This window comes from Equus caballus, chromosome 8 (assembly GCF_041296265.1).
Source record: "Equus caballus isolate H_3958 breed thoroughbred chromosome 8, TB-T2T, whole genome shotgun sequence".
NCBI classification, from domain to species: Eukaryota; Metazoa; Chordata; class Mammalia; order Perissodactyla; family Equidae; genus Equus; species Equus caballus.
Window position 1 is genome coordinate 6,379,684 of NC_091691.1, and position 218,856 is coordinate 6,598,539.

At 42.3% G+C, this 218,856-nt stretch overlaps 2 protein-coding genes and 1 pseudogene across 35 annotated transcripts; 1 reads left to right on the forward strand and 2 right to left on the reverse strand.

The window, feature by feature from the left end:
* Positions 1 to 3,365: 3,365 nt before the first annotated feature.
* DEPDC5 (DEP domain containing 5, GATOR1 subcomplex subunit) lies at positions 3,366 to 119,149 on the reverse strand. Of its 16 annotated transcripts, none has more exons than XM_023646822.2 (43): positions 119,089 to 119,149; positions 118,107 to 118,230; positions 115,856 to 115,943; positions 115,416 to 115,462; positions 114,151 to 114,236; positions 112,914 to 112,997; positions 111,872 to 111,921; positions 105,708 to 105,777; positions 101,845 to 101,923; positions 100,860 to 100,921; positions 96,741 to 96,810; positions 96,344 to 96,416; positions 88,222 to 88,325; positions 87,873 to 87,947; positions 86,121 to 86,255; positions 85,213 to 85,274; positions 84,996 to 85,069; positions 80,626 to 80,695; positions 78,596 to 78,632; positions 77,950 to 78,070; positions 75,277 to 75,497; positions 71,886 to 72,089; positions 70,106 to 70,241; positions 69,030 to 69,127; positions 58,230 to 58,295; positions 54,917 to 55,100; positions 54,298 to 54,458; positions 51,240 to 51,357; positions 50,647 to 50,814; positions 49,932 to 50,151; positions 48,426 to 48,559; positions 42,882 to 42,990; positions 40,000 to 40,065; positions 30,195 to 30,349; positions 27,700 to 27,777; positions 27,053 to 27,185; positions 25,293 to 25,401; positions 23,810 to 24,034; positions 14,610 to 14,779; positions 11,636 to 11,807; positions 9,002 to 9,062; positions 5,893 to 5,975; positions 3,366 to 5,738 (listed from the first exon to the last, which is right to left on the reverse strand). In XM_023646822.2, exons 2-43 carry the CDS (start codon positions 118,162 to 118,164, stop codon positions 5,446 to 5,448), a joined length of 4,809 nt encoding a protein of 1,602 aa, XP_023502590.2. In that variant the 5' UTR covers positions 118,165 to 118,230; positions 119,089 to 119,149; the 3' UTR covers positions 3,366 to 5,445. The 16 variants fall into 16 exon arrangements, 14 of the variants coding, with proteins under 14 accessions (XP_023502590.2, XP_070131372.1, XP_023502589.2 ...); XM_070275271.1 differs by having other exon boundaries at positions 54,917 to 55,073; positions 119,089 to 119,145; XM_023646821.2 differs by having other exon boundaries at positions 118,921 to 119,145.
* A 3,765-nt stretch (positions 119,150 to 122,914) lies between these two features.
* On the forward strand, positions 122,915 to 185,997 carry PRR14L (proline rich 14 like). 19 transcript variants are annotated; one of them, XR_011441711.1, is made up of 12 exons: positions 122,919 to 123,143; positions 130,323 to 130,847; positions 143,138 to 143,210; positions 156,129 to 161,286; positions 164,407 to 164,478; positions 165,098 to 165,269; positions 165,852 to 165,958; positions 179,965 to 180,036; positions 181,564 to 183,467; positions 183,581 to 183,682; positions 183,963 to 184,086; positions 184,439 to 185,997. XR_011441711.1 is itself a non-coding variant. In XM_001496455.5 (9 exons), exons 2-9 carry the CDS (start codon positions 130,374 to 130,376, stop codon positions 181,838 to 181,840), a joined length of 6,405 nt encoding a protein of 2,134 aa, XP_001496505.2. In that variant the 5' UTR covers positions 122,919 to 123,143; positions 130,323 to 130,373; the 3' UTR covers positions 181,841 to 185,997. The 19 variants fall into 19 exon arrangements, 10 of the variants coding, with proteins under 10 accessions (XP_005612468.2, XP_001496505.2, XP_005612467.2 ...); XR_011441714.1 differs by lacking the exon at positions 130,323 to 130,847 and having other exon boundaries at positions 122,915 to 123,143; XR_002809623.2 differs by having other exon boundaries at positions 181,564 to 183,682.
* Positions 185,998 to 188,334: 2,337 nt separating this feature from the next.
* LOC100063052 (heterogeneous nuclear ribonucleoprotein A1-like) lies at positions 188,335 to 190,805 on the reverse strand (annotated as a pseudogene).
* Positions 190,806 to 218,856: the final 28,051 nt, after the last annotated feature.

The window sequence follows — 218,856 nt, forward strand, 5'->3', positions numbered from 1 at the left end:
TATAGGCCAGAAGGGAAGGAGCACACAGTGCCTTCCAGATAGGTGCCTGGGGGAGAGGAAAGGCCACCAGCCCCCACTTAAAGTCACTGCTGCTCCTTACTAGAGAGGCCACGTCCACATGTTACACAGCATCTGCACCCCAGCAGGGCTGCTCCATACATGGAATACTGTCAGCTGCAAAGAAGAGAGGGTTCCCAGCCAGGGTCCCATGACAGAGTAGTGGGTGGCGCCTCACTGACCCAACACCACCGGGAGGTGAGGGGGACAGCACAGTGGGTGGCAGCTTGGCTCTGGGGTCCCACAGACCTGATTCCCAGCCCTGCTGTTAGCTGTGTGGCCTTGGTCTCCACCTCCTGGGGCCTTCTGCCCCTCATCTGGTTACAACAGTTGATAAGATTACATGATGAAAAGGCACGTAAAGTAGGCTTCATTGCCCAGAACACAGGAAACACTCAAGAAAGGGAGCGACCATTATTATTTCATGGATCTGAAATTTTCTGGGTAACTGAGGTGGCCTGTAAACTGGCTTCTATTCAGGTTTGTCTCCCACTATTTCCTATGCACTTTAGCAAAGCCTCACCGATTTCCTTAGTGCCTCACGCATATATATCACATACTTCTTCCTTCCAATACCCAAAGTTTCCATTTTGATGGGTCTCTTGCCACAAATGGGATATGGGCTTCTGGGCCTATCCAATGTAGCACTTAGCAGTTCCTGGCCCAGCTGCGCAACCTCTGGCAGTCCCGTACCTCTTGTGTTCCTGTGCCTTGGGAGGTCCTTGTAGCTGTCTGCCATCGTGCTGTTAGCTGTCATCTCACCTTCTGTTAAGTTCTCTGCCTCTACCCTGTTGCCTTCCAGTGTGCGGCTTCTAATCTGCTTGGTCTGAGAATCAGATTTCCAGGCTGGTTAGAGCTGCATGTAAAGTAAGCAGGAAGAAGCCTAGAAAAGGAATCTGGGGCAGGGTTTATCAAAGGGACCACTGAGGCAGAATCACTCCGAGTGTCTGTTTACAGTGCAGAGCTCCAGCCCTCCTAAATCAGAATCTTCAGGAGGCTCTGGCATCTGTGATTTATATGATCTCTTAGGCAAAGGAGCACTGGAGAACCACAGGTAGGGACTAAGACAGCTACTTCTGCCTTGAAGCCTTTTTGGCTTATTTCCAGTTTATTTTCCTGTCACGTTTTCTGCATCCCACATTTTGTGTGGATCCTCACCCTAAACTCATTTCTAACTCCAGTAGGCCAACTGGTGCTGCCCCAGGTGTTCCGCGGCCTGTGTGCACACATGCCCCCCCCCCCTTCCTCCCCCCAGCACAACCATGAAGCTAAGAAATGTCTGCAGAGCTGCCCCACCTCAGGCAACATTATTCACAACAGGCGGGAGCCAGGGCAGCGTGGTCAGGGGGCCCTCTTCCTCTTGGCAACTCGTGGCACCTCTGCCAACAGAAAAAACTTCTCAGCAGAGGTTCCTGGGACCCAAATAAGGCAGAATGGTCAAAGCAGCTAGTTAGAGGAGTGTGGCCCTCTGGCACAAGTGGGGACACTGGGTTCCACCTCTTGACCACTCTGATTCCTACACATCCTACAAGGCCCAAGGCTACTTCCTTTTTAAAGACTACCCTGTCCACTCTGGCCCCTGTGGTTGTTCCCTTCTCTAAATTCTTGGGGCTCACAGAGTCTGCGGCAATAATCATCATCATAACAGCTGATGTTTAGGGAGGAGATCACAATCTCCCAGGCACTGTCTTAGCTCTTTACCCACATTCTCTCACGCGATTTTCATGACCCTATAAGGTGGTATTATCGTCTCATTTTACAGATGAAAAAACCAAGTCTCTGAAAGGTGCAGTAACTTAGTCAGGGTGACATGCTGGCAAGCAACCCTGCAGGACTCTGAACACAGCCACCTGCCTCCCAAGCCTACCTTCTTAACCACCACGCTGACTGCAACCAAATGCCCAGAAAGGCACTGGGCTGGGAGTCAGAAGACCTGCATCCTGTTTGCTTATCTGGGAGAAAATGTAGGCATTGGAGCAATCTCTAAGAATTCCTCTGTTCTAAGGCTCTTGTCTTACCAGACCATCCTCATCTCTACCTGCACTGGGGTGACCCCAGGCATGTCAGGCAAGTGTCTGGGCCTTAATGGCCTTATTTCTCAATATGAATTAAGTGCCTTCCATGACTCAGTTTAGGGGCCCAGGCTGGTGATCCCATCGAGGTCTTTCTTACAGTTTGTGTGTCCCTCTTACATGCTGGGCTCTGTGAGGGGCCCTGCCACCTGCACCTGCTCCCTTGATCTCAATGGCTCACTCATGCAACTCTCAATGACTGAAGAGTGTGCCAGGAGAAATTCTCAGCCTAATGAGCTGAAACGGGTCAGCAAATAATTACGAAGTCACAAGCACAGAAGAGCAATACTCAGACAGGTAGGGGAGTGTGTGTGTATGGCGGTTGGGTAGAAAGGTGAGGCCATGTCATCTCTATTTAACAGGTGAGGAACTAGGCTCAGGAGACAGAACATTCCTAGATCTCACAGCTGAGAAATGGCAGAGCTAGAATTTGAACCCAGGTCTTCTTGGCCCCAAGCTTCCTGCCTTTCTCTCTCCAACAAGGAATGGTGATTGACATCTATACACCTGGTGGGGGGCTTCCAACCTGCACACACACGTCCTTTATATCCAACCAAACCACACGCTCCCTGCGGGCCGGGCTCTGCACATGGACAGCAGGGATGGAGGGAGGTGTGCAGGTGGGAGGGACAGGTGGGAGGACTGGATGATGATGCAGTTGGGGGAGGACTGAGTCCCACTCCCGGATTCTGGTTGGACAAGTGGGTGGAAGGATGTGCTGGTCAGAGACAGGAAGCATGAGGGGGAGCAACTGGTGGGGGAACTGGGGCTCAAGGGCACATGTGTTTCATGCCCAGCTCTGAAGGGTGAGCGACCCAGCGTTCTAACTTGTCAGCACCTCTTCTTTCACCAAATCATTCTCTGGGCCTTCTTCTCCCGGGTCATCTTCGGAAGAGATATGAGGGCAAAAAGCAGGGGCGACTGCTAGCCTTACACGAAGGATACTAAAGATCACAAAAGACTGTGTTACATGATCTGACCTGAACAGGCCAGCACCTGCTATGTCCAGCACAATCGCTCGGGAAGCTGGCTCAGCAGCACAGTGAAGAGCACTCCCACCCGGGGAGGTAAGAGCAGCCTAGATGTATTTGCTGCCTGCTCGTTAGTAAGTTCTTTCACATACATCTGTCTTTTGATCCTCCAACCACCCTGGGAGACAGCCTCCCATTTTATAAATGAAGGACGCTGATGCCTAGAAGGAGCAAAGGTTTGTGCGAAGGAAGAGAACGTGAAAAATGAAAAGAAAATGGATTTTTATCAAGGACCTGCTCCACACCAGCAATCAATCAGTGCGCTTTCACATATATCAACAGACCTTTTCCCTCAAAATCTCTACATGCTGCATTTACAGATGAGGAAACTGGCTCCATTAGGTAACTTAGGAACTCAGTGAGGGGGAGACTCAGATGCCAACGCCCAGTGCTCGGCTCTTGAGTCCAGAGCTCATTCATTCAATCCACACATTCAACCAACAACCATTTCTCCATCATCTACTATTATGCTGCACATTTAAGAACAAAGAGATGAACAAAATAAGCAAGCTTCCGCCATGCTGGAGTGTAAAGGTGCCAGGTGCTGTTGTTGAAGTACAAGGTGCTATGTGAAAATCTACAGGGAATCCTGCTGCGGTTCCCTGGAGAAGCGACACACGAGCAAGGAGCTGACGGATAATGCCCAGGAGTTGGCAAGGCAGAGAGGGCGTGGAGAGGAGGAGTATTCTAGGCAGATGGAACAGTGAATGCAAAGGATCTGAGCTGCAAGAGTTTGTGATATTCCAGGTGGCTGGAGAAATGGCTTGGGGCCAGATCGTGCAGGACCACATGGGCTGTGTCCAGAATTTGAGAAGTTCAAGTCACCAGACGTCTAAAGAGTGGTAGGCACAATCAGAGTGGTTTTTTAAAAAGACTCTAGCAGGGGCTGGCCCATTGTGGTTAATTTCACACACTCCATTTCAGTGGCCCAGGGTTCATGGGTTCAGATCCCAGGCATGGACCTACACACCACTCAAAACCATGCTCTGGCAGTGTCCCACATACAAAATACAAGAAGACTGGCATGGATGTTAGCTCAGGGCTAATCTTCCTCAAGCAAAAAGAAGACTGGCATCAGATGTTAGCCCAGGACCAATCTTCCTCACCAAAAAACCCAAAAACAAAAAAACAAAACCCTGCCAAGTGGTGAATGGCCTAGAGTGAAAGCATAGACGAGTTAGGAGGCCCTCCTAGCCATGCAAGAGGAAGACAAGATGAAGGAGGGCTGGGCTGACAGTGGCAGCAGAGGGCCTAGGAAGAAGTTGGTGGATTCGCAAACTACTGAGGAAGTAAATCACCAGGGCTTGTGATTAACTCCATGTGGAGAGATGGAGGGGGAAGTGGCAGTACCTGTCAGGTCCCCACTCTGGTCCATAGCCCCTCACCCCCCACCAGCAGGTTAGTGCAGGGCACTGAGGTTAAGGCACCATGCTAAGTCTTATCCTATTGAGCGATGGTTGCTAAGCCTCAATTAGAGGGGTCAACAGAGGCTTTCCTTTGACTTTTTTCAGAACGCCATGACATCTGCGTGCCACAGCTTGGCTCACCCACTTACCAAGATTCACCTCCAACAGCACAAGCCTGCAAGTTCCTGGTATGCTGTACCGTCTGCTCACTAGGCCTGACCGAAACTATCCTTGCTCCTGCCCAAGGGCCTTGAAAAGACATCTTTCTCACAGCCAGACTCTCCAAGACAGTGAATTCTAAAGTCCTCCTCACTGTCTGTGGTTGCCTCATTGGCCACTGAGGCCCCCGTGATGGGGCACGATTGCCCAGCCGAGGACAGGACTGCTGCTGCTGGGAACCAGGCTGGGGACGGAGATGCTGCACGTGGCACTTTATTCCTGCTTCTGATATGTACAGGTATATACAGTTGGTGTGAGCCTATGGTACACTATTTCACAAAATTATCTTACATCCTCTGCACACTTCTGGGCAGGGAGCGGCAGATTCTGCTCCGAATGGCCCACGGATGGTGGAGGAAAAGGACGCTTACAGGAGCCACCCCCTCTCTGAGGACATTCTTGGGGGCTGCCTGCCCCTTTCCCCAGCACTGAAGCCCTCCCTCGGACCATCTGGGCCTCCCACCTGCTCTCAGCACTAGCTGCTTCCAAAGACTTTCTCTTTGAGTGGAAGAACACTTGTGGGGGAAAGAAGCACTGGCCATGGCCCCCACCCACCCACAGTGGCAAACTGACCTCTGGTGCCCAGAGCCTGACTGATCCTATTGAATATCAATAGCAAGACCAGATCGCCCTATCCTCTGACCCCAGCGCAGCCTGGCCTCATGGGGCGCTAGCATGCATCTTCTCCAGGCAACCCGTCCAGAATGTGACCAGGCGGTTGTCGCGGTTGATGCAGAAGTCCGTGAAGTCCTTCAGGAGCCGATCAGCAAACTTCTCGTCCCCCGTGGCGCTGGAGCGCCACGTCTTGGTCAGCATGGTGTTGTAGGCCCAGTTGTAGCCCACCCGCTCCTCGCAGAACATGTTCTGGTTGGTGGAGCTAGTGGAGTTCCGCCGCCGCCGCTGCTGCCCTGAGAACTTGCGCTTGGAGTAGGGCAGCTGTAGGAACACCGTTCCTGAAGAGAAAGAGGACTGGTTCGCAACCACCAGGTTCTGCCACCATAGGCTCAGTGCACAGGCAGAACCCCTGTGCACAGGCTAGGCCCCTCTCAGGGTTCACGTTCCTGCCCCAGGGGCCCACCTGGCCGTGTTTTGCCCCGAGCACCTCACCTGTAACGTGGATGTATTGAGGCTTGTTCTCAGCGGGGAAATTAAAAGCAGAGGCAGAATATTTATCTTGCACAAACCCAAACCTAAGGTAAGGACAGGAAGACACACTGATTAGGGCCTCCCTAGCTAAAGCAACAGGGGAACGTGGCTAACCGGACTCTCTGAAGGCCTGGGCTAAAGGGATCTGGAAAGCTCTCTTTCAAGATGGAACAAGCAGGCTGCTTATTTTCACCCTCACCACTTCCAGCCACCCCTTTAATGGCTCATCAGATCTCCACCCCCACCACCTCCCAGCCCCGCAGCCTCCGTTCATCTCCACAGTGGCCAACAGCCCTCTCACCTGCTGTCCCCTTCCTTATCTAGCCTTCATCTCTGCCTCACCACCCCCTCCCTCCTGCGCCCCCCTAGCCATCCCATCAGACCCTCCCACCGTGCCCACCCCCATACTTGAGGCTGTCAACTCCTCCAGGGAAGGGTCCTCATCTTAATTCACCTTGGCCACCCCTCTCCCTCCTCACTGTTCTCCCACACTAATCACAAAGTAGATTCTCAATAAAGGCTTTGAATTGAAATGGAATGTATCTTAATTGAAATCCTTTTCTTAAAAGTGAGGAACACCAGTCTGGGGCTCTCCGCTTCACCGTGTTCTGGAAATGGGCAGGAGGAGCCATTTTTCATCTATGGCTTGTTCCATTCCACTTCTCGTCTACGGCTTGTTCTATTCCTGGTTTTTCTATTTCCATAAGGCACATTTATTACAGCTCTACCTGCTAAGTGCTGCAAAGGACGTGTTAACAGATGTGGCTCCTGCCCTGAGTCTGAGGGGCTTATGTAATGAAGGCAGGGATGGAGGCAGAACTAAAGGAGGTAAAATGCCTGTCTCCTTTCCTGGACTGAGTTCCTCAGGGAGGTGCTGTGTGGCATCCTCTATAAAAGCTGCTGGCTTTACACTGGCATTCGATAATTATTTACTGGAGAAGACATGAAGTCAGATATGCAAATTAAATGGAAGGCTAAGAGGCACTACAAGCTCCGTCATCTATAGACTGATTCTATCATGTGTGGGAACGGCTCTGGATTTTGCCTTTCTTCCCCTCTACCTTCCAGTCAAGGCTATTTATGTACTCAGCATGGATTAGCCTGGCCAGATTCTTGCTTCCTTCCTTCCTGAAGTCACCAGGAAAGGCTTTTATTCTTAAAAAGGCAATTTAACCACATGGTTCTTGGCCCCCTCACTGTCCACTCAGGGAGCACATGAGCCAGGATTGCAGTGGGGGTAGGGGGGCTCCAGTCCCCGGGATGGGATGTACTAATCTCATGCCAACTGCCCAAAGATGGAGGAGGAGCTGGGAAGCCATGGCAGAGGGGTCCAGGGAAGCTGCATACTTTTCTAACTCTTTCCTAGATGGATCTTATGGGCAGCCTAATGTTTCATTTCAGAGTCACATTCCCACCTGGAGTCCACTCTATGCAAAAGCTACATATTGAACAACTCTTCCAGACAAGGCACTTTACTAGGCCTTGTGGAAGGAAACAAAAATGAGAAAAACGCATACCCTTGTCCTCCAGGAGCCCCTAAACTAGTGTAACAGATGGACAGAGTGCAGTGGGAAAAAAGGAAGGAGGGATTCAGACTGGAGGGACCTGGGAATCCCAGTGGAGCAAGACTGACAGGTGTAGAAGGGAGTGGGCGCTTAGGGGGAAGGTGGGGGAAGGGGTTTAAGTGGGGAAGTGGGAGGGGGCTGGGTGGGGAGGCAGGAGCAGGTTTAAGCGAAGGGACACACAGCAGAGCCCTGTGCAGTGATCCATGGGGACTGGACAGAAGACGCGAGGAAATCAAAGGTGGAAAAGCAGGCTGAAGAGGAAAGGGCAATATTTTAGAGAAGACATGACTGGGATCTGGACTGAGGTGGATCAGGAAGAGGATGCTGTGAAGAAAAAAGCAGATTTGACAACTACAGGTCATGTTCTGAGTGATATCCAGCCAGCAAGGTACAAGAACTGCTCAATGGCGTATGAGGTAAGCAGTGTCAGACCCGCCTACGAACTCGTCAGTTGGCTGGGGTCTTCCTAATAATTACTGTCTACTGAGGGCTTACAAGGTGCCAGGAACATCAGAGAACCCTCCCAAAACCCCTACAAGAGGTGAGAAAACAAAGGTGGAGCAGTTCCAGGACTTACTGATGCGTCCCCAGCCAGACGCTGGTGGAGGCAGAGGCGAATCAGGCCTCTCTGCTGCCCACATCATTGCCCGTTTCTGCCAACCACTACACTCCCCATCTTCTGCCCTGAATCAGCACCTTCTCCTACTGGAAGGAGGAAACTAGCAGCCCTGGCATTCACCCCACAGCTTTTACTAAGCATGGAAGCTAGGTCGTAGCTTTCTATGAAGAAAAGGGCAGAATAAGGTCTAAGGCAGGGTGGGGATCACTTGCGTGAGGGGAGGCTGAAGAGTCTGGACTTCATCCTGAGGCTGTGTGGGATGGTGGGGGTGCTAACAGTTGAAGACACTTGAATGAGATGATATGACACTCAAGAAGGTGCAGGAGAGGAGGTGAAGCCAGAACAAAGGCTTTGTTTTCACCATGGTTCACGAGAAGCAGCAAGTGGACGCTGAGTTAGTGATGTTCTGGAGACCAAGCTGTACTGGCCTGAAGGGTAGGGAGCTAAGCCTTGGAAAGGTTTTCCCTGGCGCACACACTAGGTGCCAGTGGGTATCTACTGACTCATCTATTGCTTTTTAAGTATTTATTGTCTTTTCAACATTTGTCAAGGGGCTCTTGACAAATTTTACAGTTTTTTGTCTCATGTCATCTGCGGGATAGCTTGGCTCAGGGTCTTGGAAGCTAAGGAGGGAGCTCTATGCTCTCTCCTCAACTGGACAAAGAAGGAATTGAGGTTTGAAAAACAACAGCTACAGGAAATGGAGAGGTAGTGCTTATCTTTGAAACCAAGGCAAAGGGTCTCATCAGAGATAAGCAGTTTATGTGTCATTGGTGGACTAGATCCATTTCTCCAGAGATGAAACAAACCGGGTTTTGCTTTGGTAACTGCTATTCAAGACAAATACTGATGCCTTCCCACCATTCCCTTTTGCTAAGGGACAAACCTGTGTGCAATGGCTTCCTGGAAAAGGTGCATTCGATCCCAGTATGTTTCTGGTTCAAAGCCTGAAGGGAAAAAAAGAATAAATGCCGAGTTATGATCCCAAGCTTTGTAATTCTCCCTAGGTCTGGCTCTCTGTACCCTTCACTGCTCTTGGCAGTTCTTCCCCCTTGAACTCAGCTCAGCTTTTCCACACCACCTGCTTTTGGAAAGAGCAGCCTCCACCCCAAGGAGGGACATCCTAAAGAAAGTGAAAGCCATGTGTTCCCACCATCCCTTCCCCCAAGCTCTATCAGGATCTAGACAGGGGATGAATGAGTCCTTGAGAACCAGTGTGAGGTACCAAAACTTGAAGTAAGACTCATTTTAGTGACTTCCTATTGCAAAGGTGGAAAGGAGCATGACATTAAAGTACAAACAGAAAACAGGCTTTAAATGCATGTTACCTGCTTCTAAGGAGCAAGAAAAAATATTTTTTTTATTACTAATACTCCATTTCCCTTCAAGGAAAGGCAACATTACAAGCTCCATTTTAGGGGTGAGGAAATTTAAGCAAATATAAAATGAGTTTTGGAAATGTGGCTGGCTGGGGAGGGGAGCCAAGTAGACAAGTGTCCTCCCCCATCGCCCACTTCATTGCTCTAGCTTCGCTGCTTATGCAGGGCTGGTGTGAGGATCAAGAGCTGAGTGAGGAGGTGGGAGGGCTGAGGCAGCCTGTCACAGCTACAGGCAACAAGCCAGGGCTGCTCTCAGGGCTGAGGGGCTGAGGGTTGGGCAGCAACTGCACAAGACACCCCCCAGACCAGGGGTGCCTGTGATGGTTCATTACTCCCTCCACATTTGCAATTTTCTATCAAGGATAGAGTCGAGGATTCTGGGCAACTAAAGAACAAGAAAGGAAAAAAGACTTCGACTTTAATAGGAAAAAGCACACAGACACAGCAGATTCTTGTCAAATTTTTAAGATTTTGAATTTACTGTTATCAGAACGGGAGATAACAGGAAGAGAAGTGATACAGGGGCAAGAAAATCGATTTTTAGATTCAAGTCCTTATTCCTTTAAACTAGGACTCTGTTCTTTCAGCTGTAACCATGGCAACCAACAGAGGATGCTGGTCGTGAAGACTGGGTTACAACTGGCAGGGAAAACCATCAGCTCACACAAAAATGTCCTCCGATGCCAGCCCTGCCAGCAATCCTGTGCTGTTATAGTGAAGGTGGAAAACCTCGCAAGAGTCTTTGGATGGTGTGCCGTCCCCTCAACATACTAAAAATAGCAGCATGAGGCAGTGCCCGGCCTAGAGTCGTCAGATATGAACACAATCATCTGAAATTTCAGGACTGCAAAAATGGTTGTCTCTCAGCCACAGTGAGGTTGAATGAGAATGTGTGTGCGTGTGAAGAGCATGCTGTAAACTCCAAGGATCACGGACTCTATGGCCTCCAGTGGCTCTGTGGGGCTCACCTAGAACCCCAACTCTCACTTAAAAGATTGTGTCTATACAAAAATGTCTTCCACGATGTAAACAAACGAAGAACACACAGACGGGCCCCTTGGAACAAAGCTGTTTAAACCATGGAGGCAGCCTGTCATAGGGAAAGCTCAGGAACACTCAGCTTGACCCCCTACCCCAACCTGGCGAGACCTCTCACTCCCAGCTGGTTCTCTGCCAACAACCATGACACAGACTTACAAGGGCACCAGGAGAAAGCATCTCCTGTGCATCAGAAGTTTTTTCTTTCACATTTATAATTCCTATATCTGAGAACTCAAGAGTTCCTGATGTATTATCGGTAGCAACTCTAGCTTTTCGTTTTAAAAAAGATCATCTGTGAGCTCATGGAAAGCTTTGTAGCAGCTATTTATAGGCTCATCGCAGCGAGCACTTGGTGATAGAAAGTTACATGCTGTGTGAAGTAAGCTCATCCTTCCATCTGTCCTAAACCTGCCCTCAGAGTTCTGGTGGACTAGGGTGGAGCAGCAGGGCGGGGTCGGTCCCTGTGTGCTTCTGTTCCACGGACAGCCCTGTTCCAGGGGCAGGGCTCTGATCAGGGTCCTGCTGTTCTCCTCTGAGCCTCCTCCTGCTCTGTCTTCTTGAGATGTGGGACTCGAGCCACATGCAGTGTTCCAGGTGCTGACATGCCACAGCTTTGCACAATAGGACACTGTTTCCTGTTTTGCTTTCAATGCCTCCCTTTTTTGGCCTTTTTGCATGAACAGCAGATTCAAGCCTCCTGTGAGGCTCACATTCCTGCAGGCCAAACCAGTTAGGCAGGAGCACAGAAGGGAGAGTGTGGGGACAGTACCAGGCTGCTTGTTATTTAAAGAGTAGAGCGTCTTCTCCCATCCACCATTCCACCCCAGGTCTTATGAGGGTCTTCCTGAATTGGCAAGGCAGCTCTAGCCACTCCCATTTTAAGACTAAGGAATTTGAGGCTCAGAGACATTAGGTGACTTGTCCAGGGTGCCAGCCACTAAGTGAAGAACCAGGATTAAAACCCAAATCCTTTCGGCCCCTTTTCCAAAGATTCCTGTTTTTCACTAGCTTGTGTGGATTAGATACCTAGAGAGGTGTCCTTGGGGGAGGGAGTCTTACTCTCTTTGCAGACAGAACCTCCAGAGGGGAGTATCTCTTACTGTCAAACAGGTGCTCACTGCCCTCCTTCAGCAGGCAGCTGATGTTGAGCGGGATGAAGAGCTGGGCTCGAAGTGGATCTCCATACAGGTAACTGGGCAGCGCAAAGGGACCCTCCAAAACCGGGACCAACAAAAAGCCACAGGAGGTGGCTTTTCGATGCCAACCCTGGACCTGGTGGAAAGCACAGAAACAATGTCATCTCCAGGTTCATTTAGACAAGAGAAAATACTTCCCACGGAGTGAACATGCCAGAATGGAAGCATGCATAATGATTGGCATGTTCATTTATTAATGTTCACTGGCACCAACCAGTCCTGGGCAGGAAAAAGTGCAGTGTAACCTTCCGATGAATTCTCAAGAAACTGTGAGTTAGCACACAGTTCCTTTTCACAGCTCAAGCTTCTGCAACCTCAGTGTTTCTTCGGGGAAGAGACTGGAGAGAGCTATTTCTTGCCTCTTCAAACCCCTTCTCATTCTATAGGATGTTGGAGGAAGGTCACGGGATATAGGTTAAGTTCTTCTAATTTTGTCCTTTATCAAAAATTTACTAAGTCGAAAGTATCAAATAGGAAAACAATCCACTGAGAGGGACGTGACTCAGGGAGGAAGATGACTGTGGTGGCCTCTGGCCAAAAGCGATAAGCCCTGACCTCGCGGAAGGAGAGCCGCTCTCCGGCAAACTCCCAAAAGCTGTCTGTCCAAAGACTGACCAAGAATGAAAGTTACTGGGGTATAAAGACAAACCTCCCTACCAATAATATTTTCTTAGGGAACCGTGGCAATTTTCCAGGTCTTAAGATACATTTTTAATCATAAAACTAATGTGTATATATATTTTAAAAGCTAATGCATATGGCTCTGGCACACAGATGATATTTGTGACAAATATTATTCCAAAAAAATACAGTTTGGGCCATACGTCAACTTAAACAGGTATGATTATGTTAAAAGTCGAAAGGGACCACTCTTAGCTTTTCTCCCAGGAAGACTCATAACAACCACCAAATCACTAAGATCTCTGTTTGACCAAAATAACTTCTAAGACCTAGTCAACCACTTTTTTATTTTATGTAATATTTATCTTAATAAAATGTGATTTATAACAAACTTAGACATTGTCTTAATAACTAACCTCCACTGGAGATTTCCAAAAACTTAACAAAAAAACGATAAAGAGATTAGCAGCTTTCAGTGGGTTTTACATGAATTGATGCAAAGAGTGTGTTTTTAAAAGATAGCTGCTAATTCTTCTGAGGAAATAAATACTCCTTTCCCCGCCAAACTGTAACTATATGTGTCAGAGGGTTAGCTCTGGCTGGAGGGAGTGGTCATCTCGGTGTCGACCAGCTGGGGAAGAGCTGGTGTCCTCTGCAAGCTGAGCAGGACGGGCAGTTGGGCATCTTTTTTGTTTTGGACCTTAAGAATCTTCTCCTGCTGAGAGTCTCTGCAAGGGAAGGGTCCTCAAAGATACGAATGTCTTGTGGAGGCAGACTGGGGCTAGGCAGACAGAGACCTGCATAAATCTCTTCCCCAAGATACCACGTCTTGTGGGACAAAACTTGGCCTACGAGCCCTGGACTAAAAGGTCCTCTATGTTGCCAGCTAGCACTGCACTCATTTCTCTTTGGTCATCTCCCAACTTTTCGTGTACTCTTTTTGAACTTTCCAGCTGCTCTCAGCTGTGCGATGAGATGTTTGGGCCAGTGTTGGAGGGAAGCAGGACTCAGCTGAAGCCACAGAAAAATATTATTTTGGCTGAAGGCGAGAGTGTATAAAAAAAGTAGTAGACTGTAAAGATGGTTAAAGGGGGCTCCTGGAAGATATTGACAGCTTGGCTGAGGCGTGTTTATTCTATAGACACTGGGACTGGGGATGGGGGTAGCCAGGCTTCTTAGGGCAGGAGCAATGAATGACCTGATCAGACAGAAGAGCCAGGGCAGACTAGGAGGAAAGACAGGCAGAAGACCAATTAAAACAGGGCTTTTCAACTTCGGCACTTGTGACATTTCAGGCTAGTTAATTCTCTGTTGTAGAGGCTGTCCTATGCTATGCATTGTAGGATGATGAGAAGCACTCCTGGTCTCTATCCACCAGGTGCCAGTAGCCCTTCCCCACCATTTGCCACAAGTAAAATGTTTCCAGATATTGCTAAATGCCTCTCTGGGGGTAAAATCACCCCTCTCACCCGGTTCAGAACCAGAGCTATAAGTAGTGACATTCATTAACAAGGGATTGGTTAAGTAAACGATGATAAAAACAAATAGAATATTCTGCAGCCCTTAAAAACAAGGCAAAATGAAAACAAAAAACCCACCACCAACAAGGCAGACTTATTTAAACTGATATGGAAGATACATAGGTAATAGGAAAAACACAATGTAAATAGTATGTATCCCACGCTACTATATCTGTTTGGAAAAAAAAAAAGGCAACAAGGTTTGGCATGTGGAGCAAGTCTCTCTGGAAGCACACTCAGCAAAGTGGTAGGGTGGGTGCTTTTAGATGCAAGTCCCAGGGAACAGGGTGAGGGTGGGAGAGAGACTGACTTTCTACTCTAAACCAGTTGATGCTCAACCAGGGGCAATACTCCCCCCTCCCTGGGGACATGTGGCAATATCTGGAGACATTTTTTGGTTGTCACAAGGAGGATGTCCTACTGGCATTTAGTGGGTAGAGGTCAGGGATGTTGCTCAACATCCTAGAATGCTCAGGACAGCCCCCCACAACAGAGAATTACCTGGCCCTAGAGGTCAGCAGTGTCAAGGCTCAGAAACCCTGACCTATATCCTTTCTGACTGTTTCAAATTTTTATAAGGTTTAATTTTTTTTAAGAGGCTATTTCAATAGTCCAGGTGAAAGGTAATAGGAGCCTGAGCTGAACAAAAAAAACGTGACATGAATCTCTACTAAGCATCAACCGGGCCCCTCTGCAAGGTGAGCCAAGGCCCCTTCACAACACGAGGAGGTTCTCACCATCTCAAAGAGGACGGCAGCGGTCACCGCCATCCAGTGGAGCTTGATCTCGAAGGCCGCATTCAGGGAGAAGTTGCCATGGTAATAACAGCTGCACCACTCCAGCCGGTCTGTGCGGTTGTTCACGTCCACATCCAGGGTCACAGTCCTCTGCTCTGGGACAGTGGCAGCTAAGTCAGCATGTAGGAGGGGCCACAAGAGAGAGGGAAAAGGAGGAGTGGGATGAGAGAGGAAGAAGAGACAATTAAGTATCCAGATATGAAACTGCAGAATCACCTAACAGAAAATCACAGATTCTAGAAGCTTCCTGGAAATCATCCACTCCAGGGGTTGGCAAACTTTTCTATAAATGTCCAGATGATAAATATTTTAGGTTTTGCAGGTTTATGGTCTCTGTTTCCACAACTCAACTCTGCCATGATGGTACAAAAGCAGCCATAGCCATTACCCTAAAGAATGAGCTGGCTGTGTTCCAATAAAACTACCTAAAAAAACAGACGAATTTTCAGGGCAGTGAAACTACTGTGTATGATATTACAACGGTGGACACACGTCAGTATACATTTGTCAACACCCATAAAATGTACACCAAGAGAGAACTCTAATGTAAACCATGGACTTTGGGTGATGATGTGTCCATGTGGGCTTATCGATTGTAACAAACGTCCCATTCTGGTGTGGGATGTTAATACTGGGGGAGGCTGTGCATACGTTGGGACAGAGAATATATAGAAACTGTACTTTCTGCTCAATTTTGCTGTGAACCTACAAGTGCTCTAAAAATAAAGTTTATTATCAAACAAACAAATGCAGATGGTAGGCCAGATTTGGCTGGTGAAACCATAGTTTGCCTCCCCCTAACCTAATGCAACCCCTTCATTTACAGATAAGGAAATAGCAGCCCATGGAGGATAAATGCCTTGGCCAAGATCACAGAGTCAGAACCTCAGCCAGGCTGAACACCAGAACTTCCAATTCCCATGAAGGTACACAATGGGACAAGCAGCCTAGACTACAGTGACGAGGAAGTCTTGATTTTCTGGTTTCAACCCAGGAAGGCAATAGTTCTATAATCTTTTCCCAAGAAATGAAACCCCATAAAGAAGCTAAATGCCCTCTTCCATCAACTATGTGTTGTTCAAAGATTGCAGGATAGTATCAAACCAGCTCATCCTACCTGGGACTCCTGCTCAGAAATCCTACTCAACTAAGACAGGGATGTTCTAGAGACGGGTCAGAGAATCAAGTTCCTGACCAGACTAAAGGCCTGAAATAGGCTCAGAAGTAAAGGAAAGGGGCCGGCCCAGTGGCCAAGTGGTTAAGTTTGTGTGCTCTGTTTTGGTGGCCCAGGGTTCTGCTGGTTTGGATCCAGGGCGCAGACCTGGCACCGCTCATCAAGCCATGCTGAGGTGGCGTCCCACATAGCAGAGCTAGAAGGACCTGCAAGTAGAATATACAACTTTGTACTGGGGGAGCTTTGAGGAGAAGAAGAAGAAAAAAAAAAGATTGGCCATAGATGTTAGCTCAGGGCCAATCTTAAAAAAAAAAAAAAAAAAAGAAGTAAAGAAAAGATCAGAGCTCTGCTCTGCCTGGCTGGGCAAAGGGCGTCTATAAACTATTATCGGCCCCTCTTTCTCCCCTGCCCCCATGAACTCAATGGTATTTCTTTATCTAAAGCAGTCAGCTTAGTTCTGGGTTTTGCAGGTAAAAGCCATGCATGGCTTTTATCACTGACAAGGACAAAACGGCTCTTGAGTCAGCAATTTTAACAAACTTCTGTTGGGAGGTAGTGGAGCTCCAGCTAGGACACTGAATGGCACCTAGGTAGACTGATACTCAGCTGCTAGGTATACAGCTTATCATCCTCTCAAAACCAGAACATGCAAAATGGAAAGCATTCTTGACCTGGAGTCAGGAGATCTAAGCTCTGCCATTTATTAGCCATGTGCCCCTGAGAGCGTTGCTTTATCCCTCCTGGTTTAGTTCCTGGTCTGCAAACAGATAGTGCCCACCCAGCCGCTTCACAGAGGAAGGGTGAGGATCAAGTGAAAAACAGATGAGAAGGGGTCACGGATTCCCCCCACCTTCTTCTCTGGCCACCCTCACTTGTAACTCCTCTTTTCCTCCTGCTCCTGTTATTCCTGCCTCCTGGTTTAAGCCATGAGCTCACCAAGGCTCAATCTGAGGCCTGTCCATGACACTCATGGACCCTGCTTAGCTGTCTGACACTTAAGGCCGAAGAACTTGGTGGCTCTGATGCTAAAAGTCTCATCAAAACTAGTTTCTGTCTCTGCCTTGTGTTCCTGATTCATGACACAACCAGAGCAACTCTTTACTTAACAGCCTAAATGAAAGGAAGAAAGCTTTGCTCTCTGATCTTGGACACTGTGTATTCTGCTCCCCGCCCCCCCCTCACCGAGCTGAAAACACCAGCAGTGACCTCTGCTAAGCATCAACCGGGCCCCTCTGCAAGGTGAGCCAAGGCACATCTTTTCTTTCCCATTTGGCATATCAAGTTCTGAACTGGCTGGTCTGAGGAAGCTCAAGGAAGTGCACTGTTCAGCCAAATAAGTTATAGGCTCAAGATATCACTGTCTTCCAACTCCAGGGGTTCGATTTGACAGTACGGATGCTGCCAGCAGGCTTATGATGTCGACAAAGCTGTAGGCCCAGCTGAGTCACAGCTTTCAGTGAGTTCTCTGAATCGCTACTTGAGCTCCATGAGAAATGACTTATTCACCTTGGGACAGGGAGATATGGCGAGTCAGTAAATATGTGCAATCCAGAGGAGAGCAAGCTGAGCATTCTTCACCTGGGTCACAGTGAGGGGGCTATTAATGACCCAGAGAGGATATCACTGTCAGTAGAGAAAAGAACGAAATCTCAGGGAGGGGACTGAAGCTCAACACAACCACCAGAGCTGCCCAACGACAGAATGAGCCGTCTCAGGAATTAGTGCCATGTTGGTGGGAATTTTCAAAGAGCACTTGGCTCCCCACTTATCAGGAGTGCTATAGAAAACATTCAAGCATCAAGGTTTGGATCAAGGCGCTCTACAGCCCCTTCTGAATCCAAGATCCAGTTGGTTGCCAGGAAAAAGCTCAAAAGCAAAAGGTGTGTGAGTGGGCTTAAAGGATGCGGTGTTGCTTCTTCCAGGGTCCTAGATGCCCCAGCAGCTTTATAGCTCAGTGACACTGGATGACAGGGGTGGGGGAGTGGGAGCTACCACGGGCCAAGTCAGAGAGGACCATGTGCCATCGTCAAGCATTTCAGTACAGCTTTCTGCTGCTAAACTCCAATTGAGAGTTAGAAAAGTTTAAAAAGGAATACATCAAAAACAAAAAAAAGGGAGCAGGTTATAAATGATAGAATAGGCCTTCTTCCCCCTATAAACCACGTTAATTTTTTTTTCTGAGAAAAAACTCAACACTGAAGATAGTTCAATTTAAAGACAACAACTCTTTCTCACTTAAGTAAATGACAAAGTGAAAGTCTATATTCCATCCTGAAAAAATGCTGGGAAGAAGTATCTTGTATCCTAACACAAAGGTCTGAGGGATGCTACCGGATAGAATTAGTTGTAATAATCCCATATCAGGTTTAAAAGGAAAAGAAACCCACTTCCATGGGAGGGGTGATGGGATAGGAAACGGATAGAGTGACATTCCACCGTAACAATTATGGGAGCCATTGAAAAACTAATAAAAGGGTGTTTTCCCAGAAAACATGCAAGATTCTGCCTAGTTTCAGAATCACTGACCCCTTAACGCCCATGCGCAGACCCCAGGTGAAGAACGTCTGCTTAATAAACTACCTGCTGTAGATGTAAATCGTCTCTTTTCCCCCACTCTCCCTCTTTTGAAGTATGTGACATATTTTTCCACATGCTGCTCCTCTTTAAGAAGAATTTTCTTCTTAAAGCAACTGAGAACCAAAGCTAAAGTGAAATGATCTGGATCTCATCTTGAGCTTAGGACTAGGGCAGTCAAGAGAGTCCTACCAGCCTGAAGGGAAAGACTTTGAAAATGAGGATGTTCACATAGAAACTGTCAAAATAGCCTCCAGAACCAAAACGATGATGCAAAGGGACAGTTCCTGAAGCATCTGCCAGAATCAGTGACTCTAACCAAGGCAGAAGTCAGCAAACAGGCTTGACTATACACACACCTCCGTGACACCCAGCTGTCTGTGCCCTGGCTGGTAGCATTCTCAACAGAATGAACAGTAGAACCACTGTCTTTCCGACAATTTGACAGTTAATTGCTTAGTGTCAGAAGGTTTGCTGACTCCAGACCTAATGTTCCAAATTCAACTTTCCCCAGTTCTGCCAAACTACATTCATTCATTATAGGTGCTGGGACAGCCAGTGAATGAAACAAAGTTCATCCCCCAGCTTAAGTCCTTGTGGAAGAAGAAAAAGATACTAACTGTGCAAATACAGACACAACAGCAGGCAGGCGGTGTGATAAGAGTAAAGGAGACTGAGACGCAGCATTAGGGGCCCAGAGAGCGCAGGGTCGGGTAGTCAAGGAAGGCCTCAGGGCAGCGGTGGGGGGAGGCAGCGGGCAGGAACAGTGCCGCAGGCAGAAGGAAAGAGCCCAAAGCAGCATGGTGCTTGGCATGTTCACAGACACATGGAAGCCAGCGTGAAGCAGAGTGAGCAGGAGGCAGGCGACAGGAGATGAGGCAGAGAGTGAGGGGCCACATCGTGGAGACTGTGCGCTGCTAAGAGTCTGGCTTTTATTCCAGGTGAGCTGGGAGCCTGGAGAGGATCCTGCCCAGAGGAGGAAAGTGATTAGACTTACATGTGAAAGGGGTTCTCTGGTTCCTGCGTGGAAAGTGGATTATGGGGAGCAAGGGTGGAAGTCAGGAGGCCCATTGTGAGGTGACTGCAATAATGCAGGCAGGAGATGATGGTGGCTTGGACCAGGGGTCATAGAGGAGACAGTAAGAAGTAGCCAATTCTGGCTCTATACTGAAGGTAGACATAAGGAAGAGAATTTGCTGATGAATTGGATGAAGGGCGGGAGAGCAAGAGAGAACGAAGCCAACTGAGTTTTCTGTCCTATGTCACTAGACTGAGAAGGGAAGACTAAGAGAGAAGCAGGTGTGTGGGGGGAGGGGCGCAGCAGGAGCTCTGTCTGAACACCTTACATTCAGTCAACTAAGTGAAGATGTCAAGTCAGTAGATGAATGAGTGTCAAACTGGAGGGCATGGTCCGGGGATAGAGACAGATTTGGGATGACCAGGTCCAGGGGTAATGAAGGCCAGCAGACTGGATAAGATGCCGTGGGAAATAGAGATGAGGGTCCAGGCAGAGGCCTAGGTGCTGCAATGTTGAAAGATCAGGAAGCTGAGGAGAAACTAGCAAAGGAGACTGATAAAAGAGGAGAGCTGTGGGGTCCCAAGAGCCATGGAGAAGAAGCGTTCAAAGAAGGAGTCAGGGGTTATCTGACAAATGCTGCCAATAGGGCAAGAGGACCTGGACTGAGGATCACCCACCAGACTGAGCTCTTGGAGGTCCGCGGGAATCTTGGGAAGAGCTGTTCCAGTGGAGCAGAGGGACAGAAACCCGATTTGAACTTTTTTGCTTTGGTTTGGTTTTGCTTTGCTTTTGCCAACAGGAGAGGGTGTGTGCCTGCAGACAGATGGGATGCTTTAGTAGAGAAGAGAGTTCAGAGAGAGGAGACAACTGTTGGAGTACTATCCCAAGAACTGCGGGGGTGGAGTCTTGTGCACAAGTGGAGACACTGGCCTTGGGTGGAGCAGGGGTGGCTTATCCACGGTGGGGACAGACATGGCTATGGCAAGGGCAGATGGCAGGCGGGAGTCTGGAGTTGACTTACGATTGCTTCAGTTTGCTCAGTGACACAGGACGCTGAGGGTGGGGAAGGGGAGCAGGGGTTAGAGGTTTGATGGCTCTGAGCTGTGAAACGAGGGAAACGAAGCTGTGAAATGAGGTGGATGGGGAGACTGGAAAGATGGCAAGATCAATTGGTGGTAGTTCTGGGTGGGAGTGGAGTTGCTGGAGTCGGGCCTGGAGGGAGCATGCTAGGCCCCATGGCACAGCGGTTGAGTTTGCACGTTCCACTTCAGCGGCCTGGGGTTTGCTGGTTCAGATTCCAGGTGTGGGCATGGCACGAATTGGCATGCCATGCTGTGGCATGTATCTCTCATATAAAGTAGAGGAGGATGCCCATGGATGTTAGCTCAGAGCCAGTCTTCCTCAGCAAAAAGAGGAGGATTGGCAGTGGACGTTAGCTCAGGGCTAATCTTCCTCAAAAAAAAAAAATAAAAAAAATAAAAATAAAAAAATAAAAAATAAAAATAAATAAATAAATAAAAATAAATAAAAATAGAAAGACCAAGGGGTTGGCAGAGAAGGGAACAAAAGCCACACTCAGAGAGCTGCAGTTTTGTAGCAAGGAACTGGGACCTGAGCGTCCTTCATCACTCAGGGCAACCACAGCCCCTGGACCTGGGCCATCACGCAAATCATCTAAAGTCCTGACAGGCTCTGCCTTTTATCTTCCTGAGGCGCAGTATGGTACCATTAGAGCTCAGGCTCCATGGTCAGGCAGTCCCGAGAAGAAACTCCAGTTCTAGCCCTTAGGAGACGCAGAGCCTTGGGCAGATAACTTTACCTCTCTGAGCCACAAACAAACCATAGTATCTATCACAGGACTGCGATGAAGATTAAATGAGATATTTTCTGCCTGGTACAGTGCCCAACAGAAATGTTCTAGAAATCACCAGCCTTAATGTTGTCACCACTGCAGCACATCAGGCGGGGCTAAAGCAACCACAAATGCCCCCCTGAAAGCACAAGAGCCCAGGGCCAGGGCAGAGAAGAACTCTTCCTTCTACCATCCCAGCTCCATCTCGAACCATTCATTCTACCCTCAAGCTCTGAAAACGCCCGCTTTCTCAACCTGACAGCTGCTTAGGGAAGTTACAGATTAGCTTCAAGGCCTTTCAGGTTTTGCTGAGCTTTCTGATTTTGGCTCCCTATTGGAATGCTTCAATTCCCTCTAAAGCAGTGGTTCTCATTTGGGGTCAATTTTGCACTCCCCTGGGACATCTGGCAAGGTTGGGAGATGTTCTGTCACACTGGGTAGTGGTGGGGATGCTTCTGGCACTAGTGGGTAGAGGTCCGTGATGCTGCTGGGCATGCTACAATCCACAGGACAGTCCCCCACAACAGAGAATGATGTGATCCAAAATATCCGTAGTGCCAAGGTTGAGAAATACTGCTCTAAGGTTTTAGAGCTCCACGGGAGAAGATCCACATTAGAATAAGCCCTTTTATTGAACATTTTTAAGAAAAGGAAGTTCTTAAAAGGGCCAAAGTCTAACAGATTTGTTTTGCAAAATATTTTTCTAAAACATGTTAGTACACTTGCTGCCATCAGGTACCCCTAATTCTCTGCCTCTAACCTGGGGTGTCACTAAGTGACTTGTAACCGAACTTGTAAAAACGCAGTAAGAGCAAACAGCTCTATGTTCTAGTTCAAGGGACTCTCCTGACAAGCAGGTGGCACTTGGATTTGTGGTATTTATGTGGGTTCTTCGGAAATCTTTTTTGCTTTCTTCAGCCCCCAGGTAAAAAGGGTTACCACACATGATCCAATATTTATTTAAAGTAACTTGCTGTGTCTTTGTCTCAGACAGTAACCTTGAAGAGAGCAGGATGCTGACTTTTCTTTCAACTCTCTCTTCAGACTTATCTCCTTGCTCCCTGGAGACGATAAAAATCCTTAACTTTTATTTGTAAGGAAAAAGCAAGTTTTAAAACCTGGCTACCAAAAATAAGCTCAATTTAGGGGGAAAAATCGCGCAAAACTTAGTTTCTCGAGAAGCTTCTCATATGTGAACCAGCACTATAAATGAATAACGCTGTACTTACGAGTTCTTGAGCTTGTTATATCTGTAATAGGTTTTCCTGACTCCACCTTCGGTGTTGGACTATTGGCTTTGCTTCCCACTGGCATCAGGGTACCTGCCCTTTTATTTGCTGCTGTTATGGGCTGCTAGGCCTTTCTGTGGCATAACCCACACAAGATGGCTGCTTGCTCTTTCAGGTGCCCAAAGGCCTTTGGTGTTAAGCCCTGGTGGTGCTCCCGGAGGTTTAGGTTGCTGAAAGTGAGCATCCCCAGATAACAGGGAGTAGTATGTGGCCTCTTTGTACCAAAAGACTTCAAGGAGGTGGAGAGTCAGAAATGCAGCACAAGGGAGAAGGGAAAGTCATGACTGCCTGTGGGAAAGGAGGAGGAGCAGCTCTTCAGCGGCCCTCTCTACGCCCCTTCACTTCTCACACACGGCAGAAGGCAGGCTGGGCTGAGTGTGTAAGGAAAGGCCAAAGCCACACCAAGATCCAAGTGAACCTGAGGATCTGGAAATGTTTCCACTCTACCAGCCAGGTAAGAATTCCAATTAGCTGGGCAATTCTAGGCTAACTAAGTGGAAGATGGAATTTCACTGGAATTTGGTCTGTGTTAACATTTGCTTCCTTCCTTCCAGAGAGTTTTTAGGATCTCTCCAACCTGCCTTGGAGATAAATCTCATGATGTCTTGCCTAGAGCATGCATTTTCTAAAGATGCTCACATCTCAAACCAGCTTGAGAGTAGAGACTTTGAGAATAGGGGTCCCGTTTCCTACCAGAGGTCACCACCATTCAATAAGCAGGTGTCCACCCCATCTTAGGGCTGCAGGAACCAAGGAAAGGAGGGAAGAACATCCCTCACTGTGGTAAGCACATTGGGGAGGAAGGGCAGAAGGAAGATTCATGCTCAGCATGAGGGTCTGGAATGGAGGACCTTTGAGGTCCATTCCCCTTGAGATCCTAGGATGCTGTAGTCCTAAGGCAGGCCTCTGGCAGACTGGCCAGCAGTGAGGAGCAGCCGTATTGTGAGAGCCTCTTGGGAAGAGTGGCCACACTGTCTATTCTCTCCTATCTGTGCAGGTTTAGCACCGTGCCCTGATTTGAGAGCTGCTGAACACAGCCAGTTGGTTGATGATCTCAACCCACTCAGCCAGCACAGGCTAGTGCAGGAGCCCACAGTGCCAACAGAGCCCCCAGTGTGACAGCCACGGCAGCTCTGATCCTGGTTCACGTGGCATCATTCCCTTGGCTGCCTGCCACTCTCCCGCAGCCACCCGCCAGCGCATCCCCAGGCCCCATCTGGGTCGGGCATCTACCTAAAAGCGCAGCTGCCTGGCTCCGTCCTCCAAAGCTGCGGCTGAAGGAGCTATGCCTGCTTGCATAGGAGGCTGGCCGGCTGGGCAGCCAGGGCAGGAGGAAGGCAGGAATCTCGGAGTGCAAGAGCTCTTCAGCCACAAAGGCCACCTCAAACCACTTGCGCTGGAAGCTGGCGAAGTCATCCACCGCCGTCGTGTGCCAGGTGGTGGGCTGCTGCATGGCCACTGGGAAAAGCAGAGGGGAGAAAAGCAAGCCCTCAGCACAAATGCTTATTTTCATTCATGCTACAACCTCAATGAACCCTGAAAACAAGCTAAGTAAAAGAAGCCAGATGCAAAAGGCCACATATTGTATGATGCTACTTAAATGAAGCGTCCAGAATAGGCCAATCTTTACAGACAGAAAGCAGATTGCTGGTGGCCAGGGGATAGGAGACAGGAGGAGTTCTGGAGTGACTGCTAACAGGTATGGGGTTTCCTTTCAGGGTGATGAGAATAGTGGGGAACTCGGTAGAGGTGGTGGTTGCACAACACTGTGAATATACTGCCTGCCACTGAATTGTTCACTCAAAAATGGTTAATTCTATGTTATGTGAACTTTACTTCAATTAAAAAAAATATTTTATGCTCAGTTTCAGACCTTTAATTTCAGAGCATATAATGGTAACTGGGTTTTCTTTTCAACTTGAAGGTAAATAGGTATCTACCCGTCAAACTTAGAATTTAAGAGAAGACGTAGAAATGGACACACTAGCGGCTACAAGGAAAAAAACCCTGCAGAGATCCACTTCAGACATGTCCTGGGATAAGAGCACAGTGTGTGCTTCATCTGAGGTATTCTTTAACCGGAGGCTGAGGAGCCCTTTGTGTGTAGAATGGGAGTCACTTCCAGCCAAGGTCCCCATGTGCTCTGTGTGGACTGGAGATGCTGGTCTGAACCGTGGGTGCCTCCAGAGCTACACGAGCAGCTCCGACCATGCTGGAAATTGCTCCCCTTTGGGGGATTACTTTTTCTCATTACAAAAAATAATACTTAAAATATATCTTGGGAAACTGCTAGGACTTGATAGTCTTCCTGGGGGAAGAAATGGAGTCTGAAGGCCCAGCAAGTAAAAAGTGCGGTAAGTTACAGATCAGAGCCCATCGTGTTACACTCAGAATCACCTTGCACCAGGTAGGGGGCACCATCATCAAATACAGCTCCCAAAATGATCATGGGAACTTCCTCACGCCAGGTCCCTTGGCCTCTTTTAGGTTTTATCTTCCATCCACACCATTCTCACCAAGAATATACTGTAGCTTTATGAAACCCTTGTCACTGGGTACGCTTAAATTAAGTACAAATGCTCAAGGAAGTTGACAGATCCGTCAACCTAGCATACAAAGTCACACAAGGAGCTCAAGAAGCACTGTCATGTGAAAGAGCAAGTCACCAAGAAAAACACCTGCCCCTGTGGGCAACAGCATTCGCCTCATCTCTGACCTCGATCGGGCTCTCTGTCCATTACTATCTTGTAGAAATAGAAGCCATAAATGAAGGTCCGCCAGACTTCACCAGATGCGTGCGTGATGAGCTGCTCTTCCAGCATTTTCTAGAAGGAGAGACACAGAAACACTGAAATTCCACAGAGGGACATCTTAGCTGTGCAGCCCTCAGTTATGCACTGGACTCAAGGGAATGACAGGAGCACTGAGCCCTACCCTCCACTCCCACCAGCCAGAACAAGTGCACTACATGAAATGTTGTGCCTAGTGTAAATTAAGTTAGAAAGTACGAACGCGTATTAGAATATCATCAACTATTTCAAACATACAGAAAACTATAAAGGAAATTCAGATGTACTACTATCCAACTTCAACAAATTAAACATTTTGATATACTGACTTTGGACCTTTTGTTTAAAAGAAAGTCTCAGGGGCCGGCCCCATGGCATAGTGGTTAAGTTCAGCATGCTCCACTTCAGCAGCCAGGGTTCACAGGTTCAGATCACAGGCACAGACCTACACCACTCGTCAGCCATGCTGTGGTGGCAACCCACATATAAAGTGGAGGAAGACTGGCAACAGATGTTAGCTCAGGGCTAATCTTCCCCAGCAAAAAAAACGAAACAACAAACCCTATGTCCCTCCCATGTCCCATTCTTCTTCCTCTCTCTTCAGAAATAAATGGTATTAACATTATTCTTGTGCATGCTTTTACTAATTTATACATAGACACTTACTGATAAAAAATATGAGGTATTTTCATGGGATTTAAAATTTTAAATACAGGATGTAATACTATAATCACTTTGTAAATTGGATATTCACTCAATATTGTGCTGCTGTCATTTATCCCTGTTGATAAGTGTACCTCCAGCTCCTTCATTTTAACTGCTGCTGTAGCATTCCACTGTATGAACAATGAGATACTATTCTGAAGGGGATGGGAGCCTAATCAACGAAGGCTGTGCAAAACAGCCCATCAAAACCGTCAAGGGTCTTCCGAGGATCTCATGCTAATTCAAATCAGTTACTGATTTCAGTGATAACAACCTAGCTGGTCACCAAATGGTACTGATTTCCAGTGGGGGCCTCTGTGTGGACAGGATGGTCTGAACTGCCTAGCCAACTCGACCTTTCCCATTCCTCTCCTCTTGAGTTTAATTCCAGTTCTGAACAGTGTAATTAAGTTCATCAAGTGTTGCTAAGTGCCTACCATATGCCAAGCAATGTGCTGGGCACTCGTTATACAGCAATGGACAGTAATAGGTGGCCCTGCCCTGAAGGAACCTAGTTGAGGTGGGAGAGAAGTGAGATACAGACAGAATCTTCACTGTTGTGCTAAGTGCTCTGAGAAAGTACAGGGCGCCAGAAAGTCCCTGAGGCACAGCCTTGAATGCAGCCTCCGGTCCAGAATGAACAGGAGTTGAGCAGGGGAAAACAGGGGCTTGAGGTCAAAGCGAGGGCATTCCCTGGGCATCTTTCACAGAGATTCCTCCAAGGTTCAAAAGTACAGATTATGTCCACAACACTTCAGTTCAGATGATAAATTCTGCCAGATTTTAAAGTCAAGATATAGTGTCTTTCAAAGCAAAACCCGCTCTTTCATGTATTCCAGACGGGCCTCACACTTATTAAAAACAGATCCACACCCCAACCTGCAGATCTCGTTAATGGAAAGGGCAGCTGCTTCAGAGACAGGCTCCGATGTCATGCGGGCCTGGGCAAATGGTTCAGTGGGCCCTGCCCTTGCTGTCTCACCTGCATGATGTCAATGGCCATCGCCTGCGTCTGGACCCCCTCCACATTGTTCACCAGCCAGTGCACCACCTCTGCACTTATGAAGCAGCACGGCGAGAGGCCCTTCTGTTCAGAGAGCAGCTGGACTCCTGTCCTGAGTTCCAACGCAGCGGGCAGGGAGCAGGGCAGGTGTGTGCATGGTGGCAACAAGCAGAAAGAGCAGATGAAAAAGAAGGGACTCCCACTAAAGCATTTAATATCTGAAGTGAGGATCCCCACAGCAGTTTCTCTACACTATTCCCAGAGCCAGAGAAATCTCTATGATAGGACAAAAGAAAGTGTTACAGGGGAAATAGGAGAAGGGGAAGAAAAAAGGATCTGACATATAGAGAGAGTACTTACATGTCAGGCATTATGCTACGTAATTTATATAATTATTTCATTTAATCCTTATATCAACCCTGTGACTTAACCACTATTATCCCATTCTACAAACAAGGTAATAGAGGCTCAGAGAGGTCAAGTAACTTGCCCAAGGTCTCACAGCCGGTGAGCAGTAGAGTCAGGGATGAATCCACCAAACCATACTGCCTGAGCTAGCCCCGGCCCTGGCTCAGGCCTGCAGCATCCTCCCACACGTGCACTTGTGCACACGATGAGCTACTTACGAGGGGTGCTTCATGGCTTCCAGGATCTCCGTGAGGGTGGAGGATGATGTCAAGGAGCTTACTGCCAGCTGCTGAGAGCTGGAACACAGAGAGTCCGGTCAGCAAAGCTAGGGGGCACACACATGGTTGATGGAATGAATCTTAGAACACTCTCTTCTTCTCACAGAGCCGGAGACCAGGATGACACTGACACTGAAGGTGTTCAAGCAAATTCTGGACAGTTATATCCCGGGGATATGTCATAGGGGGTTTCCTACTTCCAGAGTGTATATGTTTAAAAAAAAGAAAAGAATTCAACACGTTTTTGTGCCCAAACATGCTTACCTTCAATAAGCATCTCCCCTTTTAATAAACTGTATCAGGCCCAACCACTTCCAAAAAATCTCCCTGGACTACTACAGTTTTGTCCCAGAGGCCCTTCACACATCACCTCACTTAATCTCACCAGAGAGCACTAGGTAACGTGGTAAGAGCACAGGAGACTGAATCCTGGCATCATTGCTTACCAGCTCTAGGGCTTCTAGACTGTCCTCATCTGAAAAACAGGGTTGACACTATTCCTGTCTTTTGGTGGTGTTGTGGGGTTAGTGTATGTAAATACCAAGCATAGGACTGATACTCACAAAGTCCAAAATGGTAAACGATACTAAGCACAATAACAATAACATCAACTCTTTGAAACTCAGAGAGGTTAAAGGAGCTGGTGAAGGTCAAAGAGCTAGGAAGCATCAGGGCCCAGATTTGAATCCAGGTCTGCCTGAGCCCAGAGCCCAGATTTCTCCAATACCCACTGCCCAAGTTCTTCCTCAAGGGTATGATGGCCCCTCAGACATGCTTAATACTCAGCAACCGAGCCCAGATCACTGGGCATGGGACACATACGGCCACCCTCCATGCCAAATCTGGGGCTTATCCAGAAGCACCTCAAGCTCCTTAAAACCTCTCCCTTTCGGCAGTCCTGGACTCCTCTTCCCAACTATCTGGAGGGTCTAGGGCCCACCGGAGCATTTCAGAATCTCAGGATTAAAAAAAAGCCTTTAAAAACCCTTGAAGTGAGGGGGCTGGCCTGGTGGCATAGTGGTTAAGTTCATACATTCCGCTTTGGCAGTCCAGAGTCTGTGGGTTCGGATCCCAGGCACTGACCCAGCACTGCTTGTCAAGCCACGCTGTGGCAGCATCCCACATAAAACAGAGGAGGATTGGCACAGATGTTAGCTCAGGGCCAATCTTCCTCACAAAAAAAACAAAAAAACCCTTTAAGTGAACTTCCTTCTAATGCCTGAGTCCCTCTACAAGAGCCTGGACGAAACGCTGGCCGATCCGTGTGAACATCTCCAATGGCAGAGAACCTAGCTCCTCTAATACAGCCCATTTCCCTGCAGCAGTACCAATTGCTAGTACGTTCTATCATGAAATGCAATCTGTTCTCTGTAATTTTCGGTCATTGGTCCAGATTCATGTCATTTTTGTTCTTCTCATCTCCAATCTAAACATCTCCAGTTCTTCTTTTCTCCCAAAAGCAAAAGAAAACCTGCTGCCCTGGCCTTATAAGCACTGAGGAAGCAGAGAAGTGCACTCCCTTCCTATGCAGGCAGCCGCTCTAATCTCCTCCATGGCCAGAGCTAAAGTCAGCCAGGCTTGATGGGGATATATGTGTGGGGAGACAGGAGAGACGAGAGAAGCCCAGGCCTGGTGCCTCTGAACTGATCGTCATCTCTACTGGCCAGAGTGAAGAAGCTGCAGTGCAGGAGACACAGGTAAAACCAGCACAGAATGTACGACACAAAGGAAACTGAGTGACTGCTGACAGGGGCCAGCCAGGCGAGCTGCCCAGAGGATCTTCTGCTCTCAGATGAAGGGCTGTAAAAATCAAGATTCTCAGCCATTTGGCTGAGGACCGCTCAGTCAGTACAGTGAGGCAACAAGAACAGACTGAGCAGAATTATTCTGAAGCTAACACACCTGGGGAAGGAAATGAAAAAGAAGTTTCTCAGATTTGACAACAGCATTAAAAGCTGGGGCACTTCCTCAAGCAAATGAGGTCCAAACAGCTTCTTCTTCCTCTGGATATTCAGGAATAGGAAAAGAATGGCCATGTTTGGCCACAGTTAGCAATTCATTCACTTTTCGTTCATGTCCTCAAGTGGCACATACTGACTGCACGCTATCACGTGCAAGGCATAACGCCACAGGTGCCACACCAGACAGGATGAACTCATTCTGAGCCCCCCTCCCAAAGCCCACTCCTGCACAATGCCTGACGCTTTTCCATGTCTCTGTGGGAACCTCTTAGCTAGTCTGTGAGGAAGGCAGGGCACAGATCATTAGCCCTATTGAACCGGTGCTGGTAGGACTGTCCGGCCTGGGCTCTCAGATATAACTCACGGCAGAGTCAGAATGTGGGCCTGGGACTCTGGACTCCCAGCCTCCGCAGCCTCTGAGGTTAGACCATCCCAACCACCCAGGAGCACGAGTTCAGCCGTTCTGAATCTCACCTGTTGTCACTGAGGTTTGCAGAGGGGAAGCCCTGTTCCCCTGAGTTCTGGGAGTTCCCAAAAGTCTGGCTGTTGCCTCTGTCCACGGATTGGCCTGTGCTTACCCCCAAACTGGTGCTGTCCAACACCGGGGCAGCCGTCTGGTCCACAGACACCTGTAGGAGATTTATAAATTAATAATACCCCTCCCAAAAATTTTTTGAAGGCTATTTAAATACACACGCCTTTCCATTCTTCTCTCATTCCCAGTCCCCACTGGTCCCTGCTGGAACAGCTAAAGGAGTCTAGGGACCATACTCAGTCTCCTGGGCACTGCCTTCTATTAGAGCAATGGGAATTCCTATGCTCCAAACCAAGGCCGACAGGAGGCCATCGTCCACAGTAAATCCCCAGGACCAAAGAAGTGGCTCCAGCACCTGACTCTAACCACGAGACTTACACTAAAGAAAAATCCCCATAGGAAGATTTACTCAAAATCATTCCTTATGAGACCAGGAAGAAGAAGAAAGGTAGCACAATTAGACACAAACGGGTGAATACGGCAGCAGGCACCCTCCATTTACTACCACTCACCCTTTCCCCCCCAATCCTCCTTTCCTGGGTCTGTCAGTGGTAGAGTCAGTCTTCCAACCGCCCAGGTTCAAACCTAAGGGGCATCTGATAGCTCCCTTCTCCAGCTTCACCTCTAAAGAGAGAGGCCTCGTCCTCTGCCCTCTTCCTGTGACTCACAGGCATCTCCAAGTCACACCCTTTCCACCACCTTCGCTCAGGTCTCTGCTTCCTCCCACCAGGGAGGGCTGTAACAGTCTCCTAACTGACTCTCCTACCTGCAGCCTCTCCCCAAAAACCCCACTTGTGAGCCACTTCCATTTTCATGTTCCTAAACAACATTTCCAATCCCTTCACTCTGTCATTCTGAAATCTTTCAAGTCTTCCCACAAGCTACCAACTCACAGAGAACTGAGGGTCCTGCACAACACAGCCCTGACCTGTGAGCCTGCCACACTGCCCACCATGCACCCATGCATGCGTCTCCAGCCAAATCCAACCTTGCATGTCTAACCCTGTCCATGTGTTCCCCCACCCTGGGATGCCCTTCCCCACAGCCACAGGCTAAAAACTCATCATCCTTGAAGGGCGATTTCAAGTGCCGCTCCCTTAGTAACAAATGTTTCCTGAGTCACTCTGCCCCAGCCCCCAAATGGAAACCATCTTTCTCTCTGCTTTGGACCTCTACGACCCTCTCCTGGTAGCTGCCGGGTTTTGCTTCGTGTCATGGTGTTTTATCTGTCTCATTCTCTTTTAATCCTGGAGCAGGATTATGACCTGCTCACCTGGAAGGTTTGCACCCCACAGCAAATATATGGACAGAATAGCAAGCCTTGCAGAGTACTTCTGGAAAAATATGACTCCTAGTCCCACTTACATGGGGTTCTTGAGTACCTCCAGAAGGGAGCCTTATATTACCAGGTATTTTGTTAGATGATGTAAAACTCACTCCTTCTAAAATAGGACGTCTCAACCTTGACACTGTTGTCATTTGGGGACAGACAAGGCTTTGTTGTGGGAGGCTGTCCTGTGCATTGTAGGATGTTGAGTAGCATCCCTGACTTCTATCCACTAGATGCCAATAACACTCGTTTGTCTCCCCCCTGCTCGGCTGTGACAAATAAAAATGTCTCCAGACATAAGCAAATGTCACTTGGGAGACAAAATTGCTCCCAGTTCTGAAAGAACCATTTTGCTCTCCCACACCAGGCTCAATAATTTGCAAAAAAGGACCACACAGACTTTGCTGACACCATAAACACACAGAGAAACACAGCAAGTGGCAGCTTGCAATTACCACCCACCCCTAACCAGCAAGATTTACGAACAAGTACTACACCATAAATTAAATTAGAAGAAGCTAATTGAGAAGGACTAGTCCCAGCTCTTACGCACATAAGAGTAGCTCTTACGTGCTGCTTTCTAGACTCCTGTAGTGGGGTTATCTCTCATCTACCGCATTCTGAGAATTGCCCCACCAGCCTAAACTGCGGGATGTTACCAGAAATCTACATGATTCGTGCAGTTTTATTTTAGTAGGGATGTGGTTAAGGAGTTAGTCTTTAAATCAGAAATTGGCAAACATTTTCTGTAAAGGACCAGACAGTAAATATTTTAGGCTTTGTGAGCTATACGGCCTGTCACAACTACTCAACTGCATGAATAAGCACAAAAGCAGCCACAGACACTGTAAACAAATGGGCACGGATCTGTTCCAATAAAGCTTTATTTACAACAGCAGATGGTGGGCCAGATTTGCCCCAGTTTCCTGACCCCTGTTCTATATCACACAATGTCCATCTTTCAAGAAGCTACACAGAAAGGCATTTTGCTCAGATCTCAACACCAAGAAAAGTTATGCTTCTCCCAAACAACTGGTTCATCTTATCTTATGACCACTCTGAGTCCTGGAACAGATGTTTCCAACATTTCTTTGGCTGCCAGGAAGTTCAGAGCTGAATTTAGCACCCAACTCTAGCTACTTTATAAGACTTCATATTATGTCCTATCTTAATTTTTCTTTTCCTGAATTTCCCCATCTAGTCACATTTTTACTCTGGAGGTTACACTTATTTCTATAATCCGCTGGAATTAACTTTTTGGAATAAGATCAGTGATGAACAAAGACAAAGAAGGCTAGACGGACAGAATGGCAGTCGTCTCACAGAGGCCTGGAAAGAGCCAAGTGGAGGGAGATGCTTGGTCTAGGATGCATTTCATTTTAAGAACCTCATCCAAAATCTTCCTTACAGAAGGATTCCATTTAACCTACGTAGATACTCCCCCTTCCAAGAGCTGCAGTTTAATCTCCCCTTCTCTTTTGAGTAGGCTACATTTAGTGACTTGCTTCCAAAGAATAGAGTATAGAAAGGGAAAAATACTAACTTCATAGGGAAGACAGCTGGCAAATACTATATCACCAAGTGATGAAGGTTCATGTCACCAGTGATGTTGTGTGGATCCCATGTACCCCCTGACATGAAGTGATGAGAAGCACACTTCATCTCTCAGGTATTCTTTTCAAAAACCCATAACTCCATTCTAACCATAAGAAGAACATCAGACCAAGCCAGATTCAGAGACATTCTACAGGATGTCTAGCAGGGACTCCTAACAACAGTCAAGGTCATAAAAAACAAGGAAAGACTGAGAAACTGTCACGGACCAGAGGAGACCAGGGAGACATGACAACTAAATGCAATGTGGTGCTCTGGATTGGATCCTGGAACAGAAAGAGGACATTAATAGAAAAACTGGTGAAATCCAAATAAAGTTTGGCATTTAATTAATTAAATGAACAAACCCTCATCAGCAACGCCAATCCCCAGGTGTCTCCCACTCTCGCACTCACCCAAAGCTGTGGGAGAAGATGAGGGAGAGAGCGCTGCCAGGGATGCCTCTGAGATTAGCACCAACCACACTAGGCATCCCCAAGGGCCCTCCAACATATGTGAGTGTCAGAGCCCCACTCTCTCTTGCAGGACGACAATCAGCAACCAGATCTGCCAGCCCTGCTCTCCAACCGTGCCTTGAGGCTGGTAGAGATAAAACACTACTTTGTCTGACCTGGAGACAAAGTGGGCTAAGCAGTGCTCCTGATTTCAGTGTCACCTAGCTCCTTCATGGCACTTAGAGGCATCATAAAGGGACCATGACAGAATCCCATATACCTTCTAGAGCTGGAAAGCTTGGGAATAATACTGGCAAGGAAGAAATATGATCCCAATTCAAACCCCCCCACCACCCCCTGCCCATGAAGCTTACCATCCAGGGTGGGGGAGGGGAAAACACACATTAAATGAATAATGTCCATAAGGTGTTGTATCATCCCTGGATCTCGCACGGCACTTGGCACACCTCTACACCCAGCAGGTGCTCAGGATCTGCGATCTTAATTAAACTGAATTTTCTCACAGGTAAAGCCTCCCTCCTCCATGTCCATCCTAAGCCCTTATTCTGAATGGCTATTTATATTTTTATATGTCACATCACTCCAAAAAAGATGAAGCTACCAATTAATAGACATATAATAAGATAAAATAAACAGAAGAAAATCCAGTAGACAAGGGTAGAAAAAGTATGAGAAAATAGAGAAAACAAAGGTAAGAAAAGTGAAATTCCAGAGTCTAAATAAGGACTTTAATGATATATATATATATTTTTTTTTTTTTGAGGAAGATTAGCCCTGAGCTAACATCTGCCAATCCTCCTCTTTTTGCTGAGGAAGTCTGGCCCTGAGCTAACATCCGTGCCCATCTTCCTCTACTTTATATGTGGGACGCCAAGCAGTGCCACGTCGGCACCCGGGATCTGAACCAGCAAACCGCCAGCTGCCAAAGTGGAACCGCTGTGTGACCAGGCCAGCCCCTAACAATAACATTTTAAATGCTTAGAGCTGTGCCATGCAATACAGTAGCTACTAGCTACATGTCACTATTTAAATATAAATTAATTAAAATAAAATGTAAAATTCAGTTCCTCAGTCGTATCAGCTACTTTTCAAATGCTCAGTAGCCAGAGGTGACTAGTGGATACAGAACATTTCCATCACGGCAGAAAATTCTACGGGGCAACACTGTTCTAGAGCAAAGATTGCAAACAAAAAATGTCTATAGGGGCTGTAGAAATATACTAGCCTGCGTATTAACAAAAAAAAAAAAGGAAAGGCCACAGGCTGCACCATGGCCATGGGACTACTGCTAGGCAGGAACCCAGGCCCAGTGTTTAGCTTATTTTACAAGACAAGACAGAAACTTGGATTTTTGTATGAAATCTGATTTTTAAATATTTCCAACCAATTCAAAAATTTTAAAAACTTAGCAAGGCCAAACATGTTTTCAGGAGCTGGGAAGGGATGGAACGTCTGTCAGGTGAACTGACGTGCTCCTTGCAGAAGTCTTGCATGTGGAGGGTTTAGTTAGGGCACAGGTTGATTAGCATGTCTCTGGGGTCCTCTAGAGGGACTGAGCCCCTGGGAATATGGGGCTTTTGTTGATTCACATCTCCAAAGAGAGAAAACAAATAAAAGGGCAAAAAGTCCATTTTCCGTCATATCGCCTCTGACTGCCACGGAAACTCCCTCCATGTTCCAGGAACTCACTGAAAACTACAGCCCTAACAGCTGCGGCCCCAAAGTGCACTCTGCAGAACGCTGTGGGTCTGTGGTGGCACCTCTGGGGCCATCACAGGGTGAACTGCCTGGGGCTGGGAGCCTTCTCCCCACCTGCCCCCAAATACTTAAGCCAGAACGGTTCCAAGTTTGCTATAAATTATCACTGGGAAAAACAGGATCCACTTTTTAAATAAACTTCTTTCTGTCTGTCTCCCTCACCAGTATCTCCAAGGCAGTATTTACTCAGCATCACCTAAGTGCCAGGCTAGGTGCTAAAGAACCAACAGTGAGCAAACAGACATGGCAGCTGCCCTCTTGAAGCTTACAGTCTCGTGGGGAAAACGGACACGAACTGAATCACAGTCATACAAACACAAAAGTAGAACCATGAGAAGTGATGAAAGGAGAGGCACTGGAACTATGCAAATCGATGACATGGGATTTGACTAGATGAGCAGGAATTAACCAGGCACAATCAGAGGGAACAGTGTGTGTCAAGGCACGGCAGCAGGAAACCTGGTGCCTACAGAGGTCTGGAAAAAGGCCCTTGTGGATGCAGTACAAGAGTGAGGAAGAGGATGGCAAAAGATGAAACTGGAAAGAGAGGCAGGGCCTCAATCATGTGGGGCCCTTCAGGTCATCATAAGGAGTTTGGTCTTTATCCTAAAGGACAGAAAACCATGTGTTATGGACTGAATGTGCCTCCCCACCCCAATTCTTATGTTGAAGTCTTAACTCCAAGAGTGATGGTATTTGGAGGTGGGGCCTTTGGGAGATAGTTAGGTTTAGATGAGCTCATGAGGGTAAAGCCCCCATGATGGGATTAGTGCCCTTGTATGAAGAGGAGGAGAGACCAGAGCTCTCTTTCTCTGTCGTGTCAGGACACAGTGAGAATACGGGCAGCTGAAAGCCAGGAAGAGAGCCCTTACCAGGAATCGACTGTGTGTGGCACCTTGATCTTGGACTTCTCAGCCTCCAGAACCATGAGAAGTAAATGTGGTGTTTAAGCCACCCCACCTATGGCATTTTGTTCTAACAGCCCGAGCTAATACACCACAGAAAGGTTTAATCAGATTTTCATTTCAAAAGATAAACCCTAGATGCAGGCTGGGGAAACAGACTGGAGAGGGCAACGATGGAAGCAGGGAGACCACGCCAGAGGCTACTGCATGATCAAGGTGAGGAACGGCTGCTTGGACTGTGGGGTGTGGCGGTGATTACGAAAGTGAGTGAGAGAAGCAGATGACTGTAGACACATTTACCACACAAATCCAAGGAAACATGCAGGGCTGAGCTGCTGAGAGCCAAGGTTTCTTGTGAGAGTAACTGCTGAGGGGTCAGGGGGAGGGAAGAGACCCTAACACTGGCTCAGGCCTCAGGTGGCAGGAGCCTGTCTCCCTGACCTGAATGTTCCTTCAGGCTCCAAACTGCAGACAAAAGATAAGGTGAGGCTGACTTCTGAGGAAAATCCCATTTCCAAGTGTTTCTCATGCTCTTCAAATTCTTACGTAGGTTTGTGATGATAAAAATCGATTTCCAGAGAGCAAGATACAGAGAGGAAAACTGTGTAACTCTGTTCAGGTTATCAGACAGATAGTGACACATTCATTATCATTAGAATGATGAATGACATAAAGAACCATTTTCCAAGACTGGTGCACAGCCCTGTTACCTGGAACCCTCTGTGCACTGCTATCTGTTTTAATTTTACAGGAACTTCCTTCCCTTAGCGGCATCAGAGTCTGGGGTGATACCTCCCTCCCCTCTGGCCAACCGGAACCCCTTCTCAGCAGGGAGCTGTTCTGAGGGGCTAAAACCACAAGCAACACCTCTGCAACTCGGTCAGAGCTGGAGAGCTTACTTTTCAAGGTCCAACAGGGTCATCCCAGAATTTCAGAGATAAAAGGTGTAGGAGAAGTCACCTAGTCGAAGCCCATTTTTACACACACACTCAAGAGAAAAGAGCTGACTGGCCCAATCAAGCTTGTTCACTAGGGTGTACCCCCACCCCATGACTTCCCCTCCCCCCTCTTCTCTCCCTCTTCCACACACAGATACACGTATGAAGAATTCACTATGTGCCAGGGTCTGAGCTAACCACAAAGATGCTTAGTCTCATTCTGTTCTCACAGCAACCCTATAAGGAGAACACAATTACTAGTCCCATCCTACAGATGAAAAACCCAAGGTTCAGAAAGGTTAGTACAGTTGCCAAAAGACTCACAACCAGTCATGGAGTGGCAGGCAGCCTGACACCAGAGCCTACACTCTGACAGTCTTTTAACAAGTAGTCCCCTTCTCTTAAGGAGTTCGTTGTTTGTGCTTTTTGGTCCTGGAAGTAGGGTGGAGAGAAGAGGCGGCAGGAACAGGGAGTAGGCGCTCATAAACAGATGTGCAAAACTGACATTGAAGCCTGGCATCAGAGTAATCCTAGTCACAGCTAGCATTTACTGTGTGGCCACCAGACACCAAGTACCACGCTAGTTGCTTTACAGACACGATTCCTGCCTCATGCATTATGAGATGTGTGTTACTTCATCTCCAAATATGGAGGAGCTCTTCTAGTTATCATTGTGTCACTGACATGTAACTTAATGGCACATATGCACTATACGATTTCTTTCCCTTGAAATTTGTTGAAAAACGTTCTATTATTTCTAATCCTCAAAACAATCCTACAAGGAAGTTATTTTTATTTCCTTTTACAAACAAGGAAACTGAGGTTCCTCATTTCCTTACAAATGAGGAGGTCAATTAATGTGCCTACAGTAGCTCTCTGGTGCGATGCCGAGGCCAAGCTCTGAAAGGAGCCATCTGACTCCACTGGCCCCCTCTACTCTCCATGTTGTGTGTTGGAAAACAAAGCAACTTTTATGTTATATATGTTTTAACACAATACAGAATTTTAAAAAGTGCAATTTAATTTTGCTTAACTATAGAGAGCTCCCTTACTATATCTGAGTAGAGATCATTTTTTTAAATTTATGCATCTTTTTACAACACACCTGGTGGTTAATATAACCTTTCTTCATGTGCTCCTCCTAATGTCTCATCTCTATTTGCTATTTCCAATTGTGGGGAACTCGTCCACTGTTGTTCTACCAGCGAAGTCTACCACATGAAGTTTGTGGACTACCAGAGGATTTATAAAACAATTTCCTCCTTCTGGTTCTGTTGATTTTTCTTACGTTAAATTATAATCTAAATCCAAAACTTTTCACAAGAGGGTCTCTTGTTAGAATGTAAAAGGTTAAAAAATCTCACCCGAGTTTGTTTTAAACCAAAAATGCAGTGTGCCTCTCACTCTTAGAGATCAGAGATTCTTGGATTAGGACTCAGAGGCTCTGTCAGGATTTGCCCAGGTTCACGCAGCTCACTGGGAAGAGGGAGGTGCGGACCTCTCAAGACCTGCACAGACAGGCATGGCACCATCCAGCCTCCTAAGAAAGGGAAGATTCCAGTGTTAACTAATCCCTTTTCCTCCCAGCACAGGTGGGCAGGACGGTGCAGGGGCTTGGCCACTCACTAGTTGTGTACTCTGTGACCAGGTAACATCTTTAAGCCTCAGTTTCCTCATCTGGAAAATGGCGTGATAACACCTGTACCTCACAGCCTGTTGTGAAGATTATGTTTGCAAAAGTCTGTTGCACGGCAGCTGTCAGAGTAGGTACTCAGTCAATGTTGGTTTTCTGACTTCTACTAAATGAGGATTCCTTAACCTTTGCCCTTAAACCACCCCCCAATCCCATCCTCCTTAGCCTGCCCCGCTCTGCATAAATGCTCTCAACTCTTTCCAATCTCTATAACTTAGTCAATTTCACATACTTAGGGGCCTTGATAAAGGTCAGGGAACCCAGTTTCCCCTCATCTAAGACCTGTCAGAACAGTAATTATGCCAATTACTGAGCAGGGGTCATGAGTCAAGTCTGCTGGTCCTGGATTTAAATGCCAGCTTAACCCCATACTGTGTAAAGCACAACTTCTTTGTCCCTCGATTTCTCCATTTGTAAAATTGGGATAAAACTTCTACTTAATTTATAGGTGACACTGTGAGGATGAAATAACATAACACTATGTGCATGGCACACAGCAATTCAAGAATTTTAAGGCTCGGAAGGCCCATGGAGATCTGGTCCAAACTCTTTATTTGACAAATGAGTTAAGGGAAGTCCAGAGCTGGACAAGCTGCCTGGGGTCACAGACCATTAGCCTGTGACAAAGTACATGCCTATTAATAAATGTCTGCTCTGTTTTCACCACTTCCTGCCACACTGTTATAAATTTATCTGGTTGCACTGGAAGGAAAAAAAGTAAGTGTTCAGTCCTTAAGTAAGAATATTTCATGGTGCTTATATGGACAAAAATGGCTAACAAGGAAGATACTGCAATGCGGCAGGGAACCAGTGGCAGCTATGTGAGACAGGAAACACGTGAGTTAACACTGAGGTGATCATTTGTTCTCTTAATCTCTTCCACTCCCCCTTTGCCACCGCCAACACCACAGATGAGAATGCACACCAAATTCAATTTCACCTGCCCCTCAAACTCAGTTTCAGCCCAATTCCATCTGTTCAGAGCCGAGCAGAAGGCTTCTGCTGACAGAACAGGCATGCATGAGCGGCAGAGCCCTGGAGTTTGACTGACCTGCGGGTAGAAGGTGGATGATGCTGTGCGTGGGCTGCGGACAAACTCCATAAAGAAGGCCCCATCCTGAAGTCAGAGGAGGAAGCAGCAGCAGCAGGTGCAAGGGAGCGAAGGAATGGAATTGGACCAGTGGAAAATCACCAGGGGAAAGAGAGGGGCATAAAAGAAAAAAATAAAAATAAAAACAAGGAGGGAAGGAAAGAAACAAGGGCACATGAGGAGAATGGAAAAAAAGAGAGAGAGAGAGAGAGAGAGAGAGAACCACCCAGGAAGACAATATCCAAATGCAAAGCATTAGCAGGAACTCGCACCTTCTTGGGCAGAATATCCTGTCCATGTGGGAGCAAGCACCTGGGTTAGAAAGTGTGTCCAAGCTCCCTCAGGTCTCATCAGAGTCTGGCTTGGAAGCTCACACTCTCCCACATAGCTCTGAATTTCCTTCAGACCTATGTCAAGGGAGAGGAAAAGGCCACAGAGCAGCTTGGTGGGGGTAGGGAGCAGACTTCTGGGGAGCATCCTGGCCTCCCACCTGGCTGGGTGACCAGCAGCCCTCTTGCAGAAATACATAGAGGCTTGAGGTTTTCATTTATGCCTGTTACTAAACACGGCAGCCAGAAGAGAGAAGAGGATTCAATGCAGGGAAAGTTCTTGCTTAATTTTCTGAGCAAAGAGGGGATACAGAAGCAGCAACACCTTCTCCTCCATGGGCTGTATAACAAAATCACCAAGAAGCTGAGACACATACAACATCAAATAGATATGCATTAATTGGGGGTGGGGGGGGAGGCGGCCTTCCTGAAGCTGTCTCCCCTCCCCACCCTATTCTTGTGGGTTTTAAGTTGCCATGTATTCGAAACAAAAATTTCATCTTTCTTAAGGGCAAGAAGTATCCTCTTGCCTCTTCAAAATCTTTTTACTTTTTAGGCTTTATTATCACTGAAATTCAGAAATGGCACTTGATACAGCTGAACATCCCTGCTTTCCTACAACTTTTTAATTCTGAAAGTAAAATCACTGAAATATTTGGGTTTCTATTTTATCAATACTGCTGCCACTTCCCATATGGCACTGCAAACTCAAGTAACAAGCCATGGAAACGTGAGGCCGTGGAGATGCAAATTCAGGTACCCCCTCCACACAACCCAAGACAGATGCTAACTGGAGACACTGTCAGGCATTTTTAAGTCTGTCCACCAGGGCCCTTCACTTTGGCCATCTTGTAACACTTTGCTTCTCCTTGATCACTTGGGAATCCACATCCAGCACAACTGATGGCCATCCATGTGGACTTTAGTGTTCAGCTGGAAGATCAGGAGAGTGTTCTAAATAGTAATCTAGAATTTGGCTCTTGGCGCATTTCAACCTTAATCCTTGTGGCTCTGTAATTTCTCTACTTCTCAGTCCTGTCCCTGGTGCTGTTTCTAATCCTCAAAGATGGCAATGAGTCAAGGCAACAGCAAGTGGACAGTGCACAGGGTACTTATGATTCTCATTGTTCCATTTGTGTCCCTTCTCTGCCAGATCACAAAGAAGCAGAGATGCTAATGCTGCTGAGATTTGTGAACATGTAAGTGAGGACAGGGGAAAAGACTCTTCTTTGACCAACAGATCATTCCTTACGCATAGACTACCCTTGGGATTGTACCTAAAGTCACTGCCTAGAGGTGGGTCAGCAAACTACAGCCTACAGGCTATATTCAGCCACTGGTTTATTAGCCTGTGAGTTAAGAGTGGTTTTTAAAATTTTAAATGGTTATGGAACTATCTACACAATAGCCTTGATCTTGCCTCTTGGCCCACAAAGCATAAAATATTTATTTAGGTTTGCCGACCTCTGGTCTACAGATTATACAGCCTCAGCTGATACTTTTTCTCAGATTTTAATCCCTCCATCCTAGTTGTCTAATTCTAGTAATTTATCCTAAAGAGATACTCAGAGATGTGGTCAAATGATTATGAGCAAGGATGTTGTTTGCAGTATTATTTATAATTGTGATACACTGTAGGATAATTATAAAAATTTATGGAATAATTACCAAAAGTTATTTTTAAAAATCAGACACCATCTACATTTTTAATAAAAAAGTAAGTTATAAATGAAGGTCTATCCGCATGATGAAATATTATATAGTTATTTTCAAAAATCATGCTTCTGAAAAACATTTAATGATATGGGGAAATTTTCATGATATGGAAGTAAAATAAAGAAATACATAGATAGATATATGTTGACCACAATTCTGAAAAATAAAATACGTGAATCTCCTTCATCTCTTAGATAAGAGACCAGATAAAAGAATGTACAGTCAGCTCATCCTACCACATCAGAATGGTTTCAGTGTCTGAATTTCCCAGGAGATGGAGTGGACAAAGCCAAGTCTACTGGTCTTAAAAGACAGAAAAAGCCTGATGTATGGGGTTTCCTACCCCTCTACTGCACTTGCTATTCTGTATAGAGGCCCAGAGCATCAGGTTTTGGTTTTTCCCCCCAGGATGCTCCCATTTGACTGCATTTCTCAGGAGCGTAAGAAAATTGATGGGAATTTCATTATCAGAGTGAGCTCTCACGGCAGTTGCTTCAGTAACTTCCTCTCTCCAGGAGAGCCAAAGATGTGGCTGAAGGAAGACCAGATGGCCAATTTCAAAGCTCAAGACAATCTTGGGCATTGACCAATACAGTTTAACTTGACTGTTTTATATCTTCTGCATTGATCTAGCAGTTAGCTTCTTTAGAACTATGAGCAGGAAAGTTCCTCAAAAAAACAAGTAACACTTAAGAGGGTTCGGGGTAGAAATCATCCAAATGCTCAGCACATTCAGTCCTGGATTCAAATGACTATTCATTTTACCCTCAGCATTGGGTCTCTGCTGGCCTCCTTTACCTTTCGTGGGCTGTCCACGTAGGTGGGAGTCATGGCAACGCTGCTGCTCTCGGCTGGTTGGGCGGAGCTCTTGCCACCATGCACAGCTGCCTGCTGTTCTCCTAGGGACCTGAAAGGAGGAAAGACACATGACTGTAGCTTGCTCACAGCACCCAGGTGAAGGACGCTCGTTAGCCAAGACGAAATGAAGACAGCTCTGTTGTTATCTTTGAAACACACACTTATGCTTTGTTTCTCCTTCAGGCCCTACATGATACCCTTAATCTCACTCATTGTCCTGAATAATCACCAGTCCTCCATGGTACATCAGAAAACAGCCCAATTTAAGAAGCATCTTGGCAGCACCTGGTGCTTAGAGAAAAGTCAAGTGATGTGGTCTGAGAGACTCCAGCCATGAACACCATTTTTTTAATCCTTAAAGATTTTTTCTCAGTTTTTATTAAATGCACCAGCAGAAGCACATTCTAAAAATTAAGGCTGAGTTAATGTGCAGCATAAACTAAACAGGGTGAAACATGTTGACTCTACACATTTTAAGGTTTATATGTTAATCTTTCAAATGTACATCCTTACATCCCTCTCCTCACTCAAAAAAAATCCCCACACAAATCTAACAGACATTATCTTGTAACACAAGACAACTATGGTTTTCTTATGACCTCCCATTCCATCTTGATTCTGATGTACATAAAAGCATATTTTCATGTTTATATTTTCTTTTTCCATACTAAAAATAACTATGAACTATTATAACTTAAAAGCTCCCTCAAATTAGATTGTTTTAATATATCATTGAGTTTTTCTTTGGTAAGTTTCAGAAGGCTCACCTTATAGACTTAAATGCTTCATTGTTATTGTAACATACTTCTTGCAGTGGACACTGCGAGGTGCCACCCAGAGCCCTCTGCCGTGGTCTTGTTGCCACAGCAGCTGGGCATATTGTCCAGCCAGCTCCGCTGTCAGCCCCTTCAGGGACAGCTGGAGCTGCAGAGCAGCCGTGTTTAAGCTCTCGCCCCTCCCCAGGCTGCCCACAAACAAGTAATCAATTACGAGGTGTAAAGGTCTGGCCATGTTGGTCCAATCAGCTCATCTCTGAAGGCTGTTCTAGTTCCAGAGCTTGAGTGAAGGGGCCTGAGGCTGTCACTGGGCCTGCACTGTATCTCAGCTTCTCCCCGTCCACTCCTGCTTCTTCCTCCTCCCCCTAACAGGTGTTTAGCCCAAGGACTCTCCTTAATAAACATCCAGCATGTTAAACTCTGTCTCAGTCTGATTCCCCAGGAACCCAATCTGTGACATTTCTCTAGTCTTAAATTCTGACATGTTTGCTATGGATTGTGAAGTAATCTCATACCAGAGATTAAAAACCAGTTTCCATAGTAACCTGTTACATTCTCTTTTTTCAGTTTTTATTTTGGAAAAATTTCAAACATATAGAAAAGTGAAGAGGATAATATAATAAACCTCTATATACCCAGCCCCCAAAATTATATACTTAGAGCCAATCTTGTTTCATCTATACCCCTTACCTACTCACCCCAATTTTTTGATGCAAAACACACACAGGATATTATTTCATCCATAAAAACTTCAGCATATACTGTATCTCTAAAAGAAAATCACTTAAAAAAAACATAACCACAATTTCATCACAGAAATTATTTTTTAAACTTTCTAATATCAAATATTTCTCCAGTTGTCTTCAAACATTTTTTTTACAGTTTGTTCAAACAGAATTCAATTGAAGTCCCTACATTGCAATAAGTTATGCTTCTTAAGTCTCTTTTAAGCTATCGGCTCCTTTTTGTCTCTCCTTATCCTTGCAATTTATTTTATTAAGAAAGTAGCTCATTAACCTGTAAATTTAGAGTCTGGATGTGCTAGTCATATCCCTTTATGGTTTATCATGTTCCCCTAGGCTGTGTACTTCCTGAGAACTACAAGTCCTATCTAAAGCTTTGAGCAGATTTAGGTTCGGTTTGGGGCAAGAATTCTTCCTACATGTGTTATGTACTCCTGTCTGGAGGCCCATAACATCTGGCAGACTCTCTCTGGCGATGTTTGCTGCCACTGATGATCTTTGCTAGAGCCATTACTAGCTCATTAGAGAGCACACATGGTAATATTCTAGCATTCCTTCTGCAGCTATTAGCTGGAATGTTGAAAAAAGAGACACTTCCCCCACACCAATTACTTGATTGTTCTGAGGTATAATTCATATAGGAAAAGCAGAATAAATGCTTGCTTCTTCCCTTATCCACTTATACCAGACACTCTCTTTCTCTACCACATCACAGTGTTTTCCTCAGAGCCTCCTCCACAAACACACAGTGACTCCCTTGCACTTCCTGAAGGCTGCAGCGGCAGGCCATGACAAGGACAGCAGTGACAGGAAGCCTTGGGTACCCTCCAGTGTCCCTGCAGATGCATCGTCCGATGCACACGTTAATCCCCGTTTCCTGAGCCGCTTTCCACGTGCTGACGCATGGACTAGGAATCAGGGATTCAGAGACGAGTGAGACCCTGTCCTTGCCTTGGAGGCTCCTGGGTTAATGGCTTGGGGGAGGGGACTGACACAAAATGACCAGTTATACTGTATACATGTATAAGTGGGAACATGTATACATGAGGGCACATTGCCTTCTGCAAAGAGGTGGTCGCCAGCCAATGTTCCTATATAGAGGCAGTGACAATTGCTATTTGGGGTCTCTGTCTGCTCTGACTCAGCTGTCATCAGGTCATCCTCATCTAAGAGGAGCAACAAAGCCGGTTGATTGGCACCTGCTGCCCAAACTGCTCAGAGCCACGCTGTTAACCAGAATAAAGCCGAGATTCCAGGGGCCTCTATCTTCCATGAGAGCCTGACTAAACGTACAGGCCTACAGATAAAGACTGGAAGGGAACCGGAAGAAATAAACACGGTTATGGTGGGATGGCAGGACTATAGGTAAAATTTTTAAAATTCTTTTTCATATTGCTATAATATTGTTTTTCATGATAAATAAAACTAGATCTGCTTGGTGCAGCAAAAGAAAAAGAAAAACACATGAATAAAAAATGCTGTGTGAGCAAACATTATGTAAAGGCCTGGCTCCCTCTGCTCTACCTTCAGCATGGAGAAAAGATCCCATGTCACCCAGGAGCAGTCATCCAGGGAGAGAATAAATCTCAGGTCTCTCTGTCCTGCCTCATGCTGTGGGGCTAGCTGAGTCTCACCCCTCGCCCTGGAGGACACTTCCACCCAAAGCTATCCTTCCTCATCCAGCCTGAGCAGAAAGAGGCTCCTTGGAGAACACTAAACAATGACTCACTGACAAATTAAAATAAGATTCTCCTACCCCCAGCTTCACACCCCTCCCAGCAACATATGTCCCTTGTTCTTTTTTCCAGTGGGAAAGGTTTGTGATTAATTACAGGGAGAACCTGCCAGGCAGAGTTCTGGGGTCTTTCTTTGGTCTGGTGAAGACAGTTCTGAAGAGGACCCAGTGCCCTCAGTAACAAGCCCAACCTATCTCAGCTTCCTCCTCTCATTTGCCCCCAAGTCACCCCACTATGTTCTTCACTTCTCTCCCTGCATCCCTTCCTTTCTACGTCATCATCACCCTCCATCCAGCTTCTGTTGCCTCTTGCCTGAATTGGCGAGAGCCTGCCAACAGCTCTCTGCCTCCTGGGGCCCACCCACCAGGCCTTCCTATACATGGTTCTCATCTCTGAAAACACCACTTCTGCCAAAGACACTGAATGGACAGTTCATGATATTAAGAAATTGCTATAACTTTTTAGGTAAATGATGGTATTACAGTTTTGGGGATTTTTTTCTTTAAAAAGAGAGTACTCATCTTTCAGAAATACATACTGAAATATTATAGATGAAATGATATGATGTCAGAGATTTAATAAAAAATAAAAAGGAAGGTGAGAGCAAGTGGGATATAAATGAAACACCATCAGCCATGAGTTGATAATCACTGAAGCTGAGTGAAGGGTCCACAGGGATTTATTATACCAGTCTACATTTTTATCTGTTTGAAAATTTCCATTAAAATAAAAAAAACTTTCAAAGGATCACTCCTCTTATGAGAACATGTAAGGACAGCTTGGAATCCACTTCCCACACTGTCTTTGCAATGGCATCTCCAGCCATGCCTCTGGCTCACTTGATGTTACTTTCTGAAAGCCTAATACATGTACGTTCCCACTGGGCCCAACGCGTACCCTCACATCAGACAGACAAGGTCTAGCCTCGCCTAACATGTGTTCAGGGACCCTCAGCATCCCTTCCTCCAGCGTTTACAGCTATTGAGCACCTACTATGTGCCAGGCACAACCCACAGCCTCTGCCTGACAAGCATAGGCAAGTCAGGGAGAAGATGAGTAAACCACTGGTGTGGCCCCTCAGCAGAGTGATGGGCACAGGCCTAGGATGCTGGGGAGCATGGGGTACCTGATCTGGCTGGGACGACGAAATTGGCAGCGAAGGCTCGCTAGAGCCAGTCCCAACTGCACATAGCTCTGTTTCTCCTCTTTCCCACTTCCTCCTTGCCTAAATGCTTCCCTTCCCACAAGGCCAACTTAAATCCTACCTCCCGTGACTGTCCCTGACCTCTCAAGCAAGATGTGTCCTGAGAACGTAGCACTTACTGTTTATGGAGGAACCACACACTCAAATGTTAGAGAAGCTGGTCAGGTAGGTGACTGACGTGCAAGACAAGTCCCAGACCGGAGGGTGTGCTGGTTCTACAGTAAACCAGAGGGCACACGGCCACCATGGGTGGGTATGAATGTGGACCCAATGTTAACTGAGCCTCTGATATTTTAAGCAAAGCTGGATTTTATATATTATCTAAAATACATCATTTTATATATTTAATACAATCACATATCATGTTATGTATATTATATATTTTTTCCTATAAGAATTCATACATCTTCAAACTGAAAAAATTTGGCTCAAATATTTTTAAAATATTTTATTTTTTAGGGCAGAGAAACTACTCTGTAATGATGGCTACATGTCATTATAAATTTGTCTAAATCCACAGAATGTACAATACCAAGAGTGTATCTTGATGTAAATTAACTATGGACTCTGGGTGATTAGGATGTGTCAACATAAGTTCACCAGTTGTAACAAATGTACCACTCTGGTGGGGGATGTTGGTAATGGGGGAAGCTATGCATGTGTGGGGACAGGAGGTATACAGGAAATCTCTGTATCTTCCACTCAATTTTGCTTTGAATCTAAAACTGCTCTAAAAAATAAAGTCTATTAAAAACACAAAATAAACAAAAAACCTACTTTGTGGGCCAAACCAAATGTATCTGTAGTTTAAGCCCCAGACTGCAAGTTTATAACTTCTGGCCTATGTCACATTATTCAAGACTTACGACTTTATTAACCTAGTTTTCTTCTCATGTATGTGTATTTTGTAAATTACAGGCTTCCCACAGATAGAAATCATATTTCATCCCACTCACAAGAGTGGGGCACTGAAAACCCTCGGGGCCTGTAGGGTGGGGCCAGTCTCTCTCTAGCCAGGTACTTACTTCTGACTGGCCTCCATCTCCAACAGGGCAGACAGAGCTGAGGTTCCCTTCTTGCCAACTGGGGGGCCGGTCGACTCAAGGGAGTGCGTGGAAATGGGCCCAGTCATCTGCAAGCCTTTCATGGTGGTCCCTTTCTGAAGCAGAGAAGAGGAGACAAGGCCATCAGCCCGAGTCGGTTCCCTCGGCAGACGCGACTCATGCCCCAAGCGTGCTGCTCCATCTGCTGCCTTCAGGCCCTGGGAATCCAATTAACAAGGTCCAGGAACACAGGTTCTCGGTATTCAGTAAATGCCAGAAAACTGCTTTTCACTTGAACTGAAGGTCCCAAATGCCTGTTGGACTCAAACTGCCTCTTTGAGGTGGTTTATGCATATCATCCCATTCTACTCCCACAACTGCTCTAGGAAGTAAATAATGTTGTACCTGATTTACAGAAGAAGAAACTGAATCTCCAACAACTTAAGTATGTTATCTGAAATCCCAGTGGAGCTGGAATTCAAATTCCAGTTGCCTGACTTCAAAACCAAGGTTCCTTTCACTATACAAGCTCCCCTGGAAATGCTTCTAATCATAAGTGATGCTGTGCACAAAACGCAGCTGGTGTGGCTTAAAGAACACTGAACTTGACGTTAAAAACAAAAAATAAAAACACAGCTGATGATGGAGCACTACTCAGCAATTAAAAGGACTGAACTATTGATCCAAGTGACAAGTTGGATGAATCCCAAAGGCATTAAGCTGAGTGTATAAGGCAGCCTCAAAAAGTTACACATTGTATGGTTCCATTTATGGGATATTTGGAAAAGACAAAAGTATAGTGATGGAGAATAGACCAGTGGCTGCCAGGGGTTAGAGAAAGGGGAGAGAGTGACTACAAAGGGTAGCATGAGGGAGTTTTTTTGGAGTGTTGGAAACTATTCCATATACTGATGGTGGTGGTGGTGGTGTGACATGAATCTATACATTTGTTAAAATTCATAGAGCTGTATACACATACATACATCCATACTGAATCCAAGACCTGTCCTTTATAAACTGGGTGTCCTCAGACATATCCCATAACCCCCATGAGCCTCGGTGTCCTCACTGGGCAGTGTGTGGTTGAATGAATGCCCAAGGGTGCTGGAAACTCTACAAGTGACATAAGGGTAAGCAAGTATTGCTGCTGTTACTCTCTTGTGGCAGTTTCTCCTCAGCAATCCAGCAGCACATCACACAAGCTGCTGCACTCAACACCGGGTCCCACTTCGGAAGCACATGAAGGAGCTGTGTCCTCAGGTAGAGAGGGGTGGCCCTATGCCAAAGAACACTGCCCAGTCACTCTCTGTACTTTATCCCTCCCTCCTTCTCCCTGCAGTGGAAGAGAACAGACTGTTTGGGATTTAAAATAAATGCTGGACAGTTGTGGAGTAAATAAACCGGCCAGCAAGAGGCCTCTGAGATAGGAGGAGAAAGTTCCTGCATCCAAGACCAAGCACAGCCCCAAGGGGCCCACGGAGCCCTCACCCGCATCATGCGATCTGAACGATGCCGCCTGCGGATCCGGTTCAAGCCCTCCACAAAGCGGATAAAGCCATCCAGGAGCTGCCACTCTTCCTCATCTGCCCGGGGCCTGTCCCCATAGATGTCACAGTGGGCCTCCCCCTCCGTGATGCGCTTGGTGGCAGTGACACAGGCTGGCAGGAGCAGAAAGCGGGTCCTCCAGAACTTGAGAGACTCGATTAAGCTATGAAGGACCAAAGGGAAAAAAGGCAGTGGTGGTGAGAAAAAGTAGATGATAAAGGCACTCCCAAAGAACATACCATCCCAACCCTCTCTCTGGAGTTGGGGGTGGTCCATCTCCCCATGAGCATGTGTTCACCAGAAGCTACATCTCATAGCTTCATTTAAAACACAAGCTCTGAAGAAGGAATTTGAAGGCTGCTTTCCCTTTATATCCCAGAGACATCAGAATGCTTCTGTGCACCCAGGCCCAATGAAGAGGTGGCTTTTTATCACCACAATCATAAATCACACATAAAAATTAAAAATGAGACACCACAAGTAGTCAGGAAAACGCTAAGAACATGATCTGCACTGATAGTCCATCACCAAGGGGGTTTTTCGGTTTTTGTTTTCTTGTGGTAAAACATACATAACACAAAGTTTACCACTTTAATGATTTTTAAAACGCAGATAAACCCAAGGCAGCAGGATGCAAAGGCAAAGCACGCCCTCTGACCTGAAGTCCTCGGAGCCAGCAGAACAGATATACTGGTCCAAGTAATTCCACTTGTACTCCTCCAGCCGCTCGTGGGAGAACTCCACCCAACAGGATACGAACTCTGAGTCTGAGTGGGAAGGGCAGAGGCTGTAGGTGTAGTGGATCTGGGCAGATTCATAAGGGTACCTGAAAAATAAAGAGCATGTCCAGAAGTCCCAAAGAGAACTCCTTCAATTCTCCTGCACCTTTTCTGTGTCAATGCACCTAGCACCATCCTTGGCATTTAACCCTTGACCACAGTAACCAACCCATCCCAGGGACTGGTAATGAGATTTCTCAGATCTTCTTAAACTTTCTTATTCTTCTATCCTCACATTCCTTATTTTCAATTGGTGTGTTATGAATCAGGCTAAACATTATAAGCTGAATCAAATCCCTTTTGGAAGTAGGTGAGCTATAACCCTAAATAACCCTAGAAAGAGAAACAGTAACTCCAAAAGGAAAACCAACCACTCAACCTCCTCAGTTTGAAGTATGTGTTATAAACATAATTTAGTATGCGGATGCAATTCAGGACAGTAGCTGAAAACCTTAAATATCCAAGGACTCACTTGGGAAGGTACCGCGTCACTGTGATCATCTTATCCTTCAGTGTCACTTTGTGGAAAGTTCTGCCCATACTCAGCCAGTACTGGTCCTCCTCCTCGGGGCAGTTTCGGGACACAAGGCCTAATAGAGAAAAAAATCATTTTCTCCACCCAGTTGAGAGTCATTCCTTTAACAGGCAATTGTTTCTCTTCCATATAGATTCAGAAAAGGAGAAATAAAAGAGACAACACATTCCTCTGAAGGGCAGTTTCAGGGAACAGAGTTGTTCTTGGTTAAAGGAAAAAAATGTCCTAAAGTTGGCAGATTTTCCTGTTACTGAACCAACCAGCAGCTGATTAGAGCCTGGGGGTGCTGATAGCACCCAGATGACACCCTCACAGCTAAACAGCCTGATTCCTTGTCCTCTGAGAAGGAAAGTTCTGGAGTAGATGTAAACAGACTGAGAGACAACTGTGGGAATAAAAGGGAACTCGGCTCCACCCAAGCACAGGCTGCTCACCCTGGCATTTGAGGTCCTCACCCCAGGGTGGCAGCCAACCTAGCTTTCTGGCCTGAGCTCCCGACACCCACAATGCTATACCATGTTTCAGTCTTAAAGGAACATTTATTTATTTGCTGTAATTTCCTTCTCCAAATTTGTTCCTGTTGCATCTTATGCCTTCTCTGCCTGGGCCACAATTAAAATACTGCAGATCATTCAAGGTCAGTATCAAATGCCACTTCCTCCAGAAAGCTATCAGACCCCAACAGCAGTCTCAATTCTACATACAGGTATGTAGCCCCTTATGTGCATGTCTCAAACTCTTAAAAGTTCCTGGAGGCCAGGGCCCAAATCTTGTCTGTCTTTATATTTTCAGTAGCACCTGACAAAGGGCCATGCCCACAGTCGGTATTCTAAAAATATTTGTTGAATTGAGTTGAACATAGGAAAGAAGAAAATAATGAGGAATTAAGAAAATAACAAGCTGCCAAGAGAGTAAAAATAGTGCCTTGGTGAACAACCAAGCCAAGACAAGATCCCCTGGATCTAGAGATGAAACACAGTCCCCTCGTTCAGCTGGTCACACAGCGGCAGGCAGCGTGGGAGTAGTCAGGAGAAGAGCAGACAGCAGAGGCTGAAAGGATCATCACTGTGAATGTGGAAATTTCCCAGATGATGCCGAGGGAGTGGCAGGCAGGTTGCATATGAGAGGCCAGGCTTTGACTCCAGGGACCCCGGGTTAAACCCTAGCACTTTCATCTGTCAGCTGTGCGATTTTGGGGACCAAATCTCTTTGAGTCTTGCTTTCTGCAACTAGAAAGAGGGCTCACCTCCATCCCAGCATTCCTTCATTCATGCAACAAACATACTGCGGGCAGTCAGGAAGACAATGTCATAAGGTAACGCTCATGAGCATCTTGCACAGTACCCAGATACATCATTCTAAATCAGGTGCGCTGCAGTTTTTCCTGTTTTCACCCAGCATAGCACTCTTCACAATCTGTGATCAAATATATACTTGTGTTTCATTAGTTTAACAGCTGTCTCCCCGAGTAGACCGTAAACTCCGAGGACAGGGCCCATGCTGTTCTACTCACAAGTGAAACAGGGTCCCGCTGACAATCACTAGTCAAAAAATCTGGGATCATTGAGTAGCACAGGCTCACTTATAACGGCCACTTGTCCAGTAATCTATACCAGCATCCTTTTTGGTGCCCAGAAAGTGTCACAATGCCTCCTGCCACAGGGCTTTATACCTGTGGCATAACAATCCCTCTGCCTGGCATGCTCTTCCCTCCTCCTCCTGCCTTCCACTCCCAACCTGCTTCTCCTAATAACTCATGCACATACTTAAGGTCTCAGCGCAAACATCACCTTCTCAAGGAAGCTGTCCCTGATCCTCTAGACCAGATTATGTCCTGTATTAAATACTCTCACAGCCCCTGGACTTTTATCTTACAGTCTTTTTCACAACATGGAATTACATTTCATAGTTTGACTGTTATTTTTCCCCCACTAGGCTATAAATCCCCCACAGAGTAGGAGCTTCAAAAATACCGTTGAATGAGTGAATGAATGAATTCATATATTTCTTGAACAATATTATAAGCCAGGCACAGTGGTTTCCATTGTGGAGGATAAAAAGATGAACCTGAAATAGTCCTGGCACTCAGAACGGTTACTATTTAGTAGAGTCTAGAATATAAAAAGAAGGCGACGTGATAAATTTCACTAGGGGCTTTCAAAGAAAATCCAGAGGGAATCCAGAGCTTCCTCATAAACCATGGGCCTGGACCAGATGGCCATTAAGCTCCCTCTAACAGGTCCACAGTTCTATGATCCTCTGGCCAAAGGAGCTTTAATGGAGCCAAAGGCAATCTCAGGTTTTGAGCTGGGTGATTAGGGGAGCTGGGGGTCTCGTTAGCTACAAGGAGGAAGCAAGAGACTGAGAGTTGCTCATTGATTGTTCCAGGAAGCGATCGCTGATTTCTGATTCCAGGCACCCACACTTAATGCTCTCTGCCTGACTTATTTGAGAAGAGCTCTCCAGAGCCTGGCTCTAACTAAATCAGCATCACTGAGTCTTTGTCACTTCCTACTCTCTGCCACTCATAGTTGACCTATTCTTGCTTCAAGTCACTAAGCTTCTGTGACAAACGAGATGAATCCAGAATAGAAAAAAAGAAATACAAACTTCAGGTTTAGCTAACAGCTGAGAACCTAGTGTGTGTCAGGGACTTTGCTAGAAATAAACACAAGTTTCTGGGACTAGAATATTCACTAAGGACTTTCACAGCTCAGTACTGGCACAGCTGCCTGCTACTCTGAGGTGTTGCCCAAGACAGGCTGTAACATTCCTCATGTCCTCTTCCTTAAAAGGAGAGCTGGGGATTAAAGAGAGTTTTAAGAAATCTGCACCTAGTGGAGACTTTATTCTTCATATAAAGTAAAATTTAGAAAGAAAAATTTTGTGTTAAAAAACAATTACTCCTAAATTTATCTATTCCGTACCATCTTGAGAACCCACTTGCACAAACTTAGCAGAAAAGAAAAAATTTAAGTCCAAGGAAAAAACTCACCTCGGCTATAGAGCGGGCTGCTGCTCAGCGGGGGTGGGACGGCGGGGTTGGGTTTCTGTGCCTTGGGCTGCACTATGATTTGGTAGCCCTGCATGAGACGCTGGCAAATGAACTCTTCAAACACCTGCTGGGCCGTCATCTGCACACCTTCCTCATCCCTCCTGAAAAAACAGATGATTGTTCACGGATAGGCTTGGCCCAGACACTCAGAGTCCACAGCCCCATCCTCTCCTTTGCTTCAGCCCAAGCCAACCCTGATAACCATTCTATAGTGGTTCATAAAACTAATATTTGTAAACCAGTTTTGGGAGAAATGATCAGTTCAAAGAGATGGAAAAAGAAGGTAGGTCATTTGATACCGAAATGGGTAATCTTAGAAAAGATCAGATTTAGTGTGCCCAGAACAACTACATTAGGAAATATGAGAAAGGACCAATGAGGACAAATGATTAAAGAAGGCAGGTCAATAGAACTCTAAAGAAAAAATTAACAGTTCTTGCATCATAAAATTTCCTCAACACAAAAGGAGGACACAGGTTTGAAAATCCAGTGTTTCGAGACACACCTGGACATACCCGGACCCGCAAACAAAGCCGGGCGCCTCTCTTCTGACACCAACCTGTCCATGTCCGCTTCTGGGAGGAGATCGTAGCAGCCCTCCGTGTAGTCGTTCTGCAGGCCCTGGCGGTCGGGGAAGTAGTCGGTAGTAAGGGGGAGGCACGCCGGAGTAGTGAGAGACTTCCAGTCCACTCCAACTGTGCAACAGAAGCCTGGCACTACAGGGGGAGCAGACAGTGTCAGAACTGCCTCGTGTAACAGGGCACAAAGATGTGTGTGGTCACCAGGGCAGGGGTGGGATGTTGGGGGGAGGGGGGAGTAGTTCACGGTGAAAGGTGATAAAATTGCCAGGAAAGGGAGGGAGAAGAGGAGAGGAGGTTGGGGGAGGGAGAAAGAGAAAGAGAAACAGAGATTGTTAGATAATGCAGTGCACGTGCTTCTCCAATCCCATCATACAAATGGGATTCACAGCTGATACCTTTCATTTTCTGCTGATTACGTGAGCTACAGCCGCAATGTCAGTGAGGTTACCACAGGGCAGGGCAGGCAGAGTTACATTTCGAAGCAAATCAACATTCCAAAAGCAGATGGGAGGCTGGAGCCCTAGCCTCTCCTGAGGACTGCAGAGAGGCTAGGTGGGGAAAGGAGGAGAGCTCAGCCCGATTTGGGGGCGAACAGCACACCGTAGCAGAAATCAGAATACTTTCAGAATTGCAAAAATAAGTCACAGATCCAAAAGGGTAGGAGGAGAAATCAAGGAAAGATGTCTGGGAAAGTTATGAGGCCAGAACTTTCAGGGACAGAGTTTAACAATCCAGAAATAAAAGCTGCCATCCGCAGAGCAGGCCCGACCACATGGATCTGTTCAAAATTGCCCACTCTTTGGTTAAAGCAGTTCTCCATCTCAGCACTACTGATATTTTAGACCAGATAATTCTTCGCTGTAGGGGGCTGTCCTATGCCTTGAGAATCTTCAGCAGCATCCTTGGATGCTACTCTCTAGATGCCAGGAGCATCCCCTGGTTGTGAAAACCAAAAATGTCTGCAAATACTGCCACATGTCCCCGGGGGAACAAAATCACCCCTGGTTGAGAATCACTGAGAGAAAGTAAGAGGGCAGTTCTCTCTAAGTGAAGGTTATCTTTCAAATCTCTATACAAGGGAGCAATATGAAGCAGAAACACTCCATGCCTTTGCCTCTGAGTCCTGAGGTGGATCCTCATACACCTTATTTCTGCACAGTGCTATACAGCTTACAGTATGACAACCTGATCTCTCATCAGCCCTCACATTGCCTGGTCCACGGAGGAGGTATGGTGGCATCATCGACCCCTTTAAACACCTGGCCAAGCCAAACCTCCCAGGGGTTACACGACCAAAAGCTTCTCTGCTGAGGGATCTTTCCACATGTAGTAACAGACACACACTGCTCAGTACAACAGAGTCCCAGTGAACTCAGAGTCAGAGTTAAAGGAGAAGAAGAAAACTTGTGTGCTAAGTCACAGTGGGAAATACGCCCCATGCAGCACCATTGCCCTGAGGAAGATGATTTGACCTGCAACAGCCCGAATCCCATGGTCTACACAGGTCTTGGGGATTTTCTTCGTTTGAATTTTACTTTATTGTGGTAAGAACACTTAACGAGCTCCATCCTCTGAAATTTTTAAGTGTACAATACAGTACTCTTAACTTAGGCACAATGTTGTACAGCAGATCTCTAGAATTTACTCTTCTTGCATAATTGAAACTTTATGCCCACTGATTAGCAAGTCCCCATTTCCCCTTCCCCCTCAAGACCCCGGCAACCACTATTCTACTCTCTGATTCTATGAGTTTGACTATACGCAGATACTTCAAGAATTCAAAACATAGCCCAGAATAGCCTAATTAATCACCCCAATTTCCCTATATGGCAGACAAGGGAATGAGCTTGTTCCTATGTCCTGATTAGAATCAGGAGCAGAAGGAAGAGACCTGGTCGAAGGCACTGTGGGGGAGAAAAAAGCAGAAGACAGCTATATCTTTATGCCCTCTTAGATTGTCCTGACCCTCAGGATTATAAAAATCTTTTAGAAACGTTTTCTGCTAGGCATTCACCAAGATACAGAGAATTCAAATGCCTAGTCCAAAATCCTATGGGGAGAAAAGTTCCCAATTCTTGGTTTAACGATTTCTTTTCCTGGAAAAAGAGTAGCCTCTTTTCCAGTATCTTCAGGCTCTGCAAAGAAGGCCTCTGAAGAGGTCCTACTTCAGAAGCATTAACAACAGTAAACAGAGGTAACAAAATTCAGTGCTGGGATTGTAAAGAAGAAAGAGGCTCATCTATTCATTCCTGGAGGCTTTCTAGAAAATAATCAATCTGCCAACTGTACTTTGGGATATATATTCCAAGGATGTGAACCAAAAGAAAAAATATACCCACTGCACCATGCATTATATCTGCATATACATGCTGTCACTAAAAAACTAGAAACCACCCAAATGGCCACCAATAAGAAATGATTATTCAAACCAGGATAAAGTAATGTGTTTGATATTGCCATTAAAAATGACCAATATGAGGGACCTGAAAAAGTAGTGAAAGGATTATTAAGTTAATCATAGGTGGGGACAAAAAGACTTGGTGATGTATATTCACTGGTCACAGCTAAGTAAAACCAAGTCTATCAGGCAAGAGGACTTTTTGCTGATATTTTACTATTGTAGATATTTAGATGTTCTCTTACTGTACAGCTCTTTCAATAGAAAAGTTGATCAAACAAATGCAATCCAGCCAAACATTTTAAACTACAGGTATGTAAACAGTTCCAATTCTTTTTTTTTTTTCTGCTTTTTCTCCCCAAGTCCCCCCAGTACACAGTTGTATATTTTAGTTGTGGGTCATTCTAGTTGTGCTATGTGGGACACCACCTCAGTGTGGCCTGACGAGGGGTGCCATGTCCATGCCCAGGATCCGAACCAGCAAAACCCTGGGCCGCCAAAGCGGAACAAGCGAACTTAACCACTCAGCCACTGGGCCGGACCCCTAAATTCTTCTTAGTACTTTTTTCCAACTTCTCCCAAGAGCCATCATTAGGCATATAAGGTCAAAGGCCAGCTCTGGACTGGCAGGAGGGTCTTGTGGGAATTCCGTTATTCTTCCCATGTGCCCCTGAATCACATTCCAGAACAGGTCACTTGGCCAATCCCCTCTCACTTTCCATTGGAGAGGCTGAAGAGTCTTCCCTCACCACTTCACCTTCTAGTACCTCAGAGACGTGGACTTCCGGACCTTTCTCTTCCCACAGGGCTCCCTCTTGCTTCCTCATGCTCTGACCACCCCCACCCCCCTCCACCCCCACCCTCACCTTCACCAGTCAGCCACCCCCGCTTACTCGGGTCTGGAGAGGTAGAAACACTGTCCTCTAGAGAATCCTTATTTTGGGTCCTAGGATTCATACCTATGGAAAGACGAAAACACCTTGTTTTAATGAGGCTCATTCTGCAAAAAAAGTTATGATTGAAAAAGCCAAAATTTATAGCTAAAAATAAAAATATGAACCAAGTACAAATTCTGTGCTGAGCATTTCAAACAGCACAAAAGAATCAATCAAAGAAAAATGAGCAATCTAAAATTTGAGGATGAGCCAGAACTCTACTCCGAGGTTATCAATAACATTCTTTGCCAACGAGATCTTCAGTGCACGCACACGCACACGCACATGCACACACACACACACAAAAGAAAAAGCAACCTGCCACTTATTTTAAAGAAATGGACATATTTCAAAGTCATTTCAACTAATTAGAGCAATCTTTAGCAAATATAAAGTGACCTATTTAAATTTAGTTCACTCAACAGTCATCTTTATCTGGAATTTTCTGGCTTTCTCGAATACGACATAGCACATCAAAACTCACTACTTTAAGAGAAAAACAATGATTTTACCTACAACTGAGCTGAAAGAAAAAACAGAAATATCCTTTTAAATGCAACTTATTGACTGAAAAGTAGTAGAACTAATTTTAAAACACACATATCAATATTTAAATGTCCCTTTCAAAAAATATATTTACTAGAAAATTATGATACTAAAAAAAGGATTGGAAAGATCCTCATCAAACTGTCAATAATGTCTATCTCTAAGAAGAAAGCCAGAGGAGGTAAAAGAGAACTTGTGCTTTTTACTCTAAATACTTTTGTATCATCTGAATCTTTTATAATAAGAACAAATATTTATAAATCCCTTGTGACATCTTTCAAAAGACAAGTTACAACCAGGGAGAAAGCATTTTCAAATCACATATCTAACAAAGGTCTCTAGAATATATAAAAAACTCTCAAAACTCAAGAGCAAGAAAACAAAAACCCAATGGGAAAATGGGCAGAAGATGTGAACAGACATCTCACCAAACAATATATACAGAAGGCAAATAGGCACATGAAAAGATGCTGAGCATCATCAGTCATTAGGGAAATGGCAGCTTAAAAGCACCGCGAGATACCTCTACACACCTCTTTGAATGGCTAAAATGGCTGGTCACACAAAGTGCTGACAAGGATGTGGAGCAATTGACACCCTAATCCATTGATGGTAGGAATGCAAAATGGTGCACCACTTTGGAAAACAGTTTTACAGTTTCTTTAAAAGTTAAATATAGGGCTAGCTTGGTGGTGCAGAGGTTAAGTTTGCACGTTCCGCTTTGGCGGCCCAGGGTTCACTGGTTCAGATCCCGGGTGAGGACCTACACACTGCTTGTCAAGCCATGCTGTGGCAGGTGTCTCACATAAAACAGAGGATGATGGGCACGCATGTTAGCTCAGGGCCAGTCTTCCTCAGAAAAAAAGAGGAGGATTGGCAGTGGATGTTAGCTCAGGGCTAATCTTCCTAAAAAAAAAAGTTAAATATATATTATTATTTGACCCAACAGTCCCACTCCTAGAAATTTACCCAAGAGAAATGAGAACTTATGTTCACACATAAGTTTACGTAAATGTTTACAGTGGCTTTATTCACAGTTACCAAAACCTGGAAACAACCCAAATGTCCTTCAGCTGGTGATGGGATAGACAAACTAGTACATCCATACAACGGAATCCAACTCAGAAATAAAAAGTAATGAACGTTACTACTGTTGCATGCAACAACTTGGACGAATCACAAATGCATTATGCTGAGGGAAACAAGTCAGACTCAAAAGGTTGCATATGGTGTAACTCTGTATGTATGATATGCTGGGAAAGGCAAACCCAGAGGGACAGAGAAGAGATCAGTGATTGCCAGAAGATAGGGATAGGGGTTGAGTACAAAGCGGCAATACAAAAAAAAAATGTACACTAAAAGAATGAATTTTGATAATCTCAACAGACACAGAGAAAGTATTTGACAAGATCCAACATCCAGTCATGATAAAAGTTCTCAATAAAACGGGTATAGAAGGAAACTACCTCAACATAATAAAGGCCACATATAACAAACCCACAGCCAACATCATACTCAATGGGAAAAAACTGAAAGCCATCCCTCCGAGAACAGGAACAAAACAAGGGTACCCACTCTCACCACTCTTATTCAACATAGTACTGGAGGTTTTGGCCAGAGCAATTAGGCAAGAGAAAGAAATAAAAGAGATCCAAATAGGCAATGAAGAAGTAAAACTCTCACTGTTTGCAGACAACATGATTTTATGTACAGAAAACCCTAAAGAATCCATCGTAAAACTATTAGAAATAATCAACAACTACAGCAAAGTTGCAGGGTACAAAGTCAACTTAGAAAAGTCAGTGGCATTTCTATACTCCAATAACGAACCAACAGAACGAGAACTCAAGAATATAATCCCACTTACAATCACAACAAAAAGAATAAAATATCTGGGAATAAATTTAACCAAGGAGGTGAAAGACCTATACAAAGAAAACTACAAGACATTACTGAAAGAAATTGATAATGACATAAAGAAACGGAAAGATATTCCATGCACATGGACTGGAAGAATAAACATAGTTAAAATGTCCATGCTACCTAAAGCAATCTACAGATTCAATGCAAACTCAATCAGAATCCCAACGACATTCTTCATAGAAGTAGAACAAAGAATTTTAAAATTCATACGGGGCAACAAAAGACCCTGAATAGCCAAAGCAATCCTGAGAAACAAGAACAAGCACAAAGCTGGTGGCATCACAATCCCTGACTTCAAAATATGTTACAAAGCTACAGTAATCAAAACAGCATGGTACTGGTACAAAAACAGGCACACAGATCAATGGAACAGAGTTGAAAGCCCAGAAATAAAACCATGCATCTATGGACAGCTAATCTTCGACAAAGGAGCCAAGAACACATAATGGAGAAAGGGAAGCCTCTTCAATAAATGGTGCTGGGAAAACTGGACTGCCACATGCAAAAGAATGAAAGTAGACCATTATCTTTCTCCATACACAAAAAACAGACTCAAAATGGACCAAAGACTTGAAAGTAAGACCTGAAACCATAAAGAAACTTCTGGAAGAAAATATAGGCAGTACACTCTTTGACATCAGCCTTAAAAGGATCTTTTCGAATACCATGTCTACTCAGACAAGAGAAACAAAAGAAAAAAATAAACAAGTGGGACTTCAGCACGCTAAAGAGCTTCTCGGAAGTCAAAGGAAACCAGGATCAAAGTGAAAAAACAGCCCACCAACTGGGAGAAAATATTTGCAAATCATATATCCAACAAGGGGTTAATCTCCATAATACATAAAGAACTCACACAACTGAACTACAAAAAAACAAACAATCCAATCAAAAAGTGGGCAGAGGATATGAACAGACATTTTTCTAAAGAAGATACACAGGTGGCCAATAGGCACATGAAAAGATGCTCAACATCACTAATCATCAGGGAAACGCAAATCAAAACTACACTTAGATATCACCTTACACCCGTTAGAATGGCTATAATCACCAAGACAAAAAATAAATGTTGGAGAGGTTGTGGAGAAAAGGGCACCCTCATACATTGCTGGTGGGAATGCAAACTGGTGCAGCTACTATGGAAAACAGTATGGAGATTTCTCAAAAAATTAAAAATAGAAATACCATATGACCCAGCTATCCCACTACTGGCTATTTATCCAAAGAACTTAAAATCAACAATACAAAGATACTTATGCACCCCTACATTCATTGCAGCATTATTCACAAGAGCCAAGATGTGGAAGCAACCCAAATGCCCATCAACTGGTGATTGGATAAAGAAGATGTGGTACACATATATACACACACAATGGAATACTACTCAGCCATAAAAAAGATTAAATTGTCCCATTTGCCCTGAGGGTATTATGCTAAGTGAAATAAGCCAGATGGAGAAAGACAAATACCATATGATTTCACTCATTTGTGGAAGATAAACTTATGGACAAAGAGAACGGTTTAGCGGTTACCAGGGGGAAGGAGGTGGGCACAAGGGGTGAAGGGGTGCATTTATACATTGTCTGACAGATAATAATGTACAACTGAAATTTCACAAAGTTATAAACTATTATGACCACAATAAAAAAATTAACCATCACACATACACACAGAGTTAATTTTACTACATGTAAACTTAAAAATTAATAAATTTTTTAAAATTTAAAAAGATGATGTCACTTGGCCAAAACAATTTTAGAACTTCTTTTTTTGGAACTGCCTTCAGAAGATTTTTAAAAATCACTAGTCATCATAAGAAGAAAATATAACTTATTAAGTCAGACAAATACAGTGCTTCAGTTTATTCAAACCCACACTATGAGGCAGATATGAGGTATGTACTATCCCTTTTCCACAGATGAAGAAACTGAGACTCAGAGAAGTTAAGTAACTTACTAAAGATCTCACAGTAAGTAGGTGAAACTGGCGTTTAGACTCTTCCTACTCAACTCTATGGATGCTCTCTTTCCTGACGATCCATCTGGGGTACTAGTTTTCAGCTATTGAAAATGTTATCTGTTCTTTGTTAACAGTCAAAAGCCATTTGGAGCTAAATTTTCCGAAAAAGCTATCTTGGCTGACAACATCTCTTCTCATGCAAACACAAAGCCTAACTATAAAGAAGCAGTGAGGTGGATTTTCTTGCTCAGCCTGAGAACTGGTATGAAGGCAATTACAAAATTGGCATTCTCAAAGCATTCTGAGCAATAGGAGAATAATTAAATACATCACCTCACAGGTTTAACATCTAAACCTGTGATGCTACATTTAATCATTAGATCACTTTTTTTTTTTTTTTTTGAAGAAAACCCAATACACACTCGGCCTATAAAAACTGAAATGCTTATACTAATAAAGAAAGAGTTCAACTTATAATTGTGTGAACAACTGTTTGAGTTCAAAGAGGCAACCAATAAAAGGGTTCTCAGAGCAGCTTTTGCTCCTAGGGCAAAGGTGGACTTGGGCCATCTCTAATGGATACAAGCACATTCAAGGCCACATACTTTTATGCTACACACACACACACACACACAGACATATACACACACACCCTTCACAAATTTTATTTTAAAGAAACAGCAATGAAAAACATTTAAAGAAATAAGTATTTCAAGGGCTTCCATGAAGCTACTTACACAGTTTCTTTGAGTTCAAACTTAACACACTCTCTCTCCCATCAGCTCTGCCTTTGAGGCTTATTTCAGTGAAACAGACTTGCTGTTGGCACATGAAGAGCCCCAACAACCTGATATGAGGGAGGTGGGAGCTCATGGTCAGTCAGCTCTGCTCCAACCCAACATTTGGGAATCAACTTCACTCTCCAAGTTCAAAGCTAGACACACAACACAACTTGGGGAACCAATGCTGAGAAGAGAGACCTAAGTTTTGTCTTTTGACATCTGTTCAGATTCAAGAAGTCTGATCATAGTCTTCTACGGTTGTTAACCTCAGGTCCAAAAGGGTAACAGTGTGTGGGGTCTTTGGAACTGGTCCCAGGTGACATCTAGAAGCCTGTGCCTAGGGCAAGTCATTTCTCCTCTTTGGGCTACAGAGATGGCACTTACCCATAAAGAACCCAGACTGGCCTGGATGAGTGACTCTGAGGCCCTTCTTCTAGCCTCAAGGTGCTGACCTCCTTTTTACTTTAGCTCTCACGCCCAATCTGTTGCACATACCTAACACTCAACACAAACACCATGTTGATGTCCCATAGTCCCAATACTAAAGAGAAAGAAAACACAGCATCCACTTATTTTCTTTTTCAAAATTATCTAGAGCACTTATCCCCCAGTGAAGGGAACGACACTGACTAACAAGTCTTATAAACTGGTGCCCAATTAAAGAAACACAGGGATAAAAATGATGTGCCCAATCCTACCAACTACATGGTCCCTACTGGGCACCACGGTGAAAAACAAGGGAACAGTGCAGGTCTGAGGCCCCAGCCAACAATGCTCAAAATGACATTCTATGGGGCCAGGAGGGAAACCCACAGAGATGCCACTCCTGTGAATCCTGACTCACATATGAATCATGTCCAAATGCAGGAGAAAATCTGAGTCACGCTTGAGTGCCTGCAGATGGTACAAACTGTCAAACCTGGGTGTTGAGGGTAGGGTCACAGATGAGGTTTTCCTGTTACTTTTCTATTTTTTAACAAAGGAAATGTTAACTAGTTGTTTGTTTAGGACCCCACTTTATCCTAAAACAGGAACCCAATGTGACGATTTTGCTCTTAAGGAACTCGATCTACTTTTGATCCTTACGACTCAGTGAGGCGGGCAGGCAGGTGAAGGTCTTCATGCCCTTTTTATACAGATGAAGAACCTGAGGCTCAGCAGAGGCTGAGGGCCAAACTCCCAAGGCCAGGAGGAGCAGGAGTGGGATTTGGTCCCAGGTTGTTTTCATCGTAGCACGCTCCCTCATCTATCATATCATAATGTAGCAGAGATCCTATGTTCAAACCACACAGTGCCACCGGAACCACTCACAGTCCAGCTCCCCAAGAAAGGGCTTCCTCTCACTGTTGTCACCCCACATGGAACTGCTTCAACTAGAATCCCAAGTGGATGATGAGCCAGAGCTCCCCGAGGTGAGGCAAATCATTGTCTTAATTGTTTCGTTTCTTCACAGGCCTTAGCACAGCGCCTAGAGTTCCATAAACATTTCTGGAATGGGTAAGAGTTTAGTGAGTCTGAAGACAGCAAACCATATTACGTGAGTATTGAGGACGGCTTGAAAGGAAAGTCGCTTCAAAACCAAGCAAGGTAGAAAAAGAATGCCCGAGTCTTTGAGGAAAGGAACCCTGTTAACTGGTCAAGAATCTAAGAAAGAGAAGAAAAGCATTCTCCAGTAGAGAGAAAGCCATCCTCAGACAGCTCTTCGCACTCATTCAACTACCTGATATGTGTCAGGAACTGTTTTAAGCTCTGGAGATACAGCCATGAACAAAACCCAAAACTCCTTGCCCTCATGAAGCTTATAATTAAAAAAATAATCAAATTAAAATATTTAGTATGTCAGGGAGTACTAGGCAAGGAATATGGGTGGGGAGTGCCAGGGTAGAGAGTGGCAGTTAAGACTTGAAGAAAGGAAGAGAGCAAGCTGTGGGCAGCCATATAATTTATCATCTAATCCAGGACACCTTTGAGAGAGAGAGACGACACTATTAGTAATTATGTAGAACAATGAATTCAAACCAGGACTGTCCTGGGCAAACTCAGACAGACAGATCTTAGCCATGAAGCTCTCTGGTGTAAGGGCAGAGCAAAAGAAAAGGCCTGAGACTCAGAGTGTGCCTGGTGTATTTGGGGAACCACTAGAGTGAATGAAAGGGGACAGCAGAAGACGAGGTCTGAGAGTAACAAGGGGCCACATGACCAAGGGGGCTCTGTCGGCTACCACAACACCTTTTGCTTTTACTCTAATTGCACTGGGAAGCCCTTGGAGGGGGAGGGTTTTGTGCAGAGAAGGTTCATGATCTGACTTCTATTTTCGAAGAGTCATTCTGAATTGCTGTGCTGAAAATAAGCTATATGGAAGGGCAAAGAGAGGAAGCTGAGAGACCAGAGAGCAGGCTACTATGACAATCCAGGAGAAAGATGAAGGCACCTGGGACCAGGTTAGGTTAGTAGAGGTGATGTGATGTGGTAAGATTCTGGATATATCCTAAAGATAGAGCTGATATTGTTTATTGCACATGGTAATAAAAATTAGGACAATTTTATCTACTTTCTTTCTGTGGCTAACATAATTGATCAGGAAGCACAAGATCAAAGATGGGGAGCTCAATTCCCATGTGAGCCCAATACTACAGACCACCTCCTGATGACCCCTGCCCCCGCTGAAAACACACACTACTGGTCATAAGAGGACTGAGCAAGGGTAAGGATGACCTTGCTTAGCTATATCACCCTGACTAGAAAAAGAATCTGAGGAGCCCACATCTTCTCTAAGAAGCTAAACATTCCAGAACATATTTATGTAATTGAACATTCACATACCAATTAAACAGAATAATTTTGTGTGTCATTCAAACGCTTCTCACATATGGCAGTTTGGTCTTGGAAGTATAAATTCATTTGTCAATAAATGTACTAAACACTGCGAGGAGATGAATAAAGATAAGCTCTTTCAGTCTAGTGAAAAAGACGTGGAAACAACCAGTGAGATCATGATGCGCCAAGTTGTACAATTCGGTTATGCATACAGGACTATGTGGAAACATGCCTAACATCTCCTAGGAGGGCGTGGGGAGGGGCGAGAATCACCAGGGAGGGCTTGAGAGAGGAGGTATTGTTGGAGCTGATTCATAGACTGAGTTGACATTTGCTAGGCAGAATCTGGGGTTGAAGATAGGGAAAAAAACATATTCCATACAGAGTGACTAGTCTATGCAAAGAAATATGAGGACAAAGATCTTCTGAGAAGCCACAAGCAATGGCCAGAATATTTTAAAAATATGCTTATCTAATAATACTAATAACAACAGCTCTCATTTGTGGAATGCTCACTATGTGTGTCAGGGACTGTTCTAAGCACTTTATATGTATTATCACATTTAATATTCACAACAATCCTCCTCACAGTTGAAGAAACTGAGATACAGAGGTTAAGTAACTGACTCGAGGGCCTCACTGCTCATTAGAGTGGAGTCAGGACTCATGTCCTAAGATTCTGGAGCCTGCACCATTTCCACATGCACTGATATGTGGACAGAGAGGCAGATGAAGATACAAAGGTAGGCAGGTGCCAGGTGACTAAGTGTCACAAGCCATGAAGAATCACTAAGGGGTTTTATAGTGGGAAGGAGTGGCTGATCAGATTTGCATTTGATCAGGAGACAGGAACAAAGCAGGCAGATCATTTAGAAGGCTACTGCAATAATCCTGGCCAGAAATGATAGAGGTCTAACCAAAGCAATGGCAATGAGAATGGAGATGAGGGGCCAGAGTCAGAAGAGGAAGGGTGGATTGGGGAACAGCAAGACATGAGTTCAGTTGTCAATATATTAAGAATGAAGCATTTGGGGGACATTCAAGCAGAGAGGTCCACCAGGTAGATGGATCTACAGCTCAAGAGCCCAGAGGGAGAAGGCTGAGCCAGAGATCTAGATTGCAGCAAATCCTTTTCCAATCGGTGTGTGTCAGGGAACCATTACCTCAGAGGCTCCATGATCTTCCACAACCATCCTGAATTAAGGATTCTTTGAAACTTCCCTCTCCTCCCCAGAATAGACTGCACAATTCCAAAAGACTCATCTACCAGAGCTACCCCAGGCACATAACCTCTTCAGGACTACCCTGGGTAGATCCTGGTGCTGTTACCAGTGAAAATAGCTCAAGATGTAGTCCAGTGAGCCCCAGAGCAGCCCTCCTTGGTGCAACTCTACCCTAAATAGCCTGGGAAGCTCAAACTCTGGGTTCCTAAAAAAAAAAAAAAATGGCTTCTTGGTTTAGCAAAATAATAGAAACACTGCCTTTATAACATTCTGAAGGCACTTTAAAAGAGTCTGGCAGCCAAGTAACATTTTCAGCACCCTGAATGCAGGGACAATAAGTATCTTACATCCAAACTTTTACTCAATTTGTTTTCTCATTTAAAATGAATGAATAAATAAAATTAATTGACTCATTAATTAATTATAATCCCCTTTAGGGATTCTCTTACTGCCAGCCCAGTCTCCAAGCCTTGGCCATAGGCATCTAGAACTATGACTGGTTGTTAAGCTACCAATGAATGGAGGAAAACTTCATTAACCAATTTTATACAATTTTACTACACCTTCCTTAAAGCAAGTTTTAGAAACGCAAGTTAACTTGTAGAAAACTAAGACATGAAGCAGCCCCATTTTTTTTCAGTTTTAATGTTTTTCACATTCATTTTGTACAATAAAAATATCTGTCCTTTGAGGCTTTCCAAAATCTGCTCCCACCCATCCAAACTCATGTTCCCCTACACCTGTAAAGGCACTCTGAACAATGCTGTTGAAATTAGAAATAGCAGTCTAAGTCAGGACAGCTGGCCACCAGCTTGAGAAATTAGTTTAATATCTCTACATCTCTGGGCATTAAGTTGCCCCAGGTGTAAAATACATTTAATAACTTAGCCCTACTGGGATGATTGGATGAGATAATAGATACATAATGTCTCCGGAAAGCATAAAAACTTTTATTAATATAAGTTCATACTCATCCTCCCTTCCCAACGCTAATTAGAATCCTTACCTTCTAAACCCTCCACCTAACCAAATTCTACCCCTTCAAGTCCGAGGTGCATGCCCACTTCTAACCCACCCTTCTCTTTTCTGATCTCATAGCTGGAACCACACCGTTCCCCTCCAGGTCTCTCCTGATTGTTTTTATGGGGGTGGTTTGCCACACACATACACACACACACACAAACAACTGAAAGTTCTTCTAGAACAGAGATCACTCCTGCTTTGGCCCTGGTGTTGCCCTCAACACCAAGCTTATAAGAAGCCCGCAATCATGACTCACTGACAGAATGATGATAAATGTGGCTTGACCAACATGTTCTCAGCTAAAAACGTAATGTGCAGCCCATTTATAATTCCATGCATTATACAGCACTGCTTCTAAATAGGTCACCCAAAATTGTGGCTCAAATGATCCCAAAATAGACACGGCCCTGCTTTTCTGGCCCCCGTGTCATTTCTAGACGTGGGTTTGCTCTGAGCATCCCAGCTCTGTTACCTCTTGGATTGGTTACCTGCACCACTGTTGCTAAGCAGGCTGACAGAAAGCTCTTCTGTTCCGCTGAAGTTCAAGAAGGACATGCCGTCACCAGGCTGGCGGGAAGTGCTGTGCCTGCAGAGAACAGAGCCCAGCCACCTGGCTTAATGCAGATGATCACCTCTTTTATCCCGCTCACCCTGTATCCCCGGGTTTTTCATCAAAAACAGGCCTGAGTATTTGGCCACACAGCTGGCAGCCACTGGGATCCATCTCACAGGCCACCAGGCTGTGGTGCTTGGGGCGTGTGCCAGCTCTGGCCTCCTGTGGCCTGCTTCTGCAACCCTGGCACCCCACCTTCTTTCCCACTGCCACACCAGACCGCCTGCCCTTTCTGTCCTCTGCCTGCTCTGGCTAACACTGACAAGAGGACATGAGGTGTCTGAATAGAGGTACTAAGTTTATCTGGTAAAGAGAGTCATGCCCGGCCCGTATCCCTCATCCACCCCATAGGATGTCAAGGTGACTAAAAAAGGGGCCAAAGACTGCTCTTTGCAAAGTGTTTCCTGAAGCATCACGGTGAGTCCCGGTGTAGCCCAGGCTCATGCCAGTCAAGGCTTAAATGACTTTCTTTCTACACTGACTCTTTTTGGATGCCTTATAACACATTCGGAACTCTGCTTCAAAAAGAGTTGTTTCTATAAACACAGGCCTTGATTTCCATTGCTTTTAGCATTAACTTCTTTTAAACTCAACAATGGAATTTCTCAGTGACCAAAATGACAAAATTCATGGACAGACTGCCCAAAACACGCAGCATGTGTCACCCGTCTCAGCACTCATTTTCACCCTCGACTGAGGTTTACAAAGTGTGCCTTGAATTAAAGCTAAAGAAGGGTCTAGGTAACACCTCTGGAAAAAACATCAGGCTGTTTGCTTTGCACTTGGCCCAGGGAAGGGAATGATGGTGATTGACAGAGGAAGGGCCTGATCTCATGCTGTCTCTTCAAATCTTAAAACCATGACATTTTGTCAGCAGTCTGTTCTGCACATGATCCTGGGTGCTAGGGAGTGTTCTCAAGGTACCTCCCAGAGCCCTGTGCATGTCCTCACCTTCCAGCAGCTTCATGATAGGCTAACTCCAGCAGCTCTGCAGAGGAGTGGGTTGGGTCCCTCTGCCCGCTACCCTGCAGCTCCACCATATTCTGTCGGGTCTGATGATGGATCTGGATGGCCTCTCCGGATGGTCCTACCCAGACAAAGATCCACTGAGCATCATTCCCACCCAACAACTAGTGCTGTGCACTTAACTACCATCTTCCTTCTTTCCAGCTGTTGGGACACAGGAAAGAGGAACTTGCTACACGTGACCCTCCGGCTCCCACACAGGGCATCTCCTCTTCCAAGCAGGACTCAGCCTCCTGTGGGGCTTTTTGTCATCTTGTTCAGCCTAAGGATGTCTTAGAAGCCTCTGTCTCACGCATGTCAGCTGAGACACCCTAGAGACATATGGGAAGTATAGGAGGCAAGGGCACCTCCCAGGAGGGTAACACAAACTAAATCAGAAAGACCACATGAGTGAAACACCAATGTCTCTCTTAATACATAAGACAGTACAACAACTGTGACTCTAAGAAGCAGAGGATGCACAGTGCAAAAAAGACATCGAGTAGGAGACAAATCAGCATTAGTCGAGGCTATTAAAACATGCTTCCTGGAGAAAGAGAAGTTTTAGAGCTGAATGTTAAACAAGGTTAGCAGGGGTTGAAGGAGAGGGCATCTGGGGAGAAGAAATGATATGTGTGAAACCCCCAATGTGAAAGAGGCAAAACATGTGCAGGACAAACCACAGGGTTAGCTTGGGAAAGAAAAGAACCTCTGAGGATGGGAGTGAGGTGATGGAAAGTTAGGGAGCCTGGCAAGGGAAGGCCTCAGCTAGCAGAGGGCCAGGTGGACAGGAGGGTGACACAAAGGCAGCAGTGTTCGGAGAATGTTGTTTGAGGAAAGCACGTGTTATAGCGAGGAAGAGGCAAAGCACAGCAGCAAGAAGAGCTGAAGGCCACGGAAGAAAAGGCAATAGTTATCGGAAGAGACCACAAAGGGAGCCAGTGGGGATAACCATGGAGAGAAAGAGACGCCAGAAAGAAAAAACTTATGTGGCTGATTATGGCAGAGATCAGGGGGACAAAGAGTGATTTGGGAATGACCCCCAATAACAGCCAAAAGCACCAGATTCATTTCTCACTTATTTAATTTTTAACACTAAAAGTAAGTTCAAAAGAAAATAACTAGACATTTCCAGGCATTCAGTAGGATGGCTTCCATGAGAAAACCCTGGAGTTTAACACATCGGTTCCTTCCCAGTCCAGTAAGAGCCCATTAAGCTGAAGTTTAATTTTAGCCGCTGCTTTATAAAATCTTACTGTCATCTTTAGGACAGGATACAGATCAAAAAGGACGGGCTAGGAGAAACAGTGAACTTGGGGGAAAAAACTTTTTTTTCGGTTGTCACAGACCCCTGAGAGACAAGAGAGTAACCTAACTCTGTGTAATATCAATATGCAGAAAGAGCCCAGAGAGGAAGGAATGAACAAGAATGAGGGACACTAGTCTTAGGAAAGAAAGCAGGTGGCAAAGCACAGTCTCTTATAAATAGAAAAAAGGAGCCCTTGGTCAAGACAGCTAGTTACAGTTACAAAGCCCATTTCCAAGTGTGTCCTCAAGGATCCTCACAAGAACCCCTGAGGCAGGGAAAGCAGGCGTGATTAACCCCCTCTTATGGGTGGGGTGCAGAGAAGCTGAGATCCTTGACCAAGGCCACACAGTTGACAGGTGCTGAGGACCAGGACTAGGAGCTCCCAGTTCAGGGTTCTTTCCTGAACAACTAACTTACCCACAGGAAAAGTGTGCATCCAGCGCCTTCTGTTGGAGGTAAGCTTCATGGGCATTCGCGAGGGGGCAAAGGGGTTAATCAGTGCCCGCTGGGGCGTGTAGCCCCCAGGTCGAACGTGTAGCATGGATTCCGCACTGCCCACGTGGAACCTCCCCGGCGCGCTAGAGTCTCGCTGCGGTGGCTCCATCATGTTCTCCAGGACATCTGCCAGTTATTGTGGAGTAGAGGCACAAAGAGAAAGCACAGAGCCACAATGAAACCAGAACTAGGCAGGCTGATCAGCCCTGGCTGACAAGAATCTGGGACATCATACATGTTAGGGAGTGAGAGGAATGAGTAAAATTGCCAAACTACAAAAAAAAGGAAATATCGGGTCTGTTTACTTTTTAAACACTTGGGAGTACTTTTAAAATATTTTACTTTTTTAAATAAAGGGGGTTCTGGTTCCTAAATTACTGGCCCAACGAAGCCACACCCAAACCTGAATGGGAGGACCACACATCGCCTGGAGACCCTGGACTATGAGCTGAATGCAAGGACTGAATGATGGGACTTGAGTTGTCTCCCCTGGAGACAAGGTGGGAATATTCTCTATGTGGGAGGAACAATAAAAATAGATATTTGGTGACCAGAAGGGCAGATCCTGGCAGAGATAATTAATGTGTTCACTAAACCTGTTTGATTTTCTTCTTATGCACAAAACAAGACTATAGTTTCCAGCCCCTTTGCACTGGAGCCAAATAACTTAGTTCTAGCCAACAGAAGACAGGTAGAAATGACATGCTCCAACTGAAGGCCTGGACCAAAAATATCTCCACGCACGATATCCATTCTCTTTCCCCTGCTGTGGCAACTTTGGAGACCAGTGTTGATGATCGTGGCATCCCAGGAAGGAAGGAGCCTAGGGACTTGAACAACTGGATGGATCAGAATCCCTTCCCATTGACTCAGTGGCCTGGGACATGAGTAAGCAATCAAATATTATTGTGTTGGAAAAAAATTCTTGGGAGAAAAGAATGAAGAAATGGATGCATCCAGCCTTAGTAGGCAAAAAGATAATATGATATTTAGACTGGACTTGGCCCATCCAATGGCAGACAGGTCTCTATTATGGAGATGGAAGCAGCAAGCTATATAACCTGAATAGATCAAAGAGCTGAAACTCACAACCAACTCCCCTTGTGAGCATCCCATGTTCACTAAGCAACTACTCAGGTTAGAAAGTGGGTCCAGCAGATGCCAATTCCATGCCATCAAGGAATCCGTCTTGTCCACCATTATCTACCCAATAAGAACCTGGTATATAGTAACATTTAACTTCTCAAGCCAATTTACATGTAAGAGAACATTCAGATCTCTATGAAAGCTAGATTTTTTCATTGTAAATTAATGAATTGATGCTCTGATTTACCAAATAAAAAAGAATATGGGATAGTCAGTTATCATGGAAATAAAAGGAGAAACCCGCTGGCCCCCCTCCAGAAAAAGGTGAGTACATGCTTTGAAAAGGTTGAGAAATAGGACTAACATATAAAGTGGGTCAAAAATACATAGAGAGGACAGGTGAAATGTTTCCTATGTTACACTGGGTGGGTAGATGGGCGATAATCCCTAAACAGGGCCAGCCCTGATGGCCTAGTGGTTAAAGTGCCACACACTCCACTTAGGCAGCCCAGGTTTGGTTCCTAGGTATGGAACCAAACCACTTGTCTGTCAGTAGCCATGCTGTGACAGCAGCTCACACAGAAGAACTAGAAGGACTTACAACTAGAATATACAACTATGTACTGGGGCTTTGGGAAGAAAAAGAAGAAGGAATCCCTAAACATAACAGAGAAACAGGAATCTAAGGGTCTCAAGATTGTACTGCCTTACAATATTCCAGTGAATTACTTTTTGGCTTTTCCAATAAACTCCAAAATATCACTAAAGGACTGTTAAAATCAATTTTACTACTCAGATAATTTTTAAGACAACTGTTTGCAAAGCTATTTGGATTAAGAGCAATGTTATCTCCTCAGAGGAGATCTAAAAACAAAGGGTTTTAAGGATTCACTTTCAGTTTAATTTAGCTTTTGTTACAGACCTTTCTAAGAATATTTTCAGCAAAATGGTAGTATAACTGTCATACAAACTTAGAAATTTCCAGAAAATTGGAAAGAGCTAACCTAGAAATTTTCAAATATATTAAAATTCCTTTGAATACTAAACCTACTTAATGTAGGTGACATAGGTTATATTCTACAGTTGTGTAATTAAATATCTGCTCATTTCACTTTCAGAATTTCCTTTTTATACCTCGAACCAGTGAAAGAAAAAAAACACTGTTCTTAGCAGTCAAACATTTTCCTAGGCCCTTGGCACAGTGTGTATGATAGCTAATGGATATAAGTGCCCTGCTCCACAGTCCTGAGGCCCCTGGAGCTGATGGCTTCTCCTTCCATCTGCCGGGTCATGGAAAACACTCCTTGCCCTTTGGGAATCCTTCCAGGGCAACAGGAGGCAGCTACGTGTACAACCTTCCGAAGTCAGTGATCAAAAGTCAGGAGGGCTATGCTTCCATTAATATAACATTCTTGAAATAAGAAAATTATGGAAAAGGAGAATGATTAGCAGGAGGGTGTGGCTATAAAAGGGTAGCATGAGAGAGCCTTGTGGTGATGGAATAGTTCTGTATATTGATTGTGGTAGTGGTTACATACATCTACACATGATAAAACTGCATAGAAACACATACACACATGAGTGCATGTAAAACCAGTGAAATCTGAATAAGCTCTGAGGACTGTACCAATGTCAGTTTCCTGGTTTTGACATTGTACTGTAATTATGCAAAACGTCACCATCGGGAAAATGAGTGAAACGTGGACCTCCCTGTATACTTTTTGCAATTTTCCATGAATCCATAATTATCTCAAAATAAAAAGTTTTAAAAAAGTCAGGAGGAACCAGTATACTTTAGTTGCAGCTGCTGCAGGATAGGGAAGATAAGATACAGAAAAGCAGTACCCGTGCTCCTAGCGCAAGCCAGGTTAGCAGGTAACTGAGGAGACATCTTAAAGCAGAATAGAGGACAGAGGTGCAAATGGAAATGACAAGGAAATAAGTAAAGCCCTTTAACCCCAGGCCTAAGAAAAGCTCTACATTAACATGGAAGCTCTACATTTAACATGGAAAGGTTTACAGTTACAGTGACAGAGGAAGGAAGACAGAAATAGTGCTGTACAATAGATACACACACAGCTCATGCAATTGTCCTCACTGCACTGGCGCGGAAATAATTAGGATATGGGACTTATACCCCATGCCTGGCCACACCCTCCATCCCCTACGATAGGAAGGAAGCTGTCCTCAGCTCTGTCCAGCTCTGCCCATGCCTCAGCTCTCTGACCTCGAGTGCTGGTGTAGCCCAAGGAGCTGCTGACTTCATACTGGTGCAGGTGGGGGTGTGGGATCATCAGGATGTTGGCGCTCCTGCCCAGGGAGCTGTCGTCAGAAGCCTGGCTCCTCACTTCCTCAGTGGGGAGCACACGGCTGGGCAGGGAAGGGCTGGATGAGACATCACAGGAGCTGGCACTCTTTCGATTGTGACTCTCCCGCTCTCGCACAGACCTGACCAGTGAGAGACAACAAGTTACCATCAAGCAAGGGATACTGCACCACCTAGGGTTAAAATCCCCAAACCCGTCACCAGTCCAAGCTCCCTGGGAAACCAATAACAAAAATCCCCAATGTGATCTATGAGTGGGAAAGAGTGTAGAAGGTGCTTTGCCCTGAGCAGCTTGAGATGTTGTGTAAGAAATGGGGGAGACGAATGTCAGTTTTCAAAAGGCTCAAGTCCTCGGATCATAGCTGTACAGAAGTAATCACTCTGGTGTGACTCTACCTGATCCCACGGATCAATGTCATATCGCTGAAAATAGGGGAACCAGATATGATACGATGTGATCCAAGAGAAAGTACACAGCGCCACGTGGGAAGGCTTCTTGCATCCAAAAATTGAACCTAAATCTAATCAAGCCTCTAGAGATAATTGCCAATTTACAGGAAATTCAGAGAATAGAGGACAAGTTTAACATTATAAGGAAATAATCAGCCAAATGAAGAAAGCAAGACACTCTATAGTCACAGAAAAAAAGACATTACAATAAAATGCAACATGCGCATCTTCTTTAGATGCCAATTCAAACAAATCAGTTATAAAAAGACATGTTTTTTGGGGCCCGGGCCCCGTGGCCAAGTGGTTGAGTTCACGCGCTCTGCTTCCTCGGCTCAGGGTTTCACCCGTTCGGATCCTGGGCGCGGACACGGCACTGCTCATCGAGCCATGCTGATGCAGTGTCCCACATGCCACAGCTGGAAGGGCCCACAACTAAAAATAAGCAACTATGTACCCGGGGGCTTTGGGAGAAAAAGGAAAAATAAAATCTTAAAAAAAAAAAAGACACGTTTTGAGACAATTGGGAAATCTGGATCTGAAGTGGCTACCAGAGGATATTAATTTTGTTACCAGTGATAAGGGTGTACTATGATAATTTTTTTAAAATTCTTATTTGTTAGAGACATATACTGAAATATTTACAGGTAAAAAAAAAACAGGACACCTGGGATTTGTTTTAGAATACTCAAGCACAATTTAAAATGTGTGGGAAGTAATGAAACAAGACTGACAACATGCTGATAGCTATTCATTACACTAGTCTATCTGAACATGTTTGAACATTTCCTTAATAAAAATTTTAAAAACAGTATACCCTTATTAAAACATAAAACTCTCTAAGGAGAAAACCTCTGGAAGTAGTAGGAAGAAGGATCAAAAGGAGAAAAGCCCAACGGGAAGGCAAAAATTCAGAAAGGAAGAGTCAGCAATTGCCGATAGAGCTGCCCCTCTGGCATCAGAGCTGCTCTCTTTCCACCTGGAAGGATTTTGTTTTAAGTAAGAGCTTAAACAGAGCCTGAAAATAGATCCCAAGGGCTGACTACACAGTCATTATTTCAAGAGTAAATATTTGAGAACCAGCAGATGCTCCACCCAGCATAGGGGATTTAGGATAGAGCACTGATTAAGATGTGGTCTGTGCCCTCAAGGAACACACAGCATGAGTCTCGGAAATACTGGGTCTTGCCATCTTTGATTAGAAAAAAGAAAACCAAGGATCTTGGGCTGTGAAAGCATTTTTAAATATTCAGAAGAAAAGCACTACCGAGTCCCTAAGCAGCATCTATGTGCAGGGGGGCTGCTGCTAACAGCACTTATTCTGAGCTCCAGTCTCAGATGAGACATTAAAATGGGATGAGGGAAAAGGACAGATGACAATCATGTGGCCTCTATAAGCTCATTTGCCACAATGTGAAGAGATGAAATGTTCTTCCAATCAGCTGTGCTTAGATCAACTTGAACATTTAAGAAATCTGGAAAATGGACTCATGGTATTTAGTAAACTAGGGGGAAAAATACGCTAGAGCTTTGTTTCACACATTCATAACAAACTTCTACATAATGAATTAAGTCTAAATCAAGACTATAAAGTGATAGAAGAAAATATAAAATATATATCTCTAACCTTGGGACAGGGACATCTTTCTTATACAAGACCCAGAAATGAATATATTGGTAAATCTAACTACATCACTATTACAAACTATTATATGACCAAAACACCATGGAGCAAATTTTAAAAGCAGTAATTAAAGAAAGAAAAGTCTCTTGCCTTCTGGGAATAAAAAACCTAAAAGAAACTCTGGGCCCTAAGATCTATCCATACATTAGTGGCAGCCCAGTGAGGAGAAGATTCCAGAATTTGTGAACTGCTTCTCTTGGCTAGAAAAAGCAGAAAAATGCTCTCCTTATTTGGGGACAATAGCTCACAGCAAATATAGCTAACAAAATGGCTGGGCCAGAGAACCCGAAAACAGAATCCCTAGTGATCTACACGTTATGGCTTCCATTTGGCTAGTTTTAATGTAAAATATTTTTAAGGTTGTTCTCATGAAGGTCCCTAGTGGACCTCAGGTTTTCCTAAGCAAGTTTTACAACCACCCCAAAGTGAATCTGGCAGAAAACCTGTAGGTGGCGAGGCGCTGAGCCCGGGATGGGCCGGGCAGCCTGAACACTTGAGCATCATAGGCATCATAATCTACTTGGATGGGAAGGGCATTCTCAGATTCTTTCGGAGTCCCAAGAGCTGAAATACACAAATAATACGAATTTTCATCAAAACACATTTCAACCAGATGCCTTCAGAGGGTCTTCGTCAAAATCTGCAAGGCACAGGTGATCATCACCATCTCCCCATGAAAAAAATGGGATAATAACCCATTCATCACGTTGTTGAGATTAAATGACTTATATGTCAAAGTGGTACATAAATAGCACAGCACTAAATAAAGGCAAGGTGATGGCAGTATTTCATTCTTTTGTGATCCCACTTTAAAAATATCATCTTAATAAGTAGGTTTAGTATTTTAAAACTTTCTAGCTGATCCCTCCAAGTGACCTAAGGAAAAGCAAAACAAGATTTTGTCATCATCCATTTTGCAGTTGACAGGAAAAAAATATACAAAGTGGATAAGGACATTCCCAAGGTCACACAAGGGGAAATCAGGTCTCCCAGCTTGGCTGTGAACTTTTTATGGGACCGCATATAATCTTGTTGCCATGGATTAGCTGACTCTCAAAGTGACGAAAGGAGATCTCGAAAAATACTCACATGTATCACGGCCATTTTTTGCTTTCTCAGAGGCAGGCTGTAAAATTAAATAGATAATTAGTCACTCCCTCCTCTGATAGAATAGAACTTTTATCACAAGGCACAGTATGGAAGTGGCTGCTTCCCAGGGCAGAGACCAAGTCTTGCCCCTCACTAACTGATGGAAAGGCAGGAGCTAACACCTGACACCCACCTACCATGGTGTCAAACCCCACTAGGCCCTTTACTTCCCACCTCACACCTTGTTCACTCTCACAACTCTATCCAACGGCAGCATGGACCCCACCTTACAGGTGAGGATATTCAATTCCAGACAGAATAAGGGACTTGCTCAAAGTCACACAGTTAGCAGGTGGCAAAGCCAAAATCCAAGCCCACCTCTTCAGACTCTTGGTCAATCCACTGGTACGTTTGTCCTACTATAGCTAGGTTCCACCTGACCCCAAACTCTGCATGCTTCCCCGTTCACCATGGCTCTCTCACCTATCTGTAAGCACTCAGTAGATCACCCAATTTGCTAAAATGGAGTACAAAGATAGAGAGGAAACTGAAAGAATTATCACTTTTTTTTTAAATAAATCTTTTTCAGGATCCTTAAACCTTCTGTAACAATACTGATTCTTTCTCCTTTAAAACAATCGTGTTGCAGAGAGGTTCCTCCATGTTCCACTTTGCCGAGAATGGTTGTGGTAAAGACATAAAACCTCAGAAGGTAGGAGAAGGCCCTTCTGGGCAGAGTCCCAGCACTTCACCACTGGACAGGGCATTTTAGGAGTCCTCAAATTCCTCCAAATTAATATTCGCCCTATTAAAAGAGTAACATTAACCCCCTTCTCCCTCCCAAAATGGAAGTGGCCCTGATACTACTAATGCAACACAGGCACAATGGGGCAACTTTCAAAAGGTTCAGCTCTGCTAGAAATAGGCAGATAAGCAAGAGCACCCTAGTGTGGGGCCCACATACATAATAGCCTGGTTTTCTCTTTGTATTACATTAAAAACGCTTTCTCAGGTTCTTTTTTTTTTTTTTGAGGAAGATTAGCCCTGAGCTGACTGCGGCCAATCCTCCTCTTTTCGCAGAGGAAGACTAGCCCTGAGTCTAACATCCATGCCCATCTTCCTCTACTTTATATGTGGGATGCCTACCACAGTATGGCGTGCCACGCAGTGCCATGGCCACACCCGGGATCCCAACTGGCAAACCCCTGGTCGCTGAAGCGGAACGTGCGCACTTAACAACTGTGCCACCAGGCCGGCCCCTCTCAGGTTCTTAATAGTAGCATTTTTATTTGCTACAAATATATTCCACTGAGTGGATATTTCATGGTTTATTTAGTCATTTCTCTATTATTTTCAACTTCTCACTATTACATATAGAACTAGACCAAGAGCTATTTGCATACAATATCCTCAATTGTTTCCTTAGATCACATAGTAAAAAATGGAACTATCTGGCCAAATGGCATGAACATTTGCACTACTCTTAACACATATGGCTGAACTGCTTTCCCTAAGTATCGTACACCAACCAGATATGCAAGCAGCAAATTCACCACACTTTTGGCAGCATTTGGTATAATTAGTGTTTTAAACCTATTTGGTAAGCCAAAAGAAAAAAATCCCCATTCCTGTTTGAATTTGCATTTCTTTACTGCTAAGATGTGATCTTTTTAACATATTTCCCTTTTGCTGCAATACGTGTCTGTATCTTTGTCCCCACCAGTATGTGAGAGGTCTCAGTATCTGAATAAACCAGTCATATCATAATAAAAATAGTTCTTTTATTATTAAAGATCTACAAATAGTCCTTTGTCATATTTTTGCCAAAGATATTTCTTGCACCCTGAGCGTTTGCCTTGCTACTTATTTATTTAATGTAGAAAATTGTGAAGTTCTAAGACAAATTTCTTAAACTCTACTCATGACCGTGGTGGGGAGGGGTTATCTCAGGACAATGAGAACAAAATAACCACATCAGTGTGTGACAGTCCCTGAAGGCTCTGCTGGTCCTGCTGGTTGGTGACTCCTACCTTTTTTCCTGCCAGTTTTATCCGTGGGGTGAAACTGTTACAAAAGAGCTGGCTTTTGGACGTGTAGAAACTGTGAAAGAAACAAACAGGATCATGAATCTAAACCCCCTTCATTTTAAACCTCAAGACACAGGTGACATCCTAGCCATGGATCAGCCCTCTCATGAATGCTTTTGTCTCAGGCTTCTCTGATCTTCCCAATTCTAACTTCTTTTGTAAGTACTACAAAACATTAATTATGTTTTTAATTATTTTTCTATTCTTCTTTTCCTCAAAAATCGTCTCATGCTAGTCCTGATTCCTAACTGGATTAGAATCTCCACTTTATGGCAGGGAATAAAACTATGTACACCACAATACTTTTTCACCTAGATTCTTGGCTCGATGCTGGGCCCAAGGGAGGTCCTTCTCACTCACTGATTGATCAGCACTTAATAAGCAAGAATAACCCAGGTAAGAAAAGAAACTATGGCACTCAAGAAAAGATGACAAAACCACCAAATGCTCTGAAAATCATATCTTAATGTAGTCATGTCAGGCACACAAGAAAACTGGAGACCCAACCATGCCCTAGGAATCTTGAACGAATGAGTGAACAGAGGCTGTGAAGACTTTTCTATTCCTCAGGCATCTCTCTGTATTCTCCTTTATCTACAAGTAATTTGTGGTAAAGATGTTTTGAATATTGACCAATCCCCACCTTCCATCATAACTCTGATCATAAAAACATAAAAAGGGACAGTATCAATAGATAACCAATGGATAGTGGGGCAATCCTAGTGGCACATTAAGTGGATAAGAACATAAGGAAACCAGCTGTAGTCAGACCTAGAGTCCAGCCCCTGGGACTTGACCTCTCGCAGTGGTAGCAAAGAAAGTACTAAGCAGAGGATGCTACTCGCTTTCCAGTCATTAATTATGAAAGATCTGAGTGGTGAAGTGACATCAGCCAGAAGAATGGGTTTTTACTTGATGAAACCATATGAAATCACTGTGTTTGAATAAAAAACAATCTAATATCACAATTTCAAATGGTTCAAAGTCAATTGCAGCTTTGCCATGAACTTGCTGTTCAGCCCTAGGCAAGCCACTTAACCTCTCCGGAACTTGGGTTCCTTACCTATATACAATGTGACTGGACGGTCTCTATGATCTCCAAGATAGATTCCAGTCACATGCTGTGATATCTCCAAAAATTCTAGTATTATAACTCTTACGTATTTGATTAATGTACTTTTTAGATCAATTTTCATTATTAGCCAATAATACTTCGGGAGTAATAAGTTCTCACTGCAGAGAATTTGACTATACTTAGGAGGCCTTGTGGGAGCACTTTGCCGCTTCTGAAGAAGCCTGCTGACAGGATGAGAACAATGGCCCTGTGAGCAGCTATCCTCTCAGGCCCTCTTGTTCCTGTCCCTGCGTGGCTCAAGCAAACAAGGCTCACAATGACATGAAAAGTAGGCTCGGGCCCTCCCAGCTCTCAGAGTCTGAAGCCCCTGAAGTGTGAATCCATGCTACATCTTAAATGGCACCAGAGAGCCAATGCAGGATGAAAAATAGTGACAAAGGAAGAAACTTTCAAGTTATTATAAAGTAAAATTTGAGGAAAGTGACATGCTTAAACTCATATACAATTTCATGTGTGCTATAGCTACTTTTTCCCTTAATTATTTCCTAAACTAAACTTAAAACAATGAAATATGGTGAATAATTAGTAGCTATTTTCTTATTAGCAAAAGATTCTGAATGTCTTAGTCAAAGATTACAAATCCAAAAATAATTAGAGGGCTGACAAAAAAGAAGATACATTGGTCTCTGAAATAAGTGAAAAAGAAATAAGCTCAAAATACTATTTTAGGGGGCTGGCCTGGTGGCGTAGTGGTTAAGTTGGCGTGCTCCACTTCAGTGGCCCAGGCTCAAGGGTGCAGACCTGGATGCAGACCTACACACTCACCAAACCATGCTATGGCAGTGTCCCACACACAAAACAGAGGAAGACTGGCACAGATGCTAGCTCAGGGACAATGTTCCTCACCAAAAACAAAAAAAGAAGGAAAATCCCCTTTTACCTGAACAAGTTTTTCAAATAACAGTAACATAAACACAAGATGAGGAAGATTCTGAAGGCATCTTATTATGAAGCAATCACTTTTTCTTAATGTGATTTCGTCAGGAAATACAACAACCCATAAGATTGAGCATCATTAAACAGTCACATATACACACATGTAAAGGAATAATACAGGTGACCAGCCAGAGAGTATCTCACTGGGCTACCTGAGAAGAGAGAAGCACACGGGAACAGGATAATCACAATGTGACCACACCATCCTTACAGAGAAGGCCAACCACTCTTCCCTGCTCATGAAACTGGCTCTTCATCTATGAATGATCACAACTAACCAGCAGTAACCCTCATACAAGGGTAATATGACTCATGACAAAGATAAAGGAAATACTATGAGGCTGAAGTCAACATTTGTGATGAATTTACAAGCTGGACTCCAACAAAGATTTGCAAGTACACAGAAGCCAAAATTGAAGGTCCTATTGAGCTTAAGGCATGAACCAAGTGGTCTTCTGCCCCTCATGAGTTCTGGCTTAACACAGACAATCCAGAAGGGTAGAATGCTCTGGAAGCTGAACAGAAAGCAGCCATTAGCTATTGGGGACAGCACAGGAAGAACTCACAGAAAAGAGATGTTGAGCTGGGTCTTAGAGGATAAATAGGCATTTGTGAGGGAAAGGGCAGTAAAGAGGCCTTCTAGGCAGAAAAGCTCAGCTGTGAGAATGAGATGTGGGTGTCTGCCATGCAGAATGAAAGAGGGCAAATGGTGGGAGAGGGGGCCTCAGATGTCAAACGCTTTAGTCTTTATTTAGTCGGCATGAGGAATCAGAGGAAAAGAGCAGTAGGATTTAGTTTTCACAAAAATGACTCTGGCAACCATGTACAGCAATGATTGACAGATGCCAGTCCTCAGACCCCCAAGGTTCCTTAGTGCTAGATCAGGACCTGCTATGAGGATAGAGAGGAACACTAATACTTTTTCACTGTTATATATTGGGATTCCAAGAAAGACTTTTACTTGAAGAAAGGGCCTTGTTGCTTAAGAAAAAAAATGAAAAAGGAAAGAAGAAAACCACTTGTCTAAAGGAGTAATTCTCAATGACAGGGGTGGGGGGATTTTGCCATTCAGGGCACATGTGGCAATGTCTGCAGACATTTTTAGTTGTCACAACTGGGGGCGCATGCTATTGGCATCTAGTGGGTAGAGGCTATGGATGCTGCTTGACATCCGACAACACACAAGACAAGCCCCCAACAACAAAGAATGATCCAGCTGAAAATGTCAGTAGTGTCAAGGTTGAAAATCCCTGGTCTAAAGGATGGACTGAAGGAGAAAGACTAGAAATAGACACACTAATAAGATTATTGCAGTATTTCAAAAGGATGAGGACCAGGATAAGGCAGTGGCACTGGCCAAGGGATAAGAGACACCATTCTTTTTTTTTTTTTTTTCCTTTTTCTCCCCAAAGCCCCCCAGTACATAGTTGTATATTCTTCGTTGTGGGTCCTTCTAGTTGTGGCATGCGGGACGCTGCCTCAGCGTGGTTTGATGAGCAGTGCCATGTCCGCGCCCAGGATTCGAACCAACGAAACACTGGGCCGCCTGCAGCGGAGCGCGCAAACTTAACCACTCGGCCACGGGGCCAGCCCCAAGAGACACCATTCTTGAACTGGAATTAGCAGGAACACTGAGGCCTCATCTCATGTGAAGAAGAGACATGGAGATTTTTCTACAAACAGAGAAGGCCAGGCACAATGTTGGTCTGCTATGGTCTGTGGGAATTGGGAACAGTAGGAGTTGGCAACAGTAGTGGAAACAAGTCCTTCAAAATTTGTTTTTATTGTTTTCACTGTAGACTGTTCTTATGTTGCCACCACTGCTTTGTATGTAGAGAAGCTTTAAGCAAAAGTGAAAACTGAGGTTTCCACATTTTCTTAAAGATTTTATAAAAGATTTCTTAAAAGATTTTATAGGGGCTGGCCCCGTGGCCGAGTGGTTAAGTTCACGTGCTCCGCTGCAGGAGGCCCAGTGTTTCATTGGTTCGAATCCTGGGCGCGGACATGGCACTGCTCATCAAACCACGCTGAGGCAGCATCCCACATGTCACAACTAAAAGGACCCACAATGAAGAATATACAACTATGTACCGGGCGGCTTTGGGGAGAAAAAGGAAAAAAAATAAAATCTTAAAAAAAAAAAAAAAAGATTTTATAGTGATAACTTAATAATTTGAAGAGAAAATGGCAAGGAAGTTATCTGAAAACCTTATCATCTACTATGAATCAAGATCACACCCACCTGTGGTTTATCCAGTGAGGAATATTGTAGTCATCACCCAGACGAGAATCGCATGGTGCACTCCGATTATGAAGCTGAAAGGGAAAGAGCCAGTGCACACATCAGCCAGAAAACAAGCAGGATGTGGACCTACTCCAACTCTTCTGTTTTGAACTATTCTCGAGATCATCCTGGTGCTGGAAACTGACCTTTAATAAGCAATCCAAAATCTAATTACCTTGAACAATGGGACAGCATGTAAAGGTTGCTCCCCCATGCACACCAAGTCCACGCCAATTCCTACAAAAGAAAAGACAAAAAGAGTTTGAGGGTGGGGAGGAAAGAGGTAGAGATAAGTGTTCCAATCTATAATTGATTTTATTTAACTGGATCAGGGTATGAGGCAAAGCAGACTTAACATCCTACAATTTATAACCTCATCAGTGCAGCCTACGCAGCAAAGAAGTAAATAGAGGCATTTTGTCTGTTTCTTCTTTACTAAGTCCCATCATATCTGCCACTATTCAATGCTTGACAATTAGCCTCTGACTGCTTTGCAGATCACGATTTGTCAAAAAGAAAACCAGGCCTCCATTACTCAAGTTTCAAGGCCAGAAAGGAAAAGGAACCTTGTCATTTTAGGAAAAAGCAAAACAATCCACACCACTCCAAAGAGCTTCTTTACTGGAATCAGGATTTACTTTCTGAACTCCATCTTGCTGTTGAAACACAAACCAAATTCGGGGTGTGGGGTATGGGCTGGGGAAGCATGGCCCATCACAGAGGGAGGACTAGACCAGATGGTCTGACGGTATCCCCCCAGATGGGCTGATGACACACCGGTTCCTTAAAACAATCCCCAAAAAGGGTTCTCCAGTGTCAAATATGCTTGGGAAACTCAGAGTCCCGGTTATACTCTTTAGAGATAAACAAAGTACACTAACACATTAAAACCTGCAATTAGGGAATCTGCCCAACTGTGATGACCCAGCATTTCCCAGACTGATTAGTTCATGGAACTCTTTTTGTCACCTGACCTTATTCACATCCCCCGATCTCTGATGCACAGGGCCAGGGAAAGCTCAGAGCGCCAAGGGTAAGGCAGTCTATACACACTCAGAGACGGCACAGACTGGCAAGCATTACCGTTATCTATCATCCGCTGCTTGGTGAGGATCATGAGCAGACGGTCCACTTCAAACACGCCCACCCCAGGCGTGATCACCACAGACATCTGCCCCGTTCGGTCAAAGTTACGGTTGATGTAATGCTTGTCAAACACTTGAAACAAAGCAAAAAGTCCTCCAATGAAAATGTTACAGCTTTCTAGAAACCAGTCACTGGCAAGCAACTCTGTGCTGTCACAGCATCTTGTCCATATATCTTTTATAGCAATTGCCACATTCTGACCTGAATTCTAGCTGTGTGCATGTCTATCTTTCCCCTTCTACACTAAGAATGACTTGAACACAAGACTAAGTCACCGTTGCCTTTGTTAATTCTCATCGATGCCTAATATCTGCCTTGTGCAGTCTTAAATGCTCAAATTTCATGTTATTAATTTAAACCATCCACAAATTAGTCTGTATGAAAACTTATAATAATCAAATATTAACTTAAGACAATATTTAAGACAGTGACTAGAAACTTGGGGTGACTTTGTAAATTTGGCAACTTAATTTTTATTTTTGGCCTGTGCAATTCTTACTATGGAAAATCAGTGATATTCATGGGCCAGCCTGGTAGCGTAGTGGTTAAGTTCCCACGCTCCACTTCAGTGGCCCGGGGTTGGCAGGTTCAGATCCTGGGCATAGACCTACGCACTGCTTATCAAGCCATACTGTGGCAGGCATGCCACATATAAAGTTGAGGAAGATGGGGATGGATGTTAGTTCAGGGCTAATCTTCCTCAAAATGAATAAATAAATAAATAAATAAATAAATAAAAGAAAATCAGTGATATTCAACTATGACAAAAAGACTTACTAATAAAAGACCCTGTGTTCCAGAATCCCTAGTACCTGGGTACAGACACATGGGAAGGCAATAGACATAGTGAAGTGACCACGCATCATCACTCCCACCACTGGCCAGTGCCAGACACACACCTAACCGGAGCTGGGCCAATCTGACTTGCCCTGCTGGAATGTGGTATTCTGAACAGAGAGCACAGACAGGGTTGCTGGGAGCTGAACATGGTTCCAGGAATTCCTGCTGCTCCATTTCCCAGAGCCACCCTTGGCCCCACCTTCTTCAGCATGGTGTTCAAGACTTTCCTGGCCACCCCACCAAGCCCCTTTATCCTTAGAGGACATTTCTTTTTGTTTAAATGAATTCAGTAGGTTTCTGTTATTTGCAAACAAAATCTCTCAACTAACACAGAAATGCAGGGACAAACATTCGGAAGAAATCACATCACACTGTTAACAATGGTCCCTCTTGAAAGGAGACTGATAGTGGAGGGAGGGGGTAGACCTTCATTTTCACTTAATATACCTCTCTGTTACTTGAATTCTAGACACATGGGTCACTTTTGTAATTTAAAAAAATGTAGATTTTAAAAAAAATTACTTAGAAGCAGTTGAAGGATGGGGTGGAATATAATAAGAACACAGTTTTTAGTAAAACAAAGAGCCCAAGGAAGATTCCCTCCAGCTCCTTCCTCTTAGGTTACCATGAGAAGCAGATAAGAATAGCAAGCTAATTTCCCAGCAGAAGACCTAAGCGCTAAATGTTGGCCATTAAAACCATCCAATCAAAAGTTATTGCTTTCAATTAATCTCAGAGGTAGATGCAGCATCATCAACTAGGTCTGGGTCTTTGGATATTAGTAAAGAGAAGTTCATAGCCATGTGGTAAGCAAGATGCCTGCTCACTGTGGCCAGCATCGTTACTCACCATTGAATGACAGATTGATGGCCTCTAGGTAGTTTCCTTGTGCTGAGGTAGAATTGTCTCCTAGAGGAAAGCCCTCTGAAGCAAAAAAACGCAAGAGAAGGAAAAACATCTCATGAAGGATGAAGTCTTAAAAAACAAGTGCAAAGCGTCTGGCTGCATAGGGTCCCCCCAACCCAGCAGCAGAGACATTATCAAACTTACTGCAGATATAATGAACAATTGCACCCAACCGGAAATAGAGAAACTATATACAACACAGGAAGGGAAACAAGCATGAACCTCTTCACCTCCCAGCCTCCATCCTACACCTCCGTTCCCTGATGCACCTTCTATTACCCGGATGCAGTACCTGCCTGTTCCAGTCGCACCAACACTGGATACTGGATGAAGAGTTTTTTAATGGTCACGAGGAGTGAAGTCCACTCTTCTCTCCTCTCATTCTGCACCACCACTCTGAAAGTAGTATTATCATAAAATAGATATTGAGCAGCTATTACATGTAGGACATCATGTCCCTTACAGGGTTTCAAGGAAAGGAGAAGATAGAAACCCCAGAGTTAGGGGAATTTATCATATAATAATAAGCAATAACGTCAAGTGCATTTAACAAACATTATCAAAGAAATGTAATCACATCAATAGTTACATAGATTGAAAAAAAAATTTAAAAATTGCCTTGAGATTATATTAATGCCCAATGTTGAGCAGAGATATGAACGTTCTCACATACTGAATTACAATTACATGGTATATATAAAAAGCATTAAAAGAAAACATCCATATATATGTTTTACATATATATCCAATAAATATATCTAGGTCAGGGAATTAGATTAGGAGAAAGGGATGGATGAGAATCTGTTTATTATATGCCTTCTGAACCTTTAAAACTTTGAACTATGTGAATGTAGTCCAAAAAATAAATAAAATTTAAATTAAAAAATTATATACATTTCCATTAACCTAGTAATTTTTATTCATTTTATTTATTTATTTATTTTGGTGAGGAAGATTGGCCCTGAGCTAACATCTGTTGCCAATCTTCCTCTTTATGCTTGAAGAAGATTGTTTCTGGGCTAACATCTGTGCCAACCTTGCTCTATTTTACGTGGATGCTGCCACAGTGTGGCTTGATGAGCAATGCTAGGTCTGTACCCGGGATCCGAACCTATGAAGCCCAGGTCACTGGAGCAGAATGGAGCAGAGAATGTGAACTTAACCACTATACCACCAGGCCAGCCCCAACCTAGTAATTTTAATGCTGGGAATTTATCCTAAAGAAACACATGGGACCCAGAATAGCCAACACAATATTGAAGGAAAAGAACAAAGTTGGAGAACTGACACTAGCCAACTTCGAGACTTACTATAAAGCTACATAACCAAGTCAGAGTGGTATTGGTGAAAGAAGAGACAAATAAATCAGTGGAACAGAATAGAGAGCCCAGAAATAGACCCACATAAATACAGTCACCTGATTTTTGACAAAGGAGCAAAGATAAAACAATGAAGCAAAATAGTCTTTTCAACAAATGGTGCTGGAACAACTAGACATCCACATGCAAAAAAACCTCAAACAAACATGAATCTAAACTTACAGGACTTACAGCCTTCATAAAAATTTACAAAAACTGGATCACAGACCTAAATATAAAACTCAAAAGTATAAAACTCCTAGATATGAAAACCTAGATGACCCTGGGTATGGTGATGCCTTTTTAGATACACAACCAAATGTACAACTCATGAAAGAAAAAACTGGTAAGCTGGACTTCATTAAAATTAAAAACTTCTGCTCTGCGAATAACAATGTCAAGAGAATGAGAAGATAAGCCACAGACTAGGAGAAAACATTTGCAAAAGACGCATCTCATAAAGGACCATCATCCAAAAATACACAACTCTTAAAATTCAGCAATACACAAAGAACTCAATTAAAAAATGGGCAAAAGCCCTGAACAGACATCTCACCAAAGAAGACATACAGACGGCAAATAAGCAGATGAAAAAATGCTCCACATCATATGTCATCAGGGAAATGCAAATTAAAGCAACAATGAGATACCACTACAGACCTATTAGAATGGCCAACTTCTAGAACACTGACAACACCAAGTGCTGACGAGGATGTGGCAACAGTAACTTTCATTCATTGCTGGTGGGAATGCAAAATGGTACGGCCACTTTGGAAGACAGTTTGGCAGTTTCTTAAAAAACTAAACATACTCTTATCATATGATCCAACAGTAATGCTCCTTGGTATTTACCCAAATGAGTTGAAAACTTACGTCTACACAAAAACCTGCATATGGATGTTTATAGCAACTTTATTTATAATTGGCAAAATCTGGAAGCAACCAAGATGTCCTTCAGTAGGTGAATGGACAAACTGTGGTACATTCAGACAATAGAATATTATTCAGCACTAAAAAGAAATGAGCTATCAAGCCATGAAAAGACACAGAGGGACCTTAAATGCATATTTTTAAGTGAAAGAAGCCAATATTAAAAGGTTACATATTGTATGATTCCAACTATAGAACATTTTGGAAAAGGTAAATCTATGGAGACTCAAAAAATCAGTGATTGTCAGGGGTTGGGTATGGGAGAAGGGATGAATAATCAGAGCACAGAGGATTTTTAGGGCAGAGAACATATTGTATGATACTATAATCATACAGACATGTCATTATACATTTGTCCAAACCTACAGAACATACAACACCAAGAGTGAATTGTAAGGTAAACTATGGACTTTGGGTGATTGATTATGATGTGTTAACGTAGGTTTCTCAATTGTAAAAAATGCACCACTCTGATGAGAGATGTTGATAATGGGAGGGGGGCATCATGCATGTGTTGGAGAAGGAGGTATATGAGAAATTTCTGTACCTCCCTCTCAATTTTGCTGTGAACCTAAAACTGCTCTAAAAAAATTCTCTTAAAAAATATTCAGGTATACATAACTATGTATCTCCCTATCACAGTGGTGTTATTTTTAAAATTAGAAAAAAATTAAATATGTAACAATAAGGAATAGTGAAAATTATGATAAATTTCAGCTTATGACAAAATATTATACAGCCATCAAACATGATGTGATCCTTTTTGATCATTGTTGAATATAGGTAATGGGTATATGGCAGTTCAAAATGCTATCCTCTTTACCTACGTATATTTGACTTTACTAAAAACAAAAAAAGATCACCCAATTTTAAAACACGCTACACAGAAAAAGATCTGGAGAAACATGCACCACAGTGTTAAAAATACTTCCCTTTGGATTTCAAAGTCAGACTGGAGTAACACAAAAAACATGAAAAAATGAGCTAAGAAGATGAATACACACCTCACAAAAGAGAAATACAAAGGCCAATAAACATGAGAAAACGTTCACTCTCAGAAATGAAAGAAATGAATATTAAGACTCAATGAAATAACTTTTCCTCCAATCCAGTTGGGAAAAAGCTGAAAAAGGAAAGAGTATTCAGTGTTGGTGGGAAGAGAGAAATAACACTACTGTTATGAAACCAGGATTTTCTCCTTCAACGTTTTTGGAGGGCAATTTGGCTGTACAAATGAAAAGCCTTAACAAAAATAGATACCCCTTGACCCAATAACTCCATTTCTGGGAATTTATCCTAAGGATAACTAAAGATATGCTTAAAAACTTAACCATAAGAACACTCATTGGTAAAACTATTGACAAAAGTGAAAAGTTGAAAGTCATCTCAGTGTTCAACAGTAGTTGGCAATGCAATGGAATTTCTATACAGCAATAAAAATGATGCTGTGGAGCAGAGTATTTCACATGGAATGGCATTCGTGATAGTGGAAAACACCAGTTTGAAACATCGAGCAGAAAAATCACAGGAGTGTGTGATCATATCTCTGTGAAAACTAATTTTGTCTCTATAAACAAAGAATAGGATTTGATGCACTCAGGCGATGATGACTATATCTAGGAGGTGGAATTGAGAATGTTCTGAATTACTCTTAACTGTATTTTGTGATTTTCCTAAAATGAATCTGTACTGTTTTTTTAAAGATTTTATTTTTCCTTTTTCTCCCCAAAGCCCCTCAGTACACAGTTGTATATTTTTAGTTGTGGGTCATTCTAGTTGTGGCATGTGGGATGCCGCCTCAGCATGGCTTGATGAGTGGTCCATGTCTGCGCCCAGGATCCGAACCGGCGAAACCCTGGGCCGCCGAAGCGCAGTGCGCAAACTCAACCACTCGGCCACGGGGCTGGCCCCAATACCATTTTTGTAGTTAAGAAAAACACAGTCAAAGCTTCTTTCAATCTAAAAAACGTTCAGGATGACTTTTTAATGACATGGGGAAATTTTAACATATTAATGATATAGTTATATGTATATACAAATCTACATTCATAATTCATATATTCTTGCTTTATATAACGTTTTAATATATTCATAATTATGCTCAAATGAATTCATACTCATTACGTAGATATAATTTCATATACTGTTAAGTCAAGAGAGTTCTCAGAATTCCAGGAATCCACTGAAATGGTATTAAGGGATGAACAGTGGTGTCAGGGAAGGAGATGGCCCATCACTTTCATGAAATTCTCACAGGGATATAGGACCCAATAGGAGATCAACAAATAATTTAAAGTATAGTCAGTATGGGGTTGAAGAACACAGTGATCAAAAGCACAGACGCTGAACTAGATTGCTTGAGTCAAGCACATACTCCACCACTTAATTTTTCATGGACTTTGGGTAAATTACTTAAACTCTGTGTCCAAGTTTCCACTTCTGTAAAATAGGATAACAGTGACCCTCTCATAAGGATGTTGTGATATTTAAATGAATCAAGATATGTAAAGTTTTAGAATAGTGCCCTGTACATGGTAAGTCCTAAATAATAAATGATAATTATTTATTATTATCTTATTATCTCAGTAGGACAGTAGAGCCACTATTATTTTCTACCTTATGCTCTTCTATATTTTTCCAAATTTCTACAATGAACATGCACTATTTATTTTTTGGTGAGCAAGATTGGCCTTAGCCAGCATCTGTTGCCAATCCTCCTCTTTTTGCTTGAGGAAGATTGGCCCTGAGCTAACATCTGTGCCAGTCTTCCTCTATTTTGTATGTGGGACACCGCCACAGCATGGCTTGATGAGCAGTGTCTAGGTCTGTGCCCAGGATCCAAACCCACGAACCCTGGGCTGCCAAAGCAGAACACGCAAACTACCATGCCACCAGGCCAGCCCCAAAGAACATGCACTTATCTTTTAAATGATATGAAAGGGTAACCTGAAAAGTGATAAAGCAAATATAGCAAAATGTTAATTGTGGAACCCAGGTGGTGGGTATACGGGTGTTCACTGTACAATTCTCTCAACTTTTCTGTATGTTTGAAATTTTCCACAATAAAATATTGTAAAAAACACAAACACAAAAGATTATCTAAGCTAAAAACAATGTACAAATCTAGAGAAAATTCTGAGAAATTCTGGAGAGAAATCTGGATCAGGAAAAACATTTCAATAAGGAATGTCAGGACAATTGGTGAAATCTGAATATGAACTGTATGTTAGATAATGGCATTTATATCAATGTTAAATGTCCTGAACATCACTATATTTTGGTTATATAAGAGAATGCTCTTGTTCTTAGGAGATGTATGATGAAGTATAAGATAATTATGTATCTATTAAATGTTAATAATTGGTAAATCTAGGTGAAAAGTACACAGATATTCATTATAGTCTTCTTTCAAATTTCCTATATGTTTTAAAATTTTTAAATAAAATGTTATCCAAAAAACTGTCTTAGGGGCCAGCCCAGTGGCATAGTGGTTAAGTTCGTGCGTTCAGCTTCAGCGGCTTGGGGTTCAGAGGTTCAGATCCCAGGTGCGGACCTACACACCACTCATCAAGCCATGCTATGGCGGCATCCCATATACAAAGTAGAGGAAGACTGGCACAGACGCCAATTCCTATTCTTTAGGAATGCTATTACAAAGTTGAAAAGGGAAAAATACTCTACAAGTTGGCATTTGGTGCTAGCTTGATACTTAGGAAGGAACCAGCTACAAAGAAATATGTTTAAGGCTCCAGATTGGGGGTTTGAGGGAGATTGGCCATTTGAGACAAAAACTAAGCCCACCTAGTAGAGTGTTACTGGCAAAATAGAGAGACATTGTATTTTCAAGTCTGAGGTAGGAGGGGAAACTAACAAGGAGCTCCTCCTCTCAGTTACAGAAGTAAAGAGTGGGAGGAAGCAAGACTGAATCAGTAGCAGCATACTGAGTTAGAGAGAGCAGTCTCTAAGCACTTTAACAAGTGTAGTCAGATGATGAAATGCGCCTATTACCAAAGGGGTTGGTTTTGACTTAAACACAAAATCTTTGTACCTTAGGCAAGAATAAAACGCCTTCTGAAAAGCAAAAGACTTCCTAAAGTCCATTTTGATGTCTACTCTATCCTCTACCTGAAGTGCCAATAATCATGTGGTAGATTTCTCCACATAGCTGAGAATTTTTTTTTTTTTTTTTTTTAAAGATTTTATTTTTTCCTTTTTCTCCCCAAAGCCCCCCGGTACATAGTTGTGTATTCTTCGTTGTGGGTTCTTCTAGTTGTGGCATGTGGGACGCCGCCTCAGCGTGGTCTGATGAGCAGTGCCATGTCCGCGCCCAGGATTCGAACTAACGAAACACTGGGCCGCCTGCAGCGGAGCGCGCGAACTTAACCACTCGGCCACGGGGCCAGCCCCCACATAGCTTAGAATTTTAAAGGTCAAAGTCCTACAGCTCCACGCCATCAAGTAACCCAATCCAATTGCATCTGGTATGCTTCCATCATCTCATAAAGTATCTCCTTATTCAGTGGCACTGTTGGGAGAACCGAACTGATACGCATCCTGTGGTGATGCAATGTAAAGTACAAGGCATCAGAATGAGGTCAGTCTTACTAAAAAGGTTCAACCTAAATCCAATCAAGTCTTAGAGCAGGACTTCTCAACCTCCGCACTACTGACATTTTGGACCAAATAACTCTTTGTTTTGGGGGAAGGGGGGCTCTCCTGTGCACTGCAGGATGTTTAGCAGCATGCCTGGTCTCCACCCACTAGATATCAGTTGCATAACTTCCCCTTCCCACACACTCACTCCCACCATTTTGACAAATAAAAAAATGTCTCTAAACATTGCCAAATTGCTGTCCTGGGGCACAGAGAAATCACCCCACTTGTAACCTCTAGCTTACAGAAAATAAACAAAGACCACCAGAAGAATGCAATCAGACAAATCCAGAAAGGGTCTTCTACTGTCTCCCTACTCAAAATGTGGTGCAAAAACAAGCAAACTGTGCAAACACAGGAGCTAGTTAGACAAGCAGAGCCAGGCCCACCCCCAGAACTCTGATTGGAATCAGCACTGTAACATGATCCCCAGGGGGTGGTTCATAAGCACACTAAAGTTTGAGAGGCACAGTTCTCCAGGACTACTGACCTAGATTCTTCAATAAGTCAACAGTTGGGAAGTGAAAAAGAAGGGGAAATTGTTTCAAATTTAGACTTAAGAAGCAGACCAAACATAAGAACTTTTTTGGAGACATTAAGGAAATCTGAATATGTACTGGATATTGGACAATATTATAGAATTATTAATTTTGTGAAATGTGGTTGTGGTTATATATCATGGTTATATATGAAAATGCCCTTATTTTTTAGATATGCATAGGAATGAAATGTTATAATATCTATAATTTACACTAAAATAAAATTTAGCCAAAAAACAGATAAGGCAAATATGGCACAATAACTGTTAAATCCAGGTGTTAGGGATATGAGTTCATTACATTATTCATTTTTCTTTTCTTCAAGTTTGAAATTTTTCACAGTACAAAGTTTGGCAAGTCTAGGGGGCCAGCCTGGTGGCATAGTGGTTGGGTTTGCAAACTCTGCTTCAGCAGCCTGGGGTTTGCAGGTTTGGATTACGGGCGTGGACCTACACATTGCTCATCAAGCCATGCTGTGGCGGTGTCCTACATACAAAATAGAGGAAGACTGGCACAGATGTTAGCTCAGCGACAATCTTCCTCAAGCAAAAAGAGGAGGATTGGCAACAGATGTTAGTGTGGGGCCAATCTTCCTTACAAAAAAAAAAAAGTTTGGATTGTCTAAATGCAATGTGGTATCCTGGATCGGATCCTGGAACAAATAAAAGTACCTAAGTGGAAAAACTGGTGAAATTTGAGAAAAGTCTGAAATTTAGTTAACAGTAATGTACCACTGCTAATCTTGTAGTTTTGATAAATGTACCTTGGTTATGAAATGTTAACAGAGGAAACTGGGGGCAGGGCATATGGAAACTGTACTATCTTTGCAACTTCTCTCTATATCTAAAATTACTCCAAAATAAAAAGGCTAATTTTTTTTCTAAAGTTAGGAAAGAAACAACCAAAAAAAGGCACAGCAAACACCCAAACATACTTATAAAAGTCTTCATAGAATCGCCCCTTGTGATCCTGTCGAATTGAGGCTCGGTTTATTTCAGGAAATTCATCTGAAATAGAGAAAAGCATATATGTAGATCAGATTGAAAGGGAAATTCAGTTTTTCTGCTCCCCCTTCTGGGTTGAAGATTTGCATCACCAAAAAAAATAAAGATAATTATACTTCTATTAAGTTGGTTTTAAGATGAATCACAGCCCACAGACTTCTTGCATCCACTAATGGACTTTGCTATTTTCTATTTTACCCCGTCCTCACAACAGAAATGGTGAGAAAAATGGAGCAGTGCAAAGGGAAAGAGGATGGTAAGGAATGGATGGGGATGGGGGTGGGGGAAGCTTAATAAAAAATAACTGTAGGAGAAAGACTTACTCACCAAGAGATTTCGCATCATAGAAAGTTCTAGAAAATAGGACCACTGTCACTTCATGACTACAGTTCTTCTCCTAGGTATGAGTAGAGAAAAAGAGGGCTCAAGTTTATTTCATTTACTTCACTATGAAGCATAAAAATAATATTCTCAATTCTAGTAGGCTCAGCAGCAGTGCACAGTATTGGAAAACTTCATGTAATTGTAGGTTGCATAATACAGTGGACAGAAAACTGCTGGGAGTCAGAAGCCCTGGCTCTGAAACTTACCACTACATGACCTTGGGCAAGTTACCTAAAGTCCCAGGAATGTGCAAAGAGCTTTGAAAACTGCAAATCACCAATAAGTATGGGTCGCTGTCTCTCATCTGTTGACTTGGCATGAAACAGATCAGCCCAGTGTCAGAGGATCATGGTATTTGTACCTGCTTCACAGTGTTTTTTAATTTCTTCAGAACTGTAGTGTAGGGAACAAGAACAGAACCCATGGTGGTGGATGTAAGAATCAAACACACTCCCATATCCTACCACTATCATAAGATAAGGACTGGGGGCTGCTCGAGATGCAGGGGTCGAACCCCAGGCAATGAATTACCTTTGGACTGGGATGAGGACAAGTGAGAATAAACATTTCCATGGAGTCTGGAGATCAAGGTTCTGGAAGCAGGGTGTTTACAGATGGTATGAAATTTGGCTTGCACCAGTGAGCCAGCAAGCTCAGTTTCAGTTCCTCCTGGGTATTTGAAAACAACCCCTACATTGACTAACCCTATCTCTAACCCAAGCGTACTTACTGACAACACAATTCAGCATGTGCCATATAAGGTATATATATAACATAATGCACATTACATGCCACCTTACATTCTTCCATGGATATATACTAAAGTGGACAGAAATTCCTAAATACAAGCCACAGTACCAAGAGCAGAGTGCTAGGAAAGAGTAGACCTTCATTAGCCACCAACTAATTTACTGGACTCCCAGAGCTCCACACTTAGCTCCAAACTTCTCTGATTTTGGTATACCTGACATACCGAAAAAATGCCTTACAGTGGGCTGGTGTGGGCATATGGGCCTCTCAACTCATACATGACAGAGGAGATAACACAGAACAGTGGTGACATGGCCTGGGATTACAGAAACATAGACAGGGGAGCACGAGGTGATGATCTCAGGCCAACTCTGGAAGAAAGGATGGAACTGGATTAGAATCATCACTCTGCTTACAGGCTATTGATCATAGGCAAGTTCTCCAACCTCTTTGAGCTGTACTTTCCCTACCTGTGAAATATGGACAAAAGGATTAAGTGAGATAATGTGGGTAAAACACCATGATACCTGGGATGTCAAAATACTCAATAAATGTTAACTAAGACTACTACTATTACCCCTGCTATGTCTATATTTAGGGCTCAGAAAAGAATTCATAAACTCCCATGCTCGATCCTGCTGTCCACAGCGTTAGCTTTATGTTATTCAACAGGCTCTATGAAGAATAAACAACCTTCACCAAACTTCATTAAATAAATATGGAATGGTTACAGAAAGTTATTTTAATTCAAGTTCTTGCTTTAATACCAAGTTCTTAATTTTAAAAAACAAATTCTAAGAGCGAAGTCCTGTAAACTAATGACTGGGCCTATGCCAAATCTTGTCCTTACATCTCATTGTATATACACTCACAGAAACTTGGGTTAGGGGATATCTAAAGGGCAATCGAACCAGACTTGAAATGGAGGTTTTCATAAACACAATATTGAAATGGCCACTATGTGGCCCAAGGTGACCATTATTCAGCCCACTCCCAAGGCCTGGCTTCCTGCTGTCCCTGCTGTTTGTGCTCCCCTTTAGGCCCCATACTCAGGCAGACACGAAGGCCTGATTACCCTTAAGCCACATGACCACAGAAGCTTCCTAGCTGGTCTGCTTAATTCCTGTCTGTCCCTTTACCAAATTGCTCCTGGCCACTGGACTACTCTTCCTCAAATTCTCTCCAGCGCTGATCACACTGATCCCCTATTCAAGAATTTTAATAGCTACTGCAGGCCTAGCATGACCTGACCCTATCCTTCTAATCCAATCTTATTAATTGATTATTCCCCACAAATCTTCTGTGGAGTAGCATAAGACCACACCCCACTCTCATGCCCATTTTCATCCTTTTGCTCATACGGTTCTCTTCATTTGAAACATCCTCTCTGTTTTCCTTTCCAACCATCCAAACCTTCCTCAGCCTTCCAAGTCCATAAATAAATAAAATTCTAACCCTAAAACATACGGTTTGCTGTTGTTTCAAATACATAGATCCAAGCTCCCCAGCAGGTTTGCAAGTTCTCTGAGGGCAAGCATCATACTTCTGTATCTCTAGCCTTCACAGCTGAAGGATACTGCTGCCATATTGCTGAGGAAGGAGAATGGAACTTAGATTCCAGTGAGACCTAGATCCTACTGAGACCCTGCCATGTGCAGAGACTTTAAAACACCTTGTGAGAAGGCACTATTATTATCTCCATTTTGCAAACAAGGAAACAGAAACTACTTCTCCAAAGTGAAAAAGCTAATCAAAGTTAAAGCATAATTTTAAACCCAGTCTGTTTTAATCCAAACTCCATGCTCTTTTCTACTATATAATACGACCTCAAATAGCTCTCATATTTAGGTCTTTGATCCATTTTGAGTTAATTTTTGTATATGATGTAAGGTAAGGGTCCAAATTCATTCCTTTGCAGATGGATATTCTGTTGTCTCAGAACCATTTCTTTCTCTTTTTTTTAAAGATTTTTTCTTTTTCTCCCCAAGGCCCCCCCCCGCCCTGGTACATAGTTGTGTATTTTTTTTTCAGTTGTTGGTCCTTCCAGTTGTGGCATGTGGGATGCCGCCTCAGCGTGGCCTGATGAGCAGTGCCATGTCCACGCCCAGGATTCGAACCGGCAAAACCCTGTCCCTTCACCAAATTGCTCCTGGCCACTGGACTACCGAAGTGGAGCACGCGAACTTAACCACTCGGCCACAGGGCCGGCCCCTCAGAACTATTTCTTGAAGAGACTATTCTTTCCCTCATTGAATGGACTTGACATACCTGTCTAAAATCAACTGACCATAAATGTATGGGTTGATTTCTATACTCTCAATTCTATTCCATTGGTCTATATATCTATCTTCATGCCAGTACCATACTGTTTTGACTACTTTGACTTTGTGGTAAGTTTTGAAATTAGGAAGTGAGAGTCCTCCAACTTTGTTCTTCTTTTTCAAGACTGTTTTGGCTATTCAGAATCCCTTGCAATTCCACGTAAATTTTAGAATCAGCTTTTCCATTTCCACAAAAAAAGCCATTGGGATTCTGATAGGGACTGTACTGAACTATAGTTTGCTCTGGGGAGTACTGCCATTTTAACAATATCAAGTCTTCCAATCTATGAACATAGGTTGTTTTTCATTTATTTAGGTCTTTGTTAATTTCTTTCAGCCACGTTTTGTAGATTTTAGTGTACAAGTCTTACACCTCCTGAGATAAATTATTCCGAGGTATTTTATTCTCTGTGATGCTCTTGTAAATGAAATCATTTTTAAGTTTAATTTCCTTTTTAAATTTTGATTGTTTTTTAATTTCCTGTTTGAATTATTTATTGCTGATGAAACATAACTGATTTTTTGTGTTAATTTTGTATCCTGCAACTTTATTAGCTCTATATTATATTATTAGCTCTAATAGTTTTTTGTGTGTGGATTTTTTTAGGATTTTCTGCATAGAAGATGTCATCTGTAAATAGAGATAATTTTACTTCTTTGATGACATGGATGCCTTCTATTTCTTTTTCTTGCCTAAGTGCTCTGGCTAGAACTTCCAGAACAATGTTGAATACCAGTGGTGACAGCAGTTATCCTTATCTTGCTCCTCATCCTAAGGGGCAAAGTTTTTAGTCTTTTACCATTGAGTTTAATGTTAGCTATGGCCTTTATCATGTTGAAGTGATTAAGGCAATTTAAATCTAGAGCCTTATCAATTTAGGCTTTAGGTAAGATACCTCCATTAAAGGCAGCCTAATGGAAACAGTGTGTTTTAAAATCTGCACTGAGTAACGTTTACTCGATGAGATTCAGTGCATAAGAAGAAACATACCTTCCACTTGGTAAAAAGATCAGCAAGGAAACCATTCACAGCTTTCTCAAAATACAGATCCCCTGAAAAGAAATGAGAAGAGGGTAAGGATTATCTTTATTTCTTGCTTACAATTTCTTCTCTCAGTAAAGTAACAGGAATGGGACCAGTTAAAGAGAGGGTGGGTTCTGCTATATCATAAAACAAGATCATAAAAACCAGATGTATAAAAGTGGTTTCAACCTAGACTTTCTAATGAGCCAAATTTAATATTTGCCTCACCCAGCAAGAGACCATGGCTCCAAGGTAAAATTCAAGATTGAAAAAGCTTTGGTGATTGAAAAAATACAGGTGTATCTTCAGAATGAGAGAACCACCTAACCTATAAATATGGTTATTCTTATAACGATGCTCAAAGTTTGTTAGAAGATGATCTGGGAGATCCTGAGCCTTCACTGAATTATCATTTGCAGTTCCTGCTGTTCTCAAGTGACTTTGATGACCAACAGCAAAAATTAACTTGTAATTTTACTAAACAAATTTGAATTGCATGCACCATGAGGCTGGTGTGCTGGACACAGTATCCACCACATCTCATAGCAGCTTTACTGTTCTCTACTTATTATGTGGTAATTCTAATAAAATGAGACAAACATGGAGAGTTCTGTGAGTGACAGGAAATGAAAAATATCAAAGAAAGTGTTGGTTTCTAGACATAGAGTCACTCTCCCTGTGATTTTTCATCCTGTACTTATAGAATAGTTAAAGATCTGAGAAGTCAGATTTTTTCATTAATACTTTACTACATTTATGGGATTCACTATGTATATATAAAATATATAAAAATATTAAATTACTTTTAATTAATTTATCATTTGAGAATTTGTAAAGATCTCATGACACATCTTTAGAGAATGTCAAGAGCTTACTGTAAAATGATACCAACTTGGGGGAAACCAGAAAATTCTCCCCAGTGGCAGTTACAATCAGCACTTAGGAACAGTACCATAAATATCAAAATCCCACATTTCACAGCTCATCTGAATAAATATGTAAACCATAGCCGACGTAGAACGGAACACCACCTGAAATAAACAAACAAAATTGCATTAAAAAGCAATTATATAGAGAGTTTCAGTTCTGCAAGATGAAAAAGTTCCGGAAATCTGTTTCACAACAATGTAAATATACTTCACACTACTGAACTGTTTGCTTAAAAATGGCTAGGATGATAAATTTTATCTTTTTTAAAATAAAGATAAAGCAATGGTGGAAGATTTCTCTTTAGTGTGACATGAGACTTCTAAAAGCAAGCTTCATCCCTGGCATCATAGGTCATAAGAAGAAGATATTGTCCTTTGCCTCTTGGATCTTATAGTAGAGGATAAAGACATGCAAAATATTGCAACATATATAAACATTCCATGAACGTTCCTACAAGAAACGTAGAAGGGGCAGTGAATCTACCTGGGAAAGTCAAGGAAAGCTCATCATGGAGGCAGAACTTGGGCTAAGACATGCCAGTTATGAGCTGCCAGTCTAACAAATTATAATTCATATCATACCCCTCACCCCCTCGCAGAACCCAGACTGCCTCCAGGAAAAACGTTAAGTGGTTGTCTGGGCCTACGCGTTTTACCATAAAATCCCTTAGGCAGGCGTTCCCCTCCTCCAAAAGGCTCTAAAGAGGTTTGGCAGGAAAGCAAAATGTCTGACTCTCCATTAGTACATTAGAGAACTTGCTCCTTAAAGACAGAAGAATGTTCACCATTCACTTGCCAGGGCTTTTTGTAGTCTCTGGGGCATAACAGACACTTGATAAATTTGCTGACCCTCTCTGATACATGGAAAGACAAAGACTCAGAGAAAATGTACCTTTCAAAATGTCAACTGTTATTATCTCTGGGGACTGGCATTATGAGTGATTTAGCTTCTTTTTTAATCTTTTTGTTTACCTTTTTTTTTAAAGATTGGCACCTGAGCTAACAACTGTTGCCAATCTTCTTTTTTTTTTTTGCTTTTTCTCCCCAAATCCCCCCATTGGCACGTGGGATGCCACCTCAATATGGCCTGATGAGTGGTGCCATGTCTGTGCCCAGGATCAGAACTGGCGAAACCCCGGGCCACTGAGGCGCAGCATGCGAACTTAACCACTCGGTCACAGGGCTGACCCCATATTTACCAGGCCAGCCCCACATGCAGTTCTTTTATAGGAAAGGAAAAAGTTGACCTTTAAGCATCAATTTATTACTTTGGGGTTTTTGTTCAACCAAATCCAACTGAATGAATAAGTGATCTTTTAAAAGCATAATTCAGGTATCACTGCCCCACTTAAAATCCTTCAAGGGATTCTAATTGTCCTTAGAATAAACTCTACACTGGTTACAATGGTCCTCAAGGCCCTGCATGAACTGGCTGAAACCTGTCTACCTCCTCATCAACATCATTCTCCCTACTTGTCTCCTATGCATCTGCCGCACTAGCCTCACACTTGTTTCCTCTGCCTGGAATACTCTTTGCCTCAACCTCCATAAGCTGGCTAAGTCTCACCTTTCCAGCACTTCTCAAAGAGGCCCTCCCTGTCCAGCTTTATAAAGAAGGGTCTTCTGTTATTCTCTATCTCAATGCCTTGTTTCCCTCAGAAATTTTAATGTATCTCATTTGTTTGCTAAGGAAGCCACCCTCAGTTAGTCCTTCTCATTAGCCAATTAATTTCCTTTGGAATACTCATCATATCTGTAATTATCACATTTATGGACAGAGTGTCTAGCTGCATCTGTCTTCCCAGTAGGGTAAGGTCCTTACCAGAAGAGATCTCGTCTGTGCTGTTCAACCATGGATCCCCAGTGAATGGGGATTCCCCCTCTGAATTCCCCTCTAGAACGAAGGTTGTTCACTGATAATGTTCCGCACCACATTTTAAAAAAGATTAAGTGGGGGCTGGCCTAGTGGTATAGTGTTTGGGTTTGAGCACTCCGCTTTGGTGGCCTGGGGTTTGCAGGTTCAGATCCTGGGTGCAGACCTACGCACCACTTGTCAAGGCATGCTGTGGCAGCCTCCCACATACAAAATAGAGGAAGATGGACACAGATGTTAGCTCAGGGTCAGTCTTCCTCAGCAAAAAGAGGAAGATTGGCAACAGATGTTAGCTCAAGGCTAATCTTCCTCACAAAATAAAAAGATTAAGTGTATAAAAAAAAAGCATAGTAGCTGACACACAGGAACTGCTTCCATATTATTTGTGAAATAAATAAATAAACGAGGTTTAAGAGGTAACATATGCCAAATTATCATGGTCTTTGTAAGTCATGCCTAAGAGCAAATTTCTACAAAACTGGGGAAAAGCAAATTAAGATCATTATAAAATACCAATTTATGGCTACTAGAGTTGCAAAAGCCTTAAAAATCTATCACCAGGTGCTGGAAAAAGTGAAAAACAACAGATTTTATATACTGCTACTAGAAGTACAAACTGTTCCAAAGAATTTGAAAAATAATTTGGCATTATCTTACAGACTGAAACCTATGACCTGGCAAATACACTCCTAATTATAGACTAAAAATGTAGTATTGAGAGGCCAGCCTGGTGGTGCAGAGGTTAAGTTCACACGTTCCGCTTCTTGGCAGCCCAGGGTTCGCCAGTTTGGATCCCGGGTGCAGACATGGCACCGCTTGGCACGCCATGCTGTGGTAGGCGTACCACATGTAAAGTAGAGGAAGATGGGCATGGATGTTAGCTCAGGGCCAGTCTTCCTCCGCAAAAAGAGGGGGATTGGCAGTAGTTAGCTCAGGGCTAATCTTCCTCAAAAAAAAAAAAAAGAACAAAAAAATAAAATAAAATAAATAAAAATATAGTATTAAGTACAAAAAAGCTAGGTGAAAAAAAAAGACTATGTACATTTTTATTCCACTTTAATAAAGTTGAAAAATAAGCAAAACAAATATACTGCTTAGGGTAAAATATATGTGAATTAATACTATATAAACAAGGAAATTATGAAAATAAAATTCAGATAGCAGTTACCTCTAAAAGTACTGGTTCTCAACTAGGGGCAATTGTACTCTCCCAGGGGATACCTGGTAATGTCTGGAGACATTTCTGGTTGTCATGACTTGTAGGGTGCTATTGGCATCTAATGAGTAGAAGCCAAGGATGCTGCTAAATATCCCAAAATGCACAAAATAGCCCCCACAACATCCTTGCCATTTAGACCAGGTAATTCTTTGTTCTGGAGAGCTGCCTTATACACTGTAGCATGTTTAGCAGCATTCTCCCCACAGTCTAGTTGTGACAACCAAAACTGTCTCCAGACATTGCTGAAAGACACCCAGGGAAGCAATATTGCCCCTGGTTGAGAACCACTGCTCTCAAAGGAGGCAGGGGGATGAGAACAAGGAAGAGCAAACAGGTGGTTTCAACAGCACAGGTAATGTTTACAGCTGTTCAATTTGGATGTTTCCAACCAGAATAAAGGGTCAAAGAAGAAGACTCCTTTGCAAAGGTCCCTCTTTGTGTTGACCAATGCAATCTTCCAGACCTTTGTGTTTACCAACGCAATCTTCCCCTGAATTTAACTTTTGCTGTGTACTAGTGGGCATAGAAGCCTGCAAGCTAGATATTCATCTCTATATCTGATATTAAATAGACCTTCTTCAGATGAAGATCAACCCCAAACTGGAGAGATCCAACGGTACAAAATTAGAATTGCAGGAGTCCCTGACAACATCACAATATTGTCCACCTGGGCAGACAGCAGCTATCAGGAGATTATCAAGTTTTTGCTTGTTTCTTTGTTTTGTTTTTGATTTCAGGACTTACATACAATGGTATGGGGAAACAGAACCAAAAAAGCATTTTATCAATCTTACCCTGGTATCTTCACTGATATAGCCACACATGACCTTCTCATTTTTGACCCACAGCTCACCAGCCTGTGCCCTAAAAGGAGAAACACACACAGGTCTTACATAAACCAAGAAGAAACAGGGGTGACTTCAGGGCAGCTCGCTCTACTACCCAAATGACCTGGCCGGTTACAGATTTCTAGAGAGAGTGCCATGAACAGATTACACAGCATAAAGAATTCTCAGAGCATATTGAATTTGTACAACAGGAGCTCTTAATCTGGGAGTCCTTAGACAACACGCGAGTCTAAGGAAGGGCTTCAGGGAACCCAAGAGCCCTCTGAAATGATCCAAAATTTTCTGGGCAGGGAATTATAACTTTTGTCAAATCTCAAAAGGGCCCATGTCACAAAAACAGTTAAGAAGCACTGATGAACAATTTTGCTAATCCCAGCTTTGACACAATGAGTTTCAACAGAAACAAAATCCATCTTAATATCAGGATTAGAAGACAAGCAGTCCAGAGTCACGAAGGGACAGGATCCCTAGTCAAGGGAGGTCATTCTACTGAAAAATCTTCACAGCAACTTGGTATTGCATATTGCATTTTAGGGGTGTGATGTTTACTCCTCTGCAACTTTTTAAGGGCATGAAATGGATAGTACAGTTCAAAGATCATGGCCTTCAGAGCTGACCAGCCTGCTGCGAAACTGGTCTAGGCAGGAATCTCAGGTCTTAGCATCACCTGCTAGTTGAATGGCCATGAAGAAATAACTCTGTGAGGCTCAGTGTCCTTATCTATAAAAATGAGATGACACCTACTTTACAGAGCTGTTTTGAGAATTAAACCAGCTAATGTGGGGAAACTGTTCAGGATAGCGCTGGGATTGGAGGTGCTCAGTTAAGAGTACTAGTGGTGGGGCCGGCCCCATGGCCAAATGGTTAACTTCACGCGCTCCACTTCAACGGCCCAGGGTTTCGCCAGTTCAGATCCTGGGCACAGACATGGCACCACTCATCTAGCCACGCTGAGATGGCATCCCACATGCTACAACTAGAAGGACCCACAACTCAAAATATACAACTATGTACCGGGGGGCTTTGGGGAGAAAAAGGAAAAATAAAATCTTTGAAAAAAAAAAAGAGTACTAGTGGCTATTTGTATTAGCAAGAACTATAACAATGGTAAATATTAACACAAAAGACTATCCTGGAGAGGAAGTGGTAGCTGTTACTGAGGACCTTATAATCACTCCTCAGCCAACCACTCAAGCCCTTCTCTTTTACCAACCCCAGTGCAGTTGCCTGCCTGGCCCTAAGCAATCAATCAGTCCTCATAAAAATAAATAAATAAATAAGAGGAAAAGAGAAAATAAAAGCAAGGAAAATGCTGTGTGCCAGGAGTCACAGCTCAGGCTACCTGGGAAACACTGCACAATCAGTCAGCCTCCCTGGGCCTCTCCTCCATCTGTAAAATGAAGAAGGCTGGACCAACCCCACATTTTTCAAATACACTTCTCGGGGTCGCAGCTCTGCTTTCACCAAGAGGGGTGCCTCTTGGTATTCCTTTGCCCAAATATGTCTGTGAGTGGACAATTGCAGCAAGCCTGACCTGAGAAGGGATTTCTGTTTCTTTAACATTATAAGAGATTCCACATTCCCATGATCTATAAGTTCTATTAGCAAGAAGTACTCTGCATACAAGCTACCGCACATCAAATGAACTAGACCTCTAAAACGAGCTTACTCTTAGTACAGTAACTCACCAACTTCTACTAGTATGTATAGACAAAGTGGTGTTATACAACTTGGTCTTAGATTCCTGTGCCTCCACTCCCTGTGGAGGTCAAGCCATAATCTTTCTGAGTCTGTTTTTAAAAAATCAGTAAATGTGGTTAGTGAGAATCCTGCCCCATCCATCTACTAGAGCTCTTGGGAATATCCAATGAGATACTGTAAATGAGAGGACTTGGTAAACTACAAAACAGTTATTATTATTCCTACAGAAATGGTTCTTTATAAAACAAACACACACACACGCACATGCACGTGTGCACACAGAGAAAATACAATCTTGACTTTTGCTCCTAAACCTGTGATTTGCCCTTACCCAAACAGAAAATGAGAATGGCCCTGAGGCAGCATTTCTTCTCTTTTCTACTGGTTCAAGGGAGAAAGAAATGCCACTGACAGATGCCAAGTGCAAAATCCATAACCCCCAGGACACAACCCAAGAGTACACACAGCTTCCTACAAAATAGGAGGCAGACAGACAGGGAAAGACAAACACCATATGATTTCACTCATATGTGGAAGATAAACAAATACATGGACAAAAACAACAGATTAGTGATTACCAGAGGGGAAGGGGTTGGGAGGTGGACATAAGGAGTAAAGGGGCACATACATATGGTGACTGACAAACAATAACGTAGAACTGAAATTTCACCATGTTATAAACTACTACGACTTCAATGAAATAAAATAAAATAAAAATAGGAGCCAGAACGGCACACTGCCAAGCCTTAGACCAGGATAAGGTGCTTCGGGCAGGTACCAGTCCCTGATTGATGTAGCTACTTAGGCAGGTCACTTTCCCTGCCTTTTCTATCAAATGAGCTGTGGGAGGTCAGTGATCTCCGCTATCCTTTACAACTAAGTGTCCTCATTCTGTGAACAAATAGTTAAAATAGGTGCAAAGTATGGTATTGGAGTGTCATTTGCATCACACACCTTTGAACAACCGAAATGGCCAGCAATGGTGGCCCAGTTAAGTAAATTACGGTGCTTCGAAACAGAGTATCATGGAACCATTAAAATGTTTACAAGGAGTTTTAACTTTACCAGCAATGTTTACATGCTTTTAAGTGGGAAAAAGCATACAGAATAGTACACACAGCATCATCGCCTAAGTAAAGGTACATGTATGTGCACGTATATATGAAAATAAAACATTGGAAGATCACACCAAAATTTTATAGTAGTTACCTGTAGGTAGTTAGCTTATATACCATCGTAAATTTTCTTCTTTATACTCTCTATATTACCCAAATTTTCTAAAATAAATATGCATTTTTTAAATTATGAAAACAGAGTTTTGGGTTTTTTTTTTAACAGTATATAAAATTGCACATATTATATGGTCTCAAGCTAAAAGGGGGAAAAAAAAGAATATTTTGACAGAACTATGGTCAAAATGTTGACAGTGGCTGCTTCTAAGTAGTACTATTATGGTTTTTTTCCTGTTCTTTGATTCTATGTTTCAGATTGTTGACAATGTGCAAGCATTATATGTAAAAATACTTAGCCTATGCCTGGTATACAGCATGTGCTGAACAAGTGGTACTCAACAGTATTAACTCTATAATTAGGAGAGACATTTTAAGAGAATGGCCACCATAGACTCAGAGCTCAAGTCAGAGATCCCAGAAGATCCTCTGCAGAGGGATGGATCTAGCAGGAAAACACCCGAACTGGATGTTCCAAGGGGCTTTAGGCATGATTCTCCTGACAGGTCTGTCTGCTCCTGGACAGCTGAGAAGTCAGGGCCAGAAATTATTCAGTGTTGCTCCCTCTGGAGTGTGAGTCAGAAAAATAAATAAATAAATAAGTAAAAAAAGAAACCACAGCTAGTCGGCAGTCCCAAAACTATATCTGGGAAAATGAGATCTCTTCACAATGAGATCATATAGACTAGGTTTCTAAGTTCAATATATTAAAAAAGCAAAATGCTAATTGTTAGGAGACAAGATTTTAGGGCAATATTTTTTCTTTTAAAATTTCCCTTAATTTTTAAAAATACCGATTTCGGGGATTTTTTTTTCACATTTTCAAGAATACATTGGGAATTTACTCAGAGGAAATCAAAATGTTTATCTTTTAAGGAAAAGTAATGTTTCTAAGGCAGGGTCTCCAGATAATGAAACTATCCCATACATCCTTAATTATTGACTAACTTACCAGGTTCAAAGGCTAAATTACAGATAAATTCTTTAATAATTTATTATGACTTTAACTATATAAATAATAACTATACTTTCTTTTCTCATATGAGGCCCAGAACATCCTTTTTTTTTTTTTTTTCTTTTTAATTTGCATGCCTTCATGTAGTTAGGAAAAGAAAGTGACTTTTGATCCAGTGTAGAAAAATGATAGACAAGTCTTCTGGAAAAATGGTAGAAGACTTTGTGGTTTAGATTTAACCATGAATGAGCAAAATATGAGGTCAGATCTTTAAAAGTCTAAAATGGGCTTTATGTAAGGGTTTTCGTTTTTTGTTTTTTTTTAAGATTTTATTTTTCCTTTTTGTCCCCAAAGCCCCCCAGTACATAGTTGTATATTCTTAGTTGTGGGTCCTCCTAGTTGTGGTACGTGGGATGCTGCCTCAGCGTTGCTTAGAGGAGTGGTGCCATGTCTGCGCCCAGGATTTGAACCAGCGAAACCCTGGGCTGCTGCAGCGGAGCGTGTGAACTTAACCACTCGGCCACCGGGCCAGCCCCAATGTCAGGGTTTTCATTCCTCTATCTAGCACCACATGTATGAGGGCATTTAAAGAAACAGAATTTAAGAATGAAAGAGATCTGAGAGGGTTTCTAAACCAGGGCTCAACAAACTATAGCCTGCAGGCCAGATGCAGCCCAACTCCTGTTTTTGTATGGCCCACGGCTAAGAACGATTTTTACATTTTTAAATGGTTGGAAAGAACAAAAAACAAAGAATTTGTGACAGAGACCTGACACCCATGTGGCCCCAAAGTCTAAAATTTTACTATCTGGTCCTTTACAAAAAAACATTGTAAACCAACCATTTCATTTTACAGATGAGCAGACTCCGAGACTCCCTGACCTGGCGGACAGTACCCTGCTAATCTCTGGCACTGCGGGAGTAGAAAAGACGTCTCCTGACTCCTGGCCGGCCACCTCAGAGACTAGCTTGTACTGGAAGGCATGAATCTGGGTTGCATTTCTTGCTGTGCTCGAGACTTAGTCACTTCTTGGGCTGTGCTTTAGTTACTAAAATTTTTCAAACAATTTTGACCCTCCAACAACTTTTAAAACATGCCTTTGTGGAAAAATGAATCCTTCATCCTTTCTTTTAGGATCAGTAGTTCAGACTAATCAAAGAGCCCTATTTGATGATGAAAAGTTCTTTACAAAAGGATTCTGGCTAATAAAGGTAGGAGGAATGACAGAATGAGAAAATCACTGAGGCCTGCCCAGTGGCGCAGCAGTTAAGTGCGCACGTTCTGCTTCTTGGCAGCCCAGGGTTCGCCGATTCTGATCCCAGGTGCGGACACAGTACCACTTGGCAAAAGCCAGGCTGTGGTAGGTGTCCCAGGTATAAAGTAGAGGAAGATGGGCATGGATGTTAGCTCAGGGCCAGTCTTCCTCCGCAAAAAGAGGAGGATTGGCAGCAGTTAGCTCAGGGCTAAACTTCCTCAAAAAAAAAAAAAGAAAAGAAAAGAAAATCATCATCTTGGAGCAATCATTAACGGACAAAACCATTAGCTGAAAAGTTGATGAGGAACTTCATAATGGGGGAGTGGACTGCATCACAGGAACCCACTGGTCAATCCCAGCGTCACTGAAAGTGAGTCAACCAGATGTAGATACGCTTGCATATACAGAGTAAATTTCAGGAAAGACACAGCTCCTTCTTAGAAGAATTTATATTTCACTAAACACCTTTTTGCACAGCTTGAAGTCTTTACTGTGTGGATGTTTGGGTTTTTGAATTTAAAAGTGGTTTCATAAAGTCCCTTTTTCTCTCTTCTTCACAAACTGAAATATAGAAATAATTTTAAAAATCAAGAGCAGGGCAATATAGCTAAAAGGGCAGCAAATCAGGAACTATTGTGCTGGTCATTTTATGTCTCCAAACCTGTTTCCTAACCTGTAAAATGAGATGGTTTGATTAAACATGTTCATCAAAGGCCTTTTCTGGTTCTAAAATTATGAGTCTATATCTCCTTTGTTACATAATACAGGTGGCTTCACCAACTTCCATTTACCTTAAAACTACAGTGCAATTTGGGGTTTGTTTTAGCTACAAAAATCTAATGTTTTAAGCTACTGTGTATTTTATTATGTGGACATTCGTATGCCTCAAATGCCTTATGTAGCCCAGTTATTGCACTTGATCCTATTCCCAGTTACTAGCTGGTAAGACAAGAGTGATGAACTATCTACCTGATGCCAGCAAATTCCACCTTCTGAGTGATATAGGCACATGTGCTGACCTAAGGGAAGAGAGAGAGAGAGATTCAACAACACATCAAGGCCATAAAAGATCACAAAGAAAGTCTCCTGGCTTTCTAATCTCTTCTAACATGAGAGTAATAAATTTACCCCATAGGAAAACCTGCTTGGGTAGGTATACCAGTAGGTTCTTAAAGAGTTTGGCAAATATAGACAATAGTAAGGACCAGGTGGAGAATAAGTGGCCAGCTTCACTAATATACTTACCTTCACATACTTTTGCATACATATCTATATTTACATACTTATTTAAATATAGAACACTTATGTCTCATTTTAGAAAATGGAACCCTCTCCACCAACTAAAAAATGAGCAAAGATATCTTTTTCTGAAAATATACACTATATGGAAACTCTACCGACAATTTGTTGTTTCATAATACTCAAAAAGTCCAGTAAGGAGAATTTTCAGCACCAGCTCACAATTCTGATGAACTCATCATTTTTTTAGGTGGGAAATGTTAATTAAAAATAAAAAATAAGGAAAATGCAGGACAGTACAGCAAAGAGCAGCCTAACCTGGAAGCAACAAGACCTGGGTTCTTGCCCAGCGTCAATGGCTTACTAGCTTTCCAGTCTTGGTCAATGACTTAACTTTTCGATCTCAGTTTTCACATCTATAAATTAGGGGTAAGAAATACCTGTCCACAAGCAGGAGATGTGAGGAGCAAATGAGGTCAAGTGTAAATGTGAAAACTGAAGTGTCATTCAAATGTAAAATATTATTATAATTCCCCATTCATACTAAAAACGCAAGGCAAAAATCTGTGAGAATAAACAAGCAAAACGAAGCTCAAAAAAACTGTGAAAAGAGAAGAAGATACACAAAGTGTATACAATACTTATCTGTGATGCTGGAGTGAGAAATAATTTTATACTCTTCTCCCTACTAGATCTTTTAAATCTCTGTTATAAACATGCATTATTAATATAATGAGAAAAGTAACAGACTTTTTTAAAAATCACATCTTACCAAACTTTTCTTTAGTCGCCACATATCCCCACGACCAATGTATTGATCCTTAAAGGTTAATTCCACTAGGTCAAGGGTCACATCCTAAAAGGCATAATCAAATATATCTCTCTGCATTACTCTGCCATGCTTTATAGTCATAAGATAATGCCCACTCACCATGGAGAAACTTTTTGGCAACAAAGAAAACTTCTGGAAGACCATTCAATAGAAGAATTCAGACACACAGAATTTTATCCAACCAAAGGCTTCTGAATACAGATAAATCTACAGCAGATGCCACAGCAGCTGTATCATGGTTAAGTCCAAAGAGTACCAGAGTCCCAGTTCTGTGTTTTAGTCTTTATTCTGGCGCACAAACACAACATTGAGCTGTGTACTTTATTTCTCTAGATAACATCAATAATATCTTTTGGACAATGATTTTTATCTATTATAGCACCATTTCTAGAAGAAAAATGGGAATACATAAAGAAATTTTAGCATTTTAATAGAAAATTTCACATTTAGCTTCACAAACACACATATATACACAGAATCTTTTCAGGACAAGTTTTTTTTTTTAGGAAGATTAGCCCTGAGCTAACATCTGCCACCAATCTTCCTCTTTTTGCTGAGGAAAACTGGCCCTGAGCTAACATCCATGCCCATCTTCCTCTACTTTATATGTGGGATGCCTGCCACAACATGGTGTGCCAAGCGGTGCCATGTCTGCACCCGGGATCCAAACCAGCAAACCCTGGGCCACCAAAGTGGAACGTGCACACTTAACTGCTGCACCACTGGGCCAGCTCCTAGGACAAGCTTTAAAAAAAGGGGAGAGGGGGGCTGGCCCCGTGGCCGAGTAGTTAAGTTTGCGAGCTCCGCTGCAGGCGGCCCAGTGTTTCGTTGGTTCGAATCCTGGGCGCGGACATGGCACTGCTCATCAAACCATGCTGAGGCAGCATCCCACATGCCACAACTAAAAGGACCCACAACGAAGAAAATACAACTGTGTACCTGGGGGCTTTGGGGAGAAAAACGAAAAAAGTAAAATCTTTAAAAAAAGAAAAAAAAAGGGGGAGAGGGCTTTAAATGCAACCTACATACTACCTATAATCTAAATGACCTATATATGACCACATATTTGACGGTCTAACACTATACTTAAGTAACTCATTGTTTCCTTAGAGACCTAATCTTGAGGAAGGGTGCTAATCACTCCCCAAAGATATTCAAGTCCAGAACAAAGACATACCTTAGGGTCTACGACATTCACATAGACATCTTGATAAGGTCGTAGACGGAACACTTGAGTCACGGTCTGGTCCACACTGATAGTTTCTGAAACAGAGGAGAAATCTGCATCAGCTAACACATTCTGAAAAGTCAGGCAAATACATTCTAATCTATAAATATTCAGACATTCAATCAGCAACAAAATTGATCCTTTGTCATGGGCAAGACACATTTTCTGTCTTCTGGAAGCTTAAAATTTAGAATTCTCGGCTTTTTAGGTGAAATGTGACCTAAGCCTAAGGAATTAAAATATGAAAGAGAGACAGAAACAGAGGTAAAGAGAGAGGAGAAACAAAGAATTTAGAAAGAACATGAAAAAGTTCAAAGAACTGTGAAAATTCAGAAGAGGAAAGGGATCCTTTTTCATTTGGAATGAGAGTAGTGGTGGTAGTTAAGGAAGAAACAAACTTTTCCATGACCCCTTACGTCTGGTAACTAAGAAACATAACAGGCGGCGGAACATGGGGTGAGGGTAAGGACACTCTTAGGATTTGGGCTTTATAGAACGTTTTCCCATCAAACTGAATTATAAAAGAGTGGGCAACATCAAAATCCTTTATAGCAAATTAGAAGGATTTTTTTTTCTTTTAAGTACTATTTAAGGAATTATCTTATTCGCTCTCAATTAACATTTTGGTTCCTTGATCAGTATGGTACAGGCATTAGAGGAAAAAAGAAAGGATTTGGATCCCGAACGAGTAAGGAGAATGGCTGCTCTGGCTCCTCCACTTACTGACATCAGCAAGCCGATGCATCTCGCTGAGACTGTTTCCTCACTCACTCAAGAGTTGGGAAGATAAAGAAAGAAAGAATACAAATAGCTCCCAGTACAGTGCCTCACACATGTGGTAGGTAATCATCAATATGTGTTTCTTTCCTCCCCACCCCTAGACTAGGTATTAACAAATATTTTGTGAAAAAATGTAATATTTAGGAAGCATGCTTTTCAACAATTTTTTTTTTGGAGTTAGGTGTAAAGCTTCACCTATTCATATTAACTTTCCTCCTGACTCTAAATAAAGATAGTTTCTTCAGTGCCCTCAACATGCTGACAAATGAGATTCCTCGGCAGTTTTGATATCTGACCCTTTTTTTAGGGGAACACAATTTGATAAGGAGAAAAGTACTGGGCCCTCATTCCCTGAGATTGTGAAAAGAGATTTCTTATAGTGTCTGGAAGAGTAAAGTGTAAAAATCTTAAGAGAAGAGAGATGGAATTCTTACCTTTCTGTAAATCTTCCTTAAGTGACTTGACCTGCAAAAGCAGAGGGCTGGAGAAAAAAGCAACAGAGAGGGGATGCTGTAAGCCGTAACCAACCAGCTTTCCTCAACCCCCACAAAAGGCAAACAGATCACTCTGAACATACTGTAACTCGCAGCACATCAATGGGAGAAAGTTCCCTTAGAAACAAAGAAAGTCTGCCCTCGCACTCAAGGAAATGGACACATCCTACAGAATGGTCCACAGAGTTGTCATCTCAGCTTTAAAAACAGAAAGAATGGACTACTCTTAAAAAGATTATTGGTTTATCAAATCCTAGAGGGCAGGAGCATTTTTATCCCAAGGCAAAGAGCTGTCTTGCCCTTCAGGGCCCTTAGATAAAATATTACTTGGAAACAGCGGGCTGCCCAGTTAGTTCCCTTGATCCCAATGAGACACTCACCTGTATTCATCGTTGGGGTGAGCAATCTCCACGATGTCTCCAAGCTTGATGTGAGGAAATACTTTGGGGTTCACCACTAGCTCATCATCTGAAGACAGTTCAGGGATCGCAAGCAGAAAACACACTCACTTGGGTGACAGGTTACGGTGCCTGTTCTCATGTTGGGTCCTCATGACCCCATCAGGTTGGTATTACGACCCCACCTCGAAGATGAGGTTCCATTTAAATCAAGATTTAGACCGACTAAAGGATTCGCACAACCCTTTACCCCCTCAAATATTGTGTATCTGCATACACAAGGAACAAAACAGCCTGGGTGCCACAGATACAGCACAATCCCTTTATTTATACAGTGTTCAAAGAATTTCCAAAAATATTGTCTTAATGGGAGCCTCACAATAAACCTTTGGCTCTAACGGAAGTGAGGAAATAACCTAGGAGATAAAGCAACTTACCTAAGAGTAGATAGCTAGTAATAGCACAGCCAGGACTGATTACTAGTGCAGGGGTCCTTCTACCTAAAGCCCACCATCTCTCATAAGTCATCAAAATTAGCCAAATAAAATGCTCTGGACTTTGAAGGGCAGCATTTGATCAGGGAAAACCCTCAGATATCAGTTCACATTAGGGTCCAACGAGACCCTAAAATATAGAGAGGACATAGTTTCATATGTTTATCTACCATTGCCCCCACTGGGGCTGGGGTAGAACTCTTTCAAATATAACAAACTCAGAACCACAAAGATGGAGTGATTTTTTTTTTTCTGTTTTAATTTTGGGGGAAAGACATGGCCTTCAATTATGCTAAAACCATGACAAATATATCCAGATTACAAATTTAATCAGACCCAACAAAAATTCAGCCTAGGAAAGCAAAGCACTGGGTTAATCCCAAATTTTATTTGGTATATTGTTTCCATGGACAGTTTTATGCCAAATCCTCTGTGAAGTCTGCCCCTAACTTCCAAAGTCTGAATTAAACTCTCTGAGCATGGATTCTGTTCTGCTTCTTTTATCATTTCCTTTTTATACGTCTGTTGCATCAAGCTGAAAGCTCCTTAGGGACAAGGGCCCTTGTCATATATCATAATCTTTATGCTTGGCACAGGCAGGAGACTGGGTACAGCACCTAGCTGCCTTTGTCTTATACACATGAAAAAGCAGACTTGTATACATTGTATATACACTGTATATACTGTATCCTTGTATCCTTCACTCTGTCAAAAGTTATTTCTGCTGTCCATTCAATTCTACTCCACAAATGTTTAGGTAGCATCAGTTGCATACAAAGTATAACATTAACAACAGACTGTGCATTTGGGCAGAAATTGTGTTTTAACTATAGCAATGCCTGGTATATCCTTGTCCTGGTAATAAAGGCTGCATTTATTGAGCAGCACAAAGAAACCTGGTACTCTGCTAAATACTTTACATACATCATTTTACTTAATCCCAAGACCTTATGATACAGAAACTATTGTTCTCCCTTTTTAGCAGTCCTTCCCTTTGGGAGGTTTATACATACATAAAAGAGGAGCAAATGCATACTAAAATATAATTTTTAAAACACTCGTGTTAATTCCAACTTCTGAAGCAAATAAGGTTGTTAGGACAGAAGGGAAAATTATTCCTTTACAAAAAAAAAATTCATATTACTAAGTGCCTTTGCATTCTGCAAGTTTACAGACTCAAGGCGTTAAGAGAAACTATTCTGAAGCACTTGAATTTGTAAATAGGTAAACCAGGAGCTTGCCCCAGGTCACAGGGAAAGTCAGATATACAGCTGATAACAGATTCTGGTTTAGTGCAGGACAACAAGCTGTGTCCTGCCCCTTCTCACGATGCCTCCCAGCCAGGCAAAGGTCCATGCTTTGATCACACCTGTCCTTGCACAGCTACTCCTTCTCTCCCACTGAATGTCAGTTTCTCTTTTCTGCCAAACCAGTGCAGACTGGAATCTTCCAGAACATATACAGTAAATATGTAATAAAAAATACAAACAAATGAAGGGTGGCAAACTGGCAATATTCACAACGTTCCTTAAAAGTCAGAATGCAAATGCTTTCAGAAGGGGCCTGTGCTCTCCGGTCCTACTGCCCTCCGCATTACTGTATTACACTTGCTGCTTCACTCACTTAGGTTGCCTGTCTAGCCTCAATTGTCACAGGAGTAAGTGTGTAATTTTCTAGGCACCGGACACACCAGAGCCTCAGCCAACTTACACAACCCCCAAAGATCAATCAATACTGACCACTGCCCCCAAAGCCCTTCTTGTGGATGACGAGTTTGTAGACCTTGGTTGTTCTCATCTTGTCCTGTTGTTTCCTTCAGCTGTTCCAAGCTTGGGGGAGAGATGTCATCTTGCCTCCCTGCCACTAAAACACAAACAAAAAGGCTGGAACGTCAGACTTCCCCTTGCAAGTGCTCTTCGATTTTAGGTCAATGAAAATACCAGCGTTGCTCAGCTGAGAGGTGGCACGAAGCCTTGGATGAAATCACTCCTCCAACTGCGAGGAGGGATGGAGAACAAATAGAACCCCAGAATCTGGGAACTAAGGGGAATTCGGGCCAGAGTCTAGTCCAACCTCCAAGAAGATATTGTCTCTATTATACCCTTAAAGGGAAAACTTGAAGTGAAGAGAACACTTATTACCTTGCTTCTATTTAAACCAGTAACACTCAAATACTAAAGAGATCACACAAGAGGTTAGCGCACTCATTTTGTAGATGAGGAAAGCGACAGCCAGAGCAAGGGACTTGCCCAAGGTCACTCAGAGACTGCGAGGAACTCCTATCATTCACGTTGGCGGTCAACGTCCTGAGCAAGGAGAATATAAATAGCAGGAAGGCAGGGGTTCCTTCTTTGAACCTCTATCAGGGCAAACTCTCAGCGGTTCCTTCCCCCGACCCTCATTTCAAAGCTGAGGCCACCGAGACTCAGAGAGGGACAGAGACTTGTCTAAGGTCACACAGCGGCTTAGGGGTGGGGCCCGGACTCGATCCTGGAACAGAGCCCCATCCCTCATGCTTCCCAAACTCGGGCCCGGGCGGGCAGCTCCACTCACCCTCAGCTCCAGAACCCCTTCCCGCTTCAGGCCGGACCCCAAGGGCCGGACTCTCGCCGGGGCCCCCGCGCCTCCTCTCGACACCCCGCCAACACCCTCACAGCCAGTGCGGCTTTCGTGCCGGATCTCGAGGCGGCGACCTGCCCGCCCCGGCCACAGAGCGCTCACCTGAGAGCCCGCGCCGCTCCGGTGGCTCCGCCCCGGGGCCCCGCCCCCTTCCCGCCCACCCGTCCCGGGCCGCTCTGGCCTGGCCTCCGCCTCATCTCGGTGTCCGCGCCACTTCCCCATCCGGGGCTTGTGCTGGAGGCGGGGCGTCGCGTGCGGCCTTTAGTTCCGGCTGTGGGCTGCGTTTCCTGCTCGCGCGAGGGTGACTGCTCGCTGTAGAAAGGAAGTCGTTTGGCTCTCAGGCGTTCCGAAATAGATCCGAGCTCAAGAGCTTCGTTTTCGACTTGGTGGTACCCCTAGCGGGGCAGGCTTGGTCGAGTCTCCCCGGATCTATAAAGGGAATGTTATGGGCCCTCGCCTGGCCTCACCGGGCTGCCAAGAGGCAAGAAATAATGTTTCGGCGTGAATGTTTGTAAAATGCAAAGGGCTGAGCACGTGCGACTTAGTGCGATGGCCTCTGCTGGGAAATACCCACTTTGGGAGACTTTTCAAATCCTACCAAACCCCAAATGACGTTCTGTGCCTCGGGTTATTGATAAGAGTAGCTACCATAGCTTTCACAGACATCCCTGTGTAATCGTCACGTCCCTATTAGGTGGCAGATCCTATTTTATTTCACAGACAGGGAAACACGAAACTCCTCAACAGGAAGCGAGGTTGGATCCTGACCGGATTGAATCCAACTTGGTTCCGAAGGCTGACCGTTTAACCAGCATCCTTATGTCACACCCAAGGGCTCAGCCTAAGCCCCTATCTATCAGGGCATCTTAGAGCGGTGTGGGCTGTGCCGGAAGCTGGGCAAGGGCGCCTGACAAGTTGCCAGCTCCCTGTAATTGCCGTGTGGTTTTCAGAAAATTTCTGAGTGTTGGGAAAAAAAGCATGGCATACCACAGGGAGACTTGGGAGTGGACGGAGGGACCCCTGTGGCAAGATAAGTAAGAGCTTCCTTAAGCATCCATGCTTTTACTTTAGGATTCAGAAGTTAAATAACTATTAAATAATTATATTTTTTTATATTAAAGAAAAACATAATTAAGCGGATTGCAACAGTTAGAAAAATTTTCAGGGATAAAGTGTTAAATGTCAGAGACATTTTTATGTTGCCGGTTCAGGCGACACACCCATATCCTGGGCCTGTTTTGTATCCTTAGCAGCCGTGGTCAGTGGGAAGTCCTTCCATCCCAGAGGAAGCTAATGGGATTCTCTCTCCCTGACCCTCAGGGGAATTTGATTTCTTCTCCTGAGAGATGTCCATAATTGGTGTCATATCTTAGAAATGCGAATGTTTCACTTTTTTAAAATTTATTTATTATTTTGTATGTGTGTTTGAGGAAGATTGGCCCTGAGCTAACATCTGTTGCCAATCCTCCTCTTTTGCTTAAGGAAGATTGTTGCTGTGCTAACACCTATGCTGATCTTCCTCTATTTTGTATGTGGGACACCACCACAGCATGGCTTGACAAGCGGTGTGTAGGTCCACACCCAGGATCCAAACCCATGAACCCAGGGCTGCTGAAGCAGAGCACAGGAACTTAACTGCTACACCACTGGGCCAGCCACTTTTTAATTTGACAAAAACTTGTAAAAAACCTTGGCAAATTTTGAGATTTTTAAAAATTGTCTAAAGCTGGTCAAGGTTGGGGAAGGCTGGAGTGGATAGCTCCCAGAGTGGGGATCCAACAGCCATGGTTCTACGTCACTGTGCTACAACCACCTGCACAATTGCCTATTTTTAGCTGTGTGGCTTTGCACAAGATACTCCTCTTTTCTCAAATTTCTCCTCTGTCAGATGGGAATAAAAAGAACATGTCCTTCCTCCTTCCCAAGTTGTTTGAGGGCCAAATGAGGTCAGGGACATGTTACACTAGGTCTTTGAAATTAAAATAATTTAAAGTGCTATACAAAGGTAGGGTATTATAACTAACCAAGAGCATGGAATTCATCATGAAACTGGCTCTCCTTGACTTTTAGGGGATTGAATGATATATATGATGTTTCTTTTGGACCCCTTTGTGCTTAATACAGAGCTAGGAGTAGGGCTGGGACTAGGATGAGGTGGGGAAGGCTAGTGAGACACTGGCTTTAGGGAACAAAATGTTAGGGGTCCCAAAAGACTCAGTGAGCAAAATAAAGAATATTTAATACGGGACCAGCTGGTGGCACAGCAGTTAAATGCACACGTTCTGCTTCTGCAGCCCAGGGTTCACAGGTTCGGATCCCCGGTGCAGACATGGCACTGCTCAGAAGGTCATGCTGTGGTAGGCATCCCACATATAAAGTGGAGGAAGATGGGCATGGATGTTAGCTCAGGGCCAGCCTTCCTCGGCAAAAAGAGGAGGATTGGCAGCAGATGTTAGCTCAGGGCAATCTTCCTCAAAAAAAAAAAAAAAAGGACCCGCAACTATGTACCGGGGGGCTTTGGGGAGAAAAAGGAAAAAATAAAATCTTAAAAAGAATGTTTAATGCAATTTTTTTTGCAGGAAGATTAGCCCTGAGCTAACATCTGCTGCCAATCCTCCTCTTTTTGCCGAGGAAGGCTGGCCCTGAGCTAACATCCATGCCCATCTTCCTCCACTTTATATGTGGGATGCCTACCACAGCATGACCTTCTGAGCAGTGCCATGTCCGCACCCAGGATCCGAACTGGCGAACCCCGGGCCACCAAAGCGGAACGTAGGCACTTAACCGCTGTGCCACCGGGCCAGCCCTGCAATATTTTTTAAGTCAAAATTAAGACCAAAAATCCACGTTTTTAAGTGAAGACAAGATCAATGATGGTGCTGTGCGGAATCATATTAGAGCCTGAGGCAAGAGAATAAACCTATTAATAATATTGGGTTTCTCTGATGCCCTTCTATAAGCATGTAGTTGCCTGAGAAAGTACTTGAGGATGTGGATACTGTGAATGTAGAAATGTTTTAAAGTGAATTTCTGATTAATTCATCCCAACAGCATCTGCTATCTAATATATGAACTGTACATGTACATGGACGATATATGGACTCATGCAGGCTGTGGACAATAGCGTTGGCACTTGAGTTTGTATATCTCCTGCCCTGACTAAAGCTGAGAAAAGCTCTGTCTCAGCCAAAATGGTCCACACATTGACTGGCTCAAAGATATCTTGATCAGAGAAGAGAAAATTAAAATCTCCCACAAACTTCCAAGCCTCTAGCTCACTAGTCAGCCAGGTTGATAAGGTTCAAGAAGAAACAGATTTCTTTGTTTAACACAAAGCTGTGTGATTTGGGGCAAATTGATTCTATTCTCGGGACGTCCTCAATTCCCTCTTGAATAAACATTCTTTTCCTTCCTTCAAATGTCTGTTGACTTAGTCTACTTGTGTGGGACACTGTGCTGGGTGCTGAGCATAGAATGATGAACAAAACGGACAAAGGTGGGAAGGGACGGACGATAAAGGAGTCAATAACGACATAAAACAAAGCAATCTCAGCTAGTGTTAAAGCTATGAAGAATTTAAAACAATATGCTGTAAGGGAGCATCAAGAGGCAGATTTGTGGTCAGCGTGATTAGAAGGAGCAGGGGAGCTACAAGACCTGAAACACTGATTCCAGTTATAAAAAGATGTCTTGGGTTGCCAGAGTGAAAGCCAGGAGGCCCCCAGAGTTGCAGGCGTCCAGGCCAGGAAAATGATGGACTGGACCAGGGTGGTAGCAATGGAGACACACTGGGCCCTGTGGCTCGGCAGGGCAGGGTCAGAAGGTACGTACCCCTTTAAGAGACCGGGCCGCAGGGGCGGGGCAGAGGGCCGCAAGGGCTAGCCGAGGGCGGGACGTCCCACTGGGGAAGCACCGCCCCTAGGAGTGCGCGCGCGCTGTGCGGGGGCGGGACTTGGGCCAGCCCGCATGGCTGGCTTGGGCCCCGGATGAGGAAGTGCGGGAGGGGGGGGGAACCATAGAGACGGAGAGGCGGCGACGGCCGGAGCGCCCCCGGGCTCTCTCGGCTCGGTAGGCTCAGGTAGACCTGGCGGCGACGGGGCTGCGGCTGCAGAGGCTGGGCTGGAGGGGCGAGCGCGGGCCGCGGAGCAGGCCTCAGGGTAAGAGGCCGGGGAGGGGAAGGCTTCGGGCGTAGCCGCCCCACCGCACTCCACCCTGAGGGGGCCCTCCGCCGGGCGGTGCAGGCTGAAGGGAGCCCGGGCCCCCAGCCCTCTCGGGGCACCGAAGGGAACCGAGGCTGCGCTGCGGGCGACGGAACGACCCGGGGAGAGGGAGGAGACCAGGCCCCGCGTCGCGAGGGGGAAACGGCTTCTCCGAGTCATGGCTCCGACGGGGAAGAGATACTCCTGTTCAACCTCGATACGCCGGGGGACCCCCAACTTCTCTCCCCCGGGAGGACGACGCCCCTTGTCGTGGGCGTACGCTCTTCCCCAGCTCCCGTGCATTTGTCAGCAGAGGGAGGCTCGCTCCCGCGGTACGAGAGGGCGATTCTTAACTTATTTTAAGGAGGGATAAGAGATAACCCGCAAACAAGACCTTTCCCCCGATTTGGTCAGCACCCTCCCCCCCCCCCAGGTGGAGAGCGAGACTCAACTTGCCTAAAAGTGGCAGAGGGGATCTTCCTTCCCTGTGAAAAAGAGACTTAACCTCTCCTCTTTTATTTTTCACCTTTACCCCGAGATAGAGAGGAAGACCCTGAATTTACTTTATAATCTTGGAAGTCAGCCTTTCCCCCTCCCCAGTCATGTCCACGGAGGAAGCGTCGCTCCTCTTCTTCGCTCAAGTCTCTCAGTGTACAGAGAGCTCCTTTCCTTTGCACAATTAAGAGCATGGCGTTTGGAATGTGGTAGTGGCAAGCCTGGGTCTCCCACTTCGGATCTTTCTGACCTTGACTGATTGCTTAACCTTTCTCAGTCTCAGTTAGCACATCTCTAATTTGGGTACTCTTTTCGTAGAATTGTTGTAGGGGCTAAAGGAGAATTTGCGTAAGTGCTTAGTACGTAGTAACCTTTTGGGAAACTGTTACTGTTACTTAATTTGTTTTTTTTTAAAAGGAAACTAGTATCTTCCACAGAGAAACATATTTTTCCATGCATGTCTCCTCCCATCCCCCTCCCCCTCCCCCCATCACAAGGGTTCAGCCCATCCTTTCTCACGAGAAAGGAGACTTTTCCCCTGGGGTGGAGAAAGAGGCACTTCTATTCCTTTTAGATCCTACTATACTCCCCAAATTAACAGAGTGGGCCTCAACTAGAATAATCAGGAAAAAAGACTTTGTTTTTGGAAACAGGTCTGTACTCCAAGAGGGAGAGAGACCTGATACCAGAAGCCAGCCTTTCCTTTGTCCAGAGAAACTATCACTTGTTCTTGACTGGGTTTTCTCCCACTCCCCCTACTTGGCTCTAGTGACGAAAATGCTTCCTTCTGCCTGCACACCCATCTCCCCTAAAAAGGGAGATTCCAACTCTTCTCCTATGAAAAATAAGGCTCTATACCTTTGAGAGCAGGATTCTTTCCTGCCATATATTTAAAGTGGCACAGACGGTTTCTTTTCTTCTCTTCCTTTGAAAAAGAAATAAAAATCTTTGATGCAGCTAGTCTTTGTCAGTAGAAATCGGGAGCATTTTCTCTGTTTCACTCCTCATGTGGAGATAGATCCTTTTTCTACAGGCTCATAAAGAGGGAAAGGGAAACAGGGCTTGATGCTTTTGAGATTTCCTGTGCACTCCATGTTGAAGAGCTGGGCCCTGTTTAGTATATGGACTTCCTTGCCGCACTTTCAGTTTGTCTAGAGATCTTGTTAAGATTCTTCTTTCTCTGTCCCTCAAGAAGAGGCCCCTTCTCCGAATTCTTTCACACAGGGATTGGCTACAGTGTCCGAATCTTTGGAAAAGAAAGGCCCTTTCTCAAGGTGAAAGGAGTATTGGGAACCTCTGAGGGGCCTGATCATTATTGTGAGTATTGTCCCTTGACACAAGTGTGGCAGCCCCAGTTCTTTAAGAGCAGGCCCTTTGCATTGGAATTAAAGGGAGGGGAGACCTCCAGACTCGGGATTATTGGGGCACATGGTTTTCTGTTCTGCTGTTTTCTTTGTTTGATTTTTTTTTTCTATTTTTTGCCTATTGCTGTGAACTTTGTACCCCCAGAACTTTTGTTTTGTGGAGTATCTGAACAACTAAAGTAAAAGTTGCCACTTTGTCAGGTTTTTAGTCTTATAAAATGTGTGCTAAAGAGATTGAGAGCTGCAACGTTAATCTTTCACTGGTAGTTTGATTTTTGTTGATTTTTTTCCGTTGCTTTTGTTATTTGGTGGGGTAAGAATTAACACTGCCAGATTGCCTGAAGACTCACTGAAAAAAAGCTCTCCCCCTTTTTGTATGGAAAGTGTTCTTAAATTAGCCCTTGAATACTTGCAGTGGGGATTAGTCTGAGCTCTGTGCCACCATTGTTGGTGTCTATAGGCGTACTTTCCTGAAACAAAGAGAGAGAGAAAAGTTATCATTTAGAGTCAGGGAGTTTTTATGGATGGCAGGACCTTTTGAGATTATTTTGTTTAACTTGTTTATTTTACATGTGAAAAACAAGCCCAGGAAAGTGAAATGACACGCTCAAGGCCATGCAGCTACCAGGATAGGGACCCTGGTCTCCTGACTTGGAGAGCAGCACCTAGCCTGCTTCCCAGGACTGCTTCCACGTTGAAACAGAAACATCTTGAGATGATTGTTCTCAATTCAAAAGAATTTCTTCTTTTATTGGAATAAATTTACTGCATACTCCCTATAAATATCAGGCTTCTATTTTCTGGAATAAATCCGTTCCCTAAACCATCTAATTCTTATTTGTGTTATGGTAAAGATGGCAAGCCTGTAGCAGCTGGCAAGAGTTGTTTGTGAATCTATGGTTTGTTTTTGCTTATGCTTCAAACTACATAATTACTTGGTGTCCTAACCCAATAGGTTGGTTATAAATCATTAGTAAGGATTAAGCTGTAAATCCTCTCTTCATTTTATAAGCTTGTGTTACTCTTTTCTCTTACTTCAAGTTTATTTAACACTTTAATGTAAAAACTTTTATTATTGAGACAGAGAGCTGGCTTTTGGAAAGATACTGATAAAATAAAAGGATATTGCACTTACCAGTTATTCTTCATTGCTACGTATTTGGATCTTGGGAAATAATGTTTTAAAAATTTTTTTAATGTAAGGAATATATACTTATTGTAAAAAAAAAAAAAAGTGCGACATAACAAATAGGTCATTCGTGATCCTATCACCCAGGCTAACGCTTAATATTTGGCTTATGTTATTTCAAACATTTTTCCTATGTGCAAACATATTTTACCAAAACAAAAGAGTCCTGATGTTTATTTAGTTTGATAAACTGTCCCAGGCGGCTTTCTATGTAGAGGTATATTTCTACACTGTCATTTTTAATTGCTCCATTGTATTCAGAAATTTAGTTTTAAAGAACTTGAATGTCTTGTTAATATTTCGTTCTATTTCTGCAGTCTTGTGGCATTACCAGTATTTTGATAGATGGCTAAAATAAGAGTTTGGTGATGCAAGTAAGTGAGCTGAGAGTCATTTTAATCTGCTACTTTAGGCTTGCATCTAAATATTACTTCATCTCTGATGGTTCCAGCCAAGGCACTCAGCTGTTCTTGGTAATTCAACTGTAGATACTGCTCAGAAACTTGAGGACCCAAGATTGGGCTGGGAGAAAAAGGAGAGAGTGTCTGTTTTGGTTTGATAGTCAATGTGCCTAGTTGTTTTACAGGCTGAAATTCTTAGAATTATGTCTCTACCAAACAAGAGTATCAAGAGATGATAGCATTGTGGTGTTTGTCTTTTGTTAATTGGAAGTTATCTTTTGATGACCAAAGCTTTAAAATTCTGTATTGGCCAATTCCAGTTTACTGTGTGGATGGAAGCATAGAGAAGGAAAGGTAACGGTACTATTTTCCCTGAGGAATATTTTGAGCTGTTTTGTGTGATTATCAATATTACCCCTTCATGATAAAGATCTGTTTAGTAAATGTGTATTTGTGCATGATCCTGTGTTTGGAACAAAATCTTGAATTAGAACCATGGGGATGGAAAGTTGTGGGATTTATTAGAGACACTGTGGGAGGTGAGTCCGTAGGCTACAAGTGCTAACTGAACGGCAAGTGGAAGGTCTGATATGGTTATATCTGAGGATTCAAGTCTGAGCTCTAGGATAGTGGGAGGTGCCATTACTGAGAGAGAGAGAGGGAGAGAGGCAACAGGATCAAAAATAAGCATGTAAGTGTACTGAGGGCATCTTATTCGTCCTTGTTTCTCACAACTGTTTGCATGTAGTAAGACTCAATTATTCATTGGGTTGAATGGGCTCTATTTTAGACATGTTACGTTTGGGGGGTGCCGTCCTTGTGAGTGGAAACATAGGTTAGGAACTTGAGAATAGGTTGGGCTTGGGAACAGGTTTCTTTCTTTTTTTTTTAATCAGCCTTATTAAGATATAATTCACATACCATACAATTCACCAATTAAGTTGTACAATTCAGTGGTTTTTCACATAGTCACAGAGTTGTGCAACCATCCCTACAATCAATTTTAGAACATTTTTATTGGTCCCAAAAGAAACCGTCTATTAGCAGCCACTCCCTAGTTCTCCCCCCTCCCTGCACTAAGCAACCACTAATCCACTTGTGACTGTAGATTTGCCTGCTCTGGACATTTCATATAAATGGGATCTTATAATATGTGGTCTTTTGTGACTGGCTTCTTCTGCTTACTATAGTGTTTTCAAAGTGCATCCATGTTGTATCACAAATCAGTACCTCATTCCTTTTTATGGCCAAATAATATTCCATCATATGGATATACCACATTTGGTTTATCCTTTCATAGTTGTGGGACATTTGTATTGTTTTTACTTTTTGGCTGTTGTGAATAGTGCTACTATGAACATTGGTGTACTAGTTTTTATGTGGACTAGTATTTTTTTCATATATACCTAGCAGTGGAATTGCTAAGTCATGTGGTCACCTATGCTTAAAGGGACAGTTTTGCGCCATCCTCGTAGCAGAAAGGCTGCAAGAAAAGATGAGGTCATCAAAAAAGTGAAACCTGACAATGAAGACGTGTCAAAGATTAAACTTTTGAGAACACCCACACCTCAGTGGTGGGCAGGGGGAAAGGAGCTCTTGAGCACAAGTTGGCAGAGTGACCCACGGAGCTGATATCCATCAACTAACCTGCTCTTTTACAGTATCCTTTCCTGCGCTTATTCTTCTGGTCTGTATGTGGTGTGACAACCAAAAGCTGGATTGTGTCTGTTATTGGGAAAGGGAAACTGAACCTAATTAAAATTGAGGACTTCCTACCTTTTTTTGATGTCAAATAGCAATTCCACTTTAGCTGTTAACCTCCACATACACAGACACACATGCACAGACTAAACGGCCTAAAATCTAAAGTGCCCCTAGAAATATCCAGGAGCCAGAGAAAGGGGAAGATTGTATCTTCAAGAAGGATGCATTTCCTCTCAGTGCTGTTGATGGGTCTCACTTGATTCTTGCTGTACTCCTGTAACAATAGTTTTTCTCTCCTTGCTTCATTTTTGATTTCAAGTTTCTTCATCAACCCTCCTGTGTTACCTAAACTTTATAGACCAGCAATCTGATGTCCTGTAATTTCTAGTATTTAAATTAGTAGTGTAATGTTATATCCTTATACCTTTGGGCAGGGCTGCTTCAAAACATTAAGGACACCCAGTGGATGAAAGCATAGGAACGTGAGTAAACCACCCGAAATATCCTTTCCTGTGAGCATTTTGGCCAAAGGGATTTGCCATCCATACCTCAGATATATCCTTGTTATGAACTCCAAGTTGCCAGATATTTCACATCTTCTCTCTTCTCTTGTTAGGGTCAGGAAAAGTGTCAAGATTGGAAGCGTATAGTATCTTATTTTGTTAACCAATTTCCGCCCTGATCAGGGCAAAGTGGATTTTGTTGTGGAGACTGCACACATTTGGTAGAGTAAAATGGAAAAGTTACTAGCCAGGAAACCCTAGTTCTGAGTGTACCATTCCCTAGCTGCATGTATGTGTGTTTTTGACTACTTTATTTTTATTTTATTTTTAAGGTATTATTGTCACTTTTTTTTAAAAGATTGGCACCTGATCTAACAACTGTTGCCAGTTGTGGTTTTTTTTCTTCTTCTCCCCAAACACCCCCAGTACATAGTTGTATATTCTAGTTGTGAGTGCCTCTGGTTGTGCTACGTGGGATGCCACCTCAGCATGGCCTGATGAGCAATGCCATGTTCACACCCAGGATCCGACCCCTGAAACCCTGGGCCCCTGAAGTGGAGTGCACGGACTTAACCACTTGGCCACGGGGCCAGCTCCTGACTACTTTAATAATATAGTATTATGAACTACTTAAGTATACATATTTTAGCAAATAACTCATGCTTCCACTACCCAATACAAGAAGTAAAATGTTACCAACACTTTGGAAGCCCCCTGGGTATCCCCCTTCCTTCCTCTCAGTTGACCATGTAATATTTTAGGCAGATCTCTTCTAACCTCTTCAGGTGTGGTGGTAAGATCTATAATGGGGAGATGACAGCTGCCGTACTTAGCTCACAGGGTTGTTGTGAGAATCAAATGAGTAGTGTCTGTGAAGGCACTTAGAAAATCTCAAGATGCCAAATAAAAATCAGGAAGGATTCTGCTACAGAGCTAATTTAGTAGTGTAGATACAGCTCAAGTGTTTGGTAAACAGTAAAGAGGTGGAATTCTGTTTTCTCTGTATCTTCTTTCACAGAGAATTCTTCCTGAGGAAAAGTCAGTGTATCAAATTCTTCACAGTCCCTCAGTACCTATTCATTCAACAAATATTTACTGAGTACCTACTGTGTGTCCAGCACCTATTCTAGGCAGTGAGGATATAGCAATAATGCCATGAAAACAAATAGAAAACCGTCTTTTTCTTCTAATTCATGTCAGGTCTATCCTTGGATGCTTAGCCAAATCTTTCATCTTCATTTGCTGGTTCTCCAGGTTTAAGTTGAGAATTGCTCATAAAGCAGTATTTGATTTGAGGTTAGACAGATGACTATTAAAGTATTTCTTTTTTCACAAGTTAACAGCCTAAAGGATTTTTTGGTGCCAGATAACGCCGGCATTTGAGGTAGAATTTTTGTCCTTAGTTTAGCCAGTTTGAGCTGAGACCCTTCTTCCACCCTACAAGGTTTTAAACTTTTATCCCTTCCTTTGATTTGTGTCAGGGTGAACCGTTTGATGTAAAAGACTTGACTCCATAATCTGCATCTGCCCTAATGCTGTCATCCGGAGTAGAGACTCAGCCAGTTCCACTTGATTCCTCCATGTCTGCCGTGGTACAGGAATTATACTCGGAACTCCCAGTAAGTGTCTCCAAAGAGCTTCATGCTGACCCTGAGCCAAGTGTGATTCCAGATGTAAAACCCGGAGCCTCAAGCTCTCTTATAAGTCAGAGTAGGGCAATGCCCTTGGAGCTGCAGAGGACTCCTGCGGAAAGTTGTTGTGAAGAAGCCTCTGGGACCTTGGATCATGGGGGTGCGCCTGGGCGGTGTGGGCTGGTGGACTCCACGGCAGCAGGTTCTATGGCTTCTGGGATCTTGGATAGGGAAGAAAAAAACAAAAGCATGGAGCTAAAGGTCTTCAGAGATCGAGGGGACCAGGCGGAAATTGTAAGAGACCCCTGTGAGGGAGCAAAGGAAGACCCATGCCAACATTCCACAGCTGCTGAAGAAAAGATCAGCCCAAGTCAGGTAAGAAATGAGATCTTGATTCAGATGAGTCAAGTGTGAATGACAGCTTTCCAGGTAACACTTCACATGATAAAATACAGATGCTGGCAGGTACCTTATGATTTCTTCTTAAAACATTTCCAAAATGTTGATTTTGATGTTAACTTTTTTTTTATAATCTTTTAAACATTTGTGTCATATCAGACACTTGAAGAGAGGAAGTGCTTATCTAATGAAAGTGTCACTTCTCTGAAGCAGCTACTGTATATGGAATGTTGAGTCTCTTTGTGATAGTCATATGGTATTTCTGCATCTGATGTTAAGAAATGATGTTTACTCATTCCTTAAGTTTTGGTAGTGTCATGATTAGGGTGGGGTGAGATGTCACAGAGTTATCTTTGAAGGAGGCTTTTGACCCAGGTAGGGCTTCATAATGTGGATACTCTAGAGGGATCTCCGTATTTTAGAAGCTGGTCCTTGGCTTTGCAGGTCCAGAAACTTAAGCTTTATTTTTTAGTACATCGGAGGTGATGATCTCCAAAGGATAGACTTCTGCTAACCCATTTCATGAGAGGCTGGAGTATAAATCAGAAAGCCTGTTTTTTAGTTAATACACAATGAAAAGTGGAATCGTTACTTGGTAGGACATGGGAAATCAGATCTCTCTCTGAGTAAGATGGGTTATTTAGGGGAGACTAATGGTTAATGAGCTGTGATAGCCTGATGGACCCAAATCCCTAAAGGAATATACCTAAGTAGACTGGGCACCTTGAATGGTGCCTTACACCAGGGGTCAGCAGACTTTTTGTAAAGGGCTGCATAGTGAATATTTTAGGCTTTGCAGGCCATATGGTCTCTGTTGAAACCACTCAGCTGTACCACTGTAGCATAAAAGCTGACTAGACAATGCATAAACCAATCAGTGTGGCTGTATTCCCATATTTATAAGTATATGGCTGACCTACAGGCTGTAGTTTGCCAATCCCTGCTCTAGACCCACTAATAACCTCATATTCTCTGGGTTTCATGGACTAGGCTCCATTCCCTACCTGATAAATACATCATTTCTTTACACAGGTTACAGGGTAATTGATTGTTGTTGGTAGGCTGCATATATTGACCATAATTAGGAATGGGTAAATGATTATGTAACAGTAAGTAAGTAACATGATATCCAATTTTATGTTATGATGATTTATCTTTAAAAATATGGTTAAATAAGTGAAGTAACAGACTCAGGACTGAAAGTTTCTTACTTCTTGATATGGTGGGCTGAGTCTAACAAGATCAAAAGTTTCTTTCTTTTTTTTTTTGAGGAAGGCTGCCCTGAGCTAACATCCGTGCCCTTCTTCCTCTACTTTATATGTGGGATGCCCACCACAGCATGGCTTAGTCAAGTGGTGCCATGTCCGCACCCGGGATCCAAACCGGCGAACCCCAGGCCGCCAAATCAGAACGGTCATGCTTAACTGCTGTGCCACCAGCCTGGCCCCTGAAAAGTTTCTTAATGCAATATTTGATATAAAATTAAAGTATGTGATGTATATGTATGAAGTATAAGAATGGACACAACACAACACGCATACTTCTATACGTATACACACACACACACCATCCAACCTAAGAACTAGAAGATTACCGTCTCTCTTCTCCTTTTCTTTTCTTTTTTTCTTTTTTTAAGATTTTATTTTTCCTTTTTCTCCCCCCCGGTACATAGTTGTATATATTTTTTTAGTTGTGGGTCCTTCTGGTTCTGGCATGTGGGATGCCGCCTCAGCATGGCTTGATGAGTGGTGCCATGTCCGTGCCCAGGATCTGAACCGGCGAAGCCCTGGGCTGCCAAGCAGAGTGCGCGAACTTAACCACTCGGCCACGGGGCTGGCCCCCTCCCTTCTCCTTCTTTAAACCATCCCCTTCCTTCCTTCCAACTCTGCTAGATGTAAATACTACTTTGAATTGTGTAAAGCAAAATGAAATTTAGTATATAAAAATGTAAGATTTTGTACTTGGTTCCAAAAAGTGATCTCCACAAGTGAAAAAAGGTTGAAGTATTTTTGGAGAAACAGAAGACCTGCAGGTTTTGGTTCATCAGTTAGAACTGATTTGTGGTGTGGCCGCCGAGGAAAGCCAGTTTACTCTTAATATACACGTACAGAAATGTGTTCCCTGGACCGAGAGGTGGGGGCCATGCTCTGTTGTGTGTTGTTAGCCTATAGCCAGAATATCACACTCGCAGGCCCTTCTCCCCTCAGCACTGACATGAGCTCAAGATGCTGGGGCGATAGGGTGCAGAGGGAAGCAAGGAATGTGTCAGTGTTGGGGTTCCTGACCAAAGTGGATCCTGTCTCTTCCCTCTTCCCCACACTAAGCCTGCTGTCATATGTGGGAGGAGTATAGAAAACCAGGAATGTATGCATGGGTAAGAGTTCACACTAAGGACAAAACCTGAAAAAAACACCACTGCAGCCTGTTTGCTGGGGGTATCTTCCTATGAAAGAGAAGTAAGGGAAGCCTTCCAGGATTTGGAGGGTTGTCAAGCAGAATGGTTCTCTTGCACACAGTTAGACTTGGTGGGAGACACAGGGCAGTGGTGGCTCCTAATCGTTCTCAGGTCACAGGGCCCTTTGGAAATCTGAATGAATGCAGGAGGTCTCAGAAAAGCAGACATACCATTTCAGAAGGTTTGCAGAGCCCAGACATCCTTGGACCTCAAGATAAGAACTCTTGCTAGATTGACAAAACACTACAAACACAGTCAAAAGACAACTGGCAAATTAAGAGAACATATTTGCAACATATATCAGATAAAAAGCATATATCTCTAATATATAAAGACCTCGTAAGTTGAGAATGAAAAACCCAATAGAAAAATGGAGGAAAGACTTGAATAGATAATTCACTCTGTGTATATTGTGTGCGTATTGTGCTTAAACACAAGAAGAGATGAGCAACCTCATTCATAGAGATGCAAATTTAAACAACTCATGATACCACTTTTTACCTGTCAGATTGGTGAAAATGAAAAATTGTGACAACATATCTGGTCAGGAAGACCGAAGAAAAAGATATTCTCACACATTGCTGGTGGGAATGCACAGTGATACAACTTTTCAGAAGAGGAATTTGGCTATACCTGACAAAACTACTTGTGACCTGACCTGTTGACCCAGCACTCTCATTTCTAGGTATCTACCCTGAAGATACACCTCCAATAGCCTTGCATATAAAAATACATATATGCAAGGTTATTCTTGGAAGCATTATTTATTATTGCAAAATATTGGAAACAAATATCTACATACAGGAGAGAGGTTGAATAAGCTATGGTATATAAACATCCACACATGGAGCATTATGCAGCCATAATAAAGAATGAAGGTCTCCGCTTACTGATGGGGAGTGATTTCCAGGTGTGTCGGGGTCCCCAAGACCACCTCCAGATTTGGTGATTCACTAGAATTCCCAGGACTTGGCATATGGTCATGTTTACAGCTAAGATTAGTTACAGTGAAATGATGTAAAGCAGTCAGCAAACAGAAGAGAGGCATGGGACAAAGTCCAGAGGAAATCAGGTGCTAGCTTCCAAGAGTCCTCTCCCAGTGTAATGACACATACTTAACTTTCTCCAGGAACACCTTGTGACAACACATGTGTAATGTTGTCTACCATGGAAGCTTGTTAGAGCCCGAGGTTTTTACTGGGGACTGGTCACATCAGCACCCTCTGCCTGACACGTCAAAATTCCAGACTTCCAGAAGGACAGCAGGTGTTCAGCATAAACCACATTGTTGTTTAGGTGCAGTGAGCCACTCTTAGCATTAGGGAATGTTAGAAACACTCCTGAAATCTAAGTTGCCAGGTGCCAGCCAAGGCCACCCTTGCAAGCAGGCCTTTCCAAGGATCACAGTCAGGCCTGCTACATTGACAGTTGTCTGCAAACTAGGATACATTATTAAGTGAGAAGAGCAAAGTACAAATAGTTATCTACAGTATCCTCCCTTTGGTGCAAGAAAGAAGAGGTGAGCCAGCCCTGATGGCTTAGTGGTTAAAGTTTGGCACGCTCCGTTTTGGTGACCTGCATTTGGTTGCTGGGTGAGGAACACCACCACTTGTCTCTTGGTAACCATACTGTGGTGGCAGCTCACACAGAAGAATGAGAAGGACTTACGACTAGAATATACAACTGTGAACTCCGGCTTTGGGGAGGGTAAAAAAATAATAATAAATAAAAGAAAGAGGAGGAAATAAGCAAGTATACAAGTAACTGCTTATTTGTATAAAGCATACACATGTGTACACACAGGAAAGATAAACCAGAAAATGTTTGGTTTCCTCTAGGGAGCTGGTGGGGGCAGGGTGGAAAGAAATGGAAATGGGATAGAAGGGACAGGAGGAAGTGACACTTCTCTGAGCATATATAACATTTTAGTAAATTTGTTTTTCACAGGGGTTTGGCTTAGCAATCGCTAAACTACTTTATGTGTATTCTAGGATTGAGTGAATTGATCAATATTATTGTGGATAATGCGAGCGTCGTTTCTCACTGACAAATTCCAAGTAGGAGGGGGGAGGGGTGTTGCTAGGAGGAACCGTGTGGTGTGGAATTGGAATTGGAGTTAGCAGTATGAACTTAGGGTTTTTAATATATACAGATAGGTACATAAACATTTACTAAACTGTGTTATTCTTTTTTGGATTTAGTCTTAGAGTATATAGTCAAAATAACGTTTTCCACAGTTACTTGAGTTACTTTTCTTCTCCGTTCCCCCGCCCTTAGTGTGGTTTTATTATTCGTCTGTGTGGGTGTAGGAGACAGGGCCTAGAAGCAGTGATGCCTCATAGCAATGAGCACACCTAGCACCCAGCTCTTGGTTTCTACATAACATCTTCCAATTAAAGGAACCAGACTCTTTGGAGAAATGCTGTTCTAGGGCTGGCACAGGGAAAAATACAAGATAAGCCTGGACAATTTGTGGTGAATTGCTCAGAAAATTATGAGGACATATCAAAAGGACACAGGAGCCAACCTGAAGGGACTCCCAGTGGCCAAAACTGGGATGATTTGAGCTTAAAATAAATAATGATAGTAATGAATTATAACCCGTAAAACTAAACAAATATGAGCCCATGCTGATATAAAATAATTGAATAAATAACTTGGAAAAAGAAAGCTCTTAAAGAATTCCAAATAATAAATATAGAAGGAATGATAGAAATAAAAAAATCATCATCTGGCAACCATCACAGTAGTAATCATCTCCAGCAAGAATCATCAATGGATGTTAAAACTAGTGGCTAAAAGTTTGAATGAGAAATAAATATTTACATAGTCTCAAGATATCTCCCCACAAGATGCTTAGTAATTACACAGAAGAAAATAACTTCACAGTGGAGAAATTTGGCAGACCACCCCCTGCCCCCGGAACCAAGTAATGGAAGTTCACCTGCCCAGGAATGAGACACCCCAACACAATGAGCCTCCTGAGAGGATGCACCGAGAAGAACCGGCATGCTCCTGTGGGATTCCTGCCCCCAAAATGCCTAACCAGAATCTGGTCATGAGGAAATATCAGACAAATCCAAATTGAGGGACTTTCTTTCCAAAAGTGTCAAAGTCGTGAAAGATGAATACCTAGAGAACTATCTCAGTTTAAGAGACTAAGGAGATATGGTGACTAAATGCATCATGGATTGGATCCTGGTCCCGAAAAAGGACATTGTGGAGCCATTAACAAGATTTGAATGAGAGCTGTAGATTAGTTAATAGTATTATATTGATATTAATAATTGTGCTGTGTTTAATTTCAGATGTTAACATTAGGGAAAGCTGGATGAAGACCATACAGGAAATTTTTTAAACAATATTTGCAAGGTTTCTTGTACATATTTAAATATAAAACATTTAAAATTTGAAAATATAATAATAGTAAAAGAGAAGCTCTTCTTACTAGAGGGAGACAGAATTTAATATGAGGTATTTTTTAACAGCTAGACCAGAGTAGAAATGGATTAGGTTGCCCAGGGAAGTTGTGTTTATGAAGAGGCTGCGTGACTGTATGTCAGGAATATAGCCAAGAGTGTTCCAGTTTGAACAGGCAACCTCAGAGGTGTTCTTTTCCATCCTGAGATTCTGTGACTTTTGTAGTAGTCTTTGATTTGCCTGTAGCAGCATTCTCCCGAATTCTTTTCCTTCAGCTGTTCCTCATCTCAAACCAGCAAGAGGCCCACAATCAGGCACTGGCTCAGGTTTGGGGAAGAGTACTCAAAGATGACTACTTACCCACCCTTCTCTGTTTCCTGGACGAAAATGTCAAGGCAGAAAAGGCTTCAGTGGAGCACAGCTCCACTTAGAAGAACTTGCTGTAATTGTGAAAGATGGCCACCTAGGGTTTCCAGGCATGTGTTGCATGAGTTGAATGAATTTAGCTAAGTTAGATCTGCTTGATGAATTTCCCAGTTCGTGGAGAAGAACTACACCAATATTTAGAATTAGAGGTTTACACTTTTCTATATCTTGGACGCTGATGACACCTAAACTGGTTTTGTTAAATATTCATTTCATTTCTCTTGAAGTCATTATAGGTTTGTTGTTGTTAAAAGAAAAACAACAAAATACATGTTTTATGAAGCAATTTGTTTTAAAATGTTAGTCTTAACATTTTTTTTACCTTTTTAAATTATTTAAAAATACATATAACATAAAATTTACCATTTTAATGATTTGTAAGTGTACAGTTCAGTGGAATTAAGTACACTCACATTGTTGTGTAACCATCACCACCATCTGTCTCCAGAACTCTTTTCATCTTCCCAACCAAAACTCCATATCCATTAAACAGTATCTCCCTGTTACCCCCTCCCCTCGGCCCCTGGCACCCACTATTCTCTTTTCTATCTGAATTTGACTGCTCTAGGTACCTCATATAAGTGGAATCATAGAGTCTTTGTCCTTTTGTGACTGCACTTAACACTTTTTTAAAGATCCACTTAAAAAGTTAAATATTCCAGTCATGAAATATTTCAGTCATGAAAAAAACAGCAAAAAATAGTTCTTTCTTGCCTTAGGATTGTGTCAGAAAGGTATACAAACTTGTTTAACTAATTTTGTGCTTTGATCGGGGACACTGTTATTGGGGAGGGGAGAAGAAAGGCGAAAAAGAAGGAGGGGAAAGTATCAGAGAACAGGCGCAGAGGCAGGGACAGCTGCAGAGCCGACTGAATGGTGAAAGAATGCATTCAGTTCTGAACTCCACGCTGGTAGGAGAGAGATCAAAACTGTGGTGCATGCAAAGGTTACCAGCCAGGATGAGGAAAAGACTGGTCTTAAGAATAAGATATAAAGAAAGAGATGGGTATGTGACATTCCAAACAGATGATTTAATGTTGAAAACTATACTGTGCTTGGTTTTTGTTTATTTGCTTTTCTTGGTGCTTGATATAAGCTGTAGGGTGTTTAAGTTTTTATTTTTATTTTTATTTATTTTATTTTTTCTCATAGTGGTAGATCTACCTGGGTTGAATGTGTTGTAAAAGCTTTGGTTCCACGATGCAATACTCTATTCATACTAAACACAGACACAGAAAAAGTTCTGAATTGTCTGTTAGCTGTAACATATGAAGGCTCAGTATACATTTTTTTAACAGATCTTTTAAGGTATCTGGACAAGGGACATCAAATAAGGAGGCACAGTGGCTATTGATCATTTGAAGTATGTTATGGTGTTGGAGAAACTTGTTTTTTAATGGCATGTTCATAAAAGACCCAATCTCGTGCAATTTTTATGACTTTACTTAAATGAAAGGCTTGCACTGTGTCCATTCAACTTACTTCTCACCCTAAGAGTCTGTGATCCTAAGGGAATTTGCAGTAATGTCAAGGAGCTTGCTGTTTGTTTAAAAGAAAATCTTGCTGGAAAGAATTCATTTTCAGTGATTTAAAGGTGAAAAAATATGACCGTCACACTTTCAGTAATAAAATCGGTGGCCATAAGCTGTTCTGTGTTTGCCAGGGCACTGTTGTCCCCACAGTGATGGTTTGCCCGTGGTTCTCATCTCATGTCATTAACAGTGTGTGAGAGAGAAGCACACGTGGTGTATTGCTGAGATTTAAGGTAGAACTTCCTCCTAATTATTGTAGCAGTTCTCTTAGATAATTCATTGTGGGGGGAATGTTATTAAATGCCCCACAGCTAATGTGATCAGCTCCTTATTTAGTCACCAGCTGTTTCTCTGAATTGAGAGAGATAGGTGGAGGAAAGTTCCATTTTAAGCTTTGCAACGATGATTTAAAGTTTCACTGTTTTACAGCTGCTCTTTTGTAGATCTAGAGCTACAAAAGTTTCGTTTCTTTTCAGAGTGTTCTTCCCTATGAATGTAATGATGGCTGTTTCCACAAATGTCAGGAAGTAGGAAGTACCTCATTTGCTCCATATCGTGGCCCCATAATTGCAGACTTCAGTGTATAGGCAGTCCCATCTCAAGATGGGGGGCCATCACTGCCCTTGCTTAGCCATCTGCCTCTGCCTCCTGCTCAGGAAGCTCAGGTTTAGAGGAACTCAGAGGGATCTGGTTACAAGCGGGGCTTGTGGCTCAGAGATACATCAGGCCCTGAGGAGCTTCCAGCTACCCTGCTTATAAAAGTTGAAGAGCCGGATCTATTCATTTCCCTCCTTAAGATGTTTGTGTTTTTTTCCTGCTCTGGACTAGTCTCATAGGAATGAATTAGAGAATTGCCTCTTTTCCGGGATATACAACCAACTTTTAATGAGAAATAAGATTACAAATGAACACTAAGAATGGTTTTCAAGACCCCCTAAAATCTGCCACAACCTTGAAGAAGTATCAAAAGTTGATTTTGATTCCAAGCAGTAGGCAGGAGGATGACGTGTTGGATGTACAAGGCAGAGAATTTGTTTGCTGTCAATTTGAAAAACAAGTTGCACTATTATGTGGCTTTTCCTATTTATATAGTTTATAGAATGCTATAAACTATAGCAGTGAGCTCACTTGCGTCGAAAGAGGGATCCATGTGAACTTTTAACTTGAAAGTTGATTCATACAAAACAGATTTTGTAAGAAATATTAGTACGTTAATGATCAGATGTTGAGATTTAACAACATCTAGGTGATAGAAATGTTTAGGATTCTACCTTTAGGAATCCTGAATGTTAGAACATTTAGCTGATAAAATATTGTAGGAAAAGAAAATTATCTGATGAATTTCTGCACATCTTGCTTATATGATTGGGTGACCATGAAGGAGTAGGGGAGTCACACACAGGATTATTATACTACATATCCATTGCTTACAGGTGGGCTGTCTGTTCCTCTCATGTGCACTTGGGGCCCCAGACTGGTAGAGCTCCCACCTGATCTAGAGATCACCCATCACTGTGGTGGCAGTGGTTGTGGGAGGTGTCCCTCACATCTGACCTCAGCTTCATATTCTGTCTCTGTTCAACCCAGTCAATTCCTGATCATATTTGAGACCTCAAATCTTGTAGGGTCTCCAGCCCTCTGTGAGAGGAAACTTGTTTTTCTTAACTGAGAACCTTTTAGAGATGTCAGCGAGGCAGAGGGAGAGTGGAATCACTCCTAGCTTCTGCTTTTCTCCTTTCCTGTTAGGAATCATGGCTAACCAAGCAGAAGGGGAAATGTCTGAAGCAGTCGCCTTGGCTCTCCACCAGGGTATTTTGGGGCCTCCAGCTAAGGACACCTCTTTAGAGCAGCAAGTGGGGTAGAACTGAAATCCCAGCAGCCCCTCCAGGGGCTGGAGCCAGTAGGGTTAATTGTACAAGCTTGTCAGAGGCCTTTGGAATCTGAAGGAACCTGTAGGTTGCTGGACCTGAGCTCAGCTCTCACTTTACAGAGGCTCTCGTAGGCCCGGAAAAACTTAGGGTAGTCACTCCAGACGACATACCAGAATCTGTTGGTGATGGTCCTATTGACTTTTCTCACGGAAAGGGATAACAGGTGCCTAAGGTCTAATGAATGACAGGAGCTTCTGCTCTGAGAGCACCCACTCCTGACAGGGCGTCTTGCTAGGTGTTTCTGTGGTCCCATTTATTCTTACAGCCACCTGTAAGCTTGCTCTCAGTGCTGTGTAGCTAGTAGGTTGGAACAGAGCTCTCACTCCTCATCCCATAATCTTTTACTCTAGCACACTGCATTTTCCGTAAAGTATTAACGTGAAAAGATGTTCTAAATAGCATCTAATCTCATACCTCAAACATTCAGCCTAAGAACTGGAAAAGTGGGGAGTGCTGTCATTTTGGAGAAAGGATCAAATGTAATTACAAATAAAGATGTTTTCTTAAACTCTTATTTTGAAATAATTTGAGACTTACAGAAAAGTTGCAAAAATAGTACAAAGAATTCCTGTATACCCTTCATGCAGATTCTTCACGTGTTATCATTTTACCACATTTGCTTTTTTTCCTTCTGAATAATTTGAGAGTATAGTCGCAGACCGGTGCCTAAATACTTCACTGTGTATTTCCTAGCACACAAGGACATTCTGTTACGTGACCACAATACATTAACCAAAATCAAGAAATTAACACTGATCCAAGTACATTTATTTATCTAATCTACAGACCATATTCAATTTTGGCCAATTGTCCTGTCAATATCTTTTGTAGCAAAAGGAAATGGTTTTTTGGTCTAGGAAAAATCCAGGACGACTTGTGGCATTCAGTTGTCATTTCTCTTTAGTCTCCTTTAATGTGTAATGGTTCCTCAGCCCATGACCTTGACACTTTTGAAGAGTTCAGGCCATTTATTTTTATAATTTCCCTGATTTTGGGTTTGTCTGGTGTTTCCTTATGACTAGATTCTGGTTTTGCATTTTGGGGTCAGGAATCCCACAGAAGTGATGCTGATTCTTCTCGGTGCATCCTCTCAGGAGGCACCTGGTGTTGGGGTGCCTCGTTCCTGGGGAAGTGAATTTCCACCGCTTGGTTCAGGTAGGGTCTGCCAGGTTTTTCCACTGTGAAGTTACTATTTTCTCCTTTATAATTACTAAGTATCTTGCGGGGAGATATTTTGGGACTATGTAAATACTTGTTTCTCATTCAAACTTTTAGCCATTAGTTTTAACATCTATTGATGATTCTTGCTTGAGATAACTATAAATGTGATGGTTGCCAAATGGTGATTTTCTAACTCCATCATTCCTTCTGTGGTAAGTAAGAGCTTTCTCTTCTCCTCATTTACGAGTAAGTTTGCTCCGGCATCATGCTTTTTTGCCAAACACAGCAGTGTTACATGGGAGATATTTGTTTTTAAGTTCATGCTCTACAAAAATATTGCATATTAAAGTTTCAATAGAAAATGAAAGATAGGCTTGCTTCATATATGACAGTCCATTCTAGTCCTCGTCTCGCAGTTCCAATGATGTTTTATTTCCCCCTGTGTTCACCTGTATTTGCCGTTTTTATCTTCCTGCACCCTCCTGGATTCTGTTTCCACCACAGATCTTTGCTTAGAGCCCACATGCCTTTGCTTTTTTTTTTTTTAAGTGCTATAAAAATTAAGAGAAAAATATGAAAAGCTGTAACAATGGTTTCACTATCTGTAGCTTTAGGTGAATGTGATATCAGAATCTTCTTGTAGTTATCAGTTAAATAAATGTGAAAAAAGATTGTTAAGCCTTCAGGCAGAGTGAAGAGGTGACCCATAAGGAAAATTCAGTTAAGCAACCGTTTTGGTTGCTCAGTGTTTCCCAGCTGAACCCTTACATCCTGGGGCTCATCTCCCCCTTACTTCAGGTGCTGCCACAATGTGCACCTTCTGCCACTGTCCCTTCCCATTTTTCTGAATTCTTGCTGTAGAAGGAAACTGGTTGTCATTGATGGTGTTCTCCCTTATCTCTATCTCTGATGAAGGAGAATGAAAAGAAAAAATAGCCCTTCTGACAAGTTTGAGCAGAAAATGAGTGTGTGATATGGTTTGGGACTGAGATGCATCTATTTCCCGATATTTTCCTTTCAGATGAAGTTAAGATTACATTGCAGCAGTTTGTTTCTTCATTAAGAAGGTATTTCTAGGGTTTTGTTTGGATTGCAGTTCAACATTTTAAACCTCTATTATTGTCCAGACCTTGGAAACTTGGCTTTTCAAGCTCAAATTCCAGAGAAGTGGAAGTTTTTATTGATTATATTTACTTTATTTTGAGGTTTCCTTCAGTTCCCAATCTTTGTGACTGCTAGCAAATTTTCCAGAGTCATAAAGAAGTCTTTCAAAGAAGAATTTGCATTTGTGAGGTCGGGTATCTCTGAATCCTCCTTGACCGCTGGATTTTCTTACTGCAGGAGGACCTCCAAATGCAGTCAAGCAGAGAACTTTTATGCACAGACGTCCCTGAAGAATGTCTGAGGAGCAAAGGTATTTGTTTTGCTCAAATCTTTGCCTTTTTCCACTTATTACACACACTGTTCTAGTTCACAGTTCACATTTTGCTTTGGGAATATAAAGGTTATGGGTCCCTGCCTTGCCAGGTGGACGTAACTGTAGAAATTCTTGATATTGCCCATGGATGGACTTGAAGACCCCTGATATTATCAAGCAGTGTGTTATTTTTGAAAATAATCTGCTTCCCACTTACTTTTTCCAGAATGAGTCCCTGTCGACAGTGTGTTGAACCATTTTTGCTTATGTGAAATCTTTTATTTGATCTTATGAAACTAAACTACCTGTTTAAAAACGTTAACGTGGACAGGGAAGGAATCCACTCAGTATAGTTCAGCACTGTGGCAAGTTATTCCGTTCTTGTTCTCCTGGGCAGGGTTGGAAGAAAGCATTCACTCCAGGTCACCTTGAGCGTTTTCAAAGCAGTTTCATGTCTGTTACCTCATTTTGCTCCTCAGAACAATGGTTGAATGTAGGCATCTGAGATACTACCTTTAGTGTGATTGATTGATCGAGGAGGAAGCTGAGGACCGAAAGAAAAAGAGTGGCTGAGCCAAGATTCTTCTCCCCTTGCCCCAGGTTAAAAATAATGTAAGATAACTTTAGAGAGGACTGTGTGAATATGTTATACAATTAAAGTAAATAATATAGAGTAATCAGAACCTCAAAAAAAAAAAAGAATATACAGCAAGTACATTTAATTATGTGAACATTTTGTTACCGTGATATAATGTCAGATTTGACTCTGCTTCTTGGCAGCCTGGAGAGGAAAGGAAGCACACATCGTCCTTATGAGAAAGGACACTTGTCCCAGTTTATCGCCCTGCTTTCTGCTGCTAGAGATTTTCTCTGTGGCTCAAAGGCTTGGCTGTCCAGTGTAGATTAAAGCTCTGAAGACAAGAAATGTCTCTTTGTACATAAGTCTCACCCGGCCCTTAGGGCCTTACTCAGGATGCAGTTTAGCTCCACTAGTGCTCCGCACAAGATCCTTTTAGTGGGGCTCCAGTATTGATGTATGGAGTCTTTCGTGTATTTTCACCCACATCTTGCAACAAAATTTACTGTCTGTGTGTGAACTACACTTTGATTTAATCGCTGAACTGGCCTTTTAAACAGGAAAATCAGAGTTATTTTCTACAAGGAAGTCTTCTCAGGTTTACCTAGTTACTCTCCACTTAAATTAGTAAAATTAATTATTTTATTTCCCTCCCCAAAGCCATGTTCAGTGGTCTCAGTTTGATATGAGGGAGCTTGAAAACGGCAGCTCTGCTAGAGTTTTTAGCAGTAGTGACCTTGTAGTGCCTGACTGTGATACGTTCTTCCATTCAGTCCCCCAGGAACCTTCCAAGGTATCCCTCTGTTAAATGTGAGGAAACAAGCTCAGCTATCCAGAGTCCCATCCGAGTACAGCAAGGCAGGAAGGAAGGTTCTGTGAAGGCAAGTCTCTGTAGGAATTGAGCCCTGGGAGTATAAGCAGGACGTGCTGCCGCCACAGATGTGAGTTAAACAGATGCACATGCTTTACTGTAGTGTGGCCAGCATTTCAGCCTGTTTTGCCAAGGTCAAGGTCAAACATCTACTAACTTATCATTTACTACAGAATTGAGAATTAAATTATGTTTCTTGGAAATCTGGTTATGCTCTCTCTAGGGGCCCCAGCTGCCAAAATTTTCGCTCTGTCCAGATCATAGCTCTTAGTCCTGAGCGTGTTAGATTTAGCCTTTCCTGATGAAAATCTAATATATCGTTGCTACCTTTAAGTGTCTGCACCATTGAGCACTGTGCAAATTGCTTTACATAGTTTTATTTATGTTAAGCTTTGATTATTCTGAATGGGGGCACCTCGAAGGTCAGTGTTCTGTAATGATTTATAAATTTTCAGAGGTTTGGGGTATATATCATTATAATTTGACTTCTGTATACACAACATTGTGTTCATCACCAAAAATCTAGTTTCCATTCATCACCGTACAAATGTCCTTACCTCTTTTTCCCTTCCCTTTGGTAACCACCACTCACTTCTCTGTATCTGTGTATTTATTTGTTATTTTGGTTGTGTTTTTTTTTTTTTTTAATTTTCCGTATATGAGTGAAATCATATGGTATTTATGTTTCTCTGTCTGGCTTATTTCACTTAGCGTAATACCATCTAGGTCTGTCCATGTTGTGGCAAATAGCAAGGTTTCATCTTTTTATGGCTGAGTAGTATTCCTGTGGGGGGGTGTGTGTGCACACTACATCTTTATCCATTCATCTGCTGATGGACACTTAGGTTGTTTCCATGTCTTAGCTATTGTAAATAATGCTGTAATGAACATAGGGGTGCATATAGCCTTTCAAATTAATGTTTTTGTATTCCTTGGTTGCATACTCACAAGTGGAATAGCTGGATCTTATGGTAGTTCTATTCTTAGTTTTTTGAGAAATCGCCATACTGTTTTCCATAGTGGCTGCACCAATTTACATTCTCACCAGCAATATATGAGGGTTCCCTTTTCTCCATATCCTCTCTAACACTTCTTATTTCTTGTCTTTTTAATAATAGCCATTCTGGCAGGTGTGAAGTGATAGCTCATTGTGGTTTTAATTTGCATTTTCCGTAATAATTAGTGATGTTGAACATCTTTTCATGTGCTTCTTGGCCATCTGCATATCTTCTTTGAAAACATGTGTCTTAGGATCCTCTGCCCTTTGGTTTTTAAGTTTTATTGAGGTCATAATAGTTTATAACATTGTGAAATTTCAGTTGCATATTATTATTTGTCAGTCACCATATATATGTGCCCCTTTACTCCTTATGTTCACCCCCCCAACCCCCTTCTGCTCTGGTAATCACTAATCTGTTCTTTTTGTCCGTGTGTTTGTTTACCTTCCACATACGAGTGAAATTGTATGGTGTTTGTCTTTGTCTGGCTTACTTCACTTAACATAATACCCTCAAGGTCCATCATATTGTTGCAAGTGGGACAATTTTGTCCTTTTTTATGGCTGAGTAGTATTCCATTGTATATATATACCACATCTTCTTTATCCATTCATCAGTTGATGGGCACTTGGATTGCATCCATGCCTTGGCTATTGTGAATACTGCTGCAATGAACATAGGGGTGCTTAAGTGTCTTTGAATTGTTGGTTTCAAGTTCTTTGGATAAATACCCAGTAGTGGGATAGCTGGGTCATATTTCTATTTTTAACTTTTTGAGAAATCTCCATACTGTTTCCCATTAGCTACACCAGTTTGCATTCCCACCAGCAGTGTATGAGGGTTCCATTTTTTCCACATCCTCTCCAACATTTGTTGTTTTTCATCTTCATAATTATAGCCATTCCAACAGGTGATATCTCATTATAGTTTTGATTTTCGTTTCCCTGATGACTAGTGATGTTGAACATCTTTTCATGTGTCTATTGGCTATGTGTATATCTTCTTTAGAAAAATGTCTGTTCATATCCTCTGCCCATTTTTTGAACAGGTTTGTTTTTTTGTTGTTGAGTTGTATGAGTTCTTTATATATTTTGGAAATTAACTCCTTATTCCATGTATGATTTGCTAATATCTTCTCCCCATTAGTAGGTTTTTTCATTTTGTTGATGGTTTCTTTTGCTGTGCTGAAGCTTTTTAGTTTGATGTAGTCCCGTTTGTTTATTTTTGCTTCTGTTTCCCTTGCCTGAGGAGACATTTTCAGAAAGATACTGTCATATATGGCCTTTATTATGTTGAGGTTTATTATTATATGGCCTATATTATATCATATATGGCCTTTATAATAGATTTGTATATCTACTTCCTTCCCCTATAGCTGAATAGGGAAGTCCTCAGCTATTATTTCTTTAAAAAACTGCTCTCTTCTCCTTCTGGGATACCCATTATCCTTATGTTGCCTTTTCTAATGGAGTAATAATTCTCGTAGAATTTCTACATTTTTTAAAAATCTTAGTTCTCCTCTTCTACCTGCATCATGTCTAGATTTCTATCTTCAAGCTCACTAATTCTCTCTTCCATATGATTTGCTCTATTTCCAGTGCTTTCTAATGGATTCTTCATCTCATTTATTGAGTTCTTCAGCTCTAGAATTAGTTTGGTTTTGGGTTTTTGGGGTTTTTTTAGAATTTCAGTCTCTTTGGTAAAGTATTCCCTCTGTTCATTAATTTTGTTCTGGAGCTCATTGAACTGCTTCTCTGAGTTTTCTTGTAGTTCATTATGTTTCTTTATGACAGCTATTTTGAATTCTTTATCAGTTAGATGACAGTCTTCCATGACTTTATGTTTGGTTTCTGGAGAATTGTCATTTTGGTTTTGTGATGCCCTGTTACTGTGGCTTTTTGTGAAGCTCGATGAGTTATTTCTTTGCCAATGTGTTTGTCATAGCACACTTTTCTTTTTTAAGTATAGCTTTGTTTTGATTCTAACTATTCAATGAGTTGAAGATTAGAGGCCTTTCTTTTGTGTTTCAGTAGGTGGTGCTATAGCACCAGTTTTTGGTTTTTCTTACCTGAGCTGTCTCTGGTTATATTTGAGGATCTATATGTTTCACCCTCTACCACCTCTATTAAGGGTGTTGCTGGTACTCGTGTCATCACCACCTGCACCTCTGGGGTCACAGTACCTGGCTGTTGCTGGTGTCGCTGTGGTTGCTGATTTTGCTACCAGGGATACAGGGATGGCTGACGCCTCCACCACATCTGAGAGGCTGACGCCTCCACCACATCTGAGATTACCTGGATTGGAAGCACTGCCACTATGGCAGGGGGAGGGGGAGAGTAGGGAGGGAGCTAGGTTCTCAGGGCACCGCCTCTTCTATTGCCTGTTTCCTTGTGGTCACAGGCACTGCTGCAGTTGGAAGACCCAAGTTGTGGGTGCACCTTTACTTCTGCTACCAGCTCTGAGCCATGGTGGGTGGCCCAGGGTTGCAGGGCTGCGCATCCACTGCTGTTCTGTTGCCTGTGGCCATAGGCACCACAGCAACCATGAGGCTGGAGCTGCGTATGTGCCTCCACTCCTGCCTACCAGGTTCTGTGGGGCTGAGGGCATCTGGCTCAGCAGCTGCAGCTGGCGGGGCCAGGGTCCTGGGCACTGCCTCCACTGTTTTCCTGATTTGTCTCCTCTATGTACTCGAATCCACCCACCTTTGTAGGTACCACTGTGCAGATCTCTCCAGCATCCTGGTGGGCAATGTAGCCTTTAATGAGTTATGGGTGTTTTACTCCCTGTAGACTGAAGGGGAGAGACAGGGATCATTTCATGCCACCATGATGATGACGTCTCTCCTCTGCTCTTCTGAGTTTTGGGTTTTTTTTGTTTTTGTTTTCGTTTTAAAGATTTTATTTTTTTCCTTTTTCTTCCCAAAGTTGTATATTCTTCATGTGGGTCCTTCTAGTTGTGGCATGTGGGATGCTGCCTCAGCGTGGTTTGATGAGCAGTGCCATGTCCGTGCCCAGGATTCGAACCAAGAAAACACTGGGCCACCCGCAGCGGAGCACGTGAACTTAACCACTCGGCCACGGGGCCAGCCCCTCTTCTGAGTTTTAATTTGGCTATTTCGCCATAATTTTCTGTTTAATATTTTATAAAACTGATATTATCAAGTTTTTGGTTTTGTGTTGGGTTTTTTCCCAGAGAATTCTACATAACTGGGCTTGTTTGGGAAGGTTCTGTGTAAGAAAGATGGAGTGGGCACCAGAAAAAATACCAATATTAATTCCCACGAATTACTGTGGGACTTCATTCCCACGGCAACAATCGCCATTAGGGCTTATTTGGGAATTCTCTAAAATAGGAGGATCACCAGAAATTGGAAAAACATTGAGGAAATACAGTTTTATGCAAAAGTGAAAGCAGTCAAGGAGGGAAAAGCTACCTTATATAATTTTTGGAACCAGAGAGTTTATTTAGAATAATTAAAGTTGAAACAATCTTTAAAAGCCTCTTTCTGTTATGTGAATAAATTAAGCATTAAAAGTAAATGGAATGGGCCGGCCCGGTGGTGCAGCGGTTAAGTTCGCACGTTCCGCTTTGGCGGCCCGGGGTTCGGATCCCGGGTGCAGACATGGCACTGCTTGGCAAGCCATGCTGTGGTAGGCATCCCACATATAAAGTAGAGGAAGATGGGCATGGATGTTAGCTCAGGGTCAGTCTTCCTCAAAAAAAAAAAGTAAATTTATTTATCAATAAAGCCCTTATGCCTTATATACATCTAGATTCTTGGAGCTTATTGATTTGTTTTCATAATTTGGAATGAATATTTCCTGTTTTCTAGTCCCTATTTATGTTATTATCCTCCTATAATTTACATTTTTGGGGGTGAAAGGTTAAAAAATTAACCAGTACCATACCTGTTTAATAGGCAACATAGAAGAAGTCTAGATATTGGGGGAACTGAATTTTTTCTTTTCTTTTCTGTATATACTTTACATACAATAAAAGGTACCCTTTTGTTGTGTGCGTACAGTTCTGTGAATTTTGACAAACACGTAACAGTTGTGTAACTACCACCATATTCTAGATAGAGAGCAATTCCATCACCCCAGCAATTTCTTGAAGATTCCTTTTATAATCAGTCCTTCTTTGCCCTTAGCAACCACTCATTTTCTGTCCCTATAGTTTTGCCTTTTCCAAAATGTCATATAAAATGTAGTCAAACAGGAGAAGCCTGTGAGTCTGACTTCTTTCTATTAGCATAGTACATTTAAGATTCATTCACGTTGCTGTGAATTATCAGAAGTGTGTTGCTTCTTATTGCTGAAGTGTATCCTCTTGTCTAATTGTATCACGATTTGTTTATTTCCCATTTGAGGGAAATTTGAGTTGTTTCCAGTTTGAACAATTATGAATAAAGCTGCTATAAAAACTTGTCTGTGAGTTTTTGTGTGAATGTGAGTTGTCATTTCACCTGGGCAAATACTTCTGGGTCATTTGGAAAGTATATGTTTAATTTTATAAGAAATTACCAAGCTGTATTCCAGAGTCATTGTACCATTTTGTATTTCTACCAGTAGTATATAAGGGTTCCAATTGAGGAGTTGAAGCCTTTTTCATTATTTGTTCATTCATTTGTAGTTTGGAGAGCCAGGTATTCAAGTGGTTGGTGGGAAGCTTAGAGGTGCCGAAAGCTTGTAGGGGTATCTGCAGCTGTCTTCCTACCTCTAGGCAGCCTTGTGAGCCTCTGCAGGAAAGCTTCCTTTTGTAAGACCTTACAATATTGCTAACCTGTGACACATCTTTCTGAGGATGAGATACAGGCTAAACCAAAACTGATGTCATAGTTAGTTTCCACAGTCTAGACGTTTAGTTTTTTGATCCAGGAAAAGGTTTTGATCGAAATGTTTTTGACTTCTTGTCAACCTCCTGCATGTCTATCCCAAATTATGATTATATGGAGATAATACCAAAAACAGTCTAATTTTTCTGATGTTGCTTATATTATAATTGGAGTGTAAGCACTTTTTAAAAAACAATTTTATTGAAATTTACACACCATAAAAGTTCACCTATTTAAATTATACAATTCAGTGGGTTTTTTTGTATGCTTAGAGAGTTGTGCAGCTGTCGCCATGATTTAGTTTTTATCACTCCTGAAAGAAACCTTGTACCCATTAGCAGTCATTCCCTATTTCCCATTCCTGTTACCTCCAGCCTCTTCCAACCACTTGTCTACTTTTGTCTCTATAGGTTTGCCTGTTGTGGACATTTTATGCAAGTTAGACCTTACAATATGTAGTGTTTTGTGACTGACTTCTTTCACTTGGCATAAAGATTTTAAGGTTCATCCATGGTGTAGCATATATAAGTACTTCATTCCTTTTCATGGCTGAATACTATTCTGTTTTATCCATTTACTGGTTGATGGACATTTGAGTTGTTTCCACTTTTTGGCCATTATGAATAATGCTGTTGTCAGCATTTGTATACAGGTTTTGTGTGGACGTAGGTTTTAATTTCCTTGAGTAGTTACATAAGGGTGGAATTACTGGGTTATATGGTAACTCTATGTTTAGCATTTCAAGGAGTTACCAGACTTTTCCAAAGTAGCTACACCATTTCACAATCCCACCAACAATGTATGAAGCTTCCAGTTTCTCCACCTTCTGTCCAACACTTGTTATTTTCTGTTTTGTTTTGAATTATAGCCATTTTAATGGGTATAAAGTGATATTGTGGTTTCGATTGTCATTTCTCTAATGACTAATGATGTTGAGTGTCTTTTTATGTGCTTATTGACCATTTGTATATCTTGGGAAAATGTCTATTCCAATCCTTTGTCCTTTTTTTTTACTTTTTAAAAAATTAATAACTTTATCTTTAGAACACTTTAAGATTTACAGAGAAATTGAGCACATAGTACAGAGACTTTCCACATCTTTCCCCACTCCGTGCACACAGTTTCCTCCATTAACATATTAGTGTGGTACATTTATTACAATTAATGAACCACTATTGATACATTATTATTAACTAAAGTCCATAGTTTATTCAGATTTTTTAAATTTTTGTGTAATAGCCTTTTCCTGTTCTAGAATGCTATCAGGATACCACATTGCATTTAGTCCTCACATCGCCTGAGGCTCCTCTTGGCTGTGACAGTTTCTCACACTTTTCTTGTTTTTGGTCATCTTGAGAGATTTTGAGGAGTACTGGTCAGGTATATTGTAGAATCCCTCTCCATTGGGGTTTGTTTAATATTTTTCTCATAAGACTGGGGTTACGGGTTTGGGGGAGAAAAGTCACACAGGTAAAGTGCCATTTTCATCACAGCATTTCACAGGCACATACTCTAAACATGAAGTAGTGTTTGTCAGTTTTCTCCACTGTGCAGTTACTCCCCTCACCTCCTTTCCATACCGTACTCTTTGGAAGGAAGACACCTTGCACAGCCTAACTTAAGGAATGGGGAGTTATGCTCGCTCTGCCTTTTTTTCTGTGAGTAAGATTGTTGTTGAGCTAACATCTGTGCCAATCTTCCTCTGTTTTCTGTGGGATGCTACCACAGCACGGCTTGATGAGGTGCTAGGTCCGTGCCCAGGATCCACACCTGTGAATCCCAGGCCAGTGAAGCAGAGCGCATGAACTTAACCACTACACCACTGGGCCAGCCCCATCCCACTGCCTATTTTTAAATAAGTTTTTTTGTCTTTTTATTGTTGAGTTGTGAGAATTCTTTTTATATTCTAAATACAAATCCCTTGTCAGATAGATGATTTGCAGATATTTACTCCTGGCCAGTGGGTTGTCTTTTCACTTCTTGGTGTCCTTTGAAGCACGAAAGTTTTTAGTTTTAACGGAGCCCAACTTATCAGTCTCCTTTTTTTATCCCTTGTGCTTTTTGGTATCTTAGCTGAGAAATCATTACCAAACCCAAGATCATGAAGATTTACTCTTGTCTTTTCGTCTATGATCCACTTCAAATTAATTCTTTTGTGTGATGTGAGCTAGGGTCCAGATTTATTCTTTTGCATGTGGATATCCCGTTGTCTCATCACTATTTGTTGAAAAACTTTTCTTCTTGGTCTCACTTGTCAAACATCAGTTGACTGACTGTAAACGTTAGAGTTTATCTGGACTCTCGGTTCTGTTCCATTGATCTGTATGTCTATCCTATGCCAGGGCCACACTATCTTGATTATTGGAGCTTTATTTTTGAAATCAGGAAATGTGAATCTACCACCTTCTTTCTTCTTTTTCAAGATCGTTATGTGTCCCTTGCATTTTCTTTCTTTCTTTTTTTTTTTTTGAGGAAGATTAGCCCTCAGCTAACTGCTGCCAATCCTCCTCTCTTTACTGAGGAAGGCTGGCCCTGAGCTAACATCCATGCCCATCTTCCTCTACTTTATATGTGGGACGCCTACCACAGCATGGCATGCCAAGTAGTGCCATGTCCGCACTCGGGGTCCAAACCAGCAAACCACAGGCCACCAAAGTGGAACATTCAAACTTAACCACTGCACCACTGGGCCTGCCCCTGTCCCTTGCATTTTCATTTGAGTTTTAGGATTAGTTTTTCAATTTCTGCAAACATAAGCACCTTTTAAATATTTGGGGTTTTTTAAGTGAGGAAGATTGGCCCTGAGCTAACGTCTGTTGCCAATCTTCCTCCTTTTTTTTTTTCCTCCTCCCCAAAGCCCCAGTACATAGTTGTATATCCTAGTTGTAGGTCATTCTAGTTCTTCTATGCAGGATGCCACCACAGCATGGCATGATGAACGGTATGTAGGTCTGCGCCCAGGATCTGAACCAGCAAACCCCAGGCTGCCAAAGCAGAGTACACAAACTTAACCACTTGGCCATGGGGCCAGCCCCCAAATGGTTTTTAACAAGACTACAAATCCAGGATCTTCAGCTGAGGTTGTGAAATTCTTGTACTTCTAAAATGGTCCCATACCTCACAGAATACATTTTTCACCCCCCAGTATACCTAATACTTTATTTTAATATACCACGTTTTCTTTATCCATTCCTCCATCAATGGATACTTAGGTTGTTTCTGTGTCTTGCCCACCATAAATAATGCTGCAGTGATCATGAGGTGCAGATATCTTCTCAGGATAGTGATTTTGTTTCCTTCGCGTATATACCCAGAAGTGGAATTGCTGGATCAAGTATACCTCATACTTTTAACAACTTCCCTAATCTTCTGATTCTTCATTCAGCCAACCTGTTATGTACCTGCAGTGTGCCAAGGTCACTGTTAGGTACTGGGTCTACAACAATCATTAAGATCCACTTTCTGCCCTCAAATAGCTCCAGTCTCATGGAGGTGATATATTAAACAAATAATTGAGAAATAGTGTCACAGAGGTTTTGATAGAGATACTGTACAAGGTAGTGGGGGCTCAAAGGAGTGGCTAGCACTAACCAAGCATGGACTCTGTCTGGCATTTCTAACAGCTTTACCTATATTAACTTATCTAATCTTTACAAGTAGGTAGGTACCATCTTTCTTACCATATTATAGATGAAGACCAGGCCAGTGTTCCACAGCCTTGTGAAAACTTTCTTGTAAACATGAAATTGCCTCAAACTCTTTAAGGTTCTCTTTATTTCAAAATAAATATGGTTAAAAACAAGTCAAAAGAGTGGGCAGAGTATCATTTTGCTTTCAAGCTGTACACAGCTCCTCTTCCCCACCAAACCTTCTGCTACACTGCCTGGGAAATGGTTGCTCCCTTGTCTCTTCCCTAAGAATGTTGACTAAGTGGAGAACAAGCATTTTTTCAGCAAGTAGAGGCTCTGAAGAAAGTCCTGCCTTCAGTGCTTTGCACAGTAAATAGTTTGAGGAGGGATGAAGAGTTTTAGAATTTTTCCTGAGCGGATATAATGAGGGATACAGGTAGGATGGTGCTGGCACACAGAGAGAGGGCCCAGAATATAACTGCATGGTTTAATGAATGCTACAGCGTCCAGTGGAGAGAGAGAGTAAAACCACTGGAGTATTTGTATCTATGCAAACTTAAGGAATCCAGTATACATTTATCCATCTAATATTTGCTGATTCTAAATATTTTAAAATGCTGTGTCCTAGCCTAGTTATTAAGTTTATCATTTTAACTATTCTCAGGTCCAGTAAAATAAAAATCAAAGAAAGCAGAACAAAGGAAAGGCACCTTTCTTTTATATGGCAGGCACTGTACCAGGTGGTGTTTTACATGTATTATTTAATTTAATCCTCAGATAGCACTGAGGTACGTGTGCTTCCTCTCTTTTTCACAGAGGAAGAAGCTGAGCCTCAGAGAGGTAAGTAATATCACAAAGCCCAGCTGGCCAGCCTTCAGGTTCGCTGCTCTTTAAATAATCGCTGCTCTCAGTATCTATTGAGAAATGGATAGGGAAGCCCTAAGAACACACTATTAATAGCATTTGTTGATTTAACCTAATTGTATTCATTTATTAATTCTGCAAATATTTGAGTGCTGTTATGTCCCAGGTGTTAGGCTGGAAGAGGAGAGACCAAAACAAACCCGATCCTTACCCTGGTCAAGTTTATATTCTAGTGGGAATTAGATCTTTACATTGATTTGCATTTTGCTTTATCTGTTTATTGCAGGTTTCCTGTTACATACATATATATACACATACACACGTGAATGTATAGCTTTGAGTTTGTTTTCTAAAAAGGGAGGAGGGATGAAAAATTTTGTAGATTAACAAGTTTGAGAACTTCTTTATACTGCGTCTTACACATATAGTAGGATTTCAGAGAAACTCTATACAGTAAAACTCCTTTATGAATTGCATTTATATTCTGCTTAGAAAGGTTTTTGTTTGTTTTTTAATGTTTCATAGTGGAAATTTTCAGATTTATTCAAAAGTGGAAAGGAGAATATACTAAACCCCCATGTACTTAGCTTCAGTAATTACCAACTCATGACCAATGTTGTAGAGATGCAGTTATGGCAAGTAATTGGGTTCAGGACTAATATTCAACTTACAGATTAATCTCTTTTACATTAGGTTTTATGCATAACTGTTCTTTATCAAAGAGAAATTTTATCTATGACTTATTTAGTATTTATTCAAGTAATAAGAAGTGGGTTATCTAATAATATAAATTGTTGTGAGTCTAATTTATTTGTGTTTTACAATGGAAGCTTCTTCTGAATTAAGCATATATCTCCGTGTTGTAGTCAGCTGTCCAGCTACGTAAGTACGTTTAGGTAACTAACACTTAGAGGAAAGCATTTGTTCACAATTACCTGTTTCTGCCACGTATACTTTTGGCCCTGTGTCATATTTTGCAGAGAAGAACAAAACCAAAAATACTGTGCACTAACTTTGCAATTCTCTTTTTGAGTCGGATCATCTTTGTTATTGCCATTGGTTGCATGATTAAATTCATACAAGTAGAGCAAATGATTTTTTTTATGATTGCATACTGATTTAGATTTATTTCTCTTATGCAGAAGGAAGTGTACAGATTACAGAACAAACTCTGCTAAAATCTACTGAAGAGGTACAAGGTATGAAGGTCAATGGGACTAAGATGGATAATAATGAAGGACACAAGAATGGCAATGTGAGTAAAGGTCTCTCAGCTGGGTGCAGCAAATACCCAGAAGTAGACAAAATCATGACCAGTGGTGAGGTTTCAGAAACCAGCACAATAGTGTCCCTAGAGCCTTTAACCTTTGTGGACCCTGGATTAACAGAAGCAACTCCTAAAGAAAAAGAATGTGAAGAATTAAAAACTTGTCCTTCTTGGTTGTCATTGTTACCAGGGAACAGTGCCATTTCCAAAGTGGACAATGGAAAGGAAGAGTTGTGCAAATTAAACCTTGTCTGTGAAGCAGATGACAATCACCAACAGATTCTTGGCCACCATAATGAAAAACACAGTTGTGCACATGGCAGTCCCAAAGCTACAAGAAATGTAGTTGTTGTAGAAAATTCTGAAGTTTCACATTTCACATCAAGTTTGTCTAGTCCAGAATCCAGAACAACATCCTTAGAAAAATGTGGTTTTGAAGGTAATTGCTTGCTGAAGAGATCTGCTGAAAAGACAGATAATTCCTGTTTTGATGGGAATGATCAAAGCAAGAACTTGGCTTCTAGGAAAGAAAATGAAGAAGAACTTTTGAACCCCAGAAGTGAACCACAGGAACTCTTTTTTGTTAATGCCAGGCAACCAGAAGCAAATGCTAGTAATCATTGTTCTGGTGATAAAGAGACTGTTGACTCCCCGAAAGAGAATATCCATGATAACTTGTGCATTCAAGCTGGTATCCACACAGACAGTTCTAGTTCTTTAATGGCCAATTCTTTTAGTGAAGCCACAGAAGTAATGTTAAAAAAAAATGATTTGAAAATCACTTCAGAGATTCGGTGTAGCTTGACAAACTGTAAGGACCACAGAGTAACTTGTACAAATATGAGCCATCCAGATGGACACTCTGAAGAGAGCAGTTTTTCCTCCTTGATGCAGATTGAAGAGCCAGAACAGACTACCACTATAGAGCCCAATATGTTAAGTAAAAAGTTTTACAGTAAAGACTCTAACTCCTTAGTCAGCACCCAGAGAAATCTGGAAGGCAACACCCAGTTAAATGAAGCATCGTATAATGCGTTTCTTATTGAAAGAAAATCCCCTGTGAGTTTAATGCCAGAGGACCAGATAAGTCCTGTAAATGAGGTATCAAGACCCAAGAAAAATATTGCTCAGCTACCACCATCGCTAGAGTTTGATTACAGACTTGGGTCAGAAAAAGCTGTACAGACCTCACAAGATGATATTCCACATTTAGATGAACAGAGCATTGCCTGTGAGATAAATCAGTTTCCTTGTTCCGATGAACTGGTTGTAAACAAAATAGAAAATGAATGTGTTTTAAATCAAGTGTCCCTTAATTCTCGAGACCACACCAAGCTGCCAGCTGACGAAGATTTGCCTTTAGCAACAAGCAAGGATTCCCAACAGAGCCATCACCCTCCATTAGAGGCTGGAGTAGACGTCATTGCTGATACCCAAACCATTTCCAGGAAGACGAAAATGAAAGACATCTCTCCACCAGGTGACAAAACCTGTGGTGCCTCTTCCAACAATCCCACCTTAAACATCAAACCAGTAAGTCTAGAAGGAAAAAGTAAAATGGCTGATTCAGGAACAGAAGATCTACATTCCAGACTTTTCTCAAGTAAGAAAGAAGCAGCAGGCTTGCCTCAAGAGGTTTCTGTCATGGAATGTCAAAGTGTTCGATCTCAGGATCTCTCTAGCTCTCATTGTATAAGAAAAAATGCACCAGAAAAGAGCATGGGTTCTGCTTGTACTGCTTTTGAGTCTAGCAAAACCATCCTGGAAGTTGAAAACTCTTTGATAACCAAGTATGAAAATGCATTTCAGGGCAGCGATCACCACTCCCAAGGAAGAGAAGTCTCCATAAAAAGTACCATCCATAAGGTGACTGATACATTCGAGGAAAGTGAACTTGATGGGAGAGAAACTAAAGGCAGCCTTCCAGAAGATGAGATTAGAAACAAAACAACAGTAGGCATGTTAAACAGTGAAGCTTCCAGTCACACCACCAGTTACATCCAACCCAGTGAGGAAGGGCTAGAAGGAAAGGAACAGAATATACCCAAAGAGACTGTGTTTTGTAAGTATAGCATCTCTGATTGTGCCACACAAGAACTAAACCAATCTGCAAACATTCCAAGTCCTGAAAAACTGTTGGACCAGTCTCCTAGTATTGTGTTCTCGAGTTTTAAAATCATGAACCAAACAATTGAAACTCTTGATCAGAAAGCAGATGAAGTCTTTGACTGCCAGAGTAATCTAGTCAGACCAGATGTAGGCAGAAGTGAAGATACCCTAGGTAGTGACCAGAGAGAGACCATCACAGAGCCTAACAGAGAGGTAAGTCACAACCAAAGGGATCTGCTAGTCAGTTCAGGCAGTAACAACTCATTGTCTGGAGGTAGTCCAGAGAAAGGCGATTTGAAAGGAGCCTTTGAAGGGATTTCTGGTTGTGCGGAGTCTACAGATGGTGTGGTAGATGTCATCTACACAGACTGTAGTAATAAACCTACAGAAGGCGTGCTGGACATAAGGGCATCTAGTACATTTGATGGTGCTGCAAGGCAAAATAGACTGGTATTACATGAAACCTCAAGGAGTACCCTGTCTCAGAGAGAACTGAAGGCTGCACTTACAGGAATGATTGACCAGGACTCAGATTTCCCAGATACTACTTCCTCTATAGTGGAATCTCTTGAACTAAAAAAATCATGTGAAGAGAAAGTATGCAGATCATTAAAAGATTGTGAAATGGAAGTGTGTGTAGACTCTTGTGCCCATGAGATAGAATGTATTGCAGATCATGAACCAAATATAAAAATATTAGATAGAGTAAATGTGTCTTTAAATTATATTCATCATGAACAGCAAGTTAAAGAAGGATGTCTGAGAGAAACACAAGGAATGGTTGAAGGATCAAAACTGGAAATAAATTCTGACTTTGACAAGGAAGATACCTTTGGAATTTCCTCAAAAGAGGTAATATCTTTTAGATGCCAAGGTGAGAACTCTGTTCCGCCAGGGATCCTGAAATCCATTGAGCTAATGCCTTTGTGTCTGTCTTCTGAAGAAAATTCAGAAACTAATATTAATAGTGAAGAAACTGACCTGGAAAATCTTTTAAAACCAAAAGATGATGAGATGCCTTGTGGAAACGTAAAGGACTGCACAGTCCTGCCTGAGCTCAAGAGAGGAGCACCAAGGGATATGAGTAATCCTAGTGAAGGAAACAGTGTAGACATCAGTGTGAAAAATTTGCCTTTGACAATGGAAACAGAAACTACAGTGAAAGGTGAAGAAACTGAAGAACATCAAAGGGGACCACTGGGTCACTTAACTGTTGGGGAGGAATCTGAGGAGATGATTACCAGAGAATATAGCCACGGTGATAATATGAGTGAGATTTCTCAGACCCACTTTAAATCCCAGAGGATGCTTGGTGATGCCGACGAACAAAGCCAGAAGATTTTGGACCACATGTTGCAGAAGGAAGAGGAACATATACAGCAAAAAGAAGCACATGCAATATTGGAACAATGCACATCATCTAATATGTTGTCAGATGAGGTGCGAAGTAAGAACCAACCTAAGGATTGTAAAGATAAGTTCCCCATGATGAAAGAAATCACCCTAGCAAAGCTGGCCAAGGGCGACATTGCTGCACGGTTTCAGAAGTTGAAAGACCCACAGGAGGAAAGCTTGTGTCATCCATTAAAAAAAAACATTAAGTTGTGCACAGGTCCTTGCCTTCGTGGTGCCCCCTGGAAAGCACAAGACCCCTCCTCTGCTAGGTGTGATGAAATACACGGTGCCTTTGGGAACACTTCACATCAGAAAATAGTGCTTCCCTTAAAGAAGCAGCCCCATCGAACATGTAAGAAAGTTACCTGTCAGGAGCAAGTCAACATGGGGAGAAAAGTGAGTAAAATCAGAAGTTCTGTCCTTTTAAAGAGTTCCTCTGAAACCATCCCCACAAAAGCACACAGATTTCTCAGTTCACATACTGTATCTGCGCCCACAAAACTGGAACCCGAAACAGTACCTACTGGGAGCTTAATTAGCCAAATACCAAAGCAGAAGGCTATTCTGTGCCATCCTTTGAGGAGCCTGAATGTTAGGAAGCCTACCAAAGAATCAGCCTTATTCAACAAGCTGTCCATTCTTGCCTCCAAACTGGCCCCAGCCATGAAGACCCAGAAACTAAGATATCGGCCGTATTCCTCTGAACTTCTTCCAGTGACTAAAAGCTACAAGCGACTCAGATATAAAAGACTCCTGGATGGATTTTCGTATAATACAATACAGTTGAATCCATATTTGGCAGCTAGTGGATGGGATAAGTGGCCTAATAGTAAGCCTTTGACACTTTATTCTCTTGAAGCCATCAAAATGAATTTCATAGATTTGAGCGACAAGATGCCATCGCTGCTGTTTGGTTCTGAAATCTTCCCAGTATCCTTTCATGTGAAATCAGGCTCTGAGTGCATGGCTGAGTCCCCAAGGACTTTTCCGGAGCACTGTGCTCCAACGAGGCTTGCCTTAGGAGAGGCCCCACAGTGCCCATCTCAACCTCCCAAGTGGACCTTTTCTTTCTTCTTGTCCCACGGTTGCCCTGGGATGGCCACATTCAGGGAAGACACTGGCCTCCGTGGTCAGGCATGCGCCCAGGCTCCTTCACACCCTCCAGTTCCTCTCCAAGACTATGGAGGCACCGCCATAGTCCAGACCAGAGCAGGCTGCTCTGTCCTTGGCCTTCACACACTTCTAGCACTTTGTTCCCCTGGATGTTACCGGATCTGGACAAAAAAACGGAGCTTCTCCAGTCACATGCCTGCCATGCAGAGGCTCTTCATGACCCAGGTTACACAGGGCTTGAAAGGGTTAAGGTCTCCAGCCTCCATAGCAGACAAAGTCTTCTGTTCTCTACCCTACTCGGTGGGCCGAGTGCTGTCCATTTGGAGCCAGCATGGGCCTACTGCCTGCCCCTTCGAAATCTCTGCTCTTCATTCCACTCACAGCATGCGGCAGCCAACTCTGGGCACCATAAGCAGGTAAAATCGGTCCCCTATTCTTTGCAAATGTCCCATGTTTGCTTCCTGCTATTGGGGAGAGGAGAGGGGCACTAGGGGAGATTCAGGGCTATTTGCAGTCTTTTGTGTCTGCACTTTCTGTTTATCTTGCAAATCTCTGCTGAGAAAATGCAACAGCAATTCTTAAGTGTAGACCTGTCTGATTTTCCATTTTCCTGCATCATCTACTCCTATATTTTGTGCCATTCTTTTTTCTGTCCATTTCATTCTACAAACAAACAAATCTTTTAAATCTTTTTTCTTCTTGCCCCCACCTTGCAAAGAACAAACACCGTTACAAATTAAAGGCCTTAAATAGTGACAAATAATGGCTTGTAATTATATCTTAATGACAAAGTGCTATACAACCAACACCTAACTTGGTGTTTGGTATGTAAAGGATACAGAATAAGTAGTTTTTAAATATATTAATTATACAGGTATCACCAAATCTAGTTTACAGACCTCTGCATTTCTGTCTGGAGCAGAGAGGCTTCAAAGATTGGTATTTACATACTATAGGTGTAGAATTTTTATTTTTAAGTGAACTGGAAAAGAGTTCTTGTGGTGAAAATAATTTCACCAATAGCATTTTACCTTCTAATTGAAAATAAGAGAAGAAAAGGATTTGAGAGTTATATCCCTAAAACACTGCTTTACACATAATAGATAAATCCTCGTTTGTAATCCTTTGGATAAACAGGAGCTTAAATTTTTTTTTAATTTGCCCTTAACATTGCTGTACAGTCATGCATCACTTAACCATGGATATGTTCTGAGAAAGGTATCCTTAGGTGATTTGTCATCGTGCGAATCTCATACAGTGCACTTACGCAAACACAGATGACATAGCCTACTACACACATAGGCTATACGGTACTAGTCTTATGGGACCACCATCATATATGCAGTGTGTCCGTCACTGACCGAAACGTCGTTATGCGGCACATGACTATAGTTTAAAATTTCAACAACAAAAAAAGCCTTAAAATTCCAAATAGCCTGGGAGAGGCCTTATTCTTTGGATGTCGGGGCAGTCTCTTATGCAGGATAATTCTGTGTCGTTAAAAAGCTGCTGGTGCATATCGTGAACTTCCCCAAGCAGTTAAGCGGAAAACTAAATAAATAAAAGAGTTTTGGAAAAATACTCCAGAACCTGAATGTGGCTGATTGAAATTGAAAGATGAATTACTATTATAAGTACTTGTCTTACAGTTAGTAGAGAAATGTTCACTTTTTTATAAGGCAGCCATAAAAATACATTAGAATGAATCAAGTTGTTTTAAATGATAGTGTACTGCTTTTATTTTGTCTGGTTTGTTGGTATGCCTCTGCAATCTCATAACTGCTGTCTGCTCTGTGTCTGTGACACACAGCTTTAAATCGTGTTACTGACTGTGTTCATTTCTGAGGTTAGTGTCATGTGTAGTTTACTCATTTCACCCTGTGAGGGTATGTGGCCCTTTCACCCTTTTTCCTCCTACAGAACTCTTTCCCACCTGACTTTTCTGTTTCCTTGTATGGAATATTTTCTCTCTCCCTTACTACCTCTGGCTCGTGCTTTTTTTTTTTTAGTTAAAAAATTATTTTTCATTTTTAAATTTAAAAAATTTTTTAATTTATTTTATTATTTTAATTCAAGTGGAAGGTAGAGGGATGGTGTTGGTAGGCACTTTTTCTTCTCATTGGCTGTGAAAGCGTCTTAACATTATATATCCATGGTTTAGAGTTTAGGAGTTTGCTGCTTTTCTAAACATACGTAGAAATATTAGGCAAACTAGGTAGCCCCAGAAAGCAAGACTTAACAAAGTCCTTAAAAATTAACTTATATTTCCATAGGATTTTCTTATTTGAACCTTATTCTCCGGTACTGTATAATATAGGATGAACAGGCATCTAGTTTACGTTTTTAATAGATGATGAGACTGAGGCACCTGGTTTTTTCTAACTCAGATCACTCAGCTGCTGAATATTTGAGCTGAGCTATACCTAGAACCCAGGTCCCTGATTTCTGATTTGGTCAGCTCCACCCTGCCTCTCTTTCCTTTTATCATACTCCTTGGGGAATCCTGAATTGCTACTAAACATTCTAAAAATCTGAATTGTCTGTGTTTTTCCTAGCCATGGAACAAATTTCTCTTAGTTCTAAGAGGAGATGGATTGTATGGTCATCATATCAACACCGTATTAATTAAACCTGTATTGTGCTCTACATTCGGTAGAAACTGATACAGGTTTTACTTTGTGAGGCACAAAAAATTCAGAGCCTCAGATTAATGTATCCATAGGTGATTAATACTATGGTTTCGTCTATAAAAAGCTTAATTATAAATGAACCAACCTGTCAACAGTTTTCATCTTCATAGCTATATTTTATGTGGAACTTGACTTTAAAGAAAAGAAAATTTCTTCATAATTTTTTGTGAAGTCATAGAAATTTGCAGATTTTATTGTAATAGAGTTAATACAGAGCTGAATAGTATAAAATATTTATACTATTATGTAAGTATAATTTATTATTTTATTTATTTAGTTAGTTAGTTATTTTTCCTTCTTCTCCCCAAAGTCCCCCAGTACATAGTTGTATATTCTAGTTGTGCGTCCTTCTAGTTGTGGCATGTGGGACGCCGCCTCAGCATGGCCTGAACAGCAGTGCCAGGTCTGTGCCCCAGATCCAAACCAGCGAAACCATGGGCTGCTGAAGCAGAGTGCCCAAACTTAACCACTCGGCCACGGGGCTGGCCCCTAATTTATTTTTTAAAAATCTTTAATATACATGTTCAACAACTTGATTAGAAGGTATAAGGCTTAAGTCATTCTTGTTCCTCTCCTTTCTCTAACTATCTTCTCTTTATTTCCCTCCCTACCTTGTTTGTTTAGTTAGAAAATGATCTTCCTGTCAGCCTGCCTCCGTTCCAGTGATGGGCCCATAAAATGTAATTCTCGTGACTGGGAGGTTCTCATCTTTCTGAGTGACTGATATTGCTTGTCTTCTGAGGGCTCTAATTGAGTGTCATGTGCCATTGCCCACAAAGGCATCGAAACCTTTTCTGTTGTTCCACTGCCCTAACTTACTGCTTTTATACTTTTGCTTCACCTCAGCCACACCATGTTACCACATGTGCCTCTTCCAGGCGTGGAAGCTACTTACAACACCAGCGGCAGTCAGATGAGGTAAGCTTCCACTGGTGCCTGGCACATGAGGGTTGCAGTGTGTGTGTGTGTCAGAGAGAAAGCACACACACGAGTGCACATGCTAGGAGATGGCCTGGGTCAGGCATAATGTGATTCTGACCTCTTGTTCTAAAATTGATCTAAGATTCAAGTGTGTTTCATTACAAGTAAAGACTAAGCATGTGTAATCAATACCATTTATTGGGAAAAAAGTCAAAATTACTGGACAGTTCATTGTACCACACATCTCCTCTCCAGCTATGTCTTGGTCATTTGGCCAACTTCAGTGCCTAGATGGGATTAATCTCATCTGAGCGCAATTCATTTGTTCAGTTCACTAAATTTCTTCTTCCTCCAAAAAGTCTGTTCCTTTTTATATTTTTCTTTATAAAACTGCTCCATATCAATGAACTGGATTGACCACATTCTTCTAATTTTTTACATATGCAGACACAGGCTATGTTTAGAAGTGACTAGAAAACAAACAGTTTATCTGGAAATGTCATTGCCAGAAAGAGGGAAAGTCTTCAACCTTAGTCTGGATGTTAAGTTGAATGTGCTGAGGTAGAAAGTGAACCCGTCTCATATTTTTCTTCTGTTTTTCTCTCTGTGGTGCTAGTCTAGAGCCTTCATTCTCTGCCTTGGTACCAAAGTCTTGCTTGGTAACAGAATCAGCTGTCAGCAAGCTCTTGCTTTCAGCCTCTGAGTTCCAGGTTCCTGGATTTGATGAGCTGGATGGTGTGACAGCAGCGTGCCCCCGGCCCCAGAGCAGCTCTCCGGAACAGAAAGAGGTAAATAAAGTGCTAGTGGGGTCAGGTGATGGTGGCACTGGAGGTGTCCATTGATGACTACAGATCACATGGTAGGTACAGACAGGCCGCTGAGTGTCTTTACTTACCACCTTTAGCTTCAGCTAAATACTGGAGATTACCAAGACAGGAGTTTTTCTGCTCAGCCACTAACAGATACCCTGAATCTCCTAACCTACATTATTTTCCAGATCCTTTTTTCTTGACAACAGCATTTAACACTGGTTAGAGAATTGGACCACAGAGCTGCTTCATGTATTCAAAGAAGATAAGTGAACAAACAATGGTGTTCTTCAATTTTGTGATGTCTGATATCTCTAACAGCTGCAAATTTTCATATTGATAATCTAAATATCTGAACTAAATATACAAATTCTATTGTAATAATATAAAAGGGGGTAGTCACTGAAGACACTGTCGGCAAGAGTAGGAGGGGTAGCTTTGTCATAAACTAGAATCATCTATAAACTGAGGAAGTGATATCTTGAGTGTCAAGAAAAGGGACTTTATATTTTTAAAATGTCTTACAACTTGACCATCTTTCTTCTTAACCCTTAAAAATAGGCCGAGCCAGAGAAGAGGCCAAAGAAAGTCTCACAGATTCGCATCCGGAAAACCATTCCTAAGCCAGACCCTAATCTTACCCCCATGGGCCTTCCTCGACCCAAAAGGTGAGCTCCTTCTCTAATACAAACTAGGTTCACTATTTTGGAAAATTGTTTGGTGGAATATAATGACCTATTAAAGAGTCATATACTCTGAGCCCTTAATTATACTTCTAGAAATTTATTCAAAAGAATTAAAAGGTAATGTGGCTAGAGATTTATGTACAAGGATATTTTAGTGCTTTCTTAATCATTTTTATTGAGCTCACTGTGCCAGGTATTATGCTGTCCCTTTGCGTCCATAATCTCACTTCATCCTCCAACAACACTAGGAGACAAGCACTGTTGTCCACAGGTTTAGGTGAAGATACTGAGGCTCAGTGGTTAAAAAACCTGTGTTAAGCCATAGTGTCAGTCGTGGCACACGTGGTTTCTCTCTCAGACAGATTTTACCCAACCCCACAGCCCAGGCTCCCAACACTCTGCAGTGTTGGTGAGGGAAAGAAGTTTTAATTTTTTTTAGAAAATGCCAGATCCATGTTATTTATAGTCTATATTATAGCCTTTAAAATTCTGGTTTCTAAAAATTTATTTTTTATGACAGACAATTGCTTAACCCTATAGTGTAAAATGAAAGAAAAAACAGGTTGCAAAATTATGCATTTGGCATGATTTCAGTTTTGGAATTATGTAAAATTCTATGAAAATGTATGAAAGTACCCAGAGTAACCCAAAGCAAGTTATTTAACCTTCCTGAGCTTCAAAAACCTACCTGTAAAATGTGAATAAGAATTCCCAACACTTAAGATTGCTCTGCAGTCCAACTGAGAAAAAAATGTATCTATCATATTGCTTCACACAAATGCAATAAATAATTAACTATTAATTATGATCATGATTCATGTTCCACTTTTCCCACATGGTTTTATCTTAATGCACTATATTTTTATCCTATAATTCTTTTATTGATCACCCTACCATATATCTTTTCAAGAGAAATTTTTTTAACATTTTATGTTTATTATCTATAATATATAATGATGTATTATTTAATATTTATATTTAAAATTTTTTAAATATTTCAGATATCCTGCATTGAATAGTATTTATTACTAGAACAAAGTAGGATTCAGTATCAGGTGTATTCTGTCTTGAATTGATATATAGATATAAGTTCTGGAAAACCTTGTTTATATAAATAATTGGTTGGGAGTGGAGAGAGTTTTAATATAGCAATGACGTTCAGTCCTTTCAACTTCTATTAAGTAATATGCCCAACAAAATCACCGAGTGCGCTATCATCAAATTGTGTTTAATGATTTATCACCTAATTTTTTAGAAAACAAAGGATTCGAAAGCACTGACTCACATAGGTTATGTTACCCAGGCATTGGAAGCAGTCAGTGTCTCAGTGTATGGGAGGTACACCAAAAACATCTGACCAGTAAATGTCAAATGCCTAATAATTTAGATGTCCCTCTTTCACTTAGAGGCACTTTATTTAATCCAATATAATGAAAGGGGGTTGAAAATGTAACATTTTTAATAAACCATTTCCTGAGACATCTTTTGATAAAATGCTTTCGTTGGGGGCTGGCCCTGTGGCCGAGTGGTTAAGTTCGTGCACTCCACTTCGGTGGCCCAGGGTTTCGCCGGTTCAGATCCTGGGTGTGGACATGGCACCGCTCATCAGGCCATGTTGAGGCGGCATCCCACACAGTACAACTAGAAGGACCTGCAACTAAGATATACAACCATGTACTGGGGGGATCTGGAAAGAAAATGCAATTAAAAATAAAAGGCTTTTGTTACTTCAAATATGCTTTTGTCAAAAAACCTTCAAGTTGCAGATTTAGTGCATTAAATTTATGGAAAATCCTTGACATATAACTTAATTGGCAAAGGCAATTTTTATTATTCAAGTCCATCAGCCAAATCATTCTTACTTCGTAATTTTTCTGTTTTCTAATTCAAGTAAAATGTGTTAATTTGTACCTTTAAGAAAATTATAGGGGGCTGGCCCCATTGCTGAGTGGTTAAGTTCGCACACTCTGCTTTGGCGGCCCAGGGTTTCGCCGGTTTGGATCCTGGGCGCGGACATGGCACGGCTCATCAGGCCATGCTGAGGCGGTGTCCCACTTGGCACAACTAGAAGGACCCACAACTAGAAGGACCCTTGATAAATATTTCAGTTATATATATATTAAAAAAAAAAAAAAGAATCAGCCCCGATGGCCAGGTGGTTGAGTTCAGCATGCTCTACTTCAGCGGCCTGGATTCCATTCCTAGGTGCGGACCTACGTCCTTTTGTTAGTGGCCATGCTGTGCTGGTGGCCCACATACTATTAAATAGAGGAAAATTGGCACAGATGTTAGCTCAGGGCAAATCTTCCTCAGCAAAAAAAAGAACAAGAAGAAGAAGAATCAGCTATTGAGTAGAACTTTTCTTTCTAAGTAAGATTGTTAATTAGAATTGAGAATAGCTTGGAAAAAACATTGTGAACAATGAAATACATGAACAAGCTATTTATGGTGTTTGAAGCTCTCTTTCATAAGTAGGACCTCTTTCATAAGCAGGCATTGTTTGATGATAATCAGGAGGTGAATGAGGCAGAATCACTCTGACAGCCCTTCTCCACAACACATCTGAGATGAGAATATCCTAACACCAGCCAAAGTACCCTCTGTCTAAAGCCCCTCTTCTCTTATAATGGAACTGTGTGCAAGATGCAAGATGCAAGACAAGTCCAAGACAGGTTTACAGTGATTTCATTTATCTCTGAAGAGGGCTTAGCAAAATCAATGATTTGATTCATATACCAAAGCAGAATTCTGGATGGATAGGGCTGTTCTGAAAGAATTGTGGGAGTGGAGAAATCTGCATGAGCATTCAAGGACACATCTCAGACACATCACTTTAAGAAGTTAAAGATTAGGAGACTGATTCCCCTAAAACTGGGTTCCCATTCACTCTGTGGAAAGTCTTCTAGTACACTAGGGTGAAGACACTGGTCTAGGGTGTCTAGTTGCAACCTTATTTAGCTCTTAGGGGTTTTACCTTAGCATCAAGTATCAATCTAGGTCCAATCAGGAGACAGAAACTGCATGGTATTTTAAACAGGGGAAGTTTAATATAAAGTGTTAAACTATAACAGGAGCGTAACCATAGAGATGTACAGAGAATTCTGAGGGCTACCCTAGGGCTGAGGAGAGTACTCCAGGAAGGATGAACTTGAAAGGGGGCCTCTTCCCCCAGGTTGGGGTTTAGACTTTGTTGGAGAAGGTGTGGTTGCAGCCCCTTGAATGGCTGGGTTGCCAAGGCCAGAGCTGGGAAAGCAGGATACAACAACCTTCTGGGGCACAGATGAGCTGAAGCAGGCAGGCATGCAAAGGGAGTCGGGGTGCTGCTGCAGATGGATGGCCTGGAGTGTGTGGTGTTTGCTTCAGGAGGTTCACAGAAAACAGCCCTCAGAAAATTGAGATGCCACTGCAGGCTTAAGGAGGCCTGGAGTGCCCCATCTGTGTTGCAAAGCAGATGGCATGGTGGTCACTGGGCCAGTGCTGTAAGGGCACTGAGGGACTGCATGCTCTGACCACACAGCTGGGGCTGAGCCCCTCCAAATCTGTCCCCCTCCCACCCTCAGACACCCCAACACACATACACCAATGATGGACCATGGAGCAGGAGTAAGGAAAAAAGAGCTCACCAGAAGCAGAAGAGAGCTGCCTTCCTCCTGCAGTGTTCCTTCAGTTCCCTCTTCTGCCAAAGCTTAGCATCCTACTCACCATGAAGAAGAAATGCTTGGAGTCCAAGATTCCAGTATCCCAGAGCAGGTACTGAGAGCTGCAGAAGCAATAATTTGATAATTGGCACATTCCAGTAAAGATTTGATCCCTCTCACTTGACCAAGAGCTATTTTTTTAAGAAGAGGTTTGAATAAATGGAAAGGCATGCATTTAACACAGTTAGCAAAAATAAAGAAACAAGAATAGCCTGGAAAACTCAGAACAGGACTGAAATAAGAGAATACTAGTCCTAAGAGATATTAAAATGCATTGTAAAGTCTCAATAATAAAAATAGTATGATGACAGAGCATAAATATACAAATTGGTAAAACGAAATAGAAAGTCCAGAAATAGACACAATACATAGAGAAATTTAGTATATGACAAAGGTGTCCACTCGAATCAGTGGTGAAAATATGGACCATTCAGTAAAATGGTATTGGCGCAACTGTAGCCATTTTCAGAGTAAGAAAGTTGGATCTATACCTTAGACCTTTCACCAGAATAAATTCCAAATGAAATCAGATTTAAGTGTAAACAAGTCAAGCTGTAAGAATACTTGAAGAAACCTTAGGAAATTTCCAACTGGAGTGACTGACTATAACACAAAATCCAGAGCCATAAAATAAAAGACTGAAAAATATGTTTCATAAAAATCTAGCACTTCTACTGGGAAAAAAGGAAACCCACCATAAACAAACACAGAACGCAAACTCATCATTAGATAGGAGGAATCCTTTCACAGTGTATACGTATATCAAATCATCACAATGTACACTTTAAATATCTTAGAATTTTGTCAAATATACCTCATTCAAACTGAAAAAAAATAAAAAGCATTCAGTAAAAAATCCCCAAAATCATATCTCAAAAGCCTGATCTACCTACACTCACACAGCTTCTCCAAATTAGTAGTGAAAATCCCAACGGAAAAATGGGTAAAGGATATGAATAGATGGTCCACAGATAAGGAAATAAAAATAGCTCTTAAACTCATTGAAAAAATGATGATCCTAACACATTTGTGAGAAAACCTCAAATTTAAAAATATTGTTACTACCACCTTGCACCTGTCAAATTTACAAAGACAACAAAGTTTGACAATAGAGTAATACCATATTGCTTGTTTGAAGGGCTATATCAAAATTAGAAATGCACAGACTCTTTAACTCAATAATTCTATTTCTAGAAATTTATCTTACATATGTACTTCCATATATAGGAAATCATATGTATAAAGCTCTTCACTACATCATTGCTTGTAATGACAAAGACAAAAAAATACAGGCTTGATTAAATAATTTATGGTACATCCCTGCAAAAGAATAGAATGCCATGCAGTCTTTAAAAAACCAAGAAGCGGGGGCCAGCCTGGTGGTATAGTAAAGTTCGTGCACTCTGCTTCAGCAGCCCTGGATTCGCCGGTTTGGATCCTGGGCGCAGACCTACACACCGCTCATCAAGCCATGCTGTGGTGGCGTCCTACATACAAAATAGAGGAAGATTGGCTCAAATGTTAGCTCAGCGATAATCTTCCTCAAGCAAAAAGAGGATGATTGGCAATAGATGTTAGCTTAGGGCAAGTCTTCCTCACTCCCCCCACAAAAAACCACCCAAGATGCAGTGTTTTGTATATTTGTACACCAATGTCAACAGTGTTCTAAGATAATGTCACACTGTAGCTGAACACTGTCTATAGAATGCTACCATTTGTATAAAGTAGTAGGAGTTTCAGGGGAATAAAAATTTCTTAAGACTTTGTGTTTTGTATAAACCAATTTTGCAGTCATGTAAATAAAAGACATAGTTTTTCAAAAACAGAATTTGAATGTACCCCCAAATGCCTGTTTTGTCTTTGGCCTTATTTATAGATGTGTTTTCTCTAGATCAGAGAATTAAAGCCATTGTTACTCAAACAATTTGGTCATCTTAGGGATTTAGCATCCCCTGGTCATTTTCTTGGCTAGAAAACAGATGCCATCAAAAATTGTTGTTATATCCTGCTTAGTATATATCAGCACATCCCAGACCATGCCTCATGCAGACATTTGTCAGTGGTAGCTCTGAACTTGCCTTCCTCATTATGGAAAATGCAGAGACTGGTCCTATAAAATGCATTAACTTTAGGTGGCGAATTTAAATTCCTGCCACAATTTCATCATAAAATGGCATGGCCAAAACTAATCTTGGAGATTCAACCCCCAAGATTTGTCATAAAGCCATTTAGTGACAGAGCTAAGTTTGAAACCTTTACATCCATGGTGTTCCATCATTTCACCATCAGCCTTGTGACTTCAGGTGTATGTGGAGTAGAAGTGAGGTTTTAGCAATGTGATAGACACATTGCCTTGCTAGTTTTCCTTTTAAAAACAACAGTGCTCAATAAATATTATTTTTCTTTGCATCGGTAAATTGTCAGGAGAATAAGGAATTCTTAGAGACCAAAAACTAAGTGAAAGTGGCAATCCAGAGAGGAAAGAAGTAAGTGAGCATTAAAGCCAGCTTTTTCTTTGAGGGCATTTATAAAATCAGAGTTACATTGAGCTTAGGTTTTCATTGGCCTCATAGTCCAGGGGCCAAAAGACAAAGTCCATGCCCTTACTAAGATGAGAGTCTAATATGAGATATACCCCCGCCCCCCCCCCGATCCCACAAAGGGGCTATAACCTCAATATGAACTAAAAATAAAGCTGTGTTCCTTCCCTTCCCCGGCTCCTAAGAGGACAACAGAGGAAAATACTTTCCCCAAATCCTGTCACTGGGTGAAGAAAACGAACTAGCCCTAGAAAGTTAATAGCCACAAGCTGGCTTTCTCATGGATTTGCACCCTGAATCCATGCTGTGTAGGCAGACTGAAAAAAACCTTATGCTGAGAATTTAGTTTAAAGTGGTCCTGGGTTGGTAGCTCCTGACAGAAACAAACACATGGTTTCTCAAGGAATCCACTTCCAAATCTGGCCTTCAGTATAAGTTAAGGGAATGTAAAACAACTCACAGTAAAATAAATCTAAAGCATGAAGGAAAACAAGGCTCCATGCATGAATGCCAGTGGAAATAACAGCAAATCAAATCTGATATTGGAATTATTGGAGAAGAATATAATTTAGTGTTTCATAAGTTTAGGAAAATAAAAATGGATTGAAAATATGAATAAAGGATTAAAAGACTTGAAATTGACCAAGTAGATTTGAAATAGAACAGAGAGAATTTCTAAAAAATATAAAATAGAGTAATCAAAAGCATAAGTAGATGAGTTTAACAGCAGATTAAATAGAGCTAAGTAGAATTAATGAACAGGAGAACACACTTGAACAAATTTTTCATAATGAAGTGCAGAGGTAAAAAGGATGGGATATATCATAGAAAGGGATAGTGAGAGAAATAGAGGAAATTAAACAGATCTAGCAGACATGTAATCAAAATTCCAGAAGGAGAAAGAATAAGGGGGATGATAATATTTAGAAAGATGAAGACTGGTACAAGGTATTAATCTTAAGCAGGATTAATAAAAAGAATTTCATACCTAATTGCATCAAAAGAAAACTACAGAATTCCAAACACAAAAAGATGATCTTAAGAGTGGCCAGAGGGCCAGCCCCGTGGATGAGTAGTTAAGTTCACATGCTCCACTCCACCAGCCCAGGGTTTTGCCAGTTTGGATCCTGGGCACAGACATGGCACTGCTCATCAGGCCATGTTGAGGTGGCATCCCACATAGCACAACCAGAAGAACCCACAACTAGCATATACAACTATATACTGGTCGGGCTTTGGGGAGAAGAAGAAGGGAAAAAAAATGGCAACAGATGTTAGCTCAGGTGCCAATCTTTAAAGAAACAAAGTAGCCAGAGAATTTCATGAATATAGGCATAAAAAATCTTCACCAAAATACTAGCAAAATGTAAAAAATGGATTATACACATGACCAAGTGGGATATATCCTAGGAATGTAAGGTTGGTTGAACATATGAAATCAATCAATGTATTGTATAATATTAATAGAATAAGGAGGGGAAAAATACATGATCATCTCAATAGATGCAGAAAAAGCATTTGACAAAATCCAGCACCTTTTCATGATAAAAACACTCCACAAACTAAGAATAGATAAGAACTTTCTCAAACAGACAAAGGGCATCTACAAAAAAAACCCAGAGTAAAAATCACACTTACTGGTGAAAGACTAAAAGATTTCCCCTAAGATCAGGAATAAGACAAGGATATCCACTCTAGCCATTTCTATTTAACATTCTACTAGAGGTTCCAGACAGGGTGATTAAGCAAGAAAATGAAATAAACAGCATTCAGATTAGAAAGGAAGTAAAACTATTTCTATTCAGTATCTTGTATATAGAAAATCGTAAGGAATCAACTATCAGAGCTAATGAATGAATTTAGCAAGTTTGCAGGATACAAGTTCAAGATACAAGAAAAAGAAAAAAGATATCAATTGTATTTACACTAGCAATGAACAGTCTGAAAATGAAATTAAGAAAACAATGCCATTTACAGTAGCACCAAAAAAACCTAGAAATAAATTTAACAAAAGAAGCATAAGACTTGTTCACTGAAAACCGTAAAATATTGTTGAAAGAAATTAAATACCTGAAGAAATGGAAGGACATCTGTTTGTAAATTGGGAGATTTAATGTTGTCAAGAAGTCAGTGCTACCCAAAGCAATCTATAGATTCACTGCAATCCCTATTAAAGTGTCAACTGCCTTTTTTGCGTGAATTGACAAGCTGATCCTAAAATTCATACAGAAGTACAGGTGACCCAAAATAGCCAAAATGATCTTGGAAAAGGGAACGAAGTGAAAGACTCACTAACCCATTTCAAAATTTATTACATGCACAATTAAAAGTAGTTAAATTGGTAAATTTTATATTTTACCACAATAAAAAACACAGACTTCCTACAAAGGTATGTAGTAAAGACAGTGTGATAAATGACATAAGGATTGAGGCATATAAGTTGACAGAACAGAAGTGAGAGTCTAGAAATAACTCCATACATTGAAAATCAATTGATTTTCAACATGCCAAGACCATTCAATGGAGTCAGGAATAGTCTTCAAAATATGGTTCTGTGACAACTGGATATCCACATGCAAAACTGGATATCTATATACAAAAATAACTCAGTGGGTCAGAGACCTAGATGTAAGAGCTAAAACTATAAAACACTTAAAACAAAGCATAGGTATAAATCTGCATGACCTTAGTTTAGGCAACAGTTTCTTGGAAATGACACCAAAAACATGAGCATCAAAAGAAAAAAAGACAAGTTGGACTTCATCCAAATTAAAGCTTTTGTGCATCAAAGGACGCTATCAAGAAAGTGAAAAGATAACCTATCAAGAGATTAAGAAGACAAGCCACAGAGTAGTAGAAAATAGTTGCAAAAGATGTATCTGATTAAGGACTATTATAGAAATTTACAAAGAACTCTTAAAACTCAGCAATAAGAAATGAACAACTCGATTTAAAAAATGGGCCAAAGACCTTAACAGACACCTCACCAAAGAAGATATACAGATGGCAAATAAGCAAACGAAAAGATGTTCCACATTATATCTAATTAGGGAACTGCAAACTAAAACAATAAGATGCCACTACACAGATATTAGAATGGCCAAAATCCACAACACACTACACCAGCTGCTGGTGAGGATGTGCAGCAACAGGAATCCCCGTTCACTGCTGGTGGGAATGCAGAATGGCACAGCCACTTTGTAAGACAGCTTGGCAGTTTCTTAGAAAACTGAACGTACTCTTACCTTATGATCCAGCAATAGTGTTCTTCGATGTTTACTCAAATGAGTTGAAAACTTATGTCCATACAAAAACTTGCACATGAATGTTTATAGCAGCTTTATTTGTAGTTGCCAAAACTTGGAAGCAACCAAGATGTCCTTCAGCAAATGAATGGATAAATAAACTATGGTACATGCAGACAGTGGAGTATTATTTAGTGCTAAAAAGAAATGAGCTATCAAGCCATGAAAAGACACGGGGAAACCTTAAATACATAATACTAAGTGAAAGAAGATAATTTGAATAAGCTACATACTGTATGATTCCAACTATATGACATTCTGGGAAAAGGCAAAACTATGGAGACAGTAAAAGAATCAATAGTTGACTGGGGCTGGGGAGGAGAGAAGGGTGAATAGGCGAGCGCAGATGATTTTAAGGGTAGTGAAAATGATTCAGTATAATACTATAATGGTGGATACCTGTCATAATACATTTTTCCAAACCTATGGAATATACAATACCAAGAGTGAATGCTAAGGTAAACCATGAACTTTGGGTGATAATGATGTGTCCATGTGGGTCCATCGATTATAACAAATGAACCGCTTTGGTGTGGGTTGTTGATAGTAGGGGATGCTGTGCTTGTGTTGGAGCAGGGTGTATATGAAAACTCTCTATATTGTCCGTTTATTTTTGCTATGAACCAAAAACTCCTCTAAATTATAAAGTCTATAAAAAAAAAAAGATGACAGACAACCCACAGATTCAGAGAAAATATTTACAAATCGTATATCTGATAGGAGTCTAGCATCCACAATATATAAAGGATTCTTAGAACTCAACAACAAGAAGACAACAGCTCAGTTTTTTAAAGTGGGCAAAGAATTTGAACAGACATTTCTCCAAAGAAGATACATGGTCAAAAAGCATGTGAAAAGGTGCTCAACATCATTTGTTATTAGGGAACTGCAAATCAAAAGCACGGGATGGTTCCCACCCCTAGGATGGCTATAATTTTTATAAAAATAAAAACAGGTGTTGGCAGTGAGGATGAAGAGAAGTCTCATGCATTGCTGTGGGAATGTAAAGTGATGTAGCCACTGTGGGAAATAGTTTGGCAGTTCCTCAAAACATTAAACACAGATTTACCATATGACTACTCCTAGGTATATATACAAGGGAATTGAAAACATGTTCACACAGAATCTTGTAGATGGATGTTCATAGCTGCGTTATTCATAATAGCTAAAAAGTGGAAACAATCCAAATATTCATTGATTGATGAATGGGTAAAGAAAATGTATATCCATAGAATGTGATATTATTCAATCATAAAAAGGAATGAAGTACTAAGACATCGTGCAACGTGGATGATTCATGAAACCAGTATGCTAAATGAAAGAAGGCAGACTCAGAATGGCACAGACTGTACAATTCTGTTTACGTGAAATGTCCAGAATAGGTAAAACCATAGAGACAGAAAATAGGTGAGTGGTTGCCAGGCGCTGGGGTAAGAGAGGGTAGACTGACAACTGGTACAAGGTTTCTTTTGGGGGTTATGAAGATGTTCTGGAATTAAATAGTGGTGACCGATCAATAACCTTGTGAATATACTAAAATGAATATACTAATAGACTGGAAACTACTGAATTTTACACTTTAAAAGGATGAACTTTAGGCCCGCCACTGCTGACAGGAGGACCACTGACCGCAAGGTCCCCCCGCACCTTTGGGTGTGCAGACCCCCCTGGGGCATTGGAGCACAAGTGAGGGTGGCACCGACAAGCTGCAGAGTCTTTACAGGAGACCTCAGAGACTAGGACTTGACCTTCAGGTGCTTCAAGCCCCTTAGAGTGCCAGTTTTGTTAGTACTGGAATAGCACAACCACGTTTTGGAATAGTCTCAAGATGCTTCTTACTGGAGGGAAATCAAGTCGTAAAAACAGATCAAGTGATGGACGGAACGAGGAGCCACCAGATGGAAGACACTCAAGTGTAGACTCTTGCCAAAGCCACTCTGGCAAGATGGCATCTCCACAGAAAGTGTCTTTGTGGGGCTGGCCCGGAGGTGCAGCAGTTAAGTGCGCACGTTCCACTTCGGCGGCCCAGTGTTCGCTTGTTCAGATCCCGGGTGCCAACATGGCACCACTTGGCACGCCATGCTGTGGTAGGCGTCCCACATATAAAAAGTAGCTGAAGATGGGCATGGATGTTAGCTCAGGGCAAGTCTTCCTCAGCGAAAAGAGGAGGATTGGCAGCAGTTAGTTCAGGGCTAATCTTCCTCAAAAAAAAAAGAAGAAAGAAAGTGTCTTTGCTTTTGAGGCAGACACACCTCTTCCAGGGATTGAAACCCGTCTGAGGAAGACAAAGTGTGTTGAGAGTCCAGGAATTCCAGAATTGAGCTTGGCTCACCAACCTTCACCTCAGCTCAGAAACTGAATGTGGATGCATATTGCCGTGGTTTGTAAGTCAGGATGACTGTCAGGGAGGCTGATCTTTCACCTTCTGATTGCCCATCTTGACATCCTTAATCTAATGTGGCTATTGCTATTGTTAAGAAGCAAAGTAGCTGTTGTTTGTTGGAATGCCGGTGCTAAGTCACTATGAAAAATCGTATCCATGTTATTATTCATGTGTATTTTCCACAAGCATGTTCTTTGCTGTATTGGAATTGAACCAAAGTAAACCTCAGTTAAGATTTCTAGAAAGCCAGGAAGAAACTAAAACACGATGCCAAAAAGTTCATTGTCATCTGTAGTCTCTCCTTCTCATAACTGAAACAAGTGTAAAGCACAGAAACTTTGTAGTGATATCCTCTTTAATGAAGTTATTATGCTGTCTATAATAGCCACTGATGAAAGTTGACTGCGTTTATTTTTCTTTAGGGTCATACATGGTGACAGTCTATCATTCCTTCTTCATTCATTTGGTAGAATTCTTCTACCTAAATAGAAACTTCATGCTCATCCATTATTTGATAACCCTGAGGTACAGTTTGCAGAGGAAACGCAGGTCAGAGGTTAAGGGTTGAAGCTATTATCTTCCATATGGTAGCAAAAACTAACAGGAAACAAACAAATTGAGTACACTCATAAACAAATAAATAAATAAAAGCAAATAAATAAATAAAAGGGTGAATTTTATAGTATGTATACTATATATATACTCCTTGAAGGACTCCTTGAAGAGTGATTACAGATCTAGGGCAGGAAATGTACAGGACGAATGTAGAATATCTTGTCATACCAGAGAGTGATGAAGCTCTCCAGGATTACTAGGGTCATGTCAGAGAGATTCGGAAACCAGTTTGGAACTCCCACTGGCCAGAGAAGAAACAGTCTGAGCACCAGAAGGAATAACAGCCACAGTAGATTGAAGCACATCAAATATGCTTAAATCCAATAGTTTATAATGATACTTTAAAAAAAAGAAAAAACTCATTTGCCGTATTTGGATGATATTAGGAAATTAATTATTATTTGTTTTTTTATTATTTACCAATTAATTATTTTGGAAATTGGTAAAAAAAAAAGGGGGGAGATGGGGGTGTGAAGAACCAAACATATGATCTGCTTTTCCTCTACAAACTATGCCTCAGGGTTACCAAATAATTGATAAGAATGAAGTTTCTATTTAGGTAGAAGAATTCTACCAAATGAATGAAAAAGAAATGATAGACGTCACCATGTATGACCCAGAAGAAATGATAAATGTGTACTCAGTGTTCATCAGTGGCTATTAATATCACAAGAAGGGTGACAACAGGTATCATGTCCCTCATGATAGGCCACTATCTAAAAATCTTCCTATCAAGAAACCCAAAAACACCTAAATCTGATTATGCCTCTATATCTAATTGCCAATCTATTGGAAATACCTACAGTACTTCCCATATGTTTGGGTCAGAGGAACATGTTAAATGACACCACGTGGATGTAATCCAGAAAATCTAGATTGGGGAAGCCACAGGCCAAATGACCTGGTTTCTTCAACTAATGAATTACAAAATAAAACAGGAGGCAAAATAGAACATTAATAACATAAATTGGTGTGGTATTGATTGGAGTTTAGAAGTTCCGGGGACCTTGTGTTGTTTGGGAGAAGAGTAAAAATACTGATACACTTCAGTTTCTAGGTTAAATATACTCAATAAAATTCTTACCAACCACTAAAAAAATAGAGTGTATGATTTCCAAGCCAGGAAAGGGGGATAAAAGAAAGACGGAGAAAGCCGTCAATTAAGAATAAAAGAAACATTGAAAAGGTAGGACACGAAGAAGCTGTAAAATAAGATTATAAATATAAATCCAGTTATATCCTTCTCAGTAAGTATAAATGGACTTAAATTTCACAAAGTTGAAGATTGATAGCCTGGAAAAGAAAATCCAGCACACGTTGTTCACGTGAGACACATCTAAAACTTATTACAGAATGGTTCAAAGTAAAAGAATGAAAAGAGTAGAGTTGGGAAGCCAATCTTTCTCTCTGAAGAGAGCATGAAGAATTTATTTTGTTCTCTTTTCAGGTTAAAGAAAAAGGAGTTTAGTTTAGAAGAAATATATACCAACAAGAATTATAAGTCTCCTCCTGCAAACAGGTAGGTACATATATGAGTAGGAAATAGTAAATTAGGAGGGCTTCTGAAATGATCGATGTCAGTCTCCAATCCTTCACTTCAGAAAGGGGTTTATGTGCAGTTCTTCTAATATCGAGTCTTGGAAATAACTAGAATGGATATTTTTAGTTCCCAACACTTGAACTGAGGTTGGTGGAAGGATGGAAAAGAATCGTGTGTTGGGTTAGGTAGATACAGAAAATGTACTCTCCTTTTACTTTGTACTTACGTTTTTAGCAAGTGTGCTGGCTCTCGTCTTCAGGACTAATAATCATTGATCGTCAGATATGATTTCAAACCCAAATACAGAAAGAATTTCACTTGCCTACTTTGGATCAGAATTCAGTTCAAGTTATTGAACATTCATTAAATTCCTATTGTGTCTAGGACACAGCGGGAGAGTTCTAGGATTTTATCCTACAAGAGAAACGTTTGCCCTAAGACATTTGTACAAGACTATTCATTGCAGCATTGCCAAATAACAGGAAAGGATTGGAAACAACTTAAAATATCCATTAATAGGGTTCTGATTAAATTGTGATCCATCCTCATAATGGAATACCCTGAATAGCTATTAAAAAGAATGAATAAGGGGCCGGCCCAGTGGCGCAGTGGTTAAGTTGGCACATTCCGCTTTGACGGCCCAGGGTTCGCCACTTCGGATCCTGGGTGCAGATATGGCACTGCTTGGCAAACCATGCTGTGGCAGGCATCCCACATATAAAGTGGAGGAATATGGGCATGGATGTTAGCTCAGGGCCAGTCTTTCTCAGCAAAAAGAGGAGGATTGTTGGCGGATTTAGCTCAGGGCTAATCTTCCTCAAAAAAAAAAAAAGAATGAATTATATACCTGTGTTCCAAATTGGAACAATCTTAAAGGTCATTGATAGATCAAAGAGGTGCTGTGCATAGGACCTTGTATGAAGTTTGCCACCATTTGAGTAAGGACAAACCCCAAAGTGGAGGGTGGTTGCCACGGGTCAGCAAACTACAGGCCAAATCCAGCCAGTGGCCTGTTTTCTTTCCTTTTTTTTTTATGGCGTGTGAGCTAATAATGGTTTCTGTATTTTTCAAAGGTCATTTAAAAACAAAATAGAATATGTAATAGAAACATAATGGCTCATGAATTTTAAAAGATTTGCTCTCTGACCCTTACACAAAAGGGCCGACTTCTAATAATATATGCTTATTTATGTATGTTTGTATATTGAACAACTTCTGGGGGATGCACAAAAAACTGTTGCTGATGTTGCCTATGGGGAGTTGGTCTTACTTTTATTCTCTACTGTTTTGTCCAGTTTCAGTTTTTTTACTCTGTGCTTGTAGTACATATTCATAAGTATGTACATTTTATCATACAAAAAAATAAGTACTGGCCAGAGGAAACAGTTGAGTCAGCAGTTGTCAGTGCAGGTAGCTTTCAGCCCCTGTTGACCAGAAGGGTTGGTGGCCCGGGAGGTAGGCCATGAGAGTCAGTGTTGGTGATTCTGTTTTGTGCTCCACCCTTAGGTGTTTAGAGACCATCTTTGAGGAACCTAAGGAACGAAATGGTACGCTAATCTCAATCAGCCAACAGAAGAGGAAACGAGTTCTAGAATTTCAGGATTTTACGGTCCCACGAAAGAGGAGAGCTCGTGGTAAGGTCAAAGTGGCAGGCAGCTTTACCAGGGCCCAGAAGGCGGCACTGCAGAGTCGAGAGCTGGATGCCCTTTTGATCCAGAAACTAATGGAACTGGAGACCTTCTTTGCCAAGGAAGAGGAACAGGAGCAATCATCTGGTTGTTGAGAAGCAATTCAGTTTGGGGGTATCAATTTTAGATTTTCCAGGCCTCCTTGGAAAAGATTTCCTAATTTTGCCCTACTGCCCAAACCACTCAACATGCAGTCCGTGGATTTTTACCTATTTCAAGGTGCAACCTTTTTAGGAACTGGTGAAGGAGGGTCCTCTACTTCTACTGCTGAGTATAGAACCTCAGGAACGCTCCCTTTCTCCTGGAAATGGTCCTGAGTGACATCTGGCCTCCTCCGCACACTCTCTGCCATCCACAGGAGGAGGCCGCAGCATACCTTCAGAAACACTAGGATTCCAAGGACTCACAGCATTTGCACGTCCATGTGAAAGTTCCGCGTTGTTTACGGTGGTGCTAGACCAAGATTATTTAGAGACGTGGCCTAGGGAGGGGTACCTGGCATCCTGGCCTATATGGTCTCACCGGCTCATTTCAGTAGTTGAGGAATGATGAGCTGTTTGGTTTTCTAATCCTTTGAGTCTGTCTGCCCAGAACCGATGTGTGTGTGTGCGTGTGTGTGTGTGGCTTTTTCCCATCATTTTCTTCCCTCTGTGACTGTGGGTCACTAGTGCCAGAGGAGCCCATCCAGGCCCCATTCGAAGTAAGTTGCACTTTTTAATGTTGTGGTGTTGATTATTTTCCTTTGCTTTCTTTCTTTCTTTCTTTCTTTTTTTTTTTTTTTTGGTATTATTGCTGCATGTTTGGAGCCTTTAAATGTGATTTTAAAACAATTTTTTTCAGACATCATGGAGAAAGACAATACATGTCTTCAGAATATATGATAGGCATTCGACCCAGTTTTTCGGTGCATGGTGTGGGACAATGGACAGACATTTTCCCATTCATGTGTTTCAAGCAGTCCCTTCCCCATCTCCAACTTCTAGTGTAACTCATTAGCAGGAGCACTTTTTTCATCTGGGTTCTTATTCTTACCCACTAAGTAGATGTATCTATTTTAATAACAGAAGTAAGAGCAGGTTTCTCTCCCAGTCATTTAAGAAATATGAAGATTGGGTGTGGTTTTAATGGGTTTTATCTGAAGTGGTCTGTCACAAAGTTGAGAACAACAGCTCGGGCGATGATAAAGTCTGACCCAGAGTGTTTGCAGCTGTCAGAGCAACCTACTCCAAGAGTGGGGAGAGGAGATGGCCGTGGTTCAAACCCAGTGATGCATTCTGGCAGTGCGATCACGAAATTCCACAGCCAGCTCTCTCTGAGGGCACGTCATACTCTGGGCTCCTGTGTCAAACCTGCTGGGAATTTTGTAGAATGCCAGGGTTAGCTGAGCTGCTTCACCTGTGCCTGCAGGAGTCTGTGGGCAGAAGAGTACTGTGTGGGTCAGCAGGCCCAGAGGTTTCATTCCTTTTCCACTTAATCCCTGGGTATCCTCGCCCTGCTTCCCCTCCCTTCCTTCTCTTAGGTTTTATCTTTTTTTCTCTCTCTCTTTCAAAACAAGAGTTCGGAGAATTAACATTCCTTGGCTGGTGAGTGGGGTGCTAAACCCAGCCTCAGGTTACACTGGTCGCCTCTTCCCATTCTCCTAGGAGCCACTGCTGGAAAGCAGCCACCGATGGGAACTGTCAGAGTTCCAGAAACATTTTCAAGTCAGTCTGTTAGAGAAGAGTGAGTGGTGCCCTCCTGGAATGTGTCTCCTAGGTTTCTTTTGCTTCCCCATTTGTTAGTGGGTGGGGAGATGGGGTGGGGGTGGGGGGTCTCTATGTGCCTTTCCTTTGCAGGTTGACAGTCTGTGCCACACTGGAGCAGAAAAACTGACATGAGCAAGAAAAACAAAGTGCCACGTCTGTCTTCTAGGCCCACTGCCTCAGCCATAGCATTTAGTAAGTGAAATACACACCTGGTAATCCATGGAGGCTTCTTAAGGCCATGGCAAAATAGCATTAGAAGAGAGCCATGCTTCCACACTGGCTCTGAATGATGCAAGCTAGATTCTGCCGTTCTGCATCCACTTTGCCCAGACTGTATAGACACGACCTGTGTTTCACCTCAGTACCTCTCCCTTCCTGGGACAGGGTCCTTAGACACTAAATGCTTCTCTCTGTCTTCTTGCTTAAGGGAGTGGGGTGAGTAACACATCGTGCCCTTGTACAAACGTTTTAGGGAGCTCCTGCTGGACAGCTTGCAAGCTCCCAGTGAGTCGACAGAGCCCTGTTTGCCAGCTCCATTGCCAGTGTAGACGAGCCAGCAGTGTGGCAGCCGTGTCATCCCGCAGACTAAAGTTGAGGTGGGCACAGCTGTGGTATCACCAACATCACAGAGATACAACTTTAAGTTTGCCCATTGCAGGTGTGGCACTTGTAAGGGCCAGGAGCAGTGATTTGGGACATTGGCATCTGGGAGGGGAGGATTGGAGGAAATGGAGACCTGGGCTCCCTCCTTGTCCTGGGAATGAAGGAGAGAAGCTGCTCTGAGGCCAACCCTTGAAATTCTTGGCCTGCCCTCTGGCTAGGGCCCTTCCCCCACTCCAAAGTTAAGAAGGGGCCCCCCTGCAAACTTGAAATTGCTTACCTGAAGTTGATACATCGGGTTCTGCTCAGCCACACCTGTCTTAACATCCATTTTCACCATTGGCCTAGCCAGCTGCAGTGCTGTCTGTGATCCTCGGAGCCTGTGGTACCTGCCCACGATGGGAGACGTTAGACGGCTGCTGGCACGTCACCTGCCCAGAGCTACAGGAGGTCTGGTTCTGGGGTGGGAGTTGGTACAATTTCTGAGTATGGGGACTTCCTACCCCAAGTGGTGGGGAGTTACAGTTAACCGTAACTTACTCAACTTCAGAGGTTTAGTGTTTTTCATATGGGAAAGAGAGGAGAAATCTCAGGTCCAATCAGGGTTATGCCCATTAGCTTTTTGCTGAAACTTTGAACTATGGTTTTTTGCAGCTTTCAGTTTATGGCTATATTTGCCCCTCCCCCTCCCTCTCCCCCGACCCACCTTCCCCTCCTTCTCTTTTCTTTTGGTTTCCTTTCCAACTTCATTTCTCCTTTAGTTTAAACGTACCTCATCACCTGTTAAAGCAAATTATGTCCACTTTTTCTTACTGACCTTACTCTAAGAGCTACAACTGAGGGAGGTACAGTGAAAGACATGTAGCGTTTGCCTTACTTGGAGCCTGAAGAGCTCAGAAACTCATGCTGTGAATCCCAAAACTCAGCGCCCCTCCAAGAGCTGTGAAAATCATGACACTTTGTCACAATTTTGCCTGAAAGGGTCTTTTGCGTGGGCGCCAGAGCCAACCTGAGGTAAATTCCAGATCCCACCCTCTGGGCACGATGCTTCCCACATGGCTTATTCCCTGCCTGCCAGGCCAAGAGCAGCACAGAGTGTGCAGGACTGGGGCAGCAATCCGAGGCTTTGGTGCAGCTTAATGGAACGCAGAGCCAGTGCTGCGTCTCCAGGCTGGGATTTCATCTCATGATCAATACCATGTCCATTCAGATCCGCGAAAGACCAACCTTTAGGCAGTGATACTTCTCTCCCATTACCTGGGGGGAAAGTATGCAGTTGGTGCTTTCTTAATTCCCTTGTTTTGTTTTGTTTCTATAAGCTTTCCCCCGGTATCATGGAAAGGACCTTTTAAACACCACTCTGTGGGTAGCTGTATCCAAAATCTAAGTAATTGGCCAGACGTGCAGAGTATCCTTTTCTGGGTTCATGCAAGGAAGGGGCTCCTTCCACAGCTGAACTTCTTCCCTAAGAAGCTGGCTGGGGAGGAAGGCTTAACTTTACTAAAATCAAAGTTTAATATTACCATCTAGCCACAAATTGAGCAGCAAAGGCTATTTCGATAGTGAAATGAGGGTCCCCATGTAGCCTGCCATTAAGCACAGCATACCCAGATTTGATGCTTGTTCATTGTGTGTCTTCACAAGCCCCTCTCTGGTGCTGAATTGGATTTGAATTCTTGGTGAGAGGCCTCAGCATCTTTTTGGGCTGGTCTGGGCCAGTAAATAGCTGCCTGAAGTGTTTATATATTATCATGGTCAATAGTTCAGTGAAATTTGTACATTTTTGGTAACATTGGCATACATGATGCCCCTGCAGTTCCTTTTCTGTTTGGTAGTTTGTGACTCTAAAATTCCCACTGTTATGTGTGTTAATTTATGAAAATAAATTTTTTTTTGAAAACCTTTCAGATAACTCTCAAGGCTGTTATTTTATTCCTTTGGCTTGGTAATAAGTTAAAATTTTACCTGTAATGTCATGAGGTTGAGGTTTTTTTAATAGACATTCCAAAGTTGTATATCACAACAAGCATATGCCTTCCAGAGTGGTCACCATTTTCTGAGGACTGTCCTGTGCTTAGAACGTGTGTAGAACTCCCCCTTTGAGTGGCCTTCCGAGTAGTGGCAAATCATCTCTTGTGAAGGAATTTGGTGTTTGGAAACAGCCGAGAGTCATTCAGATCCAGGTCATACCCAATTAAGTTAGGTAGGGTTGCTGAGCAAGCGTTTTAGGTGTGATTTTTAAATAGTTCGACTTATTTTCTAACATGGTCAGGAAATCAAAAAGCAGTTATAAATTCAAGTCAAAATGTGTTTCAGACATTGGCAACATGTTTGGAATAAGAGCCTAGCTTGCTAAGGAGACGACTTGGGAGAGTATAAATATGGTGTAGTACAATTCATTTTCTTTAAAAAAAGTTTTCGCCTTTTATTACCTATCCTTCCCAGCTGTACATGAGGTTAGGCTGAGTCTTCTGATTCTCAACTCTGTAGTTAACCAATGGAAACTGGTGAAAGAGTGACACTGAAAACATGGCTAACACCACACTGACATGTTCCAGAAAGAGACCTGATGCCTGAGGATGTTCTTCCTCTGTCCAGAGGGAATCACAGTGCCCAGTTTCCCTTCTTGGCCTTCTTCCAGTTTTTGGACTTCAATAAACAATTCTGTCAATGTAGTCTTTTACATTTGGGGAGGATTCTACCTTCATGATTACTTGGAGAAGAGTACTCTCCTACACATTTCCTTGTTCAGAAGGGAAAGGCTCATTATGAATTAAGACAGTGTTACTCCTTTAGTATCTCCCGTCACAGAAAGTTAGCGTTGGTAGGGCTTCCTGAGAATAAGAGGACTGGTCCAAACTGATTTAAGAATCTTGTACGATGTCCTCTCCTCTTCAAGTGATGGAGACCTCATTTCTACAGTTCTTTTGAGAAGTGTTCTAGAAAATTCCCAATTCTTCCAGCAACTTCCAGGGTCATAGTTGAGTCTTTTATAACACCTTTGTCAAACCTTCCGTGTCATCTCCTTCCTCACTGTCAGCTGATAGCTTTGCTTCACGTTTCTTCAGGAGAGACAAGCAATTTCAATAGAACTTCCACCCCAATCTTTGCAGTTGAACAGACCAGGCATGCTGCTACCTCATGATATGTTCATTTGCTGTCACCTGTGCCCAGAATACCCCCACATTTCTACATGGTTCCTTCAGATCCTTTATTCAGATCTTTGCCTTCCCAGGTCACTTCCTGAGCATATCTCCTCCCATTCTACATCCTCACAATGTTTTATATTTTATATAAAATATATATGTTCATCACTGTAATGTAAGCTCCTTGAGTTCAAGGACTTTGTGTTATTCACTCTGGCCCTTCAGGCATCTAAAACAATGCTTGAAATATGTGGTAGGTGCTCAATAAACACTTCGTGGGTGAGTGAATGGCTGCTTTCATTCATAGACCTTGTTGCTGCCTGACAGGTCTGCCCAAGTCCTCTTCATCCCACCGACTCTGAATATTTGAAGACCTCTTAATTATTCTTCCTTCTATTACTCTTCCAGGGCCCTGGCTGGTGGCTGCCCAGACGCGGAAGGTGGAACTGGGCGCTTTTCTGGTGTTTGGCCCCTCCCAGCTTCTGGTGCAGCCACACCCACTCCTGGCCTCGCGCCGTCTGAGTGGCTGCAGCTCACAGGCTAGGCGGCGCCAGCCACGGGGTAACCCGCCTCTGAAGTCGCGTCAGGTGGGATCGCCGAGCGTAGACGCGGCTCACCCAGGAACCTGCATCCCTGGAGAGGAACGTAATACATGTTGCGGGGGTGGTGAGGGCGGAGGCTCGCGTAGATAGAAATCATCTTGGGAGTTTTTCCTCCCTTTTCTTTTGCCTTTTTAATCTCAGACTCTTGGAGATGGTGAAATGGTCCCTGAAATTGTGCAAACACGCGGGTGCAAATATCACAGGTATTTCAGCAGCGGGTGAGCCTGGGCGCCCCTCGTGTTCTTCCCCTACTGCTGTCTGCCTAAGTAGTCTTTGTAAAAAAACAGTTTCGCGCTTGTCAGAATCACCGCTTAAAATCCCTCCGTGGCTTTCGCCTCACCCCCAAATAAAGGTAGTAACTAGCATTTACTGAGCCCTGACCAAGTGCCATGCATTTTGTGTTAATTACCTCCTCACAACTTGGTGAGGCAGATATTGTTTTTAATCCCCATTTTGTAGATAAGGAAACTGAGGCTTGAAACATTAAGTTATCCACCTGTGTAGTAAGTGGCAGAGCCCCGGTCTACTGACCCAGAGGACCTGTGCTACCAAAGCCGACATCTCCGCCCACGCTTTCCTCTCCAGCCCACTTTCCCTGTGGGCTCCACTGCTCTGAATTTCTTCTGGTTCCTCAAACCCTCCATGCTGTCTCTTCCCTTGAAGCTTTTGCACAAAAGCTGTACCCTTGGCTAGAAATATTCTTTCCCTGACCCCTTCATTTGACTGCCTCCACTTCTCCTTCAGATCTCTGGAGGCTTTCCCCAGCCCCTTCCCTCTCTCCCTCACCACTCCCTCCCCTCTTAGGCACCCCCCCCCCCCCCCGCCCCTTAGATGTTTCCTCAGCCCAGGCACTCCCCACCCTCTGAACTGCCTGCCCACTCATCAGGATCCCCCACCACACTGTGAGCTTCAGGAGGCCAAGGTCTTTGTTTGCCATCCCCAGCCCCTTGCACAGCCCAGGCACACAGGCGCACAGTCACTACTTACTGAACAGATCAATGTATCATGGCTCACCTGGGCGCCGTGGGGCACCAAGCTATCAGGCCACTCCTCTGGAAGGTCATGGGCAGGTGGAGGAGACAGACACATGGGTCAGGAACTGAGAGGAGGCAGTCTGGCAAGCTTTATGAAGAGCGCTTTGGGGATAGGTTGAAAGATTTTTTTCAAGAAGTGTAAAAGCTGCAGAAAAGAGCAAAAAACAACATAACAAGCACCCATATTTCCACCACCCAGAATTAACAAGGGTTAACATTTTTCAGTTTACTTCCAGTCATGTTTAAAAGAAATAAAACATTACAGATGTCACCAAAGTCCCAATAAACTATAGTCTCTGTTGCATCCCCCCTCTCTACTCCCTAGAGAAGGCCACGATCAGGTTAGCATCTGTCCCTCAGTGGCCTATCTCCTCTCTGGCTCCATAAACTACGTATGACATCATGGTTTTTTTAAGACACATTTATTCAGTATCGTGATCAGACTATTACATTTAGCAGTTAATAGCATGGGTGAAAAAAAATCTATATTAAAACCCTTTGTTGGAGTGCTTTACTCTTTACACAGAACAGAAACTGAAATAACGTGTTATACAATTAGTCACAAATATAGTCCTCAAGTTTTTTTGCCCATACACATGAATATTGTCTAAAACATGTCTTTGTAGCAGCTATGGCCTGCCACCACGGTGCTTGGCCGAGTTCACAAATCTGTTGTAAATTGTAGCTTTCCTGTCACTTCTCTGGCTCTCCTGTCCTGCTAAGCTTTCTTTCCTGGCAGTAATTTAAACCTTCTGCCGCTGCCATAGCTACTGCTGGAACTGCCATAGTCACTTTGGTGTCGTGGTTTGGCAAAGTAGTGGCTTCCACCACCATAGGGGCCAGAGCTTCTGCCTCCAAAGTTTTCTCTTTCAATGGGTCCAGAATTTGAAGATTGACTGTTGTAATTGCCACAATCATCATATCTTCCACCACCTCCAAAATCATTTCCATCATTACCAAATTTGTTATAGCCATCTCCACTGCCACCATACCCACCACCACCACAGCTTCCTCAACCAAGTCACCTCAACCACAGTCAAAGTTGTCATTCCTGCCAAAACCACCTCCATGATCACCACCAAGTTTTCCAGAACCACTTCAACCTCTTTGGACAAAGCACTAGCCATCTCTTGCTTAGACAGGGCTTTCTTTACTTCACAGTTGTGGCCATTCATAGTATGGTATTTCTGAATGACAGTTTGTCTATGGAGTCATGGTCATTCAAGGTCATGAAGACAAAGCCTCTCTTCTTGCCCCTGTCTTGGTTGGTCATGATTTCAATCACTCCAATTTTCCCAAACTGCTCAAAACAATCTCTTAGGTGATGTTCTTCAGTATCTTCTTTAATGCCACCAATAAAAATCTTTTTCACAATGAACTGGGCATCTAGTCTTTTGTGTGTGTGTGTGTGTGAGGAAGACCAGCCCTGAGCTAACATCTGCTGCCAATCCTCCTCTGTTTGCTAAGGAAGATTGGCCCTGAGCTAACATCTGTGCCCATCTTCCTCTATTTTATATGCGGGACACCTGCCACAGCATGGCTTGATAAGCGGTGCCTAGGTCCGTTCCCGGGATCCAGGTCTGCGAACCCCAGGCCGCTGAAGTGGAGTGCGTGAACTCAACCATTACACCACCGGCCGGCACCAGGGCACCCAGTCTTTGAGAATCTTCTCTTGAGACAGCCCTCTTCAGTTTCACAACTCCTCCATCCACCTCATGTGGCCTTGCATTCACACCTCCTCCCCAGTGGCATTCGTGACAAATCCAAAGCCCCCGGAGCACTCAGTGTCTGGACCTCTTCTTACTACACAGTCTGTGAGCCTTCCTCATTGCTCAAAATGACTCCTTAGACTATTGTTGCTTGTTTCATGGCTCAACCCTCCCACGAAGAGCTTCCACAGCTGTTCCAGCTTTTGAGAGACTGACTTTGACATGATGGCAGTGGGAGGGGAGACTTGAATGATGCTTACTCAGTGGTGTCCACAGGCAGAAAGAATAGGTACTTTTTTAGAAAAAGTACACAAATCATATACCTAGTATATATCATTCAGCATCTTGGTTATTTTCAATCGACATTTTCTTTTTGAGATTTGCTCAAGTCGATGTACATAGATCTGGGTTGTTTCTCTTCATTGCTATAGAGCAGACCATCATAGAAAGGTAATTGGAGAACTTCTTCAATAGGGATTCAGAGAGATGGTGCAGTCTGTTGGAGGAGACCTGGAATTGTCTGGAGACCTCCATCTCAGGAAGGCAAAGGCCAAATTGGTTTCTTTTGGGAAAGGATTTTCCAATTAAGGATTATGAACATAAGCACATCATTAGAGTAAAGAAGTCAAAGTCTTTGATACCCCATCTTGGCCTTGGAAGAAAAAGAACTTTAGGAAGTAGGAGGCTACATCCGCCTTTAGAAAATTGCCTCACTTCCCTGTGATGCTCCAGGCGGGTATGATGAAGTAAGTGATAAATCTGTCAATTCCAAAACTCCAAGGAAACTTCCTTCTAAAGAACTGGCTATCTCAAAGTGTTAATAAGATTCTTGGCAAGATTAAGTCAAGTCTGAAATAACAATGAGCAAGATCAAAAATTATACATTTTTTAAAGAATTCCTTTGGAAAGAAAAACTGTAAAAATAGACTATAAACTGTTTATTCTCACGTTGTATGTACAAAATCTAAATTAGAAGTGCATTTTTAATGTGTATTAGTGAACTATTGCTGCATAACTACCCCAAATTCAGTGGAGGACAACAATGAGCACTTGTTCTCATGCTCACGGGTCTGCAGGTAGACTGTGGTTTGGCTGGTCAAGAGTGGACTCAACTTAGTGGCTCAGCTTCAGACTTTGGGTCAGCTGAGATTGGCAGTTTAGGTTCAGGTCTGCTTCAAGTGTTTCTCAGGCTCCTTGCACCAACAGCTCCCCAGAACGAGAGAGCCAAGCCAAACCACACAAGCGCATTTAATGCCTCTGCTCTCCTCACACCCCTCAATGCTCCATTGACCAAGGCAAGTCACGTGATCAAGCTCAACATCAACAGCACAGGGAAAAATATTCTACCCATAGTGGGCAGAATTGCAAAGCCACAGGGGAAAGAGCATAGATATAATGCATGGAGAGTATGAAGAATTGGGACAAGTGGGCAAAAACTCAATCTACCACGAAGTGTAAATAAGAAAACAAAATTGATAACAGTTATCAACAGAAGTAGACAAAAACTTACTCTACCTGAGATGTAATCTTATGAATAGCATAAGACCTAAGAAATCCTTTAAAAGATTTGCTTTGCTAAACAAGTTATCTTTTTTTTTTTAGTACTTTATTTTATTTTTTTCTTCCCAAAGCCCCCCGGTACATAGTTGTATTATATTCTTCATTGTGGGTTGTTCTAGTTGTGGCATGTGGGACACTGCCTCAGCGTGGTTTGATGAGCAGTGCCATGTCCGCGCCCAGGATTCGAACCAACGAAACACTGGGCCGCCCACAGCGGAGCGCGTGAACTTAACCACTCAGCCACAGGGCCAACCCACAAGTTGTCTGTCTTTGCCAGTGTTTCTGGCTCCAGCTCCAAAGTCACAGAAACGAAAGTCTCAGCAGGAACCCTTGGAATTTCTTTCAGGGACTGCATGATGCAAATTACGCAGATTTTAAAGTTCCTGAATTACTTTGTGTTAACATAATGTAAGCAAATATGTTTGCTGAATGGGGTTAAATGCCTTTGGCTTCCTATCATGCCCCTCCCCCTTAGCTCTGGATTGAGTTACCAGCAACAGAGTTCCAATGTTACTCTTCAGTACTCACGTTGTCCCAGTATGCTGTGGAAGGGGTAGAAGTCGTAAAAGTCATCCTGGAAAACATCAGACAATCTGGGTGAAAGGAGTAGACTGGGAGTCAGAGTGGAGTATCCAGCCCAGTCATTTCACTTGCTGACCCTGTGAACTTCAAAAAGTCACATGACCTCTCCCTATCTTTAAAGAGCAAGGCTTGAACAAGAGGGGTCTACCCTTGGCCACTCTTGTTCCACATAATCCAACTCTACGCAGAAGCCAGAATGAGGTTTTTTTAATTAAACTTTTTGCTTTGAGATAACTGTGGATTCACATGCACTTGTAAGAAATAAACAGAGAAAGCCTGATGTACGCTTTACCCGGCTTCTCTCGATGGTAACACCTTGCACAACTATCCAATGTTGCAACAATATTGACATTGATACAGCCTGGATACAGTACATGTCTGCTATGGTCTGAATGCATTCCCCCGAAATTCGTATTTTGAAATCGTAATTCCCAAATGTGATGGTATTCAGAGGAGGGGGCTTTGGGAGGTGCTTAAGTCATGAGGGTGGATCCTGATGCGGGGTCGGTGAGCCGAGGAGTCGAAAGAAAGATTTCTGACTCTCAAGATCTGGCAGTAGTGCTCTTTTATTTAGAGAATAGTGTGGAATAGCATGAGGACAGGACCCATGGGCAGTCAGAGCTTCTGCTGCCGCCGCTTCTGCTGCCCCCGCTGGCATGGGGACAGGGCCCATGGGCAGGCAGAGCAGCTGCTGCCCCCGCTGGCATGGGGACAGGGCCCATGGGCAGGCAGAGCTGGTGCGTGGGGACAAGACCCACGGGCAGTCAGAGCTCCTGCTGCTGCCGCTGCTGCTGCCCCCGCTGGCATGGGGACAGGACCCATGGGCAGGCAGAGCTGGTGTGTGGGGACAAGACCCATGGGCAGTCAGAGCTCCTGCTGCTGCCGCTGCTGCTGCCCCCGCTGGCATGGGGACAGGACCCATGGGCAGGCAGAGCTGGTGTGTGGGGACAGGACCCACGGGCGGTCAGAGCTCCTGCTGCTGCTGCATGGGGACAGGACCCATGGGCAGTCAGAGCTCCTGCTGCTGCCCCGAGTTGAGGGTTAGGGCTAATTTTATAAGGCATGGGTACGTGACTTATTTTTACTGGAGAAAAGAAAAGATGATGTAAAAAGTCATTAAATGATTTCAGTGCAGATGGGGTCTGGTTATTGTGCGGTCATATAACTTTAGATACGAATCTGGCCATATAGATCGTCATGTAGGTGAGGATGCCCTGGGCTTCTCTCCCTGGGGCAGTCCTAATTCATACCATAAAAAAAAGTCCACTGGGTCGTATAGTTTGGCATGTAGGCCAGGTCACCTTGGGCTTCTCTAGCTGGGCCAGCCTTAATCCACATCAGATCCCTCGTGAATAGAATTAGTGCCTTATAAAAGAGATTCCAGAAGGATCTCTAGCCTCTCCCACTATGTGAGGACACAACCAGAAGTCTGCAATCCAGAAGAAGACTCTCACCTAACCATGCTGCCACCTTGATCTTGGACTTCCCAGGCTCCAGAACTGTGAGAAGTAAATTTCTGTTGTTTGTAATTTACCCAGTCTGTGGCATTTTGTTATAGCAGTCCGAACTAAGACAATTTCTATCAAGATACAATACATTTCTATCACCACAAAGATCCCTCATGAAGCCCTTTTTTAACCACACCAATTTCTCTCCCACTCCCACCCTCTCCTTAACCTCTGGCAACCACTAATGTGTTCATTTCCACCATAATTTTGTCTTTTCAAGAATGTTGTATAAATGGAATCATACAATATGTAACCTTTTGAGGCTAGTTTTTTTACTCAGCATATTTCTCTGGAGATTTATCCAGGTTGTTACATGTTGCTCTATCCATTATTAAAAATGGCTGGGCTGGCCCAGTGGTGCAGCAGTTAAGTGCACATGTTCCGCTTTTGCATTCCAGGGTTCGCCAGTTCGGATCCCAGGTGCGGACATGGCACTGCTTGGCAAGCCATGCTGTGGTAGGCGTCCCACATATAAAGTAGAGGAAGATGGGCACAGATGTTAGCTCAGGGCCAGTCTTCCTCAGCAAAAAGAGGAGGATTGGCAGTAGTTAGCTCAGAGCTAATCTTCCTCAAAAGAAAAAAAGGCTTATTGAAGTCTCCAACTATTATTGTTGAATTGTCTATTTCTCCTTTCAATACTGTCAGTATTTGCTTCATGTATTTTGGGGCTCTATTAGGTGCATATATGTTCATAATTATTATATCTTCTTGATGGATTGACTCTATTATCATTACAAACTGTCCTTCTTTGACTCTAGTAACAATTTTTGTTTAAAGACTATTTTATTTGTTATTACCGTGGCCGCTCCAGCTTTCTTTAGGTTACTGTTTGCCTGGTGTACATTTTTCCATCCTTTTACTTTTCAATGTCTTTGTGTCTTTGAATCTAAAGTGTGTCTCTTGTTGACAGTATGTATTAGTTTCCTACTACTTCTGTAATAAGTTGCCATAAATTTTGTAGCTTAAAACAACACAAATTTTGGGCTGGCCTGGTGGCATAGTGGTTAAGCGTGTGCACTCCACTTTGGCAGCCCAGGGTTTGTGGGTTTGGATCCTGGGCACAGACTTACATGCTACTCATCAAGCCATGCTGTGGCAGTGTCCCACATACAAAAAATAGAGGAAGGTTGGCACAGATGTTAGCTCAGGGCCAATCTTCCAAACCAAAAAAAAAAAAAAAAAAACCCCCCACACACACAAATTTATCCTTTTGCAGTTCTGGATGTCAGAAGTCTAAAATCAGTTTCAATGGGCTAAAGTCCAGGTGTTGGCAAGGCTGATTCCTTTTGGAAGCTCTGAGGGGAGAATTTGTTTCCTTGCTTCTTTTAGTTCCTAGTGGCTGCCTGCATTCCTTAGCTTGTGACCTCTCCCTCACATCACCACATCTTGTTTCTGTTGTCATATCTCCTACTGCTCACTGTGATCTTCTACCTCCCCTGTGATTACACTGAGTTCATCCAGATAAACCAGGATAATCTCCCTATCTCAAGATTCTTAATCACACTTGCAAATCACACTTTGCCACATCAGATGATATCACAGGTTCCACTAATTAAGACATGGACGTCTTTGGAGGGCCATTATTCAACGTGCCATACAGTATATAGTGAGATCATGTTTACTTATCCATTCTGCCCATCTTTGCCTTTTAATTAGAGTTTTAAGTTCATTTAAATTTCATGTAATTACTGATAAGACAGGATTTACATCTGCCATTTTACTGTTTTCTATATTTATTATGTCTTTTTTGTTCCCCTATTCCTCTTTTCTGTCTTCTTTTATGTTAAATAAATATTTTCTAATGTAACATTTTAATCCTCTTTTCATTTTTTACTATTTATTTTGGAGTTATTTTCTTGGTGGTTACCCTGAGGGTTGCAATTAACATTTTAACTTACAACAATCTAGTTCAGATTAATACCAACTTAGTTTCAATAGTACATAAAAAATTTCTCCTGTATGGCTCCATTTCCTCCTCCTCCTTGTGCCATTATTGTCATACAAATTACGTCTTCATACAGTGTGTAATCATCAATGTAGATTTATAATTCTTGCTTTATGCAGTTATATTTTAAATCAGATCATAGAAAAGAGTTACAAACAAAAAGTAGTTTTACATTGGCTTTGATATTTACCTATGTATTTATTGGTGCTCTTTATTTCTTCATGTGGATCTGAGTTACTCTCTAGTGTTCTTTCATTTCAGCCTGAAGGATTCCCTTTGATATTTCTTGGAGGACAGGTCTACTAATGAAATTCTCTCAGTTTTTGTTTATCTAAAAATGTCTTAATTTCTCATTCATCTAAACAATTTTTAAATGTTTTTAATTTATTTTAAGAAGAGTAAATACACCTGGAAATTTGTTAATTTTTATTATCTCCATTTTTTGAAGATTAGTTTTGTTGGATAGAGAATTTTTGGTTGATAGTAGGGGTTTTTTTTCATTCCTTTCTTTTTTCCTTTTTCTGGTGAGGAAGATTGTCCCTGAGCTAACATCCATGCTAATCTTCCTCTACTTTGTATGTGGGACTCCACCACAGCATGGCTTGATGAGTGGTGTGTTCGTCCACACCCAGGATCCGAATCTGTGAACCCTGGGCCTCCGAAGTAGAGTGCATGAACTTAATCACTACACCACCAGGCCAGCCCCAATAGTGGGTCTTTTAAAGCACTGTTATGTCATCCCACTGCCTTTCTCCTGGTTTCTGATGAGAAATCAGCTATTAACTGTTGAGGATCCCTTGTATGTGATGTCGCTGTTTTCAAGATTCTCTCTTTGTTGTTGGCTTTCAACACTTTGATTATGATGTGTCTAAGTGTGAACCTCTTTTTAAGTTTATCCTATTTGGAGTTTTTTAAGCTTTTTGGATGTGTAGATTAATGTTTTTCATCCAATTTGGGGAGTTTGGGGCCATTATTTCTTCAAATAATCCTCCCGACTTTTCTCTCTTCCTTCTCCTTTTGTGACTCCCCTTATACATATGTTGGTATACTTGATGTTGTCCCAGAAGTCTCTGAGACTATGTTTATTTCCTTCATTCCTTTTTTTTCTGTTCCTCAGACTGGATAATCTCAATTTATGTATCTTCAGGTTCACTGATTCTTTCTTTTGACTGCTCGAAACCACTGTTGACCTCCTCTAGTGAACGTTTTAATTTCAGCTGTTGTACTTTTCAACTCCAGAATTTCTATTTGGTTCCTTTTTATAACAAGAGAAAAAGGAGAGTCTGTTATATTTACCTTTTTTTTCTTTTTCCCATATTCTTTCCAAGATTCCTTCTTTTATCATTTCTTTCCTGTTTAGAAAACTTCCTTTAGTCTTTCTTTTAGGTTAAGTCTGCTGGTGACAAGTTATCTCAGTTTTCCTTCTTCTGAGAATGTTTTTACTTCCTCTTCATTCCTAAAGGATTATTTCACTGGATGTAGCATTTTCGGTTGACAGTTCTTTTCTCTCAGCCTTTGAAAAATGTTGTGCATTTCTTTCTGACCTCCATGGTTTCTGTTAAGGAGTCCTCCATCTTCTTAATTGGCTTTCTGCTATAGATAGGTTGTCTTTTCTCTCTTGCTGCTTTCCAGACCTTTTTTTTGTCTTTTGTTTTCAGAAGTTTGACTGTAATATGTCTTCATGTGGATTCTTTTTGTTTATCCTCTTTGGGATTTACTCAGCTTTTTGAATCTGTAGACTTATTTCTTTTTCCAAATTTGGGAGGTCTTCAGCAGTTATTTTTTCAAGTACTTTTCCCAATCCTGCCCTCTTTCTTCTCTCCTTGTGAGACTCTGATGACACAAATATTAGATTTTTTTGTTTTAACAGGTCCCTTCACTGAGACTCTGTTCACTATTTTTTTAGATTATTTTCTCTCTGTTGTTCAGATTGCATAATTTCTATTGTTCTAGCTTTGAATTAACTGATTCTTTTCTCTGTCCTTCCATTCTGCAGATGATCCATCCACTGAAAGTTTTTTTTAATTTCAGTTAGTATTATGATTTTTTACTTCTAAGATGTCCATTTAGTTTTTCTTTATATTTTCTATTTCTTTGCCAAGACTTTCTATTTCATTGCAGGGACTTACTATTTTTTCATTTGTTTCAAACATGTTTGTAATTGTTTATTGAAACATTTTATGATGATTGCTTTTAAAAGATTTTAATCTTTGTTAGATAATTCTAACCCCTCTGCCATTTTGCTTTGGCATATATTGATTGCCTTTTTAAAATTCAGTTTGAGATCTTCCTGGTTCTTGGTATGGTGAGTAATTTTTTTTTTTTAAGATTTTATTTTTCCTTTTTCTCCCCAAAGCCCCCCAGTACATAGTTGTGCATTTTTAGTTGTGGGTCCTTCTAGTTGTGGCATGTGGGATGCTGCCTCAGCATGGCTTGACAAGCAGGGCCATGTCCATGCCCAAGATTTGAACCGGCGAAACCCTGGGCCGCTGAAGCAGAGCACGCGAACTTAACTACTCAACCACGAGGCTGGCCGCCTGTTGAGTAATTTTTAATTGGAACATAGAAATTTGGGGATTTATGTTATGAGAATCCGGATCTTATTAAACCTTCTGATTTAGCTGGTTTCTTATGACACCACTCCAACAGGGGAAGTGGTGGTTCTGTCTCATTACTGCCAGTTAGGGGGAAAAGGCCAGGTTTCCCATTTTACAGCCTCTGTTACCACATAAGGAGGGGTCCTCATTACTACTGGGTGGAGGTGGGAGTTCTAGCTCCCTACTAGATCTTCATTGATGCCTCCCTGGCTGAGGGGTAGAAATGCTTGGTACTGCTCTCCACATGGCATCCACTGGCACCACAGAGTGGAGGGGTGGCTTTGTTACTTCTGGTTGACGGTGAGAGTCCTGACTCTCCACTAAGTTTCCTCTGACACCACCCTAATGAGGATGGGGAGGAACACCTTGATCCTACCAGGTAGGTAGAAGTCAGGCTCCCCATGTGGTCTCCACTGACACCATGGGGGTGAGAGAGATGAGCTTGGTTACCTCCTGATGGAGATGGAAGTCCCAGCTCCCTCCTTGGCCTTCTCTGACACAACCCCAGCAGGGAGGTTGAGGTACCTCATTACAGCCTGCTGAAGGTGGAAGTCTAGGATCCCCATTTAGCCTTTGCTGGCAGGGCTGGGGCCACACTTTTTTAATGGTATTTGACTGAAACAGAGTGGTTATTTCTAAAAGTTTTCTGTCTTACTAGGCTTCCCGTTTCCTGGTCCTTTGGCTAGAGAGATCAGGCTTTTGTTGGGGCTTTTTTGGTACCCATTGGCATTTTATGGTTGACAACTTTTTCAGCTTCAAGTCTGGGATATATGAGGCAAAAAGAAAACCCAGGAATCTCACCACTGTTGTCATTACTTGTGCTCTGAGTTACCTAGTCAGTCTGCCTCTGTCTTGCTTTCAGAGTCTTCTTGTGTTTTATATATATAATGCCCAGAGATGTTATTTCACATGGCAGGAGGACCAAGAAAAAGTACATCCACTTTATCTTCTCAGAAGTGGAAGTTTAACGATAAGATTTTCATTCACAAACCTGATCATGTTGCTTCCCTGCTCCAAATACCTTAGTAACTCCCAGTTTTATTAAGATAAAACCCCAAATCACTGCCTGGTCTGACCCCTGTTATCCTCTCATCGGCCTCATGTTGTCTACTCTCTGCTTTTCTCCTAGAGTATATTTCAGTTCCTCAATAATGCTGAAGGGTTTGCACGGCTGTTTCCTCCGCCGGGAACAGTATTTCCTGCATAGTACCTTCCCGCTTCCTCTACTTCTCTACCCTTCCTGTAGGTCTATGTTAGTTTCCTTCTACTACTGTAACATGTAGCCGCCCCTGACACAGGAAGGGTTAATAATCACTGGAAAAAACTTGCCAACAAACTGTGGCCGGGAGGTGAGAAGGCCAGTTAGCCAATGACGGGTAAGACCTCCAGGGGGAGGCAACCTAAGACAGGCGTCGGCCGCCCGGGGGCACAGATGGAGAAACGATATCGATATTGGGAGCAGGAGGGACCGTTGCCTAAGAGACCTTGCCTGCTCCAAGATAAAAATATACGAGCACAGCAATAACATGATAATATCAAAACAGACGCCGAGGGAGGGCTCCTTGAGAAATCACTAAGAATTCTTGGCATTCGCTAATTATTTCATCCAGAACACCTGTGCATGCCTAACAGCTGTAAGCTATGTATATATTGAAACGCTGCTTACAATAAACTCAGAGTGGCCATCAGCCCTCTCCGCATCTATCCTGGTGTGTACATTGGATCGCGACACCGACATAACAAATTGCCACCAACTTACTGGTCTAAAACATAAAAAATTTATTATCTCATACTTCTGGAGGTCAGAAGTCCGAAATGGGTCTTACTGGGCTAAAATCAAGATGCCAGTAGGACTGCATTCCTTCTGGATTTGTAAGGGAAAATCAGTTGTCTTGCCTGTTCCAGGTCCTCAAGGCTGCCGCATTCCTTGGCTCTTGGCTCCCTTCCATCTTCAAAGCCAGCAACGGCTGGCCGAATCTTTCTTGTACTACATCCCTGACCCTCCTGCCTCCCTCTTGCACATTTAAAGAACGCTGTGATTACACTGGGGACACCCGGATAACCTTAATTCCATTTGCAACCTTAATGCCACTTGCCATGTAACATAACATATTCATAGGCTCTGAGGATTAGAATGTGGACATTCTGGAGGTAGTGGGGGGGCGCATTATTTTGCCTACCACAAGGTCTCATTGCAAACGTCACCTCCTCCAGGAGCCTTCTGTACCAATCACTGCCACCAACCCAAATTAAGTGAGCTGCCGTACTTCTGACTGAACTTCCTAATATCTGACAACGTTAATCATATGTGAAATTAATCATGTGACATTTTGTATGTAATTTTTGGAATGGGCTTTTAACTCTTGGGTTGTATAACCACGTGTCTTCAGACTGTAGCTAATAGTTAGCTTTTAAAGAACTACACAGTCCCTTACATATTTCAATAATAATTTTCCTTATGCGACAAACATGATAGAATAAAACACATTAATTTCTTTGGTTGAGAGGTTGAACTCTAAGGACACAGTTGAAGACGTGCCTCTCGCCGATGCCTCCTCACATTAGAATATAAGTGTCATGAAGGCATGGGTGGCCACCCCCATACCTAGAACAGAGAACCCATAAACGCATGCTTATTAAATCAATAAGTAAGTAAATGGATGAATGAAGAAGCAAATACTTCTGACCAGAGGTGTCATGTGTGGCTGAGGGAAGGGAGGAAGAAGGAAGGGCAAGGGCAAGGTTGAGAGACAGCAGCCCTGTAATAGCAACAATGATGGCAGCAAAGACAGTAGTCTGCACTTATCAAGAACCTCCTGTATGCTTCACTCAGATAAAGTTGTTGGGAACCCTCATAATAACTCTATGTTCCCATTTTAAAGATGAGGAACCTGAGCAGAGAGGCTGAGTTACTTGCTCTAGGTCAACAGCTAGTTTGTGGCAGAGCTGGAATCAAACTGAAGTCTTGATATTCAAATTGGGGTCCATTTGGTTCCCAAGCCTGTGATCTTTCTACCATGTGGGGCCAGCGAGGATGCTCAGGACTGAGTGTGGCTGGAGTGGATGTCTCTGAAGGACACAGAAGGGAGAGGAGGGAGGTCAGACACGAAGAGTGGATGGAGCTACACCTTACCTTGTGTGGATCTGGTTTGAAGCACTGTCCTGTGGGAGGTGACAAGGGTTAGGGAGGGTGGGCTGCTCCTTGGGGGCATGCTGCAGGGGTGGGAGGGTCCAGGGAAGCTGTTTGAATGCAACAGTCCTAGGGACCGAGGAAGCTGTGCTGGAATGAATGAAGGGGCATCAGCTTCTCCACTCCTTTCCTTGGCCTCAGGGGCCATCTCAAGTGAGAGGAGGTGTGGCGACCTTGAGGAAAGACTGCTAGGAAGACAGCAGCAGGAAATGGGACAAATCACCCATGTCCAATTAACTGATACCCCAAAATCGTGGTGCTTTCTAAGAGAGGAGCTGCTTCACCTTTTCCAGGACTTGGGCTCCAGTTTGGGGTCACTTGATTCTGCACATCTCAGGGACATCCAAACTGCTTGGAATCATTCGTTCTACAAGAATGTGTTTAGTACCTCCCATGTCCCAGGTCCCACGTCCCATGTTCCATTGCGATAGGCTCCAGGGATCTAATGGTGAGCAAACAGAGGTATGGATTCTGCCTTCTCCGAGCAAAGAGTGCTAGGTGGTCATTTTCAAACTGTAACAAGTGGATAGAAAATGACACACTGTGATGAGTGCGAGGAAGGGCAAATATAGGGAGCTGGTAAAGCTGTAACAAGCTGGCAAGTCACTGTTTTTAAAGAATGTTGAGTGTATTGTCGAAAAACAGAAATATGTTCATAGAATTGGATAACTATATTTGGGTTGTTCAAATGTGCTCAAAATTTGGTTTTGGTTCTCACTCACAACTAACAATTCATATAATTTTAATCTAAATAGCATCTACTTTATCAGCAAAAAGTCTACTGATCTCAAATTATACATGCCAAGAAGTCAAAATATCCAAGTAGACCAGAATATTCAAACCTAAAGAGAAAGTTGAGTTTGGTGTTGATCGATGTGTTGGCTGGAGCCCTGTCCCCTGAGTATGCCACATATGGAGACTTAGGGGGTCCGGGCATTCACTTGATAAATATTTTTTGTTGTTATGGAATTTACATTCTAGTGGGAAATATAAATAATAAGCAGATAATCTATATGACATCACATCAGGTAGTGATGAGGCCTATGAAGAACAAGGAAGCAGAAGAGGGAACAGAGTGACAGAGGTGCCGTTAGAACAGTGCTCTGATGGCAGGCAGGCGGGTAGGTTTCCAAGCAGGTAGCTTCTCCAACACTGTGAGCTGGAGCATGCCCACCCACATGCAGCCGTAAACGTCATGCTGGCAGCTGTCAATCCTTTTGAAATGGGATCTTTTCTGAGTCTCTCATCTTGCAGCACTGCTATTTACCAAATTTCTTGTATAATCCTAAAAGCCACTTTGAAGCCACTGTGATTCCAGCCAATAAGAAGGGGATGTCCAGATTCTGAGGACTGAGGCTGGAGAGAACCTCAGCCCAGCCTCCCCAGCTGGACCCTCGGAGGCCCTGTGTGATGGCTGCTCCCCCCAGGTCATCTCCTTCTGGGCAGTTAGGCCCTAGCGGCCATCCATCTCCTGATCTCCTTCTACACATACAACTCTTCTAGAACTTAACACAGTGTCCTCTGGGTAGTAGTTGACATCTGTCTCCCTCAAGGGGTTCTGAGTTCCAAGAAGCCCTGGGGCCGTGACAGGGATTCCCTGGGTTAACCATGGCCCCAGGATAAAGTAGGTCCTCGACAACGCTAGTTGAAGGCTAATCTCCTTTTCTGTGCCTTTTCAGGAGACTTAACCTGCTTCTCTCTGTAGCACCGAACTGTCCTCCTGTCACCTTTTCCATATCCTGTTTGAACCCCAAACCTAACTCATGATTGGTGTCTCCCCACTTTCTAAATTGAGGTGACATTCACACAACAAAATTAACCCCTTTTTTTGGAAAGAATAAAAATATTTTTATTTCATTATTTTTATTGTGGTAAATACATATAACATAAAATTTACCATTTTAACCAACTTTAAATATATAATTCAGAGATACAAAGTACATTCACAATGTTGGACAACCGTCACCAATGTCTATTTCCAAAATATTTTCATCATCTCAAACAAAAACTCCACAACCGTTAAGCAAAACTCCCGGTCGACCCTCCCTCTCAGCCCCTGGTAGCCACTATTCTACTTTCTGTCTCTATGAATTTGCTTATTCTTGGTACCTTATGTAAATGGCATAATACAATATGTGTCATTTTGTGTCTGGCTTATTTCACTTAGCACAGTGTCCTCAAGATTCATCCACGTTTTAGCATATGTCCGTTTCCTTCTTTTTGAAGGCTGAATAATATTCTGTTGTGTGTATGGACCATGGTTTGTTTGTCCATTCATCTGTTGATAGACACTGGGTTGTTTCCACCTTTTGGCTATTGTGACTAATGCTGCAATGAACATCGGCGTACAAGTATTTGTCTGAGTCCCTGCTTTCAACTACTTTGGGCATATGCCTAGGAGTGGAATTGTCAAATCATAAGGTAATTCTAGGTTTAGCTTTTTGAGGAACTGCCAAACTGGTTTCTAGCGGCCGCAGCATTTTACATTCCCACCAGCACTGTACGAGGGTTCCAAACTCTCCACATTCTCTCTAATGCTTGTTATTTCCTATCTGTCTGTTTGCTTTAATTATAGACATCCTAATGGGTGTGAAGTGGTGTTCAAATCCTTTGCCCATTTTTAAATTGGGTTGTTTGGGTTTTTTTGTTGTTAAAATTAACCACTTTAAAATGAACAATTCAGTCCCATTTAGTACATTCACAATGTTATACAACCATCATGTCTATCTAGGTCGAGAACATTTCATCACGCCAAAACAAAATCCTATTGTGCCCAATAAGCGGTCACCAACGTTGCCCCATTTTAGTCTGAATGGACTGAATCGTGTCCCCTGAAAACTCATATGTTGAAGCCCTGACCCCAGAACCTTCAGAATGTGATTGTGTTTAGAGAGCGGGCCTTCAAAGAGGTGACGGGTTCAAATGAGACTGATACGGTGGGCCTCAATCCCATCTGACTGGTCCTCATAAGAAGAAATTCGGACACACAGAGAGACACCAGGGGTGTGCGCATACAGAAGAAAGACCACGTGAGCACAGTGAGAAGGTCATCTATAAGCCGAGGAGAGAGGCCGCAGAAGAAACCAAACTAGCTGACAACCTGATCTTGGACTTCTGGCCTCCAGAATTGTGAGAAAATTAATTTCTCTTGTTTATGGCACCCAGCCTGTGGTCTTTTGTTGTGGCGGCCCTAGCTGATCAATACACACGACTTGTAAGAGGCCCGGCCGGCACTCGGACACTCCCAAAGCCTCAGCTTCCCTCATTGCACCAGGAGTGATGGCATACCCTCCCCACCACCACTCAGGGCCGGCTTGACCAGCAGGCACAGTAGGAAAAGTGCTAGGGCCATGATATTGCTAGGGGCCCACGGCAATGTTTTGATTTTAATTTATTTTAAATAAGAAAAAAAAAATATAACAATGAACCCATCCTGGATTCTATTATCTTTATATCAACACAGTTGTAAATATGGTTTTTAATATTTTTTTTATGGAGGAAGGGGTTCATGAAGGTAAAAGTGCCTACGGCCCATGAAAGGCATAGTGCCGCTCAGCCGCCACCATCCACTGTGAAACTGCTTTGGAAATTCAAAGTTGAATCACCAAGGAGTGCATATTCATTCTTAAATCCTAGGCTGACTCTGCCCCCTAGTGGCAGTAGGGAAATCCCAGAAGAAATTAATGCCCAGTGGCTGTTGGATAATCCGCACCTAACAGGTGCTTTGAAAGTGTGCTGCATCATTTCATCCTCACAATTCCATGAAGCAAGCAATATTCAAACGTCCATCTAAGTCACTGAATATCAGAGTGGTTAAGTCATTTAACCAAGGTCACCTAGCTAGTTAGTGGAGAGTTAGTTTCAAGCCCTGGCCCAAGACTAAAGGGAACCCTGTTTTCTGGATTTCTCATTGTTGAGATGGGAGGCTCAGGAAGGTGAGAATTACAAGAATGCTCCAGGTTTTCTAGTTCGGAGACAGAGCAGAACCTTCAGAGATTTTGACGCCGTCGGCATCTTTCATGCTGTCTGCATCTGTTCAGAGCCAGAGACGGTGCTTAGGGAACTGCGATGGGCATCGCTTCTAAATGTAACTTATCAGAGTCTTCAAGGAGGTTACGTTTTTCAAAGTAGAGAAGAGATTTGACTGTGATGCCTCATTCACAGCTCTTTGTAATCACACGTCAAATGATTTATAGCAATCAGTATTCAAGTATTAAGGATGCATGGGGAAAACGAATAGCTTTGTCATAAAGGGATACCCCCCATCGCTGACTTTTTCTTCCCACTCTGCTCACACACCACCAGCCTCTCCAAAAGAAAAACACTGGGTGTATTACTCCTTTTGGATAGAGGAGTGGATGCTTTTCCCTAGTGAAGAAGGGACAGCTAGGGCAAGCGTTGATGGGCACGGAGCATGTTCTAAAGTTTGGGACTATCTTTTATTAAAACCACTCAGGTATCCATTTCTTTCCTTCTTTTCCTATAAGCTTGGAAAAATAGGCTCTCTCCAATTCAGCCACATCACAGCAGAGAGGATGCTTTTGGGGGTTACCAATGGCAACTGGAAAGACTAGAATTTGGTTACTGTTGTGCAAGAGTCCCCGAGGAGCTACCTTTGGGGTAATTTCTTCACTTCAGCCACATCGTGCAAACTGTACACACCTGTTTCATGTAAATAAGCTACCACCATTATTCAGTTGTTCTTCTGCTCCTGCCACATGAAGACAGCTTTTTGTGGACCAATGAAAGTGGCCATGATCCTGCGGTGAACTTAGCTCCACTGGCTGCATTTATCTGCCTGTATACAGGTCACGTGCCACATTTAGGTCTGCAACACAGCTTTGGAAGAACTTTAATAACATTCTCTAAGAGGCCAGGAGCTGGAGAAGAGGCGCCGTGAACCTGCCTGCCCTCCCTAGGGTCTCATTTTCAAGTCTAGCTCATTACAAGCATGTTTGTTTCTAACGTGGCATCTTCCTTTTTCTCCCTCCTTCCCTCTCTCCCTCTCCTCTTTGTCCAGTCACTCTCCCTTCTCCTCATTAAGTAGACACAACTAGACATTATTTATTATTTAAAAATTTGGGGGCCGGCCCCGTGGCTGAGCGGTTAAGTGCGCGGCTCTGCTTTGGTAGCCCAGGGTTTTGCCAGTTCGGATCCTGGGCATGGACATGGCACCGCTCGTCAGGCCATGCTGAGGCGGCATCCCACATGCCACAACTAGAAGGACTAGCAACTAAAATATACAACTATGTGCTGGGGGGACTTGGGGAGAAATAGCAGAAAAAAAAAAGAAAATTGGGAACAGTTGTTAGCTCAGGTGCCAATCTTTAAAAAAAAAAGAGAAAATTTTATGGAACAGGACCCCAAATCATGCACATATGGCCTTAAAAGCATAGAATTTCATAGCTTAAAGGAGACATTAAAGATTTTATATGTAAATATTTTATACACACACATATATATGTGTATACTCTTAAATATATATACACATATATAAACATATAGATATACGTATAGATATATATGCATATATTCTTAAAACTTGAGAGTCAGAATACACGTGTGTGTGTGTGTTCTTAAAACATAAGAGGTTGTATACTGGTGTCTTTTAATTTTTTTTGTTGTTGTTCACTCTTGAAAAGTGTTGTAATGATTACCCTCCTCTGCAAAATTGTGCTGGGATTTCTACAGGAAGTTTTAGTGCCCACGACCTATCTGGAGGCTCAGATGTGAGACAAAATAGTGGAAGCCGTGGCCTCTGCTCCTCCGGATTGGCCTGGTACTTGCTTGCCCCTTTGCAGCCTCTGGACTCACCGACAAGCTCTCCCTGGCCTTTTCCACAAGGATTTCCAGCTCTCCAGCAAGCCCTCTGTGTCTTTCCCCACATATCCCAGGATACCTAACCTGATCCAGAGTCCTCTGATTCCCATCTGAGTTCTAGTCTTGGTGGTAACTGAAGGTCAAAGAGCTCCAGTCATCCCTGAAGATACTCGTCCTTCTTGGTGAACTATATCCACCACCCTCCCATAAGTTTTTCTTGAGCCTGTGGCCAGCCCCCACCTCTGATGCCATCTTCACTCTGAACCATAGGGCGGAAGCCCCCAGTCACTCTCTCTGCCTGGCCATGCAGGGTGCTCTAGACCAGGGGTTACAAACGTTTTCTGTAAAGGGCCCAATAGTAAATATTTTAGGCTTTGCAGGCCATACAGTCTCTGTTGCAACTACTCAACTCTGCGCTTATGGCAGGAAGGCAGCCATAGATGAGGTCAACAAATCTGCGTGGCTGTGTCCAATAAAACTTTATTTACGAGAACAGGTGGTGAGTCCTGGTTTGCCAGCCCTGACTCTGGAGGAAAACCATCTCTACTCAGACTCAGGAAACCCCTCTTGGATTTTACCAGGGCACTCACCAATCCAGGATGTTTCTATATGGGATGACTTAAGGGGAAAATGAAACAAAATCTGTCAACACATGACATCCATATACTGTTTCTGTACCCAACCAGAGGAGACCTCTGTCAACACAGATGTAGCTGGAAGCTTCTAGTCCAGTGCATGGCAAAAGGCAGCTAGGAAGTAGACAGAAGAGTCTGGAGCAGAGGGTGTCACTTGACCATAGCAAATTCCCTCAGGTCTATCTCAAGCCGCTGCAGTGTTTCCTCCTCCTTTTAATACCACTAGGACCTGGTGTGACAGGCCGTGAGCTGGAAGGAAGAGAGTCTTCATGTCCCTCATCTGCACATCGAGCCTGGGCTTTAAAAGGGTCATTCCAGAAATGGTCTCTGGAAAACAAAAGTAGAAAACTGTTTTTTGTGGGGTTTTTTCAAAACTTGTTTGGCAGCAGGACCAATCAGAGAGAACTGGAGACGTTTTCATGGAGAAACTTCTTCAGCCAAACTTACCAAGTATTTTATTAAATACTTATACAAACTTATTAAGTAGCCAACTACTTAATTCAGTAGTTTTTGTCTTTGCTTTAGTTTTTCCAGATTTTTTTCTTTTTATTGCTCTATAATTTACCCACTGGAGAATGCACAGAACTTACATTTAACATTTGATGAGTTCTGACAAATGTATACATCTATGTAACCACCACCCAGATATTTCCATCTCCCCAGAAAGCTCCTTCATGCAACTTCCCAGTGATCACTCCTGCCCTGAGGAAAGCAACTGTTGAGGGTTCTATCCCCATAGAGTAGGTTTGCCTGTTCTTGAATTTCCTATCACTGCAACCAGACAATATTATCCCATGGTGTCTGACTTATTTTGCTCAATGTGATGTTTTTGAGATTCATCCACGTTGTTGTATGTCCTGGTAGTTCATTCATTTTTCTTGTACAGTAGCATCCCATGGTGATTTATTTGCCCTAATCTTGCTAATGGATATTTGGGTTATTTCTAGTTTGGGAACCTTATGAATATAGCTGCTATGCACATTCCTGCGAAAACAAAACAAAATCTAGTGGAAGAAAGATGCATTATGGTCTTAATACAAAGGCAGAAAAGGGATAAATGGAATTTAAACGTTCTAAGGTGCTTGCATTGACCAGGAATGAGCAAAAGTACTAATTTATACTTTTTACCGTACTTTTGGTTGTAAAAAGTCAAAGATGGAGAGATTTCTCAGGTCCATGAATGGGGAAGCTCAACACTGTTAAAATGTCAGTTCTCCTCAAATTGAGCTCTGGATTCAACACAATCCCAATCAAAATCTCGACAGGCTTTTTGATTAAAATTGACAAACTGAATTCAAAATTTTTATAGAAATGCAAAGGGCCTACTGATAAAAGCCAAAACAATCTTGAAAGAGAAGAACAAAGTGAGAGGATACATGCCAAGTGATTTCAAGACTTACAATAAAGCAACAGTAATTAAGATAGATCAATGGAACAGACAGAGATCATTGAAACCCAGAAATAAACCCACGCATGTACTGTCAGTTGACTTTGACAAAGATGCCCAGGCAATTCAGTGAGGAAAGGAAAGTCTTTTCAGCGACAGTGCTGGAACAGTTGGATAAGTTTATGGAAATTGAACCTAACTTCAGATGAACCTAACTTCACATACATAAATTGATTTGAGATCAGCCATATACCAAAATATAAAAGATAAAACTACAAAGCTTCTAGAAAAACATGCAGGAATATCTTCATAGCCTTAGGGTAGGCAAAGATTTCTTAGGATTAAAAAAACTATGAAAGAAAAAATTAGGGCCAGCCTGGTGTTGCAGCAGTTAAGTTCACTCGTTCCGCTTTAGCGGCCTGGGTTTCACTGGTTCAGATCCTGGGTGTGGACATGGCACCGCTTGACAAGCCATGCTGTGGTAGGCATCCCACATATAAAGTAGAGGAAGATGGGCACAGATGTTAGCTCAGGGCCACTCTTCCTCAGCAAAAAGAGGAGGATTGTCAGAGGATGTTTGCTCAGGGCTAATCTTCCTCAAAATAAATAAATAAATAAATAAATAAATAAATAAATAAATAAATAAATAAATGAAAGAAAGAAAGAAAGAAAAAATGAATAACTTAAATTGCATTAAAATTAAAAACTTCTGCTTATCAAGAGACTCCATTAAGAACATGAAGAGGCCAGCCACACACTGGAAGAAATATTTGCAATACATATATCTGATACAGAACTTATAATCACAGTACATAAACAACTTGGACAACTCAAGAATAAAAATCCAAACCACCCCATTTTTTAAAATGGGAAAAAGACTTGAGCAGACATTCACAAATGAAGACATATGAATGGTCAATAAGCACATAAAAAAAGTGCTCAAGGTCATTAATCACCTGGATGATACAATTTAAACCATAACGAGATACATCATATCCATTAGAATGGCTAAAATTAACGTTGGTGAAGATGCGGAGCAACCAGAACTCATATGTTCTGGTAACAATGTAAAATGGTACACCCTCTTTGGAAAACTCTTTGGCAAGTTCTTATAAAATTAAATATCCTCCTACCCTACAACCCAGCAATTCCAGTCCCAAGAGAAGTGAAAACTTTTGTCCACAAAAATGCTTGTACAAGTAAGTTTACTGCCGCTTTATTCATAATAACCCCAAACTGGAAAGAACTCAAATGCCTCTCAATAGGAGAAGGGACAAACCGTGGTATGTGTATATAATGGAATATTACTCAGCACTGAAAATGACTGCACTACTGATATATGCAACAACGTCCTTGAATCTTAAAAGCATTATTCTGAGCAAAAGAGGTCAAACACTAAAGAGTACACACTGCATGATTCTACTTTTATATGAAGTTCAAGAACAGGCCACACTAATATAGTTCTGGATGTTAGAATAGTAATTGCCTTTGGGTAGCAGAGATGGTATGAAAGAGATTGAGGGAACATTCCGGGATAATGGTAAGGTTCTCTATCTTGACTGAGGTAGTGGTTATATGGCTGTATACATTTATCAAACCTCATTGAATTATACTTAAGATTTACGTATTTCTGTGTATGTAAATTTTACCTAAGTCAAAAAGGCAAACATATATGTTTTAATCTCTAGGGTAACCATTAAAAGACTAGTACAGAAATTATAACTAATCAGTTAACAGATGGGAAAGAATAGAACAATAAGAAAAAAACGTGATATATCTAAAAGTAGGTGATAAAAGAAAGAAAAAGGAATATAGAACAATTTGGCTAAATAGAAAATAAAAGTAAGACAGTAGATTTGAATATAAATGTATTGATAATTTAATTAATGATGGACTAAACACTCCAATTAAAAGATAAATATTGTCAGACTAAATTAAAAAAACAAGACCCAATGATATGCCACTTATAAGAGACACGCTGTAAATATAAGGACACATAGAGTTTGAAGACATAATGATTGAAAAAGACATACTTACTATGCAAACACTATACAAAAAGAAAAAAAATGGCATAGCTGTACTAATATTACATATGGTTAGACTTCAAGGCACATAGCACTATCAGAGACAAACAGGGACATTCATAATGGTAAAAAAGGCAAATCCAGCAGGAAGATGTAACAATCTAGAGTTTTCATAAATGTTAAAAAACATGTTAAGTCAAAACTGACAGAACTAAAAGGAAAAATAGACAAGTCTATATTACAGACGGAGGTATGAACATATCTCCCTCACCTGATGGAACAAGTAAACACAAATTAGTATGTTATAGAAGACCTGAAAACTTGATTAATCAATTTAACCTAATTGACACATATAAAAAATCAGCCATAGTTGAGCCACTAAGCAAATCTCAATCAATACAAAGTATTGAAATTCCAAGTACGTTCTCTGAACACAGAGGAATTATGTTAAATATAAATTACAAATAAAAATAAAACTATAAAAACCCAAATGCTTTTCAAATTAAGCAATTCATGATTATGCTAAGGGTGAAAGATGAAATCACAATGTACCTTAAAAGCATTTTTCTTTTTTAAAGATTTTATTTTTTCCTTTTTCTCCCCAAAGCCCCCCGGCACATAGTTGTATATTCTTTGTTGTGGGTCCTTCTAGTTGTGGCATGTGGGACGCTGCCTCAGCGTGGTTTGATGAGCAGTGTCATGTCCGCGCCCAGGATTCGAACCAACGAAACACTGGGCTGCCTGCAGCGGAGCGCACGAACTTAACCGCTCGGCCACGGGGCCAGCCCACCTTAAAAGCATTTTGAACTGAATAATATTGAAAATATGATAGCTCAAAATAGAGGGCATAGCTAAGCCTGTACTTAGAAATAAATTATGGCCTAAAATGCATATATTAGAAAAGAAGGCTGAAAAACAAATGATCTAAGTATTCTTCTTAAGAATTTAAAAAAGAATACCGTATTAAACCCAAAGAAAGTAGAAAGAAATAATACAGCTAAGCAGGTATTAATGAAATAAAAAACAAGTGGACAATGGAGCAAATAATCCAAGTTAAAATGTGTTCTTTGGAAAAATAATACAATAATAATAATATTATTAAACATGTTTTTTTTTTGAGGAAGATTAGCCCTGAGCTAACATCTGCTGCCAATCCTTCTCTTTTTGCTGAGGAAGACTGGCCCTGAGCTAACATCCATGCCCATCTTCCTCTACTTTATATGTGGGACACCTACCACAGTATGGCGTGCCAAATGGTGCCATGTCCACACCCGGGATCCGAACCAGCGAACCCCGGGCTGCCAAAGCAGAACGTGCGTACATAACCGCTGTGGCACCAGGCTGGCCCCTAAACTTTTATTATTACAAAATAATGAAATTAATAAAGCTCTAGCAAGACTGATTAAGAGAAGAAAGAAAGAGAGACTTCAATGTCAGGGAAGAACATGAGTACATCATTAAAGATCCTACAGACAGGAAAAAGAGTATAAAAGAATGTTAGTAACAAGTTTGTGCTAATTAACTGAAATTTTAGATAAAACGAATACATTCCTAGAAAAAAAGACAGTTTACCAAAACTGACACAAGAATAGAAAACCGGAACAAATACTACATCTATTCAATTTACTCAATCCATAAGTAAAAATCTTCACACAAAGAATTTCCATGCCCACATAGCTTTGCTGATGAATCTTCCAAATTTTAAGGAAGATGTAACACCAATCTTACACTTTCCAGAGATTGAAAGGGAGGAGCACATATTCATTTATGATGACAAACACCTGAGAAGGGAAAAAAGAAAGGAAGGAAGGAAATAACGTTCCAATCTCTCTCACAAAGTAGATGCAAGAAACCTAAACAAAATATTAGCAAATTGAATCCTGTGATATATGAAAAGGACAATACACCATGACCAGCAATGTAAGGTTGATTTAACATATGAAAATCAATCAGTGGACAATTGCATAGCCACAGGCAAAAGAATGAAGTTAGATCTTTACTTCACATCATGTACAAAACTTAACTCAAAATGGATCAAAGATGCAAACATAAGAGGTTAAACTATAAAACTCTTAGAAGAAAACATGGGTGTAAATCTTCACGACCTTGGATTTGGGAAAGGATTCTTGGATGACATCAAAAGCATGAGCAACAAAAGAAAAAATAGATAAATTAGACTTCATCAAAATTCAAAATCTTTGTGCTTCAAGGACACCATCAAAAACTAAAAGATAACCCACAGAATGGAAGAAAATATTTGCAAACCATATATCTGATAAGAGAATTGTATTTAGAATATATAAAAAACTCTCACAACTCAATAATAAGAAGACAAATAATCCAAGGTAAAAATGGCAAAGAATTCAAATAGACATTTCTCCAAGGTAGATAATGTAAATGGCCAATGAGCATAAGAAAAGATGCTTGGCATCCTTAGTCATGAGAGAAATGTAAACCAAAATCACAATGATATACCACTTCACATCCATTAGGATGGCTATTGTAGGGGCCAGCCCAGTGGCGTAGCGGTGAAGTTCACACGCTCTGCTTAGGCGGCAGGGGGTTTGCCAGTTCAGATCCTGGGCATGGACCTATGCACTGCTTATTGAGCCATGCTGTGGCAGGCGTCCCGTGTATAAAGTAGAGGAAAATGGCCACAGATGTTAGCTCAGGGTCAATCTTCCTCAGCAAAAAGAGGAGGATTGGTGGCAGATGTTAGCCCAGGGCTAATCTTTCTCAAAAAAAAAAAAAAGAAAAGGGTGACTATTCTAATAATAATTTTCAAAAGACAGAAGATAACAAGAGATGGTGAGGATGTGGAGAAATTGGAACCCTCACACGCTGCTAGTGGGAATGTATGTAAAATGGTGCAGCCACTTTGGAAAACAATCTGCCAATTCCTCAAACAAACACAGAGTTACCAAACAACCCAGCAATTCCTCTCCTAGGTATATATACAAGAAAAATGAAAGTATACGTCCATAGAATAATTTGCATATGAATGTTTATAGCAGCATTATTCATAATTGCCAAAAAGTAGAAATGACCCAAATGTCCATCAACTACGAATGAATAAACCACATGTGGTATATCCACACAGTGGAATATTGTTTGGCCATAAAAAGGAATGAAGATACGTGTTACAACATGGATGAACCTTGAAAACATTATGCTAGGTGAAAGAAGCCAATTCCAAAAGTCTACATATTATATGATTCCATCATATGAAAATCCAGAATAGGGAAATCTATGGAGACAGAAGGTAGATTACTCATTGCTTAGGGCTGGGGAGGTGGGAATGGGGGACGCAGAGTGATAGCTAAAGGGTATGGGCTTTCTTTTTGGGGAGATGAAAATGTTCTAAAATTCATTATGGTGATGGTTGCACAATACCTGTGGATATACCAAAAACCATTGGATTGTACACTTAAAATGAGTGAAATATATGGTATGTGAATTATATCTCAATAAAGTTGTTTTAAAAAAGGAAAGTAAATCAATGTAATTCTCCATTAATGAGAAAAAGACCCAATAATATATGCTCACCTTAATAGATGCCAAAACAAACACTTGATATACACTCACACATGATAAAAATTTTATACATGGGGGAATAGAAGAGAAACCTGTTAATTAGAAAGGGGACATCTGCTATAAACACCTACACCAAACATCTTATTAGATATAAGATCAAATGCAAATATCAAGCGTATTTCTTTATTCCAGCCACAAATAGAAATGAAAAACTTTAAACAGCTATATTCAGATATAGTTCACATACTATATAATTCACTCATTTTAAGTTGACAATTCCATGGTTGTTTGTAGCTTTACAGATACGTGCAATCACCACAATTTTAGAACATTTTCATTACCCCCAAAAAAGTCCTGTACTCTTTATTTATCCCTCTATTATCTCATTCCTTCTTCCTCAGCCCTAGGCAACCACTAATCTGCTTTCTGTCTGCAGATTTCTCTGTTCTGGATATTTCATGTCAATGAAATAATACAATATGTGGTCTTTTGTGACTGGTTCCCTTCACTTAGTGTAATGTTTTCAAGGTTCATCAATGTTGTAACATGTATCAGTATTTCATTTTTTACAGCGGAATAATATTCCACTGTATGGTTATACCACATTTTGTTTATCCATTCATCAGTTGATGGACATTTGTGTTGTTTCCACCTTTTGGCTTTTGTGAATAATGCTGCCACAAACATTCATGTACAGACTTTTGTGTGGACATATGTTTTCACTTCTCCTGGGTAGATACCTACAAGTGGAATTGCTGGGTAGTATGGTGGTAACTCAACGTTTAAGTGATGAGGAACTACCAGTTTGTCTTCCAAAGAGGCTGTACCTTTTCACATTCCCACCAGCAGAGTATGAGGATTCCAATTTCTCCACATCCTTATCAACACTTGTTATTAACTCACTTTTTTCTTTTTTAAAGATTGGCACCTGAGGGGGCTGGCCCCGTGGCCAAGTGGTTAAGTTCGCGCACTCCGCTGCAGGCGAGCCAGTGTTTCATTGGTTCGAATCCTGGGCACGGACATGGCACTGCTCATCAAACCACGCTGAGGCGGTGTCCCACATGCCACAACTAGAAGGACCCACAACAAAGAATATACAACTATGTACCAGGGGGCTTGGGGAGAAAAAGGAAAAAATAAAATCTTTAAAGATTGGCACCTGAGCTAACTGTTGCCAATCTTTTTTTTTTCTGCTTTATCTCCCCAAATGCCCCCGGTACATAGTTGTATATATCATAGTTGCAGGTCCTTCTAGTTGTGGCATGTGGGATGCCGCCTCAACGTGGCCTCATGAGTGGTGCCATGTCCGCGCCCAGGATCCGAACCGGCGAAACCCTGAGCCGCTGCAGCGGAGTGCGCGAACTTAACCACTTGGCCACGGGCCAGCCCCTGACTTTTTTTTTTAAATTGAGGTCATAATGGTTTATAACATTGTGAAATTTCAGGTTTATATTATTATTTGTCAGTATTCTGTATAGACCACATCGTGCTCACCACCAATAATCAAATTTTTATCCATCGCCATATATATGTGCCCCTTTACTCCTTTCACCCACTCACCACACCCCTTCCCCTCTGGTAACCACTAATCTGTTCTCTTTTTCCATGTGTTTGTTTATCTTCCATATGAGTGAAATCATACAGTGTTTGTTTTCATCTGGCTTATTTTGTTTAACATAATACCCTCAAGGTCCATCCGCGTTGTCGCAAATGAGATAATTTTGTCTTTTTTTTTTTGCCAAGTAATATTCCATTATTTATATATACACCACATCTTGTTTATTCATTTATCAGTTGATCGGCACTTGGGTTGCTTCCACGTGGTGGGTATTGTGAAGAATGCTGCAATGAACACAGGGGTGCATAAGTCTCTTTGAATTGTTGATTTTGAGTTCTTTGGATAGATACACAGTAGTGGGATAGCTGGGTCATATGGTATTTCTATTTTTAATTTTTTGAGAAATCTCCATACTGTTTTCCATAGTAGCTGCACCAGTTTGCATTCCCACCAGCAGTGTATGAGGGTGCCCTTTTCTCCACATCCTTGCCAACGTTTGTTATTTCTTTACCTGACTTTTTAAAAAATTGTGGTAAAATATACATAAAATTTACCATTTTAACCCCTTTTAATTGTGTAATTCAGGAACATTCATTAAATTCACAATGTTAGACAACCACTGCCACTGTCAATTTCCGGAACTTTTTCATCATTCCAAATAGAAACTCTGTACCCATTAAACAATAACCCCCATTCTCCCCTTCTCCCAGCCTCTGGTAACTTCTCTTCTACTTTCCATTTATGAATTTGCCTATTCTAGGTACTTCATGTATGTAGAACCATACAATATTTGTCATTTTGTGTCTAATTTTACTTACCATAATGTTTTCAAAGTTTATCCATGTTGTAGCATGTGTCAGTACTTCTTTCCTTTTCATAGCTAAATAATATTCCATTATATGGATATATCATTTTTTGTTTATCCATTCATCTGTTAATCCACTTTTTCACTATTGTGAATACTGCTGCTATGAACCTTGGTGTACAAGTATCTCTTTGAGTCTCTGCTTTCAATTCTTTTGGGTATATAACTATGAGTAAAACTGCTGGATCATATGATAATTCTATGTTTAACTTTTCGAGGAACCACCAAATTATTTTCCACAGCAGCTATACCATTTACATTCCCACCAGCAATGCACAAGGGTTCCAATTTTTCCACTTCCTTGCCAACACTTATCTTTCAGTTTTTTAAATAATAGCCATTCTAATGGGTGTGAAGTTGGTATCTCATTGTGGTTTTGATGTGCATTTCCCTAATGACTAGTGATGTTGAGCATCTTATTGGCTATTTGCATGCTTTCTTTGGAGAAATATCTGTTCAAGTCCTTTGCCCATCTTTGAATTGGGTTTTCTGTTGTTGAGTTTTAGGAATTCTCTATGTAATCCAAATACTAGACCCTTACCAGATAAGTGATTTGTAAATATTCCCTCCCATTCTGTGAGTTGTCTTTTTACTCTCTTGATAGTGTCCTTTGATGCACAAAATTTTTAATTTTGAGTAAGACCAATTTATCTTATTTTGTTCTTGCTGGTGCCTTTGCTTTTGGTGTAATAACCAACAAATCATTGCCAAATTCAATGTCATGAAGATTTCCCTTATGTTTTCTTTTAAGAGTTTTATTGCTTTAGTTCTTAAGTTTAGGTCTTTGATCCATTTTGAGTTAATTTTTGTATATGTTGTAAGGTGAGGGTCCATTTCATTCTTTTGCATGCGAATATTCAGTTTTCCCAAATGCACTTCATTTTGAAATAACATCCCCGCATGGTTTTGAGTTACTACTCTCAATTGAATAGTAAAATCAATTCTATACTTTTTTCCCTCAGATTTTTAAAAATCATAGAAGGAGGTTTCTCCCCTCCAATAGGAAACCTGACGCTTGTCAGGCTCCCCATAGGGGCTGGTTATGCCCTAGTTGAGCTTAAATAACCACA

Coding starts and splice junctions, on each gene's coding strand:
- DEPDC5 (XM_023646822.2), bottom strand. CDS start 118,164: ATGAGAACAACCAAGGTCTACAAACTCGTCATCCACAAGAAGGGCTTT. Junction 96,811..100,859: donor ATCTTTTTACCAAGTGGAAG/GTATGTTTCTTC, acceptor ACTCATACCTAG/GAGAAGAACTGTAGTCATGA. Junction 9,063..11,635: donor CAGTGAGCACCTGTTTGACA/GTAAGAGATACT, acceptor TTTTCCCTTCAG/GCTTTGAACCAGAAACATAC.
- PRR14L (XM_001496455.5), top strand. CDS start 130,374: ATGCTGTCATCCGGAGTAGAGACTCAGCCAGTTCCACTTGATTCCTCC. Junction 165,270..165,851: donor GCTCTCCGGAACAGAAAGAG/GTAAATAAAGTG, acceptor CCTTAAAAATAG/GCCGAGCCAGAGAAGAGGCC. Junction 165,959..179,964: donor GGCCTTCCTCGACCCAAAAG/GTGAGCTCCTTC, acceptor TTCTCTTTTCAG/GTTAAAGAAAAAGGAGTTTA.